The sequence below is a fragment of the Amblyomma maculatum genome, chromosome 1 (assembly GCF_055883805.1).
Source record: "Amblyomma maculatum isolate TAMU_Amacu chromosome 1, ASM5588380v1, whole genome shotgun sequence".
NCBI classification, from domain to species: domain Eukaryota; kingdom Metazoa; phylum Arthropoda; class Arachnida; order Ixodida; family Ixodidae; genus Amblyomma; species Amblyomma maculatum.
The window spans coordinates 47,497,725-47,768,896 of NC_139344.1; the positions used below are offsets into that span (position 1 = coordinate 47,497,725).

At 46.5% G+C, this 271,172-nt stretch overlaps 1 protein-coding gene and 1 pseudogene across 1 annotated transcript in view; one reads left to right on the forward strand and one right to left on the reverse strand.

The window, feature by feature from the left end:
• Nucleotides 1-53,985: 53,985 nt before the first annotated feature.
• LOC146202294 (uncharacterized) lies at nt 53,986-242,725 on the reverse strand (annotated as a pseudogene).
• A 3,627-nt stretch (nt 242,726-246,352) lies between these two features.
• The window catches only part of LOC146202295 (protein FAM13A), a 107,552-nt gene continuing 82,732 nt past the window's right edge, over nt 246,353-271,172 (forward strand). Inside the window, exon 1 of the mRNA XM_084588067.1 lies at nt 246,353-246,643. The gene's annotated coding sequence lies outside the window, so the exon portion shown is untranslated. The remainder of the gene's footprint in view (nt 246,644-271,172) is intronic.

Sequence of the window (271,172 nt, forward strand, 5' to 3'; positions counted from 1 at the left end):
ACATACTTTGGACTGCCGAATGTTCTGCACGGCGAGCTGTGTGTGTTGTGCCGGCGCTAGATCTTCGGAGGTCGATGCAGGACCTAAGACAGCGTAAATGCTAGGAATAGCTGGCTTGCATTACGGGCAGATCGAGGGGATAGCTTAGTGCGAAGCGAAAGCTGCTAGTGAATGTATCTCGATGCCAGCTGGTGGAGCCGGTGCAGTTCGTCGCATCTCCTGCAGCTATGTGCGTGACAAGCGATGCTTGCCGTATAAAATCCTGAGTGAAGGCCGTGATCTATGTTAAAACGGGCGAACTCTTCGTAGCATCTCTTCGAGAGATATTCACAATTACGCGTAGCAAGCGGAATGCAGACATACGCGGTCGACGTGCATATAGCCATGAGCGTGTATATCGACGTCCGCCGTATCTTTGCAAGAATCGAATGGGTACGTCGGACGTATCTTTAGACACTTCGTTCTATTTTTTCTCAGAACATCCATGTTGCTGCTGTCGTTGGTCGTTTTAGTCGCTGGGTCCGGTCGATAGACCTGAATTCCGTTCCCGGGTTTCCGGCACCAAAAGGTTACTGTTGTAACTGATTCACTTTGTTTACAGTTGTTTCGTATTAAGTAACTTCGTTTATTTACAACAAACAATTAATTACCCAAACACAAATTCTTTAAGAGGGGAGCAAGAGCTCGGACAGAGGCATGCTCATCGATGGGGCTACCTGTGCGTCCTGCCCACATTCCTTTTCCCTCCATTTGGAGGGGGTCCGCGGTCCGCTTTCCCGGCGTTGGCCCCTCTTCCATGGCATCCCGCAGAGAGCGGCCCGGGGAGGAGCTGTCGCCTGCTATAAATTTCTGAAAGGCGCCTGTTTAGTGTCAGGCGAACATTTTTACACAAAGGGAGAGTACACATTTCGAGGGTGCAAAAAAAGAAAGAACGCAAGTTTCAACAACTTCTTCACCTTCACACGGCCGGTCTTGAGGGGGAGCGCGCTTCTCTTCTCTTACGGCCTCTCCAATGGGTTCTGTTTCCACCTCCCGCAGCGCCTCGGGGGGGGTCGCCATCGCCCCACTGCTGCGCCTCTGCTACCGCCGTTCACGCGCAAGGGAAACGTGCGTTCGTTCTTCGCTCCGCCCGCATCAGTTGCAACCCGCAGGTCATGACATTTCACCCCTTATGGTTTATACAAAGACGCCGTAATCAGCGTCTAAGATTTATCTTGTATGAGGAATAAAATAGTCAATAATCCGCGCGCGCGCGCCTTTGTCAGGGTGGCCGTGCACGGTCGAATGAAGCTTCGGGTACACTTACCTCAAAACTTTTTGCCCCTAAATATTGTACCAACATTAATGTACCAGGCTATGCAGTGTGCCTTTGAAAGCTGCAAGTAGGAGTAGGGTGACCTGACGCGAGTGCACCGCAAACTGATTGGTGGAGATTTTGTCAACCGCTGCTGTTTTCGTTCAAAGCAAAACAGGACCGACGAAAATTCATAACGCCTCTCAGATCCAGAGTAAGCAACAAAAATTTACGCATATAGGTAAAATTTCAGTTGTCTAGTGGAGTGGGCTGTTCTAGCTTAGTTCAAAACATATCAGTCAGTTGAAAGTGCGAAGATGTATATATTATTGAAATTTAAAATTTTGAAATATATACTACATTTTTAAGAAATTATTTTCATCTTCGGTGGTACATGGATGGTTTCGCGTCTAACGCTGAAAGACAGTTTCGCTGTTGCAGACGAGCTGCTGTCATGTTCGCCTTGAAGAAGCTTCGATGCGATCGCTGCTCATTCAGTTATTTTTTTATTCCTCTTCTTGTACAGGGTTGGGAAAAAATTCGGATTAAAATGAACAAAAGTCGCTACCATGCCGCAATGTACGTCATATGCTTGTCGAACGTTTGCTGAGCGACAGTTTTTTTTTATATAAAGACTCCGTTGAAGTGTGTAGTACGTTGATGACATGCCGCTGCAGCATCTGCCTTCTGTGTTCTTTTATTTCGAGGCTGCACTCACCACGAAACCCGTGAGCGACAGCACGAAACCAGGCAAAAGCCACCCGCCGCCGCTGAAGCAGACGCGGATCGAACAGTGAGCAGGTCGCGCCCCTTGCGGTGACGGAGAGCGTAACTCAAGGAGAAAAGTTCCCATTGCTCCCGCGGCGATTGAGAAGGCCGTAAGAAAGAGCGAGCGCTCTCCCCTGAGACCGGTCATGATCTTCGAATGTACATCTTCCTCTTTGCAATACATATATATATATTTTATGGTAACGCGAAGGTCGGACTTGGGGGATCAGGTTTTATTGCAGACCTGACGTCTTGGTCGCACACTGCAGCCAAACACACTCCGCGATGACGATGGGTATCTACAAGAGGGAGCAGGATGAAGATGAAGCAGCACATTCAGCCGTGTGGAAGATGAAGCGCCACACAGTGTTCACACTATTTCGCCCGCGCAGTTGAAGCGGCCAGCTTGGCGGCAATTAGTCCGCAGGATTGCGCCGAATAAAAGGCTTCATACGTGAAACGTGGACACTTCAGTGCCACGGTAACAACCGTCCGGAGGAGTGTAAACAGGGGAGACGCGATAGTTGACCGGGGAGGTTTTTGCAAAAACTGTGTAAGGACCAATGTAACGGTGCTGTAACTTGTCACAAAGGCCAGGAGTGCGTAATGGGGTCCAAAGTGACACCTCGTCGCCGGGACGGAACGAAACTTGGCGATGGGTTGCATCATAGCGGCACTTGCGGTATTCCTGGCTAGCTTCCGTGTTGACGCGAGCAAGCCGGCGAGATTTGGCCACTCGGGAAAGGAACTGGTCAGGAAGAGAGGATGAGGAACTGGCATGTGTAGAAAGGAAAGAGGCATCAAGAAAGGTAGCGGGAGAATGGCCGTAAACGAGGAAAAACGGGGTGTAACCTGTGGTTCAGTTGTACAGCCGTATTGTAGGCGAACGTAACAAAAGGAAGTATTGTGTCCCAGTTTCGGTGGTCCTGGTCGACGTACATAGACAACATGTCAGAAAGCGTGCGGTGGAACCTCTCAGTCAACCCATTGGTCTGCGGGGGATAGCTGGAGGTCAATTTGCGATCTGTGGTTGAGGCCTCAAGAACTTCGGCTACAATCGTCGACAGAAATGTCCGACCACGATCGCTGAGAAGCACTTGAGGGGCCCCATGGCGCAGTACGAGCGATTCCAAAAAGAAGGTCGCGACCTCATGTGCTCAGCCATTAAGCAGAGCAGCGGTCTCAGCGTAGCGTGTTAGGTGGTCGACGGCGGTGACGATCCAGCGATTACCTCGTGCGGACAATGGAAGTGGCCCGTATAAGTCTATGCCAACAGCGGCGAAAGGAGTAGCAGGGCAAGGTAGAGGCTGTAGTAGGCCAGCAGTAGGAGAAGTGGGCCGTTTGCGGCGCTGGCATGGCAGACAAGAGGCGACGTATTTTGCCACGCTTGAGGCGAGGCTTGGCCAGAAGAAACGGGTTTTCACGCGGTGGTAAGTTTTATGAAAGCATAAGTGACCGGCTGTAGTATCATCGTGGAAAGCCGCCAGGATACGGGTGCGAAGTGCTCTCGGAATAACGGGGATCCAACGGGTGCCTTCAGAGCAATAAATATAACGGGAGAGCCCGCCGTTGTCAAGTTTGAACTTTTGGAGTTGCCTGCGCATCCTAGCGGTAGGAGGGTGAGAAGCACCAGTGAGAAGGTTGATTAGGGAAAGACAGTAGGGATCTGCTCGCTGGTGTGAAATAATGGCGTAGGGATCTGGAGCAGCGGCAAGAGTAACACAGGTGATGTTTGGAGCTCTGGACGACATTGGGACGTCGAGAGTGCACGGAGGAAGGCGCGAAGAAGCACTAGGTGGTGCTTCTGGGAGCGGGCAACGGGAAAGAGCATCGGCATCTCGATGTTTGCGACCCGATTTGTATGTGACATCGAAGTGGCATTCCTGCAAACGCAGAATCCAACGGCCCAGGCGTCCAGTCAATGTTTTGAGGGTTGATAACCAACACAAAGCGTGGTGATCGGTAACGATCGTGAAATGGCGGCCGTAGAGGTAGGGGCAGAATTTCTGAACTGCCCAAACGACGGCGAGGCACTCTTGCTCAGTGGTGTAGTTGCGTTCCGCTGGTGTTAGAGTTCGACTGGCAAACGCAATTAACTTCTCCCGAGAAGCGGTATCACGTTGCAGAAGTACGGCGCCGATACCGAGGCTGCTGGCATCGGTGTGGAGAATGGTGGCAGCAGTGTCGTCGAAGTGAGCGAGAACAGGGTCCGAAGTGAGGGCATTCTTCAGGGTTCGAAAAGCTTTTTCGTATTCTTCGGACCAATTGAAAGTAGTACGGTCGGTAAGGAGGCGGTGGAGCGGTGCAGCAATGGTAGCGAAATTGCGAATGAAACGGCGAAAGTATGAAGATAGGCCAAGGAAACTGCGTAGATCCTTAGTCCGCTGAGGGCGTGCAAAGTTCAAAACTGCAGCAAGCTTGTTAGGGCCGGGTCGAATGCCATCGCGGCTGACGAGGTGGCCCAGGATCTTGATTTCTTTCTTGGCGAAATTACACTTTTTTGTGTTCAGCTGGAGACCTGCGGATGCTAGGCACGTTAATACTTGATCAAGGCGGCATAAATGATCAGAAAAAGTCGCAGAGAAAATAACTATGTCGTCCAGGTAGCACAAGCATGTTTTCCACTTAAGTCCTCTAAGAACAGTGTCAATCATGCGCTCAAACGTAGCAGGGCCATTACAAAGTTCAAAAGGCAGGACATGTTGAATTCGTAAAGCCCATCGGGAGTAGCGAATGCGGTTTTTTCTTTGTCGGCTTCGTGCATAGGTATCTGCCAGTAACCGGAACGCAAGTCCAAAGTGGAGAAATATTCGGCGCCCTGAAGACAGTCGAGGGAGTCGTCAATTCGTGACATAGGGTAAACATCTTTACGAGTGACTTTGTTAAGTGCGCGGTCATCATCATCATCATCATCATCAGCCTGATTATACCCACTGCAGGGCGAAGGCCTCTCCCATATTTCTCCACTTAACCCGGTTCTGTGCTAGCTGCATCCACTTGACCCCTGCGAACTTCTTAATCTCATCCGCCCACCTAACTTTCTGCCTCCCCCTGCTACGCTTTCCTTCCCTTGGAATCCAGTTTGTTACCCTCAGCGACCATCGGTTATCCTCTCTTCGCACTACATGTCCTGCCCATGTCCATTTCTTCTTCTTAATTTCCACTAGAATGTCATTAACTTGAGTTATTTCTCTGACCCACTCTGCACGCTTTCTATCTCTTAATGTTACCCCTACCATTTTTCGTTCCATAGCCCTCTGGGTTGTCCTCAACTTAAGTAGAACTCTCTTGGTTAGCCTCCACGTTTCAGCCCCATAGGTGAGTACAGGCAAGATGCAACTGTTGTACACTTTCCTCTTGAGCGATACCGGTAAGCTGCTAGTCATAATCTGCGAGTGCTTGCCAAATGCGCTCCATCCCAATCTTATTCTTCTTGATATTTCCTTTTCATGGTCTGGATCTGCGGTTACTACCTGTCCTAAGTAGACATATTCGCCTACTATTTCCAGTATTTCGCTACCTAATGTAAACTGCTGTTCCTTCCCGAGTGCGCGGTAATCAACGCAAAAACGCACGGACCCATCCTTTGTTTTTGACCAAGACGACCGGAGATGACCAGGGGCTAGCTGAGGGCCGAATAATGTCTCGTCGGAGCATATCATTCACATTATCTTCTATGATTTTACGTTCTGATAAGGAAACACGGTAAGAGCGGCGGCTAACAATAGAAGTACCTTCTGTAATAATGTGGTGCTTTCGCAGAAGAAGTTCGGCCCAAGGTCGGAGAAGTGACATCAAAGGAGGCTTGGTGTTTTCGAAGTAATTCCTGCAAAGCTTGGCGATGAGTCGCAGGAAGGTCAGGATTGATGGTGCCAAAGAGAACACAGAGAGAGGCATCGGAAGAAGCTGCTGGTGAGTAAGAGGGGGTGGTAAGGGTGGTGAGGGACACCGGGTGAATGTCCAGGGCACAATGAAAACATGTACCTTTCGTCAGCAGAATGGGCTCTGGGGAAGTGTTCGAGGCAGCGACTAGCGCTGTGCCATGCTTAAACCGAACAAGACTTGGTGTTAGCGCGATTCCACGGGTTAGATGGCGATCAGAAGGCACGATTAGCACATCTCCGTTATCAGTGTCAGTAGAAGTAAGCGCGAAAAGTTGTTCGCATCTAGGGGGCAACACTGAGTCAGTAGCGGCAAGAAGGCGATGACGGGGCTCGGGAGGGTCAGAAGACGGATCGCTCTCGTTCATGTAAATGAGCCTGTCACGACACGAAATGCTGGCTGATGCGGCAGACAGAACATCCCTGCCTAAAATAACTGGGTGAGCGCACGGTGACATCACGGCAAATTGTACATGGTGGTGGACACCGTCAACAAAAACTCGCACAGTACACTTAGTAAAATGCCGAATTATTGCACCATTAGCTCCACGGAGTTCAGGTCCATCGTAAGGCGGTTTCACTTTTCGCAAGCGGGAGCACAAGTCAGTGTGTATCACAGAAACAGCGGCGCCCGTGTCAACCAAAGCCTCAACAGATAAACCTTCAACCCAAACTAAAATTATTCCAGGGATGATCCGGAGGATTTTTGGGATGGCCGAAAAGTGTAGTTTTCCCTTCTAAAACTGCAGTGGTCAGTTTTCTGATAGGCGGGGTGCCGTCAGAGAAGCTTGGCGGAGAGACGAGGTTGAGCGGCGAAAAGGCGAAGGAGAACGGCGTCTTGAAGCCCTGTAACCACCAGGCGGAGCGGGGCTTTCTGGCGGGGGTGATGAACGTCGGGGATAATCAGGGAATAAACGGTGGTTAGAGCCGGAGAAGCGAGCAGGGGAGTCTGCTTCAAATGAGTCGTAGCCGCGGCGTTCATTCTGGAGCCTGCGACGACAGAAGCGGGAAATATGGCCTCGGTACCCGCAGTAATAACAAACAGGGCGGGCTGGGCGCCAGGTGGGGTAGTATGTCGGCGCCGCGGCAGGTGGTGCCAATGCGGCGACATGAGCAGTGGTAGGCGCCGGTGGCGTAGGCGCTCCAACTGCAGTCGGCAAGGACGTGACTTGGGCGTACGTTGGCACATGACAAATGGTAGGAGCGACCGATGTTGGGAGGGGAATAGGTCATTGAGGCCAGCTCTTCTTTGACAATGCTACGCAGGCCGGCATTTGAAGGATGTGGCTCAGAGGCAGGGCGGTACAAATTACCTTGAGCCGAGAGCTCTTCACGAATTAATCTGCGAATAAGCGCACGTAGGTCAGCGTCGGCAGTGAAACCAAAGGAAGTGGAATCAGGCTGCAGGCGTATTGACTGTACTTCATCAAGGCGTTGACAAGTCGATATGATGGTGTCGATCGTGGTAGGGCTCTGCACGGCCAGGGCGTTATAGGCGAGTGGCCCAATACCTTTGATGACGTGCCGAACCCGCTCGGCCTCTGGCATGGTGTCATTTATGCGCCGACAAAGTGCAAGAACATGTCTTCTACAGGGACTTGAATATTTGGGGGCTGGGATTTAAAAAATTCCTATGCAAAATCTACTACACCATTCGAGCTGAAATAACGTTCACAAAGTAGCAAAATATCGTCTACGTTATCTGATAAGTGATTCAACATCGGTACTTGCCTAGATTTTCCGAAATCGAGAAAAAACTGCTCTCGGCGGCGTGCACAATTTTCGCAGAAGAGAGTCGAAAAGCTATTTTAACATGGTGCGTCATCTGTCGGGCAGCGAGGCAAGCGCGCCAACGGCCGGGGTGGAGCTTGTCTCACTGCTCGACAGATGGCGCATCATGTTAAAATAGCTTTCGACTGTCTTCTGCGAAAATTGTGCACGCCACCGAGAGCAGTTTTTTCTCGATTTCGAGAAATCTAGGCAAGTACCGATGTTGAATCACTTATCAGATAACGTAGACTATGTTTTGCTACTTTGTGAACATTATTTCAGCTCGAATGGGTTAGTAGATTTTGCACAGGAATTTTTTAAATCCCAGCCCCCAAATATTCAGGACCCGATATATAAGAGGTATAGATCTCATTGGACCGCTGAAGTCGGGCTTCTAGCTTCTTCTTGGCGGACTCCATGCGAACAGTAGGAGTGCAGAAAATCTGGCGTAACTTTTGTTTAAAGGTAGCCCAGTTCGGAATCGTCGATTCATGGTACCACGTTTTGGCCACATCTGTCAAATAAAAGGACACATTAATTAGTTTAAGAGAATCGTCCCACCGTTTGGAAGCACTGACCCGGTCGTAGCTGTCGAGCCAGTCATCAGCGTCGTCGCCGCGGAGACCGGCGAACATCTGCGGTTCGCGCTGACGGCTACTGACAGTCCAAGTGGCAAGGGGAGCTGGAGTCGAGGTGGTAGAAGCCGGAATAGCGGAGTGGCCCTCGTGAGTCATGAGGATGGTGGTCGGGGTCAAACGGCGGCCAGAACGAAGCTCCAGGTGGATGCTGGTGACGAAACAACGGGGAAATCAAGGCGCACCTCCACCACGTATAAGGTAACGCGAAGGTCGGACTTGGGGGATCAGGCTTTATTGCAGACCTGAATGAAGCCTTGGTCGCACACTGCAGCCAAACACACTCCGCGATGACGATGGGTATCTACAAGAGGGAGCAGGATCAAGATGAAGCAACACGTTCAGCCGTGTGGAAGATGAAGCGCCACACAGTGCTCACAATATATACATACATATATATATATATATATATATATATATATATGCTTATTCTGGTTTAAAACAATTAGGTTTAAAGATAATTCGTCTGGGGATCCATCTTCAGAATTGAAGACTTCCCTCCTGTGAAAACGTCCTTAAGCCTTGGTATGTTGACAATGTACGCCAACTTATTTTATAAGTCTATCATTTTTCTGGTTCCTAGTGCCTATACTCAGTTCTGTACTTTCTAATATATATGAAGGAAAGAAGCGAACAGTCAGCGAGGCCAAGGAAAGCAGTGGGGATTGTACTTTCTCTTTTTTTTAATTTTCACTTCGGTAATCACATAAATTAGTAATGTAATCTGCTTAGGAGGAAGATAACACAAGCTAGAAGGAAAAACAACGTGCCGATGGTGGGAACCGAACCCACGACCTCCGAATATCGCGTCCGGTGCTCTTCCAACTGAGCTACATCGGCCGCTGTCCCACCTGCTACTTTCTTGGGTATTAATGTTGTCTGTATACGAACCTTGAGAGTGTTCACCAGCGCCGCCCTCAACCAAAGCGGTGGACGTGGAACGTCCTGTGTTACCGCCAGCTTCACGTAGAACGTGACGCTGGCGTGAACGAGGGCGAAAGCTGTGCTTTAACCCTCTTACGCTACCTATGGCTTCAAGACTGCCAGAACCGAGACCCCCGTAGGCCACAAGCAGATAAATGAAGGGGAAATTAGAGTACTCGTTATAATACATGAAGGAAAGAAGCCAAAAGTCAGCGAGGCCAAGGAAAGCATTGGGGATTGTACTTTGTCTTTTTTTTAATTTTTACTTCAGTAATCACATAAATTAGTAATGTAATCTGTTTAGGCGAAAGATAAACACAACGTAGAAGGAAAAACAACGTGCCGATGGTGGGAACCGAACCCACGACCTCCGAATATCGCGTCCGGTGCTCTTCGAATTGAGCTACATCGGCCGCTGTCCCACCTGCTACTTTCTTGGGTATTAATGTTGTCTGTATACGAACCTTGAGAGTGTTCACCAGCTTTTTCCTTCTACTTTGTGTTTATCTTTCCCCTAAACAGATTACATTACTTATTTATGTGATTACCGAAGTAAAAATGAAAACAAAAAGACATAAAGTACAATCCCCAATGCTTTCCTTGGCCTCGCCGACTGTTGGCTTCTTTCCTTCATGTATTATAACGAGTACCCTCATTTCCCCTTCATTTATCTGCTTGTAGCCTACGGGGGTCTCGGTTCTGGCAGTCTTGAAGCCATAGGTAGCGTAAGAGTGTTCTAGCACCGTGACGCTGGCGGTAACACAGGACGTTCCACGTCCACCGCTTTGGTTGAGGGCGGCGTTGGTGAACACTCTCAAGGTTCGTATACAGACAAAATTAATACCCAAGAAAGTAGCAAGTGGGACAGCGGCCGATGTAGCTCAGTTGGAAGAGCACCGGACGCGATGTTCGAAGGTCGTGGGTTCGGTTCCCAGCATCGGCACGTTGTTTTTCCTTCTACTTTGTGTTTATCTTTTCCCTAAACAGATTACATTACTAATTTATGTGATTAACGAAGTAAAAATTTAAAAAAAGAAAGACAAAGTACAATCTCCACTGCTTTCCTTGGCCTCGCTGCCTGTTGGCTTCTTTCCTTCGTGTATTATAACGAGTACCCTCATTTCCCCTTCATTTATCTGCTTGTGGCCTACGGGGGTCTCGGTTCTGGCAGTCTTGACGCCATAGGTAGCTTAAGAGGGTTAAAGCACAGCTTTCGCCCTCGTTCACGCCAGCGTCACGTTCTACGTGACGCTGGCGGTAACACAGGACGTTCCACGTCCACCGCTTTGGTTGAGGGCGGCGTTGGTGAACACTCTCAAGGTTCGTATACAGACAAAATTAATACCCAAGAAAGTAGCAAGTGGGACAGCGGCCGATGTAGCTCAGTTGGAAGAGCACCGGACGCGATGTTCGAAGGTCGTGGGTTCGGTTCCCACCATCGGCACGTTGTTTTTCCTTCTACTTTGTGTTTATCTTTCCCTTAAACTAATTGCATTACTAGTTTACGTGATTACCGAAGTAAAAATTAAAAAAAAGACATAAAGTGCAATCCCCAATGCTTTCCTTGGCCTCGCCGCCTGTTGGCTTCTTTCCTTTATGTACTATAAGTACCCTCATTTCCCCTTCATTTATCTGCTTATATATATACACACAGCCTTTATAAAGCTGCTCTTTTTCTTCCCATAACCACTTACACCAATAAGCTTTATCTCTTCGCAGTCTCCTTTCCCTTCACCGTGACCGACAGATAGCTCCCATCTCCGGCACAGTTCATGGACGCTGGCTTCTAAACCAGGCTAACATTTCCCCCATCCAGTCAGGCCCTCTGCCAACTCCTTCTCCTCCAGAGGCCACTAACCTCCGTACACTCCCTCTTCCAGCCAATATGTCGCCGGTCCTGCATGCTCGCTGCTGCCTCTCATCATAGTCCGCCCTTCAATACCCATGGAGTCGCTTACACGGATGTCTCTTATGTGGCTCCTAGCGAGTCCGGAAGCCAGGTCCTCTTTTATCCTCGTCTATCTACCCCTGCCACATACACTAGCGGCCCCTTTCTCCACCCTCCGGATATTATCTCGCTTGAGGTCCTCTCCATCATTCATGCCATTCAAAGTTTCCATTCTCTCCCACCTGTGCCTCAGTATATTATATACACCGACTCCCGGGCTGCTATCCATGCCATTCAATCTAAACGTCTAACACGTCATCTGTCCACGGAACTCCAGGTTGCACTTGTTGAGCTACAGCCCTGCCCCAACTCCTTCCGATGGTTTCCTGGACATTCGGGGATTGACATCAATGAGCTGGCGAACCAGCTCGCCCGTGAAACTCGTAATCAGGCACCGTTCATCCCCTGGCCAAGATCCTTGGAGGGCGGGTCGAGACTGTCTCTTCGCGCCACCATCAGCGAATGTTACAATGCTGCTCACTTAGACCGCAAGCTAAAACCCGACCCTCATCCTAATCTTTCCGTTTGGGAGGCTCATATTCTTCGGCAAATACACCTGAATACACTCATAACCCCTGCACGGCTATATCTGTACGAATTCCGTCGTGATCCAGCATGCCAAAACTGCCCTTCCCCTTATGCCAACCTTTTACACTGCCTATTTTCATGTCCGGTTGCGCTGCAATTGGGATTCTTTCCCACCTCCTCCGATACTATCTGGACCTGAGTGGCTGGCTTGGTGCTGAGGGTGAAGAACAGCGCCCGCTCGTTCAGTAGGCCATCGATGTATTCGGCGCCTAAGTGTTGCGCCTCAATAAAGTCTTACTATTTTACTACTACTACTATATCTATACCTATGTGTGTGTGTGTGTGTGTGTGTGTGTGTGTGTGTGTGTGTGTGTGTGTGTGTGTGTGTGTGTGTGTGTGTGTGTGCGTGCGTGCGTGCGTGCGTGCGTGCGTGTGTGTGTGTGTGTGTGTGTGTGTGTGTGTGTGTGCGTGTGCGTGCGTGTGTGTGTGTGTGTGTGTGTGTGTGTGTGTGTGTGTGTGTGTGTGTGTGTGTGTGTGTGTGTGTGTGTGTGTGTGTGTGTGTGTGTGTGTGTGTGTGTGTGTGTGTGTGTGTGTGTGTGTGTGTGTGTGTGTGTGTGTGTGTGTGTGTGTGTGTGTGTGTGTGTGTGTGTGTGTGTGTGTGTGTGTGTGTGTGTGTGTGTGTGTGTGTGTGTGTGTTGGCTTGCTTTTCTTCCTGTACTGTAAACTGCAAAAGCACTGAAAGATGGTGCGTGTAAGAACGTCGCGGCAGTAATAAGAAAAGTTGCCATGCCGAACGCTATGGAAGAATATTGGTCAGTCATTGGCATCGTCTTCGCTACACAGCCTCGTCATACTTTCTAGAATTACACCATTAAAAGAACGTACACTCTGCGAACGCATGAGCAACGACTATATGAAGCCGATGTATCTATAGACTCCGTACACGTCACCTGAAATAAGGTTAGTATGCGATAAGGAAGGAGAAGCAATTCGTATTTCATTCCGTTTCTGCTTCCTACAACACAGTGGGTTCCTTTCCCGCAGCGCTCACAGTGCTTCCAAGAAATAGAACGCTATATACGGTAGTAATTAGCGCTATCATTTACGCACCAAGAGCACGCTTAGAATTCGACATCGGAGCAGCAAACCACCGTGCAAGCATCAGTTCAGTTCAGTTCAGGCGTTCAGTCGTGTCCGACTCTTCGTGACCCTATGGACCATGTCACGCCACGCTTTCCGATCTCTCACTATCTTCTTAACATCACATAGCTTCATCTGCAATGCCTCGAGAATGCCATCTAACCATCGCGTTCGCTGCCTACCCCTTCTCCGGCGACCCTCAACCTTTCCCAACATCAAATCTTTCTCGAGCGACTCCTCTCTTCTCATCAGATGACCAAAGTAGCTGAGCTTTAACTTTAGAATTTGACCCTCCAATGAGCAGTCAGGGTTTATGGTCGACAATATCGACTGATTTGATCTTCTGGCAGTCCAAGGAACTCTTAAGAGTCTTCGCGAGCACCACAATTCAAACGCGTCAATTCTCCGGCGGTCAGCCTTTTTCACAGTCCAACTCTCGCATCCATACATCACAACTGGAAAGACCATAGCACGGGTTATACGGATCTTGGTTGGCAGACTAATGTCTCTGCTCTTTACTAGGCGGTCAAGGCTAACCATTGCTCTCTTTCCCAGAAGCAGGCGTCGCCTAATTTCATGGCTGCAGTCTCCTTCCAAGGTAATCTTGGCGCCCAAGAACAGAAAATCTGTCACAGCTTCCACTTCTTGTCCATTGATGCTCCAGGACTTGATAGGGCAAGACGCCATGATCTTCGTCTTTTTAATGTTCAGTTTAAGCCCAAACTTCTCACTCTCTTCTTGTACGCGCATCAGAAGTCTCTTGAGATCAAATTCCCTTTCTGCCATTAAAGTGGTATCATCCGCATATCTAAGGTTGTTGATACGTTTTCCAGCAATTTTCACTCCAGCTGAAGACTCGTCCAGACCGGCCTTCCTCATGATGCACTCTGCATATAGGTTAAATAGGCAGGGCGACAGTATGCAGCCTTGCCTCACCCCTTTCTCAATCGGAAACCAATCAGTAAGACCATGCCCAGTTCTGACTGTGGCCTCTTGCCCTTCATAAAGGTTCCTGAGGAGACAGATGAGGTGAATTGGAACTCCCATCTCTTGGAGAGCTTGCCACAATCTGCTGTGATCTACGCAGTCGAACGCTTTCGCATAATCAATAAAGCAGAAGTAAATGGGTTTCTGGAACTCTCTTGCTTTTTCCATGATCCAGCGAAGGTTGGCAATTTGGTCTCTAGTTCCTCTGCTCTTGCGAAACCCAGCTTGCACGTCCGGAAGCTCCCGATCCACATACTGCTGCAGCCTACCTTGCAGGATTTTTAACATCACCTTGCTAGCATGCGAAATAAGCGCGATCGTGCGGTAGTTGGAACAATCTTTGGCACTGCCTTTCTTTGGAATGGGGATGTAAACTGACCTCCTCCAATCCTGTGGCCACTGCAGGGTTGTCCAAATCTTTTGACATAATGTATGCAGTGTGTTAACAGCGTCGTGGTTGAGGTTTTGAAGCAACTCAGCTGGAATACCATCAATTCCGCTAGCTTTGTTCTTAGCAAGGCTGGCTAAGGCCCATTCAACTTCCCTCTTCAGGATGCCCGGCTCGAGATCAGTAATCACAACCGTCCTACGTTGGGTTTGCACATCCGGGTCCTTCTTGTACAGTTCTTCTGTGTACTCCTGCCACCTCTTCTTTATCTCTGAGGCTTCAGTGAGGTCCTTGCCTCGTTTGTCCTTTATCACGCTCAGCTTAGCACAGAAGCTTCCTTTGATATCTTTGATTGTCTTATACAGAGCTCTTGTGTTCCTTAATTGGCTGTTGTCCTCAACTGCTTGACACTGTATGTTCAGGAAGGCATTCTTATCTCTCCTTGCTATTTTCTGAAAATCCGCATTGAGAACCTTGTATCTTTCTCTTTCCCCCATACCTTTTGCCATCCTCCTTTCCTCAGCTATTTGCAAAGCCTCTTCAGATAACCAGTTTGCTTTTTTGCATTTCTTTTGCTTTGGAACTACCTTAGTAGCAACTTCTTGTATTATATCACGAACATCAGTCCACATCTCTTCGGGCTCTTTGTCTTCTAGATATAATTCTTGAAATCGATTCCTCACTTCCATAGCATATTCTAATGGAATCTGATCCATATCATACCTGAAAGGCCTTCTAGTTTTCTGCGTTTTCCTCAATCGAAGCTTAATTTTGGCAACAAGAAGCTGATGATCGGTGCCACAATCGGCCCCAGGCCTTGTTTTTACTGCTTGTATAGCGCTTCTCCATCTATGCCGTCAAATAATATAATCGACCTGATTCCTATACAGACCGTCCGGTGAAATCCATGTGTACAGGCGCCTCTTGTGCTGTTGAAAATAAGTATTCGCTATGGTCAGGTTGTTTTCTTGACAGAACTCTACTAGCCTCTGCCCAGCTTCATTTGGCTCACCAAGACCGAACTTGCCTGTAATTCCGGATATTTCTTCCCTCCCGACCTTAGCATTCCAGTCTCCTATGAGAAAAACGACGTCTGATGATGGGGTGCGGTCTAAAAGGCATTGTAGGTCCGCATAAAATCTCTCAACGTCAGCTTAGCTGTTCGCTTTGCGTCATTATTCGTCGGGGCTGGAGTTTGACATTAAACAATCCGGGCTGGAGCAGTGGTTAGGGCGCTCGACTACTGCGCCCAAGGACACAGGGTCTAATCCCGGCCTCAGCGGCCGCTTTTCGATGGAGGCGAAAAGCTAGGCGACCATGTGCTGTGCGATGTCAGTTCACGTTAAAGAACCCCAGATGGTCAAAATTTTTGGAGTCCTCTACGACGGCGTCTCTCATAGCCTGAGTCGCTTCGGGACGTTGAACCCCAAAACCAAATGAAACCAAACTATAAACAATCAAACTATAAACAATGATCAAGCTCAACTGACGACCCTCAACAAACCAGGAAAGGACTAGGAAGATTTCCCTTCGTACTTTTCATATTTGATGAAGTTCACTCTTTTTCTCGGACGCACTTACTGAGAACGGGGCATCTGTTCTGCTCAAGCACACAGACTATCAGGCTGAAAAAAAAACAGCCTGAAGCCCCTCTGGATGTGTCCATGCTTCCCTCTCGAACAAGGCCATGTGATGATACCACGTGGAGTAGTGGCCGCGGAAATGGCCTGGTATGCGCTGCATACTTCCTCGCTGTGATGTTAGGGGCCGTTAGGCTGAAGATATGCCCTATCGAGTGCTTGCTGCCTGCAATGCGACCATTCAGTCTTTCAGACGTACCGAGCGACTGTGTAGTGCTTCCTGGTCTACTAACGCATTGTGCTTGGCATGCGGAGGCAGCACAATACGCGGCCGCGCCAGTTCCCACGGCTCGCGTTACCAAAGGATGGCAGCATGGTTGGCGACAGCCGCAACGCGGAGACGGCGCACTCTGTCGCGCAGATGCGTAGCCCGTTCTCTTCTGGAGCAAACGCATCGGGAATGTTTCACGCGCAGAAAAACACGCAGATGAAACACCGCTATTTGGTAGGGATCACTTTCCTTCCGCACGTACATAAATTCGTTTTGAAAACTATGCTGCCTGGGCACGCCAAATTACTTCGTTTGTATTTCTATTCGACTTGTAATTAGTTTTTATATGACACAATTACTTCTGGACAGTAATATTTATTTTCGAATTTATTTGTCTGTAAACTACGAGATTTTTAACCGCAGCACAAGCGACGATAGCTGAATGTGCTCCGTTTAGTGTCAAGGCATCAAAACTTTCCTTGCACGTCAGTGACACCTAGGCCTTGAATATATATCTTTGATTTTGATAGATGTGGCTGAACTCCGCAAAAAATTATCACTCTGTACTTCCATTATTTTCCCTCGCTTCCGTCGTCTTCAGTGTTCCTGACTTATTCCCAAATTAAAAGGCGTTACCTCACTGCGCCTGACCTCACTGCGAAGTTGGGGGCACCACACCGAAGACCAGTTGATACAGGTTGCACGCCAGACACTTCTACAGAGACCCCTCAAATTAGAAGATGCTAGAAGCGTGACTACATTTTCTAGAAGTTCCGTGTGTGTTTGTTTAACCCGCATAATTATCTTTTTCCTTCCTGTCTTTTTGGATCGCCGCCCCTCATTCTTTTGCCTTGTGCATAGTCGTCATTCGCATCGGGATAATAGTTCACCTGCTCGCGACAGCTCTCTCTTTCCAGATTATTCACAATATCCCCTTCAGACCTAAGCGAAAGTTAGGAATGACAGATTCAATCAAAATTGATTTTTCAAGTGTGGGTGCTGCCGCAGCTCCACCAGTTCTTCCTTAATGACCATTCCCCATGCTCTGCGATACGAATATATAAGTGTTCTGAAACATCTAAAGATAAAAACGTGCAATGATGCATACTTAGTTGTATACGTACGGGATAGCATAGATGTCTAATTAAAAATTATAAATAACTTAACTGTGATGCACGAGAAAAATGGGAGCTGCATGGCCGCTGTAAGCAGGAAGTTTGTTTAAGCGAGGCAACCACCATAAAGGCTCCTGAGAGATCCTCCATTACTACGCCACTCTTGGAAATGTGGTCACCTGGCCACACAGCGAGTGCAGAGTTCCAATGCCACTTATGCTAATTATACCAAGCATTTAAAAACACCGCGAAGGGCAGATATTCATAAAAATTCATGCGGGATCTGACGGAGATGTTCGAGTAAAACAGATGCTGTTCTCATTTCGAGCGATCATTACGAGGAAAACTTTCATGGATTCCTCAAAGGCGTAACTCTGCTATATGAAACAAGAGCTTGACTGAAATTTATAACTGCTTGCTTACGCGTGATTTCGGGTTTTGCAAATGTGAGCCAAGTAGCTTTTTTTTTTCTTTTTTTTGCACGATTTACTGCATTCGCAAAGTTCATCCTTCTAACAGACGAAGTTCTCTCAACAAATATCTTTTTGCTTGTGACCTTTATGCTCATTTCTCGCTTTCTTACCCTGATGTGAATATAATCTTGGGTTTAAAGACGTTTTTACCTTTTATGTAAGAGTGCGGAATTTCTGGACTAATGTATTTTGGATACACGTAACTATAAAAGTAATGAGCATTTTTCTTTACCAATACTACTTTAATCTGCAACAGCTACGGTAATCCAGTTCAGTACACGGCAACGCCACCATCTCTCCAATTATCACCAATCACTACTGGCTTGGAATTCGGACACAATTGCCTACTTTTATACGCCTCTGCTTCCACTCTCTTTTGATACCTTTTTAGTGATCTTTTTCAGGGCATGCAATGCGTATAACCTTCGGTTATGCGCATTGCATGGCCTTCCCATGTTGATTACTCGTGTTACAACGGCCACCGACAAGTGGGGCAGATGACGCGGCCACCGCATAGCAACAGGCAGAACCGCGAGCGGATCGACCATTTCGACGCCGTTCATCGGCCGCGCAACGCTTCCTCCCGCCGACAAGTCTCAACGTGATCCTGCCACGCGCCAAATGTGTGTCCGTGCGTGTGTGTGCAAAAGCTGGCCAAGCCTGGAGCTCGAGGGAGAGTGCGTCGCTCTCTCCTGTCTGCAGGAGGCGGAGGAGATGTGGTCGCGCCACCTGCTATTGAGTCATCGCCTTGTCTGAACTTGAAGGGCTCTCTCTCTTTCCCTGTGAACTGGCATGCCTATATAAAGAAGCGGCAGACTCCGCTGAGATAGAGACTACTTTGACGCGCCGTTGTTACGACGCTAGACACCGGCTGTGTGAGTGTCTGTATTTTCTCCGGGTCAGCTTCTCTGCCCGCTACTTCATGATGTTTTAGTAAAGGTTGTTTCGTTAGAAGACGCCTCGTCTTTGCTGGGACCGTTCATGCCGTCCGCCGTCCACGGAGCCGCCAGGCCAACGCTACCAAGGGGCGCGCAAGCGCGAGCCGCACCTAATAACGGCTGGCAGCGGTACGCTACTCAGGCGCACGCGACCCCAAACCTAACACTCGTTGTTAATACCTGTTATATTGCTTTCAGTGCCCATGTGCTCCCTTAGTCGGGCTGCCCTTTCAATGTTTCAGTTTCCTTTCCAATGCTTTATATACTCTTGCGAGCCTTACTTGTGAATCAATTCGCTCCAAGCCAAAAGTCTAAAATTTCAATGCATAGCTTGAAACCCCGATCAAAGTAGTCCTTCTACTGCATTTGATATAATGCATAATCCTGCGACTTCATCTATTCGACTTTTCCCTATAAGGTATCAATGAGCAAAAACATAATGGCCACTTTATAAACCTTACAATACTGTGTTTAATAAGTCATAAAATTCGCTTCAATAGCCTGTTAGCAGCGCTACCTGTCTCATTTCCAGCCGCACAAACCACGAGAAGTTGATCACGAACTGGACCCTGGACATGAAATTCATTAATCTTTGCCGTAGTACCTCATTTCGACCCCTGGTTCTTTACCTCAGCGATTGAAAGAATTGGCTTCCAATGGACTCATCGTGATGTAATTAATAAAGAAATCAGTAGACGAATTTTCGACCAATTTCCTAGTTAGAGCTTTCGGCCGGAAAACACAGCTCCGACAAGATGCATCGGTTCCTATTTAATTATGCAGACATGTTGCTCTTCGTCATTTTAGACCCACTACAGATGTGTTTCCAACGTTCGTCTGCGGAGCCCTACGGCATAACCACTTCCCCCCCCCCCCCCTTCCCTACTGCGTCTCTTACAACGCACTGGCAACGTCCGGAAGTTAAAGAAAAATACACCATATCATGCCACGATTTTGTAGTTGCAAAGAAATGCATAGCACCACGTCCTATTTGTGAGTTAATTTCTTTATTATGATTTGTATTTGAGATTATTTGGTTTAAAAGCTAAACAATTTCCTTTAGCTTATTACCTATTCACAATGACTGCCCTTTTTAGAAATTAATCAATAACACTTCGGTTTTATTCATGTCGATATTCACGTTATACAGAGCCCACTGGCCATCACGGCCTCGTTCATTCGTTGTAATTCGTTTTTTGTGCCAGTTTTTAGTGAAAAAAAAAAAAACGCCGCGGCGCCTTACATTGTCGAGACTTTCCTTGTTGAACCTAAAAGCCAAAAGTTACGACTGTAATACTGTGACTAATTATTGGTCATGCAATGTACTGCTCTAGTGAAATTCTGCATTCCTGCACAACACCTTTATTTAAAGCCATTTTGTTATTGCTTTAGCTCACCTATTATATGAGCCAAGTGCCCTTGCAGTGTGAGGAGGGAAGCGCCTGTTTTATCGCTGGTGTGCGCTCGGGTGAAGAGAAACAGGTACTCGCCGTTCGCGCCGCAGACTGCGACAAGACTATGCACACGTTTGCCTGAAATACGAACGGCTTTACAACGAAGGCTGGCATGTGTGACACCGAAAAGCACATCGCCTCGCGTTTGCTTCGCGAGCATCTTTGCTGGGAAAGCTACGAATGCGCCCGTTGATATGGTGACCGTATCGGGTACGTATGCGGCATGATCGACTGGCGTGGTTTCGGTCAGAGGAAGCCAATGCAGACGCAGCGAGGGAACTTTCTTGCTTCTCCCTCGAGGCCATGTGGACGTTCTGTTCTGCCAAACACATTTCGGTGGCGGTAAGCGGGCCCGGTCATGCACACGCGTCACGATGAGGATGCGCGCAGGCCCGTGAAAGGGAAGCCATTCCTGCTAGCGCTCTCCACGTACTTCGCCCTCAACCCGTCAAACGCATAAATAATAAATCATCGTGCCGAACAGGGTGTTTTCCCCTCGGTGCTTCAGGGTATTAAGAAGCCCCTGAAAAAAATCTTTTCAAACGCTCTAATTATCGTCGGATGCTCAGTGCGCGAGAAGGGCCCCCATACATGCTTCGCTCGTTGAACGCACGCCTCAAGTTGCCTATACAGAGAAAAATATTAATATAAAATCTTGTCTCTGCTTGGTAACCAACTTCGAACTTCTGGCACATGCCTCGTGCATTGAGAGGATTATATCAAGTGTAGTTCCGTACCCCATTCGTTCGGGAAAGTTTAGGTTAATAGCTGAGTTATACTCCCACTACCGCCTCATTCACGGCCCTGTGATTTTTATTAAAACCTCATCTATGTTAAACCCATAATAATCAAACAAGGCAAAGGTTCATAATAATTGTGCAAACTCGACACAGTGAACTTATCCCTTAAACACTCATACAGGGGGTTTACATGAGACCAACAAAGTCGGGTCGGGGAGGCCTGTCGGGCTGAAAACCGGCTTTCGGGCTCATGTATACGCTAAGGGGTCGAGCTAAACGACCGTCGGGTCAGGTCCCGCCAGCCCGACTGCAGGGGGTAGGTTGGCTCGACCCTAACCGATGGGCGAGGGGCATGTATACGCTGACGCGTCGGGCAGGCGCCTCCTCTCTTGCCTCCTTGCTGATCGGGGACGGGACCGTGAGCTGTTCGTCTGAGTTAGTCTGAGCATACCTCCTTTTTCTCCTCTCCCGCCAGCGCCTGGTTCACATGCTTGACGCATGGTGTAGCAGCGATCTTTGCCCGACAAAATCGAGCTCATGTAAACCCGGACGGGTCGGGCTGGCTCAGCTCGTCAACCGGCTCCCCCCTACCCGACACGCTTGCGTCGGGCTCATGTATACAAGGTTATAGACTCAGCCTGGCGCATATTCTCACCTAATGTCCCCCTCGCTATTCTTCGCCGAGATCTGTTCATTTATCTCTTCCTGTCGCGGGGGAGGCCGCAGTATAGTTGTTTGGAAAAGGCGCTAGTCACCCGATTTCCGTGGAAATCTGGGAACAAATGAGCATGGCTACGAGACGGGGTAAACGCAACGCGAGGAAGCGAATGCGTCTGTCTTTTATACCGTATACGTGTCAGCGTTATTGCATTGTACGTTCTGGCCACTGGTGTCACTGTCAGGAATTTCATATCGCGTATATATATATATATATATATATATATATATATATATATATATATATATATATATATTCAAAATGTCAAAATACTGCCAAAACGGCCCCTTGACATGTCATAACCCCCCCCCCCCCAGGTAGCACAGAATGTGGGGTCCCAAGAGGTCCGATGTAGGCAAGTGGGGATGGGGCAACCATCATAAAACCTACATCGGTCCCCTATGGGGCAAATGTGGGCAAGCCCCATTTGGGCGTACCCCTGTTCCTTCTGCATGGGTCCCATAACGGCGTTGCTCGGGCTAATGCAGAGCACAATCCTGCATCCAGACCACAAGGGTCCCTTGTCGGATATTTAAGGGTAATCCAACCTAAATGTGGGCTTTTTATGGGAAAGCCCTCATAGATTCGAAATGAGGCCGCCCTCATTAAATCTTTGTGGGACCAACATCGGCCGTAGTGGGGCAAGAAAACGGACATACCCACATGCTGCCCCAATCGGCCCCTTGTAGGTTACTTGAGGGCAGGTGAAATATGAATAAGGGCTCAATTTGGGCAAGCCCTCGTAAAGCCCAAATGAGGCAGCCTTAGCTAAACCGCTTTAGGTCCCACATAGGCTGTAATGGGGCTGGAAGGCGGGCGTGCCCGCATGGTACCAAAATCGGTCCTTTGTGGGGACTTTGAAGGCCCGTGCAACAGCAGGTGGGCTCTAGGATCAAAACCAACGTCCAGCCCAATTGGGGCTGCCCACATAAAACTGCTTTATATCCCACATGGGCCGTAATGGGGCTGGAAGGCGGGAGGGCCCGCATAATACCAAAATTGGTCCCTTGTGGGGAATTTGAAGGCACGTGAAACAGCAAGTGGGCTTTAGGTTCAAAACCAACACCCAGCCCAATTGGGGCTGCCCACACAAAACCGCTGTAGGTTCCACATCGGCCGTAATGGGGCTAGAAGGCATGCGTGAAATTGCGTAATCAATGTTTCCAACCTTTATTTGCATTAGATGTTGCCCTAAATTACTATTATAGATGATTTGTATAACAGTTGTTGCCATGTTTAGTTGATTAGAAATTTACATGGCTTTAGTTCTCGCGCTCATGCAAATTGCGCTACAAATACTAAAACAAACTAATTGCTAACTGTTGCCTCTTATGTGGTTGCTTTGGACAGCCTGCAACTCCCAGCACAATATTACTGTTCAGAACACACATCTCCATAGCCTGAACAAGATGTACATGAAGTCATTTCGGCTAGATGAATGTTATGAATTATTGTAAAATTTAATATTGTGGCTGTTTAGAAAGTGCAGACGTATATAAAATAATTACCAAATTATGTGCATAAATATTGATTGGGAAAACTTGGACTAGGGCTTTCCTGCGTCGGACCCCTATGCGAATAATGTGGGCAAGCCCAAGTGCGGCTAGCGCTATAGAACCCGCATCGGTCCTATGTCATTATCTGAGGGGCTAACTGAAATAAAAAAAAAAGGTTCCTCCAAAGCGGCTGCCCAAATCGGTCCAAAGTAGGACCATTGCGGGGACTTGGCGGGATGTGCCCTTTTAACAATGCCGGAAAAATGTGGGCAGCCCCGCAAGGGCTGCCTGCATCTGCCCCTAGTGGGGCCCATTGGGGCTTTGTCGACAGCCCCCTTCGGGCCTACGTCGGCCCCTCTTGCAGCACCCACATTGAGCCCACCGGCGCTGTCCTGCATTGCCTACATCGGGCCCACCGGGGCCCACCCTTCATAGCCCACTTTGTGCTACCTGGGGGATGCTGTGAGAATAAAAGCATCGCCATTTATTGATTCCGTGTTATGAAAACATGTTGAAGTCTAAAATGTGATTTTGACGTCAAGCTCTAACTTTAGAGGGAATCCCCTAATTCGACCCCTGCAGCCAAGCGCCCGAACCACTGAGTGACGGCGGCGGTCATTCGTTTCAAAACAAACAAAACGAAAATGAATGCATAGGAGCAAGAGCAAAACACTGTTATTGGAACGCTTTACATACGGACAGCATATCGATGGCAAGCCGGAACATTACGACGCAGCTTTCGGTTTCAGTCTCGTGGCGGAGATTGGGCTTCTTCTTGACACCTGACAAACTTTATTAAGGCCAAAGCCTTTCTAGACTATGTCGATAAGTTTGTGTCCGCGAAACGTAGGTTCAGGTGATGCAGCGTAACGGCACGACGCCAAGACGAGAGAAGGAACCAAACAGTGTGTCCGCAGCCGTGGTGCCGTTCTCGAAGAGGTCGAATCAAACGAAGGTTGGGATCGATAGATGATGATATGAGGATATTGCAGAAAAAAAATATGTCGATAGGATGATTAAAAATGCAAAAGTGAAATCAAACATACGTCGGCATTAGCCATTGACTAATGTCGACGTCCAATGGATGTAACGACAAACCAAGTGAATGTGGATTTGCTCCTGACTAATAATTTGGTTGCCAGGAAAGGAAAGGCGCAGTATGTGTCAAACGTTTTGCGGACACCTGAACCGCGCCGTAAAGGAAAGGGGGGAGACGGGAGTGAAAGTGGAAACAGAGAAAGGGGTGCCATAGTGACGGGTTGCGGACTAATTTTGAACGTCTGGGTATCTTTAACGTTCACTGACATCGCACAGCACACGGACGCCTACTCGTTTCGCCTCCTTCGAAACGCAGCCGTCGGCGGTCGAGACAAGGAAAGAAAATTTCCACCGTGCGGAACCAGCCCTGGCCTTGTTAGCTAATGCTATACAAGGTGCGGGATGTACCGCGTGCAGCAGCAACGCTCAAGCTTTCGCATTTCTTCAGTGCAGATTCTGCAGTGCTCTCGCAATTTTTCGTACCGGTACATATCTCCACATATAATGTTCATAGGGCGAATAGTCAACAAAAGACGGGGGTCAAAAAGAAAGATTTCTGCCGAGTGGTTCAGGAATTTGTGATAAGCAGAATAATGTACACCGTCCCCTACCTAAAGCTAGGGCAGGATGAAAAGAACGAAATGAATGGACCATAAAGCATGCATATAAATTACTATTGGGGCTACCCCACTGCCCCCTTAAGGAAAGATTTCTTAAACCGAGGATCTACAATGACCCCCCGGAACTGTACGAGGCACATATAATCGCTCAGTTAAGGGAACAGGGTAGGCAAAATTTCGGAACAAAATAAAAACAACGTTTTTTTTTATTTTTGTGTAATTTAAAACCCCTATTCTATCCTTTACATAGTCCAGTCTTTCTTTTACGCGCATGCGAAATATTTACTACAAAATCGGCATTTTTCTAAACCTAGGCGGCAACCAGCCCCGTCCCCCTTTGACACGTTTAGTGGGATGGTTTTCACTCATCTGACAACAATAAAAAGCTAGTCAACATATTTTGTTTAGCCAAACAAATGTTCAGACGCAGCCGGATTACTCGACTTGCGGTTTCTCTCTCGTACTACGGTATGTTTTTTTTTTTTTTTTATTTAGCGACATTTTTTTTTTTTAAGCTGGGTATTCAGTGCGCTTCCAATGCCAAAGGCAAAGAAGTAGATTAGAAGGCAACGCTTCCAAGTCAACCGGCATAAGTCGATCAGCAATGACACCAAATCTCCGCAACACAATCCAGTGGCGGACGCCGCGGTCAGCGCACGCGTCTTCTTTGAAGCTTTTCCGCTCGGCGGGACGCATGGAGACCATGAAGGCATATTTTTTGAGCGTGGAAATGGCCAGATTGACATTAACCTTCCCTCGTGTGCCGCCGCTGAAAAACTTCGTGTAAGGAATTGAACGGCGGCGCAACACGGAAACGGACACAGACAAGAAGGGAACACCAGTGCGCATGTGGTGTCCCCTTCTTGTCTGTGTCCGTTTCCGTGTTGCGCCGCCGTTCAATTCCATCATGCACCAACTCGCCCCCCAGACCGTTATTCTGATGTTCGTGTAAAGCATGTGGTGAGTATTTGTATCTCGTTAAGACTCTGCCCGGTAAGGAGTTGCTTGCACGTTGTCCCAGCAGTGTGTAAAGTGGTTCTCAACGCACCGGTTTCAGACATCCAAACGAGAAATAGCGAGCAACATTGCCCTAGCTGACATTTGAGGTCATTGGGAATTTCTTCAGGGTGGTTCACAGTCCACTGTTTATGCGAAGATGACTGACGACGACTATACTTCCTGCCAGAGGGCTACACGACCCGTCACTAGGGAGGCCCGGAGGGCGAGGCAGCTAGCACGGAAAAGAAGTATTGATAATGGAGGTGACTAAAAGGCTGGTGGCTATTCAAAACAAATTGTCACTATGCATTTATAGAGTGCTACATTATAATAAATTTAACTTCAAAGGCAATTACCTCAAAACATGAAGTTTTGCTGCATTTGACCCGTTTTTTCAGAAGCTACAGGAGCTAGGGGGATACAAGTTTATAACCATTTGTTAACATTACAGAGAGTTTACTGAAATAAAATTATCAACATTTATGGGTGGAACTTTGATTTAAAGGCTATTTACTGCAGATTTCGGCGTTATATTTGGCCAGCCCTAGTAAAAAATGGAAACGAAAATCCAACGTTCAGCAAAAAATATGCCTAGTTCAGTATCACTATCGCAGATTGCTGATTAAAATGATAGCAATATGAATGCTCTAACACCAGCTAGATCTTGAGAAAAAGGGACACAAACATAGGCTAAAATGCATGGGAGGAATAGGGCCTACCCTGTCCCCTTATGGAAGCTCGTCACCACATCCACGGGATGAATGAGGCTGAGTAATCTGGGTCTACGGGATGGAATCCCGGAAAGAAATGCACAAGTAAAACTACCAATCGAAATGAGGAACGTACTCACTATTAAACTGCTACCAAAACCATGCACACTGCTTTTCATGAGGGCAGGAGGAGAACAAGAGCAAAAGCCCTTGAACCCAAGTTAGAAGGCTCTGATTACACTGTTTATGTAGATGTGGCGTAACATGAAGGAGGCAACTCTTTTGTGGTTGTGGTCGTGACCGACTCGGGTAAAACATTAATGGCAGGTTCGATAATAAAAAAAGAACTCAGGGATGGAGGAGGAGGCGGCTATCAACTTGGTAAACGTCAGCACTAAATCTTTAGTGGGAGAGGATACCGGTAAGCTGTCTAAGGAGACGAAAGATTTGATTAAGAAACGCCAGAGTATGAAAGCTTCCAATCCAACAGACCGGATCGAATTGGCCGAGATATCAAAGCTAATCAATAAGCGCAAGGTGGCCGATATAAGGAAGTATAACATGGAGAAAATTGAGCATGCTGTAAAGAACGGGGGAAGCCTTAAAGCGGTAAAGAAGAAATTGGGCATAGGCAAAAGCCAGATGTATGCGATAAGGGACAAGGCGGGCAACGTCATCACGAATATGGATAAGATAGTCAAAGTAGCCGAGGAGTTCTATACAGATCTCTACAATAGCCAGAGTAGTCAGGACCGTAATGAGATGGGCGGTAGGGAAAAACAGTCAGACGTTCCACCAGGGACGAAGGACGAGGTCAAGAAAGCATTCGAAACTATGAAAAGGGGGAAATCAGCTGGAGAGGATCAGATAACTACAGATTTGCTGAAGTACGGGGGGGATATCGTGCTAGAAAAACTAGCCACCCTGTATACGCAGTGCCTGGTGTCATCGACGGTAACGGAACCATGGAAGAATGCAAACATTATCCTCATTCATAAGAAAGGGGACTCTAAGGACCTTAAAAAGTACAGACCAATCAGATTACTGTCTGTTACGTATAAGGTGTTTACTAAGGCAATCGCTAATAGAATCAGGACAACCTTAGACTTCAATCAAGTAAAGGATCAAGCAGGGTTTCGGAAACGGTACTCTAGTATCGATAATATCCATACCATCAATCACGTGATAGAAAAATGCTCGGAATATAACCAGCCCTTATACATAGCATTCATTGATTACGAAAAAGCATTTGACTTAGTTGAAACCTCGGCGGTCATGCAGGCATTGCGAAATCAGGGGGTAGACGAGCCGTACGTGAAAGTGCTGGAAGATATATATAGAGGCTGCACAGCAACCATAGTTCTGCATAAAGGAAGTAACAAAATTCCCATAAAAAAGGTGTTAGGCAAGGAGACACAATCTCCCCAGTACTATTCACAGCTTGCTTAGAGGAAGTATTCACAGACTTGGAATGGGAGCAGTTAGGGATAAGGGTAGATGGAGAATACCTCAGTAATCTTCGATTTGCTGATGACATTGCCTCGCTAAGCAACTCGGGGGATGAACTGCAAATAATGATTGATGACCTAGACAGGAAAAGTAGAAAGGTAGGCTTGAACATCAATATGCAGAAGACTAAGGTAATGTTCAACAGCCTCGGGAAGGAACAGCAGTTTACATTAGGTGGCGAAGTACTGGAAGTAGTAGGCGAATATGTCTACTTAGGACAGGTAGTAACCGCAGATCCGGACCATGAAAAGGAAATAACAAGAAGAATAAGATTGGGATGGAGCACATATGGCAAGCACTCGCAGATTATGACTAGCAGCTTATCGGTATCGCTCAAGAGGAAAGTATATAACAGTTGCATCTTACCTGCACTCACCTATGGCGCTGAAACGTGGAGGCTAACCAAGAGAGTTCTACTTAAGTTGAGGACAACCCAGAGGGCTATGGAACGAAAAGTGGTAGGGGTAACATTAAGAGATAGGAAACGTGCAGAGGGGGTCAGAGAAATAACTCAAGTTACCGACATTCTAGTGGAAAGTAAGAAGAAGAAATGGACATGGACAGGACATGTAGTGCGAATTGAGGATAACCGATGGTCGCTTAGGGTAACAAACTGGATTCCAAGGTAACGAAAGCGTAGCAGGGGGCGGCAGAAAGTTAGGTGGGCGGATGAGATTAAGAAGTTCGCAGGGGTCAAGTGGATGCAGCTAGCACAGAATCGGGTTAAGTGGAGAAATATGGGAGAGGCCTTCGCCCTGCAGTGGGTATAATCAGGCTGATGAAAAAAAAAAAAAAAACAAGAAAAATCTATCACTATAATTAGCGACTTCAAAGTCATTATAAACAATTACGTGAGGGGCATGATCTCCAAGTAGCCTGAATGAATTCTACGATATCGATACTGGAACCAAAAAGAGGTGGAACTAATATGGGTGCCGGCCTACTCGGGGGAAACGAGTTGGCTCCCAGTTCGAGGTTGTATATGTCGGCCGAGCTGTAAGCCAGGTTGAATCCCCCAATTTCACGAGCTGCCGCTGATATCCGCTCAACGATGGAATGGTCGCTTGTTTATATTCGACCCGTAGTGCCAAAATATTTCACAAAGTAGTCGGGTATAATGTTCACGTGGTCTAGTCGCGGCTTACGCAAAGGATATTTCGGACTAAGGCTCGTTTTTCTCAATTATTTTGTCTCTTACCTAATGTTCATGTTTCTGTAAAGACAAGAGAATACCCTGAATTATACCCGGTTACTAATTTCGGCGCTGGAGCGGTCTGCCAGAACAATCGAGTCTATAATCGCGCAAACAGGAGTGATATGCAATGCCTCTTTCGCTACACGGCCATCACCGAAGTCCCCAAAAATTGCTCCTTCTAATCTTCGAAAATCTATACAAGGTAAAATTAAACGTTATAGACATCAATTTAACCGGTATACTACTTTTTTCAGGAGAGATGCAAGGTACTTCTTTGCTTCAGGTGGTGGAAGGGAGGGGGGGGGGGGGGGGTGAAAGGGTGCGCCAGTTCCCTTTTTCTTTCTTTCTTGAATATCTGTATGATGGGAAGAAAACATGTCAGATTGTGCATGTCGCTCTCAACCTTCGTCGGTGACACCCTTTCGAAGGAAATATTATAGAATAATCAATGCATTTAAAACATGTTATATAAGAAATTTCTGAAGATGCTATTTTGAATGCTGCAAATTATTGCACTGGGTCAATGTGCGAGCTGGTCAGGGGTCTACGAAAAAGAACTGGAGCACAAAATATCAGCTATGTAGTTCAATCTGAATACCTGAGCACAAATTATATTTCGAGCAACTTGCATTTTTTGGGGGCGGGGCGCTGTCCATGGACGTTAACAGCAGTTAAAAGCAAACTGAAAGTAGGCCCCACAAGCACGTATATTGCTGCTGAAAAATTCTGTCCACATTCGCTTAGAGCAAGAGGTTGAAGATTTAGAGGGCGGGGGAGGGGGGAGGGGGGTCGAAATCGGTACAATACGCCGTTGAAAAGGACTGGCTGCGCCATCTCTCGGCAATCCCGCGAAACGTACGTCGGCTGCTGCTGCTGCATCTACCCGCCGGTGCGCTGGTATCTGTGCGCTTTTGCAATGGGCTTCTTTCGACAACGCAAAAAGAGGTGTGGGATATTCTTTAATCGAGAATTTATGTTCACTTAGGCCTTCAGGGGTGCCAAAATATATTTCTGCGTCGTTGGCGGCGCGAAACTAATATTCCATGTAAAGGCAAAACTGAAACCGAAACTCAACTGAGGCCAGATATGCCAGAGCTACTTGGTGCAGTAACAGCTTGAAGGAAGCTCCGCCCTCGTAGCCTTGGCTGCATAGCCAGGAAAAGTGGTCGGGGATTATAGTGGGTAATTTACTTGATCTTCCATGGGGCAACAAACGAAAAGACGAGACGCGAGCGTTCTCCTAACAGCTAGAATACAGAGCACTAAAAGAGAAAATATAAGGCTACGGAATGTTTAAAATTAAGCAGCTTGAAAATAAAGTATTGGTTCCATCACTGCCACCGAATAATAACATGAAAAAAAAAAAGTGGAAAAGTACCATGCCTAATTGGTTGCACGCTTGTCTCTGGATTCGGACCAACATGGGTAGTTGGAAGGCATACATGACAAAATTACTTCTGAAAAGGAATTAAATTACATTACTAATTATTTTGCTGAAAATCGCAGAAAATTAATTAAATTGCATTACTCATTACTGCTCCTAAAAGCAATGAAATCACATTACAATTACTTCTACTTGGTAATTTAATTAATTTGAAATTAATTTCTAGTTTCCATCCATGTAAAAACTAAGTAAAGCTATTAAACAAAACAACAACTTGTTCTCCAGACGCGAAGCACACACATTCTTTCGTCTTCCCCGCCTAATTCCGTCCAAGAGAGCTATCCCTTCCCTCTTTCCTACAGCACTAACCATTACAAAAACAATACAACAGCAAAAACAACAAAAGCAGAAGCATAGTCGAACGATCGTGAAACGACCGGCGAGCCCAGCGTCTTGCTGGCCCGGAGCTGTCTCCGCCATTTGAAGTGCCCGAAGAAGCTATGTTATTTATTGTTTCCGCAGTTCCAAGAATGCATGAAGTCGGCATTTTGTGCTCCCTGTTCAGTAATTCTCAAGCCACGGTGGCTCACGCCATGGACCCTTCCGCATATCTCCCCCAGCCCTAATCCTCCTTCGCCCCGTGGTGACGAGTATAACCAAGCACCACTGTGTCCTAGCCGACGCAACAGCGGGTGCCACTGCGCCGTGCTCCCAGCTATAGTTTTCAACCAGCCTTCTTGCACTATCTCTCCCTTCGGCATTAACTTGACGCCTTGTATCCTGCTGCTTGGAGAAGGTTGCCATGGGATAGCTCCTGCTACACACGAGGTCTCAGACGGACTGTTCTGCTCAATTCTGCCTCCTTTTGCCGATCCGTTACGCTGGCTTCGGGTTGCAGCACGTGGTTCCTGCTTTCGCGGCACTCTGCTTTGTTGTCTATTGAAGGAGTGGTGGCACACTTTAGTAAAAGTAATTTAGAGAGGAATTAATTACTTTTGCTGCGAAATTACTACCAAAAAGTAATTCATTACATTACAAATTGCCAAAAATTAATTAAATTAGAGTAATTTCATTATTGTAATTCAATTACTGCCATGTCTGTTGAAGGAGATGAGTAAATTGAGCCTAACGCAAGAATTCAGTGCTAAAAGCACACACAAACACGCCGTTATACAAAGCAAGTTTTTGCACCACCACCATTTCGTCGTACAACTGCGAGAGGTCGAAAAGCGGCTTGCCAGACGACGCGAGCGCGCCCGCAGCCACCTTAACAAGAGACGCACAATGACGACGGCATCATGCTACCAATGGTTCCGTGCTGTGAAGCGTCTATGCAGCAGACTTACTCGTTTTAAGCCAAACTGTAAGGATGTATGAAAATCCTCAGTCTCATCAGGACTACTTAAAAAAAAAAAAAAAAAAAAAAAAAAAAAAAAAAAAAAAAAAAAAAAAAAACTTTTGTGTAAGCATGCAGAGTGTGTCGAAACATCTCTGAAATGAGAACAAACTAATGAAACGACTTTGTATACATGTCTTGCCCTTTGGTGACATTCTATTATTTGCACTACAAAGGCATCATGCGCTATTGGCTATCAGCCAGGACGTTTTCACCTTATCGCAAAAATCGAGTGGCTGCCACAAAAGCAGACATCTCGGTCCACTTTCCGAGAAATCCTCAAATGCCCCCGCACTGAAGTATCCAGGAAAGCAAAAGCTGCATCGCGAGTCAGTTGTGCAGACCGAGGGATAAATTAAGCGTCCCCTTTCGATTCGGCCCAAACTCGTCGTCTTTCAACGCATCGGGGAAATGCGCTCCACCAGTCGAAATATCTACCGCAGTATCTTTCGCGATGCCGAACTTACCGGCTGTTTCCAGCTTTGAAAGCTGGCCTCCGTACAAAGCTAAAGAGGTTTTTCTTTCTTTTTTTTTTTTTTTTCCCCCGAGCGGCGAGTCACGAGGCGACTCCACGGCGTTATGCGTGGTTGGAGGTTGCAACAGGTCGAAGTGTCATCCCCCAAAACTTCACAATGATAGCATACCCCATCGTTCTACGTCATGCTACGATATGCGTTATGAGAGATCAGCAAATCAAAGTGCGAGCGCGGATCTGAATCTAGTCACGAGGTCCCCTTTACCACTTCGCGTGTGCAGATCTCGTTTAATTGCTGACCCCTTGCACCCCATCCCATTGCCAGTTCGCGGCTGGGAAAGAAGACGATGCTCCAGCCTTAAAGGGATCATAAAACGTTATTTACTGAAATTATAAAACGCCCCCGAACAATCTGTATTCCGTTACTCGAAGATATTGATGATCAGAAATTATGTTCCACGATTTCTCCCTATATTCTGCGCACGCTGGCGCGCAGGAAAAGAATTTGATCCGATTTGCGTGAATCAATCAGAGAAGCAAGACATAGTTGGCTCTTTAATGTTAATTTATTTACATGACAATCTTAACTCGAAGCGCCTGGGGAGTTTATGTTCTTGAAGATAGGAGGAGGGGGGGTGGGGGGTAGTAGTGAGGATGCTGGGCCACACTGACCAGGATCCGAAGGTGTAGTGTCCTTTTCCTGGTGGCTTGCACTGCTGGAAGCACAGTGTGAAAGCATAAGATTATCCGCACTAATTGTTTCTTTTTTTTGTTTGTTTTCAGTGAAGTTTATAGACGATATAGGTCCACAAGATTCACATTGGGCATCAGTACAAAGGTTGAAACCTATAATTGTAGCAGAACTGCTGAAGCCTCCTCTGCATGCTACTCATTTAGCAAAGCATGTGTTTCTCCTCACTTCCAACTGCGCATCCCATGAGTTCAAATATGTAATTGCATGCTAAGATGCACATAATTCTTTTATAGTGATGCATGGGTGTTACACCTGAAGTAATGGCGTAAACTGTTGGTGCATATTGTCTGTTTAGCTTAAATTTGTTTCAATTTTAACTTGCTCGGTTTTTCTAATTTCTCAGGACAAATACAAAAGAACAAGAATATGCAGTTCACAGCATAATATTACTTCATGCTCGTAATGTATAAAATAAAAAAGCAGCTGCGCATAAGAAGGGTTACTTCAGAATTTTAGAGATAGAAAGCCACGAATAAAAACGTAATGCTTATAACCTTCACAAATTAGCTAGCATTTGGAAAAAAGGACCATAGATATTTTAAGCCATGCAAAGGCTAAAGTGCACAGCTTCAAATTTCAAAATAAAAATAAATCGCCGTAATATGAATGGGTTTCAATACCTGGCTGGAATTGATCTGTTAAAAAAATAAGGTAAATGTACGCTTTTGTTTTTAGGTGAGGCGCGTCTCCACGCTGTCTGGTATAACGACTACTGTAAAATATTGCAAGAACTGAATGTGCTCCATGCTAATCACCACGGTGCTGAATCATCAAAACTGACTGTCGTTCATCGAATTGCACCGCTGTATTTGTTTACACCTGACTCTCTAAAGAAAAGAATACGACAGTTGCATCCTACCGGAATTCACCTATGGGGCTCATACTTCAGTTCAGGAAACTTTAGTTCAAGGAATGACGTTAGAATTAATGGAGAATACTGCCGTGAGCTGTGACGGTAGGAGAGCAGCATACATCAGGAAACAATGACAAGTTAACGATATCTTAGCTGAAATTCAAGAGAGGAAATTGGCATGGGCAGGACATGTAAATCAAACAGATAGCCGATGGTCTATTGGAGTAGATAGGGTTTAAAGAGTACGAAAGAGTAGCAGGGGACAGCAGCGCCTCTGAGTCGGATAAAAGATGAGATTGGGAAATATTCCGGAATGCGGCGGCCACAGCTGGTGCTAGGCTGCCAAACTCTGATGGCTCCTTTCATATGGAAGGGTGATGTGAGAATCGAATACTCGGGACTCTCGCAGCCTCGAAAAACTACGAGCAGGAGGTGGCCCGGGAGTGTCCAATTCTCTGACCACAGCGCTGGGATTGTCGAATTGAGCTGTAAATGTTCACCTGAAAGGAATGTCGACAGCTAGACGACATTTCATGTCACCTATAGGTCGCCTAAATGTAAATTCCACCGCACAATATATAACGGAAGCCACCATTAAAATTAATGTCTGTCGTTTCTTTACTTTGGCGATCAAATCAAACATTTCTACTTCATCTACAGAACTGTCTACAATAGGTCCCTCAAATTTAACCGAGCAATCGAAGGTAATTACCTAACGATGTGGCGACACACACACACACACACACAAAAAAAGACTTCGCCTCTCTAACCTGCTTTTCTTTGGTATAACCCCGCCGGGGTGGCGCAGTGGTTACGGCGCTCGACTACTGTTCCCAAGGACGCGGGATCGAATCCCGGCCTCGGCGGCAGCTTTTCGATGGAGGCGAAAAGCAAGGCGCCCATGTGCTGTGCGATGTCAGTGCACGTTAAAGAACCCCAGGTGGTCGAAATTTCCGGAGTCCTCCACTACGGCGTCTCTCATAGCCTGAGTTGCTTTGGGACGTTAAACCCCACTAAACTAAACTAAACTTTCTTTGGTATACCTGACGACCAGTCCGAAACATGGTCCAGCTCAGAAACGAAGGTGTTGGAGCTGTGTGCGGAACACATTGGCTGTACACTTGAGCCAACACAAATTGAAAGGGCCCATCGGCTTGGTCGATACCAACCAGAGAAAAGTAGACCGATAATTGTCAAGTTCGCGCACTACAAGGACAAACAACATATCATAGATAAAGGCTGCAAGTTTAAAGACACGCAGTATGTCGTTCGCGAAGATTTTTCTTTCCCAACACGCCTGGCTAGGAAAAGACTGTTAGATTTCGCAAAGTCGGAGGGTGGGTCGTTTAAACTCATAGTCGATAAACTGCGCATGAACAATAATGTGTATATGTACGACGCTGCTTCCGACACTGTCAAACAATGCACCCGATAGCAAAAACGAAGAGCAGTTGTACACAAGGCAGACTATCATCCAGAGCCTTCATACGGCGGCATCCCTTCGCTTTCCATATCATTTACTAACATACGTAGCATCCTCCCAAAGCGCACCGAACTCTGCTCATATCTAGAAGATAATAAGCCTGACATCATAACTTTAACAGAAACGTGGCTGCACTCGGATATAACTGATGACGAAGTCTTGCCTGATTCACCCGATTTTGGTATTTACCGGAATGACAGAACTAATAAAACGGGTGGTGGCGTAATGATCGCCATAAAAAATCACATTCCTTCCTTTCGTGTCAACCATTTCGTCCCCTCTAGAAATTTTATGGGTTTGCTTAAGTCCCTTCTTGGTATATGTTACCGACCACCAGATAGGTCAGAAACTTTCGTAACAAATCTGTATGCTAACCTCTCAGATATAAGAAGCAACTTCCCAAAGGCCGACATTTATTTATTCGGTTTAAAGATGCCGCTATTTCCTAGGTTAAAAGCGCTAACAGAGGTCAAAAAGCTCAGTTAGCGGTAACCTGGGTAAACGCTAACCCCGGTTACCGCTAACCGAGCTTTTCGATCTCTGTTAGCGCTTTTAACCTAGAAAATAGCGGCATAGCGGCATGACTTTTGATCCGCCACATCGGCTTACCGCGGTTATCGCGTAACCGTGGTTGAAGCTGTTTCTTCAGAGAACAAGCAGCAGACGACCAGGCATCGGTTTATGACGTCACCGGCAGCGCCGGTTGCCAGCTCAGTAAGCTGTTCACGAATAAAGAAAAATACTAGTTGCGAAACTATGCGCAGCTCCGATGGAGCTGGAACTCTTAGGCTTAGTTGATTGGCACATCAGGATTAATATGCAATTAAGTTTATATTCCAAAATTGGTGTCATGACCTCTTCAAGCATTAATGTTGCAAAACTGTCTCCGCTGAAGGCAACACATTTGACCTCTAGAGCTGGAATATTTTCAATTTTTACATGTTCCAAAAAGTAGGCATAGCGAAAGGGAGTAAAAAATAGATCCAACACAGTGGAGGCACCCTTAAAAACGCGAAAGTTCCTTTCTACCCAGAAATATTTTCAAGTTTTCAAATAAGATATCAGATGGGTGTGAATCAGGAGATTGCAGTTAAGTGTTACGTGGGAGTAAGAAGGAATTGATAAGGAAGTTTGATTCTTTCAGCTTTGCCTCGGCAATCTATCTTTTCCAGAGCCCCTAAGTCATTACTGACAGCTCTTTCAGTCATACAAATGACCTTGTGTACTGCACTCCCGTTAGTTATATGCCCCTTACAGGCAGTTGACAAAGTCACTTAAAATGGTGAACTAGGCTAGTTGGAATGGACTTCAAATATGCGTTGATAGAGCATCAATTGACTCCCTAAAACAACTGTGGCCGTTTTCTTCCCAGTCAAAAAAAAAAAAAAAAAAAAATCTGCATTCCTTTCTATGGGGCACATTCACAAGACCTTCTCTATTGCTTTTATATTGCTGCTTTTTCAAGTGGGAGCATGCTGATTAACCTGCTTGTCCACATTCATGATTTGAATACAGAAGCCCAATCGCTGGTAGTCATGCGCTGTGAAACGTTGTGTTACTGCATCTTTTCACCTCAGTTTTTATTTCACAGGCAGCTACTGCAGTGCCCAAGGCATACACAGCATTACATGTGCGAAGCACCAAATACAGGCACCACACAAGAGCCACCAAAAGTTATTAGTCAGTGCTCGTGTTATATAGTCATCCTACCTAGCTTTCTGCGGCAGTTTTCACATTATCCATGGCGGACTTGCTAGCCTCAGTATGATCTCTTGTATATTTATAAACCTTGTTCTGCATTACGTGCTTTTTCAGCTGAGATCAACAATCAGCTATCTTGCCCATAACCTTGAACTGGTGAAAAACTGCGCCGAACGAAACACACCACAACAAAGAAGACGAGACACAGGCGCTACTCACAACTAAATTTTATTGAAAACAACGAGGGAGCTTATATAGGTGAAGTTTCAAGGGGAAAGAATGGTGGGATGAAAGATAGGGGAAAGAAGAAACGACCATCGAGAACGCAAGGAAACAGCAGAAAAAAAGACGGTTAATGGATAACAGCATCTAAAATTTAAACTCAGAGGCAATAAGAGATAATCAGGGGGTGCTGATATACCTAGTGCCAAACTTCTTTATGTGAAAAGCCTCCAGACTAACACGTGCCGTTTTATCCTTGCTCTTTCCAAGAATCTTCGGCTCATTCAACAGCACCCGCATCCGTTGCTCTTGATTACGTGCGCAACCAAATGTGCGTACTTATCTTTTAAATCTGATAAATTTCGTGCATGGCCTCCCAAACGCTCGTTAATGCGTCGGCCAGTTTGGCCAACATAAAACTTTTCACACGTTAAGGAAATAGCATAGACCACACTGACAGAAAAATTCGTAGACGGCGAGTCGTGCTTTATTTGGCAACCCCCTTTTCTTGGGTTACAAATTCGGGGGCACAACTTTTCCAACTTGTTGGGAGCCGAAAAGACGACACTCACGCCATGCCTGCTGGCCACTTTCCTCAAGTTTTATCCTCATCCACTAAAGCGCAGTGATTTGTTTCAGTCACCTGATGTCATATTCCCACGACTTGATCATACCTTCAAAGTTAAACGCGCAAAGTGTCATTTATCATCTTACGCTCATTCATCCATTCCTCGCACTATCATTGAATGGAATAACTTACCATTGCACATTGCCACAGAAACTGGCATAAAGAAATTCCAAGAGCTACTTCGCTGTGACGGAAATGTGTAGAATATTTTGCTGTTGTTTTTCTTTATCTCTACTGATGTTATAACTAATATTTAGTTAATGTTTCTTCTTGTAATTGTTGTTAATTGCATCGTGTTTATTACAATTGTATCACCCCCGAACCTGAATAAATAAATAAATAAATAAATAAATAAATAAATAAATAAATAAATAAATAAATAAATAAATAAATAAATAAATAAATAAATAAATAAATAAATAAGAGCCTAAAATTATTATTAGAATAAAAAATTTTAGCATGCTTTTCGGACACAGGCGCAAGGGATCTGCCGTGTCGCTGACGCGGACGGCTTGCAGAAGGCTCGAAAGGCACGGCCGGCGCGGTGGTGTTTACGGCATTGGGGGCAGTCCATGCTACCACGGACAATGGCAGCGATCGCATTGAAGATGGATGTGTGGGCTAAAACTAAATCGTGCTTCACTACAGTCTCTGTTCTGTTTTCAGAAACATGCTGAGTACACTAATTGAGAGTCATGCTGGTGATTGAGCAAGCGCGAACACGTCCACAGCTTATCGACTCCGGTACAGCAGCAGAAGACGCGGAGTCAGTCTGTGACGTGACCAATTGTCTCAACATGGCGATCGCAGCCGGTGGTAGTGGAAGGAGCTTCGCTGTTTCAAACTCAGTTCCTTCATTTGATATAAAGAATGCATCTAGGGATCGCAAATTTCAGAAATGAAATAATAAGGTACAGTATTATCTGCCAGACTACAATACTGCAATATATTGGATGATCATGCATGACTCCTTTAATGACGCAATAAATTGCCAGCATATCTCTGCCAAATATTATGTACCGCACTTCTGCGGGCTTGAGGCGCTTAGAGAAGAAACCTACTGGTTGCCATGCACAACCAGCTTATGCTGAAGGACACTCACATTGTTGAAGTGTCCAGCATCAGACATGATGCAGCGTTTAAAGGGGGTGAATCAGGAGCGTTGCGTCGATCCGCTGCCTCTTTGCTGTTGTGAAAGCGTCAGCGTGTTCTTGATTCCAGTAAACCCCTTGGGCTTCTTTGCCTCCCCGCAGCGTTGGTCTGTGAGCGCTTGGAGAATTTGGGCACAGCAGGGATGAATCGCAGATGCAAAAATGTATGAAACAGAGGAATTCGCGGAACTTGCGGAAAGAAGTTAGGGCGGAAAAGTGCTTGGTCGCTTGGACTCGCGAATCCGGTGGCAGGATGCCCTGAGCTGTCACGCGATGACCGAGGATGTCAAAGCTCTCCACACTGAAGATGTATTTCTGCATTTTTAGCACCAATTCATACTCCTCAAGGCGTTCTAATAGGGGCCGGAGAAACTTTTCTTGTTCGGGCGCAGTCTTGCTTGCCACTAAGGTGTCGTCCAGATACGAGAAAAGAGAAAACAGACCGCGAGTGGCTTCGTCCATGAACCACTGGAAAGTTCGTGCCGCGTTTTTCAAGCCGCAAGGCATGGGGACCAACTCCGAGGCCAAAAGGTGTTGGTTGTCATGGCCGTCTTGGCGATGTGACTTGTTTCGACAGGAATTTGGTAATAGGCAATCAACAAGTCAATATCGCTGTGGATTTTGATTCCGCCAAGGCGAGCGTTGAAGTCATGGATGTGCGGTAGAGGGTATTGATCGGGCGTCGTCCTCGCGTTTAGGACTCGGTCGTGTTTCGTGCATCGTGTTTGGGCACCCAATTTAACGCAAATAACCAGTTGCTGGAAGAAGGGTGCTTGATGCCGAGCTGGAGCATATATTCAAGCTTTCCACGATAAATTTCTAGCCTCCGTCCAGCAAGCCGTCGGGGTCTGGCCGCGACAGGTGGCCCTGGGGCGTTAACTTGTGCATCACGGGAAACTCTGTTGTGTGGCGTCGTCACTGCGGGATATTCTGCCAAGATATTGGTATAGGCTGAAGTGGGGTGGAAAGAGCAGATGTCGGAAGAGGACTACAGGTCAATCACTGCAAGCGACGCGATGTTCTCTTTCAGTTGATGATCACGAACGCTGACGTACAGGTTGAAGAAGATCAGGATGACTGCCCCTAGGTTGGGAAAACTGACGTTCGGCTACTACAAACACCCATCTGAATAGGCGCCTGAATCCGATGCCCACCGTCAAAGACCGGAGTCCGTATAAGCCAATCGCGGTATTGAACGTGTGCAATGCGGTGCTCCCTTACCGCATCGGCGATCCCCGGACGTTGCAGGTACGATGGAGAGCTTGGCTCCGGTGTCAACTAGAAGGCGGGTGCAGGTAACTCAATCGATCACGAAGAAAAAACGACTAGACTGCTGACCAGTGTCACACGCTGCCGTTAGTGACTGGCCGGTGAGTTTCCCGTCCACGAGTAAGGTTGAGTGCAGCGGGTGGCTCATTCCCCGAAACGGCAATGATATAAGCAGAGGCGATGGTCAGTATGGTGAGGCTGCATGGCACTGCAATCTTCACGTGCACGTGATGGAGAGTTGCGTCTGGAGCTGTGTTTATCGCCGTGTGAGGAGGTGAGCTTCTCAATAGCAGCTGCGAGCCGGTCAACCAGTGCCTCCAAGGACGACATTCGGTCTTTTTGCTCGGAAACACGGGCTGAGGCGATGGTCACTTCTGCTAACGAGCTCCAGTCCGCGATTCGGTCGGCCATTTATGCGAGCCGGTCGAGAGTAACGTCATCTGAACCCGCAAGTATCATTCGCATGAACTCTGGAAGTCGCTGCAGGAACAACTCGAGAAGGATGGGGAGCTAGTTGTTTTGTAAATCATTGTCCCCCAGGAGTTGCCACATGTGGTGTAGGAGCTGTGTGGGACGTTGATTGCCAAGTTCTGTGTAAAAAAGCTGCTGGAGTCGGGAATGCTCAGAAGTCTCAACGTGCTGCAGAACCGTGTTCTTGAGCTTATCGTAAGAGTTTTCAGCCGGACTGACGAAAGCATGTCGTCTATGGCGTCGGAAATGTCACGAAGCAGCGCAGCGACCACGTGCAAATATTTTGTACAATGCGACGGGGTTCGCTGGAGCTGGAAACAAGCTTCGACTTGACTAAACCACTCTCGCGAATTCTTCAGCCAAAAATTCGGAATCTTCAGATCTGCGGCCATGACGGAAGGTGGGCTCGGCGTGGTCTGCTATTTGTGATCTGGTATGGCCACTCGATGTGTCCGCGTCACCAGTTTGTAGCGAGCATGGTGCCAATGTGAGCCAGAAAAAATAACGTCTACACAAAACGGAGGTTTAAAGCTGTTTTAGTTTCCAAGCGAACGGAAAGCCAAGGAAGAGCGCGGAAGCGGGGAACCGTAGACAGAATGTGTTTTCGACCTCTCGTGGGAGCTCGTGGAGACCCGCACTCTAGGCAACCGGGGGACGTCTCAAATGTCCGACTAGCGAGAGCGGCTCGGAGCATAGACCCCCCACGCAACTTCGATCTGTCGGCCAGCCGGTGCCGTAGCATTGCCTCTTGTACCCCGGCTTCTGCCGGTCATGACTCTTCTTCCGCGCGTCCCCCACAGGCTCAAGGAAGCGGGCTGTCTGAGCATGATGGACAGCCTGACCATGGCAACCAATGAAAGTACGTGCTCTAAGCGAATGGGCAGAGTCGTGTTCTCAGAAAATACGATGTTAGACAGATTCACACTGCGAGTAAGAAGCATGTCTGTGCTCAGCGCCATTTGGGTGCACCTGATGCTGTAATGCCCAGGTCGATAATACCAAGGCTGCCCCTATCTCCAGGCAGGTTTACCACAGGCCTTGCGACTGTGTCCGTACTCCAACATACAGGGAGCGAAGGAGGGTTCGTTCCAATCGGAGCTTCATCAGTGCCGAGAGAGGAGTTACGCTGGCAACAAAAGTGAGACTTCGTAATAGTGGCCCGACTGTAAGACGGCAAGTGAGTTTCTAATAGTCTCTGACCAGGTACCGATATTTGCTTGAGTAATAGCGCAATTGATGCTTGATATACCTTCGTAATTGAAATAGAATCCTGTGAGGCGGACTTCACGGGGAGACAGCAGACTGTGGACTTGATGCTGCGTAACCTAACCACAACGCGGCACTTACCCTTTTTTAACAGTAGGTTAGAGTTAATAGAACCTTAACCTACTTGTCCTGCAGTAAACCTCAATGATTTCTATAAGGAAGAGAATGACTCTTACGGAACGGCAATGGTCGGGTATCCGCATAGCGAAGATGGAAGCTAGTGGCGAAGCTGGTGGCAATGGAAAACTAATAACCCTACCATCAAAAGAAAGCATCTGCAGAAGGGGCTCCAACAGGACCAAATAAAAGGCAGGTGGTTGGTGGTACTCCTGCTGGCCTCTACGGTCCACTTACAGATGAAGTCCGACCTGGCATGCTGAGTGAACTGTGCTGGAATACTAAATAGATGTGATTATGAGCGGGATGTCCGAGCCGTAACAATTTCCTACAGGACATGGAATAGGTGTACGCATGGCTAATAATGCCAAAAGCATTTTCCTGGTCAAAGGAGCAAAGAATACCAGATGAATTTCTATTTTGAGCTCAAAGGAAAAGATCCTACGGGGAAAAACCATGAAGCTGGGTAGAACGACCCGGAACAGGCCTATACGCCCCTATTATGTCAGAGAAACAGAGTCACGTGAAAATTAAAGCACTTGGCTACGAGTTTGTAGCCAATGTTCAGAAGAGTGATGAAGCACCAGGCTCACAGGTTAGTGCATCTTTAGTCATCCTTGCAAAGAAGTGTAATAAGTCGTTCCCTCTGAGAGTCTCAGAGTCCCCTCATTCGGGAGTCTGATCTCTAAATTGGTAAATGGCCTCCTAGTAAAAGGCGTCCAGAACTTGGCATAAAACTCAGTAGTCAGACCGTGTGCACATTGAGCTGAGATTTCTATATCATGACTTGAGCGCTGCGTTAAGTTCGTTCTCATCTAGTGTAGCTCCTGATAGCTGTGGTAGGGGGAGCCTGATAGAAATTGAATTGAAACTGCCTTGCTCTTTCTAAAACGCCTTCAGGCGTTTAGACGATAGAGCCCGTGATACGGGTCTTCTCTATATAAGAGAGGGAAGTCTCCATGCGTGCTAAGCTGCTTCGTAGGTTTTCTCTGCGCTTCACAGATGCCTGTCACACGCCTGCCTGCCGCCTTGAAACAATCACGGTCTTCAGCTGTAATGTCATCCCATCTAACGCCGTCTAAATCTGAAATTTAGGAAGATCAGAATAAGAGCGGAGACTTCCTCCACAATTTCCTTACCATCTAGAAACCGCAAGTTGCGGAGCCAAATCCCCATCCTTCTATAGACCCCAATTCTGTCAGCAAAACGCAGAATAACGCATTCAGTTTCTCTCAGTGCTGAACGAAAATAACACATGGAGCGCGTGCTGAGAGCCAACGTCGGAGGGACACAAAAGCGGTTTAGCCTTCTCTGAAAACACCTTCTGGTCCTGGTCATTCCTGGCTGTCCTGGTTGAAGCACCTATCACGCGTCCACCAAATCACCAAATCCAGCTCCTCCACTACCTCCCTAAGTGTCTGCGCCTTCACCTCGCCTGCCCCTGTCCTTCGGTGAAGTACTGCTATCAGAGAGGCGATCAGCTATGTCGAGGACAGAGGTGAAGTTGCCGACAAGAACAACCTTGAACGGACCTGCCAGCTGAGAGTTAACTTGCTTGAAGAAGTCACCATGATCACATCCTTTGTTCGGCGTGTAAACGTTAGCTATGCGTGTGCCAGAACAAAGATTAATGGAGATGACACAGATGTCAGCGTCCATGGGGTAGTGCTAGACCGACGCACGCAGTCGCTGCACTGAAATAATGCCGACCCCCAAAAGAACATGATGCGCCATACTCCATAAGGACGTGGTACCAAATGGCCTGTCGGAGTTCTTGATCTGACTAAGTATGGTACGCCTTACTGCAACCCATCCTGAGCTGGACCGAAGAGCGACACTTAGAAGCTAATTTGTCCCCACCCAAATAACAATGCAACGTCATAAAAATCTTTACAAAGTTATCAAACCAGCATTTCTCACAACACATGCAATGCTATTGTCTTTATACTTCCTGCGATATGGGCGGCTCAAGACTCAAATGTGGGCAAGCGCCTCAGTCTGTTAGCTTATGTACCATTTGAAAAAAGAAACGATTGATCTACTTTATAAAATTTTTGTAAGGTTTCAAATGGCCCGGCCGCTCGATGGAAGCGCACTAGGTGCGGCCTGCTGCGTCGCCTGAAACCGGCGGGAGGCGCCTACTTCCCGTCGCCCCCGCCTCGGCGCCACCATTTGGGGAGAGCCGCGCGCGGAAAGCTGCGCCTGGCTGCGCTTTGAGTGACGCGTCGGCGTGGTAAGAGCCTGTTATTTTAAGAATATAAGAGCTCCGTTTCACACAATTTAGCAACACGAATTCGTGTATACTGTCATGTCTAGTGTGGGCCTGTCAGCACTTAGCGCCGCTCGGCAAGGATGTACTATACTGAAGTGTACACTGCAAAACTTAATGTGACGGTAGTTCAAGGCCACTCGATTCGGAGTGCTCGCATTACCGTGATGTTTCATTCGGGTCAAGTTGTTTGTCACATGAAAACGTCACCCGGCTGTGAACAATTCGAAGCTGTTCAGTGGCCACGGTAGCCTGATTCATAACCCTTCAAATCACATGTCGCGAATTCCGTGCGTGTTAATTTCCCATCGTTTGCTCCTTCATGCATACAGCTTGTACTCACAAAATTGATGTCAACCTGTTTCTAAGCTGCCAGCGCTATCCAATAAAAAGTGTGGTCCTACTGTGAGCAACCTCTCTGAAAGTGAAACTTATAGCCAACCTGTTTAGTCTCATTCTCTGAAAAATGTTACGTTGGAAATAGGAAGAGGTTTTTTAGGTAAAATCTAGATGATATCCAGGGATCTCCGACTTAGTTTTAGATCTTAGACTTTGAACGCCAGAACGCTATCCGTCATGGCTCTCCTGATTGTGCACAACCGGTCAAAGGAAGCGCGCTTCATAATGCCGGTCTGCCTCAAGGTTGCGTATATGCGCCGAAAGCTTTTTATTCCTATTTTCCTTTGCCGCTCGCGAACCCATATAATTTTGCTGGTTTGTAATTTTCATTGGAAGAACGCGCATCAAGTGTTCCAGTTGTGGAACTAATTCTTACCTGCGAGCACAAGAATGTAATATTCAGCACATTTCCATGAAACATCAAGGATGTCAAGTGTCATAAGTTACAAAAATACATTTAGAATTGCGAAGTTGTGAAACGCTTCTGAGCGCAACTGCAGCCGAGCTTCAGCGAGCCAGCTAGGTACGTTAATTCCATGGTCACATAAAGAAGACAGAGAACCTTCCTTCAGAGAGGTTTGTGCTATAGCCTTAAACATCGCTTGAGTCGAAATTTCCGGCCCATCTCGCTGTCAGTTGGTGCAGCAACTTACGTATATCTTGCATAGCTCCTCAGCGAGGGCATGGTGATTGTTTTCACAAATTAGCTGCAGGCACTGTGTTCAGTGAGGAAGCACTGTAAACATATAGAGTCTGCAGTACAGCGGTCTTCCGAAATCCTGTCTGCATCTCCGGAAGGAAGTTGGTTGCTCTAGCGATCCATGTGAGTCGCTCCAGGGCAATGAACTCCGTAGTCTTGCAGGCTGCAAAGGTGAGAGATACAGGGCGGTAGGAAGATAGTTGTTTAGCAGGCTTACGGGGCTTAAGGAGGGGGACAACGATGGCATTCCTCCAGGTGTCCGGTAGTATGCCGCTCTTCCTTGTGTCGTTGAAGATGGCGAGGAGGCGAGTCTTCTCCGGAGCGTCCAGATTACCGAGCATCAGGAGTGTAAGTCCGTCAGCGCCAGGAGCTGATTTCTTCTTCGAGCGGTTGAGAGCACGCTGAAGTTTATGAGGGGCAACGGGATCTTTGCAGTGGGCAGAGATGGTCTGTGCCAAAGCTACTTGTGGTGAAGGGGTAACCCGGAGGGGTGCAGAGGGATTTTCCACTGGAAGTGCAGCTGACGGAAAGGGGGTGACTGATTTGGCAAGGAAGTCGGCAAGTTGCTCTGCCAAGTCTTGAACGGAAATGCCTCTTGAGAGGCTGCTCCCATGACAGGTTGACAATTGGAGGCAACCTGCAAGAGGGATTTTAGGATGCGCCAGGCAGCAGAGGACTGTCTGGCTGACTGTATGGACCGGCAAATGCTGGCCCAGCTCTCCCGGGAACGACGATTGGCCTGACGACGGCAGCAAGCATCAATCCTGCAGTAGGCCTTCCAATGTTCGGGTTGGTAAGTGCGTTCGGCCACTCGCTTGACCGGTCGTCTGGACGCCCCACGTCCGAGTAGACGTAGGTCCGGGACTGGTGCATGGAGTGGGACTGCACAGGTGATTGTGGAGTTCTTGGCACAACATCCAAGGAGATCCAGGAAATCACCTGCAAGTGGAATGTCTTTAACTAGTTCTCTGAACTCGGCCCATTTAGTAATCGGGTAGAGCTTTTCCGTCCTCCGACCCTTCAAAGAGGGGTTAAGGAAAATGGGAAAATGATCACAGCCCAGAGAGTCAGGTGCTCTGGCCCACAATAGTGGCAGGTATCAGAGAGGAGAGCCAGGTCGATCAAAGAAGACCGTCCTGGCCGAATGAAGGTAGGGGAGGTGGGCTGTAGGAAGTGCAGGCCAGCAGCGTTGATTGCGTCCAAGAGCTTTTCGCCTCGGATGGTGCTGGACTGGTGGCCCCGTGCCCTGTGGTGGGAGTTGGAATCACCGCAGATAAGGACATCCTTACCAAGGCGGGAATGGAGGGCAACAAGGCAGGAGGGGTCCCAGGGAACTCCTGGAAGGACATATACTGAAGCGACGGTAGTGTCTGTGTCAGCCATTCGGACGCACACGGCACAGATCTCCAGTTGTCCTAGGTCAGATTGGGCAACATCCATCAGTGTGTGGGGTATGTCACTCCTCACATCGAGCAGTCGCTGCCACCAGCTGCTGCGTTTTCTCTCTCTCGAAGCACATCGCGACACCTCTGTCTGCCTCCTTTCTCTCCTTAAATAAGCAGGGCGCGACACTCGCGTCCGCGCTCTCCTCCTCTCCAATAGCGGCGACGCCGCTTTCAGCAATACTCGACTGCGCCTCTGATGCGCTTCTGTCAGGCTTCCACTGTGCGCGATTAAGCATCGGCCATTTTATTCATGCTGCCCCGGCGGTACTCAAAGGCGTACGCACGCCTAACGTTGCAACGTCAGCGCCCATCTCGCGAGTCTGCCTGCGGGGTTTTTCAGCCTCTTTAACCCCGAAAGTGCCTGGTGATCTGTCTACACGGTGAAAACTGCTCCGTCTAGGTGAATGTCGAACTTTTACAACGCGAACATTATCGCCAGGCATTCCCTTTCGGTCACGGAGTAATTCCGCTCCGCCGATGTGAGCGTGCGGCCAGCGAACACGACAGGGCGCAGCTTGCCCTCGTGTTCCTGCAACAAAACAGCTCCTACACCGGCATCACTAGCATCTGTCTGTAAGAAAAATTGCTTGTTCAGGTCGGGGAGGCGCAAACTAGCGGTATTCGCTATCGCGCGAGCCAAGGCAACAAATGCGTCGTTCTGTTCCTTGTCCCAAACCCATTTCGAGCCTTTACGCAACAGCAGGTTCAACGGTTTTGCTAGATCCGAACAATGAGGGATAAATTGCCTGCATAGAGCAACCATTCCCAAAAACATCTGCAAGCTTTTCACGCCCATTTGGCAGGGGCAGTTCAAAATTGCCTGCAATTTGACATAGTTCGGTCTCAAAGTGCCATCATCAACCACAAAGCCCATGAGGTTAACTCTCTTTGATGCCAACTGTACTTCCTTTGGGTTGATCGTTAAACCCGCACGTCTCATTATTTCAAGAACAGAATGCAGTTGAATGAGGTGCTCTTTGAACGGCTGTGAGAATATCACGACGTCGTCGAGGTATGCCATAGCGTAGTTGAACCTTGCATCGCCCAGCACGATGTCCATCAATCGCATGAACGTGCTCGGTGCATCAGACAAACCAAACGGGAGTCGAGTAAATTCGAAGAGCCCGCGGTGACAGGTGAATGCGGTTTTCTGAATGTCACCTTCCGCCACCTCAATCTGCAGGTACCCTCTGCTTGCATCCAGGACTGTGAAGAACCTTGCGTTCCGTAACGCGTACGTCACAGCCTCAATCGACTGGAAAGGGTACGCAACCATAGGCGTCAGTGAGTTGAGCTTTCGATAATGAAGACACAGCCTGACCGAACCATCTTTCTTTGGCGCTAGAACCACTGGGGACGCCCAGGGACTTTGTGAGGGTCTCACCGCGCCGTTATCTATCATCTCGTCAAGGGCGCTGTCGAGAAGCTGTCTATTATGGGCGCTTAACGGCCGCGGGTTACATCTGAAAGGGCGCGCATCACCCGTTTCAATCTCGTGCTGAAGTACATCGGTTCTGCCCGGTTTCTCTGTGAAGCAATCCGAAAACGAGAGTAAAGTTTCCACAAGCCTTCGGCGCTGAAAACCGTGTCCTGAGAAAGACGCGATAATTGCTTCTAATGGGCTTCCTTTCAGCGTCGCGGGGGAGCGTCTGCCACACAAGCGTGTATGCTAGCACGATGGGTGGTGTATTCGTGCCTGAGTGCGCTAACAAAGGGAATGAGGAGGGAAGAGGCTGTAGCGATAGCCGTTCTCCCCCATGTCGAGCACAGTGCCTTCGCTCGAAAGAAAATCTCTTTCCAGAATAACTGGTATGGCTAAGCAGGGCAGGTAGACGAAGCGATGCTTCCGCTTTCTGCCGTCAAAGCACACCGCGAGACGCACTGCTCCCTCCGCTTTTCCGTGCCGGCTTCTAAACTAAAAGGGGTTTCGGCTGGCCTGACACGGATGTTACATCGACGGCAGGCCTCGAACACGTCGTTACCGACCAGTGACAGCGTTGAGCCCTTGTCAACGAGTGCAGAGTAGCTTTGACCAGCTAACCACACTAGCATAAAAGGGCTTCAGCGCGACAACACTTATTGCACTCTACAGGCGAGGGGGACAAAAGCCTCTGCGCGGCCGGTGCCGGCGCCCGGTGATGCGGTGTGGGAGTACCCTTCTCATTTTCCGCCGTGGCTACCGTAAAATCGACGGCGACAGCCTGATGTTACCAATTATCGCCGCCGGCGGTCCGCGTTTCCCTGCGTACGCCTTGATTGCCACTCGCGTGCCACGTGGCAGACTGTTGCCATTCCAGCAAAGCCGATCGGTCACCTGTCGCGCGGTCGGGGGATTCCGCGTTCCACGAAGCGGTTGGGGACGTCTTTCCCCTCTCTCTGCGCCTATACGCGGACGTCGCTGACGAGCCCAGATCGACGCCTCTGCTCGAACGTGTAGGGGTCAAGAGCGCGAGGAATAGCGGAGCCTTCCGCTGGCTTTTCCTGCCCTACCGTCATTACGTCTGCGCCTCTGGAGCGTGGCGTGGAGTCTTGGCCCCCGGCCCAAACGCATCGCGGCTCTAGCGATTCGGCTGGCCTGGGGGGTGGCTGGTAGCGCAATTCAGCGAGTAAATCCGCCGGTACTACATTCGCTTCCTGTGTTAGGGCCTCGAGGTTTGCAAAATAACGTCCCCACAAATACTGCTTGAAACGCGGATGGCACTTCCTGATCGCGCGCGTGACCCGATCAAGATCGGTTGCCGCGGGATCTGCCCTCTTGTAGAGCTCTTGCATTGTGCATACATACTCGAGGAGGCTCTCCTCTGGGTGCTGGGTGCGCAACGCGAGCTCCTAAAGCATTCGGCGCTCGTAATCGGGCGGCAAGAACTCGGCGCGGAAGCGATCTTTGAAGTCTGCCATCTACTGGAAGGCCGGCTGGCAGCGTCTCCATCGCGCCGCGCTCTCAACAAGTGCTACGGGAATTACCTTCGCTAGCATCACGTCGTCTGGGGAACTCAGTGCCATCTGATAATCCCCGAGTTCCTGTAAGAACTAGTGGACTAACTTCATGTCCGTGTAGCCGGAAAAGGAGCGAACATCTACATTTATCAGCGGACGCGAGACTGTCGCCGCAGCTGCGGCTAGGGTGGCGCTGGCCACCGAATCGAGCTGACGGGTGAACACAGAAAACATTGCGGTCATGTGCTGCATAAGAGCGGCTGCGTCGGGAACCTGTGCGGGCTTTGCCCCGTCTCCTGCCTCACTCCCGGATGCACGGGCATCAGAAGCGGCGCTCCTATCGGCCACGTCTTTTCTCGGCGGCATTCCCACTCAACAACTGAGGCCGGCCGGGAGGCGACTGCACGCGCACGACTACCACCTAACCCGCGTCAGGAGGCTAGTCACAAAGGCTAATCGCGGCGACAACACTTCGTAAACCTAACATATGCAAAAAAAATAATAAAAATTCAAACACAAACCCCGCGACACTAAAAAAAAAAAAAAACACACAGACACACAACCTACAACAAAATTAAAACACTGTACAAAAACCACTATACTACATTCCGCCTCATGCACACACACGATAACCCTAAAGTCAAAATGGTATCGCACAAAGGACCGGCCTGTCGTGAACCTTGCCGTGCGCTCCTACGTCGGCAGAGAAATCGTCCACATGGGGGCTAACTCAGCCCCAGTTGGGTGTCATTTTGCGGGCAATTCCTCTGCCCGAGGTAGACGCAAGACACACACACACAGCGGGCCGTGGAAGAAACATCTTTATCTCACTGAGAAGGTACGTTCATCGAGATGCGGGGGGTCAGGGGTCGTCGTCAGGAGAGCAGCCAGGCAGCAGCCTGCGGGACATCGAAGAGTGAAGAGACGCCCGCGCGCCTCGCTTCCGAGCGGGGGCTGGTTACCCCGTCGGCAGGAGAGGAGAGGGGCTATGGGGCAGTGCGCAGGGAGTGCCGGAAAGTGGAGCGGCCTTCAAATGTGGCTGGCGCGCTGTGCGGCCTCGTGCGTACAGCAGGGCCCCACACCCTTCGTCACGCCGCCTTTTGTTATCCGCAGCCTGGTGGATTCTCGCGACACTACGCTCGCAGTCCCGGCCGCAGTAGCTTGTATGGTGCATGTGATTGCGTATATACCGAGGTTAAATTGACGAGCGGCGCAGGTCAAACTTGACGAAGATGATGATTTTCATTTCATTTTCATTTATTAATGCTGTCAGCCACCATAAGGGGTTGCGACAGGAGTGGAAAATACAAAACGAACAAATAAGCAATACAGAGCGCAATGAAAACTAATTGTAAATCAAAAATCGTCTCTGAATACACACACACAAACAAAACAAAAATGCATCACACAGAAATCTGAACAACAGCCATCTTACACAGCAACAATATGACCTCATCGCCCTGTGCTAGTGCCATAGATGAAATTTTCTAAATGGCGTACAAATTCACATAATGATGAAGATCGAACAGCAGAATCTGGAAGAGAGTTCCAGTCCTTACAAGTTCGCGGAAAATAACTAATTGAAGAAATTATTTTTTATAGACGGCAATGGGATGAACCTACTATGACGATGCCTTAATGTCTCATCATTTTGATCTCAAAGTAATCTGATTTAGTTATTTTTAGATAATTATTGATAATGAGGTAAAGAGTGTTTAGTCTTTCATACCTGGTTCTGCTTTCTAGCATTGGTACTTGGGCTTGTTGGCAGAGGTCTGTTGATGAATGGTTATGGCGGTATTGATTACAGATAAACCTTGCAGTGAGTCGCTGAATCCTATCTAGCTTGTGACAATTAGTTGCTGTGTGAGGATCCCATACTACTTTAGCATATTCGATAATTGGTCTGACTAGAGTTTTGTAAGCCAGGCACTTTACATCCGGGGAAGCACTGTGCATAGTGCGTCGCAGGTACCACAGCGTTTTAAAAGCTTTGGGAATGACATTTTCAATGTGGGGGTATTCCATCGTAGGTTTGGTGTAAAAGTTATGCCTAGGTATTTATACTGATCAACTCTTCCTAGCATGTAACCATTTATTTGATAATTGAAATCAAGAACATTTTTTTTCCTTCTTACTGACATGAACACAGACTTATTAAGTTTAGCTCCATCTGCCAGTCGTTACACCATTTGACTATTCTTTGTAGGTTTAAATTTAATTTAATCTGATCATCAATCGTATTTACGTTACTGTACATCACGCAGTCGTCAGCAAAATGTCTTATTGGAACATCAATGCTACTTTGCAAATCATTAATGAAGATGAGAAAGATGAGTGGGCCTAAAACGCTACCCTGCGGCACACCATGAAACAGCTGGAAGAATGTTAGACTGACAACCTCTAACAATTACATACTGTTCACGAGAGGATATATACGCGAAAAATCATCGTGTGAGTGTTTGATTTTTAGAGACCGCATTAACCTTACATAACAATTTTTGGTGTGAAAGTTTATCAAATGCTTTCGCAAAGTAAAAGTATATTATGTCTGTTTGACTACGTGAGTTTATTGTTTCTGCGAGGTCATGAACTATTTCTATCAGTTGGGTAGTTGTGGACAGCCCCTTTCGGAAGTCATGCTGGCGATAATACAAGATATCATGCTGGTCGAAGTAGTTGAGCCGGTGTTTAGATATGACATGTTCAAGCCACTTCGAAACTGTACTAGTGACCGGGATAGGGCGATAATTACTAACAGAATTATTTCCGCTTTTATGGACTGGTATAACTTTTTCTTGCTTCCAATCAGTTGGGAAGCATCCGCTAGTAAAAGAAGACTGAAATATCTTGGTGAAGTATTTAGATACCCATTCAGCGTACCTATATAAAAACTCGTTAGAGCTACGATCTGGACCTTGGCTTTTCTTGATGTCAATATGTAATAGCAGATATAGAACGCCTTGCTCATCAATTGGTAAGTCAGTAATAGGAGGCCTTTCAGTTTCAGCATTAAAAGGAGGCAGTACACCATTATCATGTATTTAAAGAGATGAAAAATATAAATTTAAATCTTCGGCACGTTTATGGGCGTTCTCCTCGGTCTCAGCATGGTGCAGAACCTTTGACGGATTTATATAGCGCCAACATTTACCAGGCGACTCGCGAAACAATTTCGTGAGCGCCATATTATAGAATCTGTCTTTTGATACCTTAAGAAGTCTCTTTAAATCCTGGCTCTTGCGGCGAATACATATAGTTTATTTTCAGGGTTTGGGTTGTGCGAGGAAGCCTTACGTTTACGTTTAATTCTTCATTTGAGATGAAGAATGTCTCTAGGTAGCCAGGGACTCCTTTTATTAGTGCTCTTAAACTTCTTAGGAAAAAAAATCCTTGTGTAATCAGATACAACTTGAACTAAATTAGGACAATAAGCCAGATCAAGTAACTGCTTACAACTAAGCCCTTCTCGTGTTCCAGGTATCGAACACCAGTTAATGACGGGTAGGTTGAAATATCCCAGTAATAACGTCCTACTACCGTGAGGCAGGTAGGAGTCCATAAATGTTCATAGATTTACCAAAACGTCCACCGGAGCATTTGGGGCCCTATAAACACCGCCGATGAAGACTGTTTGTTTATCTAGTTTTATTTTGACCCATAGCGCTTCTACGCCATTTGCATCTGGAAGTACAGAAAATGCTATGTTGTCTTTGATAATTAATGCAATTCACCCACCTCTGTCTTCTCGGTCCTTTCTTACTATTGTATAGTTAGGAGGAGTAACTTCAGTGTCGTGTGTATCTCTATGCAGCCACGTTTCGGTGACTACTACTATGTCTGGTTCATATTCTGTGATTATGCTTTCCAATTCGACAAGTTTATTTAATATGCTTCTGGCATTAACATTTATGACTTTGAACGGTTTTGATCACGTGTTCCTGCGTCAATCGCCACTCCCAGAAGAGGTATGACATTTGTACCTTTTTTTCGTAGTTTCGTCCCAGGCGTAAAGGATTTTGTTCACGTTCTTATCGAATACCATCTCAACCTTGGCCCCGTTTTTCCTTTCGTCTACAGTGGAATTCCAACGGTTCCTCCGTATATCATGTACTCTTTTAGAATAGTGCTCGCAAATGCTTATTTGCCCTTCTTTAAGCTTGTAGCAATTATTCATAATCTTATTTTTTTTTCCCTAAAATCACCAATCCTAAGGATAACTGGGCGATGCTTTCCCGAAGACAGCTTACCAAGACTGTGTATTCTCTCAATAGTACTTAGCTTTTCTCCGAGTTTTGCCTCAAAAACTTCGTCGTTTACTTTTCTCAGCAATGTTTGATTGTTTTCATTTTGTTCTTCCAGTATACCTCTTGCAATCAGGTTGTTACGCCGGGGCTGATTTTCCAAGCCATCAAGTTGTTTAGCTAATGCAGCGATTTCCGCCTAGCAATCACTCATAGTAGTCTCAATATTAGATAGCCTTATTTGGGATTCCTCTACAACCACGAGCTTCGCTTCGATAGAGTCTTGTTTGCATTTTCACTGTACCTGCCTCAGACGATGTTTGTTTTTCTTGAATTACAGTAACTGGGGCCAATATTTCTTGTTGAGTTTTGAGTATTTCATTTAGGATAGTTTCTGAAACAGGCCCAGAGTTCTCCTCTAAATCCCCTGAAAGCTTCAGCAGCATGCATACCAATGAAAGGCAGTCGTTGACACAATCAAGCAGTACTTGTGTGATGTTCAATTTATAGCGCGAGAGTATGTTTGAGTTGGAACTTGCTGAAGACGACGATGTTGGCTACACAGTGCGGAAATGTGCTGTAGTTTTACATGGGGCGTGGCCGGCTATTGGAGCCTGGCAATAATCAAAAACAAAAATGACCGTCTACGGTGATAGCATAGTGCATCGGCCAGGGAAACTGATTTGTTCTTTTAGGCACTGGTTTGAAACGCTATCCCGGCAATGTTTTTCTTTTGTTTTGATTTTTACAAATGTTTGTTTGTTTTTTAGAATTTCTTTACATCCGAGGTCACGCGCCACGCGATGCTGCTATACGATGAATTCGCGCCGTGTAAGCATGGCGACCGACATTGTTTACATATTGCGGAATAATGTGACCTTGATGAACGTGAACAGTAGAATTAGCGCTCTAAGCAGGATCGCTTTCTGAAACAAGAAATGGACTTCGTGAAGTCCGGCGGGAAACGGATCTCCGTGGTAGGGCTTGACTGGCAGACCCATAACAAAGCTCCGATGTCTGAAACGATGTGAGCACTTACCCTTCTGTATTAAAGGGATGTCCGCCGACTATACTCGCTAAATGGGAAGACACCCAGTCTACCGCGGCATATGATGTAGACGCCAGGCAGTCTTGTCCAGAAATTGTAACACCACAGAGGCCTGCGGTGATACTCAGCGCGAACTCCGGCAGAAGAACCGTTGGAACAAATGCAACCTGGACCCTTCCTCCATTTCCTTCCACTGTGAAGATGCTGCAGAAACGAGAGGATATTTTGGTTTGCGACGCGAAAGTGGCCTGCCGCACCCGTGTCAAATCCTAGTGCATTTTCATACAGCCTTTACTGCTTTTTATATATTTCCCGATGTAAAACGATGCACGTAGTTTACCATGTATATCCACTCTGGCCCGAACGTTTTGCGTATTCTTGCCAAACTGGACCGCGAAGAAGCCAGCCTCTCAACAGCAGCATCGAACCATCTGAATAGAGATGGCTTCATAGCTAAAGCTCCCCTCGGCTCTCTCTCTTTCAACGTGAAGCCCGCTTCCTTCATTCCCTTCATTCAATTGCGCAACAATGTCACAGAAAACGATTTTTGGTCATAGAGAAAAGGATATTGGACAAAGGCTCAATAATTATGACCCGGTCCGGACAAAATCTCACCGCACCTATGTTTTCCTTTAATTGATTCCCAATGTTTGTTTGTTTGTTTGTTTTTCATTTGTTTGATAACAATGACAAATACACATCATATGGGTCTAAGGCTAAGTTGTTAAACTTGGTTTTTGAGATTAGGTTCGGCAATACGTTGCATTTTTGACATCGGCATTGTTAGGTTAAATTTAGGGATTGGTGATATGAGGCTACAATTTAGTTCGGGGTGAAAATTTAAGGTTAGGCTTTAAATGCAGGCTTAACAACTCGTGGAATGGTGGCCCCAGAAAGCTCAAAAAAGAAACGAACAAAAACTTACCGATCACCCTTAAGTGATTTGTTTGTTTTTTTATGCGAAAGCATTGTATTGCTGTTGTGTGCGATTAATGTTTTCTTGGGCTGTCTAATAGTCTGTGCACTTCTATTTGCACAACAAAGAGCTTACTGGGGAGGGGGGGGGGGGGACTATACACTTTTATATTCTTTTTCTATATATACTTTTCTCAGTTCAGAGTAGTGTCTCCCGCTTGATGACTGCCTGTGGCAGGGCATTGTTGGCAAGGAGTTTTTTGGCGACATTTTTTAAGAGGTGATGCCACTTATGGAAAGTGCTTTTATGACGCCTCGTCCGCTTTGAGCGGTGGTGCCGTTTTGCATAGCGCCAGCTTATAGCGTGACGTGGCGTTTCGTCCCTTCTTCAGCATGCGGCTCCTTTTGGAGAGACGCCACGTTTTCCAAGCTCCCAGTAGCGCTTCTAATGCATTTCAATTTGGTTGATTCGAATGGGGAAGGTGACTGTAGACAGGTGGTTGCATGACGCCAGACGGACGTACGCCACGTTTACCTCGTTTCTGATGGGGCTTCTCAGTATTTAGCATTGATAGGTGCAAAAAAAAAAAAAAAAAAATTGAGGATGAGGGAGGTCCACCTAAGCTCCGCCTTTAAGCCATGAACGCGACAGCGTTTATGGCTAACGTCTGTACAGCCTCGTCCTTGCACATGCAATTTGCTACTCGCTTACCCCTTAATTTATGCCTTTGTTATCTCACATACACTCATAAGCATACACCCTTCGTAAGCTGCCGCATCATATGAAAGAAAACGCGATATAGACACGAAGCCCCGCTTTAATCCTGTCATACGAATGCGCCTTAGTAGAAACATATGCCTGACACGGATTCCAAGGGTCCCGAGAATTCCATTCCCATCTCAAAGGAGCTACTCTAGTTGGACCGCAGTTGCTGTCAACTGTGCCATGAGGTCTCGTGACGTCGCGCAACTCGCCGGCGATCAGTGGGCCGGCTGGCCAACTGCCAGATAGAGGGGTGCATGCGATTTAGTGCATTAGCGATACTAACCGCATTCCCACGTTTTCTCGGTGTGCATGGGAATCCGATCGATTTGATGCTTGATATTTGGCCTCTGCGAGCGCTTGAAAACGCACGCATGCTAGCACAATGACGTCAACAAGCAGCGCGGACGAAAGCTACGAGCTGCTGAGCTGTTTGTAACAGGTGTATACCAATGTGGTAACGATGGCGTATCTCAACTTCAGAGAGTCGGCTTGCGGCGGCTAACAAGCTTAGTACTTGTTGCGGTTCAGTCAGAAGTTAGGGTCTGAGTGCCCACTGTCTTCAGTTTCCCTTAGCAAGAAAGCTATGTAGCTTAGGACCACCGGCAGCAATACGTCGTAAATATCCGGGCTCCTCATTTCTTCCTCTACCCGCTATTTTCTGAACTTTGGAATTTTTATTTTTCGCTGCTAATCACTGAATTTAGTGTTTTCACTGCCACATATTGATTGCGCAATGGGGTGAAACACCTAACGACATCCGCCTGCAATTGTCAAAAATACAAAGTGGAAAATTCTTCGTGGCTCCGTTCAAAAAGGGGAAATTTGAAAGGCGTATAGTAGAAGGGATCGGAACTACAACGTGCGCGATTCGAATTACCCGCCGTCGGCTTCTTTGTTCAAAAAACGTACACTAGAGGGCGCCGAAAGCCCGCCAAAGCTATGGGTATGGGTAAACGAAGGATTCCCATACATTGGAAAGCATAAGCAATCCCTTAAGGCCAAAGGACGAAGGAATGCCGGGATAATGAAGCATAGGGCATTGTGGGGATACAACAGGTATGAGGTTTTGAGGGGTATTTGGAAAGGAATTACGGTGCCCGGACTTACTTTCGGAAATGCGGTTTTGTGCCTAAAATCAGAGGTACAATCGACATTAGAAATAAATCAGAGAGCCGTTGGACGATTAGCAATAGGTTCCAACGGCAAAACCACAAATGAGGCTGTACAGGGAGATATGGGCTGGGCATCTTTCGAAGTACGGGAAGCTCAGAGTAAAATATATGATGAACGCCTGAGGAAATTGGACAGTAACAGATGGGCAGCTGAAGTATTTAAATACCTGTACTTGAAAAGCGTTGACTCACAACGGAGGAAAAGAACTAAGAAACTAACTAGTAAGTATGCTAGTCACAAGGACGGAGAAATAAAAAGCATTGAGCAACAGGTGAAAAACACAGAAGGTAAAAATTGGATAAATTCGATGGAGAAGAAACAGAGTGTGGAATTATACCGAAAATGGAAAATGCAGATCAGGAAGGAAGATTTCTTTGATAACTCAAGAGGCAGTGCCCTTCTTTTTGAAGCTAGATCAGGGTGCCTTAGAACACGCAGCTACAAAAAGAAATTTAACAATGAAGATGACGCATGTGCTGTATGTGGTAACTCCAGTGAAACAATTGACCATATTATATTCGAATGTAATGGTATCCACCCGGAAGTTGATGCAGGCGCAGTAACTGTTCCTGAGGCTCTGGGGTTTAGAGATAACAGTGGCCGGGTGAATAAACCGGCGGTGGAAACTAGCAAAAAACGACTGGAAGATTGGTGGCTTAAAAGCAGAGAAGTGACATAATGTTAGTAATGTAGAAATAAAAAATTTAAGAAATAGAATGATGGTTTAGTTAACCAATCTAAATCAATAAGATATAGGGAGAAAAATGAGCATGATAGCTACTGCTGCCACCCCGTTTCAAAAGGGACACTCCTATATTCCATCCATCCATCCATCCATCCATCCATCCATCCATCCATCCATCCATCCATCCATCCATCCATCCATCCATCCATCCATCCATCCATCCATCCATCCATCCATCCATCCATCCATCCATCCATCCATCCATCCATCCATCCATCCATCCATCCATCCATCCATCCATCCATCCATCCATCCAGCTAGTGTTCCTGTATATGCTCCCTAGGAAGCATATACATATGTTATGCTGAGGCATGCAAAAGGAAAGAAGAATAAGGGCTCTGCCCGTGCCACAAAGTATAGCAGGAACACTAGCCAGAGCTAAAGCAAGAGCTAGGGAACCTACCTGTTGCGCCGCGGCACAACATATGTAGGCTCCCTAGCCAGAGCTGTATTAAACTGACTTCAGCCAGTTTCATCCTCAACATGCGCGTACCCTGCGTTCCTCGTAAGAGAATTTATATCCAGTAAGCGCTTACTGCCTTGAATTTTAACGGCATTCGCAGGGTGCCGCACGCAAAATTTTAATGGAATTAGTCTTACTGGCATCCGCCACCTACGGATTTCGCCCCGACTCATTCTGCCGAAAACTGCATGTTCTTGTCCCCATATTTCTCACGCGAGAAACGCAGAACTGGGTCAGAAAACCCACAGACAAATTGAAAATATCCTATTGATATACTTTGGCTATATACTTTTTCGTTGTGGGAAGCGTGGTTTTATTCTGACTAATACTGCCGGCTTGCGGGCTGACATATGCAAGTTTATGACCACTTTTCTGGCCTGTCAACGAAGAACCGCGCAGTTTTACAGAAAGTTAACTTCAATATTCGATAACACTAACCAGCCGTAGTGCTCATGAGGGCTGCTTATGATCACCTAATGTTTTACCATTATCTCTTAGTGTGTGGCACGCTGAGCCCAACGAATCAATGGAACGAAAACTAACATTCTTTTGGCCCTGGACGGGTGTCATGGGCTTATGCTGTATACTAATTTTGTTTTACTTTGTACGCGATTGTGCTGATAGTTTGTACGCCTGGCAGTTAAAACTTCTTCCGTAAGGTCAAATCTTTATTGATTTAATTAAAATGAACGATTGCATAAAACGCCTGTAAGTAATCGTTACTTCAACGAATAGCTTTGATCACCTGATGTCTTCATGATAAGCGTCATCTAGAGGTTACCCTTTACAGAAGGTTTCTAAAATTACTTTTGCCCAGAAAAACAAATTAGAAGAAAAAATGAGAAGAAAACACGAATGGCAATATAAAAGCACAAAAGTGTGAAAAGAGCGTCTCCACAAACTTGGATACAGTTTTTGAATATCAATTCTGAAACCAGTAAATGAACATTAAGTAAACTGCATTATACAAAGTCTCAACAATAGTATCGCTAAGGATAATAACGGCATGCAAATAGAGTCAATTAAGTTTGTGTCAGATCTTCTTGCACCATCGTAGCCCACATTTGTAACCTTTGTCTAAACCAGGCAGTTTTTCCAAGCGAAATTCAGGTTGCTCGTGTTACTCTACTTCACAAGAAAGGCGATAAAAATGACATGAATAACTACCGCCCCGTATCTATACTCCCTGTTATGTCAAAAGCTTTCGAAAAGGTCGTTATGAGTAGATCTACAGAATTTGAACGGAAGCATAATATATTAACTTTATCTCAGTTTGGCTTCCGCAAAGGATATGGAACAGAATTTGCTTTGCTAGCACAAAAAGAGCTCATCCTAGCAGTAATAGAAAGGGGTCAGATAGTTCTGGGGGTGTTTGTAGATTTCTCAAAGGCGTATGACCATCTAGACGATAAACTTTTGATACAAAAACTTGAGCGTTACTATTTTCGAGGGAACGTGGCTTCTCTTATCAATTCATTCCTACAACATCGTATCCAAATAGTTGCTATAGATTCTTACCTTTCTGTCCTGTGGTGTCCCGCAAGGCAGCATTTTGGGCCCTTTTCTCTTTCATATATATGTAAATGACATTTTGACTACAAGCTCCGACACTAACTATATTATCTATGCAGATGATACAAGCATGTTTGTAACCGGTAGTACAGGCAAGGAGCTCGTTCACAAAGCAAACCATACGCTGGATAAATTAAAGCAATGGGCTCGTGTAAACGGTTTAAAAATAAACACTGTCAAAACAAAAGCAATGTTATTCAGAAGCAAAAATAAAACTGTTATAGTCGATCAACCAATTCTATTAAACTCAATGCCGATCGAACTCATGCATAAGTTCAAGGCGCTAGGTGTCATCTTTGAAGAGAATCGTTCCTGGGACGCGCAAGTTGATGCTGTTGCAAGTATACTATCACAGATAATAGGACTCGTTTCCGTTATCGCTACATAATGCCTAAAAATGTTATGATGCTAATTTACAATACCTTATTTTCCTCTAGAATTAACTACTGCCATTTAGTCTGGGGGTCCGCAACTCAAGGAAACCTCCAAAAAATATTTTTGCTACAAGAAGGTTTTTAGGAATTGTTGAGAACGTTCCAGCCTCCTTTCATGCCCAGGAACTGTTCATCAAATACGCAGTAATGCCAGTCGCAAAGCTATATGAATATCGCATTTGTAGGACACTGAAACAAGATTTGAATATTGAGTCTGGTTTTTTAGCAACTCTGGCCAATCTGCAATTAAGTGAACATATCCACAAAACTCGACATAGCGAACCATGGTGAGTAAAAAAATGTAGAACATATGGGCAACAAATGATCGAAAACAGATTACCAAGGCTACCGAATTGGCTTCATACCAAAACATTAATCTTAATACAGTTAGCTTCAAATCAATACGTACCATTATCAGTAACTTCTTCAACAAAGACAATTAAAAACAATATGTTACTTTGTTTGTTTATTTTTTCTTTTGTATTAGCCGTGTTGTGCACACTCTCTGTAAATTGTTTGTTATGTTTTCAGTTATTTTGCCAGTTTCGCCTCATCCTTTCCGTTTGACCCTGTTGCGCAGTAATGCATTAATACTGTTGCCGCTGTTTTATTGTTGCATTTTTATTGTTTGTTTGTTTTTTTGTCACAGAGCTGTTCTACCACTGTTGCGTGATGCCACTATGGGAGCGTGGGGCTTTGTCAAGGTGTCCTTGAGACACCTTTTTCCTCGCGCTTCCAGTGTCATATACACATTGCATGTGATATCATGCAAATAAACTTCAATTCAATTAAATTTAATAAAGGTACACTAATTTTATTTTATTTATTTGTTTCTTTCTTTCTGAAGAAGATGATCTCGGCACAGAGGTAAAACGTAGAATGCCTGACGATGGAGTTTTGCCCCTTACACAAATAGAAACGGCAGTTAATGCATACAGCCAGGCGCAACCCTTTTTTTTTTTTTTTTTTTTTTGCTCATTAGCAGCTTGCAGAAGAGAATTTGCCAGAAAAATGATTTCTTGGGGATTATACACTCTACTCAGAAAAAGGTGCCAACACAGAAGCCATAACATCATGACTACAGAAATACAGTCAAAACAATTATTTAATATCATTGTTAGAAGCTTACCAAAAACGCAAGTAGTATAAAATAACAAGATAGAGAAGCGACCGTGCAGACCCACAATATAAAAATTAGAGATACAAGCATGGGAAAACAAAGTGAATTCCGCCTTACTTTTAATCAAAAGGGTTCTTAACGTTCTCCTGGAGGTATTAACATTGACAAATTCTTGTCCTTGATATTCAATATATTGTCCTCCATAACTCTTTCTTAATTTCGGCGGTCAGTTTATGTAGGTATGCATTCGATGTTTGTGCATTGAAAGTTTCTCTTCATATATATGCCGCAGCAATTTTATACGATAAACTGTATTGTCGCGTAAAATTTCATATTTCAAGTAGGGTGGCTTTGTTCGAAGTCGTTCCGGTGGCCCGTGATAATGGTAAAATATTCTCAGCACTTTCTTCTGCAAGACAATATATTAGTCGTAATTTTTCCTGGAAGTAGTAAAGAAAGTTTGGAATGGAACAGACAGTAAAATAAAAGGCGCTTCACAGCCACGGAGGAAAAAGAGGACAAATCTTACAAACGCAGCAAACTGTTTTGCTAAATTCAGCGACAACGCTGTTCGCGCATGAATATTCCAGGATAAGTTTTCTTGGCACCACACACCAAAGATTTTTCGTACATGGACTTGGGCTATTTTTGTCATCAAAAACATTTCTATGCCAGTATCCCTATGCTTATTACTGACATGAACAATACGTATTTTGTTTTGTCAACATTCAACTGCAGCTTATTTATGTTCAAGCAACCAGACAGGTGGGACACATAGTTATTGACAGCGTGTTCAATTTTCGTGTGTGAATGGCTAAAGGAAGACTGGTTGGGGCCATCTGCCTACATAATCCAACTGAGGTCAGGAATGCGACATAAATCCTTTATGTTTGTTATAACAACAAAGGTCCAGGAATACATCCTTGACGTTCTCCTTTTTTAATTGGAAGAAGCGGGGATGTATAGCCATTCATACTAACAATGATATCTCTTAGATAGCTTTTTTTAATAATTCTAAATGAATTCTGCAGATCCCGGACTTATTTCATTTAACTAAGGGTACCACTTTAATGGCAGAAAGTGAAGTGGAACTCAAGAGGCTTCTGATGCGCGTACAAGAAAAGAGTGAGAAGTTCAGGCTTAAACTGAACATTAAAAAGACAAAGATCATGGCGTCTTGCCCTATCAAGTCCTGGAGCATCAATGGACAAGAAGTGGAAGCTGTGACAGATTTTCTGTTCTTGGGCTCCAAGATTACCTCGGAAGGAGACTGCAGCCATGAAATTAGGAGACGCCTGCTTCTGGGAAAGAGAGCAATGATTAGCCTTGACCGCCTATTAAAGAGCAGAGACATTAGTCTACCAACCAAGATCCGTATAGCCCGTGCTATGGTCTTTCCAGTTGTGATGTATGGATGCGAGAGTTGGACTGTGAAAAAGGCTGACCGCCGAAAAATTGACGCGTTTGAATTGTGGTGCTGGCGGAGACTCTTGAGAGTTCCTTGGACGGTCAGAACATCAGATCAGTCAATATTGTCGACCATAAACCCTGACTGCTCATTGGAGGGTGAAATTCTAAAGTTAAAGCTCAGCTACTTAGGGCATCTGATGAGAAGAGAGGAGTCGCTGGAGGAAGATTTGATGTTGGGAAAGGTTTAGGGTCACCGTAGAAGGGGTAGGCAGCGAACGCGATGGTTAGATCGCATTCTCGAGGCGCTGCAGATGAAGTTATGTGATGTTAGGAAGATAGTGAGAGACCGGAAAGCGTGGCGTGATATGATCTATAGGGTCACAAAGAGTCGGACACGACTGAACGACTGAACTGAACTGACATTGTTACTTGCAGAGTCAGACGCTCTCCACAAGTCTAGAAATAGTCGAAGCTTATAGAAGCGTTGTTCATATCAGCAACTAGATGGTGTGTTTGGCTATTCTTAATGTGGAGCTGAATTTGACCCAGTTTTATCAGTAAAGTTTTACTCGTTTTAATGGCAATTACGCTTGTATTTCTTTTTTTGCGTACGTTTTCTGATCTTGTTCCCTTGGCCACCCTGCTTGGTTCTAGGGCTGCAGAATTTTGTAAATTAATAAAATAATGAACGAAATCTTATTTCTAAAGTAATAATTCTAACTTCGTCCATAACAATAATGCTTGAGAATAATTGGGCTATGGGCTGGCCAGAAAAACAAAGAGAGCATTTGATTCACTTCGGAAGCATTGTCAAAGCAGTTTGCTGTCACAAGCCCTGATATGCGACAGTCTTTGTCCAGTGACACCGCGGGCTCCTGAAAGCCGCGTGCCCTCGCCTGCAATATTGTTTTGTTCCGTGAAGTTAATTGTTAAGGACTAATTAGCACATACTTTAATTTTAATTAAGGATGCTAATGTGCGATCACACTCTATATATATTTGGCCACCTGTTCAAGTTGATTTTGTCGATATTATTCGAATGTAATGCCCACCTGCTATGGTCTCAACTAGAGACTGGCAGTATTGCAAATAAATAAAATAAAATACACTAATCTGTACCATTCTGCTGTGAAATGCCAGAAGAGGTAATTGGAAATTAATAAGATTAAAGCAAGGCCGGGAAATTTCAGACACATTCAGATTCGTAATTTTTAAGTTTTGGCAGAGACAAAAGAGTGCTTACGTGTATGAATGCGATCACTATTATTCCGCGGGATAAGTGTTTTCGTTATGTGTGTATTTACGTTTTTTCTGCTTACATTGTATTCGGTGTTCGTGCATAATTCCACGTAAACTGGCATGTTTCACGATCCACCTGGAGTCCGTATTCGCCTAAACCTGGGTTTGAACGCATGCAATTTGACGTACAGTTTTGAACAATATGAGAGGGAATAAAATTTTAGCACTCATTTATTTATTAATTATATATGACAAGCACAGGTTTCTTTTCTTTTTTTCAGTTTTCTAACTAAACTTTTCCCTGCATGTCATCTAAAGGTCGTTTTGATATTTAATCAAGAAATACTGAGAATATTCGCAATTTTGTGCGAAACATTTGTTACCTCTCATATTTTTCTTGACTGTACATATGTGGCTTGTTAGGATCCCTGTCGGGAGCTACACTCCAACTTGACTTGCACATGTATGTTGTATGCAACTAGAAATCGCATAACCTGTGGAGCAAACGGTAGCGTCACAATATCGATACGAATATCGGGAAAACCTGCGCCACGTGGAGTTCGGCCAATGGCTAGTATAAAAAGACGGACTACATATATGTTCAGTGCTTTCAGAAGTGTTGGTCGCCGAGGTTGCGGATGGCCCTGGGTTCATCGTAGATGGTCGGCTTGCTGTGTGTATCATAGCTTCATAAGGCCGCTCCATGACGTAAACTATTTTTCCTGTCATATTTTTTAGAGTGCGGCTGCTGATTAGGTACTTTTCTAACCTTGGACACGAACGCCGCCGGCATTTCGCTTAACGGGAGAAGTAATGCTCGCGCATATACTAAGGCATACAGCGTTTGAATGCGAAGGCCCATTCCTTTCACACGCACTGTGGGCGCGTTACTTCCTAGGCTTGTTTTGCGGCTAGACGAACAAAGTAAGAAACAGGTAAACCAGCTTATCTCACATTAGTGGGTGTTCTTTCATGGCCCGAAGTTTTTTCGGACGATTAAACCGCGATTACCATTTTGAAAATCTTTTTTTTTTCTTCTTCGTTAACGCAAAGAAAAAAAAACAAATACGCCTTTCTTGACTAGGTCCTATACCTACTTCGAAAGGCACAGTTGCCAGGCATGATACAGTGCCGTTTCGTGTGCGGACATTTCCAGAAACAATCGTAAAAAGAGCAACTCTTGCACAGGGAGCGTATTCCGCTCGCGCACTTTGAAGGGATATGGCAACGCGTATTCGCGTGAGAAAGAGAAATTTTCCAGTGACTAATTTTGTGAAGGGTGCATCGATGGCCAGCGCCACTTTCGGAGACATGTGCACTGAAATACTGTAATTTATGCACACCCTTTAGTGCAGCGCCTTCCTTCATATATTTTTCTCTTTTCGTTATCCCCTGATTGATGGTGTGAGCATGATATGTGGTTGAGTTGCCTTTTGTAAAGATAGTATGGTCCTTTAGTTGACTGAAGTCTATGATTGATTTAATATTATTAACGATTAGTTTAGTACTGTCAACTGCCGCATAAAGAAAGGGACGAACGCACATCCAGCTTTCTAATTTTTAAATTCCCTGACGTCCCTTTTCTTATGAACAAAGGTCAATTTGGCGTTCTTCCAAGATTCCGGTAAGCTGGAAGTCACGAGATATTATTTATACAGAGAGCAAAGCCTGTCAACTACGTTGTCCCCCCCAATTTTGTTAAGAAATAAATCTGCAGTTAACTGATCCGGACAAGCACTTCTCATTTTTCGGTATATTTCACGTTAAACTTTCTTTACTTACTTTCTTGTTGCAGACGCGATTTCAAACTCTTTGTAGAATTCCTCAGTTGTTTTAATAATGTATATTTGTTATGAGAGTGCCCTTCTTCTGACTAAAGCCGCAAAATTTGATTTTTCCCGGTGACTAATTTTCTCTCACTACTCTTAGGCCGCCTTCCCTCTTACTGCCAACTCGATCCCCTGCATATCATCCTTATTTTGCTTGCATACCGTTTATTGATCAGCTTTGACAGTTGTGCACGCTCAATAGGATTAAATGATTTCATAACTTGGCGTTTTTTTGTTACTCGGGCTTTTCGCCTCCTTAGAGAGGGCTTGCCAGTATTGTGTCTAGCTCACCGTATCCCGTACTTCTATTGTGCACTCCGTGATCATATTTGAGATGTTATCATTCATCTAATGAAAAGTGAGGTCGTCGTCCTCCGTTAAAGAGAAATATCTGTTTTCTTGTGAGATCCGAAATATTTCCCTTTCCCTCTCCTCGTTAGTTCTTTAGTGAGCTCTCCTCCGTCTTGTCTCCTCCGTTCTCTGTATAAACCTAGGCTAACTCGAGACCTTACCATCCTGAGGTTGCATCTCTCCATTCCTGCACCTCCACATTCTGCACTACTCCAGGGTTCGTGCACAATACCAAGTCGATTTAATTTTGTGGGCTCTACCGCCATTTGGGCTGTACTAAGTACAATTGCGATCCTCCGTTTTGCTTAAGAGAATATCTATGACTCATATTTTTTTTATTTCTGAGAACTGTACTAATCAATCGCCCAGCTATCCCTTGATTGCACGTCGCATTCCCCCACCCTGCCTGTTTACCTGCCTTTTTCTTGCCTACCTTAACATAATTGCCTATCTTCGCCTACCTTCGCCTACCTTAGCATGTTGTCAGTAATGTTCTTAATGGTCAGAAATCACACTCCTAATTGTCACTGTTAACTACAATACTTTCTTTCTCTTTAACAACCATTTGCTTCACCTATAATCCAAACCACGCTAAGCCTTATGACATATATCCCCTTTAATACACGCTAGTTCGTAGAAGAGAAGTCTACCTTCACTGGATAAGGTGACAGCGTTAAACGTTGCCAGATTGAGTTTCCGTTGGCTGTCTGTCCGCAGCCAAAGAGATTGTTAGTACCCTCTGCCGCGTCTCAAGTATGACCACCGCCATGGTCAGTTCTGTGGCCGCTGGGCACTGAGAGCCGGTGGGTAATGTATGTATTTACATAGGAGTCGGTGGCTAAAGACTGCACCAGAACGGCCAAATTCGGAAATGGTGCGTCGTCGGCTCTCAACGACAGTATCAAACCGCCCTTCAGGCCTGGTCGTCACATCACTCCCTGTGGAGTAATGCTCGGCATCGCGATTCACAACCGGGGTCCTTTCGCGTGCGCTGCGAACGCTCTAACTCTGCACCATCGCTGAATTCGTTCTCGTCTGCTTCCCTTTCTTTCTAGTCAGTTCTCCCTCCAATTCTCTTCTATCACTCGTGACCGGGAGTTAATCCAAGGAGCACCAATAAATGCCCCATCTCGAGTCGATTCTCGTGAGCGACACAAAGTCTGTTGAAACGGAGGCAAGTTCCAATTCCCTTCGAGGAAAAACCGGACCGCCAATGAAAAGGAAGCAGGAAGAATAAAGGCGAAGGTCGAGGAGGTGGAAGGTAAACAGAGCTGGAAGGAGTGCGAAGTGAGCGTCTCTCCAAACACGCCTCGTATTTCGCCAGAGCCTTCTTTGCTTCGTGCGGTGCTCCACTTCGCCGCTCCGCACTTGCTTTCTCTGCACGTCTGAAAAAGAGAAAAAACAAAAAGGCCTTCGTTTCTCCTGACGTCACGGCTGTAGCGCGGCATAGTGAACTTACTGGAAGAGCAAGATCATTGTGATTGCGAAAGAGGACGGTTCGGTCCCAGAAGAAAAACAGGAATTATAATAGAACTATTCGAGTTGATGTCAAAGGAAGGCAGAGAAGAACGACTTGCGTAAATGTGGCTCGCAAATGCAAGAGCTGACTTCAAGATGGGCAGGGAACGCTGGATATGGTCGCGATTGCGAATTGCAAACAAAATCCTAAGGGCTATTGCGATAATCCCTAACGCGAAAGTTGAGCGCTGTTATTTAAGTGTTTTTTGATATATTGAGGCAAAGAATTTGAGAGATGCTTTCATGCATGTATGTGCCGTTACCAAGCATTCTATTTTTTTCTCACGAGCCAAGGAGAATTCCTCAGAAGAAGAGAAAGAAGAGACAAAAGTGAAGTGGCGCAGATTCTTTCTTTTCTGAGAAACTATATTTGGGTCGTGATTCTCTCGTGGCTCTCTTTCTTTCAGTTACACCGACAACAGCGTCGCGGCGGAATCGCCGAACGAGCGCATAAGATCTACTCTTTGAAATAAGGTGGGCACATTTCGATAAGGGCTTTCAATAATGGTCCAAAGTCAGTCTACTAAGGAGTTCTCAATTCACCCCTTCCTGTGAAATCTGGGGAAACGTCCCCTAGTGTTTAGCAGCCACGGTCCGATTCTTTTCGTGTGATATCCACAGTTCGCGCACGCTGTTCACACCTCGTTGTTTCGGTCTGCAGTGACGACCTATCGAATAGCCTTTGTGATGGACTTTGTTCTTTTTTTTTTTTTTGTCCAAATATTATCGCAGTTAGACAGCTTATTTGTGGGCTGAGATTCCCATGAGCGGTTGGGTCATTCAACGCGAAACGTCCCAGACCTCAAACAAAAGGCGATTCGTCTGGGGAAAAAAAAAAGGGGGGGGGGGGGGGGGGGAGTATGGGCGTGTGGACGATTGTATGAGCGGTATAAAGGTGAAGAATTTTTTTCCTTGATTGATTGATTGATTGATTGACTGATTGATTGATTGAAATATTTTTATTCTTTAACAGATTAGGATGGGAATACCCATCCGCTTAAACGGCGGCTCGGAGCTCTTGGGTCCGAGCGGCGTCTTCAGCCAGTTAGATAAGTTCAAGCTGTGTTGTCGGGTCCGAACTGAGCATGAGAGCCTCCCAGGATGCCTTTGTTTTTTCCTCCTAATGTGTTTGCGTTATGTTTGGGCATGTCTAGATCATGTGAACCATGTCTGCTGTGTTTGTGCAACTTTTGCGTCTCTCTTTATATTGTGTTGGGTATAAGCAGGGGTTGGTCTATGCTCTTGTCTGTAGCAGCTTCCAAATATCTACTTGTGCCTTGTTTAGTGATCTGTCGGCCTGTGGGCATGGCGCTCGACTTGGTCTATTATGTTGTGTGATCTCTTTATATATAAGTAGTCGGTCTCAATCGCTATCGCTGTTATGGTAGCGGCTCGGGGCCACACGGAAAGTTAGACCTTGGGCGAGCTCATGAACCCCTTCATTTCCTTGTAGCCGCAAGTGGGCCGGGGCCCATATTATTTGAATGCTTCTTTTCGAGAAGCCTAGTTTTAATATTTGTTTGCTTATTTTGAAATTCTCCCTCTGACATAATTGTTGACCGCGGACTTGGAATTACTAATTCTGCAGATTTTGTGCGAACAGAGCAGCTAGCTTTTATTCTGCGTCGACGTAGACCACATCCGTACAACCGCCGTAGCGCTTTTGTAAGTTCTCGGCTCTTTTGATTCTTCTGTTCTCATGATGTTCTGCATGCATCTTGTTCTTTGGTGGAAACAAAAAAAAAATATATTGCTCGCATAAGCACTATTTGAAGTCTCCGCAAAAGAGCAAAATTTCGGTGAAGATAAAATTTTTTAATTGAGAAACAAAGTACAACGACAAATATATATACGAATATATTGTTTTAAAATAACGCTATTGTATTCTTCTTGCATGCGACTCCATAAATGAAATAATATACGAATGTTTCGTGCTTTTTTTGTTTCAGAAGGGGGGGGGGGGGGATTCGGCAAAAATGCAAAAAAAAATGTGGTTTTTTGGAATTTCTATTTTACATTTACCTCGGAAACGTTTAAGCAGAAACAATTTTTCCGCCCTTAATTGCTGCTCTAGATAGTGTTTAAATAATTTTAAGCCTGTTAAGCGGATTCCTATTTAAAACAATATGTTTCAAATTTTTCAATAATTTTGTTCTGAGATTCAGGCATGAATTGGGAATCAAGGCCCTCCAGATCAAGAGATGGCTCATTATGCAATGAACATCTTAACTTTTAATCTACCAGATATTATCAAAGTAAATTTTGATTGAGGTGAGAAAAAAAATTCTTTTTTTTTTTTTTATTCATAAGCAAACACACCGACAGGCATTGCCAAACTGGCTTCACTGCAGAACACGTACGCGCAGCAGCCTGCTATTCTGGTCCGCACACATATCCGAGCACTTTAAGAAGAGATCGAAATGCGGCTGTGTCTCTTCACATAAGCATAATTACACCGCAAGAGGCATATTTTCGTCACTTTCCCACATCTTGTTTCTGGGGCGCTCAAGCAAATGAACACAACGTCGGTGTGAGCGTTTTGCAAGGGCGGTTAGCGGCTAGTTTTGCCTAATTCTCTCTGATGCGCAGGCAGAGGAATTCTCCTCCCGTTTCACGGCAGAGCTAAACGGGCCCTCATCACAAGCGACTATTGTCTACAAACTGGGTTTTTTTTTTTTTTTCTTCTCGTCACCTTAGCTTTCCTTTTTCTCATCTACTGATGTTCACATTTTCAGCACTTGAATGGTTAGTACCATACATATAAGGCCGCCTGAACATTCACGTCCCTTTCCCTGCATGTATTTCTGGAATGCTTGGGCGCTACGTGATTTCAGCGCGTATTGTCGAAATCGTAGGTGGTCGAAAATGGATTAACTGTCCCATTCCTATGACTGCGATTGCCATGGCGAATTTCGAAGCCAGTCCTCTTCTTTTCTTTTTTCCTTCTACTTTGAAACCTGGCAGCCAAGTTACCTCAACTGTCCTTATAGTATATCTGGTCCAAGCAATTGCATCCTTTTGTGATTTAATCCCGCCATGATATGGCCTCTGGAAGCCTATTTTTGTTGACGCACATTTCAGTGTGCCGCTGATAGTGTCCGATACAATTCCGTGGCATGGAGTCGCGAATAGTCTTGTGTTTCTGCCAATAAATTATATAAATTATGGTTCTTTTCATGGTAGCAGACGTCTAAGAAATTATACAGTACAGTCATGTTTTTTTGTTTTTTTACTCGTGCCAAATCTCGTTTCATCAAGTCATCTGGTACTGCTCTCTGGTATGGGAACAGGGTGAACTACAATATCTATTAAACCGGTGCAAAGGTAGCCTTCCCGGCAACCTTCGCTATCCGTCAACCCTTGACTTAAACAAACTGGTTCCAGAATGTATATGCAAAAACCAGAATAATAAGCGACGGAACGTACATGTACTGCAATTAATCACGTACTGTGGCTGGTAATGTACTGCAATATATATATATATATATATATATATATATATATATATATATATATATATATATATATATATATGTGTGTGTGTGTGTGTGTGTGTGTGTGTGTGTGTGTGTGTGTGTGTGTGTGTGTGTGTGTGTGTGTGTGTGTGTGTGTGTGTGTGTGTGTGTGTGTGTGTGTGTGTGTGTGTGTGTGTGTGTGTGTGTGTGTGTGTGTGTGTGTGTGTGTGTGTGTGTGTGTGTGTGTGTGTGTGTGTGTGTGTGTGTGTGTGTGTGTGTGTGTGTGTGTGTGTGTGTGTGTGTGTGTGTGTGTGTGTGTGTGTGTGTGTGTGTGTGTGTGTGTGTGTGTGTGTGTGTGTGTGTGTGTGTGTGTGTGTGTGTGTGTGTGTGTGTGTGTGTGTGTGTGTGTGTGTGTGTGTGTGTGTGTGTGTGTGTGTGTGTGTGTGTGTGTGTGTGTGTGTGTGTGTGTGTGTGTGTGTGTGTGTGTGTGTGTGTGTGTGTGTGTGTGTGTGTGTGTGTGTGTGTGTGTGTGTGTGTGTGTGTGTGTGTGTGTGTGTGTGTGTGTGTGTGTTTCCTTCGAACAAAACTCATTTGCACCAAGTATTCTGCATTAAAAACTAAGACGTTGAAATGTATAATTAGCCATCTCAACTATTTTCATCTCGAGAGCCTTGACTCCACATTTACGCCCGAATCTCAGGAAAAAGTAACTTTTTGCGAATATTAGATGATGGTATTTTAAAGTCTTATCACGTCTAAGCCATTTTAATATAAGCTACGTCAACACTTGAAAGCTTTAAATATTGTTTGGACTGAAACTTGAACAAGTATAATGTGAAAACTTTCTTAAAACGCGGTCTTTAGTATTTTTTGTGAGCGAAGAAAATTTTTTTTAAAAGTTTACATAGTTTCATAAACTCATATAACAGAACAATACAGGTAAAATGTTCTGAAATAGCATTCGCCATTGCATCTTCTTTCACATTTCATTTAAAAACTTTTACCAACAACCACTTTAGCTTCTTGGCGGAAAATTCGAAGAGAGCGTACATGAACAGATTTATTTTTCAAGAGAAATGCTTTGAAGAAAGGCCATTCACACAATCGCCAATACGCCCATTTCTTTTCGTTTTATTTAAAAATCAGCGGTGATCCCTATTGAGGTCATGGGGAGTTTCGCGCGAATGCAGCAGTGAATGTTTTAAGGCAGTGATTCACCAGTGCAGCCAAAGTATTGCACAGGCCATAAAAGTTATTGCATGCGGAATAAAATAAAAAAATACATTGCCTCGCGACCCATGCAGCTCCATGCTCCTACTAGACGATAGAGCATAAATTCCACCTTGTTTGAAGTTCGGCTCTGTCAAAACAGACATCTACTTGTCTTCGTGTTGACTATAGGCTTCTTGCGCTAATATAGCGAAAAGGGAATAAAATTCGACCGATGGCCTGAATTACTTTTTTGGCGCTGCTGCATTATGGAGAAACAGCGCCAGAACTCTCTATTCGGAGTCACGTCGCGTGACCACGCAAAATTTCCCAAAAGGACCACGAAGCTTCTAGTCCAGAATTTTGTTTCGCTTTATTTACAACTAAAATTCTGAGGCTCAAATTCAGTTTTGCAATAATAAAAAAAAAAAAAAGCTAGCGTGAGAAGCTTTGAAAAAAAAAAAAGCGGTTATCAACCCGCATCTCGCCTTGATGCGAAATAAAATGGCAATTGGTTGATCTCAACTCTTCTCGCTTGTGTAAACAGACAGCGCACTCCTTCCCGGGATAAGGTGTTACATAGGGAGCCCAGAAAACGCATCTACGTGGTCGAAGAGCTTGCGTGCCTCTGCAGCAATCCATAAGCATTCGTCTTAGGGTATGACCCGTTAGCACGCGACAAGTCATTACGCCTTTAGCGGCAGTATACCCGGCCTTCCGGCCGCTGTCGCAAGCCGCTCACTTAATGGCCAAATGACGAAGAGTTACCGCGCCCCATGGCCGCGGTGCTAATGAGAAAACGGTCGATTCGACCACAGCACGCACGAATACCCCAAGGATGTTATCAAGGCGAACCTTAAATGTCTCGGGCTTTGACGGCGGCCGAGAACGGTTTCGTAAAGCACTGCATGATGTCGCATGGAAATGAGGAAAATTATTCGCATGACACCGTGCGTGCAACATGCAGGCACCATTGACCCCGGTCTACTGATGCACAAAGAAAACACTCTACCAAATCGACCAGCTTCCAGTTTTAGGGATACCATATGACCAGCGCGAACAGGCGCTTTAAGGCAACTTGCTTGGAATCCGTAGGCTTTCGGCACTCGCTCACGATCGTTCAGGCAGAGCCAGGTCGCAGCAACAAAAACGGAGAAAAAGGTGTGGCCATGACGCTCGTAATGGCTATCATATATTTCCGCACGTGGACATCGTGAACAGCTCGGAATATATGTTTGAAAATCCGAGGCGACATTCCTCAGTTCACACTGGCGCAGCAAATCCATACAGTGGCATTCCAGACTGTGTCCACGTTGGCACCGTGGCGCAAACGTCATTTCAGGGAAGGGGGCGTCGTAAACCTGACAAATTCCGTGCGTGCACTGTCCCTGTCAAAGACACGTTAGGACGACGCACTAGTATACTCCACCTCACCGCTTGTGTAGCCTAATGCGCCCTCAGATCCATTCCGTGCATTCCCGGCTCTTCTTTCCACTGAGTGCAGAACGCCGAAAAGTAGTTTTTAGTGTTTTGTTTTCTGAAACTCTCCATCGTCCCTTTTCACCTATGTGCAATGATCTGGAGTTTATGGAAGGCGCAGAATACGGGTCATAATGGACGCGCTATAGCCTGCGTTAAAATTCCGGCCAAACCCTGAATGATAAAAGTGATCACTGTTCGCACGTTTAATGTTTACCGCTTACTGTTTTTTTTTTTTTTAGTTTGCTTCCAAAACGTTACCTCACGATGGCACATAAAGACGCTTTCTACAAGGATTCTGCTTGATGCTCCTCAGAGACGAAATTTTGTCAAACGAAACCACCGAGGTGCCAATCGCGACAGACGGGAGACGCCCAGAAAAGCAGCGCGAGCTTTGCCGAATGCTTCACGTCCAGGACGTCGGCGTCTGAGAGCTAGGCTTTCAGCAGCACGGCTTCTTGCAGCGGCACGCATGTTGGAATGATCTCGCGATGCTCGCTTTCCGTCGCTCCGAATAAGGAGGATCTTGGGCTCCTGCACTGCCAGCCGGAAGTAAATATGATCCCGAATGGGCGAACGTGTTGGCAGACCAGCAGTAAACTCAGGAGGTGACTGCTATTTATTTTTTTTTTATTAAGCTAACGCGTGGCTGTCCAGGACATCATTCTGCTTGTTTTCGAGCCGCAAAATTAGATCGATTGCGTACGTACTGCAGAAACACTGAAAAGAATTTAATCTTGTGTAAAAGCAATTGACAACGCTTCGGGTCCTTTTATGGCTGTAACCACTCTAAAAATATATATATATATAAATAAATTTTGAACTTGGGTAATTATGTTTTTGTTTATTTACATCGCAAGGTCTCCTTGCATGCAGATGATTGTGGCCGCTGTAAGTCCATATCTTGCAGCAATATTTTTGGACGCGTTGGACAAGTGACCTTATGTGTTGTTTCATACACTGAGGTTATAATGGGTCCGCGAAATTGTTATTTCACTTGTTGCTCTCGTTTCCAGAGCTCTCATTCTACTTTTCGCCTTTCTTTTATTTCAGCCGGCATCACCATCTGTAATCGTAGGAGGCCTAATCATGACACTGCCTTCGCCTCACGATATCCCTGCGGAGTGAGCAGCGAAGCCGAACTTGAGAAGAAGATGCCGAAAAGCAGCGGCTAAAAGGAAGGAATAAAAGAAGCGAAGCCCCTTCAAGTGGTCAAAAGAGTCGGACGACGATGCAGCGTCCATTCAGCACAGCAGTTGTCCTCGAACTGTCTCGAGCCACGTCGCATATCACAGCGCTTTCTAGAAGGTTCTTGCATTGAATGCCTCACTAAGGCGAGAAGCCGTTAAGTGTCGTGAGCGCATTCCGTTGATTTCGTGAAGCCATAGAGGGCAGCGTAGGGCACCGCTTACTGAGACCTGGCAGCTGACTTCTTGAAGCGATGCCGAGGGAGAAAACGTGTTGTTCAGTCCTCACGGTGTATATAATCTCATCTTTGCTCATTATCGTAAACCAGACAGGAATGTGAGAGATAGCGCTGTGTCCTGTGTATCTCTCACGTACAGGGTCATCCACTTCTAGCTATAACACGGTCACTGCTTTCAAAGCAACATTGCGTCTCAGGCAGACGCATATCGGTGCAAAGCGATTCAAGCACAGAGGGACCCGGACGTGCTGTTTCACATTCCCTGCCACTTAACTTTATTGCGCGGCCGGGTCGGATGCAAGGACAATTTGAAATCAGGGACCTTGTTATAGCTAGGATGTACCTGCATTATCGTGCTTAAATCTTTGCCAAAACAAGAAGACTGCACCAACCAGCCAAATAAACAACTTGTTAACTTTATCTTGTGTGCCGTCATCTATTTGTGTCATTTTTCTCCCCCCCCCCCAAAAAAAAAAAAAAAAATGTAGTGTTTATTCCAACCGAACAGACTCCGCGACGCGATGTACCAAGTGGACCAAGCAGGTACCAACCTGCCGGCATGACTTAAAAGCATTATATACCTTTCTTTCTTCGCGGAAAGCCCCCATTTAACACGTTAATAGCGCCGGGATGATTTATACCGCAGACAATGGTCTCAGCTGTCTGTGGTGAACGCTGCTTTAGCAATACTGCGGTATCGAAGCAGAAACGGACAGTACGAATATAAGAAGCAGCCAAGGTCTCGCAGTGTTAAAGAGGGCTAGCTGTGGGGGCCAGGAGCGCACACGGCATGTTGATCATGTGGTAACGTGGCGGGGTGATACAAAGATTACATTCGAATTTCATTTCATTGCTGCTATTTGTCTTACTTATTCATTATTCTAAACGATGCGATTCGCCTCTGTCATCGTCTAAGTCTACCACGCAGCCTGCGCCGCCGGCGACAAGAATCGAACAGAATCAAGAGGACAAGAATCTTGATACTGTACCAGCCAGGTCGATGTATCGCCTTCGCCGGGATGTATCCTTTGCTTATGATCCTTCGCATTTCACTGCACTTATATGTTGGCTCGTTTCTCGGTTTCACATAGTTACGCACGTAACCACTCCAGCGGTCGCGACGCAAGAGAGTGTGAACGCCAACGCTCGCTACCCACGCCGTGGTGATGGCAGCACTAACGTGACATTGACGAACCATATTTTAGATGACGAAGGATAGGTGGGGCGTTCCGTCCAAGGCTCGATAGAGGCTGCTGCCGCTGGAACCTTATGAAAAGAAGAACCAGTAAAAAAAGGGCAAGGACGAGAGGTGAGACGTCCACCACTGCGACTGGTGTACGTCTCTCTTCTTTTGTCTTTGTTTCCTTTCTTTTTTTTATGATCCTCCTCTCGATAATGTACCGACTGCCCCATGTTTCCACTCTTCTGGTGCCTTGGTGACCAGATATCCCTGGCCGCCGAGATCTGGGATGGATAGCACTTCCTCCCTTCACTAATTTGTCGTGCTTGCAGGAAGAAAAAAAAAACATTAGCAGACGTCTCCGCGAGTCCAAGAGCAAGCGACTCCTTCGTAAAGACACCAAGATGCACGCCTGTGTAATGTTATGTATATACGTTGAGCAACGTTGCGCTTGTAAGCCGGGAGCGAAAACGTCAGCAGTTGGAGAATCCTGGTGTTCCAGATCACGACTGCGAAAAAATGAAACTACGCCGCCAGGATCAGGAAGTGCACGCCCGTGGAGTGAAAGACGCCATACGCAATAAGCAGAGAAACTACGATGCTGTCACTCGGGTTCGTAAGCGTCACTTCAATGCCAACCCAATGTGCTTCGGTCATCGACCAAATCAAGGATGCATGCGAACTTCAGCAATAAGTGTACGCTTAAATGGCTCGTTCATTATTAAGGAGGCGGTGTTAAGCGAACAGCTGTTGCATGTCTTCGCAGCATCTTGGATTGCGTGCCTGGCGATTTTGTTTGCTGCCTCCTAATTTTGATCCACTTCTTTAACAGGGCATTCTGTGGGGAGCCTGATTGTAAGGATGCTTCCATAGCTTCGGCTTTGCACCATAAAAGCTTCACCGAAATGGCCGTCGGGAGTTTTGCTCGCAGCACGTGCGAGCTGCAAGGTCACTCGCGCGCTCGTCTCTCAACTCAGCCTCGGCCAGAGCGTCTCTACGGCCGTTATTCATTGATCTCCATTGAGCCTGTTGGCGTCGGCAGGCATCCAGCAATGGGCCCGTGTCGCTGCGTGCGTCATTGCAACGGGTGCGGACGAACCGGCGGCGGGCGCAGTGCAACGCGTGCGTCGGGCGGACCGGTCGTACCGGTTCGCGGCGCGGTCAGTCGGCTTGGAAACACCAACACTGCCGCGCCTGCAGTGAAAGTTGTGCACGGCCGGGGGCGCTCATAATTCCTTCCTCCCCCGCTGGTCACGCGGACCACGAGCACGTCTCAATGTCAAGGGCACGCGCCGGCGTTGGCGCGCCCTCCAGATCGATCTTCCTCCTCTATCGATGCTATCGGATACCGGGGAAAGTTCTGATACGCTAGAATGTGGGGATGCTGCTCTAGGCATCGATGGCAGGCTTTGACGGCATCTAGGCGGCCATCCTTGCGCAAGACTGGGACGCGCGTACGGCGCAAATGGACGCCAGTAACATAAGACACTCGCGAATTTCCCTCAATGGCGAGGCGGGTGCTCGCGTGTGTTGAAATTGTTACGCGGTAGAGGAAAGATGAGATGAACGATGCTAGGGTGAGTTGGCCAGGCACGATAAGTGGAGCAACACAAAGAATGGCACAAAAACAGAACCTGAAGCACGCCCACATAAGGCGCTGTTTGTGTGAAGAACTGAACCTAGCGATGTTTTGTGCACTGCTTGGTTTAACTTGAAAGTTGTGCCGTCTATGCGTGATCGACAATAATTAGACATGGAAGGCAAGCAGGCCGCTTCTAACCAAATTAGCATTCTAAACGCTGCATCACTGACTTGCAGTAATGTGCGAACGGCTTCAATATGAAGGTCCCGAACGAAGGCGATTACGATAGCATGAAACGGTCGGAGGCATAATTTTTGTTAAGGAATGAAATGAAAAGAAATTGATATGGTCACAGTGACCTGTGTTGGGTTGCATGTCAGTAAAAACTACACCGAGCTCACCTAAAGCCTCTCCTGCTTTTCTTTCTGCGTTATTTTACCTTCCTATCTCGTTTCAGTCATATAGGTGTCCAAGGACATTTACCCGCACTAAACGCGCTCGGAGCAGTAATTATATGCCGCAAAAGGAAAACATGTCTGTTCTCGAGTTCGCACAGAGCGAATGTTATTCATGCAGAGCTCAGCCACAAGGCACACGTGGGTCGGTGTGTGGAAACACGAATGAATGATGAGAGCATTCCCTTGCGCACGGAGGAGTGGCAGCTGGTGCCAGGAAGCTCAGTGGGCACTCCGGAGTGTGGCCCATCTGGGGTCATGCCATTCAAGTTGGGCTAGAGTCTGGTACGGGAACTGGGGAGAAGGAAGAGGGGCAGTGTGCGGTACATCTATAAAAGGGTATTCAGAAAAGAAATTATAAAAATGTTCAACTGAAGGTCCGTGGAACACACATCTGGTCGACTTCGACGTGCCCGGTGAGAGAATGGAACTACTTCAAGTAGTTCTTTTTCTTCTCTCTCTCCCTCTCTTGGCAAGAGAGTGTGTGACTATTATGCCTCTTATTTTGAGGCAGTTTTGAGATATCGCGAGACATTAGAGAGCTTTAGAACAGGGGCACCAACCGGTTAGGGGGATAAGGTAATAGCGGGGTGCAGCAGAATGGAAATTTGGGCAAATCGAAAGCTGTTCATAATGGGATGACAATGCGCACGCGCGGAATGCTAAGATGAAAAGGCGGGGTGTGCGGCTCTAAGCATGTGCGCTAGCGCCCCGCTATTGCACTATTTCTCTAACCGGGGGGGGTCCCCTTATTGACGTTTGTGCGCACGTTGATGGGAATGATGTGAGCTTGTCATGCGTGACAAAAATTCTCGTTCACACTTTATACTGCGCTCGTAGAGCAGTTAAAACTGCCCATAGAAAGCTAATGGGCAGCCTTTTTGGAAACGTTTGTGAGGCAGTTCTGGCGTACTGTTAGATACTTCTTTTTATGAACGCATTGATATAAAGGGCCTAATTAAGATTCCGGTACATAGCGAAATTTTCCTTCTCTAGGTCGTCCTTCGTTCGCACTAAAATAAGTCAGACTGTCTTAAATAAGCAATGGGACGCGTTTTTTTTTTTTTTTAATTATAATAGAAAAAATAAACAAGTCTTCCAAGAGAAGACTGCGGATATATCTGTAAAAATCAATATATCTGCGGATATGTTGATTTATACCGTGATGTAGAACAATATGCGAAAAACATTACGCGCAAGAAATGTTTTCCAGAAAATTTCCAAAATTTCTGGGTAAGCTTGCGCAGGCCAGCTGCACGACGAACGTAGCGCTCCCTCGTGAGTTCTATTATCCACTTGACTTCACCGCAGGAATGAGGATTATTAGGGAGGGGACGCAGAATTATGGAAATATTTTTCTAGCAGTCCGTGGTGGCTGACATGCCCGGAGGCCGTCTTCCCAATTTCGTGGTCGATTTATTGCAGCGGCACATCTCTTCGATACTGGAACCGGCACCGGTCTGCATATTCAGAAGCTCCCATTGGCAGAGAGGAAAACGAAGTGAGAGGAAAATCAAGCACTGCAAAATGCCGTCCGCCGAGGGGAGGTTGGGAGCATACGTCCAGTTTATGATGCTGGAATCGCGAAAGTATGAGCGGACTAATATCCAACAACGAGGACAGGCTGGCGATCGTTCGAAGGAATCTGGGTAAAATAGCATTGGACGCCTTTCGCAGCATTATCGAGAGCTTTATCGCACTGGTAGCACAGGTGGTTCAGTGAAGGAATGGGTAGCCTACCAGTGATGACGGAATGTGGCGGCGCGTTGGCGTTCGTCAGCAGTCACCCTTTTCTGCTCTGGCTGCCAGTCCCCTCCTCGGCCCCCTATTTACACATCCTCCCAATTTAACCCCTTTCTCTGATGCCACACTACCGGAATGTGGCTGCACGCGATGCGCACTTCGCGCTTCCTGTCGGTGTGGGCGCACGGCAGGCTGAGTGAGCCGAAACTCAATTGTAGTCTCCCAGTGGCCCGGCGCGGCTGATGTCGTCGCAGAAACCGCGCCAAGATCTGGCACGCTGCCACAGCCGCGGGTCGTCCCTATCTGCCAGTTCCTAGCCATCCCGCGCTCCGCGGAGCGTCGTGTTCAATTTCCCAGCCTGCGGAGCGCGAAAACAACTCGGGGGGGCCATGTGGCCTGTGTCCGTCTTCCGGCCCGAAACTGACGTTTGGCTTGTTTTGGAACAACAAAACAACCCCGCCTGGCAGTTTGCGGGCGTTACGCGCTCGCTGTTCAGACGCTACACTTGCGCTCTCGCGGGTTAAAGCAAACAGTTCCGGTGACGTGCGCTAAAACCGGCGTCCGCATTCGTCACGGCGCCCTTCCGCGGCTCTTCGCTTAAAATAATTCGAAGTGTTCCCACGCAGCTGCAAAGCACTCCTCGTATGAAGATGGATGCGCTTAGTGCGGAAGCTGGCATAAAAACGTTTTCAGGCCTCCGCTCTTCTCCCTTTCTTTTACTGCTATCGACCTAACTGTGGCTGGGAATGTTTTATGTGTCGAGTAGTCGAAGAACGGTCACTTAATGGACGAATATTTTCGAGCTTATGCCATCCCCCTCTACCCGTCGTTGAGCACGAGGCTCTAGATTACTTGCAGGTAGGTATCAGCTATGTTGAGGTATGTTTAAGGGCGGTCGGAGGAGCAGGCGTGGATTTAAACAGCTTCAAAATGTTAACACCCATGAAAAAAAGAAAAAAGAAAAGCGTTCTCATACCGTCATACGAAATTTCTATTTTTCGGCCGTCTAGAACATCGACGAAAAATGCCTCTTTTTGACCTAATGAGGGGTTCGCGGTCCTAACCTGTGATCATCCCTCTTATGGGGATGCGCAGTAACTGTCGCCTTGCTTACTAGACGGCTTTAGCTTACAGTGTACCGTATTACCGTTAGCTGTACCGGAGTACCGGGAGGCCGCTTATACTGGCAGCGCGCACGCGCTGATAGTCCCGACGCTGTGGGAGTGCGCCGAGCTGGCGCTCACCTGGAGCCATCCGGAGCCCCCAAGGCGTACTATGACCAATGAAGGGCGGCGAGAGAGCTCCCAGTACTCCGGGAAAGCTAATGGTAATGCATTAATACGGTACACGGTATGCTAAAGGGGTCAATATCATCTGTAGCTCTGACCGACGGACTGCGCATCATGCTTTAGGAGTCGCTATGACATGGGCTCGTCGTCGGCACGGTTGAAGCGAACGAGATTCGGGACATCCACCCGTTATTCGCCTTAATTTCACGGTTAAAGGGCAACTCCGGAGGTTTTTTGACATTCGAATATTCTAGTAAAAACTCTACCACAGGTTCTCCTCTCCATCCTGACGCACTCTACAAAATTTGGGCGCCGTACGATAATCCGTTCACGCACAACACGGCTTTAAAATATGCCGTTTTCATGGCTTAAGTTGAGACTATTTCTGCGGGCAACACTGTGTTTCTGACGTCACAAAGAGTGTACCGGCGTTACTGTCCACTTCTCGCGTGATTATGAAATTGTGAGGCTTATATTGAACTACCTCTGACATTTTATGCAGTGCGTCATGATTTCCATACTTTATTTTCACCATCCAATGCAAGTACGAGGGTTTTTCTAATACTGAGTGTGACGTCATCATTTCGTCAATCGGGACGTCGTTTCTGGCCGTGAAAGCAGTTCCGGTTTCGATTTGCTGTTTTTCGTTTTTAAAAATACTTCTAATTGGAATTTCGAAAGACGGTTTTTTGTGTTGGAGTCAGCAGATGCCGAGGAATGTAATTCAACTAAAAACACAAAATGATGATAAAACCACCGGAGTTGACATTTAAAGCAACGGACGTGGGACCAGCGTATGCGCCTCGAGCGAAAACTCATTCTGAAAACGCGCACTGTTTGCGACGCCTTTGTCACCGCGCATCGTATAGCCGGCCCCTCAGTGATGCCAGTTTATGTTATAACCCAAATGTTTACGTGCGCATTTACCCTGGTGTGTTATCGGAAGTGCCCCTTTCGTTTTTTTGTTTTTTTTTTTTTTTCTATCGCATAAGGCGAAGGGTAGTCGTCCGTCGGCTCTGATCGCCGTTGTCCTTGTGCGCAGCGCCGGGCGCTGCCGGGAGTCTCTCCAACTGCGAGCAGACGCAGCGGCCGGAGGACGAATCGGTTACGCAATAAATATGCCCACTCTGACGCGTCGCAGATGACAAATGCGCTCGGCACCTCCTATAGTCCCTCTTGAGCCGCTGAAGGTCAGTATACTAACAGCTCGCATTCGCGCATATCACGCACGTGGTCTTGTGCGCCGGTTCCGCCGCATACGTGCTGAGATTGCAACCAATAAAATCAATTGACGGACGGCGCCTATCTGTCCCCTTCGCATACGCGCATTCGCTTTGTCCATACTCCTGTTCGTGACGCAATCTTTTTTTTTTTTCTTTACGCATTTGGAAAAATGCCAGGTATTCACTAAAGTCAACAAAATAAGCTCGAATTTTAATCAACTCAGGCCTATGGTGCCGCAAGCGGTCCTGGAAACTGCAGTACACTAAGCTGAAAAACCGAGATTCGAATGCGTGCTAATGATATGCTAAGATGCACACTACTTGTAGTGGTAGTATTCACGGCGCCACAAAAAGAAGCACGGCAGAAACTGTGAGGAAATACCAAACGTTGGAAAAACAAAGCATTGACCAGTAATACTTTCTTACATTTATTTATTTATTTATTTATTTATTTATTTATTTATTTATTTATTTATTTATTTATTAATGTATTTATTTATTTATTTATTTATTTATTTATTTATTTATTTATTTATTCTCGTTGAGTTTATTTCTCTGTCTATTATGCGAAGCAGCGTTCTCACGATCAATGAGCCGCAATCAAATATCAATGAGCCGCACGAGAAAGATGCACTTTTCTTGCACTGTAGGCAAGCAGACGTGATCCATCCCCCTGTAGCGAAGTGTTCCAAGGCCAGCGAGAGTTGTTCCACAGCACCTTGAATGCCATAATAACAGGACTGGAGGGTGGGCCAATGGGTAATACGCGTCAAAATGGGTTAGAGTTTAACAAATTTGAGACAAATACACGACACAAAATAGCACTTGACAAGAGCTCCGCTAGAAAATTTAAATTTTCATCGAAGACAAAGCGCCGTGTAACAACCACGCATGAGCCAAACCAGAAGGAGGCAACTAAGCAAAAAAAAAATAATAAAATAAAATAAAATAAATAAATAAATAAAACGAAACCACTTTTTCACATTATCATACGTAGACTAGCTTTTTTTTTTTTTTTCCTGTCTAGGTGCATGCGTGGCTGTCACTCGGAGTGCTGTTTTCAATTAACATTTCATTTAAGAGGACAACCTTTGTCCTGAGCTATTCTGTAATGTGCCATAGTATTCTGTCACAGTATAGGAAAAAGAAGAGGAATACGCGAGACAGGGTTACTAAAGGTGGCTACTACTCTCGCTGTTCGAATTGTGAAACCCGGGAGGGGGCCCCACATGTTCACCTCCCCCCAACATTTGTTCCCCCCCCCCCTTATTTCCCCTTCCCATTGCTGTAGTTCTACCACTCCCGCTCATGATACGTTATATCGGCATTCCGGGCAAATCCATCCATAAACGATCGGTGCGCTCTGTTTGCTGCGGAAACTGGTCGAGCCGCTGTGCAGGCGTCTCTGCTCTGGGTGAGAGTGACTGGTGGAGTGTAAGGGGGGAGGAGGTGATGCAAGCGGGCAGACAAAACAAAAGGGGAAACGGCACCGGTTTCACATGCAACAAACATGTTTTGCTCATCAATCATGCCTGTATGAGGCCCGGGTGTCCCGCCGTCGAGCAGGAACGCTAGAGATGCGCTTTCTGTGCGCGACGCGCAAGTGCCGCACCGGTTGCTACCGGCTTTTTGCGCGCTCCAATCCCGTATAGTTAAAACAAGACGTCCGCGGCTCCCAGAGGCGAGTAGGATATGTCGCACACAATGAAGTAAAATACAAACGCTCAAAATGAGTGCAAAAAAATAAAAATAAAATAATAATAACGCCTAAAACCAACACCGTGCAGCTCTCGGCGGCCGAGGCCGGTTTGCAGCGCACTCCGGTAAGCCGGAAGGCCACCGCACTTGCATGCAGCCTGCCGAGTGTGTGTGTGTATATATATATATATATATATATATATATATATATATATATATTTCCTGTATTACGAATGCTGTTTGGGCAGTGTATAGGGCCCATTAGGAGCCCATGTACAGCCTGAATAGGTAACACACTACAGAGATGGAGAGGGACTAAAACTGTTTTGAGATAAACAGGCATGTTCGATACGCACTGGATAAAATGCCTTCGATCGCTACACGCTATAACGCGCACCGTCTGCTCGTCTCATTACGCGCACATACACACAGCCAGCAAACTGTCAGACGCGTTGACTGCTGTTGTCCACCCGGTTGCTGGCTGCAGCTGTCGGAACGCTTCTCTCTCTTCATTGTGTCACATTCCTCGACAGCCACGCGCCGCCGTACGCACAGCAGATTCGGGTCTGGTGCGTGCTGATCGTAGCGCCCAAAAATAACGAAACCGCTCAAAGCTAAAAACAACAATTCCATTTGCTCACGTTGTACCATTTCTGTAACGAGCGTGTGGCAACATCGATACCCCTTGCTTCCAGTGTAATATTTCTGTGAAAGGCGCGCAGCAATAAAACACGCGCCCGGAGAATATATACCTGTATACCTTGGCCTCAGATATAGACGATGTTAAGAGCAAAACAATGGAGCGGCAGTGCCAAGAAAGAACTGAGTCTGCGAATACGGGAGACAACGAGTGCGGGAACTCAATGAAGACGCTCAGCGAAGTAGCCATTGTGGGCGTGTGGGGTGGTTAAATTTCAGACTCCGAGAATATAATCACCGCTAAGCATACCATCGCGCGTTTCGTAGCCTGCGGAGCGCTTCAAACTGCGCTGCGCTCCTTTTCTTTTTTTCTTTTTTAACGCAATGGCTACTGATATAATGCACCGCAGCTCGCCAAGGCACGGTCTAGTAATTTCGACATCATTTAAAAAAAAAAAAAATCTACGTGCTTAAGCAGACCTAGACAACAAAAAGCTTTATAGAATCTTTTTTTTTTTTTTTTTTTTTTGTTGTTTCACGTTTCGTTATTATGGTCGTCTCACTTTAGGGACAGTGTTGAGCGTAAACACAGGTATTCATATAAGGGGTTAGGACCGTTTCTCCTCCCTTATCAAGAGTAACCTGCGTATCGATGTTTCGACACCCGTATATCGGAGTTCTCTATCTTGAGCCACCGGTTCAGTCGAGCTCATTTCTACACTTGCGCGATCTTTCCGTTCTACAGCAGATGCAAACACAAGTTTCCTTTTTCGTGAAGAGTGTAAAATAAATGCTATCTTAAGAATGTCATTATCTACTAGGGATACCGAGTTTGCGAGCGAGACCAGGCGCGAAAACCATCAACGTTGGCGAAGATGAACGATTCAAAACTAAAAAAGAAAAAAACGGTATGGCAGAAGGATACTTGTGCTAACAACTTCCAAAGCCAGAACACAATAAAAGTAAACACGAGGAAGAAATCTCAACAGAAAAGGTCCATTGCATATGTTTCTCGGACATAGTAGTTAGCTGCGTTATCATCTCGCACACGCGCATGACTTTTGACTAGGCCTCCAGCGATCCATTGGGACAGCCCATTGGTGTGGGAAGAGGGTCTTCTGCCTCTTACCTTCCAATCTGCATCCAATTAAAGCAGGAGCTCGCCACTCCCTGTGCCCCACAACCCTGTCTCTCTGTTTCCCAGTATCATACGCATTGTAAAAGTCAGACAAACCCACTCATTGCACCAGCGAGACCTGCACCAGCAAGAACAGCAAGCTCCGACTGTCCTGAAGAATATATTTTTCTCCAGTGCCCTTTCTGCCCCCTAACTTATCTCCAGTAAATTCCTAGTATACCTGGCTGTATTCTCCTCGTCAAGAAGGTTAGCTAGGGGAGGTGTGGCAGACCATGCTCTACTTGGTCGGTGTTCTAAAAAAAAAAAAAAAAGTGTTATACTGTACTACTGATACTACCTTGACGAGATCCCTTTCATGTTTCTAGCTCTGCGTGGATCCTGTATTCAGGCCGAACTTCAATCCTTCCATTTTTGTAAATAAAAGCGCGATCATAATCTTGAAGGAGAAGAAATAGAAACGTCACGTCTCCGAATAGCGGTCATTGCACTTTGAAAACAATAACTGATCTCGCGAATATTTAACTTCTGTCTACAGAATCGCTTCAAACTTTTGTATAACATCTACCATTCACGTCCGATTTGGCTCGCAGCAATACGCACTGTTGCGAAAATTAATAACATATATATATATATATTGTCACGCTAATGACGACGATGAGGGATGGTGATGGTGAGGCAGAAGAAGAAGACGAAGCGTTGGTGCCTGGGGCTAGTAGGCTTCACCTTATCCCACTGCCATATCACTGTAAATAAACACCCCTTTGCTATTTCATCGTAACAACTTGGTGGAAGGTGCTCCGTTCGATCCCCAAGTACGGCGCAGCAAGAACCACTGGAGTTTCGACGTAGTCGCCGCCTTGCTGGACTGCCACCGCTTCCAAACATCATGGACCACAGCGATTCTAACCGCGCCGGCCGCGACGCTGCAAGCCAGGCTGGTGACAGGCCTGCCCCCTCCAGCTCTATTCCCTGCCAGCCTTACCGGGAACCACGACCTTTTGCAGGAGAGGAAGGTGAGGACGTTGAGAAGTGGCTACTTCATTATGAACGAGTTAGTCGGTACAACCGGTGGGACCCTATCACCATGCTCACAAATGTCGTCTTCTTTCTAACTCACACGGCGATGACATGGTTCGAGAATAACGAGGACAATTTGACAACTTGGGAACGGTTTGCCACCGAGATCAAACAGCGTTTTGGTGACTCTGTACCGAGCAAAAAACGGGCTGAGCAGACCCTTGCCCAAAGAGCTCAGTTGCCGGATGAAACTTGTACCACTTATACAGAAGAGATCCTCCGATTGTGCAGATGTGTCAATTCCAACATGCCCGAAGAAGATAGAGTCGGCCACATTTTGAAGGGTATCGCGGCTGACGTATACAACTTTTTAATCGCCAAAGACACCCTTGAAACCGTCTCCGATGTCATTAAACACATCCGCGCTTTTCAAGCTCTGAGAACGCGTCGTATTGTGCCAAAATTTGGGCGGCTGGCCAACGTGCCTACCGTGGCCAGCCTTGATGACCACGCCCAACTAGATCTTCCGTCGACGATCCGGCAAATCGTGCGGGAAGAACTCCTGCGGCTCAACCCACTTCCCCTGCACGAATCTGCTGAGGTCTCTGTCCAGAGGGTATCTAGACGGCCGGCTTCACCACCACAAGCGATTACCGTTCAGCCTTTCCCACAAGCTCCTGAAGTTGCAGCTTCCATTGACTATCCTCCTATGCATTTCGCCAACCGGAATGCGTCGGTGCCTGACGCCCCAAGGTATGACGTCGCCTCAAGTGCCCATAGATCTTCCATTCGATCTACCAGGATTCCTGAGCAGTATGAGCATTCAGACAGACCTACGACGCACCCAGCTGTTCCCTGCTCTTATTCGCAACAGCATTTTCTACCTTCTCCGCCGATATGCTACCGCTGCGGCGTCGAAGGTCACATCGCCAGATACTGCCGCAGTAGGTTCCCACCTCGCTATAACCGTCCGGCGCTTCCAACAGTACCCAACAATCGGCAATACAATCCCGTTTTTCAACAATCAAATACTCAGCGTGGGTATTACCGCAACATCCATAACCAGAATATCCGCGACCACTCCCCTGCATCTGATAGAAGTGTTACTCCACCACCCGCCTTCCGTGCGCGTCGTTCTCCATCACCACGACGGCGCCCCATGTCGCCTCAGCATCATCAGCAGGAAAACTAACCAGCGCGACCAATGGGGGTGAGGCCGCTGGAAATGTGCTGTGTGCCAACATCCCTCCAACTATAATGCTCAAAAACAAAATTCGTGTGTTTATTGATGGTGTGTATACATTAGCTTTGGTGGATACGGGTGCGACTGTGTCTGTGATGAGTAATCAGTTTAGGCGCTTGTTGGGACGCAAAGTGATGTTTGAATATGACCGTGCTTCAACGTTTTGTGGTGTGAGTGGAGAGGCGTTGCGGCCACTGGGTGTGTGTAGTGCGCAAGTGTCTGTGGGTGGTGCAATTTTTCAAGCCGAATTCGTAGTCTTACCCCACTCTACGCATGACATCATTTTAGGAATGGACTTCTTGAAGTTTTGTGGCGCTACCGTGGACTGCCGAAGTCAAGAGGTTCATTTTGATGGCTCGCATCTGCCGACACTTTTTGAAAGTGGCCGTGATGAAGAAACAGTTTTTAGTATTACCGAAGACACAGTAGTTCCACCCTTGTCTGCCATGTTCGTCCCCGTGTCCGTTCCACTTCTTGAGAAGGTTTCATTCCAGGCCATGGTGCACCCAGTTCACTCAGCATGCCTGAAGAAAAATGTAATTATCCCTCACTGTATGATATCCGTGCATCATGGTAGTGCCTCGTTATGGACCATCAACCCATCGTCCGAGCCCGCAGTTTTACCAACGGGATTGAAGCTTGCCTCTTGTGGACCCGATGCGCCCCACGTCGTTGCTTTGGTCACAGATGCTACGAGTGCCATCGTACCTTTGCCTGCTGATGAAACTTCAATCTCCCGCATGATCAGCGCCGATCTCAGCTCACCTCAACGCCGTACTCTTGTGGATATTCTTCTACCTTTTTCGCCTATGTTTGACTTTTCTGAAACAGATGGACCAACCTCTCGCCCTGCACATCGGACCCATCATAGCATCGACACTGGTTCGGCTCGTCCCATTCGTCAAAAGCCATATCGCGTGTCCCCATCTGAGCGCAAAGTCATTCATGAGCAAGTGGAGGACATGCTACAGAAAAAGGTGATACAGGAGTCATCTAGCCCCTGGGCTGCCCCTGTTATTCTTGTACGCAAGAAAGACGGTTCGTGGCGATTCTGCGTCGATTATCGGCGTTTAAATTCTGTTACGAAAAAGGACGTCTATCCTCTTCCTCGCATAGACGATGCCCTCGACTGCCTCTCTGGTGCGTCCTATTTTTCTTGTCTTGATCTCAGATCTGGCTACTGGCAAATTCCAATGGACCCTGCAGATAAGAAAAAAACAGCCTTCGTAACGCCAGATGGCCTTTATGAGTTTAATGTTATGCCATTCGGGCTGTGTAATGCGCCAGCTACATTCGAACGCTTTATGGACACAGTTTTGCGCGGCTTAAAATGGGACATTTGTCTTTGCTATCTGGACGATGTCGTGATATTTGGGAAATCCTTCCAAGAACACAATGACCGTCTAGTACGTGTCTTGAATTGCCTGCACAACGCCGCCCTAATTCTGAACTCCAAAAAGTGCCGCTTTGGAGAGCGCCAAGCGCTGGTGCTAGGACACCTTGTCAATGGTGATGGTGTAATGCCGGATCCCCAGAAAACTGCCGCTGTTGAGTCTTTTAAACCCCCGCAGACAGTGAAGGAGTTGCGCAGTTTTCTAGGGTTGTGCTCGTATTTTAGACGCTTTATACATCGCTTTGCTGACGTTGCTTACCCATTGACGTGCCTTCTCCACAAAAACTCTACTTTTAACTGGACACCAGACTGCGACGCGTCATTCCGTCAACTGAAGTTTCTTTTAATATCGAAACCCATCTTACGTCACTTCGATCCTACTGCAATGACAGAAGTACATACGGACGCTAGTGGAATCGGTCTTGGTGCAGTCCTTGTCCAACGGCACAATGAACGAGAGCATGTTATCGCGTACGCAAGTCGTACCCTGAGCAAGCCGGAGCGTAACTACACAGTCACCGAACAGGAATGCCTAGCTGTAGTTTTCGCTGTGCAGCGTTTCCGTTCATATTTGTACGGACGTTCGTTTACTATCGTAACTGACCATCATTCACTCTGTTGGTTGCGGAACCTTCGAGACCCATGTGGTCGCCTCGCACGCTGGGCCCTCCGGTTACAGGAATATGACTTTGCCGTGGTTTACAAAAGCGGGAGGCGTCATGCAGACGCAGATTGTCTTTCTAGGATGCCAATGGCCACGACTGGACCTGAAAGCGACGATTTCGACAATTATATATCGACCCTCGAGCCAGCGTTCCCCGACACGAATGTTTTCAAAACGGAACAGCAAAATGATACCAGTCTGCAGCCTCTCTTTGCCCAAGCCAACGTACCTACAAGCCGTTTTTGTGTGCATGATGGCCTCCTATGGAAAAAGAGTTATTCGCCTGTCGGCCAGCGATACCTACTCGTAGTTCCCAAGACGTTGTGCACGGACGTATTGCGTGTTATGCATGATAATCCAACTTCTGGGCATTTGGGATCGGTTAGAACACTCCACCGTGCTCAAGAAAGATTTTACTGGCCCAGAATGCGCTCGGCGGTTGAACAATACGTTGCCAGTTGCAAGCAATGTCAACGCCACAAACGTCCAACTGCAACTCCGTCTGGCTTGCTGCACCCTGTGAAGACCCCGACAGCACCGTTTGATCAAGTAGGCATTGACCTCGTAGGTCCGTTTCCGAAGTCCGTGGATGGAAATCGCTGGATTGTAATCTGCGTGGACTATCTCACACGTTACTGTGAAACCGCCGCTCTTCCATCTGCTACGGCGCATCAGGTGTCGCTTTTCTTGCTGCACTCAGTCATCTTACGACACGGGCCGCCACGAATTGTCATCACTGACCGGGGCCGACAATTCACTGCTGATGTTGTTGAAGAGCTCATGCGTTTATGCGCCGTAACTTTCCGACACTCGACGCCATACCATCCCCAGACAAATGGCTTGACTGAGCGCGTCAACAGAACGCTTATCAACATGCTAGCCATGTATGTGGACGCAGGGCATAAGAACTGGGACACCATACTGCCCTTCATCACGTATGCGTTTAATACCGCCAGGCATGAGACGACTGGATACAGTCCATTTTTTCTGCTTTACGCCAGACCGCCACGCTACTCTCTGGATACTATCCTGCCCTTCACAAGCCGTGAAGACCCCTGCCTGGCTGAGACCCTCTGTCTCGCCGAAGAAGCTCGGAGAATCGCCCGATTACGGTCTGGTGCTTCACAAGAACGTTCCAAAGTGCGATACGATTCCAGTCACCGGCGGGTCACGTACTCTGTAGGTGATTTAGTCTGGCTATGGCGTCCAATTCGGCGCCGTGGCCTACATCAAAAACTCTTGGCCCATTATGACGGCCCATATGTGGTTATCAAACGCCTTAGTGATTTAACTTATGGGATAGCCCGCCTGACAGCATCGGGTCGCCGGTCTGCCAAAACCGAACTGTGTCATGTTGCCCGCTTGAAGCCGTGTCAGCCTCGCACGACTCACGAACACGCCCAGAGGGCTTCGTCTGAGTAGGGGGGAAATGTCACGCTAATGACGACGATGAGGGATGGTGATGGTGAGGCAGAAGAAGAAGACGAAGCGTTGGTGCCTGGGGCTAGTAGGCTTCACCTTATCCCACTGCCATATCACTGTAAATAAACACCCCTTTGCTATTTCATCGTAACAATATATATATATATATATATATATATATATATATATATATATATATATATATATATATATATATATATATATATATATATATATATATATATATATATATATATATGGACGTTACAGACTGCCATGTGGTACGATTTCTTCACAGCTACCGTCTGATAGCTCCCGCGTTAACACAGGGAGGTCATGCTCCAAAAACAGTGATATGCAGCGACGTTCTTCCGAAAGCTTTGGTTCGCGTGTATCGGACAATAAATAGATCGGCTCTGCTATAGAATCATCGTACGAATCCCGTGGCCATGGTTGACCCGAGCAACCCGATTAGTCCAAACTAGACAAGTAGGTTCCTTCCGCATTGTGTGCTTGTGTCGCTCTGGTGTCGTCTTTGCGCACTGTGGTACGAAACTGACGACATGCGCCCACACGCGGCAGAAATTATTGCAAAAGAGGCCGCGCAACGATTGTCAAGTTCTCACAGCCACTAACAAAATATTCTCATTTTAATAAACGTTCCGCGAATCAAAAATTTCTATATGATTTTCGGTGACCTTCCGAGCCATGTCAGCGCTGGGTCGCTACAGACAGCTTGCCAGCCACGCACGAATTTCATTACTGGCTTCACGCAGCGGCCGACAGGTCACGCAATGCCTCGTGTTGTGTAGGCGGGAAAAGCCGGCTAAGTGTGTATAACGGAGGGACACCGCACGTGTAGGTGAGCTGTGTGTGGCAAGCCAGAAGGCAGAAGCCTCTAGTAGGGCTGTACGAGTTGTTCGGAGCGGGCGGAAAGGTGACCCATTTCCCAATTCGCGCGAAACTTGAGCTCCCGCCCACGCGTGTTGATACGGAGCTCGCGTTTTTACTTTTTGCGCGCGTGGAACAGTGTAGTGTGCGCGCTGCGAAATTACTCCCCGCACTAATTCTGCAGTGTTTATACGCTCTTGCGCCGAAGCCAAGCGCATCAAAGCGGTTTTATCTCCCACCGAGCCGCCCCGGCGGAACAGCGCTCCTTTTATGCTCCCCGCCAATTCTAATTATAGACCCGAAAGGACCGACATCTACAGGCCCGCGTAATTAGGTTTTCGGCGCGGACAGTCGCTTTGAAGTCGATCGAGGCTGAGCAAATATTGAGGCGGCCACTCGTGGCAGCGGAAGGGCCGCGCAGGGGATGAGGAGCGTTGTCGTCGGGAGAGGACGCTGTGAGAATCGCGGAAGGGCAGCCGGCCGCGCGTGTGTGCACGCGCGCAATTCTGTGCCGAGCATGCGCAGCTAGACGCCCTGCGTATCGATCGCCCGAGTGGCCTGCGTGTGTGTCAAGGCTGCGCACAAAGAGAGACGCCAGGTCTTTGTGTGTCTGTCGTCGTCGGATCCTCGGTGGGAGGCTTCGCGCGCGTTTCTAGCGCTCATTTCTCAATGCCGCTTATCCTGTCCGCGCTATAAAGATGGTTCTTTATTTTTCCCGCCTAGACAGTCCCCCGCTAAGGCGCGCGAGGTCCTGGTCGATGTTCCGCGGTCAGCCAGTACTGGGGCACGGCGAGCGTCGGGGTTGTTTTGCAGCATCGTATGAGCGGCTCGTCTCGCGGTACGAAGAGAGATTGAGTAGTCCGGGGAGAGGCCTTTAGCAGTAGTGTACAGTACCTTACTATCTCACAATTAGGTAAAAAAAGTCCTTATTTCAGGCCCCTTATCCCTGCTGTGAATTGAGATCATTGTCTGTTTGGAAAAAGCGGAAAACATTTCCGCTCTTAAAATTCTTGCAGCTCGGTAAAAAATCCCTTTTGAGCCAAATTTTGCTCCTTAAATTCCTCGAAAAATGGAAAGTACTCAGAATGGAACATCATTGACCTGCGTGTAAAGAAAATGAGAAACAGGCTTGCTTTGACCTTCGTCACTCAGGCGGAAATTGAAGGCACAGTATATATTTTTTTTTCTTCTTTTTCTTTTTTCCACGTTTAATATATTTTCATGAACCAAAGGAACACTGTAGCCCTTAAGATCCGACGCACTGGAGGGCTCGACATTAATTTAGACCACCTGAAGTTCTTTTAACATGGCCCGAAGCGTCCGTACGCGCCATTCCACATCAGTTCGCCCTCATCGAGATGCGGTTGGCATTTGACACCGTGAACTGGTTCTGCTCAGTGACCCTAGCGCCACAAATCCCTCGCCACTGGGACCGATTAGCCCTTTTTTTTTTTCGAATAAGTGGCCAGCACACCAGTGGAGACCAAATCAGCCGGCGGTTCCTACCACAGAGGCCCACTGGTGCCGGCACTCTCAGCTGCCCTGCCGGCGCGTCCCATCGATCCATAAGCGGACGAGAAAACTGCTCAGGCGTGTGCCCGGCCAATGCCCAGGATGTAGTCGTAGAGTTACGAGTCCCCAGCCTCGTGCGCCCCCAAGCGACGCCTTTCGAACACTGCGTTCGAGATCCGTTCCGTCCGTTGTGTCAAGGACCTGAGAGGTTTGTCTCATTTTTCCCTCTTCATAGCGCCTATGCGTCAAGGGCATCACGTGCCCGTGGCATGCGAGTCCCTGAACAAGGACTAAATGAGCCACTTATCTCTCTCTCTTCCTCCTATCCCTCAAATGCGTTCACATTCCCGCTGTCGATCGCACCGAGCACTGACACGCGTTGAACGACCGACCGCCGCCTTCGATGTTCACTCACCGTTGTGGGTTAACAACCCGATCGCAATCACTGCGCTGGGGACAACTATCACATTGTACCACCGGCACACAAAGAGAAAAATTGTGGCTCATTAAAGTTATGCTTTACTAAAAAAAAAAAAAATGAAAGTCACACATACGTGTTCGTGTTCTCCCTCGAGTGAGTCCGTACGCATACACGCACGTAGTCACGCACGCTCACAGACTTGCATATGCTGCGGTGCATTTTAGCCTCAGAAGAGAGTACATATCTCTTTCTTTCTATGCCTCCCTTGTTTCCACTGGTGAGTTCTTAAGATCCATTTAGCCCGTTTTAAGCAAGGAATGTTACGCGTAAATAAAAACTACAAGGTTCCTTCCCAGCTCTTGCGTCACTATCTTCAATATTTTAGTTTCCAGATACAGTGCGGACCCAGAAACGTGTGAGTGAGTGAGTGAGTGAGTGAGTGAGTGAGTGAGTGAGTGAGTGAGTGAGTGAGTGAGTGAGTGAGTGAGTGAGTGAGTGAGTGAGTGAGTGAGTGAGTGAGTGAGTGAGTGAGTGAGTGAGTGAGCGAGCGAGCGAGCGAGCGAGTCAGTCAGTCAGTCAGTGGTATTGCTGGTATGGTATAGTATTGTATGGTATGGTATGGTATGGTATGGTATGGTATGGTATGGTATGGTATGGTATGGTATGGTATGGTATGGTATGGTATGGTATGGTATGGTATGGTATGGTATGGTAACGTATGGTACGACATGCTGCAGTATAGTATGGAACGGTACGGTTTGGCATGGTATGGCATAGTACGATAGGGTGTGGAGAAATGAAATAATATACAAGTGACGACATCACTAGACGATTTCGTAAGTTAACTGCGGTGCGTGGACACAGAGGGCATGCTTATCACAGAGGATACGCTTCACAGACATTAACTTCACAAGGGGGATCACGGAGTCCTTTTACGTGTGAGCGCGTCACGAGTGAGAATTTAGTGTCGGGAAGTTTCAATTTTATCCCCAATGGATATTTCTTTTTTTACTGAACAAATATGAGCATAGCCAGAAAGGACTTTGCCATCAATTTTGTAATTATATAAAATAATCTACAACGAGAACTAGATAGACCTGTCCTTAGCCACTGTTTAGCATAAATGTTTTGTCAGGTGTGCTGCTACAAAAACTAATCAAAACTTCCGTGTTTTTGAGGATACATATGAAAGATGGTACTAGTCAACGAAATCGGGGGAAAAAAAATTACAGGATTGCATTTAGCTCCACTTTAGAGTTTATTGACGAAAGCCTTTCCTCATCCTTCTCTTCAGCCTCTATTTTCTGTGTTTGTGTACTTGTTATGATTTCATTTCTTTCTATCTTTTCTTTGGTTTTGTCGTCGGCGACATCGGTATCTCAGGACTCCTCTCCTTGACGTTCGAGACGGGGCTTACACATGGTCCTACGGGGATTTCTGTCATGGGAAATCATGAAGACGTCAGAACTTACTGCGACGTCTTGCGGACACATCTCGCGCAATCTCGCGAACACATCTCACGAACAAATCTCGCGGACAAATCTCGCGGACAAATCTCGCGGACAAATCTCCTGGATCCGAAATTTTTACCTTGAGCCTATAGCAAGGATTTCGTCTTAATAACAGGGAATTTCTCTTTTTTTAGTGATGTTGAGCTAAATGCAAAATTAATCATGTAATACCTTTATAGATGGAAGATTATTTAATACTCAATCGAAAGAGAGCAGACAACCAGATGTCGTCGGTGGGATAATAACCCATTGTCCCCTCATTGTGCATACGGAGCTCTATAACAAGCTAATAACTGAACTACGGCTGTCTAGCCGCTCACTTTCGGACCGGTTCGGATCCCACGACGGCATGCGGTTCTGTTTTCTGGAACTTTATAATCAATTACCTTACAGAAAAAAATTATTAAGATTTTTACATTACTAATTTTCCACTGATCAGCAATACATTGTCCGTGGCGGTGGGCAATGTTATCTTCCTTTGTTTTATTTCCTTCACTATTTTATGATCAGCACTACAAAAAAAAAATGACTGATGGGTTTCATGGTTTCAGTGACTGTCCACTTCCTTCATAAATAGGTCGTAACAAGTCCCTCATTTCCTTTATCTTTCCTGGTCATTATCTTAACAAATGCCCCGGTTATGGCACTTGTGTTTGCCGTAGGAATAGAGGTTTCTAGCTCACTCAGTTGCCGCCCTCGCCGGTTAATCCTTCTTCTCGTAGAACTCACGGCATTGCAGAACGTTCCACATCTGTTGCTGTGATCAAGGACGGCGCTGGTCAACACTGCCAAGGTTGGAATCTCTAAAGAAAGCATTCGACACTGGTGTGTCTGGTCGAGCAAGCAAATTTAAGCGGGAAAAAGAAGCCAACCATGCAGTTATTGCAAGAAAACACAGCGTTTCGAAAGCTGCTCGGTTTCTTCATCAAGTGTTATTGCGGGTGAGTTTCAACTCCGCTTTTTGAGCCCTGGTAAAGTGGGCAGCTGCGTCATTGAACTTAAACCGTGGGGGCGGGAAGCATAGGAAAAACGAATAAATACATCGAAAGGATGAAACAGCACGAAGTCGACGTTAGAGAAATGAACGGTGAGCTTAACGCAATGACCGCAGGATTGAGTTCGACGGAAACATTGAGCTGGAGATCAATCCCAACTCGTGGAGAAGGCCGCTGCTTAAGTCATCGCAGTCCATCTGACTCTGAAAGATGTTAATCGTTCCATCGGAACCCTTCTCTCTTTCTACACCCACCATTTAGAGAGCCGGCGGTAATAAGACTCAAAAAGCCAAGCTGCAACTCGCCCTCAGCAAGACGTTAAAAAAAAAAAATATTCGCACTTTGCACCACTAAAGTGCGATGAGGCGAAAGCCTTTATAGCGCGATAGTCCGGAACCCTTCACGACGGCACCTCTCTCTCTCTCTCTTCTTTCACTCCCACCTTCCTCCTTTTGCTTACGGTTCGGTTCAGGTGTCCGCGGAGAACAGTAACAGATGCTGCGCCTTTACTTTCCTGTAAACTAATTTGAAACGCCGCTGATGCCTGCTGTACTGCGTCATCTTCTATATTCGTGTGGTGCGGCGTTCGAGGACGCGCCAAGTGAAAGGCGCCACACGGACGCCGTGATCGGACGCCCAGCGAGATCAGCTTCGTATATGCGTGAATTGATTGATGGTACATCAATCAATTCACGCATATACGATGGATGATACATGCAGCGGTGGCGTAGCGGTAGAACACCCGCCTCGCATGCAAGAGGACCGGGGTTCAAATCCCGGTGCCGCGCAATTCTCCACCACATAAAAAAAAAAAAAAATCCGCGTGTCGATGGAATTGCATAAACAGGTTTGGGGTGCGACCTGATGCCGGTGAACACCTCCGGCAACGCACTCCCTCACCAGAACAGGAGTTGGCCACCCTGGTTCAGTAATTGGCCACAACCTCCTATGATAAGCTCCATAAAACCCCGGCCCTCAGTCACCAGAGGCTGCGGAACAACTGACCACGGCGGCGGTCAGACCTGTGACGGAGCAGGGGGTGCTAAGAAAGCCTGGCTCCGCTGGACAGGCCGCCATTGGAAACTGACCCTGGCAACGTTTAATGCTAGAAACCTAGCTAGTGAAGCTAGTTTAGCAGTGCTGTTAGAGGAACTAGAGGGCATGAAATGGGATGTCACAGGGCTTAGTGAGGTTAGGAGGCCGAATGAGGCATATACTGTACTGAAGGATGGGCATGTACTGTGTTATCGAGGTTTACCAGAGAGGCGACAACTAGGAGTAGGTTTCCTTGTCTATAAGTATATAGCGGGTAATATAGATGAATTCTATAGTATTAATGAGAGCGTTGCAGGCATCCGTAATTAGGCCTAATAAGCGGTATAAACTGAAGGTTGTACAGGTCTATGCACCTACATGTAGTTATGACGACCAGGCAGTTGAAAGCTTCTATGAAGATGTAGAATCGGCAATGCGAAAAGTAAAGACGCAGTATACTATACTAATGGGCGACTTCAATGCCAAGGTAGGGAAAAAACACGCAGGATACAAGGCAGTAGGTGACTATGGCATTGGTTCTAGGAATAGCAGGGGGGAGTAGTCAAGACCGTAATGAGATTGGCGGTAGGGAAAAACAGTCAGACGTTCCACCAGTGACGAAGGACGAGGTCAAGAAAGCACTAGAAACTATGAAAAGGGGGAAATCAGCTGGAGAAGATCAGGTAACTACAGATTTGCTGAAGGACGGGGGGGATATCGTGCTAGGAAACTGGCCACCCTGTATACGCAGTGCCTGGTGTCATCGACGGTACCGGAACCATGGAAGAATGCAAACATTATCCTCATTCACAAGAAAGGGGACTCTAAGGACCTTAAAAATTACAGACCAATCAGCTTACTGTCTGTTACGTATAAGGTATTTACTAAGGTAATCGCTAATAGAATCAGGACAACATTAGACTGCAATCAAGCAAAGGATCAAGTAGGGTTTCGGAAACGGTACTCTACTATCGATCATATCCATACCATCAATCAGGTGATAGAAAAATGCTCGGAATATAACCAGCCCTTATACATAGCATTCATTGATTACGAAAAAGCATTTGACTCAGTTGAAACCTCGGCGGTGGTGCAGGCGTTGCGAAATCAGGGGGTAGACGAGCCGTACGTGAAAGTGCTGGAAGATATACATAGTGGCTGCACAGCAACCACAGTTCTGCATAAAGAAAGTAACACAATTCCCATAAAGAAAGGTGTTAGGCAAGGAGACACAATCTCCCCAGTACTATTCACAGCTTGTTTAGAGGAAGTATTCAGAGACTTGGAATGGGAGAAGTTAGGGATAAGGGTAGATGGAGAATACCTCAGTAATCTGCGATTTGCTGATGACATTGCCTTGCTAAGCAACTCGGGGGATGAACTGCAAATAATGATTGGTGACCTAGACAGAAAAAGTAGAAAGGTAGGTTTGAAAATCAATATGCAGAAGACTACGGTAATGTTCAACAGCCTCGGGAAGGAACACCAGTTTACATTAGGTAACGAAATACTGGAAGTAGTAGGCGAATATGTCTACTTAGGACAGGTAGTAACCGCAGATCCGGACCATGAAAAGGAAATAACAAGAAGAATAAGATTGGGATGGAGCGCATTTGGCAAGCACTCGCAGATTATGACTAGCAGCTTACCGGTATCGCTCAAGAGGAAAGTATACAACAGTTGCATCTTGCCTGTACTCACCTATGGGGCTGAAACGTGGAGGCTAACCAAGAGAGTTCTACTTACGTTGAGGACAACCCAGCGGGCTATGGAACGAAAAATGGTAGGGGTAACATTAAGAGATAGCGTGCAGAGTGGGTCAGAGAAATAACTCAAGTTACCGACATTCTAGTGGAAATTAAGAAGAAGAAATGGACATGGGCAGGACATGTAGTGCGAAGAGAGGATAACCGATGGTCGCTTAGGGTAACAAACTGGATTCCAAGGGAAGGAAAGCGTAGCAGGGGGCGGCAGAAAGTTAGGTGGGGGGATGAAATTAAGAAGTTCGCAAGGGTCAAGTGGATGCAGCTAGCACAGAACCGGGTTAAGTGGAGAAATATGGGAGAGGCCTTCGCCCTGCAGTGGGTATAATCAGGCTGATGATGATGATGATGATTGATGGTGTCATAACTAGTCTTGACGTCATGGCGGGGTGTGAAGTCATTATGACTTTGGTTATGGTTATTAGACGTGGCCAGATCACAGACGTCACAGTTACAGTTATCTCTGTCATTACTCATGGCTAGTTAGTCTTAACTAATGACTAATTAGTTCTAGTAAGGGACTTGACTAGTTAGCCATTAGTTGATACTTGTTAGTGACTGGTTAGTCATTAGTCATAATTATTACTAGTACTAATTAAGGTGTTACATGGTTACGGCCGGACGGACAGGGTCATGATCGCGAGTATGAGTTATTAAAGGCTTTCACCTTACATTGCGATGCAGCAGTGCAGAGGGTCACTCGATATAGGTTCACACAGGTAAAGCAGTATGAATCACATACCATCAGTATGTGCAGGAAGTCAGAAGTAAGCACTAATTTAAACTAATCGGGCACTTCCGCTAGTATAGTGTGTTGAGTCATGTTTGGGGCATTTCGACATCAGTTTTCATTGCCCCGTTAGCACCTGGTTCTACTACAAAACGCGTCGTGCTTTCCAGTGGTTTCCTCTTGGCCGAACAGAAACCAGATAGTTGAAAGGGGTAAAGGGAAGGATCGACGGGTCTGTCCTGTGATTGTCCCGTCTCATGATCAGACAGAGTATGAGACGGGACATGTAGCTATATCGACCGCGCACTGTCAACTAACCCAACGCTCAGCTGCAGTGACAGAGAGAGAAAAAAAGATGAAATTTACGATCAAGGTCTAGTGTGTTCGCGCTCGTTAAGCTCTGTCATTACGAGCGACCAATAAGAGGTTCTCGTAAACACAACAGCTTTTCCGCTCTCATTAGATGAGCAGGACATTTACCGCGAATTTTGGTCTCTCCCTCTTTCGCTTATTTAAGCCTGGGCGGGGGGGGGGGGTACATTTCCAGAAAAAATGTGTGGGCTGCACGTATTTTTCAGGCAGTTGAATAAGTATTTGACACTAAGCTTTAAGTCACGGGCCTCACAGCACGTTACGGGATGCGTAGTTGGCAAACCGACAGCACTTCTCTTTTTCGCAACGTGGGCCGCTCACATTCGTCCATAACGCCGTCGCTGCTGCTGAGGGGGAAAGCAAGGAAAGAAGAGCAGCAGCGCACGTGTCTCAAGCATGCAGGATGGAGTCTCAAGAACAGACTTTGCGACGCAACACAAGAGGATAAAAAACGGGGTCAACTCTTTATCGTTACATCGCTTTTCGCATCCGTTGTTTTTACTTGGTTCCTGTCTATTCGAGACAATCATGAAACAACTGTAGTGGTCTAGAAAGAGTACGCCACTTGAGATTCCGAATGGAAGCTGTCCGCGAGCGAAGCGCGTGATTGTTGCTGCGCCTCTGTCGTGTTTGCTCTCGGATTTGTCTCCGGCTGGTGGTAGCTGATCAGGTTGACATCCCTACGAGCAGCAACACGCCGCTACAGAAACACACGATAGCCTGTTTTTCTTTGTTTATTCTCCGTCCTCCTCCTCACCATCTCCCCTTTGTGTCGCGCAACGAGATATCCGGCGCTCTCGAAGCGCTCCTCAAACGAGGCCGCGGCTATCGGGACACTCCTCCCAGTGCCGGAATAGTATACGCGACACGCAATCAATGGTTCTTCCGGTCCGCTTTCTGAGTGAGCGGTTGGAATGCTTCCTCTGAACGCTTTATCTTTTTCGACTCGCGAAGGGCCACTCTGATTGCCCACCAGCGTTCAATATTGTTGACTCGTGTAACACAAAACCTTCTGGTTGATTGGCAGAAGCGAAGCCAGCTGCCTCCGTTTTCCACCCAATTTTCCGCTATGGCGGAAAATACTGTGATCTGAGGTAAAGCGACATCTCTCCGGCACATTCAGCTAATGCGTGCATGTTCAAAGCCTCCTAGAATTTGGCATGTTACGCATTAGCTGAATGTGCCGGAGAGATGTCGTTTTACCTCAGATAGCAGTATTTTCCGCCACGGCGGAAAACTTGGTGGTAAATGGAGGCATCTTCGCTTCTGCCAATCAACCAGCAGGTTTTGTGTTATACGAGTCAATATTGAACGCTGGTGTACAATCAGAGTGGACATGTTACACCCCGCCGGGGTGGCGCAGTGGTTACGGAGCTCGACTACTGTTCCCAAGGACGCGGGATCAAATCCCGGCCTCGGCGGCCGCTTTTTGATGGAGGTGAAAAGCAAGGCGCCCGTGTGCTGTGCGATGTCAGTGCACGTTAAAGAACCCCTGCTGGTCGAAATTTCCGTAGCCCTCCACTACGGCGTCTCTGAGTCGCTTTGAGACGTTAAACCCCACAAAACCAAAACCAAACCAAACCACCCCAAATCGTGCATGTTACGAAATACCAGCCTGTTTTGTTTTCAGGTTTTGGTGCTGTTGTCGGTCGGTTTTCTTGATGCACGAGGGAGAAAACGAACAGTAGTGATTGAAGAACAAGGGCATGAAAGGCTAGGCAACGTCACAGTTTGCACATATTCCTAACGATCAAGGAGGTTTAACACGCATAACATCTTCCGAAACGTCATTGGCAGACAGGGCTGCTTTTACACATCGGTTTCCGGTATAAACTTGACATTTGAGTGGTTGAATCTCACAACACGCTATGCCAGACCAGACCAGCACCAGTCCATATGTGCGCAGATTCAGCCGCTCTCTTTCGTTCCGTTCATTTTCTTCTTCTTTTCATGCACACGCACTGGAGGAAGGGCCGCGCACAAGCCCAGAATACTCATAGCTTCCTGGCTCCGACATTAATTCAAAAGCAAGAAATTTATTGTAATCCACGTGAGAGTTTAGCTAGACTCTGTCCAGTAAACAGTGTCCAAATGAACATTGCCGCGAACCACTGCAAGCATTATTGTTGTTTTCAACAGTCGCCAGCACGCGGCCTCATCACTCTGACTGTAACGCACGGAACGATCTTGTTTATGCTCTGCGTACCGAGACGCGGATTTATGATTTTCTTTGTCGCACAAGGTGAACCAAGTTGTATCTCGGACGATTACAGCCGCTAGCGTCTATTTAAACAATGTTCCAGGTTGTTCTGGCCATCGTTTGCGCATTTATCTAAATGCTTCTCTTTGGTCGACTTTAAACTGAGCACTGAAGAATGCAAGGGGCATTCTTAGTTCATCCCATAAAGCGTTTCTTTCAGTGCAACGCTAGCCTTTTCGCTTGTCGTCTAATGAATTAAATTTACCATGTGACAATATCCATACCGTCTTTTTTTCTGCAGTTCTCAGAGGTGTCCTTATGAGGCATTAAAAGCAAAAAGCACCCCGCCGGGGTGGCGCAGAGGTTACGGCGCTCGACCACTGTTCCCAAGGACGCGGGATCGAATCCCGGCCTCGGCGGCCGCTTTTCGATAGAGGCGAAGAGCAAAGCGCCCGTGTGGTGTGCGATGTCAGTGCACGTTAAAGAACCCCAGGTGGTCGAAATTTCCGGAGTCCTCCACTACGGCGTCTCTCATAGCCTGAGTCACTTTGAGACGTTAAATCCTACAAACCTAACCAAATCAAAAAGCTTAGTTAGCTGGTATTTAGGTTGCAAATTAAGACATAATAACTAGTGAAAAACGCAAGGAATAAGCGTGTACTGTGCTATGTGACTGCGCGTTAAAGAACCCCAGGTGGTCAGAAATTCTGGACTCCTCCACCACGGCGTCCCTCATAGCCTGACTAGCTTTGGAACGCTAAATCCTACAACCCAGCAAGTAATAAGAGAAATAGCAGACATCATAAATGTCAGACCACAACTTATTTTATTCACAGTTGAACACGCATTTATATAGGCTGATAAAAACGTCCAATAAAATGGGTCATATACTAAACCGCATGCGCCGACGGCATCCTCCGCATGGAAGACAGTCGTGCTTTATCGAGCCGCCTTTAACCTCTTCCTGCCAAGGAATAGCACTTCTTGATGCTTTAGGTGGCGTCGGCGCATGGTTGATCCATTTTAGGCACGTTTTTTCTCTCGCTGTATATAAATCCACGTTTATCTGCAAATAAAAACACTTGATACCAGAGCATTTTCGGTATCTCTTCTCTGCCTTTGCCTTTGTTTACTCTGTCTTCTCAACCCTCGCAAGCACAGGTAGAGGAAGCGTAGCACCATTTAGCGATGAAATCATTCGTTTACAAGGACAGAATTCGCGTGAACCTTAACGTACTGGTTAGGTTGAAGTGACAAAAGATGACACAATGAGTGGACACTGTTCAACATTCCCAGCTTTCCTGGGAATCAGCAACTGGCGTCATTCTTTTTCCACGAGTAAAAATAACCACGAAACTCAATGAGGATGCTTTAAATGTGGAATTCTGATAGCCCTACAGAGCCGCAAGGGATCATGGAACTCTTATGTAGCGAAAGCTACACTGCGGTAGGTTTTCAAGACATCGGGTGGCCGCAGCTACGCCGTGAAGAGGCGTAGCAGCGGTCTCCTCGTAAAAAAATCAGCCTGCCTTGACATTTGAATTCACGTTACCCCCACGTGCCACGGGCAGGAGCTGCCAACTCGGGTCTCTCTTTTCATATGGGAGGGTGATATCAGAAGCAGCCTGCCAGAACCGTTTGCATTCTCGTTACCCCTACGACAAGCAGGCACGTTCATACGGCTTGGTTGAAGCGGGACTTTATATGTGGGCTGGTAGCTTACGCTCTCGCGTCATACCCATAAGGGATGAGCTAAGTATCCCCAATAATGTAGCACCTTACACTGATAGGGCGTGATAGGGGAACAATGTAGCAGGTAAAAGAAGCTTCCGCCTCTGCTTTCGCAATTCAACTAGGGGTAACCAGAGCTAAACCACAACTATTGTTTCACCACTGCAAAACCTGACCTATAGAACGTTTCCTGTGGTCGCACCAGCTATTTCCGACAGCAGAAATAAAATCAATGGGAAGAAGTTAAGGTTCAAATTCCGCTCAAATTCTGAGCGCTTAGCGCCATGCAGCACAGGGTGACCGCCGCGCCAACTACAATCGTTCTTCCGGATACCCTAAGCTTATAGTAGCTCAGATTTTCAGGGATCTCACATTTTTCGGTATCGCCATGTAATCAGTGTTTTGCTTCCACTAGTTTTGAAATTTGCTTTGTCTATGACTGCGTGTAGCACCAGATTTTTGAGAGGGCAAATATACTGGCGATTGTTTGACGGAGCAGTATTTGTAATCACGACTTTTGTCCAGGACGCCGACACTTACACTATATGTGGTCGGTAATTGCATCGCATCCAGGAAACCATGCTTTCCCAAACATGCTTAAAATAGTTTGACTTAAAAGACTGCTTCGCAGTATCATGCCATCAGCTTAAATAATACGGTGGTTTTAAAAATATTCAGAGCAGGCGTTTTTTTTTTAAACGCCGTGAAAGATACATCGGTGCAGCTTGTCAGGTTGATTTAACGTCATCGCAAATATTATTTACACAATATGGTACAACCAAAAGACGAGTAGCTGACCAAAGTGATCAACTTTGTATTTTTTTTTTATTTTATGGCACAAGATTATATTGAGCACTTGAAAACTGTCGACATCAGAGGCGAGCTCAGCATGCAATTTCTGGATCAGCATTGTGCTTCGAGAAATAGAACATAGAAAACATATCTTTGACAGCTCGTCAAGTCGGCATTCCCGCGCTACAAATAGATAAAATGCCGTAAATGTGCGTGGTACTTTTGCGACAATTCCGTCAGCATCGCCCACGTCTCAAACAACGTAATTCGCGTCTGTGTTCGATCCTACGGACGCTCATTTTATCAATGTGCGCCGCGGGAAAGACAACTTAAATGGCTTTTAAGAGTGTTTTTATTATTTCTTTTTACAATAGTAAATCGAAGCTCTATGGAGATTCTGCAGCAATTTTAGAAAGGGTGCTAACTTTCGATTCAGGCGGCCTTTATTTATAAAACATAGCCTTCCACCCAGGGTAGAACGAAAGAAAGAAGATGCACTGAGCAAGGGTAGACCTTAGCTCCTTAGTTCCTTGCCTTAGTTCGCAAGTCCAGCCAACGTTTCGACAAGTGGACTTGTTGAAACGTTGGCTCAGCATGTGAACTGAGGCTCCCCATCATCCCTGTTTTGTGCTCTTTCATAACCTTCCACTCTGAAATTTAAACTGAAAACAAAAACTAATAAGTTAATTTTTATTAACTGTTAGTCCGTTTTTGCACTCCGTTACGTAAATAATGCCCCCCCCCCCCCCCCTTAGCGTAAAATCAGGTTCCAGAGACTGCAAGGCAAGATATTTCGCTGCTTTTAAAAGGAAAATAGGTATTGAATAATTTGAATCGCCTGGGATATAACCTGCTTCTTCAAAGATACTCTCTTCCTCGTTCTCCGTAGCTTCCCTGACCGAAAAATTATCAAGAAACCGGCTCCCTTCTTAGTTCCTCTGCATTTATTACGTAAAGTTTCAGAAGTGGCACTGATCAAAAGGAGGGCTAGCCCTGATCTGAACGGTTCCGCGGGCTCAGCGCTGATGAAATGGTCATTTGCCGATTGTCGAAGCGGTGCCCCAGTAAAAGGAATTTTTCGGAGGTCGGTGGTCAACTTTCAGCCACAGCCATGAAAAATTCATGTTCTACTGACACTTGAATAAAGTTACAAATGGAGGAGATCCCAATTCCTCCCAAGATGTACTTCTTGCAGTCTGTAGCAAGCAACTTTACCGAAAGAAGGATGTGCCCCGCCCCCCCCCCCCCAAAAGAAAAAAGGGGGGGGGGGGGGTTATCGGCTCAAATTCAGTTGCTCTCCAAGTTCTTGAACTCTCCAAGGTTCCAGAGATAACGAAGATTAGGTTTGCTGCCTCCAATCCTAATTTCTCGAATAATGTGCATGTCTAAAGTAGCTAGGCAGCAGTAATGGCTTCTCAGCTGTAAAGTGAAGCTTTTACAGCACCCCTCAAGGCCAACATGACTCGACAGACGAGGACAAGAGTTCTTTTAATTTAGATCGATGTAGAGCTTAAGAGGTGTCATAAGCGCAGCGCAGCACGGTTATTAACAAACTCCCTTGCCTGGTCAGTTTTGGCAAAGACGGTTCGCGGCAACTCAAAGCCGACCGGTCTGCAGGATGATGTCATATATATGTAAGCGATTCCTACAACTCGGGTACTACTTATAGTCGTATCCAGCTTTGTAGCTGCGTTGCGTTTGCGAACTACACTTTCATTCCTGATCGCAATGGACAACATGTGGTCGCCGCTGTAATTTCCGCATATCATCTGCTGAACGCTGTCTCCCGACCGAGGAGCCACAGGGGTAAAGGATGTCGTTTTTAAGTTCCCGTACCTATTATATGCCTGCCCAATTCACTGCCGCCTCTCTACGTCATGAGCCAGTGTCGCAAACACGGCAGCTGGCCATGCTTTTTCTTCCTTATTTATTTTTTTTCTTCTTCCTTAATATTGGCTGCTGTCGAATGTGATGTCAGGGCTGACAGCTAGCTAGGAAGAAGCCTCTCTCGCTCGCCTTTTTACTGAAGCAGTACCGGCCAAATAAACCAAATAAAATGAGAAAAAAGAATGAACTGGGAAAAGAGGTGTTGCGAAATACGGCCTTTAGCTTCACTTCCGATCTACGACAGAAATAAATGAAGGGGTAGTGGCGTTCTGCCATTATCGGGCCTACTGCATTTGATTTCTTTGTCGGCACGAAATTCACTTTCGTCACAGCGTCCTCCCCTCTAAAATGAGATATTGCGAAAGTTATCCGGCCTCGCCGCCTCCGCATTTCGGCACCGGGGAGGAAATTGAGTGAATGCCTCATTTCACTGTGTAGTTCTCGCACAGCGAAGCTTGAGTGGGTGGATTGCTTGCTATCAGTTGTTGAAAAGCGACGTTACTATCTTCAGGTAGTCATTGCAGCTTAGCTCACAGATATCGCGCCATGTTGTCTCAACGACGTGACGCGTGATACGGACCTCAAGAGCTTTCGAAAACCTCGCTGTAATGGTGCCCCGATGAGACTAGTTCTGAAAAGTCTCCAAGGTGATGGGTGCCACCGAATCGCACGGAGGAAGTGGCCGCCGCATCGTCGTTGCGTGCGCCAGTCGCCGGTATTCCGGCTGCAGATAAGAACGACAAAATGAAACTTGTGTTCTTTGAGCGACTTCTGTAGTCACCGACTGCTTCATTACATCGTCCTCAAAAACGTATGTCACATCTGAAGCTCGTTGGGGAAGAAAGTTAGAGTTGGCTGCTGCAGAGAACCAAGTAGATATCCATATCCACCGACAGTCGCTGAGAGAATAAAAATTACAAGGGTTCAACGCTGCTGAACCAAATATTGAGCGAAAGAATTAGCTGCGGGTGAGCGAACGTTCTTCTTCTTCTCTTTTTCTTCTTTCTCAGCGCACATATAAAGCCTCGCTTTAACCAAGCCGTATGAACGTGCCGCAGTGGCCTATAGGGGTAACATGAATGCCAGGGTCCTAGCAGGCTGATTCTGACTTAACCGTCCCATGTGAAACGAGAGACCCAGGTTGGCGGCTCCTGCCGGTCTGTGTGTCACCTGGGGTGGGACGTCACAGTGTCACGTGGGTAAGACGTGGCTACCGGCCGCGCTACGCTGAAGGCTCGAAACCTAGAGTAGTATTGCTTTCGCAATAAAATCGGAACGCAAAGCACCAACAGGAAGACCAAATAGGATGACATTACTAGAAGAGGCCGCATAGAATATGAGGCGAAGCGAGGACACTCACTCGTCGACAAGTGCAGCTGTAAAGTGAACCCGGGTGCAGAAGGAAGACCGCCAGCAAAACACATGTGATAACGGAACCCGGTTTCATCGCGCTTGCTACCCGCAAAGAGCTATGCATCTGCCCTATCCGCAAGCATGAACATGACATACACTTTGGAAATCGACACTACGAATACAAATTCTCATTCAGGCTCAGCACGGTTCTTACTGTTCTTTGTCATATTACACACCAAACTGATTTTATCCTGGCATTTTTGGGAGTTTAGCTGCGGTGAAAGGCGTTTGAAATTATTGTTTGGCTGTTATACTCGCGAAATGAGTGAGGCACAAGGTTACGTGCGCTATTAAAAAGCGCCTGTGTCTGCTTCTTTGTGCCCCCTGTTTTGCGCTTTTAATTTTTGTATCACGTGCCAACTGACCCAAATCATACCTATTTTGAGCTCGTTTTGCTATGGTTTCCATTAAAGTCGCTTTCCAATGCACATACCGTATTTATTCGATTCTAAGCACACCCTTTTGTCACGATTGCTATGACCAAAATGAAAGATGGAGTGGGGTGCTTAGATTCGAAAAATCTAAAATGATGCACACCCCTCTCCCCTCCTCACCCCCTCATCTTCCTCTTTCGTTGCGCGGCTATATCTTGACGAAACGGGCGCGAGAAATAAGAATTTATTTTTCAAACGAAGTTGGTAAACATCTTCGGCAAACGCATTCACAGTTCGCTTAAACTTCTACAGACTTGCTCGGACTTCCATTACGGCTCTCAAACAACTGACACGTAACCTAGAGTGCCAGAGTTGCGCAAAGGTGCCGCATAAGCAACTAAGTTATGCAGCGCAGCCATAAGTCGTCGAGAAGGAATTACTTTGGATGTCCCAATCGAAAGAAATCAACGTCGCACAGCTCGCACACAGCGCGGCACGCCGTACCGATTATCGTACCGATTATGGATGATGCAATGCGCCCGGGGTGCCCGTTGGGCTGGCTTCACGGTGCTACACGGTTGCTTGGCGGCGAGGGGAAAGGAACGCGTAACTCTGACAAAGCCTATATACGCGTAGTAACTCTAACGTAATCAAGCAACGCGCGCCCGTGATACCCGTGAAACCTGCCTAGCGCCGCTGATACAAGGCCCACGCGAACGCACGCTGATGAGTTATTGGGGTAGCTTTCGGCCGATTTTCAGCGTTATGTAGTGTATGAACACAGCAACACATGAAGCTGGAGATCACTCACGCCACGAACGCCGCGCCACCTGGAGACTTTGACAGCGCCGGTTCCTCGACTGAGCAAGCAAACTTGGCGGCCTAGGATACGCGCACTTCGTTGCAAGAAAGGGGGTGCATAGATTGGCATGCAAACCTATTCCAATATCTTCTTTTTTTTTTTCTTGCGAGAAGGGGGAGGGAGGGTGGCGGGAGGGCGCAAGTGCTTAGAATCGGGAGGTGATTAGGTTCGCGAAAATACGGTCTGCGTCATAATAACCTTAACATATGTGCATTTGTCCCCGATTCAGTACGAACACTGCAGACAAATAAGGCCAAGAAGAAAGTAAGGTTCGCTCAGAAAGTTATTAGAAAGTAACAGGGAGCAATTAAATTATTTTCATGTTTCCAAGCTTTTATTAAAACATTGTCCACCGCGTAATATTTTCATAGACCCCACAACATGCATTTTAACGCACGACATATGAGCTGAAGTGTCATTTTCATAGTTTCTAGGTGCGTGGACACTATACATGTATGTATGTATGTATGTATGTATGTATGTATGTATGTATGTATGTATGTATGTATGTATGTATGTATGTATGTATGTATGTATGTATGTATGTATGTATGTATGTATGTATGTATTTATGTATGTATGTATGTATGTATGTATGTATGTATGTATGCATGTTTGTATGTATGTATGTATGTATGTATGTATGTATGTATGTATGTATGTATGTATGTATGTATGTATGTATGTATGTATGTATGTATGTATGTATGTATGTATGTATGTATGTATGTATGTATGTATGTATGTATGTATGTATGCACGTATGTATGTATGCACGTATGTATGTATGTATGTATGTATGTATGTATGTATGTATGTATGTATGTATGTATGTATGTATGTATGTATGTATGTATGTATGTATGTATGTATGTATGTATGTTTGTATGTATGTATGTATGTATGTATGTATGTATGTATGTATGTATGTATGTATGTATGTATGTATGTATGTATGTATGTATTCGGCGCGTTGTTTTTCCTTCCGCTTTGCATTTAATGCTCTTTATTCCAATAATCAACACACGACAACATTCCCGTAATGTCAACAGCATGAATAATAAAAAAAAAGCTTGCCTTGCTCTCTGCTACTGTTCGCTCCTTTATATATATATATATATATATATATATATATATATATATATATATATATATATATATATATATATATATACATATAACTTATTTATTTATATTTCAATTATTTTTGCGGAAAGGGAAGGGTGTGTGTGTGTGTGGGGGGGGGGGGGGGGGGGGAGGCTTAGAATCGGAAGGTGATGAGGTTCGCGAAAATACGGTACATGTCGTCTTAACCTTAGCATAGGGGCATTTGTCCCGTATGCTAAGGTTAGTGGAGAAAAAATATGGCCGAGAAGAAAGGAAGGCTCGCTCAGAAAGTTCTTAGGAAGTAACAGTGAGCAATTAAATTCTTTTCTGTTTCCAAACTTTTATTAAGGAATTACTTGTCCACTGCGTAATATTTTCATGCATCCAACAACATGCATTTTAATGCATGACATATAGGCTGAGTGCCATTTTCTTCGTTTCTAAGCGCGCTAACACTATAAATTGTGTGTATATATAACTTATTTTATTTATTTTTCAAAATTTGGCCGCCTTTTGGGGAGAACGCAGTCCTCGTTTTTTTTTGTGTTTTTTTTCGCGAGTATTATCTTCTTCAGATGAATTGCATCTATTTTCGGTATGTAATGTATCCATGCGCAGTGAAAATTCACTTATAGTTTCTCTTGTCTTTTTTCAGGCACAGCAGTTGATTGACCTGTAATTACCACGCAGGTGACCGCTAAATATTGGTACAAGGCGTATCATTGTGCCTGAACAAGGAAATGCCTACGCCACTTAAAAGTAGCAGAAGATAAATGATGGGCCCGTTAAACGAGATCTCAAGTAGAAATTGATTTCCGAAAAGAACAAAAAATGCAGGACTGCGCTTAAGTTGGCTTAAGACCAGAAATAGCGAAAGCCACTTTACAGGACGATTTTCACCAACTTAACCGTCACTGTCATCCATACTATCATCATCGTCAACTAAATGCATTATCATTGTCATCACTACTAACATTAATATAATTATAACTGCATGGTCACTGTCATCGCTACTATCATCCTCACGCTGGACAAGGAGAATGACAATCTCTTTCTCACAAGCCCGGCGTGAAGTAGTGGTTTGCGCGCTTGGATAGGGATCCGAGGGATAGTAATTCGATTGCCTGTAGAGACAGCCTTTTTTTTTTTTTTCTTTAAGTGTAAGTTCGTACGAAGATAATCTGCGAACACTCCGTACCTAAGAAAGGCGTTCGCTTTAAAGGGACATTTGCCATGCTCTCACATGGGGGGAGAGGTATAGACCATCACGCGATTTGTACGTAGACCGACGTTGACGGCAACTATGAAAATTCTCAAAACCGTCGTGACCGCCCCTACATAACACTTCTTCGTAAGAGGTACGGTTTCAGACCTGTATCCGCGTGCAACGGAGACAGCACCAGCTGATCAGCTAACGACAGTGAAGAGCGCTACGCTAGCCGGCGACGTATGCGACTATAGTTATAGAGCCTTCCTGTTTACAGAAGCGTGTAAGGTAACACAGAGATACATAAGGTTGAGTATTTTCGCTAGTTAATCCAACGGCACGCCGTCTCACTATAAGCACCTGGCTGCCGCAACTATAGTTATTCCTATTCGACTGCCGTCTAGCTAAGGCACGCTTGTAAGATATGCTGACATTTGGTTAAAACGAAGCATTCAAAGTTTTAATTCGACGTACTCCTGCAGAATTATTTTCAATTTAAATCGAGAAAGCCAACCTGTAGCATTGACATACATACGAAGGAAGCCAACAGCCACCGAAAGCAAGCAAGGCAAAGGAGAATTGTTTCTTTTTCGCTTGGGGTATTGATCAGTTGGAAATCAGTAGCGTATAATCATTTTATGTTTGATGGATAATTGAGTAGAAGTGCGCGAATAGCACTTTTTCCAAACCTAATCAGATTTTAACAGCCCACCTCTGCTACCGGATCAAATACAAATTGAGTAAGGATAACACAGAACCAAATACGAATCGAATGCTATGTTGGATTAATATTCGCTACACTAGCGAATAATCACAAAAGACGCAGTAGCGCGAAAAACTGAAGCGACAGCAGTGGTGCTGCGGTAACTTGTGTAGATACAGCTGTAGCTTTTAAAAGACGCTACACTAATTTCCCCTAAGGGGCCGCAACACGAACTCAATACGTTAACCCTACAAGGGTGCAATTATGAGTGTAAAAAAAAAAATTTACTGTTCTTATAGATGACGAATGAGAATAAACCAAGGACACATCTTAGGGTAGTAGTAGAAGTAGTAGTAGCAGTAGTAAGTAGTAGTAGTAGTAGTAGTGGTGGTGGTGGAGGTGGTAGTAGTAATAATAGTGGTGGTGGTTGTAGTAGTGGTAACATAACATAGTAGTATAGACTGTTATATTATTCTTTATTAAATAATTCTATTATAGCATTCTTTATTTGGGACTAAAATGCACTTTTTTTTTTTCAAGGTGTGAATGGTAAAGGCAGTTTCCCACCTTAAAAGGCTTTCATCCCGCCTTTGACAGTGGTGACAACTACTTATATATACAACGAACTTTCCGATGTGCTTTTTTTTTTTTTTGCGTTCACTATTTCGAACCACACTGCTGGTTATTAAAAATTGAAAAATGGGGCTCACCTTTGATGTTCACGGCCTTCAACTTCCCAATATAATGCTGTCCCTTAAAATCAGAAGTAAAAAAAAAAAAATACTGGTTACTTCATTTGAACTATTACTCGTCTAGACATGAATCTCTATCATGTAGTACATAGTGGTCGCCTTGATTTACTGTAGAACCCACCTGCACAGATCGCACAGATGCATCTCTCGCAGATGGTAAAATACAGGTTTATTAACGGTTAAAAAACAATCACCCTGTACATAGGTATGCTAACTTAAGCAAAGTTTAGTTAGCTTACAGAGGGGAAAGTTTGGGCATACCAAGAGCCGTGGGGCAAAATCTGTTAATCTGGGAAAACATGAACAATGAAAGCTGTAAGCCTGCCCCAAGCCATATTTTTGACATTACCGTTGTCTATTATAAATGCTCATATGAATAAAGCTCCAATATAAGCGCTGTAGAGTAGATGGTACTCACAAAGTGTCTGTGAACAAACGGTTCGACAAGCATTCAACTACGAAAAGTTCGTTCAGTGAGCATAAGATCTTCAACTTTTGTCATGGTTAAAGCGTTCGAAAAAGTTGGGTCGTAATTTATTCAACAGAGAACATGCTGCCTGAAGCACACTGGATGATCGATGCCTCTGTACTCCACCTCTCGAGCAGACAATGACTTATTGCGGGAGAAAACGATTGTTCCTTACTTAAGACGCAATTGGCAGTTACCTGGAAAGTTATTGCCAATGGGGATTGCAGGTAAGTGGCAACTAAGGGAGCTAGGTATTTAGGGGAACACCTCCGTTATATAGGGCCAGTAATTGAGGGATACTCACAATGGAAGTGGAACTGCCATGCCATGCACAACTTTTGTTTTCTTCATGCGAAGTTTTCAAGAAACTACGTGCAATAATGCTGCGTGTTCGGAAACGAGAATGAATGTTTGCTATTCTAACAAGAGAAAAATAGCCATTCGATAATAATCGGAGGGTCCTAACCTCTGAAAGAAACAGGCAGCACAAGCGTTGTCTCCTTTCTGCGTCAATACTTGTTTTCTTCACTGTCTTTTCCTGCAAAATATATGCCTGCAATAACTCCCCCTGCTGACCATTCCCGTTGGCAAGCGGCTTACGCAGAAATCGGACACCGCCATGAGCTCAGGTTAAAGTTATCTGCGTGGCGACTACTGTAACAGATGCCCATATTTTTGCACGATTTTGGTGACCATTATTTAAAGTCATTTATTCAATGGCGTAATCTCAATTCCATAGGAAAAAGATTAGCTTAATCGTGATCTCCTTTTACAAGCATTCATCACTCAAAAAATGAATATCAAAAGATGAAATGACCGTATAAGGGAAAAAAAAGGGAGCAACATGCCCTCTAGCAGATTCCTATATAAGAATACGGAGTCCTCACTAAGGCCTGGAATATACTTTTATTGCTTAAAATGCGGATGATCTTTTGTCGGCAACAGAAGCATATTATTCTTTCAAAACGTGTGAAGTTCTTGCAGTTATATCAAGATTTTAGCCTAGGTTTCAGTATCCTCTAATCGTTAACCTCAGGACTTCTGCTACCGCGTTTAATATTCACCTTCCATTGCTAATTGCATCAAGCTGATATGGTTTGACGTGGGAATATGCTTCTGATGCTAACAGCATAACATTCCGTTTATTCAGTGCTCAAAACCTACCCCAGGGCTTGGACAACATACCCTGTCCCTAATAGGCAGTAAAGGGCATGCTTCCTTTTACGCCCTTATAAGGTAATTCGTGTTTGGAGCATAGAATGCTTTCGTTACCACGACTTGTCATTATGACAGTCTGGGTAAGCATCACCCTTCCCCTCCCTGAATCTTTTTTTTTTATGCATGGTTTTTGTATTATTAGGATTGCTTTTCATTTCCTAATACAATATCTATACTTTCGCGTTCCACTAAAAACAGCTTTATCACCTGTTCCCGCATTCCTTTCCCTCAGATTCTGCTCATGTGCATTACCCATGGCACAATGACTTTGTTACGCATTGTCGGCTTTAAGCTGTTTCATTATTCCGATGACGTCGTCCTTGTGGAAAGGCATGCGAGCGCTTAGGAGCCAACAATTCCTCCCGGGTATGATGCTGGATATATAAATTAGGCCTGGCGCAAGCTTGGTCGACGTATGAACGCTAGCTTGTTTTGGAAGCGGCTCTAAGTCTCGTCATATAGGCATTCATGCAGTCTCGGATGCACGCCTGTGCACAGCCCGCATGTGATTTCGCAATCCGGTGAGATAACGCATCCAATGGGCTTGACTACTGATCAGCTGCAACAGTTCTGTCACTTCTACGGCACTCGCTAAAGATGAAAAAACTCGTCCATCCCATGGCTCGCATAGCATGACGAAGTGCGCGACCGGCTAACTTGGATGCTCAGCCGATTTTTCGTTTTTGTCAAGAGGACTCAAAAAAAGCGACAGGCAGCGGCTTCGGCGCTTTATCACAGCGGATCACAGTCGAGCACTATCCTCTACATGTCTATATCACGGCCGTCAAACAGAGTCGCATTGGCGTGGAGCATTTCTTACATCGGAGTGCGTATAATGAGACCGATACTAAGGCTGACATATCTCGGTAGATAACGATATCGCGTCGCGAGCTCGTCTCAAGAAGTTTTAAAAAGAGCGTTACTGATAAGTATTGGTTTCATTTTTCCACCGTAAACGTAATGCCTGACCAAAATAATAGAAAGAACATATTTGTACGAATGAGTCGAACAGTCAAATATTGGGACTCCTCGATCGATCCCTGAATTATGGAGCGGCTGCATCACGCGACAGACGTACCGCAGTTTCTACATACACTTTCAAAGTCTTAAACGTAAGGAGCTCGAATTAGGAAATATATATTTTCAGGAATGTACAATCGTAATGTATTTTCATGGTTCCAAATCTTCTGAAGGTAAGAAGATATTGGCCCTCTTTCCTCCATAATAGTTAGGACTTCGGCGAATGCTAAAGAATCTCCACTACACGGATTAGCAGCAGATCTACTGGACTATATAAGCTTTTAACAAAAACTGTACATTATGTGGCACAACCTGCAATCCGAATTGGACCCCTTGCATATCCACTGAAACACGTAATCAGCGGACATCAAGTTTGCACCGAGCTTCTACGCGTCTAAGGCGCTCAGTTTCGCTTCTGTTTCTGGAAAAACAGCCGGATCTCGTCACGCCGTGAAACGGGGACATCTCGCTTCTGCGGAAAGCGACAGTTCGTCTGACACTAGTAAGCCCAATAAGATTGCAAGTGCAGCTGACACGGTCAGGGCACACTCCTTCATAGCGAATGACCTTAGATCAGTTTCACATCTTTTTTTTTTCTTTTTTTAGTTTCAGAATATCTGCGTACGTTCTCCTCATCATGGCAGTTGTACGCCTTCTATATCTGAATGCTCAGGGCTTGCGGAACCTGGACAAACAGACGGAGATCGTGACTCTTCGCGCGAGCACGTAACGTAGATATTCTCTTCTTACAAGAATGTAATTTTAGTTCTCCATATGAGGTTCAATTTGCAGGGCATTCGAAATTGTTTTTCTTCATTTAAAGTACTGATATAGCGTCGTATTGTCAATAGCTTCGAACCCTCGAATGGCTCTAACCGCCTATCTGGGTTAACTAATAGTTAATTAGAGAGTTTCACTCCATCATCTATATATATTTAGAACAGTTTTGCAGAAAATTACGTGCATCGTGGCGGAGATTTTGCTCTTGTAAATATTTTTGTTTTTTTTTTTTATTTCCAGCATCCTGTATTTATTTTTTTATAAATTTTTGAAAACGTTCGCTGAAACACCTGGTATATTTCACAATAGTGCCCCCCGCACCACGCCAAACTCTGTTGCAACGGTCCGTTTACCTGCTCGGACGGAGTTACGTCAATAACTTCAGCCGTGTAGCGGCAGGAGGGAGCATTGTGCCCTCTCTCAAGCGATGTCTCGCTCGTCAGTGCGTTTCGATTGATGTCACGACGAGAGATGAAGCAAGGGGCTTCCGGCGACGTTGTAACACGCGTGAGCCGTTTGTGCGTTAATGGACGCTCGGAAGAACTGTGGGGCGTAAAACACTTCGCAATGCAGGACAATGTCCTCGTTGTTTTTACAGCCGACGCATGTAGTGGTGTAGCACTGATTGTTCCCCCTGCTTCACGCCCACTCATTGTTGCTTGCTGGCGTTTTTGCGAACAGCTCGCGCTACTGAAAACCATTCGAAGGTTTGATTGTTCAGATCGTTAAGATACTTCGCTACTCTCAAGTTGGTTTCTTGAAAGTGGAAAATCTATTTCCGCCATCGGACCAGTGCGGCTGACTCAAGCCACAATTTTAGCAGACCAACTGTTTTTAGTCAAGTGTTTAAAACAAATATCGCAATCGCACTGATATTTAAAGTGTGGTAGGGGGTAGTTGGAGTGGCTCTCTCATAACGGATTCGCTATCTAAAGGTTGAAGTATCCCACTTCATTCTCTTCTGATACGTTAAGCAAATTCCTAGCGAGCGAGGCATGGCATTGAGCTCCGTTTCCGTAATTTAGGCGGCATCGTGTAATCCTTCATTTGATACAGGTAACTGTCACTTGAGGCTGCTTAATATTGCAGTCGTTTTTACAGTTCTTGAGCAATGCGAAGATCGAACGCGATACAGCTCCTTGCTTTGGTGTACCGGTGAGGACAAAAGTAAACGGAACACGCAATTCCCTTCTAAAATTTTTCACGCGTTGCATAATTGAAACTGGCCGTCACGGTATGTGCGAACCGGTCGTATACGCCAGTACCCCTTCACTTGAACGGATGTTTTCCTATCTCCAGTGTAGAAAGCGTGGTTTTAATTTGAACAGAAAAGCATGCTCCTTTTACTTATGTCCGTACATGTACGTACTCCAAAGGAAACATTCACTTCTCTATGACGACGCCTGCTATTACATTTCGGTTTTAGATGGAATGAGGAGGTACCTGTGTAATTGCAAATGACGTACGCAGAGAATAGCACTCCTCACGTGACCTTGTAATGCACAAGAGCAAGATGAATGATACATTGCCAAGGATCAGGCTGCCAAAATGCTCACTCGCAATACAAGTATACGCAGCAGTTTCGAAAGCAAACAAACGTACAAATCACACCGAAGACTGAGCCCATGCCTATGTAATAAACCGTTCGAAACAAAAACAAAAATGCGCTGCGCTTCACCTTCCTGAATGCTGCTGCGTGACGACCCTTCTCGAAGTTACTTGAGCGCATGAACTTGTGCTGAACAGGGGATTCTAGGATGGTCATACTTTAAAGCCTATTTTTGAGCGAATAGAAATTAAAACACAAGCTCTCGAGCCATTCGTCTCCAATGGCGGGCTCCCACGTAGTTACACAAGCAACGCCACACAGCGGCACTAGATGGCGCTAGCGGACCGATGGGATTACTCAAGAGGCAGTTAGTTACTCAAGAGGCAGTGCCCTACTTTTTGAAGCTAGATCAGGGTGTCTTAGAACACGCAGCTACAAAAAGAAATTTAACAATGAAGATGGCGCATGTGCTGTATGTGGTAACTCCAGTGAAACAATTGACCATATTATACTCGAATGTAATGGTATCTATCCGGAAGTTGATGAAGCGCAGTCACTGTTCCTGAAGCTCTGGCGTTTAGAGATGCCAGTGGCCGGGTGAATAAACCGACGGTGGAAGCTAGCACAAAACGACTGGAAGATTGGTGGCTTAAAAGCAGAGAAGTTACGTAATGTTAGTAATGTAGACACAAAAATTTAATAAACATAATTATGGTATAGTTAACCAATCTAAAACAATAATTAAGATATAGGGAGAAAAATGAGCATGATAGCTACTGCGACCACCCCGTTTCAAAGGGGACGCTCCTATATTCCATCCATCCATCCATCCATCCATCCATCCATCCATCCATGCATCCATCCATCCATCCATCCATCCCCATCCGATTGTAGGGAGCCTCAGTGTTCGTGGAAACCGCGCGCATGGTACAGAAATGACATTAGCGTAAATAACGGGTAACCCTAAGCAGGCTAATTCGCAATTCTTCGTGAAGAAAAATAAAATGCGTTTCTCTACGGAGCGGACAGTGAGCTTGCGCACATAAGCAGCTGCACAGAGGCAACAAAAATTAGGATACACTTCAGCTCTCTAATTTCACGCATACTCATTAGCATAGAGTCGTAACGTAACTCTGTACATGAAGGACTGCAAAGCGTACATACAAACATCCCCATTTCCTAAGCCCTGCGAGTGGGCCCAGCGCCCCCTAAAGCGCAGTCGGTCGCGTGACTGGCTTGCGACCAAGCAGCCTTGTGTTCGAATCCGGCCTGAAAACTAAAATATAAGTGACGTTTCTTTAAGCGAAAGGGTTAAATTATTTAAGATATGTGGCGACTTGTATTTCGCATTACTCACAATGACGAGGGTGGCGCTGGTGAACACTCTCAAGGATAGCTTCGACCTTCGTGCGTTAATAATAATAATAATAATAATAATAATAATAATAATAATAATAATAATAATAATAATAATAATAATAATAATAATAATAATAATAATAATAATAATAATAATAATAATAATAATAATAATAATAATAATAACGGACGCAATTATGCAATCAGTTATAAACATCGGCGATCACCAATCAATCATTCACCTCTACGGTCACACTGTCATTTTCAAATCAAATCATTTTATTCCAGCATCAAAATAGGGGCACTACATCTGATGCTGCGAGGTGCTGGCAAAAAGCCAATAATGGCCTGACAACGGCCAGCACCTCGTTAACAAGGTAGCAGAAATCAGCAATAAAAAATAAACGGAAGGCATCTATAAACAAGCCTTATTAATGTAATGAAGACATATGCGAGTACGAAATACATTGAAATACAGGTTTCAGTTACCGTAAGTCAGCTGTGGGGTTAAGTACTACTTGCGGAAGCAAATATGCTAACATTTGTTTCCCATAATTAGTGCAAGTGTGAGGAATCTCCCACAGGTGTTCACTTCGCTGGTTATATAGTTTTGAATGTGTATAGTTAGCGCTGCCATGTTTCCAGGAAGGGGTCATTACTTTTGCGACATTTATAATAGCACTTCAATAAAAATGGCTTATGGTAATGGTTGAATTATGGTTGAATTGAATTATTAATTATGGTCCGGTAATGGTTAAAGGTTAAAGTAATCAAAAACTGGTTTTGTGTGAGAATCATAGGCTGCATTAGCCACAATTCTTACGGCTTTCTTTTGAAGCCGGTAGATTTTAGATAAATTAGCGCCAGTTGGTCGTTCCCCACACCAAATAGTCATAGGTTAATTTGAATACAAAAAGTGAGTTGTACAGGAGTAATTTAATATGCTGGGGTAAAACAAACCGAAACCGCGTCAAAATACCAACTGTTCGATGAAGTTTAGTGTGAACTAGGTCAGTGTGTGAATTCCGTAGCATATTTTCATGGAACACAACACCCAAATTTTTAAATACTAGTACCAACTCAATGGGTGAAGAACCAAGATGAAGGATGATTGTTGAAGTTACTGTTTTATTTTTAGAACGAAAAAGTACCGACTTAGTTTCCGAAGCATTTTTATTTAAAGAATTAGCTATGCTCCATGCATTTAGTACCTCAAGCACTTCATTTGCCTTTTGTACCAGGTAGGTTAGATTTTGATTCGAAAAAAAAAATAATAATAAGCTAGTGTCATCGGCGTAAATGATAAAAAATGTATTGTTATTAATGTTCACAAGATCATTAGTGTATATGTTAAAAAGCAGTAGTCCAAGAATGCTCCCTTTTTGCTTTTACTAACCAGAAAAAAAAAAAAAAAAAAAAAAAACACCCTATGCTTTCCTTGATGTGAGCGTTTGTTGGCTCATTTCGTTTGTATACCATGTTTCAATCACTTTCGTTCCACGCGGGACGTCACATGAGCGTCGTGGGCCGTTTGAAATTCTCGCGTGAGGCCACGTGACTGTGGCCCCATGGCCTCGTCTGCCAATCAGGATGTTTGCGACACATACGCCGACGGGGCAAGGCCGGGTTTTCCGCTGAATGGGACATATGGCAGGCTGAGCTTTTGCCTTTCATTCAAATTAGTGTTTTTTTCGTCGTATCAAATCTACGGTTTTTTTTTCCTCAATGGGATTCAATGTCGCACTCTGGTGTGAACCACTTATTTGCCCAAAAGTGATATTTTCAAAACCTGAGGTGTGATCAACCATGCCGACGTTTAAAACTTCGTGCAACGCTTAGCTGTCTTCTTGCTGAAAAAGAAATAACAAAACATGTGCACTAAATATGCTCAAGTTTAGAGCGATTGTTAGGGTTCATCCGGCATTACAACGATTTCCAGCATATTGCTTTTGGCGAAACTGATCTCCGGACTCTAAGCAATTTTTTTTTAACGTGCTTTTTGCTCCGCTGTTTCAGTGCGATTTCACTATGTCGAATTTTTTCTTCAGCTCTGGGGCTCAAGTGCGCCAGTTATTGAAATGGCCAACACCGAGGAAGTGGTTTTGGAAGCACTGACTCTGAGTTAATCGCTGACCGTCATTTGCTTGAATCCTGGCAGCACCGCCTCATATAGGGTGCCTCTTCTATTTGGCGGTTAACGTCTACCACAAGTTCTTATTTCTCAAAATTCACGTGTTCGGTAGTACGCACCGACTAGCTAAAAGTGACTTCCTGATGCATAGGTAAACATAAGAAAAAAGAATGCCTTCATTAGAAGACGCCGAACTTAATTTAGTCTACAATTTTTGGGAAAAAGTGCTTGAAAGGATATATGTTTCTGGGTCTTTAGGCACATTGCTATGGCTTCGGAACATTGCTATGCACATTGCTTCGGGCTATGGTTGCCTGAAGAGAACCGGCGATGGCTCTGACTTACGGAAAGTGCTACACAGCTCATCACTAAGGAGGCTCTAAAATCAAGGAATCAAATAAGCAAGAGCAATAATGATTGTTCAGATGAATACCTAGCTGGTGTTAATTGAAATCATATATTGTCACGTGGTGGGGACAAGGCCGATGACAACAAATGAAGAGTCGAATTGCGAATGCCCTCTGCATTCAGCAGTGCACAATTTAAAGTCGACGCAGAAACATCTAGATAAACCAGCCAAGAGATACTGGAAAAGTCCGGAATAATGCAGAAACAGATGCCCTCTGCATTCAGCAGTGCACAATTTAAAGTCGACGCAGAAACATCTAGATAAACCAGCCAAGGGATACTGGAAAAGTCCGGAATAATGCAGAAACAGTTGTGCTTGTCTGAGATCATTCCAGACAAATCTTGCGCAACAAAGAAAGCGATAAAGGCACATTTCCCAATAACGAGCATGAAAAAACAAACAGGACAAATTCTGTCCGTACGCGACAATCACAGTGACAAGACCGCATGTCGGTGGCTGTTGAAAACCAACAAAGATTTTTAATCTTCGCGGCAATATCAATGAACGTTTGTTGAATTTAATTTTGTAATAAAGTGGCTGTTTTTCACTTCGAGGCAAATTATTTCAAAAAATCAATTTTTGCTACAAATGACAGGCTTTTGAAAAACAATAAATGCTGGCAGAGTTTTTTTTTTGTTTTTTTTTTGCCCACTACGTAACAAATACTCAGGAGATCATGCTGAACTTGAAATATGTACACTAATGCATGTAATTGTGTAGCACAGAGAGTTCATTGCCTATTCTGGCCTGGAAATTCAAAGGATCCAGAAATAAATCTCCACTGAACAACTAACGTCTACGAAACAATAAATCTAGTTTTGTACAGACAGCAACAAGAACTGATTGCAATGGTGCCAGGTTGGCTGCTTTAGCAGGTGCTGAGAAAGAGGGAAATAAATATTCCATAAAATGCATGGGAAGTATAACTTGTGCCCTTAAAGCTGCCGCTTAGAAATTATTCCGCGTCTCATATCGGTATTCCAAGCCATGCATTACCAGCGTAAAGCAAATGCGTTCAATTTTGCTGAGCCAGCGGTCCCTGTGGAGCTTCCGGCGCGTGTGTTGTGCACAATTTATTTCAACAGCTAGCCCCCGTCTCCCGACCACATGTTTCCTAGTAACCAGGGGACATGTCCATTAACTGGGATGCGTTCTCCAGTACGTGAACGCTGGAGGTTCGGCTTATAACGCACTACAACACCGGCAAGGATGTCATTCGCGCCTGCCACATCATGCACATCACGAACACACATTAATAAGTCATACGCACCACAGCGCGTTCACTAGGCGCTCCTCTAACGCGCTTGGTACCAATGGCTCTTCGTACCCCATGCATTACGTGTCTTCCTTGCATGTAGAGGGACTGCCCTCTAACTCCAAAGCCAGCAAAGTTGTTTTAACCAATTGCTTTTATTTTAAAAAAATATTCCCATTACAGGAACCTCCTCGCCAATTTCGGCTTCATTCCGGCCCTTCCCAATTCGTTACCTTTCTTTGAATTTTTTTTAAATTCCCGCCCGAGGTCACCATATAATAACGTCAGAACTTTGTTGGCCATCAGGGGCCTTTTTGTTTGTTTGTTTTTGTTTTTTTCGACTACCGCTTTATACTGGCGACGCCGATCTTCAGTAGAACCACACCCTTACTCTATCGCGTAAAAAAAAAGAAGCTTGTTGTGTTGAGCATCACACATTATTGCGGTTATACTATAGAATAGGGGTATGAACGCCCTGCCAAGAAGTACTTTATTTAGAAGTTAGCCGAACTATTTTTATTTTATTTTGTAAGCATGCAGAATGGTTAACAAAAATGGGTCTAGACTTTGCATTGGCCCTCTCCAAAGGCTTCAACTGCGCGAGGATGGTCCTTGTCTTCTCATTTGCTCAAGCCGACCTGTTAGGAAATTAGCATCCCTTCAAAACCCATTTAGTCTAAAGAGACCCAAGTCCAGGAGTCGCCGAAGTCATCTGGTATCTCTCCAAGGGTTTCTCCTTGCAGGATCCGCCGGCCTCTGCATGAAGTTTTTTTGCCGTGTACATTCTGATGGCACGTGGTTATCGCAATACTTCTGAAGAAAATGTTCGAAGAAACTCGGCACCATCTGACCGGTTACCACTGCAATCTTCCGCGGTGGAATTCCGGGAGGAGGCAGTGGCAGGAAAATGGTTGTTTCGCAGTCTTCGGCGGCTTACCTGGTAGCAAGAATTGTTTATTACACAACCAGCGTCGGCACAGCTTTCGTAACAGCCAATTGGCGAGGTCATCTAGTGTTGGCAAGTTTTAGGTACACAAAACCGAAATGAACCCTAATGAAAACGAAATGAGAGAGATATGTAGTACTATATTTTCAAATGCCCTTTCAGATCAAAGAGGACATTTCTAGGCACCAACGTCGAAAACAGGCCCAATAGACGCCAAAATCAGGCCTCTTTTAGACACTGTGAAAACGGCACCAAAAATATCGCCCACATGTTACGTGTACTCTTATGAAAAACTGATGCCTCTGCGATACACGAGAAGAAAAAAAAAAGACATATGCCTAAGGTCTGGTATCCAGAGATGACTAACGTGCCTAAGGTGCGCTGCTACGGAAAATCCTGCCAGTAGTAGCGCAGTGTTCGCCACACGATCTCTGAAGCGCCGGTCGCCACGGGTAGCCTTCGGCACATTAGTCGGTGCGGCACCTCTCGGGAGATCCCGGGGTCTGCACTCTACCGCACGCGGCCTCGAGCTCTGATGCCCGCCTATCCAACCGAACGGGGCCTTCTGTACCAATCGCGTAACATGGCGTACCTGCCTCACCATGCTTCCCACAACACTGGCCTCGAGACCATACCCTCTCTTTCCAGAAGTTTCTCTTCGTGGATACAAAGACGCTTTTAGCCAACCAAAAGCTGCACATCCGATAGCTCGTTTAGGCAGATTCTTCTCGCGTTTCAGTGTCGGAGCTCTCGGATTGCAGCGCTCTCGCCGACAGGCAGACAGGCTCCAGCGCCTGGCACAGCGCGGGAGTCGCGTAACGTGAATGCAATGCCTGTCGTAATAAACAGAAACGGAACAAAAAACACTCGCATGAACTGCCTGGTCACGAAACAGCGCTGTAATCTGTTGCAGCTGCAGAAGCCAACGGTTTTCTATGTGAAGGCATAAGGCAAATTTGAAAAAGAAAAAGAAAAGAAAAAGGAAACTCGAAGCGAAGTTACGCGAGCACTGTTCAGACCAGAAAACGTAGCCAGGTGGGAAACAGGATCAGTTAGTGTAGGTCCAGGATAAAAAAAAAATTGAGGCCACTGTTCCGGCAATGAAACACGACATTCACAGGCTGCTAATACTTACTTGGAGCACAGTTGAGTTCGGCTGTCGGATACATGCCTCTTTGAGGATAAAAACAAACAAACAAAAAAAAAAAAAAAACCAACCCGCTACCAAAAAGCAATACCAGCGCGTGCACTTCTTGACTTATTTTTCCTCCTCAGCACAAAATAATGCATGTCTTCAGTGATGCTTCAAAACTGGCTAGTTGATTCAAAAGTAAACTAGCTTTAGAATAGAAGGCAGTAAAAAATAAACATTACGACGTGGAAAAACGAAACGCACTTTTCTTTCACTGATGATCGATATTTCCGACAAAGTATAATTCTCTGGTGATAAAAAAAAAAAGACAAAAAGATTGGAGGCAGGAAAATATATGCACCTCCAAGCAAGAACGCCAGAATACATTGCTGCAGTCAGCATTGACTGTGCGTTACCGAAAATATACGCCAGCTGTACATTTCAACAGCGTTGTTCCCTGTCCCTTGCTATGAAGTTAGAGAACTCCTCTGAATAAGAAAAAAACAAAAACAACAGGCCTTGTTTGGTGAAGGAATTGGCGATTACAATGCAATGCACATTGCAAGAACCAGTCATCCACAAGATTACGTACTCAATGACTTACTACTTCAATCCACGCTAAATATCACTAAGTGGCTCGCAGTAATCGTGAGCCAATCACATACACATCCAAAGGGGAGGAGGTTAGATGATCATGCCTCCGGACAGGAACATGTAATTCACCCGCCCGCCTGAACCTAATACGCCCGGGGTCATGCAACCCCATATATGCAGACTGTTCGGGACTAACTGACATGGTGTGGACCTGCCTAAACAATCCACCCGGGGACAACTATAGAGAGGTGGGTAGCTGCCTTGTCCTGCACTAGACGCGAGACCCGAAGGGTATCGTAGCAGGAGTACGGACAGCAGAGGCACCCCCTAGAGTCGCGTATTTCACCCCCCCCCCCCCGCACACACACACATACACACACGTGGCCCCTTCCGTATCTCAGAATAAATCTTTGTATTCATTCATTCCACTACGGCGAAAGGCGAAAGTCTTTTAAGGCGAAAGCCTTTAATGGCTCATGCTGTCGTAGACAAAGTGTGTCCCGCTTTTGCGGCGTTCTGATTGGCCGAGGCGGGATGCGTCCCTGCAATCTGCAATCCCACACTTGAACGCGCGCCAAGGAACGCCACGCGACAGGAGAGATGGTGCACCGTCCAAGCGCGCACGTGTCGCAGAAAGTGGGACAGATGCTGCGCCTTTCCTTTCCTGTATACCAATTATAGTTAGCCCTGCAACGAATGCCGATAAGAAGCAAACGGTGAGAGGCAAATGATAGGATAGGAGAAAACTCCGATAAAACATGAAAAAAGACACACAAGGAAATGTACATGAATGAATGTCATGATCAGCAAGTGTTAGACTGGCCTCGTCGCTTTAAAACTCCCGCTGAGAGGTACTACGCCCCGGATCGTCAAACGCTCTAGATAATTCCGCTTGCGCATCATGAGGATGATAGCGGGATTCCGCGAATGACAGATACTGCGATTGGCACGCAATTTGACAGTACCAAAGACTAAAATAGTTAATTAAGTCACTTAATTAGTGTGATTATTAATTAAGGAACAGAGCAAAGGACGGGACACAGAGACACAAGAAAGCGCAAACACAAGGCGCTGACCAGTAAAATTGTAAATACAGCAAAAAGCTAGGCGATGAACAATAAAACACTAAGAAAGGAAAGGGAACCATTAAAACGCATGCCCGGAGGCGCTTAGGAATTTCAGTTCTTTCTCCGATAAAGAGACTGACGCTGTGCTTACACAGTGGTCCTTGGCACGGCGGATGTTGATAGCTTCAATAATCCCTGGACGTACGATATCGTCCTTTGCCGATAATCGAATAACCTTGTAATACAAGGGCGCAATATTTCTTTTCACATTTTTTGCAATGATTGGCCATATTCCCAGAAATTACAGTGTTTCCTACATTATTTTGTGATGTCAAGAATGTGACGTCACGCAACCGGAAGTAGAGCCGAAAAAGGGCATAGGAAGGGATTGGCGCGTACTTTGAAAGTACCAAAGACTAACATGAATAAACAAAAAGTGAAATAATGTGACGTAGAGGATGTGACATCACGCAACCGGAAGTAAAGCCGAAAGTGGCATAGGAATGGATTGGCACGCAATTTGAAAGTATCAAAGACTAAAATGGGTAAACAGGACGCCAATTAAGCAACTAGAAGCAACCACAAGCAACCAATAGCAGCATCCGTGCTTTCGCATTACTCCAATGCAGATTTTGCAGTGCTCTTTATTTTTATATTCCACTGAGCAACAGCTGCAAGGGGTGTACCGTTTATCTTTGTTTTCGTAAACAACTATCTCGACCGAAACTTCAGCGGCACTAGTGTACGTCCATTGCAATGCAAAATACACTAGTGCACAACCAAGAGTACGTCGTAGCAAACATGCGTGATTAACAGAAAGCATTAACATCTCAGCGGTTCAAAAGAGAGGGAAATAAGGAGAGCTCGGGTGGGGTGAGAAAGCCCTGTTTTGCTAGCGCTCGAAGCCAATGCACCGGCTTGTTTGCCGATTCGCCGCAGTTCAATGCTGCCTTTTCGGGGAACATGGATTGGTGCAAACGTTCTAGGAGCGTGCCGGCAGGAAGACTGAAGGTTAGCGACTTAGTAAGAGGGATGAATCTCTATATTGCTGCCTTTATACCCTCTATATTCCACGATCGTTGCCCTTTATGCGATCCTTTATATTACCCTTCACATTATCTTTTGTGTTGGTCTTTGTATTACCATGCGATACTACCGTATTATTGTTGCATATTGTCTTTCTACCATCTGCTTCACAGATGACAGTTTAACAGAGGCACGTCTTCGATCGTTTGCTTTTGTTCCTCGTTTTTTCTTTCTCTCTCTCGCTGCCTCCACTCTGCCCTTTAGGGCTTCTCGCCCAACATTGCCGGCTGATACGACAGGCGTGTCGCTTTGTGCATTGCATTGTTTGTCACTTATTGTGCGATAACTATTTCGTGCTGTGCGCTGTCAGTGCTTGCGTCATCTGGCCGACCTCCGCGACAGGCAGCAGCTGGTCGCGCTGCCACGCACCGACCCTGTTTATAGTTTATGCCGGCGTGCATATATGAAAAAAGCGGATATGCCACTGCTCGTCCAGCAAGTCCTGGTATGACCCTGTATAATGAAGCTGCTTCCCTCTCTCTCTACCGCCAGCGCGCGCACGTCAACACACATACAAACGCTTACACGCACTCAAGCATGCACACGCGCACGACAGTATATGCGCAGGAAAACAATGGTTGATAGTTTACAGGGTTTACACTCCAAAAGCAAACCAGGCTATGAGGAACGCCGTCGTTGGGGCCTCCGGATAATTTAAATTTGCACCACCTGGGGCTCTTCAGCGTGCGCTAACGTCAGACAGTACTCCGGAGCCTTGTTTTCGGCCTACATCAAAACGTGGCTGGGATCGAACCCAACCGCCCGGCCCCGACGCCCCGGCCTACCCGTCAGTAACTATCTGAAAACTGAGCCACCACGGCGGGACGTCGGTAGAATCAATATAACTAGATTGGCTCGAGCGGCAAACAGTACTGTTATTATGGTGTCCATCAGAACTGCATATATATCATTGATTGATTGATTGATTGATTGATTGATTGATTGATTGATTGATTGATTGATTGATTGATTGATTGATTGATTGATTGATTGATTGATTGAGTGAGTGAGGGAGTGAGTGAGTGAGGGAGTGAGTGAGTGAGTGAGTGAGTGAGTGAGTGAGTGAGTGAGTGAGTGAGTGAGTGAGTGAGTGAGTGAGTGAGTGAGTGAGTGAGTGAGTGAGTGAGTGAGTGAGTGAGTGAGTGAGTGAGTGAGTGAGTGAGTGAGTGAAAACGTTTTTGAGAGGACGTGCATTGATAATCTGACTGTCCGCCACACGCATGGGACCACCAAGAAATGCTGTGGCGCTTCGATTCTGGTTGAAAGGGTGACCCTGTGGACAGTAGAGGCCTACCCCTGTGAAAGCAACCATTGCTCATACAGAACGGGAAATAATCTTCCCCGCCGACTCACGTCGCCAGATGTTAGTCAGCAATATCTGTCGAAAAAAAAAAAAAAAAAAAAAATTAAAGTAGTCATGCGAGGACTCGATAGCGATGTAAAACCACGAAGCTAGAAACCTTCGCCTTCCTACCACGGCGTCAGAAACGCGTGCCGGCTTCGCACTCTGAACTGACACCACGAGCGACGGCGCCTCCCGCAGACGCGTGCGTTACACGCGCGTCAAGGAGCGACCCCACAAGCTCGATGACCGTCGCATCTTATCACCCGGAAATGCTCGATCCTTGGGCGTAGCACGACTCGCGTGCACTCAGCCGCCGCTGCGCCAAGCGGAACTGGTTCAATGACACCTTTCTTCCTAGTGCCGCCGCCATACCCGCAGGCAGCGCAGTCGAGGAAAACAAGGGGAGAATGCGAACCGCTGCTCGATACGAGCAGGGCGCACAATTACATGCGCGGAAACTGTTCTCTTTGTGTGTGCCTGCACAGCAGTGGCTTCGAAGTGCGGCCCGCAGCCGGAGCCAGCTTCACAACCAAGGTTGATGCCGATCTCTTGCTGCTTGAGGCGGCAGCCGGAAGGGAATGCTGTGGCCAATCTTAATTAGAAGGCTGCGGAGAGTTCGGTTCACGCCTGCAATACTTGTTTGGTAAACAACTGTAAAAGCGCCTTCTCCCTTTCCCACTTTCCAGGCAGTCGATTGCGACGGCAACTTCTGGTCAACCTTCCGCATTTGCTTGACGCCCGCCTTCTCTTTCTCGCAGCCAACTTGACTTTGCAAACCTGCAGGCGCGGCGAATTCTCCATTGCAGTGAAAAGAGAGCGTTTGCGGGGAACATTTGTGCGCGCGTTGCTTCCAAGTGTTTCGACGCAGTAACTGCGATGAGGTAGAGCAGTGGTATTCCTTTGTCTATAGCGTCCTGCACAAAGCCGCTGGGCGACGACCGTATGCTCAGCAGTGTTTGTCACATATCAGAGTAGAACAAACATCATGAAGAACGATCTAAACTTCCGTGTCATATGGTTCGTACTCTTAAGCTTTGAAGGAGAAGCAACCGAAACAATTAAAACGATTTTATACGTTAAAACAGCATCACAATGCTCATTCGACTGTATATTAACTGATAACCTCTTGTGCTTTAAAGGAATACAGAACCAAAAGTGGTAAAGATTCTAGCCAAAAAGGCATTTATCAAATGACAACGGTACACATAAATGCACTCTAAGTGGACATACGGATGGCGCAACGAAGGTAAAAATACAAAAACACATAAGAAACTAACTTTGTACTCGCCAGGCATTGACAGAACATTAGTTCCCCTTTTTAGGTCTATGACTTCCACTCCACAAAGTAGGGCACAAAATGAAAGAAAGAGTCTCGCATGCAACATTCTCTGATGTATAGGCCCACAAACCAGAAATTATCAAAGATGAAACAACGTACTGAGCAATAGACTCGTTAAAAAAAATATACAATCACATATCATCTAGGCTAATCATAATAAAAAACCAGCAGCAGCGTTTATCACTGAACTACACTCCCCATCAGAACCCCATTTCTTTCTTTCCTTTCTCCCGGTCAAAAATACCATCCACTCCCACATATGCCATCACCATCTTTACCACCTTCCCATTTTCCTCTCTCCTCTGCCAAATCCCACCTACCCCTCAGCTTCTTTATGAGCCCCATATCAGTGGTACTTGACATATGGGGGTGACGGATGTACCCCTTACATAACTATGGTACGCATGAAAAACTGTGGTAACATATGCACCGAGGCCGGTATTACTTTTTTTAACAGTTCAAAAGTTGATTTCCAACGACATGTTAGGTGTCATCAGGCGGAAAAGCTGCCGTTGGCAGCTGGAGGTTTTCTAATTCCCGTACAATAATACATATTACATATGCATATGCATATGCAATTACATATGCAATATGAAATGTCACATATGCATCGAGTTACACCTTCACACAAACTGATTGATTGAAAGACATTGTCCATACACTTGAACAAGGAAGCATACAGTATATAAAACTGAAGGGCAATGAAAATACAGTCAGTATCATTTTTTGGACCAACACTGGCATGACAAAAAAAATCACGCGTCTGTTTTCTATTAAATGTGCTTATTTCATAATTTTCAGATAGGAATTTGTTCAGCAAGCATGGCAAGTTGTGTGTAGGTGACTGTAACATATAACTTGTATGTCTACGTGGTATCAGCCATGTGCCAGGTCCACGGATGCGGGAATCACTTTCCTGTTTTTGCAACTGTAAAAGGAACATTATGAGGCTCTTCAACTTTTCATCAGTAGACGGAATTTTCAATTTTTTTCGACGCTTATTATGTTGCATCGCGTAAACAGGGGTGCACACGAATCTAAATAGAACACACCTGCAACACAGCGAAGTGCTTTCTTTTGGAGAAGGAGCAGGATCTGAATATTTGTTTGTATGATTGTAGCCCAAACCAGTGTGCAGTAATTTCTGTGAGAGGAAAACAATACATGATAAATTTGAAGTTTTGCTCTATATGGAAGAAAATAGCAGCACCAGGCTAGTGCGCCAACCGCCCCAGAGAGTGTCTTTGATAATGATTCAATGTGATGATTACATGACATGTCCGCAGCGGAAGTCACAAAAAGCATTTTATGTTTCTTAACAATTTCTAAGGGTGTCTCTCCAAGAACCGACCGTGCTTCTATCTGTGCCTGCTTGCCTCAATCCATGAATAAAATGAAGTTTGATTTATTGCTGTTTATTTTTAAATAGTTCTTATTCGGCCAGTCCCAAATTATTGTAGGTTAATTCTTTGCTTCTCTTACTACTTCGTCTATTTTTATACCAGTCAAAAATATGCTCGTATCGTCTGCGCAAAGCACGTATGTTGCACGGCTTCCGTTCTGCACGAAATCGTTGACTTAAATATTAAGAACAAAGGCCCCCAAAATACTTCCCTGAGGAATACCGGAATTGCCAGTAACCTGTGTGATTAGTTGTTATCAGCGATAGCAACACGCTGCTGATGACTAAAATGAAAAGATTTAAGTAAAGCGAAACCAACTCCTCAGGCATCATAACTGAAAAATTTGTCGACTAATACCTCATGATTTAGGCGATTAAACGCTTTGCTGTAGTCAATTAAAATCCCAAGGGCACGCCGGCCTTCATCAGTGTTAGAAATTATAAATTCCTTTTGAGACAATATCCTTTGGCCTGCCTTTACAAAAGCCATGCTGACAGTCTGAAGCCTGCTATGTTAAACGAAGAAGCTGTTCATGTATAAAAGAATAATCGTCTCTAAACCCTTGGAAAAAACAGGAAGCACTGAGTCTGGTTGATAGTTATTAAAGTGCTTTTTGGCGCCCCGCCTTAAAGAAAACTGAAGCTTTTGCCATTTTCATTTTCAATCCGTCCGGGAAACAACCAGACTGCAGAACCAGATTAAACATATATGCTAGATGTGGCGCAATGACATCGATAACATATTTAACCGCTTTTATTTTAACGCCGTCGACATGGTGGCATTGGTGTTTTTCGGATTTGCAAACGTGTGTCAGATTTCTCTTTCATTCTTTATACTATGAAATAACACCTCCTTAGACTGGTATTGAAGCAAAGTGTTAATCGCGTTGTCGACTGCTGGCTTTGCTACAGTGTCAAAGTGTTCATTGAAATATTCGGCTAGGGGAATCAGAGATAATTTTCTATCGCCTATGATCAATTCAGAAGTGTTCTCTCGTGTCGTTTGTCTACTAAGGGCTTTATTTAATATTTTCCAAACTTTGGCCGGACGCTCTTTGGCTACAGCATTGAACAGATGGTTGTGGTAGTACTCTTTAGTTCATCGCAATTCCGCGTATAGTTTGTTGCAGTACTTTTTTTTTAATATTTCTAGTTTAGAAGTTTCTTTTTTTTTTCTCTCAATTATCATCTTTATGTGCTCTGGTCCTAGCCAAGGCTTTCTTTTTCTTTTTCGTAAGTCTGACATTTTAATATGAAAACAACTCATAAAGCTGACGGAATATGACAAAAAACTCACTGTGCGCATCACTACTGGAGATCCTGTGAAAAACGGATGGCCAATCTGCAATGATTATCTGTCTGCGAAATGTTAAACCCTTACAAAAATGGGTTTCGAAACTCCATTGTCGGACTATTGACCGCCTTTTGAATTTATTGAATATCGATAGACTTTCGGCCACAGTTGGGTATAGTCTTCACACGGCCAACAAAATTTTCATTGTGTTCTACCCAATAGACTTTCTGTACCATTGTTTGTATATGCCTTTTGTTGTCAGTTTTCAACATTCACGAAGAAAATAGCGGATACTGTAGTGCTGACCCATGTTTTTAAGTGGTTTTACGCGTCAATGTTGAGAACATGTAGCGAGTTCGTTATGCTTCTTTGATCTCACTTGAAATTAACGATTGGCCAAATTCTGCAACGTAATATAAGAGCAGCGCCAAATTGCGTGCACGTTCATGTTTATTAAAGTGCATATGGACAGTTTTTAACATTAACGGTGCGCTCATGGTTCGCAACAAAGTAGCGAAAATATGGCCCTGAAAACTTTATGATGGCAAAGGCTCCCCTCACTATTAATGCAAACACATCACTGAATGCTACTCAAACCTCGTAATAGATCATATTTTGTATGTCACACAAGGTAACTGTAATGCTAGGATATACGTATATATTTTATATCAAAAATAAGTTCCGTGAGTCATCGCACTAACGAACACGATCCTGGATTTAACCTACTATGTAGGGCAGGGCAGAGCTTCATTAAACCAGTTGCAAAGTTCAGTATATGCTTCAGTGTCTGACATTCTGCAGAAGCCTAGATGTTTTTGCCCATAGCTCATTGCCGCAAAATGAGGTGCAGTCTGCATTGGAATCCTCCACCGCTGTGCGTGTCTTTCGAAAGTTTTTTTTTTTTCTTTCCTTTTTTGAAGTGGCCACCATGCTAAAATTAAGTAACTTTAAGTATTGGGGTGTTATAATAATCACGGTTTGATCACACGGATACTAATGAACAAGAATAACAAAAACATTCGCTGGATTAAAAAAAAAAAGAAGGATAAAGCGCGTTTTCTTCCTGTGACTTTTTCAAACACGCATTCGGCCGCCTTGCTCTTGTCCCCTTCGTACGCACACTCCCCGTGCCCCGCGGACGCGCGCCAGCAAGACGGGAGGGTCGGGGTTGCTTCCTGTTGCTCGGAGGGGGGCTCCCCGCGGTGTCTCTGCTCTGCCTTCTCGGCCGTTTCTCCTCACCGAGGCGGCCTTGGCATGGCCGGATTCGCGCCGTGGCCGCGACTTCCCCTTTTCCCCGAAGTGAAACCGTTTTTCTGCGCCCCGTTTCTGCATGTGTTTTCTATGCACGGCGACGCGGGTATGCGTGAGTGCGGCGGTGGGTCAGTTGGCGCTTTCCCGCCACCGTGGTCGTATGTTGCACTGTGAGCGAAGCATCGTGTGGAGGTTCTTTGGTTGCGATTATCACGAAGTTGGTTTTGTTCAGATCGGAGCGCGAAGTGAAGTGAGACCCATACGCACTGAACTCTTCGGATGAGTCCGTTGTTGGGATAGAGCTTCTGCGCGAAGAGAACGTGTTTAAGAAGTTGAACAGTCGCAAGCGTTTTGGATTCAAGGCGAAAAGCGGGGCGGACTGAGCGTCTGCGTTTCGGTGAGTGTTTTGCTTTTCCTTTTCGTGTTGATGCCAGTCTTGTACACTATGTGCTACAAGATAATGAAGCGCGTATATGTACGTATTTCCGGCAGGCAAGCCAGACTGAGAGGGGTGGAGGGGGAAGGGAGAGAGATAAAGAGAACGAGGTTTGTCACTACCGCGGACGCGACATTTTCTTTCTTTTAAATGGTGACCGTTCTTGACAGGTTGTTCGGCACAGTGTTGTACTATTTCGATACGGTACCTGCACCGTAGGGTAATGCTGGCGAGCTCTGGAGGCAGCGGCGATGCTAACTAAGCAGTGAAAAATAGTGCCAACTCATTTTAGACAAGAAATGCAATTTCTTGACCTATGACGTGGGGCAACGTACAGATCGCTTCGCTTTATTTTTTTGGTTAGTATATACCACACCTTAATTATGATTTCCATTGTTTATTTCAGTTTACGCATGCGAGGAGTTCCCGGATGTATCAGCATCTTACACAAAGAACTGCCTGGCGTCATACCTTGCGCATGAATTGAAATAAAGCGAATAAACAACCCAGCTCATGGTATGGGTTCAGCAACGATGCAATCCTTATTTCGTTTCTTATTAACGCGCATTTTATTTTTGTTCCGTTTCCACTGCGGAACGACAGAAAATGATGTATGATCAACGGTTAGCCAGGGGCACACACGAGCTGGTTTTCATTAATGCAAAAGTAATACAGCACATATCCTTGCTGCGATCAGTCAACACATTCTATGTTCTGCTCGACCAATCAACAATCTAGCCAGGTCAGAGTATACGTTATTAGGTGAGCATGTATAATCGGGCTTAAAATAACAAGATCTTTTTTGTTGTTCTTTTAAGCCTCACTATATTTATCATTACCAAGCACTGATCTGACAGGATTGTTGATTGGTCGAGCAGAACATATAATGTGGTGAGTTATCGCAGCTAGGAGATGTACTGTACTACTTTTGCATTAATGAAAATCACCTCGTGTCTGCTCCTGGCAAACCGATGGTCGTGTACTATTTTCTGTTGTTCAGGAGTGGAAAGGTAGCAGAAAATCAAAAAGCGTCACTTGCAGAGTTTCTGAAGCAGTTGAGCCTGAAATCAACAGAATTTCAGTGGTGCGAATTCGAAAAGCGCTCTTAAGAAACACATGGGCCACTATTCCAAAAGAGCTCAACATGTGGTCAACACGGCACCTTCAAAGATGTCGATGATTATCAATAGAGTTTCAACAGCGTATGTTGACAGATCTGATCCGAATTTCTATAGACACCCAACATGCATTTTTGTAAGGGCAAGGTTCTCATTTGACAGGCATCTGTACATTATACTCGTTTAACGCTTATATATATATATATATATATATATATATATATATATATATATATATATTGCAGTAATCCCGATCGCCATCAGCTCGCGCGCCAACCCGAAGAGGTAGACGAAGTGGAGCCGGAGCCTTGTTGGCACTGCACTGTTGATTAGAACGCTACCCCCGTCGCTTTGGTTTGCGGACGTTGCTTGCGGTCTTGGTGCTCCTATAAACACCTTACACTTGGTGGAGGTTCGGTCGTCGCCCCAGTCCTCCTCGCAAATTTCACCCTGGAACTTCGGAACCGCACGCTACCGCCTTCGGTCACAACCATGCAGGACGATCCCAGCCAACCATCGACGCCCATCCCTGCCACTCCTGCCACCATCTTCTGTCCCGGGGCACAACGCCCCCGTGACCCACCTTTCTTCAGTGGTACCGACGACCACGACGTTGACGACTGGCTGGCCTCTTTCAAGCGCGTCAGCACTTACAACCGCTGGGACGATTCCATAAAACTGAGCAACGTCCTCTTCTGCCTCACGTACGTGGCGAATCTGTGGTTTCGAAACCACGAAGCCGACCTTCCGACGTGGTCTGTCTTCAAGAAGAACTTCGCAGATGTCTTCGGCCGTCCTGCGGTACGTAAACTCCGTGCCGAGCAACGCCTCCATGCACGGCTTCAACGTCCCGAAGAAACGTTTACTAGCTACATTGAGGACGTGGTTGACCTCTGCAAGCGGCTCAATCCGTCCATGCCCGAGCCCGAAAGAGTCACACATGTTCTAAAAGGTCTCACTGATGATGCGTACTATATGATGTCGGCCAGGGACCCTACTTCCGTATCCGACATTATAACATTGTGCCAGAGGTTTGACGAGCTACGAAAGCAACGCGCTTATACGCGGCGGGCTGCCACACCTGCCGGCATTGCTGGCTTGGCACTGGCTACGCCGTCTGCGGAACAGTCTCAATTTATGCAGAATATCCAAGACTTCCTCCGCGAAGAAGTTGCACGCCAGCTGTCCCTCCTCCATCCAGTTCAGCCGACCGTCTGCACTTCGCAATTAGCGCCGGCCAACGCGCCATCCATCTCGCCGGCTATCCGCCAAGTTATCGAGGAGAAAGTCGCCGAAGCGCTGCCTTCTAGTGTTCCCATCGCTCCTGTGCAAGCCCCACTCACTTAAGCTCAAGTAACCACTGGAACGCGCGGTCCGCTCCCAACATCGTCGTACCAGAACGGCCCTACATTTTATGCTCCACCTCGTTTCATGGCCCCTCAGTCTCCGATCCCTCGATCGCGACGCCGCATTACGAACCCATGGCGAACCGCCGACAATCGCCCAATTTGCTATGCTTGCGGGCTCCCGGGTCACGTCGCTCGCCTTTGCCGTCAGCGCCCGCTTCATCCTGAGAACACAGTCCGTCAGTACCACTACGATCCCGAGCCGCCCTTGAGCAACGTCTCTTCTGGATCGTCTCCACCTCGGGCTCAGTACTCGACACGTCGTTCGCCTTCGCCTCGCCGACGTTCCATTTCGCCAATGGTCCAGCGACAGGGCCCTACGCAAGGGGAAAACTAAATGCCGCACTTCCGGAGGCAAGAACTGCGCGTTTGACGAACTTGTTAAGTCCTCCGCCTTCTCCCGCCAACGTCATTGAAGTGTTCGTAGAAGGTTTTCCCGTTCTTGCGCTGGTGGATACAGGTGCTGCCGTTTCCGTAATTAGTGATGCCCTTCACCGCAAAATTCGCAAGGTCACGACGCCGCTTTCTGCCTTTTCGCTTCATACGGCCAGTTCAGAGCGCATCACCCCTGTGGCAGCGTGCACGGTACGAGTTTGCATCAAAGACATTACGTATCTCGTAGAGATGGTGGTGCTTTACGACTGCTCCCACGACATCATCCTCGGCTACGACTTTCTGTCAACTCACAGTGCTGTGATTGATTGTGCCCGTGCTGAAGTTGAGCTTTCCCCTGTGTGTAATGTTTCCCTGTGTGACCCGCCTGTGCGCCCTGCTAAGCTCCTTGTAGCTGCAGACACCGACATTCCTCCCTTTTCTTCTGTTCTCGTTCCCCTTATTTCGACATCTGCCCTCCCTAGTCCTGTTCTCTTTACGCCCAAACTCGCCTCCGCCCACCATAACCGCCTCCTTCTTCCTTTCGCCGTTCTAACAATTTCTGATGGCAGCTGTGTCATCTATGCTTCCAACCCTTTTCCCTGCCCAACGGCTGTCCTTCGCGGGGAGTGCTTGGGCTACATTGAAGAGCTGGACCCTGATCGCACTTACATGTTCTCCGAACCTGAAGTTTTTCCTCACGTCGCTGCCCTGACGTCTTGTGCTGCTACGAGTGATGAGCTTCCTGTCGACGCCCTTCATCGAGCTATCGCGACCGACCTTCCGTCCGCCCAACGGGACCAAATAGTCGCCCTCCTTCAGCGCTTCAGTGCATCTTTTGACGTGTCCCAGCCTTCCTTGGGCCGCGCCTTGACCGTTTCTCATGCAATCGACACTGGTCCTCATGCTCCCCTGCGGCAGCGACCATATCGCGTGTCGCCCACTGAGCGCCGCGTCATTCGTGACAATGTCGCCTATATGCTTCAACGGGGCATCATACGACCATCTCATAGCCCTTGGGCCTCCCCCGTAGTGTTGGTGACGAAGAAAGGTGGCACGATCCGCTTCTGTGTGGACTACCGGCGTCTGAATAAGATAACCCGCAAAGATGTTTACCCACTACCACGAATTGACGACACGCTAGATTGTTTGCAAGGAGCGGAGTTCTTTTCGTCGCTCGATTTGCGCTCTGGCTATTGGCAAGTACCGATGGCTTCCGCTGACCGCCCGAAAACAGCCTTCATCACTCCCGATGGATTGTATGAATTCAATGTGATGCCGTTCGGACTGTGCAACGCCCCCGCCACCTTCGAGAGAATGATGGATAACATTCTCAGTGGGCTCAAATGGGAAACGTGTCTTTGTTATCTAGATGACATTGTCGTTTTCTCGAAAGATTTCCCTTCCCACCTTCTGCGCCTTCAGCGTGTCCTTACGTGCCTTACTGAAGCCGGCCTACAGCTCAACTTGAAGAAATGTCACTTTGCCGCTACCAAGCTCACAATACTTGGTCATGTCATATCCTAGGATGGCGTTCTACCGGATCCTACCAAACTTCGTGCCGTCGCAGACTTCCCCAAGCCCACAACCTTGAAAGAACTTCGAAGTTTTATCGGTCTAAGTTCGTATTTCCGCCGTTTTATCCGCAACTTCGCCAGTATCATCGGCCCTTTAACGCAACTTCTCGCCGGAGGCCCGAACCTCTCCACTTGGTCACCAGCCTGTGATGCTGCGTTCAGTACACTACGCCGTCTACTGGTCTCTCCCCCTATACTCCGCCATTTTGACCCTGCCTGCTCGACCGAAATACACACTGATGCAAGCGGCGTAGGTCTGGGCGCTGTTCTTGCTCAACGGAAACCTGGATATTCCGAGTATGTCGTCGCGTACGCTAGTCGTACCCTCACGAAAGCGGAATCGAACTATTCTGTGACCGAAAAGGAGTGTCTGGCCATCATATGGGCCATTACCAAGTTTCGTCCTTATATTTACGGTCGCCCATTCTACGTTGTTACCGACCACCACGCGCTCTGTTGGCTATCCTCCCTCAAAGACCACTCCGGCCACCTCGCCCGCTGGGCGTTACGTCTTCAGGAGTACGATATCCACGTCATCTATCGATTTGGACGCAAGCACACCGACGCTGATGCCCTTTCCCGTTCACCGCTTCCTAACGACTCGACGGCTGGCTTCATTTGTACCTACGATATGTCGCCGCTCAACATTACCAACATGAAATCTGAGCAGCAGAAGGATCCATGGATATCCTCCCTCTTAACATTCCGGTCTACGCCCGCAGAGCTGTCTCCGTCACGTGCACTTCGTCGTCAGGCCCACCACTTCGCCACTCGTGATGGACTTTTATACCGCCGCAATTACCATCCTACAGGGCGAAAGTGGCTTCTCGTGATTCCGCGGCATCTCCGTGCCGAAATCTGCGCCTCTTTCCACGCCGATCCCCAATGCGGCCATGCAGGTGTCATGAAAACCTATTCTCGACTGCGTATGAGATATTACTGGCGCGGCATGTACCGCTTCATTCGTCAGTATATCCGATCCTGTACCGCCTGCCAACGTCGCAAGAATCCATCCCCTCAGCCAGCCGCTCCGTTGCAGCCATTGCCTTGCCCCAGCCGCCCTTTTGACCGTGTCGGTATCGATCTGTATGGCCCGCTTCCGACCACGTCGGCTAACAACAGCTGGGTCATCGTAGCCGTTGACCACCTAACCCGTTACGTGGAAACATCGGCCTTGCAGTCTGCCACCGCACGGGATGTTGCTTCGTTCATTCTGCATCGCCTCGTTCTTCGTCACGGCGCACCGAAAGAATTGATCAGTGACCGCTGACGTGCGTTTCTTTCCGACACTGTCGAAGCCCTCCTCAAACAGTGCCAGATCTTTCACCGGAGCACCACAGCGTATCACCCCCAAACGAACGGCACGACTGAGCGATTTAATCGCACTCTTAGTGACATGCTAGCCATGTACGTTGATAGCGCTGACTCTAATTGGGACCAAGTGCTGCCTTTCGTAACGTACGCCTACAATACGGCTACGCAGACTACGACTGGGTTCTCCCCCTTCTTTCTTTTATATGGTCGTGAACCCACGTCCACCATGGATACTATCCTGCCCTACCAACCCGACGCTTCAGAGACCACTCTACTGTCTGAAGCGCACACATTTGCCGAAGAATGCCGACAATTGGCGCGCTCCTTCACAACGGAGAACCAGGCTCAACAAAAGCATAGCCGGGACCCTACAAATCCAGCGCCTTCATATCCCTCAGGTGCCCTCATTTGGCTCTGGGTGCCTTCCTCTGCACCCGGCCTCTCATCCAAACTCCTATCGCGCTATCATGGACCTTACCGCATTCTCGAACAATCTTCTCCCGTCAATTACGTAGTAGAGCCCTTGAACCCATCTCCAGATCATCGCCGCCGCGGCCGAGAAACTGTACATGTCGACCGCCTCAAGCCGTATTATAATCCCCCTACCCTTTCCTCACCATGAGTCGCCAGGATGGCTCCTTTTCCGCCGGGGGGTATTGTAGTAATCCCGATCGCCATCAGCTCGCGCGCCAACCCGAAGAGGTAGACGAAGTGAAGCCGGAGCCTTGTTGGCACTGCACTGTTGATTAGAACGCTACCCCCGTCGCTTTGGTTTGCGGACGTTGCTTGCGGTCTTGGTGCTCCTATAAACACCTTACAATATATACGACATCATCATCATAATCATCAGCCTAACTATACCCACTGCAGGGCGAAGGCCCCTCCCATATTTCTCCAATTAATCCGGTTCTGTGCTAGCTGCATCCACTTGACCCCAGCGAACTTCTTAACCTCATCCGCCCACCTAACTTTCTGCCGCCCCCTGCTACGCTTTCCTTCCCTTGGAATCCAGTTTGTTAACCCTAAGCGACCATCGGTTATCCTCTCTTCGCACTACATGTCCTGCCCATGCCCATTTCTTCTTAATTTCCACTAGAATGTCAGTAACTTTAGTTATTTCTCTGAGACACTCTGCACGCTTCCTATCTCTTAATGTTACCCTACCATTTTTCGTTCCATATCCCTCTGAGTTGTCCTCAACTTAAGTAGAACCCTCTTGGTTAGCCTCCATGTTTCAGCCCCATAGGTGAGTACAGGTAAGATGCAAATGTTGCATACTTTCCTCTTGAGTGATAGCGGTAAGCTGCTAGTCATAATCTGCGACTGCTTACCAAATGCGCTCCATCCCAATCTTATTCTTCTTGTTATTTCCTTTTCATGGTCCGGATCTGCGGTTACTACCTGTCCTAAGTAGACATATTCGCCTACTACTTCCAGTGCTTCGCTACCTAACGTAAACTGCTGTTCCTTCCCGAGGCTGTTGAGCATTACCTTAGTCTTTTGCATATTGATTTTTAAGCCTACCTTTCTAATTTTCCTGTCTAGGTCATCAATAATTATTTGCAGCTCATCCCCCGAGTTACTTAGCAAGGCAATGTCATCAGCAAATCGCAAATTGCTGAGGTATTCTCCATCTACCCCTATTCCTAACTGCTCCCATTCCAAGTCTTTGAATACTTCCTCTAAGCAAGCTGTGAATAGTACTGGGGAGATCGTGTCTCCTTGCCTAACACCTTTCTTTATGGGAATTTTGTTACTTTCTTTATGCAGAACTACGATTGCTGTGCAGCCTCTTTATATATCTCCCAGCACTTTCACGTACGGCTCGTCTACCCCCTGATTTCGCAATGCCTGCATCACTGCCGAGGATTCAACTGAGTCAAATGCTTTTTCGTAATCAATGAATGCTATGTATAAGGGCTGGTTATATTCCGAGCATTTTTCTATCACCCGATTTTTGGTATGGATAAGATTGTGGAGTACATCGTTTCCGAAAACCTGCTTGATCCTTTGCTTGATTGCAGTCTAAGGTTGTCCTGATTCTATTAGCGATTACCTTAGTAAATACCTTATACGTAACAGACAGTAAGCTGATTGGTCTGTAATTTTTAAGGTCCTTAGAGTCCTCTTTCTAATGAATGAAGATAATGTTTGCATTCTTCCATGGTTCCGGTACCTTCGATGACACCAGGCACTGCGTACACAGGGAGGTCAGTTTTTCTAGCACGATATCCCCTCCGTCCTTCAGCAAATCTGTATTTATCTGATCCTCTCCAGCTGATTTCCGCCTTTTCATAGTTTCTAATGCTTTCTTGACCTCGTCCTTCGTCACTGGTGGAACGTCTGACTGTTTTTTCCTACCGCTAATATCATTATGGTCCTGGCTACTTTGGCTACTGTAGAGATCTGTATAGAACTCCTCGGCTACTTTGACTATCTTGTCCATATTCGTGATGACATTGCCCGCCTTGTCCCTTATCGCATACATCTAGTTTTTGCCTATGCCCAATTTCTTTTTTACCGCTTTATATCGGCCATCTTGCGCTTATTGATCAACTTTGATACCTCAGCCAATTCTATCTGGTCTGTTGGATTGGAAGCTTTCATACTCTGCGTTTCTTAATCAAATCTTTAGTCTCCTTAGACAGCTTACCTGTATCCTCTCTAACTATCCTACCGCCTACCGCCGCCTAATGGGCGCTTATGTCAGTACTGATTGCACCAGCAGCTAGAACCGGTGTGTCTGCATTAATAACAGAAACATAGAAAAGTGTCTTACTTGCCGATGTTACACGAGTTGGCAGTTGGCGTCGTTATGACATTATGAGACCCAGAAGCAAGAAACTAATTCGCGAGAATATTGACTATCAGCGAGCATGTCGATATTCATGTCACCGACAAGTAGCAACCGATAATGATGAACTTATATTCAAGTACCTCTAGAAAATGTGTGAATTCGTTTCGATTGCCGGAAGGAGGGCGGTAGATGACAATAAACATTTCATGGTCGCATATCACACACAGGGCTTCGTAATCGGCCGTGGCGCACGTGAATCCTTTGAGCACCTCTGTTGATACATGCATCGTTTAACATGTAGTACAACACCTCCTCCGCGCAAGCGGCTTTTGGTTGAGGCTGTAATGGGTGTAGTCATCTAGAATTATTTATTACAGGGCTGCTATTTTGAGGCCAGCTTTCCTGGAATATAATGTCCTCATACTGCATACGGAAGTCATTTAGGAACACAGCAACTTGATCCTGCTTACAAGCCAGAGAACGTGCATTGATATGAATAGCAGAAATGCTATTCTTCATTTGATTCCAATGAGGTGATATGTCGCGAGGTAGGACGTATTCTTTATACATGAAAAGTGGGGAAGGCCCTATGGAAGAAGACAAAGAAAAAAAAACGCTTATACGATTTTGCATAGATCCCTCCCAGAAGCAATTCGTATAACATCGCTTCAATCTTTCAGAGTAGGAGGCCCCGCCAGATCACGCGGGTGGCAGTGGCCATGTTCTCCAGCCAATCATCGCGCTGCGTCTCCTGCAGAGCGGCCTTCATGCGTTCTACACAAGTGGCCGGACTGGTTCCTCTAGTGCTTAGAGTGGTCAATCTGCCAAAATCAGCACTTACCCCGAGTGCTCTGGCACAGAATTGAGCGGGACATCCTAGGAAGAGGTTGTGCCATTCATAAAACTACGCACAGACTTCGGTACAGTGTTTATATCACAAACAGTAGACTAACCGTCTACTCAACCTACCCGATAGGTTGCAGCCCACCCAGACGGGGGTTAGAGGCGGTAAAGGCTCACATAACCTGAATGGGTAATATATTCATAAACTCGGGCAGGAAATCCGCCTCATGGCGCTTTACTGACCTAAAACTAATGAACGTTGATGTCCGATAACAATATGAAAAACGACGCTTCCGAAATACTTTGGGAACAGTGGCTCAGGGACACACTCTTGCTATAAATCCCAGCAAAAACAATCTTCCTTTCTTCTCCTTGCTCCCAGTCCTGTCACATAAAATATAAAGAGAAAGACAAAAAAATGAGAAAAAGCTTCAACTACCGCCATACACCACTCCGTAAATAAAGGCATTTCACAACCATAGACAGGTACTCAGATGCCCACAAAAATTTCTTGAGCACGAAAATCAAAGCATTAGTTGACGCGTTGAGCAAGTATGCACTCACGAAATCAGTGGTGAATTTTGGGCTTTCATGCACGACTTCCACAATGCAGTCATCCATGTCTGTTTTTACGTTTCTAATCGGGGAGGAAATTTAAAGTTTTGGCATTTCATTGCACCGAAAACTACATATGAAAGCGTTTGCCATAAAAAAAAAAGCAATTCAGATGTTACCAGCAAGGGAATCTAACTGCTATAACGAATAATAATTATATGCACTGGTTTATGTCGCTATCCTTAACCGTCCAATTGGTGCTAAGTGCATTCATCATCGCACTTTTATCCTCCAACAGCTCCACTTTCATTCTCAAATTCGACAACATACACTCAAACCGTAGAGAGATTGACTATCGGCAAAAATACCGAACACCATAATTCACCATTACTATATAGGAAAGGACAGCCCTCTCATAGTTTAAGTCCCATTACTCAAGGCCATTCTCATTTCGATGAAAAACCAAGTCTATAGAACTATTTTCTTTTGCTGAGAAAATATATATATATATATATATATATATATGAGAACCCCCACATTATAATATATATATATATATATATATATATATATATATATATATATATATATATATATATATATATATATATATATATATATAGGTTCTCACGGGGCTTCGGCTCTGCTCTGAGAACCAAGGCCACGCCGCTAGCTCCGACCACACCCATGGCAGTGAAGAACGTCACACCGAGGCAAACATAGCCAGCGGGCCAAGTTGTTTATTGGGAACGCCCGATGTTCTTCCTCGCAGTCGTAGCAGCATCCGCAAGCTCCGGCAATGCGGTGTCGTCTCTCTCGATGCTGTCTGCTGAGATGAGAGGGGAGGAAGAAGGAGGGCCCATTCTCTCACCCCCGCCCTCTCCGCCACAGCGCCAGGGGAAGGAGGCCAGTATGGGAAAGATGAGGGCTCCCCGAGGTGTTCGCCGCGTCATGCGGGAGAGGGAAATGTTGAATTCCCACAATATAATATATATATATATATATTGTGTATGTGTGTGTGTGTGTGGGGGGGGGGGGGGGGGAAGATGAGGGCTCCCCGAGAGAAAGAGAGGGTGTTCGCCGCGTCGTGCGGGCGAGGAAATTGTTTAATTTGTCGTTTTTTTTGTCATTTAATGGTTTCATCTTCTTGTAGCGAAATGTGCATGGCAATGCCATGAAACGGCTGGCCAACCGCAGTAGCCCCTCTCGCCCAATCAATTAACCAAGCCGTAGATTAGTTGCGTTAGTAACTCGATTTTCCTAGTTCGAATCTGTCTGAAATTGATGCAAGGGAGTTATTGTTCTTTAATTGCTTATTTATTGCTAATCTATTCGTGTGTCTGCGGGCCGTTCTGTTGAGGAGTGCCCAAGCAATGTCTTATTTCTCTTGGGGCTCTCTCCTGGCTGCTTGGAAGTGGGATGCCAAAGTGAATAATCTATCTCTTGGTTTCATTGTGTTCCTCTTCCAGCCTTTTCATAGCATGGGGGGGGGGGGGGGGGGGGCATGCATTCTTTTACCTTTCTGCTCACTTATCTTCCTCTTGAAGCTCTCTCCAGACACTCCTGACCACTTGGCTTTTCAGCGCTAAAGCGAATTCTTATCTCTCCATTTAGTCACGTCAAAGCGATAGTGTTAAAGCCCCCCCCGTTCTTCAAAAAATATGTCGTCATTGTTGTCGCTGCGGTAAGCAAAAAATCGCGGGCGTGACTTTGACAGGTGGTTGTTAGCAGGAGGTATGGCCGGGCGCTGAATGGTCACCTGGTTAGTTGTGTGACGTCCCCAGACCGCACGACATGGCAGGAGCTGCCAACTCAGGCTTCTGGTCTGAGATGGGAATCGAACCCACCGCTACCCTTGGATCCCGTGTAAGATACGTTACCCCAAGGCTACATAAACATTTTCGTACGGCGTGGTTAAAGCAGCGCTTTATATGTGTCGGATGTTCGCTCATATAATGTGGTAGCGAAATCAGACGATTGTAGGCCAATGAGTATATGTGAGATAAGTGTCACAAAATAAAGGGTCGGTGATTAGGCGATGTTGTGCCGGTGGGGTTATCACACAGTAGCCCATCGTCAACAGCGTTGTGCCAAGGAGTTGGTTACGTAGCTCTCGTCACCCGTTTCGTGAACGAGGGCTGTCAGCTCCCTGGGCGGTAGCGATGAATCTGAGTCGGCGCTGTTGAGATGAAGAAAAAGCTTTATACACTATTTACAGGCATTTACACGACGAGTTCGGCTCTGGGGCCGAAAGCTAACATAGCCATACGCGACTGTTCTTGCGCAGCGACGGCCGGGGAGATTCCGCCGCGTCCGCACTGTCAGGGGGCGAACTGCTCCCGATGGACGCTAGTGACGAACACACACTCGGAGTCTCGAACGGAAGCACTTGAGTCTCCGTAACCGAGAAACCGTTGACGCTCAAATGGTCCAATCCGACGGCAGCACTTTCGCAGAGCCAATGGGAAAGCTTGCTGCGCTCTCGCTTCAAATATGCCGCGGGGCGGGAAGGGGTCCACCACCAGGGCCACGGTGCCGAGGTGTCTGGACGCTCAGCTCATGTTCAAACACGTCGCTTCTCTCCCCTTGGCATGGCTCGCCTCCAGTACACCGGTGCTTTGCAGAGCAGTATCCGGATTTTGTGATGGAGGCGTTCGCCGAAGAAGTTTGGCGTCCGGCTGAATTTCTGGGCGGCTTTGGCCGGGCACAACAGCGAGTAGCAAAATGCATCTGCGCGAGCGAGTATCCGCAAACGATTGAACCTACCCATACTTCCTATTAACGCTATCACGTCCTACCCTTAAAGGCTTATCTTAAATGGCAGCCTCGTTTTTTTTAATGTGAAAACATTACTAGCCCCATCGGACGAAATTCCGTCGCCACCGTTGTTGTCCCAGTGAGGGTCCCAAAAGGTGACTCGTCACGCCGTATCCAAGCGAGGCGTGCTCGGGCGCGCACTTCGGCTTCGGCTCGGAGTAAGGCGAGTAGATGAAGAAAAGCGGTGTGCTCTTATGGCGAATTCTAGTGGGAGAGCAGGCGCACTCGAAAGCACTTCGAAAGTGCTCTCAGACAAGCGGTCGCCCTCCAGTGGGATGGCAGGAGTAGAATCACTGGCTTCCAATGGTAGAGGAGGCGGGCTTTTCCTCCGCTGGGAGCACCCGAGTGCACTCCCGGCTGCTCCCTCGTCTAAAGCAAGAGTAGAGGAAGTCACATGGCATAAAGCGTCATATCAGTGCCTTTTTTTTTTCTTGAGTCGGCGACGCTCAAAATGGCGGCTGCAATATTGCTCAGGTGCTGTATGCATGTTTGAGAGTCACTGCTGGCGTCGAAAGGGCCAAAAGAGGCAAATCACCGCGCTCTGAGAGCAAAGGCATACAAAACAAGCGGTTCTATACGGAGCGTTGGCCTCTTCTCGGATTGCAACGGCCGCCACTGAGGGCAGGCGGAGAATGCGTTACACCCTCACTCGGCGTGCTCCTGTACTTCTATGTACTGCTCGGCGCCTCTGCTCTCGTCCCCCCAACCGAATGCGTCATTATTTACGTTATTTGGCGGATCCCCCTAAGTCTGGAGAGAGCCACCCCAATGGCGTTTCAAGGTCAAGCGCACTGCAGCGCGCTACACAGATGAGAGGCCGCGGCAAATGTAGCTGCCAAGGCAATGAATGAGGACGGGAGCGCAGCAGGTATAAAAGGAAGAATAAATGTCTGCCACCCTGCAATTCGCCTCCTCTCATGGCTGTGCAGCTGGAAGTTCAGGACGTGTACTGGTACTCGTGCGCAAAAAAAAAAAAAAAAAAAAAAAAAAAAAGACACGCACGGGAGCCATCTTGTCTAAGGAACTTTAATGACAGAAAATCGGCAGCGTAAAACAATGCTTTCGCATTCCCACACGTAAACAGACTGAAGTATCTCTACTGATTGTTGTTGGCCGTTTTGACGCGGGGCGCCTAAGAATTTTCTTATCTCTCCGTTCCCTTATCTTTCTCTGTCCGCTTAGACAGCCTGGTCTGTGTAACAGCTCCAACCGGGAAAGATAAAAACAAAATGTCGAAAGTCTCGATTTGGGAAGTGTAAGTAAACCGAGCCTTTCTAACGTCAACGTCATCGCGAGCAATTCTTACGGTAAAAAATTAGGTTCTCAATTGAGGGGACATAGCGACCAAACAGACAGCGCATTGAAAGAGAGGACTGGCGCAACTTGCAAAAGGATCAAGAAGGAGAGAAGGAACCAAACATGCTCGCGACTCGCGAGAAGTAGGTCAGCAGATGAATGAATGAATAAAGCCTTAATTTGATTGAAGGAATGGCTCTCGGCCGCTGTTTGGGTAATTAGGGAATTAGGAAAGATGTGAGTGTAGCTTCTTGCTTCTCCACGGTTCTTCAAGGTGTTTCTCGTTGCTTGCCACGCTGCCGATCTGCACGCTGTAAGTTGACTTCTACTCGAAGCAGGCCGCTCTCACTGTCTTAGATGGTAATGGCATGTTGTATTGCGGTGCATGATAGCATCTGATTTGCAATGGTGGGCCTGTCATCGTGTGGAATATGCGTAATTTTGTTTCTTACTCGAGAGAAAGATTCGCATTGCTATACAAGATGTTTTAGGTCTGCTGTGCACTGTTCCTGACAGTGGGTGCATATGTTGTGTTTGAGCGTTTCGTGTCTGCCGAGAAAAACTTGTCAAGTATGTGTGGCGTGTAGGCTGCGTTTGCTATTACTTTGTTGAGAGATATCTATTGTGGTCGAGTGAGCCCTTCCGTATTGTCGAACATAGGCGTTGATGTTGCTTCCTATAGCCTAAGTCTGCTGCCGTGTGTTATTTTGGTGCGTGCATAATGCATCATTGCTCTGCCAGGCGAGCCTTTAGTGAGCATTGTTTGGTAGGGAACACAGCGGACACCACACATGCCACCTACCTGGAGGAACAATTTTACAGGCCGAATTGCTTGCCATATCAGGAGACATATATAACATTACGACAGCTACAGCCACAAGTGATAATTTTATTGGATATCGAATGTTAACTAACTCATCCGCAGCGATTTCAGAGCTGACGACAAGCAGATAAGAGCCCAGAATCTAGGCACACAGGTGTCTGAATTCGCTCTATCTGAAAAAAAAAAAAATAAATAAGAAGCCCTCTCAGTATTATACATTGCTGTATATGGTGTGCTTGCACAAATCACAGCTTTTTATTTAAAAAGGCCCTTTCATTATACATAGCAATAGATGGTGTGTCTACCAAACGCGCCAGCCCACCATCTATTGCAATGTATAATATTGAAAGGTTGTTCTTTTTTTTTTTAAATAGAACTCGGTGAGACACGTGTGGGCCTAAATTTCGTGCTCTGATCAGTTTACCTATTCCTTGCAAGCATGTTTGTTTCTCCTGTACAAGCACAACACCTATTGCAACGTATAATAACCAAAAATATTTTCAGATAAAACGCCGTACGACACTTGTGTGTCTGGATTCTGTGCTCTGATCAGCTTACCTACCCCTCGTGAGCATGTTTAGTTCCTCCTCTCCCTCTTGCTTATCTTGCTTTATATTCACTACAATACACTGTGAATAAACGTTTGCAAATTACGCCTGTCACGTCTATAGTTCTGTGTGCTGTTGGTTTTGGGCGCTACATCCCTTCAAGTGAACATGCACCAGCTATAGTCCCCCAGCAAGTATTACTAATCAGTTCTCAATCTTCAGGGTCTGAACACAACGCGTTCCCGCATGCTTGCTCGTCTAATTCATGGTTCCATCAGCCTTATAGAGGCCGAACACTGACAAAAACGTTTTATATGATTTATAATGGTAAAAAAAAAAAAGCTTGCCTCATAGTTTATAGATTGAGCACTGCAATATCCGAGAGACAAGTTTATAATAATAACTTGAAAATCTTTGACGTTGAAAATCTCATAAAACAAACTAAAGTGACCTCTTTCCGCGAAATGTTTCCATCATCAGCGTATTACACGTGACCGCATCTAAGAAAAATGTAACAGTTTTTAAGAGCACGGTATTCATTTTTTTTTTTGTTTCAGGAGAGCTCGTCGTGTTGTATAGTATTTTGAGCTTTTCCCAGAGTTTTCTTCATTAAAAATCAACGCACTCTTCGCATCGCATGAGATGTGCTTTTAGCATCTGCCCCTAGATTGCGCCACAGATATATATGTATTTTTTTTTTTTTTACGAAGTGGTGACCACGGCCCCCTAAAATGCTATTTTGCCGTAACAGCCTTGAGGCCTTGAGCGTGGAAGCTCCAGTGGACGCTACTTCACAATAAATATGATTAATCATTGCCTGGCAGGTAAGAGTGATCCGTTTTCGGCAGGCATACACATCGCCTTTGCCGACGCACATAAAGAAAGCCCATGCACTGATTGAAAAATTCTCGAAAAAAGTTCCCTACTGCATTTCCAACAAAACCATTATGGAATTGATCACAGCAGGCTTTCCACTGCCGATGAAAAGTGGACTCCTACAATCCCGTGTTCGATCCTATTAAAGGTTCTGGAGAGTGGGTGATGATGTTAATGTATGTACGTCAACAAACCAGCAGAAATGACTCGTTCATAAGGAAAAGTACGCAGGAATACGCTGGAAACACAACTGAAATTTTAATTGATGAATTGCCAACAACAGAACAGGGCACACATGCGCGACAGCAATCACGAACGCCACCAAAATGACGAGAACCAAAAATATTGACTCTGCGGGAGATGATAATATGTGACAAATTACGTCCCATTCATGAATTTGTACTCTTTTGGCGTGGACCTGCCAGAGCTGTCACTGACGCATTGAGTTCCTATCTTCTTGATTTTAAACGCTTCTCAGATTTCTCGTTCAAGCTGCGTTTGCCCGCGGCCAATAATTTTGACATTATGGAAGAGTGCTATCTTTACAGTTTGAAGTTGAAGTTTTGTTTATTGTAGCGATAAATATGTTACAAATCACAATACAGTAGGAGGTCCCAAAGTCAAGGACTGTTGACGGGGCCTCCTGTAAAGGCTGTTGAAAAGAAGTATGCAGTGAGCAGTTGCAAAAATTGCACAGTATTAAGCATCAATGGGTTGTGGAGAGAGACACATGTGAAATTATAACAATTACTTTTGTTTGAATTAAAACGATACGACACCAAATCACGCACAAAAAAAAACACGAATAAATCATAAAATGAAATACAAAATAACACAGAGCAATGTACCTTACAAAATGCTTTTAAGGTGATAGCAAAAACTAACGAAGAGCAAAATTAAGGGCAAAAAAATGTAATGATTGTTTAAGAGAGTAACTCGTAATTAATTCTGAAGAGTGGTACCGGGAAATCGAGTTGTTTGTTTTCCGTAATTAATGTTTGGTTTAGGCAGTAAGAAATTATTGCTGCTGGCGAAACGTGTGTCACTGTTATGGGGCATTCAGCCATTAGTGATTAGTGAAAATGGAAGTAACTCTTCAGCAGATTTATAAATTAGAGTACATAAACTGTAGTCCATTATTTCGGGCACAGAAATAATATTGTGGGACTGGAGCAGACGAAGGGCATTTTCAGTTCGGTGACTATAAGTAATAATGCGTATAGTAGCTTGATTTTGGATGATTTGATGGAAAGATAAATGCGAAAGGTATGTGTTTCCCCGAGAGGAGATGCAATATTGAGTGTGAGCGTGGATGAACGAGTAATAAAGAGAAATGGGTGTGGGAATATTTAAATATGAGCGAATTTTAATTAGAACTTTATAATGCCATGAGCCATTTGGCGCGAAATGGATGTGACGTGAGTCCCTCATTTAAGATGCTTATCAAGTTCCGCACCTAGAAAAGACACATGGTCAGAAGCAATGATTGAGTTTGAGCCAATGCTAAAAAACTGAGTTGCGTAAATAATTTTATAAGGTGTGCTTAAAACTATTAAACTGGATTTGGAAGCATGGATGGCCAGCAAATCATTCCGACACCAGTTCAATACATTCTCTGCATCGGCACTCAGTTTTTCTGTGAACTCGAGGATAAGATGGTCGTGTCGTCTGCACAAAGAAAACGGTTGGAATTATTAAGGCACATAGGAAGGTCATTAACATATAATAAAAGCAAGAGAGAACCAAGGAATGAGCCTTGCGGAACTCTGATGTTTGTAGTCTTGAATTGTGAAAATGTTCCTGATATGAATACAGCTTGTTTTCTATGGAATAGCTTTTGATTAGTTTATCTGGAGATCCAGACATTCCGATGGCGTCAAACTTATTGAATAAAATAGCATGGTTGAGGGAATCAAATTATATTGAGAGGTCGATGAATAATGCACCAGCAATGCTAGCTGCATCAATAAAGGATTCAGTTTTATCAGGAAGGAGATGACAGCTAATTAAGTCAAGAATCCCATTCTAAACACAAACTGGTTTGGAGAGAGAATGTCAAATTTTGAAAAACAGCTGTTTAGTCTAACAATAATAGCTTTTTCGATAATTTTGTTCAAAAAATGACCGAATAACAATGAGGTGGTAATTAGAAATGGCATGCTTATGTTCCCTTTTGAAGACCGGAACAAGCTTAGCCTTCTTCAACGTAGTAGGAAAAATGCCTGATTTGAACGCCAGGTTAACAATATGAGCGAAGACATCGCAAACAAGATGGGCGATTAACTTTATATGAGACGATTGCATAGTATCTAGACCTGTACTGGTGTCATTTAAATAGAATATTATTTTTCAGATCTCATCAGGAGACACAGGAAAAAGAAAATGCTATGGGGAGATCGTTGTAATGTTTGACTAGTGGCGATATTTGTATTACCTGAAGGTAAGTTAAATTAATCACTAAATGCGTCAGCAATGTCGGCAAGGTTGTGTGTTTTTTTGCCTGAAATAATTGTAAAAATGGTAGCTTTTGAGTTGCTTCTGTGAAGGAAGCCATTAATAATTTTCCATTCTTTATAAACGTTATTTCCACCATGACTCAGTTCCCTTTTATATTACTTTCTCTTAGCTGTTCTGAGGAGCGTGCTTAAAAGGTTAGAATATTTCTTTTAGCGTGCTAAAAGCCTCATTTTAAATGGTTGCTTTTTGCACTTTTTGAAGAGATTATCTTTTTCTTTCCGTCAAATTATTTAAAGGGCCAGTAGACGCCAAGAGATTCTTCGGAGCTGAAAGTTTTTTTATTGCGCGTAGATAAAGTGGACCCCTTATCAATAGCATTTGAAAAAATTATAAAGAACTGATTAAATGCATCCTCAAATTCTTCAAGAGCCTTGATTACTGACCAGTCAACACTGGCATTGTGTTCAAAGAATTATACGGCATTCATTGTTCTCTTTTAATGAAGCGTGTATACCTAACCTGGTAAGCGCAGTGATCGAACTGAATAAAAATACGATAGCGATCACTTAAATCGGCCTCTATGACACCTTGGTTGGGAGTAGTTATTAGATTTTGATAAGGAGGGATCTATACGTGAGCTTGAACTATCGCTCGACACGTGTATTGGAATAGTAATCAGATTTTCTAAACCATGATTATTTAAAACGTCCCAGTAATTTATATATGAAGGGCAGTCGGGGTCTAATGTGTTAATGCTGATGTCACCCATAGTATAACATTTTTGCGTTCCATAGATAACGCACCCAGCACAGAATGTAAAGATGCACAGAAACCTTTAACTTGAGACGAGGGCAATCGGTATACACAGCCAAAGACTAAATCTTTTTTGATCTTGTGAAAAGAAAGGTTCATCCAGTTCAGTCCATACAGATTCACAGAAGGAGGCGATAATGATAGCAATAGGAAATAAAGATTCCTGTGCCGCCATACGCACTATCGCTACGATGGCAGTATTCTGCGCTGTAGAAAGGAAACGAATATAGTTCTTGATCTGCATCAGACAGCCAAGTCTCGCTGACGCAGGTTACGGAGAACTGGTGTTGAGCAGCTTATAATAAGTTAGCAAAATCATCCGAATGCTTTCTTAAACTTCGTGCATTAAATTGAATTAAAGATCTGCAAGAAGGGAAAAGGTAAGATTTTAAGCTTGAAGGCGAGGAGTATGAAGTCATTCCTGTAACAAGGTGGGCCGAAAAAGAGTGCCTATTCTCAGTTGAAGATCGACAAGTCGTACTCGAATTTAACACGAAAGACATGGCTGTTCTATGTCTTAAGTGCCAAAAGTAACAGTTTTTCTTCCATAGATACAGTCACCCCTTTTCTTTTTGAGTGTTCATGCCCTGGGAAGTTTCTTATTTTCCATATTCAAGTGGGTATTAACGTATACCAGATCCTTCTCTTCCCCTTGGAAGCTTAAGCTACCAGTGTCAAGCCGAGCCTTGCGAGCCTTTTCTAAGAAGTCGTTTCTTTCAGTGCGAGAAAAGAACCGAGAAATGATGTCCTGCCCTGACTAATATCCGATGAACAATATCCAGTCGACAGTGGGAACAGGACAGCTTATTTTCACTCCAACAGACGCCACAATTGCAAAGCAGTCCTCGCCTTGTGTGCTTGGGACACCTTTGAATTCCATATTTTTTATTCCTGAATACTGATACTGATTTGCGATGCGATTTTTAAGAATTTCATTCGCCAGTTTGAGAGCTTCGTTAGCGGCCAGAAGTTCAACTTGACTGCTCTGAAGTTTTTCGACCATATCATTCAAGAGTGTGAGGCTAGCATCAATGACAGAAACTTCCTTATTCAATCCAGTTACGTCCAGTCCAGATTCATTAAGCTTGAGAGTTACTTTTGTGTCTAGTTTTTTAATTAGTTCAGTCATCTTGGTCTCAAACATAACATCCAACTTCTCTATTTCTTGCCAGTTCGGCATTGGTTGGCATCGGGAAAAAAGGTGAGCACAAAGTACACAGTGACGGAAATTGAGATGGCAGCAGCATTGGTTGCCGGTCAAGGTTTTCAAGTGTAGTACAAGTGAGTAAAGGCATCAACCTGGTCGAACAACGAATGACGCTTGGCGGTAGGTTCGATGACCGCAACCACTGCTTCAGTGAAGCTGGCGAACTTGAGGTGGCGGCTTTTAAGGCTGCAAGCAGGATGATCGCCCGATTGCGGAAGGAGACGCCTCGCTGACAAGTGAACATCCGCACTTAGCTGACACGTACCTGACCGACCTGCTGGAATGCGGAACTACGGACAAGCACTTTGGAAACTGCAGGCGCCTGGTAACCTGGGTGAACAATGAATGGCTCTTAGCGGTAGGTTCGATGACCGCAACCAATGCTGCAATGAATTATAGACTTGCTGATTGTTAAGGCATGCTATGCGCCGAATACCAGAACTTCCCGCGAGGTGCAGTATTTCTCAGAAATATGCGGTCCAAGATGTTGGATTTTAAGCATTGCAGCGCGGTTTTTGGAAACACACCTGAAATATTTAAGCACGAGAAAATTTAGGACGAGATTTCTCGTCACGTGCGAAATTACGAAGGCTGCGCAACGAGCCCCGCTAGAGGGTTTAAAAGCACACCCCCAGGAATGCATATATTTGACAAAGATTACGCCCGATTTCAAGACGTTTGTTCTTTTCTCGTCCACTTCTTATTGGTGTTGGACCATGCGCACTAAATCTTGGAGGCTTCCGAGAGTAATTCCGCTCGTACCATCTGGTAGCGAAGCCTGCTCAGTCTCTCTACTGCGATAACTATATTTTCACCTCACTTCGCGTAGACCGAAGTCGAAAAGCCTCTGTTCCCATTTGCAGGACAGTAACCTCTTCCATGTTTTTCCTTCCTAAAACACTTCACTACTACAAGCATTTTTCCGCTTCCAACCATGAACGTTCTACAACTAAACTAGTCACACTGTTAGAATCTAACCCATTGCTTCCTGTCGTTCTCCCGTACATTGGTCATATTTCAATCGCATCACTTTTGCATCTCTTTTGCATCTTTTTATTCACTTTTATATGACTATTTTCTTTTTGTAATGTATTTTTGTTCTCGCTATTTTCAGTAGCCCTGTTTTGCATCGCGCTTACTCTTGAACTGTATTATACTTTTCTGGACTGCGTTTCACTGACATCTTTCCCCTGTTCGTAATGCTAGAGCCCTGGAGGTGAATTACATGATATGAAATGAAAATTTCGCATGGTATTTGGGGTGGGTGATCTTTTTTTTTTTTTTTTTAATCTGCAAAACTGAAATATGCAAGCCCGTGGCTAGCACATTTTAACACGCGCGCTCTTTTTCTGATTACTCCTTCTGCGTTTTGGCCGGGAGTTCCTACAGTGTGTATATATATATATATATATATATATATATATATATATATATATATATATATATATATATATATATATATATATATATATATACATAAGCTAAATGAAGTTTATAATTCCGCTCAGCAGAAAATTTTTTAATTAAATCCTTGACGTATCTGCAGAGGTTTAAATATGATGAGAGGAGGCTAATTAAATGCCCGTGAAATCAAAATGGAAAATACGCCCGAGTGCACAACTAGATCATCAACAATTCTTAATTAGCTTATAATTTTCTGCGCGCCGCTGAGCAGTCAATTTTCAAATAAAAATTTACCTCAATCGGTCAACAATGTTCATGCTTTTTAGCCCCCGTCAAAAATGTCTTGCCCGCAGCTCAGAGACAAATTTTCACAAACTCCAAGTGCGAAGATTAACGCATGCGCCCTGTGCCAAGAGTAACCTTCCACTTTCCAGCTTCTCAGTGCCTCATCACGGCCAGAGTGGCGAAACCATCGAGAATAAGGTCATGCGTACAAGGTTTCAACCGTCCCAAATATCCTCCGTCAGGCTCTCTTGAGAGCTCGGCACCCCGCTACGGTATCCTCGATGCGCATCTTCCTGGGGGAACTTTAGATGGGGATGTGTAACTCAGCAGCGTTCCTTTTTTTTTTTTTTTCACATATGTAGAAGGATTTCGCATGCGCTAGGGATCAGTGGAGAAGACGTGAACAATAGGGCAAATTTTCCATGCACTCAAAGTTAAGAAAGACTTCTGGTTGGACTTTCTCATTTTTTTTTTTTTTATCCACGCGCTGCCGGCAGCTTCAGAGCGCATACGCACCTGTGCTCGAGTTTCAGCCTAATGACAATATCCGTTCATTAAGGCAGGAAATCTCCGAGTGTGTTCGAAACCCGAGCTATGCATGTCATTTGATATTGAATACTATATAGAGCGTTAAGTATACGAAAACATTCTGCTATGTTACAGCAATTTATGCCCAGCCGCATATGCATTTTCATCACTGGTGCGCTCGTACTGCATATTTTACAGCAGATTAAAAACAAGCAATGCGCGTGAAAACTAAATGGAACAGTTTCTCCACCACACGTTCGCTCCTCTTTCCCTCCCCCACGACGCAGCTGTCATCGGCCAGGGACGAGGAAGTACAAGTTGGATGTAGCTGTGTCGCACTAATAGAAAGAGCCTGTCAAAAATCGCATGTGAGTCTGTGGGGCACCTTTTGCGCTCATTCTAGCTGGTTTTGTCACTTCGCGTCGAAATAGTGTGCTCAAAAGCCGTGCTTTCGACGCTCGTACGATACTTTTTCTCCGTCCTTTTTGTTTCAGGTGCTTTCAGTATGTATTTCGTGAGCATTTCTTTTTTCAAGTGTACGACAAATATAGTTAAAGCTGTAAGCCGTCTATATGTCATCAAAATTGGAATAAAGTCGCACCCCTTGTTTCAATACAAGTAGTACATACTGCAAAAGTAGCTGGGAACAAAGGTATCGGTGCACGGCTTATTTCGATTGAAATTCCCAATTAGAACAACCAAGGTGTAAGAGAAAACAGATGAGGGATGACTCCGGTGTGCATATTTTTTCTTGTTCGAGGTTAGCTGAGACCGTAGTAAGCTGAAAAAAAAAAAAAAAACAACTTAAGTTTTGCATCGACAAAGCCAACTTGCAGTTTGGTTAATCATCATCATCATCATCATCATCACCATCATCACCATCATCATCAGCCTGACTATACCCACTGCAGGGCGAAGGCTTCTCCCATATTTCTCCAATTAACCCGGTTCTGTGCGAGCTGCATCCACGTGACCCCTGCGAACTTTTTAACTTCATCCGCCCACCTAACTTTCTGCCGCCCCCTGCTACGCTTTCCTGCCCTTGGAATCCAGTTTGTTACCCTCAGCGACCATCGGTTATCCTCTTTTCGCACTACATGTCCTGCCCATGTCCATTTCTTCTTCTTAATTTCCACTAGAATGTCGGTAACTTGAGTTATTTCTCTGACCCACTCTGCACGCTTCCTATCTCGTAATGTTACCCCTACCATTTTCCGTTCCATAGCCCTCTGCGTTGTCCTCAACTTAAGTAGAACTCTCTTGGTTAGCCTCCACGTTTCAGCCCCATACGTGAGTACAGGTATAAGATACAACTGTTTTATACGTTCCTCTTGAGCGTTACCGGTAAGCTGCGTCATAATAGTAATAATAATAGAAGTAACAGAACTATACTGTTATAGGCCCCTTTTCCAGAAAATCCAGCGTCGATATTTTCGTCGTTGTGAGCGAAAAATCACTGGCATCCTTGCGGCAGGAGGCAGGGGACATGGCCTTGCGTTGACTCACGAGTCCACACGATGGCAGCGTTCACAGGCATTGCCAAATCGGGCTTCGCCTTTGAGGTGGGAGGATTAGATGGGATGGGATCCCTCCAGGACTCCTAAATTCCGAGTTAGAACCGCTGCCTTCATATGCTAACAACAAGGCCACGCGGGCATCTCGTACGGCTTGTAAAATGGGGCTTTGTATCTTCGTCGGGTGGTCTTTCACCTGATGTGGTACCTCACGACCGTATGCCAATGAGTATGCGCGGCATAATATATAGGCACGAATTAAAATATCAGTGTAAGCGACTACCATAAAAGCATTGCACGCGAATGGGCATCCGCGAGAGGAGCCAGCAAACGGGGGCCGTTAGCGGCTGTCCCGTCATACCCTTTAAGGTGGAGCAAAAGTGTCTTCCCAATATTTATCATTTCTTAATCCGTTTATTGAACAAAATGGAAATTCGTGCCTGCCAAAACCAAATAATGTTTGAGAGGCAATGTCTGGCAGATGGCGACATCAGTACAAAAACATACATAGATTTATATAAAAAAAAATTACTGAATTTCAATAAGAAGCTTTCAGACGCATTCATTCTTTAAACCCAATGGTAGTGCGTAAACAGAAAAGACCACATGGTGACAGACAAAACGGCATAGACCCCTTTTTTTTTTTTTTTTTTTTTTTTTGTTTAAGAGGTGACAATTCGCGGCGACATGCCGAGCGAAAGCTTCGCGCGGTGGACTGAGGGCCGCCAAAGCATTGCCGCTCGTGGCGTCGCTTAGGTTCTGGGTATTTAGGAAATTTCTCTCGCCCGGAAGCAGCTCGCGAGACAGCCAGTTGCAGAAGGCTTTGGAGAACGGAACTTCCGTTCTGGTTTCTTCTATTTTCTTTTTCTTTTTTTTTTTTTTGTGAGTGAAGTTTGTTTTTCTAGTATCGTTTGAGCGAAGAACGGAAGAGCCTGCAGACGCTCAATTCGCATCATCGTGCATATATATGAGCGCATCAAGACAGTTCAGTAAAAGCTTGGTAGGGAAATAAAGAAAAAGAAAGGCTAGAACGGTGAGATATCGTCAATTTTCGAAGGTCACTTTTCAGCTGATATAAGTGGCCGAATTTTCCGCATTGGAATGCGTACATTGCGGAGTTATTTATCCAGGTGTATTTGAGTGCGACAGTAAACTTATATATAAAGGCGGAAAATTGCTTATGAACGCTTTTTTTTTTGTATGTAGTAAAATTGCCCGTAACAACAAAATGCTTTTACACATCCTTCCTTGAAACGCTTACAGTTTTCTGTTCTTTAGTGGCACATTTATTTCAAAATATTGTCAGAATTTACTTATTATTTCAGGTCGAAACGATGGAATATAAATGCCGTTTTCTTTCGTGCAACCACCTTCATTCACACATTACTAGATCTTAGCGGCACATTTATTTCAAAATATTGTCAGAATTTACTTATTATTTCAGGTCGAAATGATGGAATAAATGCCGTTTTCTTTCGTGCAACCACCTTCATTCACACATTACTAGATCTTAGTGGCACATTTATTTCAAAATATTGTCAGAATTTACTTATTATTTCAGGTCGAAACGATGGAATATAAATGCCGTTTTCTTTCGTGCAACCACCTTCATTCACACATTACTAGATCTTAGTGGCACATTTATTTCAAAATATTTTCAGAATTTACTTATTATTTCAGGTCGAAACGATGGAATAAATGCCGCTTTCTTTCGTGCAACCACCTTCATTCACACATTACTAGATCTCGGAAAATGTTGAGCAAGTGCATATGTGTATATATTTGACAGCTATCGCCTTTTCAAGATCTTTTTATGGGGAGCCTGGTATAGCTCCAAACTTTCCTTTCTGTTCTGTTAGCCAGATCAAGCTTCTGTTAGTTTACAGCGCACTCCCTCGAGATTATGGTCACGTAAACTCTGTTACGTAACTCCGTGTGTGTTTTATTGCTGTGACATCGTCGCTCTCTTCGCGTAGCATACGGGGTTTGCACAGCGCTGTTGCAAGCCTGCAATCCGGGTTTCTGGATCTGAACTCTGTAAATGTTTTATTTTATTCAATAAATAGTTTGCCGCCGTAAAACGCATTTTTTCTTGCTGTGTTCTTGAGCGGCGGCGTTTCAGCATGGGCCGAAGTCAGGATCGGTTATTAGCATTAGACCGACCGACCGACCGACCGACCGGTGGCTGCCGACATAGGGACAAGGGCGGAGGCCAACCTTGCAGGTAATGTCCACCCTATAAACGCAAAACCTCGCCTGAATTGTTTCAAATAGTAGTCCGTAACATAGCCAACAAAACAAGCACCTTCTTCGCGAAAAAAAACAAATGGTGACTCAGAACATTCTACAAAGCTGAAACAAACACAGTGACTTTTGAAGGCAACAAATTTCAAGGAGCGGATATCTGGCAGCGAATATAATACAAACATTTCTATGGCGTCCAGGTCCATCATGTCAATTGCACAAGAAACACTGCACAAAAAGAAACGCTACGAAACAAGACACTTCTACGCTGCGCGCACCAACTGCAACTTTCAGCGAGCTTTTATATCCTCCGCTTGAGGGGTTCATTTCAGAGCCAGTGACCCTCGCAAGCGGAGAAAAGTTATTTCAGTTTTGAAACTTGAGACGGAAAAAAATAGAAAATAAAAAAGGGCATGATCATGTTACTGAACGTTTTTATTTGAAACTTCGCTTTGGCGACTTTGTGCGAGCATTATGCAGATTCATTCGCTAAAACCCACACACACTACTTGGCCAACCTCGTTGACAGGCAACCGCGGCCCTACTTTGTTTTGGTCATGTTTAGCTGCGAAGCATTGGGTGCCGACTGATTCCTTACGATTCGACGATAGTTCGCTGAAGGTATTGGGCGACTATTGACCAGCGTATTGGCAGCCAGCCAGGGCGCACCTTTGGGACTACACTGGCTGGCTGAGAATACCGGCTGCCGAGCTCTGCCCGGTTTTTTGCCGACGGTCGGCCGTCGTCCAATTTCAATTGGGTGGTAATACTGCATATGGGCGCCGACATCCAAGGGCTGCCGTCGCTGTTAGTGCTGGGTCATTGCGCACTATTCACTGTGTCATATTCAGTGGTATGCAGCTGCCTGCGAGATGCTCATACCATTACACAAAAGAAAACAACCTCGGGTGACAGCCGCTGCACGCTTCCAGCGCTACATGCAGTGTATGCATACAATGGACATAATAAATATGCACAACGTACACTATGGTACACTTCCGAGAAGGCCGCTGCAGAAGACGCGTGGCCGGAGGCGTCAGTCATGGGCTATCAAAAAAGGCAGAAAAACGCTGTTGACTGATGCTCAATGTGCGTCATCGCTGACGCTGGTCCCGAGACACACGCTCCTTAGATTGCAACTAACAGTTTCGCATGACACGCACCATTAAGATAGTATGTAAACTCCTTCGAATGGGGCAGCTTTTCCTTGAGCGGAAGTAAAATCACGCCCACCTTCGACCCTTACCTGTTTTCGGTCGTTTCCTACTTCAAGGTGTTGACGTGTCAGCTGGAAGAAAAAGAATAAATTTATTTAATTATGTTTATTTGGATCGTATTGTACTCATATATCTCTTACGGCTGTTTAGTCGAGTGTGTTTGATGCACGCAGCACTTCCGCGTCCATGCAAGGCCTGCTTGCCTTTGTTTCTTCACTGCGGAAACAATCATTCAATGCCACAATGACCGTTCAGACACGTGCAAGACACTCCCTGCAAGACGTTCTTAGCGTCAATACAGCTTGATGCTGCGATGGCAGGAAGACGTGGGGTTAGTATACCGTGTTTATGCCTCTCGCTCCTGAAACCTACTTATCGAAATTGTCCTCAAATTAAGCTGCGTCATGATTGCCTAGCGTTGAAATCGGGTTATAAGAACGCCAGTCGACCACAATCATCCCTCTGGAACAAGCCCAGCATGTCCGCTATTTTATTTTCATTTATTTTTTTTTATTTTTTGGCGAGGTCATTGGCTTTCGCGCACTGGAAAACGTATACTTTCTCAAGGAGGCGTATTTTCGCGTAGAAATTGTGTATAACCCGATCTTTGAAAAATCTGTTCGGGATGTAACAATCGGGAGAAATCGGATTTTATACCTGACTAAGAAGGTTTCAATAGGCCCGTAAACAAAGGGAGTGGGGAGAAAAGTAACGCGGCACGTGGCATCCAGCGAAAGCGAGAAATTATTCTCATTTGGAACACACGCGACGTATAAGCTGCACATTATTTTGCCACCTGTTTAAAGTGTTAGAGAAATCTGAACTTGCAAAAAAAATTATTGCCCCATTTTTCAACATGCCGCCGTCTTCACAACTGCTCTAACGCAATCGTTAAAAACAAAGTCATACTGAAGAAAGCTGTTTTTCGAACGTAGCACTCAGTACCAAGTAAAGAGAAGAACGTTTCGTTGTTTATGGCGATCATAGTTCAAATTAAGCATGATCAGTCTCACGTCGGGAAGGGTGAAACCCAAGACAGAAAATGTGTAGAACTGTCGATACCGCTTCTAAAAATGTTAGAGGTCCCAAATAGCGCTGCGAGAATAAAAAGGAGGGTGAGATAACCTATATATTATAAGAATAAGAATAATTTTATTTAACATCTTGAGGATGTTGGGTGTGCCGGCAAAAAGTCGGTGGAAAGGCTTGACGAGGTCGACACACCCTACAGATAACATTTCAGGATAACATTTCCCTAATCTTGTTTCTTACCAAGTCGCATCTACAATGTTTTGAGAAAAATAAATTTTGATATCTTATATGCCATGTAGGTAAACAGTGGAAATATTCTGAACCTCATCGCTCACGCTTGCCGTCATATGCGCACATAGTTTGGTATAGCGACGCAATAATTTCAATAAATATGCGCAAAACAGCCAGCATTTAAGACAGGTGTAAAAGAAACAGGTTCACAAAAATCGGCACAACAGCGTTTGACGCGCACTACTTTCTTCTTTCTGCTAGTTTATAACAGCAGGAAACTTATATTTCTCGCCTCTGGAGCTTTTAGCCGACGAAATAAATGGCCCTCCCCCTCGGGTCCGTGTGTTCGCATGAGTATTATTCATTATTCCATTAATCTGACCAGACGCAGCTTTTAATGAATACAATGAGGATAAAATTGGAAATGCTGCAGTCGTGCCTCGTGCTATGTGGCCAGTTAATATGGACGGCTCGTATTACGGACTTTTTTTTTTTTTTTTGGAGACAAACGTTTTCAATCTATTTACGCCTCGTTAATATTAAAACTCGCTGCCTGTACAATGGACGAAGTAAAATTGCAGAGAGCCTATTAAGGCCCATACGTCTTTGTCACACTGTATGGATATATGGACAGTGATGTGAATAGAATCTACACTTCCCTAGCCAGATGCTCAACTTCCTATAATTTCAATGCAGTACACCAAAGGAAGCCAGAGGGAAAGTGCAAATTACTTCATCATCATCATCATCATCACCATCAGCCTGACTATACCCACTGCAGGGCGAAGGCCTCTCCTATATTTCTCCAATTAACCCGGTTCTGTGCTAGCTGCATCCACTTGACCCCTCCGAACTTCTTAACCTCATCCGCCCACCTAACTTCCTGCCGCCCCTGCTACGCTTTCCTTCCCTGGAATCCAGTTTGTTACCCTAAGCGACCATCGGTTATCCTCTCTGCGCGCTACATGTCCTGTCCATGTCCATTTCTTCTTCTTAATTTCCGCTAGAATGTCGGTAACTTGAGTTACTTATGGCCTTTTCATTCAAGTCATTAACTTGAGTTAATGACTTATTTATGGCCTTTTCATGTGGTGGTTTAATGCTTTTTAGTGCAAAATTTTCGAGTCGACGCCTCTTACCATTCGCAGTTTTGCATGAATAACTCATAAACGATAATGAGCTGTGATCTACCAAAGTTTTCTCTAATTTCAGCTTCATTCACCACCACTATGCACAGAAGGAGACCCTAATCATGACACGATATTTTATTTTCTGATATTTTATTTTAATGCCACCTGGTGTCCCAGATGTTTTTAGGTGGCACCTGGAAGAAAAGGACGCCGAAGTTGTCTCGCGTGCTGTGCGCGGAACTTTGCCTGCTGGTTGAGCTTCATCCCGTCGTCTTAGTCACATCTAGCCCTGTTGTCCGTGACATATTTTGGTGTCGGCGCAGGGTATCGATCCCAGTATATGTCCCGAACTCCTCCGCATACCCAAGATTCAGGTCCTGTGCCAATCGACACTCCTGTTCACCGCGCTAGCCGGAGGAACCTAGGCCTACCACCTGAGCACGGGCCGTTGGAGTTCAACACCGCAGGCGCCCCTCGACCGGCTATGCAAGGAGCTCCAACTTACTACACCCTGCAAAATCCACGACTACCTCAGCCCTTCCACGGCAGTCAGAGCGAAGACGTCGAAGACTGGCTTATCCAATTTGAACGGGTCGCCTCGTTTAATCAGTGGGACGACGCCGCCAAGCTTCGAAATGTCTTCTTCAGCCTGGAAGATGGCGCTCGTACTTGGTACGAGAACCGAGAAGACGCCCTAACATCATGGCGTGAGTTCTGCTGACGAATTCGTGAGACCTATACCAGTGCGGATCGGCGAGAACGCGCAGAAAGGGCTCTACAGTCTCGTATACAGATGCCAAATGAGACTGTGACCATGTATGTGGAGGACATGACCCGGCTCTTCCGACGTTCTGAACCGGCCATGACCGAAGACAAAAAGGTGCGCCACCTTATGCACGGTATTAAAGAGCAACTGTTCGCTGGCCTCGTGCGTAATCCACCAAGGACTGTTGCTGAGTTTCTTTCGGAAGCTGTCACAATAGAGAGGATGCTCCAGCAGCGGTCTACCACTTACGACAGGCCGGTGGTCGCCGCTTCGGTTGTGGAGCCGTTTTCGGCCTTCGGGGCTACCCCGAACCTACGCGACATCATCCGCTCAGTTGTACGCGAAGAGCTCCAGAAGCTTTTCGGTGCTCCACAGCCGATGGTCGGCTCTGTAGCTAGCATTGTCCGCGAAGAGCTTCAAGCGTTGAAGCCCTCGGTAGCGTCCGCTGATCCACAACCTTTCCCCACGGAGTACCTGCGTCCAACTTATACAGATATGGCGCGACGCCCTGCCCCTGCTTCGGCGCCATTACCGCCACCCGATCAAGGCTCACTGTATTCCGCACACACTGAGCCGTTCGTCGACAACCGACGACCACCCCAGCGGAAGGCGGACCTGTGGCGCGCCCCAAATCGCCAGCGCCTGTGCTTCCATCGCGGGGAGCCAGGTCATCTCTATCGCCAGTGCCCCTATCGACACCTTGGACTTCACGGATTTCCCATCGACATGCGTCGCCCTACAATAGGCCAAAGACCCCGGGAGATTGAAGACTACTTAGCGCAGCAGCGCATGGCGCCAACTTCTCAGCGGCAGTCACGATCCATGTCCCCACGCCGACCATCGCCGCAGCGCGGGCCATCCTGGACGGCGCAGCGACGCTCGCCAAGTCCCCACCGGGAAAACTAAAAACAGCGACCTCCGGGGGCGAGGCCGCTTGCAATCGACGTGACGAAGACCCCCTGACAAGGAGACCTGTGAGCGATCTGGATTTTACGGCACCGACGACAGTTCCTACGCATGAACATCGACTCTCGCTGGACATACCCGCGCTTCTCGACGGCCATAAGGTTAGCGCATTGGTGGACACTGGCGCGGATTTTTCGATTATAAGCGGGAAGCTAGCAGCGCTTCTAAAAAAAGTCATGACACCATGGTCGGGCACGCAGATTCGCACCGCTGGCGGACATGTCGTAACTCCTAGTGGCCTGTGCACGGCACGAGTTCAAATTCGCAGCTCCACGTTTATTGTAAGCTGCCTCGTTATACCTGACTGCTCCCGTGACGTTATCCTTGGGGTTGATTTTCTCCGGGAGTATGGAGCTATTATCGATCTCCGAAAGCGCACAGTGACATTTTCAACCGAGAAGGCTGCTGATACTGACGTGAAGAGTCGCCAACGCCGCGCTGCCCTTCGAATTTCCGCCGAGAGCGTTTCGATTCCGCCACGCGCCAGTGTTTTTGTGACTGCTACTTGCGACGAACTGCGTGACGGGCATGCTGTCGCGGAAGGCAACCAGTCACTTTTGCTCACCCACGGCATCTGTACAGCACGCGAGACAACTTCGGCGTCCTTTTCTTCCAGGTGCCACCTAAAAACATCTGGGACACCAGGTGGCAATATACTTTTCTTCGTGGCTCATTAATGCGGGTAATTCGGTTTATAGCCAGCTCTGCTCGGAACCGAAGTATCGATATTGGCAAGGCACGTACGACTATATATTATTCGTTTAAACGCCGGGAGCTTGCAAATTTGGTACATATACAGAGAGTGAGGTAAGGGCGGGCAAGGCTGGTGGTATCTGAACTCAGGCTAAGGCACCCAACGAGAGGCACCCTCCATGGAACTAGTATCCGTTTCCTTTTGTCTAGAACGCAGTGGCAGCGTCAGTTTCGATTTGTGTATGTGTATATGAAAGAACAGAATGAAATGCTGTTTCACATGGACACCACTGAAATGAGGTCGCTGCCATTTACGGAAGGTGGCGGGCATGACACTTCTCTGTCACTGGATCTCCAGAAAGGTTTAAGGCGGTCGATCCACCGAGAGACGTGCGAGACTCGACTTTGACGCCGCAAGCACGTTGCCCTAGGAACGTACGCATGACATGAAAACGTTCCCAGATAAGCGCGCAGAGCAGCGTTTGCATAAGATCAGATTGCTGAGTTGACGGCAAGCGTGCGGTATGAGGCCTGCGGACCCCTTGTCGAACTGTCGCGCCGGAAAACCTTTTCCCGCGACCGTCTTGCAGCCGTCCGTTCTGCCCACATTTTGAGTGCGCGCCGAAACTGTCAGCACTTTCGATTCGGCAGTTATGAAATGCAAAGATTTTTCCTTGACGGCAAAAAAGTATATCGAAAGCAAGTCGATCTCTAATGAGAGCATCCCGTTACCGCTATCTTCAGTGTGTTAGCATTACTGACCGCATTCACACGGAAACCCGACGTCTCAAGTCTATTTGACCTTTGACCACTGCGACTCGCGGAAGGAAAAATTACGAGACTCTTTGGCGACTAAAGTGGGGAAAGGAGAAAGCCTGAGTGCCGCATTCTGCTACGCATTTGTTGCGAATGTGGCGGTGAATGATGCTTCGAGTAAAGAGGCGTGACTACTGTTTCACATTCCTCCCTTCCTTTATGGCATGCATGTACATGTGTACGCGGAGAATTGTGAGAGATACTGCGCCTTTTCTATCCTGTCAATAAATTTGAAACGCCGCTGATGCCTGCTGTACTAACGCCTCCTAGACATCTGGGTCTGCTTGTTGTGTGGTGCGGCGTTTGAGGAAGCGGCAAATGAAAGGGCGCACGGACGCCTGGATCGAGCGCCCGGTGGGGTCAGCTTCCTATATGCATTAATCGCCTTGCGACGTCATGACCTGTCGTGACGGTACATCGCACGCCTTTTGTCGAGCACAACCAGCATTTCATTGAACGCATCCAAGTTCACCAGCGTTCTGTAATTCGTCTACAGGAAAGGAAAGGCGCAGTATCTGTCACTCACGGAACCTCCTTATCATTCTCAGTGTAGACATGGAAAATTATGAAGAGCGTCTCACGATCCGGGGCGCGGCGCAGTGGTGAAGCGCTGGGCTGGGGATCGAAGGGACGGAGGTTCGGTTCCCTGGTGGGAGACAAGACTTATAAATTTATTTTTAAGTATCAAAGCCGCTGTAAAAGCGTGACACTTTTGCTGACGTTGCCACAGTGCGCTGAGTGTGCATTCTGTACCCGCGGCAGCGTGAGCAAGTTAGCTTCGCTGGTCACTGGGTGAGAGCACGCTGTTATGCCACTATCACCCTACATAGCGAACTGCCACTTGCTTACGCTCTTCATTGCATGTCCTCGTCTTCCTTTATCAACATCGATATGTGCGCAATAGATCCAGAACACATTGATATCTCATTTCCCTGGTCCCAAAATTTCGTATACTACGCTACCAATAAAGTGCCCAATCAGCGATTCTCTTGGCAGAAGCCAATTCTTGAAACCCCATAGCCTAGAACCAAACTCGTAATTAAAAGCTACTTGCTGGCGCTTATGCGTCGCATTTGGCCTTTCTTTTATTATCCTGAATTGGCGATCCAAAGAAAACCAAGCTTGGGACCAACAACAAGAAATGAGATTAAACGGCTGCGTCCCTTACCATGCAGTTCCCTGAGATGCGCATCCTATACCTATTGTGCCGAGGCTCAAAATTCCATAAACGCGATTTTTACAATAATTTTCAATCAACTTATTTTTACCCGCCACGACAGCTTAGCAGCTTTGGTGTTACAGTTTCTCAGCGCGATCCCGCCATTCGAATGCGCCATACCGTGACCACATTTGACTGAAGGCAAAATTCAAAAATTAATGCACACTGAGATTTCAGAGCAAAATAAAGAACGGTCGAATTGTCTAAATCAATCGATCAATCAATCAACCAATCAATCCGGAGCCGCTCCATGTACATAAGTTGTGCGACAGAACCTGTATACCTCCCTTCGACTTCGACTCAGAATAATTCCATAGTAATTAATAGTCGGTGGTCCTTGATCAAGCAACTTAACCACGAGGCTTTCAAGGCGTTATACCGCTTTTACCCGATTACAATGTACTCCAGAATTAATCTACAGAGTTTCCTTCAAGAGGAGAAAAGAGTGCATTCGCTAAATTTCTCTTCTGTCAAATGTCAAAGTTGCAGTGAGGCAGTCACGCCTGCTGCACTCAATGGCCGGTTAACTTCGAAGTCTAGAACTTCCCCTCGATACATGCTTGTTTTTTTAATGACACTGTAAAAACTTATTAAGCTAGAATTTCATCAAAGAGGCTTGTTGGTGAAACCTCCCATGTACACAGCTTATTGATATCTAGTATGTCAGCTTCCTCGCGGTCACCTATTATAGCGACCGCAAAGTATCATTTTCAGTTGGAAAATATTCCCCTCCGTTGTAGAGTTATAAACAGTTATTCACTGCGTGTTCGTTTCGAACGGAAGACAAATCGCTGTTCTCTCATCATAATTCCACTTGGTGAAGATCGCCAATTGAAACGCGCTATTATTCGCTAGCGATGTATCGGATTTCTGTTTTGCTTTTCCTTTTTTAAAGCTCTCCCCAAAGAAATCGTATACTGGCTGAATGCTGTGTCGCTAACTTACCTATCTTGAGGTGTGACTTCACGAATTCGACAACAATGAGTAACCGATTGTCTTCTTCAAAGGCGGATAGTGTGGATGTGCGTACTAGTTAGTTATTGTAGTATTGCGAGTGGAAAATTATCAGGGGCGATCAATTGGTTTTATGCGGTGGATGACTCACCAATTATCGTTGTCACTTTTGCTGAATCACTTTTAGTCCGGCCTTTGCCGCCTCACTCCTACAAGGGACAATGGAGATTTCACACTCTCTACCTGCCACCTACAAACCATGGTAGGTGACATGTGAAAAGTTTGGAATAAAACTTTACCTACCTTAACTACTTGCCTTGATTGGCGGATGGATACTTCGCACAAGAGCCTCCAAAGATATTCTGCGGATCTGTGCACTCTTCCATATTCGGGATGTTATGTTCATCATTAAAGCTTCTTGGGCACGCTGCAGCGAAATGATTTCTAAAAACCTAAGCGCAAGCGCAACACAGACACCACGAATATGACACACATGAACAGCGCCTTTGTATGCACGTCGTTTTCGTTGTGTCTATGTTGCACCTAATTACTTTTTGGAAATTATTATGTACAATACGGTTCATTTTTAAAGGGAACATGAGATCGTTTGGCCTATACACTTTGCAAAGCGCTGCCACTGACCACTGGAAAGAACGGACGGCACCAAGTGCATGCTTGGAAACAGCAGTCGGCCATGCTTAGTGCGCATGCGCCTTGTACAATCGTTTGTTGCTGGCTAAGTCGGGAGTGCTTTGTAAAGCGCGGCAGCTACGCGACCTCATGTTCCCTTTAACAGTGGACCGTACTGTACTTCCGTCAGCACAATGGGAAATCGCAGGCTACTCCACGACAGACACAGACATTAGAGGAAACAAATGTTTCGATACGCATAAACTTAATGAGCCAAATAGATGTGAATTGTCAGTTTTCACAGACCCTTCACTGCGGCGTCCTTCAGAGCCCGAGCCGCTTTGGGACGTCAGATCCCATAAAACCACACTGAACCAAACATTGTCGCTCACAACAAAGTCGCTTGCGCATGTTATTGTAAAACGCTTGTGTGCTCAGACTTCCTCGTTATCCACCTTAATAATAACAGAGTACAGTCTGGGCGACAACGTAAAACGATATTAAGATCAGCTTGAAGGGGAGACCATAGTTTTCCATACAAAAAAAAAAAAGGGGGAGGGGGGGGGGTGAAGTATGCTTCTTTGAATCCGCCGCTGGTCAGTGCGGAAGAGCTGTGGACAATTCATACTCGGTAAAGGGAAACTGTGACATCTCAACATTCATTCGGTTACGCCTTTTTGCCCGTCTAATTACTGCACGGCCGAATGCTTCAGCTCATGCAACCCAATTTGATTTAAAAAAAAAAAAATCCCGCTCGAAAATTTGTAAGATTTTGCGCAAGTCTTGGACTATATTCTCTTTTCGTTTTTTTTTTTTTTTTTTAATGTGCGGAAGAAGAATGCAGCAGCTATAATCTGTGATACGAACAACTTCTCTGTGTTGAGCTACTTCTCGCGCAGCAGGAAAAAGAAGGCAAAATTTTCCGTTGAAAACCTCGCACGGAAGAGCGCAATCGCCACTTCCGCCTAATAATTGCTGTGGTCGCGATCTCACGCAAGCACGCACTGGTAGCTCAATCTTAACTACAGCTGCCAACCGCAGTGCTGCATTTGCATCTAACTCTGTATCGGCGCAAGCGGATGACTGAGACGCTTGTTTGGGCGACAGTCGGTCTGTCGCCATTGAATGACTTCCGCTTTCTGCACTGGCCTAGTTGTCGCAATGGTGAACAGCTGAACCCCGGCAAAAACACGAAAAAGAAAAGTGTTTAGTCAAGTGGTGCAGTGAAGAGTACAAGACAGAATGAAATGTTTGAAACATTTAGCGCCACGCGTGATAAAAGCAAGGCGGCGATGGGCAAAAGAAAAATAATAATATTAACGGATTTCCCCAGAGAGTAGCATTGCGAACATTGCTTCACGTGGACAAATCCGTTAAGGCGCGTTTTACGCTATTATGTACATTATGAATCCGAATGTTTTTCTAGAAATGTGGAACAGCTAGTAGTGAATCCTTTGTTTCAGGCGAATTCAGCGCCTTTTGCATCCTAAAAAGGGGGCCTTTTTTTTTTTTTTCCTTTGTCGTCTAGCGAGTGCAATGAAAAGTATATTTCTCGATGCAGTGCCCCTAACAGCCTCTGTCGTTTTCCTGTAGAGAGCTATAGGTTTTGCCATAAGTTATAATAGCATTTCTTCTCCGTGTTTAGAGAATCAAGCCAGCGAATCTTAGAAATAGCAAATAGGGTTGCCTTGATCCCTGGTCTCTCGAGTACTCATTAGGCAAATGCTGCTTTTTCGCTGTTGCGACTGGCAACCACTGTGGCGCTACATTTGTGTGAAACTTTGAACATGCCGGTGAAACAGTTCCCGCTCGTGTTTTCCGTTGCGAATAAGGCTAGCAATTATCTTGAGGCCTGCATAAACGGTTCAGAAGGAAAAATTAAATTTTGGGAGGCAAATGACGAATGGTGCCTGAGAGTGCACACAAGATTCTAAAACCTTGTTTTGGGGGCGCGGGAATGTACGCTTAACGTCGAGTACACCGGAGATCCATTCTAACCTGCTCGGCATGTTCACGTAAAGTTGTAGCGTACAAGCCGATTGAAGTGCTATGTTGATTACGCAAATAATATTTCTCATGGAGTCACGGGCATATTGTTTGAGATGTAATCCCGCACGAGGTGATGATCCGTTTTTGTTCGGCGACGATTACATCATCTCCAGCATCCTCTTCTTTTTCTTTCTTTTTTTTTTTTTTTGTGTATGTTACCGCTCAGCCGGCGTGTCTTGTCCCCTTTTGAGATAACGCGCTGCCGCGACGGCTTCGTCCAGCATAGTTTTCGCGCCGCGGCAGAAATTTTCGAGTGGTTGTTGCTGGACACGTCACTTTCCGATCGCGCAGTTCTCACGTCTACCGAGCTGAACTATAGCAGCGTGCGCGAGACTCAATAGCTTCCTGCTATTACCAGTGCATACCTAAGCGAACGACTGCAAGGCTCGTCTGTATGCGTCATCACTTACTGCGGTTTTCTTTTTTTTTTTTTTTTGTCGAATCAAGCCGAATGATAGCTTTAATGCTCTCAGCGTAAGGTTCTGAACACAAAGGACCAAAAGCAAGCTATGGGGAAACGTCCCCGTGTAAAAAGCATAGGTGGTTAATGTAGAGGTATGCTAGTTGTACCTCACAAAACTTGAAAATAACGTCCACACACGACATTTGACTAGCATTGATTGACTTTTGACAATCGCGTACGACTGCGACGCAAGGGCTGCCTTTGTCAGAGGTATGCAACCCAAAATTTTTATATTATTGTGGCTTTCTAGTACCCTTGCAAATAATAAGCTTGGGAGTTGCGAGGTGAGGAATCCCTCTCAAAAATTAGTTATCAACCCTAGTTAAATTGCGATAGCAACGGCGGAAGCTTCTGTTGCCTGCTACATTATTCCCCTATCACGTCCTATCAGTGTAAGGTAGTATATTATTGAGGACACCTAAACTCATCCTTTAAGAGTATGACTCGAGAACGTAAGTTACCAGCCTTCTTCTTCTTCTTCTGCTCCGCCTCCTCGGCTGTTCAAGGTCAAGCGTGGCGTCCGCAGGGGATACGCGACGGCTCGAATTTGCTATCGCAATAAAAACGAGCCGCACAGTACTGTACACCGCCCAGAAGCAAAGCCGGTGTATGCTGCATATTTCTGATAAGCGCTATACATGAGTAGACACAAAACTAAAACAAGAAGTCTTAAGACATCTCTTCCCTTCATTAAGGTGTCCAGTCTATGCGCGGAGCTCGTATAGCGCGTTTACCATTTGCGGAACAATAAATTTTGGCAAGGGGAGGGGGACACTTACGCGGCAGTGTTAATGTCTTCCGTCTGCGGCGCTTCTCACTTTGCTCCATGCACTTTGCTCCGTGCCTTTGCTATCCGCTTAATCATTAATCTTTTAATTCCTGCCTCTGTTATTCCAAACACATGCTCATCAGCATACAGTGGTAATCTACCACGTTGTGTGAAAGGCCATCCGAAGTAGATATAAAGCCCCGCTTGAATGGAGCCGTACGAACGTGACTATAGGGAAGCGTGTTTTACTCGGCACCCAACGGTCCCGGTGTGTTCGATTCCGGTCTCAGCCTCCCATATCAGAAGGGAAGTCCCAGCTGGCAACTCCTGTCATGCCATGTAGTGTCCCTGTAGCATATAACCCACTAACCAATAAGTGCTCAGCAATTTCAGCTGAATTACCATCCGCCAGAATGCCCGTCACGTTTTCGCTTACAATGCTGAAAACTCAGGATTCTTTGTCTTTTTTTCGTTAAAACACGAACAATTTCACAATAGTATAATGCGTATAATGCCAAACGTATTAGCGCATGCGGAATATAATTTGTCGTTTCGTGCCAAAAAGTTATGAAAAAGCTTGATATACGGGATTTTTGACATATCGGTTTGTTTGTTTTTCAGATTAATTAGTGGTCAGCCATAGAGTTCATTGATAAGTGTAATTGGTAGTAAAATTTAAAAAAAAAAAAGCCGATGGCTGTAACGTGGGGAAAGTTGGTACTGATGCGAAATGCCTTTTTAGAGCGCAGCTGCTTAGCGCTCGTTCTTGGATTGACTGGTGAAGGCCGATGTAGTCGTATATAAGGCAGGGCATAAGAAAACGGAGAAAGGAGGTGGAAAGCAAGTGAAGCAGGAGAAGGCGTGGTTCCGGCTTCCGGGTGCACTGGAAAAACTCGTGTCATCTGGACTTAACACTGTCGTGACGCTCTAGGTAGCTCGAAAACGGGCTCCATTTGGCAGTGTGCGACTGTTGCGTGAACATTGAAATCGGGAAACATTAAACAAAAATATTTAAATGCGCTCTAACAACGAAAATTTACACGGTAGAAATATTTGAAGAGCAAGTAGGGAAGACGAGCTAATAGTTCATAGGGAAAAGTGCTTAGATGAGCCGTTTTCCCAGGGCCCAGAGCCTGTTTCTCACTCAGCGCTGTTCTTATAAGATACCCCCCCCCCCCCCCACCCCCCCACCCCGTTCCTTCATGAGCATACTAGGCTAACAAGAACAAGACAAGAACAGGAACAAGAACAGGACACAAGAACAGGACACAAGAATAGAAACAAGAAACAAATGTCGCTCTGGGGTTCGGTCATGGACTTCGCTCGAAAGCGCCACGCACGAGTCTATGGACAGGGAAGAAAGAACACAAGTTCTTTGAAAGCTTAACATTAAAAGCATCGACAGTTTTTTCGGCATGCTGTGTGTATTTTTGCAATTAATTACAGAAGAATTATCCAGCCAGCAAATCGCCAAGGTTATTGAGATCAGCGAAAGAGGCATTGGCGCCAGCGTTTCACTTTGCTATCTGCCGTCCGTTTTCCACTTTACGCTCGCGAAGCCGATCGTTAATGCAAATCCTGTTTAGGCGATGTACGTTTGCTGCGAGAAAGTCGCGCAAAGTACAAGACGAGTTTGACAATCGGCATCGGCACGCGTGTTTCCGACCATGGCACGTGACAAGACTGATCAACCTGAAGAGGATACCACGTTGTATCAAACTCTAAAAACAACCTTGAAGCCAGTTTTATGAGCTCTCTATGTTATGAGATTTCTTTATGTATGCGTGTCTTATGTCGACACATCGTAACACACTATTCTTGATCGGAAAACTGATGTGCATGTCTCAAACCTTTTGAGTAATGCATTTCGGCCATTAGTGACACATGCATGGCCTCATCGGGCCAGATAGCGATGAAAATGGTGTTGATAATCAGACCTTGTCGGCGCACCTGCACATTTAATTATTTATTTATTTTCACCTTTGAGCGCTGTTCCTGATCGTTTTATCAACGAAGATCGGCAGTGAATAACACGCAATGGTTAAGCGAAGGCCTAGTTTAGCAACCGGCGTGAGCCGGCGGCTGTGCGACGTCAGCAGCTGCTTCGCGTCCCTCGGGGATTTCATGAGAGACGGCTGTTCGGAAAGTAGAAGGTCGGCCCTTAATGCGCTGATGCCGGCGCCGCACTCGTCGCCCGCCGCACTTCGGTATCGCTACGCCGTCGACCAACTTCTTGCTCGCGACGAAACAATAACTTGGTCTTGTCTACGCCGGCGCCGAGCCTCGTGACGCCGGGAATACTCCGCATTACCCATCGCACTACTGGGAAGCAGCTGCTCCGAAATCCACGCGCGCGGGTTTTTCGGGGTACTTGCTTATTATGTTCCTCCGAGAGCTCACTCTTGCCGAGCGGCGAGCACTTTCGCTTCCAAGTTGCTGCCACTTGCCTTAGTGATTAAGAGAATAATACGCAAAACTAAAAGCAGGATAGTAAAGCCCCTAGGGCAGTAAACTCATAGTTACATTTTCAGCAAGAAACATCTCAAGGGGCACTTTTGTAAGCGATAGCGATAAGAGAGGAGGCCGCTGCGTTCTGGTTTGTTTTGTTTTATTGCGAAAGCAATACTACGCCAGGTCTAGCCGCCCGTCGCGTGGTCCGTGGCCCGTGGACTCCCTCGACCTTCTCGATCAGCCTGCCATGACATTTGAATTCACGTTACCCCCACGTGCCACGGGCAGGAGCTGCCAACTCGGGTCGCTCCTTTCACATGAGAGGGTTGATATCAGAATCATCCTGCCAGAACCGTTTTCATTCTCGTTACCCCTACGACACGCAGGCACGTCCATACGGCTTTATATGTGACTTTATGTGTGTGCTGGTAGCATACGCTCTCGCGTCATACCCATAAGGGATGAGCTTAAGTATCCCCATAATGTAGCACCTTACACTGATAGGGCGTGATAAGGGAATAATGTAGCAGACAAAACAAGCTTCCGCCGTTGCTTTCGAAATTCAACTAGGGTTAACCAGAGCTAAACCACAAATAATTTTTATCTTCCTTCTACATTTCTATCAGTGACACCATAGTGCTACCATCACTCCTTCTTACTGCGTGCGCCGTTATACACCTGAGCCTTTGCGTGGCTGAAGTCCGTCCCACCTAATCAAAGTGACCCAGAAATAAAGATGAGAGAACGGAGAGATAATAGAATTACTTCGGCACACTTCGTCGAAATGGCTAGCTTGGAATGATAAGGAAACGAAAAGATAAGAACACGCCTTAGCGCCGCTGATCGAAGTGGCTAGGGGAGAACCAAGAGAGGGGGTAAGGAAACAAAGAAATTAGACACACTTTGGCGCCTCTTATCCACAGAGCCAAAAGAGAAGCAGAATCAAATCGATGGTATGAGCAATAAAAAAGCAGCTTCTTTGTACCAATTTTATGCATACCAAGCTTAAAAAGCGCTGTTACTTGCTTGACTCGGGGAGAGAAAGGGACTGCTGCGGCTGCCTAGTATTTGCGTGATCAGACCATGCACATTGTTACACGGGGCTGAAACCTCCGCCCCGCTACCTCTCCAATGACGGCTTACGCCAACTACATAACTGGGTCATTGCCTTCCCTTCATTCTCCTATCGGCACCCACCTCCTCTCTCTTATCTTTCATGACTAGATGCCTCGATCGGCGGCCATAGATGAATTTCAGCCACGCACAGGATCAGGCCATGCTCCGTATAACGGCTGACTTTTGTTTGCAGCGAAAAGTTCTAGTAGCCCCACTTTTTGCTCTAGCAGTTAGGGTTTACACGCTCACACTGGCAGAAAAGTAACGCCCGCCCGCCATCTTTTGCCTCGGCGGTGTGCGGCTGCCGTGATGACAGGTGCACGCGCCGAAGCGCCCTCGGCGTCGTGGAGACAGCGGAAACGGGACCGCCAGAGGGTGGTTGAACGGATCCTTAAAGGCGACGATCGAAGCATGTTTGGTATGATTTCACACAAACGCAGTTGCTTACCGTTTTGTGGCGGTCAAAACAATCGATTTCCCATTCATTCTGTACAGTATGTTGAAAGTCTGGCGCTGTAGTGACGACGGCACTTTAGAGTGGAGCCCGTCAGATATGAAGAGAATGTACTGGAACCGGAGACCATAAAGGAAGGCTGAATATGCACGTAAACATAGATAAGAGAAAAGAGGTCTGTGAGACACCCAAGCCGGCAGGAACCCTTGAAGCTTCATAACAGGATCACCATTCCAGATCTCACGGCCGCTAATGCCTATGAGCTTTCGCTGATTGAGGCACAAAGGCAGTACATCTCCATTAACGTTTTTGTTATGGTGACGTTCGCGCCTGTTCGCTGAATGCGTCCGCCGGGAGTGCTTGCCGTATGAAATTATAAGGCAACAAAATCTGCCTCCACCGGGAATCGACCCCCTATCCCTCCGACTCCCGGCCGAGTGCGCTAACCACTAAGCCATGCCAGCCGCGTGAAAAAACCGATCGTAATTCTTTGTCTAAAGTGAGGACCACTACGCAACGCCGTGCTCGGGAAAAAACGATCATAATTCTTCTTGACTATCGTGAGGATGATAGTAGCAATGACAGTTATAATGCAGTTAGTGATTAGGATAATCATGATAGCAGCGATGATTATCACGCTGCAGTTAGTGATAATGATGGTATTAGCGATGACAACAACGGCGTATTTGTTGATAATGATGATACTAGCGCTAGTGATGATGGTATCGATAGCAGGGATGAAAATGTCGATGCAGTTAGTGAAAAAATCCCTGTAAAATGGGTTTCACTATTACCGCTCTTAAGCAGACTTAAGCACAGCCTTGTAATTTTCAGGGTAATCAAAGCTTTCAAAGTTGTGCCATTCAGTGCCGGGTTCTTTTCACGAGTACATTGCACACTGGAGGAAACACGGAAGATCGAGAGCAACAACAAAAGAAGCACTTAGAGAGGTTGGATCATGCAAAGTAAAAAAAAGAGTGGCAAACACTGAGATGCTCCGATACGAATAATTGCATAAGCAAAATAGGCTTTAAAGATTACGTTTTTGCCTTTTGTATCATGTTATTGCCTTATAAAGTAGTGCCTAACATCGTTTGCATTGGTGGGGGCGCTGGATGGAAAGCAGAGAAGTGGGCAGCCCTGTAGCTAGGGAACTGAGGTGGGGAGGATACTTCTAGGTGATGTTTCTGTAGAGTAGCTGGCTTTCCCAACGTGCCTTCGAGTTCGACTGCGCCGTCGTTTGATCATTCAGCTGCTGCGAGTGCTCCTATTGAGTGGAGGTCTTGTAGAAGGTGGAGATAAGCGGTGGTACCTGGTCCATAGGGAAAGCAGAGCTCGGCGAATCTGCAGTGTTCAGGTGGATCGAGGGGGAAGGTGAAAACACCCAGACCGAGTTATCACAGTGACAGCATCACTGCTTGCGTAGCAAACACAATAGCCACACAGAGTACTAAACGGGAGGATTTTCAAAGGTTAACGTTGAAAAATCACTTCGACTTAGGAACACGTTTGGCAACACTTGTTTGCGAAAGCAATACTTCGTGTAAGGCTTGTTTAATGATAAATCGCAAGAAAACTTGTTGGCTCCAAAACTTGGTTAAGCCTGGATATGCGTAGCTAAATATCCCAAGCGGCATTGGCCGACTGCGCGGACCAATGGCCGACCATCGGATGCTGGTCTGCAGCAGATCTGGCCGACCAAGGGCGCTCGGCCGAATAACGGGCCATGGTTAGCCACGTACCAGGTTGGGTGGAAGTCGGCCATCGACTAAAGCCCAAGCTCGGGTACCCGGATTGAACGCCGACTAAATCGGCCACGGTTGCTCGGCCATTGGGCGGCCCATGTAGCCGGCCACGCAGTAAGTTGGGCAGAAGTTGGCCAGCGCCCATGGCCCGATATCGTAACACCTGCTGAGTGCTGACTTATTTGGCAGAGGTTGCTTGAGCATTTGGCGACCCACGGTCGGCCACGTACCAGGTTTTCAAGCAGCTGGAGAGAATCCACGACCCAAACATATGCCCGTAGTAGTGGCCAACTGCAACCATAAAGCAGCGCAAGAATGTTTTACGCACGACTTAGCCCCACCTCTCAGGCCAGCTTTAAAAAAAACCTAATTGATACATAGAATAATTAATCATTATCATTCACTACAAAGTTTAATTTACTTGCACGCAGGTGTGACTTAAAACTGTGCGTTTTGTTGCATGGACAAATCTACGCCAAGAGGAATATGCAGTTTATTCTATCAAGAGGACTAGCTAAATAAGTTACTAGTATTTGGCAAAGTTTGTCCCAGTAGTCCCAGGCATGTTTTATGGAACAATCACATGTGGCGGAGAAAAAATGCTGACATACTTGGTATTGAATATCTATACTCTATATCCGCAGAACTAAGCCACATTAGCGGTTATTTCGTGGCTCCGAAAGGATTAATATTCTTGTGTTATTTTCTACATGAGCATGATTGAAAATGTGTTGCGGCATTTTTGGCGCTTGTATAGAGTCTTCGCGGCGATTATGCAATAAAGAAGCCATGAATGTAATAAAACTCGATGGGTGCCTAGCATGTGCTGTGCAGAAACGTTCTGTAAAGCGGCCCACATATTAAAAAAAGCGTCTATGGCTGACAGCTCTCAATGAGCGCTCGGAATATGATCCCATCACCGTATTTTTTTAACAATGACACTCATACTGGACCAATAACAAGAAACAAGCACTTCTGTCACGAGCTCGCCCAAAGCACGCAAGGGAAGGAAGACACGCAATTCAGTGTTGAATAAACAGTCACCGCAACGAAAGCCTTGCAGGCAGAGAGTAAACCCAGCCTGGTTCATTGCAGCTACCGAGCGTCCTGCTCATGAGGTCTCCTCCAAACGAAGGATTGAAATAGGAGCCATTGGTTTCATTCCAGCCCGCGATCCAGCGGTGGCGGAGTCGGCGCCTACTTCGCAATGTCACTGTAAGGGACGTCTGTATGACGAGGTAGAAGCCCGTCAGGAACTAACATTTACAATCGCCGAAACGAAGGAACCCGTATGTTCAAAAAAAAATAACATTCAGAGGTCAACTCAGCTTCGCATTAACAATTAAAGGCATAGCACCTTTTCCATCTTTCCCTCGTTTTCTGTTTTATTGTACGATATAGTGCAGTACTCACGCACGTACTGATGTGTTGCACACACCAGAACACATTCTCCAAGCGTTCCTCTAACGCGCTTGGACCAATGAGTATTTGTCGTATGTGCCAACGTTACTAGACAAAATTCTAGTCTAGTAACGTTGGTACGTGCAGCGTACTCATTCGCCACGCATGCAGTAAGCCTGAGATATAATACATCAACGGTTATCCTTAATAACGCTTCATCGTTGATGGAATGCCATAAGCGAGCAAACTTCGGCACCGGGCAGCGTCGCGCGCACACGCCCGTACAAAGTGTATTCGCACAATCTTCTAGAACACTCACATTACACATAGACTTTGCTGAGCCCGACAGTCAATGTGACATAAATTTCTTTATACGTTTTATAATATATCTTCTTCTCTATGTGTTGTAATGTGGATATGCGGGGGTTCGAAAAAGCTTTAGGAGAAAGTGATCTATGTCAGCCGTGTAATAAATGCGGCCGTTATGCAAAACAGCAGGCGAAAGAGCGATCGGACAAGCACCGGGGTATTCTGCGTAGTGTAGGGCGACGGCGTAAAAGCGTGAGGAAGCGTGCGACCGCCGCGAGCCGCATGGCATGAAAACACGCACACAAAGAGAGAGAGAGAGAGAGAGAGAGAGAGAGAGAGAGAGAGAGAGAGAGAGAGAGAGGAGGCTCGGCGCGCGGGTGTTTGAACGGATCGTATAGCATTCAGCACCGGCGCCAGCCCCCTGTTCCCGCGCATTTTTACTGCCACCAGAGCTGCCATTGCCGGCTATGTCTGATTGAGCGACATTGCCACCCTCGAGCGACTCCGGAGTAAATTGCGTTTCTGGTGTTCGTTGTGTAGTTTTGGCCGCAGTTGATTAAGCCATTATCTGACTCATCGTTGTTCGGTGTACTGTACCGTTGCCAAGAGGCTCTGACTGAGTAGCGGTAGTTGGAATGGTCGGCGCCATGGATGAAGAAACTGACGGCCATCTTGTTCCTCTGCATTTTTGTTCAGCGAACTCGTCTTCGCGCCGCCGCTAAAGCGACGCCCCCCCCCCCCCCTCCCCCCTCCTGCTTTTTCTCTTGATACAGCGCAACGAACGCGGACGAGAAGGGGAGAGAAACAAAACACACACGGGCGCTCTGTGTCCCCATCTCGTTCGTTGCGCTGTATCAAGAACTATGGAACACCAACTCTCCCAAGCATTAACATTAGTGATGAACTGCTTGCCTTAGCAGTCCTGTGCAGCAGCCTGGAGGAAGAAATCAGAGTAACGGTGTGCTAGTCAATTGTGCGCGCGTGTGGATCGTCAGCCCTGAAGTGGTGGTCTCTTTACATTGCCGGGCCAGCGATGACACGCTCCAGGGAGCCGACTTCTACAGCGAGCCTCAAGTTGGATCAGATCTCGACCGCCTCGAGAAGCTAAGGTGTCTCAACCTCCAGTATCTCGTTGTGAATTGGTAATTTCGTGTTCAGAAATTTGTCCTTGTATTATACTTGCAGTTGTCACTTTGCTTGTTCAGTTTGACCGCACAAATCTCTTTCATCTCTGCTGGGTCGCACACTGTGTTATGAATGCCGATGCTAACGGGGGAAGGGGGGGGGGGGAGAGTGATTCTTTCTCAATTGCAATAATTCTAGTTCCCGACTACTATGTTACCGCCAGCCAGAGGCTGGTCAAGCATGGCCCTATCATCGTTTACCTGAGTAGAGATGTTTAGTTCTCAACCCTCGAAAACGGTAACGAAGAGTATCACCTCATTAGCAGTCTAATTGGCATATATATTTATTGTGGGGTTTTTCCATACGAAACGTACCTGGCACCAAAAATACGGCGCCTTGGCTATTGCGCGGAAGGACTTTCTTGAAAGTATTTTTTTTTTTTGTTCTTCCATAAGTGCTGTTTGAAGTTTCCGGGACGGAGCGAAAATTTGCCTGCGCAACAAATTTTTCAATTATGAGCGAAATAAGAGACAGCAACGTATATTATTTCAATATTTTTCACTTGCATTGGTTTGTCATGTGACTGCATGAATGGAACAATAATTTTTCGCTTTATTTTCGGTCACTAAAAATGAAAACAAAAAGCAGCGTTTTTAAGAAATTTCTTGCACTAACCTCAAAAATGGTATATCCAAGAAATTGTTCTTCTTTTTACTCTTTCTCTGGTTGCTGTTTTAATGGTAAAAATTATTTCAGCCTATCGAACGAAGCTGTTTTTAAAACGGTATGCTCCAAACTCCGCAAAGAGTGACTTTCTCTTGTAATTCAGTTGAAATGTAGGCCTTCGAGATAAAAGCTCTTAAGATGACTAATTGTACGCACCAACGTCTTAGCTTCTAATAAGAAAAAATTTTACGCCGGTAAGTGTTGTTTGACGGGAGAAATTAATTATAAAATTCTATAAACAGCCACAGTGGTGTATAGGCGCTGCCGAACTGTGACTTCATTGCAGAACGCGCACGTGTCGTAGAACGGCAGTTTGGGTGAGTTGGTTATGCATTTCCTTATATAACAGCGCATGGGGCATCGGACTAAGAGGAAGAAAACGACACACACGGCGCCCAACTTGCAGCTGCTGGGTACATTGAAAAAAAAAAAAGAAAAATATTGTCTTATAAAGGCAGGCATCAAGCACGTGTGAATGCGCCTTGTCGGAAATACACTTGTCATGTAATTAAGCATATCTCCGCACATGTGATCATCGCCCCTGTTTAACATGATCATTTTCATAGAAGATAAGGCTGCTGATTGCAGACTGACACAGCGGTATCCCTTCCTGACGATATGATATTCCTCGGCTACTTCCTTTGTGCTACGATCATTGAATGAACAGGACTTCGGTGTCGACGAGGAAAGAAGCGCACTGACACTCTAGATAATGCTTAGCCAACTTTGTTCAAATTTTCCCTAAAGAATTTTGGTGCTCCAAAAGCCGTATATTGAGGTACCGTCCTGTTTGGCCAATGTATGTGCGGCCAAAAGACAGAGAAATCTGGTAGCCCACAGCAACCTTACACGGTTAGAACTTGTTATGATTAATTTTACAACTTGAATTTTGTTTTTGTTTGTTTTTGTTTTTTTTTTTTTTTTTTTTTTTTTGCCAGTTCCATCTTCCTTTGTACCGCTGTTCCAGCTTTTCCGACCTTATTAGGAGCCGAGAACACAACGTTGACACCATGTTTGACCCCCACCTTCATAAATCTGTGTGAAAGGGAATGAACGTATGACATCACAGCTATATTTTTCCTTCTATCATCAGGAATGGCGCGTTGCTGCGAGTCACTTTCAGATGGTTTCAGTTTTTTAAGGATCTTTCCTGCACATGAGGCAAGAGCGGAGTCAGGGAAACCAGCCTGTCTACAACCGTGTACCTGGGCAGCGAGGCTATCATTCATTTTGTGAAAACAATATGTTTTTTAAAGCCCTATTCATGCATCCAGTTACTATCTCGTTTTTAACTTATTTCGAGTGATTGATTTGTAGTTCAACAGGGGCTTCTCGCTCCGAGGGGAATATTGCCAGCACATGTGGGTTGTTTCAAAGGCCAGCCGTTGGTCCAAGTATTGCAGTGTGTTATTCCGAGGAATTTCATCGTCCGGACCCGTCTTTTGCAAAATAATCTAAAACATATATATATGTCACAGTTCCTGGCTGAAGGGACTTTAGAAGGGACTATAGCCGATGAAAAAAATTTTGAATTTGGACAGATTGAGTGATACGTTCAGATTGGTACTGTGTAATTGGTGTTTTCTTTATTAATGAACCGAGCAACTCTTTTGCAATGGTTACAGCGAGTCCCAGATGCAGGGATATACGTCATTTTCGACTGTTCATAATTGTTTTGGGTTAACTACGGGTCAGTAACATCTGGTAGGACCCTGAGAATTGAATGGCTTAACTGGGTTTACGTCCTGGTTGCCGCGTGTTCAAGAGGGCGCCCATATTGGTATCAATGAAATCGACGTACATATTTTCCTGTATATGTATCAATTGACTGAAATGCCGTTGGAGGTGGGTATTAGTAGTAAGTTCCGTAATATTTTGTATGATTTCATCTGCCACTAATAAAGATTTGATTTCATTTGACTGTTCACACAAAAGCTGACTCCACTATTGCCCGGCTGCAAAGAAGCAGGAGCATATTACTCCAGAGCAGACTGCGCACGAACAAAAGTCACCTGCTGACAATGTTCGTATTGGATAAATATTTTATTCACACAGAAAAGAAACAATTATGGAAGGTTTCTCTATCCGGAAGGCCGGTAAAAAGGCGAAAATAAGTCAATCTTCTTTCATCCTCCTATACCTGCCCCACCCCGTGGCTGAGTCGTTGGGCGCTCTACTGCTGATCCCTAGTGTGCGAGTGCAATCCTGGCCGCAGAGGCTGCTTTTCGGTGGAGGCGAGTAGAAAGCTTCCGTGTGCTTTGCGATGTTAGTGCAAGTTAAAGAACCCAAGGTAGTCGAGATTTCCGAAGCCATTCATTCACTAGGTCGTCCCTAGGCCTGAGTCGTTTTGGGGCGTTAAATCTTATACAACCAAGCCAAATCTTCCTATACCATGCGCACGGAAACCAGGCACACAATCCAAGCGAGTACCGGAGTGGATATTTCGCAGCGAAAGCTACATTGGCCACGAACTTGCGACTTCGCCATGGAGGTGCTTCGAGGAGGCACAGAATGGCCTTCAGCCGTTTCCTAGCAACCGGCGTAGCTGGCGGACGCCGCGCGCACAGATTTCTGTCCGCAGAACGTGTCCACAGCAGTTGTGAATAAATGAGAAGTGGTAGAGGTTAATAAGTGGTGTCAATCGATAGAGGGTGACGTAATATTGTATCCGAAAAAATAATTAGGCCAATAAGTTAATTAGGTAATCAATAATGATAACTGGTTCACAGGAAAGGGAAGGGAGGAAGGGGGGGGGGTGAAATCAGAAAAAGAGAAATGAGTGCCGTAGTGAAGAGCTCCGGAGTAATTTCGACAGCCTTTGGATCTTTAACGCGTGCTGACATCGCAGAGTACACGGACTCCGCTTCGTTTCGCCTCCATCGAAACAGCCGCCGGGGTCGGGATCGGCGGCTGCGTTTCGATGGAGGCGAAACGAAGCTGCGTATGAGTGCTGTGCGATGTTAAGCGAAAATGGTCTCATTAGCCGATGGCTTGGCGCCAAATTTGAATGTGCCAAATACTAAAATAGTTAATTAGGTCAGTCAATTAGGGTAACGTCAAAGATGTGGCGTCACGCAACCAGAAGTAAAGCAGAAACAGGCCATAGGAAGGGATTGGCGCGCAATTTGAAAGTATCAGACTAAAATGGGCAAACAAGAAATGAATTAATGTGACGCCAAGAATATGACGTCACCCAACCGGAAGTAGAGCCGAAAAGGGGCATAGGAAGGGATTGGCGTGCAATTTGTAAGTGTCAAAGACTAAAATGGGTAAACAAGAAGTGAATTAATGTGACGTAGAGGATATGACGGCACGATACCGGAAGTAGAGCCGAAAAAGGGCATAGAAAGGAATTGGCGCGTAATTTGAAAGTACCGAAGACTAAAATGGGTAAACAAGAAGGGAATTAATGTGACGTAAAGGATATGACGGCACGATACCGGAAGTAGAGCCGAAAAAGGGCATAGAAAGGAATTGGCGCGTAATTTGAAAGTACCGAAGACTAAAATGGGTAAACAAGAAGTGAATTAAGCAACTATAGAAGCAGCCAACAGCAGCATCCGTGCTTTGATTCTGCAGGGTCTCTTTAATTTTTTATCGAATGGCTAGTTGTCAAGTACATGACAGAAAATTTGGTTGTGGCTACTAAATTATAACTGTCGACGTTAATCTGCCGTCCATAACTGTAATAAATAATACTAATGCATTATTTCCTAAATATGTACAGCGACTACAGATTATGTCTGCAAGGATTTGGTATTCTTGGGAAAAGAAGGGCTAAAGCCCACCACTGTACCTACTCGGCATGGTTGGCGTTATGTGTGCATATAACACGCCGTCACAAGATTGTCTCTAAGAGTGTCACGTATTTCTTGTGAGTGAATATTTATCACAGTCACGCATGCAGTATAAGTATCCGAATTTTGGCGGAGAAAAACATCGTTACATATATCGGTAGCATTGACGCACTGGCTGATTGTACCTCTGGCGTTCCACCTAAAACGTTTTCAGTTTGAGAAAGAAGGATAATTCTACCATTTCGCCCTCCAGACGTCCTGTTTCACTACGTGATTGTGATTAACTCATTCGGTTCGTCATTTATTGTTTCACTCATTTCTCTGCAGCCCATTACTAGCAGTTTGTATAAAATAGTTTATTTTGAAAAAAATATATATATCTGCTTAATTAGAGCGAGTAAAACCATTAAGGAAGCAATGACAATATTTGAGGGGCAACCAGTGGAGTGAACCACCATCACTTTATCGTGTTACGATTAAAAATACTTGCGGTCGTCACGCCTCAAACTCCCGTGATATGTTTTAAGGAAGCGACCGCGCGCAAAGCAGTGCGAATGAGGTCAACGACCACGTCTTTCGGCAGATGTGTCTTATGACTGAGTATGCCCCTGACGCGCTAGAGCCAGAGAGCTTCACGCGAGAACAGCAATGGTTTGAGGCCATGCATGTATTCATGAAGTCTACGTTAAAAGGGCAACGAAGCGGCAAAGGTCTCGCGACTGCGGCGAGAATGTCTAGCCTTCATTCGCGCCGACGTGGTAGCGCGGCTGCTCGAAACGATCCAGGACGCCAGTAGGCCCTGAGGCCTGAACTTGGTTCGCAAGGTGTCTCCGATCGTATGCCAAAGTCAAAATGGATCCCCTCAGTAAAAATAGTAGAAGAGGCTTTCAAGGACGCAGTAGGCACAGTAGACGGCGAGGATCCATTTCCTGCACACCCTCTTATTCGCTTCAGTCGTACGCCCCACCGCGCTGCAGCATCCTTTTCTGAAACCCTTCGGATCGTGCGTTCCAAAGGACGTCTGCGATCGGCGTCGTCCGTTGGCCGAGTGATGGACGCTGAATTTTCCCTCGACACGCCGCCGTCGGCCGGCCAGGCCGGAAAGGGGGCCAGCGCCGAAGGAACGCCGATCGCCGTAATCGTTCCCCGTCTCCTCCGCGCTGTCACTCGCACCCGCGGCGGGTCGTCCCTCGTCGGACCTGGCCGCGGCCGCCGCGGGCGACGGCTCTTCCAGAAGAAAAGCGTCCGCGCCGCATTCCGGTCCAGGAGGACGACGCGCGGCGGCGCGGGCCGTTATAAGCGCCGGGCAAGCGAGAGTGTATCCGAATCGACGGCAGCCAGAGGCGGGACCAGGCCAACCGCGCGAATCGTGCTTGCGCCGGCGGCGGCGGCAAAGGTTCAACAAACTCGCTGCCGCCTCGCCCTCCTCTCACGATCGTGGCGGCACGAAAACGCAACGTCGGCGCGCGTTGCTGGTGCTGCCGCAACGGTGCCACGGCGGCGGCGGCATGGCCACGAAACCAGGTGGTTGTCTGCCAACGCGCCGACAAGCTTCTCACAGGGCGCGCGTTCCGGCATCTCGCGAAAACGAAACTACGAAACTGCCTTTAAAGTGGGCGGCCCACGCTTTTCCTCGCCCTAAATTTCCAGCCCATATTTTTTTTTTTTTTCTCTGTTCTTCATAGGAACGCGGTGTACCATCGCCAATAAATGCTTCCTCCTACTTCCTTGTTGATAAAAAGGAATGACACGCCGTCAGTTCAGGCCGTCACTGTGTGGACAGTGCAAAAATGAAACGGGAGAGCCAAGTTTGGAAAGTTCAACAAGCCCAATTGGGAAAAAGAGCTCAGCTGCTTATAGTAGCGCTCAACACACTGGAACTACCAAGTCATCCTGCGTGAGTATTGCGTAATTTTTTGCGTCCTGGTATTTTTCCCGCAGTGGAGCAGAGGCCGCAAGAACCCGACATCGTATGCCTCTTTCCTGCGAATTCTTTTTGTTTTGTTTTCTTGTGATTTTCGAATGAACCGCTTAACTTAACCCACGTTTAAACCCCTATCCCTCCACCTGATATGTTCTAAACGCCGCAACTTGGCGCGGCACGATCAACCGGCTCGAAGTTTCGCTAGACACTGGGCGAGGCATTACTGACCGGTTCTCCAGCTCGTAACTGCACCGACGCGGTAATAGTAGAGAGCAAAGCGAGAGCCATACTACTTAGGCATATAAAAACAGGGTGAATTGCGAAACGTTGCATCATCCTCCGGCGCTCAGAAAGTGTTTCCGAGCTTTCCTCGAACGCAGCTGTTTATAAAGGCCGAATTCGAGCAAACGTACGCGATCAACGCGTTCAGATCTTAACACGGAAGAAGCTGCAGCTCTTTTGCTACAAAACCGTTTTGTTACAAAACAGCGCAACTGTTCTGTTTAGTTTACAGAAGCCAGACTCAAAGCTCCTCGTATCATCCGCGGTCCCCGTGGGTCTTCGGGACGCTCTACTGCGATCTGAATTGTTGTTTCCTCGTCGCCTGCAGCTGTTCCGGTTTTGATGCCCGAGCCCGCGGGTTCACGGACGCTACTGGCGGCAGGTGTCCTTACTCTTTTGCCCTGAGGGAGCGACTGCGCAGCTGTTTTGATACAAAACAGCACAGCACGGTGGAGCTTGCTTGCGTCATACACCTTGCGGAGCCAGACTTGGGGCACAGAGTGCTCGAGATGGCTTATTGTAGGCGTTTAATCGATGTAGTACGTGCTGCGTATATATACCTTTGTCCCGCATTAATTAGGTTGTATCCGGCACAAGTGTTCCTTTTGACCCCGATCAGGAACTCGTCTAATTCTGTTGTCAAACGCAAAAATAAAGAGGATTCCTGACGAATTCTGTTAAACTTGAACTATACGCGTGACATATAGTATATCTCGCACATCGTTCTACTCGAATCGACTTTAGTACGCTGAGTTGACCAGTGGTCCGAGCCTTTAGGTAATTAAGACACCATCATCCTGCCGATCAAACAAGCGGTTTCTATTGAGATCAAAGCCGACTGAGACTTTCCTGCCAGGAAATTCACAGCAACGTCTCTGATGACGTCATAACTCACACTAGAGCCCGGAAGATACAAGCGGCCACATTGAAGGCACTATTCCCCGAAAGAAATGTGTCGAAACGAGCACCAAGAAGCACTATAGCCTGAAAGCTGGGAAAGCTGCTTCCTGGAAACAAACGGACGATGAGCGAAATCGTATTTGGGGTTCCTTAAACCACGAGGGAACAATAGCGCCGAGGGGTTATTAGCCAACTGAAATGAGTGGCTGAGATCGTTCGCAACAAAATGAAGCTCAGAGACTCATATTAAATGTGGAAGAAGTGAACAAGAAGTGAGCGCCCGTCCTGTTTGTTCTTCACCTCCGTCCACGTCAGTTGCGCTGTTTTTCTATCAAGTGAACAAGGGCTGATGAAATGAAATAAATGTATCTTTTTGTCTCAGTCAACTCTTTGAGGTTCAAGCTCTGTTTTAAGAGAGAGAGGACAGCTGTATGCTTTTGTGTAAAGGACGGGACCACCTTCAAAGAAAGGCGGCCACCTTTCCTCACCCAGCACGTCATGGACATGTGCCAATAAGAACGACTCGGGTCCCGCTGGAGGAGCGGGCCATCTCTCCTATATAGCTGTCGGGGCGTATGTGTCTCGGTATGGATTTCAGGATGTTTTCTTTCGTATAGCTGAGATGTGTGAACACTTCCAAAGGGTGGTCTTATTGTTGGGCTGCGCATGGCAGTGTGTGAAAATTGGATGTGTTTGGATTTTCAAGTTTGAGGGCTTGCCCGGCTTTGGGATTAGAAAAACGTTTGCCTGCTTCCATTGCTGGGGCAGTTTCCGTTGGTCCAAACTTCCTTCATGTACTCTGTAAGAGCGATGATGGAGTCGTCATCAAAGTTCCTGAGGATCTTGTTTGTGATCCCATCGGGCCCGATGTCGATTTATCTTTTAGGCTGAAAAGTTCTGCCCTCACCTCTGCCTCCGTAATGGAAGCATCGAATATCTCGTTCGCCGCTCCCGTGTATACCGGAAGGGCGCAGGAGGTGGTGTCTCCAATGTCCATTTGCTTTGATTTTTCCGTGAATTCAGTGTTTGTGCCTTCGTGCGCGTGCCTAGCTTTAGCGAACCTGATGCCCGGTTGGGTTTTGAACTTTGTTGGATCTAGTTCACTCTTAAAAATAAACTCGTGCGAGTTACTAAGGGATCTAGAAACCACAATCATTACTACCTTTCCGCAACTGTTGCTAGCACGCTACTAATTGTTTACTGCCCCAAACACAGTGCAGGTAGTAACTGGAGTCATTACTAACCAAGGTAGTTGATGCAGCAGCAATTACTAGTTACTAGAACTGAACTAGCAGCGGTTACTAGGACTAAAAAGGTGAACAGAACAGAAAAGAGCTCGCTTGCGTTGAAAGCCTCGGCAGTTCTGCCAGGTGAGAGACTCATTTGCTTCTCCTCTAGCCATTTTGAAGCTGTTAAAATTTTTATTGTATTTTTTTGTTGCCATTCTTCGATGGTAACCAATTCTGCCCTATGTCTCTGGACCTCTATTACTTTATCTCTTTATTACTAGCATTGGCCCTAGCAGAGCTAAATACTGTGTCATTGTACATGACATAAGTGACCACATGCCTGTATTTGCTGTTTCAACGATACACGAAGCGCCACAGAAAAACGTACTGTTTTCAAGTTATGACCTGTCTACTTTCACCTCGCCGGGGTGGTGCAGTGGTTACTGCGCTCGACTACTTTTCTCAAGAATGCGAGATCAAATCCCTGCCTCGGCGGCCGCTTTTAAATGGAGGCGAAAAGCGAGGCACCCGTGTGCTGTGCGATGTCAGTGCACGTTAAAGAACCCCAGGTGGTCGAAATTTCCAGAGCCGTCCACTACAGAGTAGCCTGAGTCGCTTTTGGACGTTAAACCCCACAAACAAAACGATTTTAAATGCATTTTTTCACTGAGCGATCCAAACAAAGCTTTATGACGAGTTCTTGCGCAGTTTAAAGCGAATATACAAAGCAAGTTTCCCAATGAACTAGAAGCGGCTTTTTGTAAACCGCGGCAGACTCACAAGCTTAATAAAAAGATGCGTTTCAAAAACACGCTATATCATTATTTTGTTGAAGCAAGAGAAACGGACTTCAGAGCATTTAAAACTTATTGAAATCGCCTCAACAAAGGCATAAAGAAGGCAAGAGATTAATATTATGTCAACGAATTTCCTTTAAGCAATGCCCGCTTAGATATGATGTGGTAAAGGTTGAATACTTTATTAGGACGCAACGCTACCCAAAAAGCTAATGTTCGATTAAAATAAATGATGTTGAAATTTCCGGCCAGGATTTAGCAGAAATATTTAATAAGCGTTTTGTTGGCATCTCCAGCGCTGTTCCTATTCATAACGACCTAAGGATGCTGATACAATTCAATGTTACTTAAACCTGTTGATGAATCGGAGTATTTTGCGCTCTTTCATGCAGTAAACTATACCACCGCTTGTGACGTTAACGGTATGCAGATGTAGCCAATCCGGTTTATTTTTTACCTTATTTTGGCTTGTGTCATGGGTATTATGAATCTATTTATCTCCAATGCTGTCAAATTTCCGAGTGGTATGAAGTGTGCACGTATTTCTGTCCTTTGCAAAAAAGGTGATAGAAACGAAGTGAAAATTACAGGCGAGTATCAATATTACCAATATTTTCTAAATTACTTGAAAAAGTTATCTGTGAGCAATTTTGCTTTTCTATCAGTCTGATAACAATATTTTTACGAGATGTCAGCGCGGTTTACGAAAAAAAATTAGCCATTGACTCGGCTTTACTAGACCAAAAAGAACACATGAGCTTGAGCAAAATAGAATCGCTATTAGAATCTATACTGATTTCTCGAAAGTCCTTTGATCTAATAAACAATTTTTTACTCCGTAAGCTTGAACAATGCGGCTTTCGCAGCACTCAGCCTCACTGATAAAATTATATTTACAGTTTAGCATACAGCAAGTTACGTTACAAGGGTTCACATCTGAAATGCGACCGGTCTTCTCTGGTGCTACACAAGGCAGTATACTTGGTCTGTTTCTTTTTAGCATCTGCATTAATGACATTCTTTGTGCTGCACCATTTGCAAAAGTTATTATTTATTCGGATGATACAAGTGTATTCATACCTGGGGACGACTTAGATGGGTTATCAATAAATTAAACAGCTTGTTATAGCAACTGGATCAGTGGGCTCTCCAAAACAAGTTACAAATTAATACTTCAAAGGCAAAGGTTGTTATCTTTCGTTCTAAAAACAAGCCAGTTCACTTCAGCAAAGCTATATCTTTAAGGTCCTGCCCATTAGAAGTAGCAGCAGAGTTCAAAACATTTGGCGGAATATTAGTTAAAAACATGCCTCGGTGCCGCGTACATGTTACACATACCACAAAATTATTTCAAATTCTACCTCTTCTCTGCCCCGCCGGTGTGGTGCAGTGGTAAGACGCCCAACTACTGTGCCGGAGTACCCGGTTTCGATCCCGACCTCGGCGGCTGCGTTTCGATGGAGGCGAAACGAGTAGGCGTCCGTGTGCTGTGCGATGTCAGCGCACGTTAAAGATCCCCAAGTGGTCGAAATTCCTCCGTAGCCCTCCACTACGGCTCCCCTTTCTCTCTTTCCACTTTCACTCCCACCTTCCTCCCTTCCCTTACGGCGCGGTCCAGGTGTCTACAGAAACAAGTGTGAGAGATACTGCGCCTTTCCCTTCCTGTGAACCGATTATTATTATTATTATTATTATTATTATTATTATTATTATTATTATTATTATTATTATTATTATTATTATTATTATTATTATTATTATTATTATTATATTGTTACGTGGTGACAAGCAAGAAGTCGGGACAACATGACGACAGGATGAATGATGATTTAATGTCTGGCCTAGCGCGAGGGCTCCTCTCGCGCCACTGCCGATTTTATTCGCAACAATAACATAAACAGTGTTCCGAAAGTAAAAACTACGATTGACTTTTTGCCCTTCCGCAAGTATTGCCGTAAATTTCAAACGATGCAAGAATCAAAAACTGCAGAAAAAAACATCAGCATAAACCGCTGCCATCATTCTCGCATGTCAATTACTAGCGAGCACATCGACAAGTGGTAATAACAGCATCGAGAAATGGTAACAACAGACAAAAGTCATGAGCGCCTGTTGACAGAATACAAAAACGTGCCCTATAGAAAGTGCTACGAAATAAAAGATCAGATTAAATGTTAAAGCGACCGACAACAATAAGATCAGCTAGAAGCCTTCTCCGGTTCCTGCAAGAAAATGCTTTATACGAGAGAGAGAGAAAGAGAGAGAAGGCAGAGAGGTTTCCTATATTATACCTTGTGGCGAGTTTGCGAAATAAAGAAAAAATGTTTCAAGCGAACGATAGAGCTGACAATACATGCAAACGAAACCTCTCTAAGGTTTCGCACCTTCCATGGTGTTTCGTCACAGCTTCTATAAATTTGCAGCTGTTAATGGACGATTCCTGTCGGAAACGAAGTAAATGTTGTTGCCAGCATTAAAACATGTAGCACGTGAATCTGCGCCGTGACGTTGAAGTGGCACGCAGCCGTTCGGGCGCGCTCTTCCTCTCACAGATCACGTGACACGTGACTACGCGACACAATTCGGACCCACCAATGAAGTTTGCCACGCTTAAGGAAGAAGAGTTAGAAGAAAAGGGACGACGCAGGGACCTCTCTGCACGCGCCGCAAACGATCGTTTCGCAAAATCACGCAACAGCTGCGCTTGTCAAACGTCCTAATATGAAAGTATAATCCTGATTATTCTTTATCTATGCGCAGCCTTTGCCAAAAGTACAGAGCCCGATGGTGGAAATTTGCTTTTGGTGCGACTCGCTATCACCGCCAGTGCCCAGAATCCCTTGAAGGAGAGAACTGCCACGTATACATGCCAGAGGAGCCCCTATGCACGGGATAGAAGCGAAGTCGTTGGGCTCTTCACTTTTGGAAGAAGTCGTGCGCAATCATTTATTTATTTATTTATTTATTTATTTATTTATTTATTTATTTATTTACCATCAATGTCTTTCGGTGTTACAGAGGGGGTGGGTACATGGGATTGGCATCAAAATCGTTTGCGGGACACGAACAAAAAATCGTTGCTCACGCCTGCACAGAGGGCGCAGTGCGCAGGTAAATACGCTCTTCCTCCTATCCTCCTTGAGCCATTTGTAGGGAAGGGAATGTGCGTAAGACCTTGCCTTATCCCCCTTTGTTGCCAGGCGGTTGGGGGCAATGGCATAGGTCACATGGTTTGACACCACAGGGAGCATGACAAGAAAATTAGGGCGGTATATTTTTTGGAGGAACAAAAAATTGTCCTGCGAGGGTAGAAGTTCCCAAGCTGAGAGCCTTTCTTTTCTATTGGCGTAGTTTTAGACCATTCGACTATACAAAGTGGCGTTTACGTGTGACGCGTTGCATAATTAATATTTCTACAGCGTGATGTGGAGAACTACTGGGTGATAATGTAAATTGTGGGCACTTTCTCTCTTCGAAAACTTTATTTTTGTCACCTAAAAGAACTGAAAGTATTCGGCGTTTCCATACGCGCCCATCGTTTAAATATAAATGCTAGGCAAAGCATCGGGCTTCTGCTGCCTTTAATATGCGTGGGAGAATACTGTATATAGAATTTAAATTCTGTTCAAAAGCCCGGTTCGTTATCTGTGCGCTTAGTTGTACCGAAGAGCGCTTTCTCGTACTGAAGCGTCATAAGCCTAGTAGAATCCATCCCTCTAGCCTGGATGTAGTATTCCAGGTACGTTTGCACGCGAGATGTAAATTGAGCCCACGTCTCTTGCTTCCTTTTCGCTGTCTTTACAAACCTCTCGAGGTACTTCGTCGGAGTGAGCTTTAGTTTACTTGGGACCGCTGCTTTTACAGCCTCATAGTTCGCGCATTCCGCTCCGTCTAGTTTACGAAGCAAGTACCGGACTCGCTCTATCAGTGCCGGCAGAATTAAATGCACTCGGCTACTGTACGGCACACTGAAAGTTGCGATCAGCTTCTCCATCTTCTCAAAACACAGTGGCACATAAGCGTCGCATGGCATTTTGTAGCCATTCGGGACTTTCGCAGACGGTGTTATTAAACCTGGGCCTATGCCTCGTTCATCGCTCCGTCCTGGCCCAAGAGGTTACAGCAGACCATTCTACAACCCAAGCTCCATCTGTTTAAAGGCTAATCACTCCCAGCATTTAATTTCACGCATTCGTAGCTCCATTTCCATCTTTAACTCCATACGGCGAATAGCCATCCTCTCTGTCTCAGCTCCTGTCGCGTCTAGTGATAATATCTGCCTCTGGTCGCCGGCCTGTAACGTTCTCTCCACACTGAGATCACCCTCCATAGTCACTACCTCACTCTGATCAGTAACTATTTCTACTCTAGCGATTGCTGCTCCTGTGAAGGATTCGACCTCGATTCACTCTCAGGATTAGATTCGCTTTCTTTAACGGCTAACATTTTTCTCGTCTCGATCATAAGCTTCACAAACCAACCACCATGCAAACATCAACAAAACGCAAGAAATTCAAAAGAAGGTTACCGCGCCAGTACCGCAAGCGAGCCAGAAACAAACGAATGCTGAATAGCCCACAGTAAAGTGCCATCGATGGCATGGGCAGAGGTGCATTGCTAGGAACTACCCGCAAGCAACAGGAAATGAACCGCGCCTGAAACAGGGAAATTTGCACGAGCAGAGGGTACAGAAGGTAGCGCTGGTAGATCAGACCGACGTAAAGAAATCAGTATATGGTAAGCCGAAGTACGGGTTTAATTGCTATAAAGTCGAAGTGCCGATGCAAATTTCGAAGGCAGCTTCATCGACACTCCAGTTTTACTCACTGTATATATGTCATACTGTAAATATATACTCTGCATGCTGTCATCACCTTCAAGTACGCCTCCTGGTTTTCTTCCACGCCTAATTACATGACAGGAAGGGTTTAGGAACCGCCTGTCAAGGGAAACGAACACCATAATTAAACTATACTTGTCTCAAGGTTTAGCGGCGCCAAACACATGGATTTCCCAATTTCATACAACGCTTTGAAGCTTCTACTTGGCTAGTTTTGACCGCTCCGGTTTAGGCGAACTTGTGGACGTCCACGTTGGCAAGGTCTTCGGTACATTGACCTCACGTTAGACATTTTGCACCTATACTAACCTAGACAATATAACGCTTTTTGCCGTCGACATTTTAGCAGCCTTTATGAAATGCTTCTTATTCCTCGAGTTCTCTTTGCGATTCCTGGAAAATGCTCCTCTGCTGTATCTAGGCCTCCGTTCGCGCCCCAGCTGTGAAAGTCGTGCGGGCACGCTCATACTGAAGTCACACAACGCCTTTCACTTGTCACGCTCCAAGCTTTTCAGGCGCGGAATCGCCAAGTCACGCAGTAGGTCTGCTGTCATGAAGTGCTTCTCGCGTATTGCGAATCATATCTATCTGCTGCGAATGAAACAACCATAATCGCAGATGCTACTCGGGAAAGAAGCGATCCCTCAGGGAAGGCACTCCAGCCAATGGAGTCGACCGCTTGTCGTGACGTCGCGGTTAATCCCCTACAGCGTCACGTCACACTTGGCGGAAGAGGGTGTCTCCGCGAAATTAAATAAACAATGACGTCATCACAATCAGTCGACGCCATTGGCTAGAGTGCCTCCCCTGAGGATGTCTGTAGCTTATTTCCCAAGTTGTATGCTACTGTTGAGTAGAGAAGGTTTCCGCCCGCATTGTTCTGCACCGACCAGCTGTGCAGAGAGGAAAAGAAAAAAGGCTGGAGAGCGCGGCGACCATTCTTTAGAGTGACACAAAAGAGAAAGCTTTTAGGCCCTCCCTTACGTCTGGAGGGAGCCCCACCGCGTTAAAAACTTAAACATTGCAAAGAAGTTTTCGCGTCGATAACAGAGACCTCTAACTCGGCGGGTTTATGTTTAGCTCAGCTGGCAGCCCGTTGCTCACAGAAAATAGTTTTGCCATTGCGTCTCCTCCAGTCATTCGCTTAGTGAAACCCATTTATCCGCCGATTATATATATATATATATATATATATATATATATATATATATATATATATATATATATATATATATATATATATATATATATATATATATATATATATATATATATATATATATATATATATATATATATATATATATATATGCATACCACCGTATAGGCCACGCAGACGCAGATACCTTCGCAACCATGGCTTGGTCAAAGCGGGGCTTTAAGCGTGCCTCTATGCAGTGTGTAGTTTTTACATAACACAGTAGCTTACGAGTATGCGATAAGTTAGAAGATCAGAGGCACTAATTAAGGGATTAAAGGTGCCATCTTACAAACATGCAGCAAAATACGATACATTGTGAGATTTGAACCAACTGGCAGCTTGAATTACCACTGGTATATGCTTCAAAGTACGGCTCGAGGGCATGTCGGTGTGTTGTGAGTGTTTGTGAACGAGGATACGCAAGAGGAGTCGCTGACGGCACCATTAACACTGTCCCTCCATATCCTTAAGGGAGCGGGGTAATTAAAATTTCGTAAAAATATCCATTTATTATTTTTGTGTAATTTTACACCCCTATTCTATCCTTTACATAGTCCAGTTTTTTATTTAAGCCCACACGAAATATTTACTCTGAAATCGACATTTTTCGAAACGTAGGTGGCAACCAGCCCCGAGATCTGTGCCTCTCCTAAGTAGGAAAAAACAATCTTATTCAGCCCCTGTTTTGTTCACATTTATTGAGATGGTTGTCACTCATCTGACAACAGTGAAAAGCTAGCTAGGAAATTTTGTTTAGCCAAACAAATATTCAGACGCAGCCGGTTTACACACGACTTGCGGTTTCTCTCTCTTGCCAGGGCGTGTTTTTTTATTTAGCGACGTTTTTTTTTTTTTTTTTTTTTTTTTGAAGCTGGGTATTCAGTGCGCTTCCAATGACGAAGACAAGGAAGTGGATTAGAAGACAACGTTTCGACGCAAACGGCATAAGTCGATCAGCAATGACACCAAATCTCCGCAACACAATCCAGTGGCGGACGCCGCGGTCACCGCACGCGTCTTCTTGGAATCTTTCACTCTCGGCGGGACGCGTGGAGACCATAAGGCATAATTTTTGACCGTGGCAATGGCCTGATTGACATTAACCTTCTCTCGTGTGCCGCCGCCGAAAACTGTTCGTGTAAAGCAAGTGATGAGGATCTGTATCTCGTTAAGACGCTGCCCGGTAAGGAGTTGCTTGCACGTTCTCCCAGCAATGTGTAAAGTGGTTCTCAGCGCACCGGTTTTAGACGTCCAAACGAAAAATATCGAGCAACATGACTCTAGCTGACATTTGAGGTCATTCGAAATTTCTCCAGCGTGGTTCACAGTCCACTGTTTATGCGAAGATGACTGACGACGACTATACTTCCCGCCAGAGGGCTACACGACGGGTAAATAAGCACGCCCGGAGGGCAAGGCAGGTAGCACAATAAGGAAATATTAATAATGGAGGTGACTAAAAGGCTGCTTGCTGGCTATTGAAAAAAATTCCTCAGCATGCATTTGTAGCCCAGTCGAAAAAACTACAGAATCATGTCAAAAATACGACAAAATATCCTGTAGTTCTGTCGTAAACATCAGATTCTGAAGTTCTTAGTCTTTTATGTAGTAGTTTTTGGTTGTCTGTAGTTCTGTAGTACTTGCATGTTGTAACTACAAAAAAATCTGATGTTACTACAGAAAGTTCTGTTATCGCAACTGGTTGCCTGTCAAAAACCGCACAGAAATTATGTCGTAACAACAGAAAATGTTCTATAGCTTCTTCCGACTGGACTATATTGTAATAAATATCTTTCTTTAATTTCAAAGGCAATTATATCAAACATAAAATTTTGCTGCATTTGATCCGTTTTTTCAGAAACTACAGGAGCTAGGGGGATACAAATTTAGAAATATTTAGTTAGCATTACAGAGAGCTTACTGAACTACAATTATCAACATTGGTGGGTGGAATTTCGATTTAAAGGCTATTGACTGCAGATATTGGCATTGCCCTAGTAAAAGAATGGAAGCAAGAAATCCAACGTTCAGAAAGTAATAACCTTAGTTCAGTATCACTATCTCAGATTGCTGATTAAAATGATACTAATACGAATGATCTAACCCTAGCAGATCATGAGTAAAACGGTCACAAACAGGCTAAAATACATGCGAGGAATAGGGCCTACCCTGTCCTCTTAAGAGCTTAAGTGTCCTAAATATATAGTATGTATGTATGTATGTATGTATGTATGTATGTATGTATGTATGTATGTATGTATGTATGTATGTATGTATGTATGTATGTATGTATGTATGTATGTATGTATGTATGTATGTATGTATGTATGTATGCATGCATGCATGCATGTTTGTATGTATGTATGTATGTATGTATGTATGTATGTATGTATGTATGTATGTATGTATGTATGTATGTATGTATGTATGTATGTATGCATGTTTGTATGTATGTACGTACGTATGTATGTATGTATGTATGTATGTATGTATGTATGTATGTATGTATGTATGTATGTATGTATGTATGTATGTATGTATGTATGTATGTATGTATGTATGTGTGTGTGTATGTATGTATGTACGTATGTATGTATGTATGTGTGTGTATGTATGTATGTATGTATGTATGTATGTATGTATGTATGTATGTATGTATGTATGTATGTATGTATGTATGTATGTATGTATGTATGTATGTATGTATGTATGTATGTATGTATGTATGTATGTATGTATATGTATGTATGTATGTATGTATGTATGTATGTATGTATGTATGTATGTATGTATGTATGTATGTATGTATCGCTGTATCGAGGGCACTTGTCTCTCAAGGATATGGAAGGACAATGTTAATGGTGCCGCCAGTTGTATATCCTCGTTCGCAAACACTCACACCTCACCGACATGCCCTGGAGCCGTGCTTTGAAGCATATACCAGTAGTCAATCGAGCTGTTGGTTCAAATCTCACAGCGTTTCGTATTTTGCTGCGTGCTTGCGAGATGGCACCTTTAATTCCTTAATTAGGGCTTCTGATCTTCTCATCTATCGCATACTCATCAGCACACACTCAAGTACATATAGAAATATGATGCTTTTCTCTGCGAGTGTGTGAATTCTCGGTTACTGCTCATACTGCGTGGGCGCTCGCATTATTCATGAATTATTACCTTTGCAGCGTGTACCATGCTGCGGAGTAATTTCGACCACCTGTCTAACACAAACTGACATCGCACAGCACCAGAGCCAGGTAGACTAGGGACAAGTCTAGGTGATTCTGACAGGGGGGGGGGAGAGGTGGTGAAGGGTGGCTGTTCCTGGTCCAACGGGGCTGGGACGGTAGATCAACGCCGCGTAAGCTACAGTGTTATGTAAAAACTACACGACATAGATGCACATTTAAAGCCCCGCTTTGTCCAAGCCGTTGATGCGAAGGTGCCTGCGTGGCCTATACGGTTAGCATGTCTGACTCGGCATCCAGGGGTCCCAGTTTCCATTCCCATCGCACCCTCTGTAAAGTTTGTATGCAGCGTAACTCCTATACTTTCTTGAAGTGCGCCCCTCCACGTGCGATGTCACATCTTTCCGTCCAATTCTGATTTTTTTTTTCGCCCGTCAACATTGCCAGCCGGTGCCGTTGCACCATATGCCTTTCTCGGGTTTCGTCAAAAAAAAAAAAAAAATTAGGTTCTGCTTGGTTTTGCTGCGTGAAATACCTCCCCTTAGGACCCTGTGCTCCGAAATCCAGCCCTGACCTCCATGGTGTGCTTCGCAAATATACTGGCGCCATGGATTAAGATGTCTATAGCTGGCACATTGCGCGCGCTTCGCTACGGGAGCGAGTTAGAAGCGAATGCCGCTCCGTAAACCTGAGCCATATCCTGAGCATTGCGCGCATACGCATTGGAGCACCCTGTCAGAAAAGATGGCGCTCGCGCAAGTCATATTTCATATGCTAGAGGCTAGAGAAACCTTCCTGCGTGTCTTCGAGTGTCAAAGCAACGGTCGTTTACTGAACGTTCAATTTAAAGGTTTGTGATAACCACAGGCACAAAAGAAAGTCATTACTAGAACATTAAAAAAAGCATTCCGATTTTATCAATAATTGAGAATTATATACCATAAAAATATTTGTTTGCGCTCTATCTTCTTTGTAGTGATGCCTAAGACAATGGTATACCTAAATCGGCATTCGCCACGCGGTATTCGCCGACGGCCGCTTTATATAATTTATAATTGATTTATCTGTCATGCTTCAATTTCCAGAGCAGGCCAATGATTGTGGCGTCAGTGGCCAGCATATATCACACGAAGCAAAAAAATAAATAGTGCTGCTGTATATTTGGTGCGTTGTCGCTTTGATTCACGACAACGCTGAAGCCGGCCTGCCTGAAGCAGTTGATAGAGAAGTAGCGACTGTACTGCAGCTTTTTTCATGCATCACGCAATCTCTATTAAAGGCACTATTACGGCCAAAGCCTTTATTGCCTCATCGTTGTCGTCAGCAAAAGTGTGACACTTTTACGGCGGCTCTGATTGGTCGAGACGGGAGGACGTCATGGAGGTCTCGACCAATCACAGAGCACTACCCCAGTATGCGCGAATGCATGCCTTATATGGCCATATGTCCATCAATGATCAGTTAATAATTAATGACTAATTGATTAATTGATTACTAATTATAATAAGTACTAATTAGTGGTCGTTTGTAATTCATCATCATCATCATCATCAGCCTGATTATACCCACTGCAGGGCGAAGGCCTCTCCCATATCTCTCCACTTAACCCGGTTCTGTGCTAGCTGCATCCACTTGACCCCTGCGAACTTCTTAATCTCATCCGCCCACCTAACTTTCTGCCGCCCCCTGCTACGCTTTCCTTCCCTTGGAATCCAGTTTGTTACCCTCAGCGACCATCGGTTATCCTCTCTTCGCACTACATGTCCTGCCCATGTCCATTTCTTCTTCTTAATTTCTACTAGAATGTCGTTAACTTGAGTTATTTCTCTGACCCACTCTGCACGCTTTCTATCTCTTAATGTTACCCCTACCATTTTTCGTTCCATAGCCCTCTGGGTTGTCCTCAACTTAAGTAGAACTCTCTTGGTTAGCCTCCACGTTTCAGCCCCATAGGTGAGTACAGGCAAGATGCAACTGTTGTATACTTTCCTCTTGAGCGATACCGGTAAGCTGCTAGTCATAATCTGCGAGTGCTTGCCAAATGCGCTCCATCCCAATCTTATTCTTCTTGTTATTTCCTTTTCATGGTCCGGATCTGCGGTTACTACCTGTCCTAAGTAGATATATTCGCCTACTACTTCCAGTATTTCGCTACCTAATGTAAACTCCTGTTCCTTCCCGAGGCTGTTGAACATTACCTTAGTCTTCTGCATATTGATTTTCAAGCCTACCTTTCTACTTTTCCTGTCTAGGTCATCAATCATTATTTGCAGTTCATCTCCCGAGTTGCTTAGCAAGGCAATGTCATCAGCAAATCGCAGATTACTGAGGTATTCTCCATCTAGCCTTATCCCTAGCTGCTCCCATTCCAAGTCTCTGAATACTTCCTCTAAACAAGCTGTGAATAGTACTGGGGAGATTGTGTCTCCTTGCCTAACACCTCTCTTTATGGGAATTTTGTTACTTTCTTTATGCAGAACAATGGTTGCTGTGCAGCCACTATATATATCTTCCAGCACTTTCACGTACGGCTCGTCTACCCCCTGATTTCGCAATGCCTGCATCACCGCCGAGGTTTCAACTGAGTCAAATGCTTTTTCGTAATCAATGAATGCTATGTATAAGGGCTGGTTATATTCCGCACATTTTTCTATCACCTGATTGATGGTATGGATATGATCGATAGTAGAGTACCGTTTCCGAAACCCTGCTTGATCCTTTGCTTGATTGCAGTCTAAGGTTGTCCTGATTCTATTAGCGATTACCTTAGTAAATACCTTATACGTAACAGACAGTAAGCTGATTGGTCTGTAATTTTTAAGGTCCTTAGAGTCCCCTTTCTTGTGAATGAGGATAATGTTTGCATTCTTCCATGCTTCCGGTACCGTCGATGACACCAGGCACTGCGTATACAGGGTGACCAGTTTTTCTAGCACGATATCCCCCCCGTCCTTCAGCAAATCTGTAGTTATCTGATCCTCTCCAGCTGATTTCCCCCTTTTCATAGTTTCTAGTGCTTTCTTGACCTCGTCCTTCGTCACTGGTGGAACGTCTGACTGTTTTTCCCTGACGCCAATCTCATTACGGTCCTGACTACTTTGGCTACTGTAGAGATCTGTATAGAACTCCTCGGCTACTTTGACTATCTTGTCCATATTAGTGATGACGTTGCCCGCCTTGTCCCTTATCGCATACATCTGGTTTTTGCCTATGCCCAATTTCTTCTTTACCGCTTTAAGGCTTCCCCCGTTCTTTACAGCATGCTCAATTTTCTCCATGTTATACTTCCTTATATCGGCCACCTTGCGCTTATTGATTAGCTTTGATATCTCGGCCAATTCGATCTGGTCTGTTGGATTGGAAGCTTTCATACTCTGCCGTTTCTTAATCAAATCTTTCGTCTCCTTAGACAGCTTACCGGTATCCTCTCTAACTATCCTACCGCCTACTTCTACCGCGCACTCAGTAATGATATCTCTGAAATTATTGTTCCTTGCCTCTAGGGTAATGTCGCCATCCTCAGTTAGAGCTGAATACCTATTCTGTAGCGAGATCCTGAACTCTTCTGCCCTCCCCCTCACCGCTAATTCGTTGATGGGTTTCTTTCTTACTAATCTATTGCGTTCCTTCTTCAGATTTAGGCTAATTCGGGACCTCACCATCCTGTGGTCACTACATCGAACTTTCCCGATTACCTCTACATCCTGCACAATGGCGGGGGTTGAACACATTATGAAGTCGATTTCATTTTTAGTCTCTCCGTTAGGACTTTTCCATGTCCATTTTCGGTTCTTCCGTTTGCTGAAGAAGGTATTCATGATTCGTAAGTTATTGCGCTCTGCAAACTCAACTAGTAACTCCCCCCTGCTATTCCTAGAACCAATGCCATAGTCACCTACTGCCTTGCCTCCTGCCTGTTTTTTCCCTACCTTGGCATTGAAGTCGCCCATTAGTACAGTATATTGCGTCTTTACTTTTCGCATTGCCGATTCTACATCTTCATAGAAGCTTTCAACTGCCTGGTCATCATAACTACATGTAGGTGCATAGGCCTGTACAACCTTCAGTTTATACCGCTTATTAAGCCTAATTACGATGCCTGCAACCCTCTCATTAATACTATAGAATTCATCTATATTACCCGCTATATACTTATTGACAAGGAAACCTACTCCTAGTTGTCGCCTCTCTGGTAAACCTCGATAACACAGTACATGCCCATCCTTCAGTACAGTATATGCCTCATTCGGCCTCCTAACCTCACTAAGCCCTATGACATCCCATTTCATGCCGTCTAGTTCCTCTAACAGCACTGCTAAACTAGCTTCACTAGCTAGGGTTCTAGCATTAAACGTTGCCAGGGTCAGTTTCCAATGGCGGCCTGTCCAGCGGAGCCAGGCTTTCTTAGCACCCCCTGCTGCGTCACAGGTCTGACCGCCGCCGTGGTCAGTTGTTCCGCAGCCGCTGGTGACTGAGGGCCGAGGTTTTATGGAGCTTATCATAGGAGGTTGTGGCCAATTACTGCACCAGGGTGGCCAATTCCTGTTCTGGTGAGGGAGTGCGTTTGCCGGAGGTGTTCACCGGCATCAGGTCGCACCCCAAACCTGTATATGCAATTCCATCGACACGCGGATTTTTTTTCTTTTTTTTTTTTTTCATCCGGTGGAGAATTGCGCGGCACCGGGATTTGAACCCCGGTCCTCTTGCATGCGAGGCGGATGTTCTACCGCTACGCCACCGCTGCACTGTAATTATGTACTGATTAATGAAGTGTATCACTAATTACTTCTTAATTGATCAATAATTACTGATTAGTGAACGTCGTACAAATAACTAATTTATTAATTACTATTCAATACCACGCACCCGGTAAAATCAACAAAACAGTAAATGTAGAATAACTGCGAAGATACAAGGAGCGCAATCTCGTCGCTGCAAAGCAGAATTCACTGAATAAATGCACTCGCCGAATGTTAAAGAGTAGTCGCTCGCTTTACTCGTAACAACATTCACGGCTACATGCGCAACAGTAGCGTGGCAGAATGCAGCACTCAGGCTTTCGCCTTTCATCACTTTAGTCGCCAAGTGTCCTCGATTTTTTTTTTTTAAATAGAAGTGTGCGATTATGAAAATTTTTGGGTGTGAAGCGATTATGAATAATAAAAATTGGGTGCAAATTGAACGAATATTTTTGAATACCATAACCGGTACTTCAAGATGAAAACAAACGCTTTCTACTAAGCCCAACCATGAAAGAATGATATTACAATGAAATTTCGATTTTATCTGTCACCAACACGATTGACAATGCGCGTACAAGGTCTACCACGAATTAAATGAAGGAAGTGGTGATGTATCTGTAATAAGCATTAACTTTATTTTTGCAGCAAAATACCTTCTTTAGAGTGTGAAGTGTAAAAATCTGTACTACCACATTTTGGTTTAGTGCTCACGCGGCTGAGGAGCCTACTAAAAGCTGCCATAGAAGCATCGCAAGGTGTTTACGAACTCTTCACTGCAAAACTGTCGCCAGCGTCCGATTATTGGAGGTGAAAGGCGCAAGGCATTGCTTGCAGGAAGGAACAAGGTGACTCGCTGAACGAACACAAGAGTAGCAACCTGAGCTGCCACGTGAGTGCACATGGACTTAGGGGGTACCATCCCTTCCACGCTCTTCGTGGCGCCTGAAAATAGAGCGCCGGTGCCGAATGTGGGCCTCAGACGCAGCGTACACGACGATACGTAAGCTCTCGCATATCGGTTTCACAGGGCTGCAAGAGCTCACTCTGTCGCGAACCGAAGCCGCGAAAACGAAACTATACCGTTAGATACCGCAGTACGCGCATTGCGCTGCACGGATTGCACGGGCTTGCTGCGAGCCCATGTTTATTTCATAGACCTTTACTCGATAGCTCTAAACGCCCCGTTCTTCAGAAAATCAGCTGTTATCGATGTCGTGAAAGAAAAATCACGGCCTTGGCTCTGGCAGGGTGGTAGTTGAGCCAGGAGCGAATTAAAAGTGGTGAGGGCCCGGTTAAATAAATATTACGAGCGCTCCTACAACCCACCACCCTACGTCGCCCCATATTTTACTTTCGAGACTTGATGCGTTTCAGAATTCCCTGCACAGAACACATGCCATATTTACTTGAAGAATCCGCAGACGTTTATTAACGTCGCCTGAGCATAAACTTTTCCGCGGGGCACATAGACTGACCGGCGTCTAGATTGAGCTCTTCTAGGAAATCACCGAACGTACAACATCCTCCTTCAAAAATCAGAGAGCGAATTCATGAAAAATTAATTTTTCGTGTGGTTATTTTCTTGAAGTTCGATAGCGCACGATTAGCTGCGTGTGAGCACGGACGAAGCAGAGATGGATCTTATTCATAAGCTATTTGCAATTTCTTGCCATAAATACGCTGCCAATCATCCAATAGCTTTGTGAATTCATCCATCAAGCCAAACTGAGGCTCGCCTAAGGCAGTGGTTCTACAAAACTGCGATATTATGTTCCGTATGCTTACTTGAAGTACGGCAAATAACGTTTATTACTCCAAATGATTCATCATGTGGGGCGCTAAATCTGTTCGATATGGTACGTGACGCCTGCAGAAAATGACATCGCTATTGAACTGGCACAGCATTAAAGATTTAACTCGCTCAAGAAATCAGTAATGTGCCTTTACATTTTATACAGATTGTCCGCATTTAAAAATGCAACATTTTTGCATTTTGCTCATAATTTTCACTTCTAAAATACAAGGAAACACTTTAGCATGCATCACACATCTTTTCGGCTTTCAATTCAAGGAATAAATTTACATTTTACAAGATAGCATATCCAGCTCTTTCCAGCAAGCAGCCGCAGTCACCATATACGGCGGTCGGAAAGAATAGGGTGGACACTATAGCTCCGCCTTTAAGCATATTATTGGACAGCATACGTTCACTATCCTTTAAAATCTGTCGTATCCATCAGGAATCGCACCACTATCCCTCCGATCACCAGCTGAGCGCGAACCACTACTCCACACCGGGCTCTTGACAAGCAGATCGTAAATCTCCTTCTCTAGCGTAAGGATGATAGTAGCGATGAAAATGACGCTGCAGTTAGTGATAGTGCACAATGATGGCAGTAACGATTACAATGACGCTGTAGTTAATGATAGTGATAACGATGACAGTATAGCGATGAGAATGACGGTGCAATTAGCTGATGGCGATAATGATTATAATACCGGTGACAGCCCTGCCGTGGTGGTGCAGCGGTTAGAGAGCTTGACTAATGTGCCCAAGGATGCACGATGAAATCCCTGCCGCGGCGGCCCCTTCCGATGGAGCCGAAAATCAAGGCACCCGTATGCTGCGCACGTTAAAGAACCCGGGTGGTCGAAATTTACGGAGTCCTGCACTACGGCGTCTCTCATAGCCTGAGTGGCTTTCAACGTTAAACACCATAAAAAAAAAATCAAAACAGTGCCGATGAGAATGACGATGCAGTTATTGGAAACACTTCTGTCAAGTGCTTTCGCCATTTCTGCTCTTAAGAAGACTTAAGCTTAGTCGTGTATATTCGTATAACATGTCTGCATTTTCCATTCCACTTTTAAGTAAATGAATAAAGGTATTTGCGTTACTATAATCGAATGGAATCTTTAGCTGGGAGAGCTTCTTGAAGACCTCTTCAGCGTGGACCCACCTGAGAATCTCGCGTCTCCGCTCACAGCAGCGACAAATTACTGAAGCGGCTGTCAGATATGAGTAATCATAATATCTAACTAATAATTTCTTGCTTTTGTCACAGCTTTCAGTGTTTACGCCCAGATTAATAATACAGAGCTGACATGAACAGCAGCAATGACAGAGGTTAGTTGGCTTACCAGCTGATATGAGCTGGCTCAAAACTGAAAGCCAACTAGAACCCGTTTCATTCCACTTCTCCATCAACTCGGACCCACTGCCTTTCAACTGTTAGGTATCCGGAAGCAGGCAATGCCAGTTGAGTACCAGCTGGAACCAAATGAAACCAACTGCTAAACCAGTTAGAACCAGCTAAAACCATTTTTTCCATCTATTTTTGCGAGCACAAAGTTTTTTTTTTACTTTGACTGGCGAAACATGAGGCTGGCTTTGGGATTAGTAAGCATGCGATGCGACGAACAGCTTTCGATGTTTTCAACATTGCTATTCATATGTTTTAATTTTAATTTGTGAAAATCAGGAAGGCGATTTGACTCTTTTTTCGACTAAACCTCTAAATCGGCGAATTTTTTTGCCCAGCTTTCGGGGGCCCCTGAGAACGGAGGACCCGGTTCATTTGAACCCTTTGAACCCTGGATAATCAGGCCCTGTAATACGTTGGCAGCTGGCAAGACCAAGCACTAATTCTCCGAGGGATTGTGTGACTTAACGAGAGCACATAATATCAGAAAGTTGGGTGGAGGTGCCAACTCGGGTTGTTCATTAGAGGTGGGAAGGTGAAATGGGATTCAACCTTCCGGGGCTCTTGGATGCAGAATCAGGCACTTTTGGGCACCCGCTCACTCCAGCCTTCCCGTAAACGAGACAGCTGACGACTATACGCTCGAGGATTTATAAACCGGGATTTCGAGAACCCAATTTCAGTGCAGGTGTCTGTTTAGCTGTCACGAGGTCCTACAACACTACGGATCATCTAGCTAGGTCAGACAGCCAGCTCACACCACATCAACTTAATTCCTAAATAAGCTAAAAGAAGTAACCTACAAAAGAGTAAAAAAAAAAATCAAGAACAAATACATCTCCAAACCAGATTTCAGTACACCGCCTTTTCTAAGGACCGATACTCTGACTTATGCATAAAATGCAACTATCCAGCACACTTAAATCCTCTGGGACTACCCAGAGGAAGAGCACTAAGATGCAGAAAAACCTACTCTCGAGCAACAGGAGTCATTCTTTTCAGCTCCAACCTAATCGTCCAATCGAAGGCCATCGCACGAGCGGAACTAGCCGCCAGGGAATAGCTGTACTCCTCGGCGGTTAGTCAATTGCTTCTCATCTCTCCCAAAATCTGCTGCAATAGAAGTTCTCACTCACTCCGCCGCGTGCTGGTCTAAACCCTATGAGGAAAGGGTAAGTCAACTCGCGTGACATACTGCCTTTTGGAAAGTTCGCGATTTTGCACCGCCAGTTTCAATTAACTAGAAATTAATTTATTAACGTTTAGGATGTTAAATAGTCTGAATAGTTGAAGTGCGGAGGGAATCCATGAAATAGCAAATGCCCTTCGCAAACTTTTCGAAATTTAAAACAGTCGCACCTCCCTAATACCTTGACTTCACAGCGCTATTGAAGTCAAGAAACATGAGAAAATATTTCACTTACAGATTATTTAATGGTAGTAGGCGAATGCCTCGTGGTTATCAATGTATAATAATTTGATCGGAATAATTCTAAGGAAGGAAGTAGGCAACCGAGATCCGTTGTCTATACTTCTTTGTAGGTTTGGATTAATGGAATAAAGCCATTAGTTTCTCCCGGCCGAGCGCAGATAACTACCGAACATTCATACGGCAAACCCGATTACATCACAAGGAGTGAAATTGTAAGGAAGAACGTCATGATCATTTACATCAAATGCTTGGTGTAATCAATCTGACCGATTCTCCTTCATCGTTTTCCATTAAAGCTCGTTAATTCGACTCCCGTTAATTTGGAAAATAGGATAATTCGACCTTCGCGCCTGGTCTTGACGATTATGTATAGAAGTGTATGGGACGTATAACTCCCGTTAATTCGGACGGATCTGACCGCACGTCGGATAATTCGGACAACTACTGAGGCTCAAAAATGAAAATAAGGCGAACGCGGCGCAATAGTGATACCCAAACGCAGCATCGCCATGGACATCAATTAATCGACTTGTAGCTGGAGGGGGGCTTTTTTCTTTTTTTCACGTGTCGTCGTTATCGGCGGTGTCATTTTGTCGTTTTGTTGCTCTCGATGCTCTGTATCCTTGCACGTTGTGTTATCGAGAGCCATTGTATTTAGTGCGGCTTATTTATCGATCATGATTATTGGTGCTTTTCTGTTTTGTGCCGGTGTGATGGCAACGTCGGCTAAACGACCGAAGTGCTACGAAGCCAAGGAGCTAACGTGAATCTTTTGAGCGCGGTCAGCATTCTCGCATGCGTTTGGGAAAACACGCCTGCGCACGTCATGGCTAACTGTTAGACACCGCGGCTTCGTTGTGCCTGAGCCCTGTGGTGATACAGAAGCCGAAGTGTCACTAGACGACAATAGAGATGACTGCCCGGATTTCGGAGGTGTTTTGCCGGATGCGGTGACACTCATTGATTACATCGGCATTCAGGGGGTTTACATGAGACTGACAAAGTCGGGTTTGGTGGACGTGTCGGGCTGAAAACCGGCTATCGGGCTCATGTATACGCTAGGAGGTCAAGCTAGACCGTCGGGTCGGGTGCCGCCAGCCCGACTGCAGGGGGTGGGTTGTCTCGACCCTATACCCGATGGGCGAGGGGCATGTATACACTGACGCGTCGGGCAGGCGCCTCCTCTCTTGCTTCCTTGCTGGTCGGGGACGGGACCGTGAGCTGTTCGTCTGAGCTACAGTCTGAGCAGTCCTCTTTCTCCTCTCCCGCCAGCGCCTGGTTCACTTGCTAGACGCACGGTGTAGCAGCGATCTCTGCTGGACAGAAACGAGTTCATGTAAACCCGGACGGGTCGGGATTGCTCAGTCCGACAACCGGCTCCCCCCTACCTGACCCGCTTGAGTCGGGCTCATGTATACAAGGCTATTGATGACAGCGTCACAACTGCTGGATGAAGAAATTGTCAGGTACGTCTGCACGGCGAAGGTTCGGAGGGGGAAGAGGTGCCGCGAGAGGAGCAGCCTCCGCATCTTCGCACTGTGAAGGAAGCCGCGGAGGCCCTCGTTGTGTTAAAGGAATTTTGTTGGGGCACTGCAGACAACATGCGAGCTGCTGAGCACCTGGAAGGACTATAAAAAATAGTATCTGCGCGGGTTTCTGCGGGAAAGCACACGAGCGACCGCGATCACTGTGTACAATAAAGGTACGTTGATGAAAGTCGTGCATTTATTGCTTCTTTGTCCTCTCGATAATTCGGACATTCTGTTAATTGGGACAGATTTTACGGTCCCTATAGATCCGAATTAACGAGCTTTTATGAAATTTTTCAGGGGGCGTTGTTAAGTTCTGGTAATTAGAATAGTCACGACGAAGAACAAACTATCGTGCTGGCAGTACCTAAATTTATGAATGTGGCCAGATACCTTTTCAATTTTAATTGATGTAGGTCTACAGTCAGCTATAGTAGGATAAATGGAGACATAAGTTCGTTCTTTATCATTAGGAAACAAACTAGTCTTGAATATCACCTTTTCTTGGGGCCCGTGGTGTCGGCGATGAACTCTATTGGCTTCCCCCGCTATACCACCGCTCCCTTCTGTGGCGCGCGCCATCAAGTGACCACTAGCGCGATGCCCTCTGTACCCTTTTTGCTGCTTCAACGGTGCCCTCTTTCCTCCTCCTCTTCCTTTGACGTCGCTTGCTGTGCTAGATTAAAACAACCTCATGCCGCCTAAGTTTGCCTAAAAAAGAATTTCACACAATCTCAACTCTACACTGGTTGCGACGAACTAAGGCATTACTTTTGTCTCGTGCTGCTGTGGCTTTCCTTCGCCTATCTGAATATCTCCTTTTTGTGTGTGTGTGTGTGTGGTGACAAGGATTCGCTTTTAGTAAAAGTATTTGCTCAATATATTTTGCTCTAGCCTCCCGTTGAATCCAAAAAGGGCATTGAATAGAAACGTAGCCGGAAAGAAGAAAAACGAACTGGTATTTAAAACCTTCAAGTAGTCACGAAGTGGCAGGGGTTACTTCACCGCAAAGCCGCTTGATAGGATACGAAGTTATCGGCGTTGGGTGCGTCGTTTCTGATAGGATGACCCTTTATAACAACAGGGCATGTCTCGTGCAGAGTTTTAATGCAAATCGCCAGATTAAAAAAAAATAATAATAATCGATCAAAATAGGACAACACGAGGGGATCGATGCAATCGCGGGAAAATTGGAGAAAAATAAAAGACCAAACAGGTGCGAACCCGTACTCGTGGTAATATGATGCGAAACGATCAGTACTGCCCAGGAAGCAGTTTGGGAAGCACGAAGTCGCACTCGAGAGGAAAAGTCATGCACGTGGCACCTCCACTTCGTTGAAGCGCTAATTGACATCGAAGATAATTGCCGCTTGCCCTAGAGAACTTGCTGTTGAGCTAGTCGGTTCTTGTTCAGTACTGATTCCAAACGGGCTGATAAAGAGGGCGGAACACGAAACGAGACATTTGAAGTGCCTAGTGGAATATAAGGCAAAACGCGTTAAAAAGCGCACAGTGGTAAGCCGCGTGTAGCCAGTATCACAACTGCAATATATGATCCCGACAAAAACAGACACCAAATTTAACTCATCAATCACGAATGGCTATTCAAGGGGAAATCGATTATTATTATTATTCTTGCTCCGCGGTGTTGCGTAAAAATCTCCCACCAGCTGTAGATCCATTCACGCGCCAGTTCTGCATTGTGGCAAACTTCTGGCGCCTCGTATAGCATTATTACTGCGCGCAGCTAAAGCGCCATTTGAGCGCAGTCGAGGGCTATTGTTTCGTCCTGTTCGGCACAAAAACGTTTCATCTCGCAACAGGCGCTTTGTTCTTGCTCGTCTCTGCCGAACCGCGGGGCCGGGCGCAGCAAGGGCGCTTGTGCCGGATGCCCGCATCGCGTTGCATCCAGGGCTCTATTAATGCAGACATAATAGCCAGCCGGACGCGCAATTCAGATGGAGCAGTAGGGGAGTGCTGCCCAGGCTATTTATATCGGTCCGCTTGCTAGGCAACCGAAGCAGCATCAGCAAACGACTATCGACGCCCTCATAATGCATTCGACAGCTGCTGATAGCAGCACGTGGTGACGCGAGGTTATCGACCTAATCTCCCATTCGCCCGTAGTTGGCCGAATGAACCATAAACTTTATTGGCACGCAAGCTCCGTTGATGTGGCCTTCGCAACTGCTTCCATGTGAGCAGACGTGCAAGATGGCGCTGGCTGTTGTGCCATCAATGATCGCGGCCAGACGTGCTTCTTTATGCATCTGTTTGTGCGCGTCGGTTTTTACATGGACTTCCTCGGGGACTGTCTTGTTGTGTCCGTCTCAAGGGCAGAAAACAACGTAGGAACCAAAATTAACCTTGACAGAAACGGGAGTGTGTGTGTGTGTGTGGGGGGGGGGGGGGGGGGCACGAGAAGAGACGAGTAAGGGCGAAAGGGAGGTCTCTTGCAGTTCAAGACCATTCGCAATTTACCTACGCACGTCGTCACCACGATGGAGGAGGAATCAGCGAATGCTGGCGCAGCAGGGGTAGGAATAGGGAAGGGAGTGGTGGCCCGAGAGCTGTTCATTTGATGGTGGGACGCCGCTGATTGGACGGCCGGCTTGCTTGGACGACAGCAAAAAAAGACAGCAGCACCCACGCAAAAAGACACCGGTGGCGATGTAGCTCGACGCCGCTGTCCTAGATGCCTTTGTTTTCTCCGGAGAGCCTCCACGTGCACTTGTAATCGGCACCGGCAGGCGCTGCGTCACCCTCGACGGATGTGTACGGCACTTTTCCGGTTTACCATTTCAGCAGCCGGTACTGTGTCGGTGCGACGTATGCGCATCATGAGAATGCGTGCTCGGATTCACTCCGTCGCCGTCTGGCGCCTTGTTATCCTCTTCCCGTCGGCGACGCTGTTGTCGCCGCGGTGGTCAGGCGCCGAGCTTGTAAGGGGATCACTCATCTTCGTGTGTCCTTCCGACCAACCTGTCAATAAGCGACGGAAAATTCCCGAAGGTGAAGCGAGTGCGCAGGTTGCTTGTCACGTAGCTGTTGGTGGAACTGCGCAGGGGCGCTCAGAAAAATAAAAAGCCATGACAAAGGCGTTCTGAGCACCGGGGCTTCTTGTTCCACGACGCAATAGTGTCGCACCCACGCTGGTCGTACCCTTGGGGAAAAGGTTGGACTTTCTCTTAGTGCATGTTACATTCGTGCCGTGCACAATCCACGGAACATTGTTTCTTCTACACCGCCGGGTGTTTCTTATCTACAAAAGTGACTTCAGCAGTGGCCATCCTGCATTCTAGCGACGAGAAGAGCACAAATAGATGCGTACTCTTGGTTTGAATGCTGGTCGTTCAGCTTACCTCACCAATCGTGGGAGCAAAACAGTCCACAAAGCCTTTTTGACATCACATTATCTTGCTTTGTCAAGCGACCGCATGCATGCATTCATGCTCTGCCCGCATTCCAAATGTCGCGTTGACAATAAATGCCAAAGCGCACCTCTGATGTGCTGTCTTTGCGCATTCCCTGCAGGCGCTGTTTTCATGCACGCGGTAATTCGAATAGGCAGACATCAACAGGGACATGAGAAATGACAAGACGGTAAATGGCAGTGCAAAATGTCATCAGACATGCCTGACGCGTTCATGAGCGGTGCTCAAAAGCTCACGGTGAGTAAAGCAAACAAGTGCGAGCATTAACGTCGCATACATGGTCATTTATGCCGTGCGCGAAGGGAGACTTCAAGAAACTAATTTCTTGACAAAGCCTTTGGAAAATCACCAGTTTAAACAGTATTTAATCCCCATTAAGTATGGTCCATTCTTTCCAATTCACGTGAGTCCTCGTACGAGCGCCGAAAACAGAAGTATATTTCCATTTTTCGAAAAATTAGGGCCGGGATACATGGAGCGTTTTTACCGCGTAAAGCCCGGAATACATGGAGCGTTTCTGCCGCGTCAAGCCGGCGTTTTTCGCCCGGCTGTGCGCACTCGACGCCCGGCTTCGGAAAAAACGCGCACCGCTGCTGATCTGGCCCTGTCAGATATTTGACGCGCGGGCGGCGCGGTGTCCTCTCAAACCGGAAGATGCAGCGGACGCGAGCCAAAAGGAGCGCGGAAAGCTGGCATTTCCGGTTCGAGCGGCAGCTGTCAACATGGCCGCCGTAGCCGACGAGATGTGCGGCAGTTTGGCCGCAGAAATGTGATTATCGTGAAAATAAAAGCTTTATCAAGCACAGAATGTCGCTTTTATGTGAGTACACAACGTTCTCTCTGATTGTAATGTATGTGTTTTCTCCCTGAAGCGAAATGTGTACAAAAGAAAAGAAAACTTGCCGCTGGTATTCGAGCGGGAATTCTGAGGTATCTTCGTTCGTTCAAGCACGCTAAATCCTTGAGCGACCTTTGTACGTTTTCTGCATTTATCATCCTAGCGTTGAAATGAGCACTTTGCGATTTTAAAACAAAGGACAGCGTCGATGTTCTCACGTACCTCGCTCTGCGGTTATTTCCGCTCGCTGATGCATTTGCTTTTGCATCCAGTGATCCGTGGCGGCGCTCGCGCCGCTTCGTCGTTCATGTATTTCGAGCTGGGTGTCGCGTCCGCGTGGCACTTTTCGACGCGCCAAAATCGTGAAAAAAAAAACGTCGCATGTATTCTGGGCTTTAAGCCGGCGTTTTTCGCCCGACGGCGTGCATTCGACGCCCGGCGTCGGGAAAACCCGCGCCGCCACTGATCTGGCCATGCCAGATATTTGTCGCGCGGGCGGCGCGCGGCGTCCTCTCGAACCGGAATCTGCTGCAGACGCGAGCCAATAGGAGCATAGGAGCGCGGAAAGCTGGCATTTCCGGTTTGAGCGGTCGCTATCAACATGGCCGCCATAGCCGACTAGGTGTGCGGCAGTTTGACCGCAGAAATGTGATTATCGTGAAAATAAACACTTTAGCGGAATGTCGTTTTTTTTTTTTTTTTTTTTTTAAGGTATACTACCTACTCTCGGGTCGCAATGTATGTGTTTTCTCCCTAAACCGAAACGTGTAAAAAAAAAATAATAACGTAACGTAACGTGCCGCTGGTTGGTATCCGAGCGGGCATTGCGAGGTATCTTCGTTCGTTCGAACACGCCAAATCCTTGTGTACGCTTTCTACATTTAGCGGAGTAGCGTTGGAATGAACCCTTTCGAGATTTTAACACAAGGGACAGCGTCGCTTCTCTCGCGTACCTCGCTCTGGGGTTTTTTCCGCTCGCTGCTGCAGTTGCTTTCGCATCGATGCTCGCCGCAAAGACGAGGAGCGGCATCCCATCAGATGCACGCTCCGGCACGGAGAGAAGGGTAGTCTCCGCACTGTACATGCGCACGCCGCCGTGGAGAGCTGACCGAGTGGAGCAGGAAAGCGTTTGCCGACATCGCATGTGCAGGGCATGAAATGGGTTGTGCACCGAACGCCGGTGAACTTGTGTCCGATGCAACGCTAGGTCGCCCATGGTCAAAATTTTCGTTCCACATTCGGTTCAGCAGCGTTGAATTCCTGTAATTTTTTTTTCTTGCACGCCAACATACGCTGAGTTAAGGGGCCAGAGGAGGAGCATCATTTTCGGTCGCTGAAATGTTCGGCGGTAATGAAGCTAGCTTAAATATTTTTGCATTCCGAAGAGGATTGATAGAAAACCTATTGTTCGCGTGCGTTTTCTTATTTTAATAACTAAATTTTTATGGGCCATTTCAAATAACGCTCAAAGAGTACAGCTGGACTTGCAGAAGGAAATGCTGCCATCGCAAGAAGAAATACCAATGTGGAAGTGAAATGCACAAGCCGTGAGACAAAAACGCAAGTGGAAATTTAGTATATGAGCTGATTTTGTCATGTTGTGTTTTTTTTTTTTTTTTTTTTTGTAGCACGATAGGCCCACGCAGACGTGGCCCGTGCTCTGACGGCAGTGACTGAACTGCAGCTGAGCCATGGCTAGAGTACGTAACTTTTACGCGATGCTTATGATGCATTCTCACGCGTTCACACTTGTTGATTATGGTTGCAACGCTGTCAGTGTTATTGCAAAGGAAGGCCTATACTTAATAGTGTAACATCCTTAAACGATTGATGGCTGTCTGTGCTAGGTCTGCGCTACGTTAATAGAAGTTAGTGAGGCCACAACTGAACTGATGAAGCCATGATGCAGAGCCTCAAAAAGCAAAACCGCGCTATACGTAATCCTACGAGCCCATGTAGGTCGAAAGGAAGTCTTGCACCCCATTACACACCAAAGTCCATGTTTTACATAATCGGGTCGCATGATACAATCCCACGGTGTATAGTGCCTCGCATAGCCACCATCTTACACATCAAGGTTCCTGAAGACACCATAAAGCGTTAAGAATAGACAACCAGCCAGGAGGTTACCACTGAAGCGCATATATCAACCGCACGAAATCCCATGCACTGCTATCTGAACAGAGATTTCGTCGATTCCAGCAGCTCTGAATGTTGTTCTATCACGCGGCTCTTACAAATGCTGACAAATCCGAATAACACGAAGGAATGATCTTGATTTCTAGACCTAAATGCGAAAATGTACTACCTGATCTGGAAGTAATATTTAAGAGTTTCCAGATGCAAGCCTCCTGGGGACATGTCATCACTGGAGAAAACAACGCAATTTTGATGGCCTATATGGCTGACCACGCAGGCGGTAATGCTCTGACAATGACACAAACACTCCATTAACGCGAAGCCGTGTCTTGGCAGGCAATTGAGGTCGATATGCATGAAGTGCTGCGACGATGCGCGCGCGCACGCTATAGGCTTGTAGCTCGTACTTTTATCATGTGCTGTCCTCCGCACGTCCCCAGACTATCTGTCGAGAACACCTACACTTCTCTCTTACACTTTGCATTCATTCGTTCTCTCTCGGTGCAGTACAGGCTTCTATTTTTAATTACCGTTGCTACGTCTTTCCTTTCATGATGAGCCCGATGCAATCTTGGAGTGGTCAGTATTGTCAAAAATTACTTCTTTAGCGCGCTGGTTAGAGCTTAGGGGAGCAATAAACATTTTGCTTTGCCAAAACATCGACCCAGACGAAAACGAGGACGGGGATGAACCGGTTTCAGAGCGAAGTCGACCGAATGCGTAAACGTCATTTCGCCAGCTGTAACTACTCCCGAATCCTATGAAGTTTAGTGGGAAAGGCGTTTTCCATTAGGATTCAGGGCCCTTATTCCGACTTTGCGTCGTTATCGAAGTGTCGCTATCTCACGTGACCTCGAGTGATCTGATTTGTCGAAAAGCCGGAACCACTACGGAACCGGGAGAGGTTGCAACATCATGTTCCGGCGTTTCCACGAATCGCATGACTCGAGGTCGGGGAGATAGCGACACTTTCGATAACAACGCAAACTCGGAATACGGGCCCCGGTTTTATTCAAGGGGGACTGCTTTACAGCTGCGGTCAAAAGAACACAGGCCACCCAACATATGCTTGCACACCGTGCGCTGGGCCACTGAATTTCTGCAACGCTAGAACCCTCGCTTTCGAATTAAAACATAATTTAGTCCTTGCGTATGTTCTTCAGACTCTTTCGTTGAGGGTAACATGAAACGCCACTGTCTAAACTTAGATAATTATTTCGGCACGTTTCGATTAAACTACCAGTAATGCTTAAACTGAAAAAAAAAAATTGATCCAGACCAGAATTTTTTGTTTTTCTCTGATGTTTGCACAAAAAAGAAACCCGACGTCGAAAGCACTTACATATTTCCATTAACCAAAATAGTCCCGCCGCCGCGTGGGTTGCTCGCATAGTACCCTTTTGCTGCGACGTAGATGCATGTATAATGCCTGCTCATGAAGCGCTACACGCTCCTTGTTGTGGCGCGATGCTTCCCGCGTGTCGCGTGACGCCGCGTGGGTTGAAATGCATTTCTCTTTCATGCCTAACTGAACTCTTTATATACTAGGTACATGCTTCGCGTGAGCTCTGATTACGAGCGCGTGGAGCGGAGCGAAGTTGTTTCCCTGCTCGCAGAGCGGCTCGCGCAAAAAGCTCTGCCCCCGCGTGGATATATTGGATAGCATGTATCCCGCGGTCGGCCGGAACTGCAAGTGAGTTCTGTGTTTACGTGAACAAGTAAACAGTTCTTTCCTTGCTTTCGAAGCTCTTAAACGGGCTTGCGACCTATAAACTCGAGCCCTACTGAAAACGGCCGAATCTGACAGTGCACCGACACAACACTGTACAGACGTCACAGTCATCAAGTTGTTGTTTTTTTTTTCTTTTTTAATAGAATTGCAATTAAGTATACAACTTTTTCTGATTTGAGCTGCAATGTTTTACTAATATGGTCAAGTATCTCGCAATGAAATTAACCACACTGAGGTGTCAACTTTCTGGCGAAAATTAGTAATTACTTTTACGATTACTTATCCTTGTGTAGGCAGGTATAGAGCACGTTGAAACCAGAAATGACTCGCAGCAAGCATAGACAGAACCGGGTAGCACCGGGCCTGTGAGAGCACCGGCGCCTTCTCTGGTCCATTCTCCGCCCGCAGGTGTACCAGCGTCCAAGAGACGGGCAGGGGAAATCGTGTCGTGAACACACAACACGTTGATGAGCTTGAATCGTTAAGGCAGAGGGTGCAATTAACCAACACGATAGATAAGATAACTAACCAGGTCACTAGCAGAGGGAGTCCCGTAGTTACACATGCCAAAAGTTAATTCGGTTGCGCTCATCGCCTTAGGGCGAAACGATACAAATGCAAACGCATATGACGCGATTTTTTTTTTTTTAACGGAAGCTTCGGAGGTGGTTTTCTGTCGGCTCTAAAGCAATGAATTAACTGCTTCGGACGCTTCAAACGAAGCAGACATCTCTAAGCCTGCGAGGCGTTGGGTTCACCGCTTCAGTCTGTCTGGAGCACAGTGAAAGCGACGAGTGTTTCATCGATCTGAACAAAAATCTAAACAAAATCTTCGATTTTGTTCAGATTTTCTTACTTTTGTAATCCTGACCAACTATTCTGAGATTCTGCTGTTGCACCGGGCTTCACTGCCTCTAGACGGCACTGGGACCAAGAAATCGCTTCAGTAACCCACAGGTGACGCTAATGACGAATTATTCAAATTCAACTGCGCGCGACTGCATGACTCAGCATGCGATTAACATCACTGCCGGGTGGAAAGTCAACTCAGCGTCTCTATAAAAATTTAGTGTTATCTAAATCTAGAAACAGATTTTCATGTTGAACATGTAGGTATTACTCGGACTGCCCTCATCTGCGTCAAAAGAGCAGACTCCTGCGGTAAAAGACTTCTGCACATTGCAGCCTCCTCTTCTCACATGTCCCTTCTATTTCTCTGTCGCTACAGACGCGGATATAGATCATTTCGTAATAAATTGCCCCGCACTTAGGGTAGTACGCAAGCTACACCTCAGCACCCAAGGTTACCACCCTAGCGGACCACCAGACGCACGAATCTCGGCACATCCCCACCACCTGCCATTGTTGACTTTTTTAGCCGACACAGGTCTGCATCTCTCTATGCCAAAGGGCATATTTGCTCAATAAAAAAAAAATGGTGGTGTAGTCGCCGCCATATTGACTGTTATTTTCATATCCTGCTGAAGTGTCAGTGCAAAACCTGTTCAGCGCGTGGCGTGCTTTCCTAGTAGACATTTCCATTTTATCCACGTCCTCGTATTACCGTACTTGCGAGGAACGCTGAGTAGGGTCGATGTTCGTGGTGTTTGCTTTGCTTTCCGATTATATTTCTGGACATTAATGTCGACGCAGGCACTTATCCGAGCTTTGTCGCAAAATTTGGATGCTGTGCGACTTCCTTTACGACCGCGGCATCCCAACTCTGGCGGCGATGTCAGGGTGTCTTTCCTTGTCAATGTGATTTGACGGAATCGCATACGGGATTAAGCTCAAGAGCAAATATTTAAACTATTTACCAGAAAACCGCCCTTTTGGCCTTTTGCAAGAGAGTAAACACCTTGTTACCTTCGCCTTCATCTCCATCTTCCCAGCTATGCTTGCGGAACAGAGCAAATTCAGTACTCTACAAGACTATTTGCACCTTAAATCCTCGGCTTCAGTTCAACCCTGTCACTCAGGTCACTTGAAAGCCTTTTTTTTTTTTTTTTTTTAGCGCGGTTTAAGCGGTGGTGATTTCCCCGCCGCGTGAGGTTTGACTCAACTTTTAATACCTCTTCGGGGAGGATTCGATATTGAGGCCATTTTGAAGGCTTTTACCCAGAAATAAACCTGTTTAGGGCATCCTTTCTAAGAAGATTTAGCGAGATCACTGCAATCTATGGTCGAGGATTGCATGGATGGATGGATGGATGGATGGATGGATGGATGGATGGATGGATGGATGGATGGATGGATGGATGGATGGATGGATGGATGGATGGATGGATGGATGGATGGATGGATGGATGGATGGATGGATGGATGGATGGATGGATGGACGGATGGATGGATGGACGGATGGATGGATGGATGGATGGATGGATGGATGGATGGATGGATGGATGGATGGATGGATGGATGGATGGATGGATGGATGGATGGATGGATGGATGGATGGATGGATAAATGGATGGATGGATAAATTGATAAATGGATGGATAAATGGATGGATGAATGGATGAATGGATGAATGGATGGATGGATGGATGGATGGATGGATGGATGGATGGATGGATGGATGGATGGATGGATGGATGGATGGATGGATGGATGGATAAATGGATGGATGGATAAATGGATAAATGGATGGATGGATAAATGGATAAATGGATGGATGGATGGATAAATGGATGGATGGATAAATTGATAAATGGATGGATAAATGGATGGATGAATGGATGAATGGATGAATGGATGGATGGATGGATGGATGGATGGATGGATGGATGGATGGATGGATGGATGGATGGATGGATGGATGGATGGATGGATGGATGGATGGATGGATGGATGGATGGATGGATGGATGGATGGATGAATAAATGGATGGATGGATAAATGGATGGATGGATAAATGGATAAATGGATGGATGGATGGATAAATGGATGGATGGATAAATGGATGGATGGATGGATGGATGGATGGATGGATGGATGGATGGATGGATGGATGGATGGATGGATGGATGGATGGATGGATGGATGGATGGATGGATGGATGGATGGATGGATGGATGGATGGATGGACGGATGGAATATTGGAGCGTCCCCTTTGAAACGGGGTGGTAGCAGTAGCTATCATGCTAATTTTTCTCCCTATATCTTAATTATTGATTTTTAATGGTTAACTAAACCATGATTCTATTTATTAAATTTTTGTTCCTACATTACTAACATTATGTCACTTCTCTTCTTTTAAGCCACCAATCTTCCAGTCGTTTTTTGCTAGTTTCCACCGCCGGTTTATTCACCCGGGCACTGTTATCTCTAAACCCCAGAGCTTCAGGAACAGTGATTGCGCCTGCATCAACTTCCGGATGGATACCATTACATTCGAGTATAATATGGTCAATTGTTTCACTGGAGTTTCCACATACAGCACACGCGTCATCTCCATTGTTAAATTTCTTTTTGTAGCTGCGTGTTCTAAGGCACCGTGATCTAGCTTCAAAAAGTAGGGCACTGCCTCTTGAGTTATCAAAGAAATCTTCCTTCCTGATCTGCATTTTCCACTTTCGGTATAATTCCACACTCTGTTTCTTTTCCATCGAATTTATCCAATTTTTACCTTCTGTGTTCTTCACCTGTTGCTTAATGCTCTTTATTTCTCCGTCCTTGTGACTAGCATACTTACTAGTTAGTTTCCTAGTTCTTTTCCTCCATTGTGAGTCAACGCTTTTTAAGTACAGGTATTTAAATACTTTAGCTGCCCATCTCTTACTGTCCAATTTCCTCAGGCGTTCCTCATATAATATTTTACTCTGAGCTTCCCGTACTTCGAAAGATGCCCAGCCCATATCTCCCTGTACCGCCTCATTTGTAGTTTTGCCGTGGGCACCTAGTGCTAATCGTCCAACGGATCTCTGATTTGTTTCTAATGTCGATTGTACCTCTGATTTTAGGCACAAAACCTCATTTCCGAAAGTAAGTCCGGGCACCTAATTCCTTTCCAAGTACCCCTCAAAACCTCATACCTATTGTATCCCCACAATGCCTTATGCTTCATTATCCCGGCATTCCTTCGCCCTTTGGCCTTAAGTGATTGTTCATGCTTTCCAATGTATGCCAATCCTTCGTTTACCCATACCCCCAGATATTTATATTCTGCTACTCTAGGTATTTCATGTCCTTGTATTTTAAGACCCTGATCAGTTGAGCCGTGGAAAATCATCAGACCCGGCTTCACTGCGCTGAAACTGAAGCCTAGAGCGTCCCCTTCGTCTCCGCAATACTTAACTAGAGTTTGCAATTCTTTCAGACTCTCAGCTAGCAGCATAATATCGGCTGCATACATCAAACCGGGGAGGCGCTGCTCTACCGCCTTACCACCTAATCTATATGACAGGTTAAAACCTAGGTTACTGTATTGTATCTTCCGTTCCAGGTTTATCATATAAAGCATGAACAGCACCGGTGATAGAGGACAGCCTTGTCTTAATCCTTTGCATACTTTGACATCCTCCGTACTTCTTATCCCTTCCCACGTAATTTCTACTTTGTTATCCCGGTATATTTCCTGTAGGAACTCTATTATCTCATAACCGATACCTTCCACGGGAGTTCCCTGCTTACGTTGTCGTACGCCCCGTTTATGTCCAGGAAGGCCAAATACAAAGGTCTATTTTCCACTCTAGATATTTCGATGCATTGGGTAAGCACGAACAGGCTATCATCTAAGCGCCTACCATTTCTAAAGCCGTTCTGAAGTTTTCCGAGTATCTTGTTACTTTGAACCCATGCTTGCACCTTTAATTTCACCGCCTGCATGGCTAACCTGTACATAACAGATGTTATGGTAATCGGCCTGTAGGATTTTATGTGCATCCGGTCTTTCCCTTTATAAATCAAATTCATTTTACTCTGCCGCCAGCTGTCCGGAATTTGCTTATTCGTTATGACTGTTTCCAGAGCTTTTAACAACGTTTCCTTACTTTTTGGACCGAGTTCATTAATCAGCTTGGTCGGAATTCCATCTATTCCTGTAGATGTGTTTTTAGCAATATTTTTTTTCTGCCTTTTTCCAGTTTATATTGGTCAGTTCTAAGCTGCTTTGTATTCTGCTACCTTGTGTTGCTTCCTAAAATTGGCTCAAGAATGTATGCATAAGAGGACGTTGCTAGCTCCACTATAGTGGCGACCACAGGGAAATAGTACCGGGTTTGGGCATTCCGAATAGAAATCCGAGCAGACTATTTAGAGCTGAAATCGAAAGCATCGCGAACCACTTTCGCTTTCAACATCATAAGATGATTTCGCAAAGCTTTGCTTACTTGCCACAATGAAACACTAAAACGGAGGTGCTTGTAGTCGGCTGACTTTGCCGACATTCAGGAACACTCAGCGCCGGAGATCTTGACATCGCCAACAGCAAGCACCCTGTAGCAGCGATCGTGCGCGATTTCGCTCGCATGGCGGGCGTTTGCAGACACAGGCCAACGGCCTCCATTTTTTTCATCGATTGTTTGTTTTTTCGACGGGTAATAAAAAGGTTTAACAAGGCTAAGCCTAAGTAGACAAAGCGAAAGACACCAAGTAGACAGCACAGCCGGGTCTAGACGAAGCAATGGCATAGAGGGTATTTTGAAGGGAGAGGTCTCAGGCGGCGAGCCCGATGGGTGGCGGTGGAGGGAAAGGGGGGTATGCAGAGGACTGGAAGGTTGTGTGGCCTTATGCCAGGCAATGTTGTATATTTGTGGAGATATGTACCGGTACGAATGAAGTTTGCCAGGTGTGTGAAGAAGAAACAGGTGTGCGACGTAGAAGAAACGAAGCAGCGGCAACAGAGAATTGAAATTTGCGAGGAAGCAGGTGTGCTATGTTGAAGAACAAGCGAAAAAGCAGCACAGAAATGCAAAGAAGCGGGCGGCGAGCAGGCCGCGCGCCGCTTTAGTCACGCGGCTGAAGGTCAAACTGCGGCGTACGCGAAATGCGCTGCCGCTATAGCCCAGCGAAGATTACGTTTCAAAAGTGTTTAGCTCTAACTAAGCGGCCACTTTCAATGAAACAGCACGATGCAATTGCGCAATCAGGGAACTTTTTTATTGCTCCCAGGCTAATCACACACGGAGACCTTCTTACTGCGACGACCTTCACTCGGCTGCGGCATTCCTGAAAATAACTTTTGTTATGATGCCCCGCTCCAGCGCGCTCACACTTTTCATGTGAGGTAAACGGATGAGACTTTTCCCTCTGGGGGCTTCGCTTAATCATCACCCCCCTCATCTGGAATAGCCTGCCATGTAGGTTACTATCTCCGGTAGTTAGTAAAAGGTGCCACTTTCTTCTCTTTTTCTCCTTTACTATACATTTCGTCCTGCGTATCTGTCGTAGTCCAGGTCCATCTCCTGTCTTCCATCAAGAGCCGCGCATAGCTGTGGCTACGGTAAAGTGCAGAAGTGACGTCATCAGTTTTTATGCCCGTGTGTATACTTTGGCCGACTCTGGCTTCCGTGACGGCAGAGCCGCTGCTCGCGGTTTCATCACCCTTACTGTGCATCTCACGAATGATCCCGTTCGAAATTCTTCACTTTGGCTCAGCGGTGTTCGATTGGGCTTCTTTGCCGCTGTCATTGCAGTGGTGGCCGCTTCCCGACGCTACTTTCTAGCAACTTGCATCAGCAGGTGGTGGCACGCTGCCGGCGTGAGCGCAAGTTCCCAGTGAGAGCGTTCTATTCTCAACTGCGGAAAATGTGACATGTCTGGTAACAGTGGTCAGCATAAACGAAGGTGGCCGTCCGATGCAGGTTCACAGCGGCACTATCACTTGGCACTGTACTTCGATTTCTAGGCTGGGGTGTGGAATTCCCAATGCTTTGTCGAAGGCGAACAAATTGCATCGGCCAACCACTTTTTCTTGATCAGAATGGACAACCGCAATTGTGAAATCGGCGCACCGTATAGTTCCATGCGTAGAGAGGCCCAACATGCAGCGTGAGCCGCAAAGAGCGCTCTCGAAATAAAATACCTTTTCGGATAGGTCAGCGTGTTGAGAGGCCAGTGCATACGGATTAGTCGCTTTTCTGAAAGGCACGAAACCTTGTGTGCAGCATTTATTCAGCGTTACAGGCAAGTCATCTCGAAGTCATCGCCGAACTGACTCAGCGCATTCTCTTTCATCTTTTCTCAACCGTCTGAGTGGAAAAACGTTTCATTTTTCTATACACCGACTATAGTTTCCTTATTTGAAAAACTTGAGAAACGACGAACTGGCTGTGCTTGATGTAAATCTGCAGTTTCGTAAACACGCATTGACGTCTACAGTTCCGAAACCATGTTTTGAAGCCTTCTGTGGGGTGTAGCCGCGTCGTCATTGAAGCACACGGCATTCTGAGTAGCAAATAGCCTTCATGAAGTTTTCTTTTCTTTCTTTTTTTTTAGGAACTTTGTTTTGTGGGATTCAACGTCCTAAAGCAACTCAGCCTAAGAGACGCTGTAGTGGAAGGCTCCGGAAATTTCGACCGTCTGGGATTCTTTAACGTGCACTGAAATCGCACAGCCCACGGGCACCTTGCTTTCCAACACCATCGAAAAGCTGCCGCCGAGGCCGGGATTCGATCCCGCATCCTTGGGCACAGTAGTCGAGCGCCCTAATCACAGCGTCACCGCGGCGGGGCGCTTATCGAGAGGAATTCACGCAAACTTTGTTCTGCGTTCGTACTGATTTACATGGGCTAATCTTCCATCGCAGATGCATTCGTGGTCTTGTTCGATGACCGCTAGTCGCTTATTATGTTATGCACGGCTACCTTGAGAAGACCAGACAGCTTAGGAACACAGTGAGTAATTTTATAACTTTCTTTTGTACATTCCAAACAAGTTGGAATTGAAAGAAAAGTAGACGGATAGCGAGAAGGAATGGAGGTGGACAAAGAAAGGCAAATATAAATTCTGGGTATATGGCCCAGTGATCACAACACGATCACACCACATTGAATTAGTAAGTTTAAGGCAAGTGGACGATTGCCGAGAATGAAGTCGTCCCGAATGAAATGGTTCGAACAAACGACCCTAATCACCGTCACTTTTTTCGAGTGCTGTTTTATTATCACAAACCTAATCTGGGGGCGAGTCGTGTACTTATCTGTGGAAACGACAAAATACACTGTGTGGACATTTCAGCGAGATGACGCGTAAAATAGAACGCACAGTGCTATTTCGACTTTCTCTTTCTTGTATTACGTTGACGTGGCGGCGTTACGACGCGTCAAAATCAGAGGTGCCGCTTCACAAAGCACGAGTGACGGATACCTCGTGCACTCAGGGCCGGATTAGGAGAAATGGGAGCCCTGTGCTAATGTGCATGTAGGCTCCCTTCCCCTCTCTTGGTGTCCGAGCTCCCGATTCGGAAGCTCGTACTGCACAAATTTGATTTCATTGCGCTAATTCTTATAAAGAAACAAAATGCGATCAGTGGAATTCGCGACAATAATAATCAACATTAGTTTCACAGAACATATACGCGACCACTAACGCTCAGCAAATGAGACAAACAAAGGAGCTTGTTCCAGGGGCTCTGTGGCACATCCTATTTCCCCGTTTGAAAGCAGGAGAAAGGGCGCCATGGAAATATTTGAAAGATGGAAAGCAGCGGTAGTCATGGCAGGGGAAAAGGAAGATTTTCCTCCTCGTTTCACGAATTGTACTCATTCCACTTTCGATACAGGCGCCGTGCATTCTGCAGAAAAACCGACGCTGTCAGCTTTGTGTATGAAAAATCACGGGTACGAATCTGGAAGGTTATAGTTGACAGGTGGCATATGGCTGGCTACTGACTGGTCAACAGGGTGTACGACGTCAATAGATTGTATGACAAGGCAGGAGCTGCCAGCCCGGGCTTCTCTGTTGAGCTGTGTAGGTATTAATGTTGAGTGGACTTACACATTACCGAGTAACCTACGAGTGCATGCTAATAAATATGTGCGAGATAATAGAAACAAAAATAAGGGACTTAAGTGATTAGCAAAGGGGATGTGATACACATGAGCTAGAACACGCAAGGGGAGCTGTAGACAGGAGCCATGAACAATATCGTGTCATACCCTTAAAGGCAGAGCCTGTCTCCGTTATGCAGAAACTCAGGCCTTGACGTTGCGAGCGAAAAATGGCATGGTTCTACGGGCATGGTTTCTGGCAGGCGATATCGCCGAAAAAAGGATCACCGGTGAACCATATGTGAAGTATAACGGTACGATATACTGTCACTAAATCGGGAATAGCTGCCAAGTCGGGTTTCCCATTTCAGGCGGGACAGGAATCAACCTTCGAGGGCACTTGGATGTCAAGTCAGGCATGCACGCCGAGGCCACGCGGGCACATTCGCACGGTTTGGTTAAAGCGGAATCTCATGTCAATGTCCGGTGGTCAGTTACGGCCGGTAGCTGCAGGACAGCGTGAGGACTGTAGGCTAATAGGAGTGTGTGAGATAATAGATGGACATGCTACGGTCCTTATGGCTTCCAAAGTAATTTCTCCTTAATTCCGGTTGGGTGCCCAGACATATGGGCTAGAACAGACGCTTGGGCAAGTTGGTAATCAATTGAGTGTACACAGTGCAAAAAGACGAGGACGTATGAAGCACGCAAACGAGCCCTCGTTTGTGTACTTCATACGTCCTCGTCGTATTTGCGCTGTCTGCACTCAACGGACATACGGACATAAAGGGGAAAAGATAGTGCCGATGAGTCAGCTCTTGAATTCTAACCACGTGCTGGCTAACAAAGCCCGCATTCGCAGCCACTTTTCTCACCATCCGTCTCGTCCGCATACGACCAGTCTAGGGCGCCGTGAGTAGGCTGAGGACTGGCGGGGCACGACCAAAGTACAATGATGAGTTCGAATATAGCGTTTACGGAGAGACCCTGCAAGTATTGCCGTGAGCGGACTGAGGACTGGAGGGTGCACGATGTTACGAATCGTGGTGGTAGTAGCGTGTTCACCAGGCATCGGGTACAGGGTCATCGCCGCTGCGCCGGTTGAGGAAAGAAAGTGCGCCGGAGACGAGAAGTAGGAAAATCGAGGGAAAACTGTATTTACATATTTACAGCTTGGAGGATTACAAAAGCCAACAAACAGAGCTGAGACAACTGCTGGGAGCTGCGCAGGAATCGCCTTAGGAATCTCTCCTCGATGCGATTGTTGGCCGCTTTTAATAGCCTGTCTTTTCATTTTCCCGCCTTTTCTCGTCCAATTACGGGGACTTTGTATATTTTGTATATTGGACGTCGTTTTTTTGGGGGGTCAATGACGCTCCTTGGCTCGCTTTCTCAGTGACCGAGGTCTGACATTCTTTCCCGGCGCCCATCTCACCATCGTCTTCTTTGGCCGAGTTATTGGCGTAAATATCTTGAGTCTCCTCTCCTCAGGCCACCTCCTCAGCGACAAGCTGGTACGAAATTGACCAAAACCAGCTGGCTTTTTTGTTAACGAGGAGCCGATTACCCAAGGGGGGTTCAGTGCCCCGTTCCAAGAGCCTCCTGAAGCCGAATACCTCCGGAACCCATGACGCCGAAGGAGAGCAGCGCGGGTGACTGACAGCGACTTTGCCCCGTGCGGGGCGGCAGGCGTCGCGCGATACTTTCAAGGCTGGATTGCATTGTCGTGGGGCTGTTTCTACTATGCTGGTCCTGCCTAATGGAAAGCACCTGAGGCTGGGACACACGTGAAGGTCACACGGCGACGGAGTGCGTCGAAGAATGTAGTCGGCCAGACTTTGTGTCTCCGGACGTAGTTGCGGACGCAGCTGCTCTTTCCACAGTGGTCGCATGGGAGCGAGTACGCGTAAAGATGCCCCATTGTAGCATGGCCCTGCATTGCAGTCTTGGGTTGACTGCAATGAAACTGAAACTACAACGACTAAAGGTCAATGTCGAAAAAAACAAGTGTTTATCTATTGCCTACAGAACCAGTGGAACCTCCGCATTCATCCAATGGCATGCTAAAATACCCGTATAGTTGCGCAAGTAGTTCTGTGCCTGTTCTAAGCGAAAAAAAAAAAAAACGGCTTGTGCTAATGTAGACAGTGTGTACATGTACAAAAACCATAGCTTTTCAGGTATTGCCTAAAGCTGTTATCACGCATGGTTAGTACCTCATCCTTGTGAACGACACATCACAGGTATTCTGGCAGGTGACAGTCGGCTATTGATACGCCACACACTCATTCATCGATGGATTGTGTTAATTAATGGGAAATTAACGGCTATCAAGTTGGGCGGTGCTATAATATGCCCCACCGCGTTGGCGCAGGGGTTAAGAAGTCCGACTACTGTACCGAAGTACCAGGGCAGTACCCGGGCTCAAACCCATCCTCCGGCGGCTGCGTTTCTATGGAGGCGAAATGCAAATGTCATATCAGTGCACGTTAAAGTTTCCCATGATGGTCGAAAGTACTCCGTAGCCCTCCACTGCAGCAACTCTTTCTCTCTTCCCGCTTTCATTCCCACCTTCCTCCTTCCCCTATGGCGCAGCTCAAGTGTCAAAAAAAAAAAAAAAGAAAAGAAGTGCGGCAGATACGGCGCCTTTCCTCTGAACAAATTAAGAAAAAGTGTGACAGATACTGCGTCTTTCCTCTCCTGTAAACCAACTGGCTCACCGCAGTCGAACCCGACCGCGGCGGCTGCGTTTCGACGGAGGCGAAACGGAGAGGCGTTCGTGTGCTGTGCGATATAAGTGCACGTTAAAGATCACCAGGTGGTAGAAAATACTCCGAAGCCCTCCATTAAGGTACGCCTTTCTCTCTTTCCACTTCCACTCCCCTTTCTCCCTTTCCTTACGGCGTGCTACAGGTGTCCACAAAAAGAAGTGTGACCGATACTGCGCCTTTCCCTTACTGTGACTAATTATTATTATTATTATTATTATTATTATTATTATTATTATTATTATTATTATTATTATTATTATTATTATTATTATTATTATTATTATTATTATTATTATTATTATTATTATTATTCACAGGAAAGGCGAAGTACCTGTCACTTTTTGTAGACAACTGACCCGCGCCATAAGGAAAGGCAGGAAGGTGGGAGTGAAAGTGGCAAAAGAGAAAGAGGCGCCGTAGTGGAAGGCTACGGAGTAGTTCGTTCGACCACTTGCATGGGGATCCTCAACGCGCATGCATCGTCGCACAGTGCACGGACAGCTGTATGCTAATGGGAATGTGTGAGATGTTGGAGGGACATGTTGAGAGACTGGTAATTAACCGAGCTGAAATTACATTCGAGCAAACGAGACACCACAAGAAGAGCCACGGATGGGAGCCGTCAACGCTTTCGCGTCATACCCTGAGGCGGAGCTTAATGTCCCCAATAATATTGCGAACGCAATACTACGCCAGGTCTAACCGCTCGTCACTGTGTGCCGTGGTCCCCGAGCCGACTCTGCGCCTAACAGAAAAAGAAGAAGATGATGAAGGAAATGATGAAGAAGAAGATGGAGAAGCTGAAGAAGAAGAAGAACAACGTTCGGTCACTCGCAGCTAATGCTATCGCTCCATATTCTGTTCAGAAGCGTTGAACCCTTCTAATTTTTTAACGCGATAGCGTTATGGGCCCCGTGTCGCAAAAAGTCGTTGTCGGAGTTGTTCTCCGTATAGTCAAATCTGCTAGGAAGTAAATAAATAAAATTTCTTCCGAACGTCGGTGGAATCGAACTCCGGCCCTTCATAATGCCAGACGAGGACGCAGCCGATACACCGCAGAACTCTGTTCATTTTTTATTTTTACGTTCGAGTAAAGGTGAGTCTAGTGTATGTTTCGCCGTACGTACGACTGCATGCTAACGGACAGCTGTGTCATCAGAAAGGAACTTTATTTAATTAATGCTAAGCGGTAAACAAAGTACATTTCGGCTAATTTTGTGCTTTAATTGCATGAAAATTTAGCGTCAGCATGTGATGCCCGCAGGAAACCCGCATTCGTACTACGCCGGCGGACCAGATGGCGCGCAACCACTATAAAATGTACTGTGTTCACGTACAAACGGAAGCTTTCTTGAACTGCATGTGCGATGGATATGCTGCCGGCAACCAGTACGGTACGTTCGTATGAGTCGTCGTCTTGTACGAGTGCGGATGGTGCATTTTATGCGGGCTATTTTTGTAATATAACGCTCCAAAGAAGTAAACGCAGAAGTCGCTTTCTAGCACCGGCGTGCAGTCTCTAGTAGTCAGAGCTGTGACCCCCTACTCGCGGTGGGATAAGTCACCACCACGATGGGTTCGGGCCAGAGGGGGCAGACACGAGTTGCGTGCTCGAAGCAGGCTTTATTCTGCCCGAAAATCATATACGTGGCAAAGACAACACCCAAATACAACCTCCGTAAGGAGCGAGCTTACCTGCTCGCATGCGGGGTGAAATAATTACCCCCTTACTGCACGAATTTTCTTTTTCTGCCCAAAAAATTACAGTGTGCTCCATACATGACGCAAATGCCTATATCAACATCGGTTTTGAGAAAAACAATGCAGTTGCAATAATTTTGCGAAATATTGTCATGTATCATGTATGACACACCGTGCTGTTAGGGGTATTTTTGCGGAAAACTAAAAATTCTCAGAAGCAGCTCTAACTGAATGAGATTTGCATAACTGAATAACAAATGGCAATTTCATGGCAAGAAAATTTTTTTCGAGTTCGAAACAGACCGGATCTTTATGTGTCCCCTTAATTCTTTAAAATGTTTCCTCCCCCGCCTCGCCTCTTCTCTCGCGAGGCCACTGAACGGAGGGATCGATGGCAAACTACAAACAAACAAAAAAAAAAATACTGGAAGTTTAACTCTTTGAAATTTAGATAAAGAGCGAAAGCTCTGTTTGGCTTGGTAACGCTTGTTGTTAAGCTTCCATGTCAAAGGTCAAGGTCGTTTCTGGCTTCCAGGTCAAATTGTCCCACCCGATGGCCTTGGCGGAACAAACAGGAGTCCCACTGGGAGACGGGGAATTCATTTTTCAGGACAGTCTCCCCAACTGATCTGGCTAAACAAAGTTACTTTAAGTAGGTAGACAGGACCCCACCGGTTTTCTCGCTTCACATATGTCGCTCGAAATACCGTTATTTGTGGTTCCATGTCTCAGAAGCAGGTTAGAATAGACGCCTTTCCCCTTCTCTCGGAGATGGGGCACTGGGCTGCAGCCTCCTCAGCCCACCCTTTAATCCAACACTGCGCAGTACTGCGCTCATCTTGTTTCGGAGGGTTCTCGCGGAAGCCGCTATAGCTTTTTCGTATCAGCGATTTTGGACGTAGCGTGTATAAAAATGGATGCGGAAATCCTTCATTGCAGCATAATTAAACGACATGGGAGTACTCATATTTCGTTAATCATATTTTTTCCTTTGAAAAAAAAAAAGTTTTGTTGCCTGTCTGCATCGTCGTCGAGATTACATCCGTGCAATAATAAATGTAATGCAGGAAAGAGAAAGCACGTTCTAGGACGACTCATTGACGGTGGTTGCCACACTTGGCTTATAGTCTATCGGCCAGGTTTAATGGCTACTTAACGCTCCGCTGCTGTTCTTCAAGTTAGGCAGGGCGCATGGGCTCCATGGATGCTTTCACGGCTTTAGGAGTTTCCGCCACGAGCCGCTTTCTCAATTGGACAGCGTGCGTGGCTTCCTTTGCAGCTTTTACACTGCTCTTAGTTCCGCCTCGTTCGGGATCTTCCATTTTTCGTGCTGGGTGCTCAGCGTCCCTTGTTCGTGACATTGCGTTCACTCGCTCACCATGGACCATTCACGGCAGTGTGAGAGAGAGAGAAATAAAATAGAAAAGCAGGGAGGTTAACTAGGCGGTTCCCATAATCTACCCTACAAGCGAAATTTCTAGAAGAGTAAGGTTAAGAAGGAGCGCGTTTGACAAGTGCTCTCAGGTCATGAATGACAGCTTACCAATATTCTTTAAGTGAAAAGTATGTAACAGTTGTATCTTACCGGTACTCGGCTATGGGGCAGAAACGTAGAGGCTATAGTTGAAAAGGTTCAACTTACATTAAAGAGACGCAGAGGGCTTTGGAAAGGAAAACGATTGGTGTAATGTTAAGAGACAGCAATCTTGAAAAGTGGGCCATGAAACAAAGCTGATATTTTACTTAAATCTAAGAAGAATGTAATGCGAATGCAAGATAACCGATGGTCGCTAAGGGTAACTAACTGGATTGCGATGAAAGGCAAGTGCACACTTTATCTTGTCCCACACACTGCTTTAGATGAACAGAGCAGACGCCCCTGTTTTGATTGAAAAGGGTCTTTCTTAGCTGGATCATTCGATGCAGATGGAATGCGAGATATCTATGATGTGTACTTTCTGTTTATATATATATATATATATATATATATATATATATATATATATATATATATATATATATATATATATATATATATATATATATAAACATATATTATGCGGCCCCCCGTATTGTCTAAACGAGCTTTTTTTCAACACGGATGCTATGGAATTAACGCACCTCGATTCGCTTACTTCTGGTCCGTTGCACCTAAAACGTTCATGTGGAACCGCATTCCATGTAATCGCCTTCTTTCCATCTTTCTCTGTCTCCCTCTGATTATCCCCACTACCTAATCACTCCAGTCGACCGCTAGTCCGCTGCGTCATTATAGTGTTATCTGATGAAGGCACTAACCAGGGTTAGCACCATGTTTTTTTGTTGTTGTTGTTTTTCGCACATTGTTTTATGTGATATCTATAGCTCAGCGTTGCATTGTGGCTTTTCGGCAATACAACACTGAGTGATGTGCGACTCTTGAGTTTCGAAATACGCTATGACGCGACCGAGGTTTGCCTTGAGAGACCGTTCATCGTACAGTGCCCAGTCCCCCGCCGACTCGCTCCTTCCTCAGCTGCGCGCGGTGTTTTAGTTGCCGACAGCTAGCGCAGTTAGCTACTGGCTATACCTGCCTTTGTACTCGCCGTGATAGGATGCGAGTTGCCCCCGGTGAGCAGTTCGTCTTCCTTCCTCGTCTTTGAAGTGTTATTTCTTGCGATCCCGCGTGATCCCTTTCGACCGGCAACGTCATCCTTGCATCCTTGTCGCGCTTCTCCAAAGCCGCCGTCGCCCTTGATATCGCCGCTGCCTCATGGTGGTATAGGTCGGCGCACTCACTCATGAGTGCACTCATGTCGCCTCACTCACACTCAGGCAGTGGCCGTGAGTGTGAATGAGTGGTCATGAATGCGAGCGACATGAGTGAGTGCGAGTGAGTGGCCGGGAATGGGAGCGGTCATGAGTGTGAGTGAGTGGCCATGAATAGGAGTGGCCATGAGTATGAGTATGAGTGAGTAGCCGTGAACAGGACCGGGCATGAGCGTGAGTGCGAGTGAGTGACCGCGAATGGGAGCGGTCATGATTGTGAATGAGTGGCCATGAATGGGAGTGGCCATGAGTGTGAGTGTGAGTGAGTAGCCGTGAACAGGACCGGGCATGTGTGTGAGTGAGTGACCGCGAATGGGAGCAGTGAGTGTGAGTGCGAGTGAGTGGCCGGAAATGGGATGAGTGTGAGTGAGTGCCCGTGAACAGGACCGGGCATGAGTGAGTGAGTGACCGTGAATGGGAGTAGCCATGAGTTCGAGTGAGTGGTCGGAAATGGGAGCGGTCATGAGTGTGAGTGAGTGGCCATGAGTGTGAGTGTGAGTGAGTGGCCGTGAACAGGACCGGGCATGAGTGTGAGTGAGTGACCGCGAATGGGAACAGCCATGAGTGTGAGTGCGAGTGAGTCGCGGGGAATGGGAGCGGTCATGAGTTTGAGTCAGTGGCCATGAATGGGAGTGGCTATGAGTGTGAGTGAGTGGCCGCGAATGGGAGCAGCCATGAGTGTGAGTGCGAGTGAGTGGATGCGAGTGTGGACGGGCATGGGTGTGAGTGGCCGCGAATGGGAGCAGCCATGAGTGTGAGTGAGTGGTGGTGTATGAGAGGCGCCGTGAGTGCGAGTGTGAGTGAGTGGCCATGAATGAGAGAGGGCATGAGTGTGAGCGTGAGTGAGTGGACGTGTACCAGAGTGACTGTGAGGGTGAGGGGGTGGACGTGAACAGGAGTGACCATGAGTGTGAGTGAGTGGCGATGAATGGCAGCGGGCATGAGTGTGAGTGCAAGTGAGTGGGGTTGGGTTTCACTGGTCATGAGTGTGAGTGAGCCCCTCCTCATGGTGCCGACCTATGCTTACGACCTTCACCCGGCATCTGCGTGATGTGCGAGTGTTCGCGAAACTGGCCATTAACACATCCTGGCTTAAAACTGTGCTTGCTTTGCGCCTTGGTTTTGCTGAACCCAAGGTGGCCTCCCCAGTCCTATTCATGAGCTAACATAGGTACCTCCTTACTTTGGGATTCAGGGAGCGCGAGCTCCTTTACTGGTTGCCTCAGCAAGTTTTCTTTGCGGTAGAGAAAACTGTCTACCTCAGTTATGCCGTTTTTTCTCGGCCTCGGCGCTTTTCCCCGCTTCTCGCAACGTGTCTTCGTTACTCTGTTCATTCTTGAACACCACCACGGCAGTGCTTTCCCCGGTTACACTGCCAGCCGTTGCCTTTGTGACTCGTGTACCGCTCATACTGCTAGCTCTTTCTCCCGTGATTCGAGTACCGCTTTCTTTCTCTTTGCCGATTACCGTGTGTACTTCGGCGTCGGGAGTCGCGCCCTTTGCGGCTGGTTCCAATTCCGACGCGCCTAACGCTTCCTTTTCCAGTTCGACTTCTGTGTCACCTGAAACCTGCCCGTTGTACGCTTGAACTACGCCTTTCAGATTGCTCTCGTCCGTCAGGGACTCCCAAGCTTCCCCTAAAAGCAAACAGTCTGTTCTAGGCACGAGCTTGTCGGTCAGCGCACATACCACCGGCCCCGTTTCCTCAATGTCGGAGAACATGCCTGTGTCGCGGTTTAAGGCCAAGGGCACAACCGCAAGTTTAGCCTGCGCCCTCTCACCAACGTCCGACACCAGTTCAACGGATCCGTGTGGCTCCACTGACTCCGGGGGCACTGCGCCCGCGCGAACCACCGTAATCTCTGCTCGCGCGAACCTTCTCTCCAACGCCGCGGCGTTCTGCTCCAGACATGCATCTTTGTTCCTTGCTAGAAATTTTGCAAATTCAAGCTGGAGCTCGAGAGGTCGACCTTGCTCCTCAGCAATTTTTGTATCTAGATTTTGCATTTCTAAAGCCATCCGGCTAACCTGCATATTAGGCACGGATAAAATGCCCCTAGAAACAACCGCTTCCTCTCCCTCGCTCATCGTGCTCGCTTTCCGCCAGTCCGGATTGAAGTGCGCGAACCTGGTGTCCATACACCCCTGACAACCTACACAGACAGCAATGCCAACGCCAAGGTGACAGGTAAAAAGACTCATCCTCCGTCATGCTGCACCTTGCTGACGTCCGACTTCCTTTGCTTTCCTTGCCTGTTCGTCGCCGCCCGCTTCCTCGCCACGCAGCTTCTTCGAAACAGCCACAACCTTGCGTTGTCGGCCCGCCCTGAGACTCCGCTGCTGGTTCTTCTGGAAGCTTCCGATTCCTGCCGTCAGCTCCGGCTCCTCGTCAGCCACTGATGCTTGACTTTTTGTCGGGTCGTCGTCTCTTCCTCCTTTGCTATTTTCCGATAACGAAAGGATCCCGCCCGACTGCGCCAGTGAACGTACTGGCACTGGTAACAACACCTTGCTCTCTGAGAGGAAAATGAACTGAAAACTTTATACAGGAATGTACATATTTACAACAGGGGAAACAAGCACGATAACATGGAACTGGCTAAACTCTCCGGCATGGCCGAAGAGGCGAGGGATCAAACTCTAGTCCAGAACGAATTCTCCAGGCCGCGGACACGGTTTTATCAACTTTGGAGTCCGGTCCACATTTTGCATCACGCAGTCACAACAATCGCACCCATGGTTGGTTCACAAACACCTTGGCATGTCTTTGCATTTCCGTAAGGTTCATCTCCATCTCCCTACAACAAACAATGCAAAAGGGACAACAAATTCGTTTCGCAAAAAACTGAATTTAGAGAATGGACCTCGAAATGATTGGCTCACTAGGTTACATGCCACGCCCCGTGCTTCCACAGTGTTACACAAACTCTTTCTCCCTTAGGAAAGAAAAAGAAAACACAGTAAAACACATCAAAGCGCAGTCCCACGTGCGCAACTGCCGTCCAAAGTTTGCGCCCTTGGCGGCTCCTTTTACAGAGCAATTATTGGCGTCCGAGTCGGCAGCATTGCGGACCACATCAGAAGAGCCGAACCACGTCCTCATATTCCGCAACTTCCCCTTCACTGTTACACACGAGCCCAGGCATCCATTAAGCGCCGCCGTCTCCCACCATTGCTGGTATCCAGGGTTGGAATCTTCACCGAGAACCATTCAGCGCGCCTGTATCGACAAATTGTCACTTTTATGCACTTCCCGTCAAGGACGAGGGCCCTCAGCCTGGCATCGTTTGTTCATTGAACGATATGCCGCCTTCCAAAAGAAGCGCTCGTTCCAAAGCTGCGCTGCCTCCGGGTGATGGGTGCAGTCGGCGTACTATGGGGTCGGCGGTGTTTACAGTTCGTAATGCTCTAAAAAAAAAAAAAAAAAAAGAAAGAAAGAAAGAAAAGAGAGCACTCCGCGCAAAGCGGCGGCAGGAACAAACTGCCTGTCCCCGTGTCTTCAAGCGCGACCAAGGATAAGTCTCGGCGCGACCGCGAAGTCCTCGGAAGAAGGGACTGCTTTCCCTCTCTGCCTACGTTTCCGCCGTGCGCTTCATCCCGACTCCTGCCAGAGGGTAAGTGCGAGACGGCCACAGCTGGGCGGTGAACAAGTGACCGAAAAAGAACGGACGATAGATCGCGTCATGCGAGTCATTTAAGTGAGGCATGAGAGGGACCAGCGTTCTTCCTTGCAATATAGAAAAAATAAGCTGCGGCAGCTTCGAGTCGAAGCCCTTGGCAAGCGCAGCTGCTGTGTTTGAGCTAGCGCTGGCCTAAATCCTGCTTGGGGTTAAAACTTCCAGTAAGGCCTTTCTATTTTTCTCCCTCTTATTTAACAGAAAAGTTCGGAGTGTTTCGGATAACTTCGACGTCAGATTCGGATTCAGGTTCTCCTACAGGTTCAGACGATGTCGCTTGACTTTTGCCGAGAATTTCATTTTTAAAACACTTACACATGATCAGGTAGGCGTTGTATAGAGAAATATGTTTTAAACGAAGCGAATGCCGACCCCACCTCCCCGTGTGTGCGTCTGCAAGAACAGCATTGAGCTACCAACGAGAAAGTCCAGCATTGTTGCAATGTGAATACACGGAGACCGCTCAACCCGCTCAGCTCGTTTCCTTTTATCGGAAGAACGCAGCGCTGAATGTCGAGGTCGCCGCATGAGGCAACAGTTTCTCCGTGAGTCAGTTTAAGTAAAAGAAAAAAAAAAAAACGCATCTCTTTCACACGTGCCCCGGTTTCCCAACTGACCGTGACAATGCACAAGTAACGATGATTGGCTGCCAGAACCTCTCTCGAAAAAAATAACTTTTGCATCAGGCTCAGAGACTCTGCCGGCGAGTCCAAGACGGGGGTGTTGCGATGCCCGAAAGCGGTGTCCACACTTCAACGGATGCGTAGATAGAGCAAGAAAACGCGTGAATGGAAACCTCTCTGAAAGATGTAGAAATCAGAAAAAAAAAGAACAAAAACAAATAAGAACGCAAGCAAACCCTCCCTATGTGGCACTTCGTGAAGCCGAAGTTGCGGTCTGGGTTTAGCCCCCGCAGATTTTTGCTTTCTTTTCGTTGATGCTAGTACTTTTCTCTCGCCATTGTACATTCCCTCCTTGATGGTTCCAGACACAAAGCAAGTCCTGTTGTGCGTGCGAGATGCCTAGCGCACAATGGCCGTTACGTACTACTTTCGCAAAAGTTGCATCTACTCAAGGTTGCGGAGCCCAGCTGGCTTGACCAAGACAAACATACCCTGACCAGGGCCCAGACCGAGTCGAAGGGTTTCCAAGTGGGCCGAACCCGTGCACAGCTCTAGTTTCATCTCCATCATACTTTTCACACTGCTTCACCTTGAGGTACTTGACGCAATTTTTGGCTTGGGCGGTCTTTTGAACATGTTTTTGACACACGAGTTTTGTTAAAATTGTTTCCATTCTTGGCACGGGTTGTGGCTGACTCCTCTCCATTAGCGCAAAGGTCAGTTTACATACCTACCTGCCATAACAACCTCCTTATATGGCTTTATTAGCGAAGGAAATGTTGAAATGCATTGGCTTAACTTGGTCTTCACCTCGTCACTATCAATATTATGTAGGGGTGTATAAGGCAAAGGATAACTCGTGCTATGGTCTTTCCACTTGTGATGCATGGATGCGAGAGTTGGACTGTGAAGAAGGCTGACCGCCGAAGAATTGACGCGTTTGAATTTTGGTGCTGGCGGAGACTCTTGAGAGTTCCTTGGACTGCCAGAAGATCAAATCAGTCGATATTGTCGACCATGCACCCTGACTGCTCATGGGAGGGTCAAATTCTAAAGTTAAAGCTCAGATACTTTGGTCATCTGATGAGAAGAGAGGAGTCGCTGGAGAAAGATTTGATGTTGGGAAAGGCTGAGGGTCGCCGGAGAAGGGGTAGGCAGCGAACGCGATGGTTAGATGGCATTCTCGAGGCGCTGCAGATGAAGTTATGTGATGTTAGGAAGATAGTGAGAGACCGGAAAGCGTGGCGTGATATGGTCCATAGGGTCACAAAGAGTCGGACGCGACTGAACGACTGAACTGAACTGATAAGGTAAAGAACGCTTGTGACCAATAGTCAGCTCGGATATCAAAACGAAATGCCTTCTGTTCAGTTGCATAAGCAATGGATTATTCGCTTTTTCCGCGCATGCGGAATATACGTGGCTCCTACGCAACGGAGGAATATACGTAACGGAGCACAAAGATCTGCCATTATGGAGCAGTTTTGTTCATAATTCATACATGCATGTCCCTGATCCTTTGTTTTGCTTTGACCACCTTCCACCACTTATGAGAGGAAGAGTGAGCAATTTGAAAATGAAGCACTCAAGGACACACTTAGCACTGTATCACAGACACCAAGAAAGCGCACATCTCAGGTTACGGAGCTACCCCAATGATATTTTGCCAATCGCTGTAGCCATTAGGACACGCTTAGCGTGCTCGTAACTATACGCGCTCGCGGATGTTGTTTCCTGACTGGGACGCAGGAGCGTCAGCATCAGTAGCCGCTCGTGTCACTGCATCCGCCCTCGGAGGAAACACAACAGGTTCGTTTCTCTTTTATTTAAAACGCGCCGTATCCATTCCCAGACGCCGACGCGGGAAACTAGGACACGAATTCGTCCGCTGCGCTGATGCACGCTTGCAAAACAAGACAACCATCAGACGGCGGCGGCACACAGGGTAGGAGCAAGGAAAACGGTTCGATTTTTTCCCTTGCCGAATTCCTCGCTGCTCTTCGCGTCCTCCCGCCAGCTGCTGGGAGCTGAAGCGTGCAGGAACAGCGGGCCGCGCATGCGCTGCCAGCCAGCGCCGCCTCTCGGCGAAGAAATTCCCGGTGTGAAGGGGGAGATTGTTTTGCTTCAGCGCGGCAGCCGCCATCTTTAGCGCAACGAGGAAAGGCGTACGCGGAGCCGGCGACCCGGCGGTTTGTGCGTGGCGGCGGTGACGACGCGTGCATCGCTCTACAAGAGCTGGCGGAGATGAGTGCGTCTGCGGACAGAGACTGTTGTTAGTTGAGTGCTCCCAGCGAGGAGCGGTTTGGAGGTGGAGAAGCAGTTTTCCACAATTTCCTAGCTTAGCATATAATATATACATATGTATATATTTTTTTACTTCGCCCGAGTTTCACCCCTTCTGCTTCGGTCTCTGTAAGTATGCTTCTCCCATTTGTGTCCACTTTATGCAGTGCTGCGTCGCTTGGCTTCAATGCGCAGATCGCGATGCGTGCTAGCGCGGCGTGCGGACGTAGCAAATGACAGGCAAACACCGAGCGTAGAGTGTGTCACCCCCTGTGGAGGGATGCGCTCAACGCGGCGAACGAACACTGTTGGCGCTTAAAACCGCCGAGCCGGAGCCGGCACGTGCAGTGAACGGCGCGAAAGCAATATGCCGCGCCGTTATATAAGGTTGCCGCGTTTTACTTTTCTGGTGCCTAGATGTCGTGCGGCCTTTTCCTGCGTCGGCTGCCGCCGGCGGACGCATTGCCGCCGGCCAAATCGATATTTGCCTCCGCGGCCCTTCTCTCGCCGTTGTCGGCTTCCTGCGCCGGCCCGCCCGCGTGTGTTGTTGCAGATGCGTTAAGGCAGTGAACGCTGGCGCGGCTGCAGGGCCTGGCCGCTGGTCGCCCCGCAGCCGTCAGGGCCGGATGCGAATCCGGCACGCCCAGCCGCGCAGCTGCTGGGTTGCGTTTCGTTGCTTCGAGTACGAGGACAGCGGGGCAGCGACCTGCATGATGTTAAGGGCGCGCTGCTGGGATGCCTTAACTCGTTCGCTAGGCCTCGCCTCTTGAGCCCACTCTTGCCGCAGGAGAGGCGAGGAGGAGGGTAACGCCAGTGGAGCACCACTAACGGCACTCACCATCAGCTGGTAGCATCAGCGGCGTAGAGCGACTGAGAACTCCAGATAAATTAGACCTGTCAGTCGTTCACTTGCATCCTGCATTGCCGAAAATGATTGGCTAACACCAGATGGAGCAGCGTTTGCTCCCTCGTCAGATATATATCTAGGCACATCAAATCTGCTATAAAATGTTGCCGTAAATGGCAACACAAATATGGCCATCTTCCCAGTCGCTGGTACCTACTGTGGCTGTTACGTCTCCTGTCTGGATAGAAAAACAAACACACTGCTTTGAAAGGACCAGAGAGGGTGTTGCGTTTTATGACGTCCACCTGGCCACGCGTAGCATACTTGGGCGGTTGGTTCCCTTGGAGACAGATAGGGTTTTATCGACCGGTCTGTCACCGAAAGCTGTCCCGTCGCCCACGCCAACAAACGTCTGAAACCATTTTCAAATCGCGTTAAAACTTGGTTAGGCGGAGTAAAAACGTCGCTTTGTATGGTTTTCCTTTGGTTGGGCTTAGGTTTAGATGTTAAACTGTCGAGACTGTGGAGTCGAGAAAAACGTCAACTGTTGTGCTCTCGCTTGTCGGATGACTGCATTATCATGATATTGACATGGCCCCACCGTTTCAATTTGCACAGTGACAATCCAAGTAACTGTTGACCGGGCGAGCAGGTATCAAATACAAGCATGCAGCCCCGTGGCACAGATGTTCAGTAAGAAGCATGGCCTTTTGCGCGCCGTGCTTTCATGTGTGTGTGTGTGTGTGTGTGTGTGTGTGTGTGTGTGTGTGTGTGTGTGTGTGTGTGTGTGTGTGTGTGTGTGTGTGTGTGTGTGTGTGTGTGTGTGTGTGTGTGTGTGTGTGTGTGTGTGTGTGTGTGTGTGTGTGTGTGTGTGTGTGTGTGTGTGTGTGTGTGTGTGTGTGTGTGTGTGTGTGTGTGTGTGTGTGTGTGTGTGTGTGTGTGTGTGTGTGTGTGTGTGTGTGTGTGTGTGTGTGTGTGTGTGTACTGGCCGCCGGCTGCAGGCAGCCTCCTTGAGCACAACCGTGCCGCGTGTACCTCCGCCTGCCTCCTTCCTTGCCTCGGACTTGAGCCGAGGTCAGGAGCCGCTCTTAGAGTCGGTAGCGCTCTTTCCCTTCGATCCCTTTGTCTCTCCTCGGGGCCAGTCGACCGGAGGGAGACGAGAGGACAAAGGAGGGATCGATAGCACATCGTGATTGGGTCGGAGTGCGCGGCTCCATAGCCCTAGCTAATATAAAAGTGCAGCACGATCGAATAAGAAGCCGGATGTGTATGCTGGGCATATCATTTCATTCATTATGCATTGATCTTTGCAGCTTTATAGAAAGTAAGAATTTTCGATGCGATTATTATTCACAAGTATGATAAAGCTCACGCGTCTACCTGGCCGATAAAATAACCTCCAAAGCGATGCACTGGAGGTGGTATAGCATTTTTGTAAGTCTGTATTAAATGTTAGCGAAACACTGTATCATATATAATAATAATAATAATAATAATAATAATAATAATAATAATAATAATAATAATAATAATAATAATAATAATAATTGGTTCACAGGAAGGGAAAGGCGCAGTATCACACTTGTGGCTGTGGACACCTGAACCGCGCCGTAAGGGAAGGGAGGAAGTTGGGAGTTAAATCTATAACTGCAGTTTTTGATCAATAATTAACAGACGTGCACTTGCGTTTCAAGGACTGTGAACTTGATTTACGACGTGCCTCCGTTGATGGATCAAGTGGTACAGAAATATTGCATCTATATTTTGGTAACCCGAGCAAAAATACTCTGCCTCAAGAAACGTATGAAATGTGTAGACCACTCCTAAACTTGCAGTGTTAACACCATCGGTAGAAGAACATTATCCGCGAGAAAGCTATAGGTGCCGTATCGATGGACTGGTCGGGTCGCTCGTGGCGCCCGCAGGTGTTCGTGATATATGATTTTCTGATGATCGCAGTAATAATATTAGTGGGTTTAAGGAATTATTACGGTATGGCGAGTAAAATTATAGTAAGTTATGGTCGCCCCATGTTTTCCTTCGTGTCACAGTGGCATCATGTCACTATGGCCCAGTGGCAGGAACCTGCAGATGAGAGGTCACAACCTTCAGCGGCATTAAGACATTAGGAAAACCTTTATGCACGCAACGCGGGTGGCACAGGCGACGCTTCTATTTCAGTCGGTGCAATGTATGATACATAAATGGCACAGATGCACACGGTTGGACTAAAATGGAAGTAACTATTTAGAAGTAAATCCATACCCTCTTACTACTAATTTTGTATAGAGAGTTGGTGTACACATGCCTTTTCTGAGCACGTAAATAATGATAATGATTGGTTCACAGGAAGGGAAAGGCGCAGTCACACTTGTTTCCGTGGACACCTGAACCGCGCCGTAAGGAAAGGAAGGAAGGTGGGATTGAAAGTGGAACGAGTGAGAGGAGCCGTAGTGGAGGACTACGGAGTAATTTCGACCACCTGGGAACCTTTAACGTGCACTGACATCGCACATCACGCGGACGCCTCTTCGTTTCACCTCCATCGACACGCAGCCGCCGCGGTCGGGTTCGAACACGGGTACTCCGGCACAGTAGTCGAGCGTCTTACCACTGCACCACCCCGGCGGGGGAGCACGTAAAATGACGTTTGCGTTATTGTGTTTTATAGTAAGATCGGACAAGCTTGTGTGGGTACGAATAAAGCGCCATTTAAAACGGGCGCGGCACGAGAGAGTAATTGCGAATAAGCATTACAGAAAAGGCAAAGCAACAAACGGAAATCGCCTGCGATGGCCTTAGGACTAGTTGCAGCAAAAAGTTGAGGCGCATTTTGATGAAAACATGGCCTGGGAAAGCTGTGCCAAATGTCCTACACGTATGTACAATTCATGCCCTGCAGTTCCTGCTTCTGCAGCCATATGTCGCGTGAATTCGAGGATCCTTATTTGTCTCGGTGAATTATCCGCTTAAGACAATATTCTGACACCGTGCTAATCGTACTTTTAAACAGTGTGCCGAAGGTGAAATAGCGGTACTAATCCGGCAGGACGTCAGCGGTATGTAAAAACCGAATTTGTCTAGATCGGTGCTTTCGCATGCACGTGCAACCTCATAAAGCGAAACATCATTGAATTGCGTTGTTTGCGCAGTCCATCATCACAAACGGGTATTCGAGTTACGCAGGAAGGGACATCAGGTGGCGGTGGCAAACACATGGCCAAGATTTTTAAGGGTGCACGCGAGGAAGTCATCTCAACTCAAGCGAGCTTTGGAATGTGGTAGCGCCGATTTCGACTTTCAGCAAGATACACGACACGGGTTGCCATTTATAGCTGCGTCCACCGCTTCCGAATATACTCACCTTCTTACTCGTGGAAGGGCAAGGCACATTAGGAAAAATGCGCCGGTGGTACGGGTCTACCCTTGAGAATTAGCATGTGAGCGTTGGTCCATTTGTGACCAGATAATTTAGCTTCAAGCCACCTTGAGCATTTCGCCTGACCCAGCTTCACGATAAAATCATTAAGATTTCATCCCGCGGCGACCGATATCTCGATGATGAAAATCGCTTGCTGTTTCCGTTTCCGAGAACTTGTTAAGTGAACACGTCCTCAACAGCGTTCCATTCCTTCAGTCTTAAAAAATTCACTTCGCTAACCCAAACGTTCGAGCCCTGCCTCACGAAGGGTGAGGCTTCGTAAGCGTCTTTCTCTTGTTCGCATCCTTTTAAAGGCTCTGTCCCGCGTGATGGTCCTGTGACGAAGCGAGGCCCCAGGAAACCAGCGTCTGGCGTAAGCGTGAGAGCTCCCGGAACAGCAGGACCACAGCGGACCGGCACGCCAGCAAGCGTGCAGCGTCGGCTACGACGGCTCGATGTTGCTGGCGCGCTGCGTCAGCCGCTGTGGTGCCGCCGGCCTCGCTCGACAGCCAGCTATCATGCGGGATTCGGACATTGTGGAGACAGCGTGGAGGGAATTCGGCGGCGATGGGTGCCATATGAGGTGGAGGGGGAGAAGGGACAATACTTCATTCCATGGCAAATTCAGTCCTACTCTCCCAGGTGGGCCCTTTAGTCCAGGAGCCCTCAGAAGTGCTAGAAAGTTGAACCATGGAAGGAAAACCAAATCCCATTTGCGCCGTAACAGTATCGCGTTGCATTGCGGAGTGCATGCGGGAAACTGGTCACCGCCGTTTCCCTTGCATTTCACATTGCCGGTTCCTTTCCATTTATTAAGCAAGTCAGTAAAACAGAAAACGTTAACTGTCCTTTTTACCCGAGATTGTACTTAGTGTTCCTGAAGGATGTAGGGGCTATGCTTTATTTGCGGTAAGACTTGTCGATACTTCATTATACAAGTGGAGCTCGTTTGCTACAGTTAAACACCTCAAGACGCGTTTAGGCCATGACAATGGAGCAAACCGCTGTTTTCTTGCGTCGCCTTCACCGCTGCTATTCTCCTCGCCGACACATTACAAGGTAAACGGGCATGGAGCTGAAGTCTAGCTTTATCATCGCTTCATTTCTCTTTTCTTTTTCGAGACTTCCGGCGCCCTCGCTGTAGTCGATTTGGAGGATCCATCACAATTCCAGGGCCCGCTGTTACGCTGACGTGACGACGCTTCCTGCGCTCCTTCCCTATAGTTCGCAGTTAGACGATGACGTCATTGGCGTTGCTCGTCCCGTTTTTCTTTGGAACAAAGCACCAGCGTAGGTGCCAAACAGGAGTCGTTGCTGGCCTTTATCTGCCTGCTCCTATTCGTCTTTACCTAGGTCTACTTTTTTATTGTTCCCACGTACTCGCCTGTCCGATGAACGCGCGCCTACTGGCCCCGACTCGCTGGCATAATTTGTCTCGTCCCGGACACGCTGAATAATGGTTTGTCGGGAGGATAACGACTCGACATTCGCGAAGAGGCGCGCGTTAGCTTGTAGACGCAGGGCACTCAGCCAGGTAGCGAATGGCAGCGCTCATCAAGGCCAACGTTCTCTTGCGAAATTGGGACGGCAGACTTTACATAAGCGGTTTGCACTGCGCGGCACGCCCGCAGTTCCTTGCCTCGAAGTATTTCTCTGGTAACGACCGAAGGAAGCATACACCGGCTTTTAACGACGGCAGCGTTTATAGGCGCAGTTTTCGGTACTTGAAGCCAGGTTTCGGGAACGAGAAGTGAGGGAAGAACTAATCTTGAAAATTCTCGCGGTGTTTCTAAAAATTTTTAAAAAGATATTAAAGGGTTCACGCTTAAAAAAAGCGTTTTTCGTCGTAAAGCCCTCACATGTCTGTTGTGTGAGCATGTATCCGTACTCTATAAACGAGATTTATAACGAGCAAAACGCTGCGATTTGGTTTATTCGGAGGCTGGGTGACGGTTGCTTTGGGAATCCTGACTGGTACTTGTGCGCATGTCGGTGCAGCCAAGCTGAACTTGGCGACAGCTTAAAAGCGCACTTCGCCGCCTCTTCCGGTCCTCTCTCTATATAGGCTGTGTCCCATGGTTACTCGCTCTTTCAGAGGATGAAGACAGATTCGCTGTTCCATTATGACCTGTGCTGTTGAGTTCCGGAATTATGGAGGAGCTTTGAGCCTTTGACTGGTATTAAGGCGATATTTCGCGTTATCTCCCTGTCTTCTTTCCTCCCCGTGTGTTCCCCAATCGCCCCGAGCCCCCCTTTCCACGTGCCCCGTTGCAATTCAATGGGCATGTCTCGCTATTCGTGCCTTACTCCCTTACGGCGGACCTTCATAGCCTCGGACCAGCTATATATATATATATATATATATATATATATATATATATATATATATATATATATATATATATATATATATATATATATATATATATATATCTTTCATTGTAGCGAAGTTCACTGTTCCTCCACACAGGTTCCCAGCAGGAACGGACCAGTCTACGGGTAATCTATCTGAAGTAGTGCGAGACTTCCGATCAAGTCGAATGATCGCTCGAGTTCCGATAGCCACACGCTTGGCGGTCTTCGTCACAGTTTCGGGAGCCCCAGCCAGAGTCGAGGAGGAGAATGGGTGTACTACTCTAATGGCGGCGCCGAAAAACGGGTCCGTCGTTCGCGCGCTGAGCTGCAGCCTCCGAGCGGCGACGGAAATAGCGTGCGCGCTGAGTTGCGTGGATGCCGCCCCGGGCCGTTCGCGGAAGAGAGCCCGAAAAGGGGGAGGCGGCCATTTTCTCTCCTCGGTAGGCTCGCGGACCGACTTCCAGCGCCGGCAGTCGCCTTGGATTTGTTTTGCGGCGCGACCCACTCTCAGCCGGCGACCTCGCCCCGAGCGCTGCGCCGGCGGCGGCGATGGCGCGCCTCGAGACAATGACTTTGGGCTGGCCGGGTAAACAACCTTCGTGAACGGGCTGCGCACCCGTCTGGCGAGCGCCGCTGGCGTTAGCGCTGCTGGCGCTGCGACCAGACGCACGTCTTTGGTTCTTGCGTGCTTCGACAGTGGCAGCGCTGTCGAGGTGGAAGGTTGCCAGAGCTCCGGTCCTGGAGCAGAGCGTGGCACGATTTTTGCAGAAATTGTGTCCATGCAATGGTGACGCCGACCGCCCGCTTAAAAGACCCGAGCGCATAACTATATGGTCACAAGTTCGCCCTAAAAGACCCGAGCGCATAATTATATGGCCACAGGATCCTCTCCGTTGCGCGTCCTGGATACGTCACTCTGGGGCTTTTGTGTGGAATAGATTTGGACGAGGCGAACGTGGACGTCGTCGAGGAATTTGATTCGTCAGTGAGAAATCTTGGCTGGCTTGGCAGGGTATGTTCTCCTCACCTGGCCTGGCACCATCTCAAGAATGGCGCAGTATCGGCGGCTGCGATCTGGCGGGTTGTGAACCACGGGGTCGCGAGAGTCGGGGGCTCCGAGACCGAGTTAACCTTGGTTTGACTCTTTCCTCTGGTGTCAGTAGCCGAACTGTGGATCGAATTGTGTGCTGTATGTAGATGCAGGCAGAGGAGTATCTGCGTACCTCATTTTCTTGCTATGACTATAGGATCGCGTCAGTCGGTGGGCGTAAGGACAGTTGAGACGTCGATGGAGGCGAAGAACTGCAATGATTATTGACGATGACCGCGTCCCCTTTCAACTTCACTTATGAGTGAACACTAAGGACGAGTTTGCGCTGGGTTGCATCGACAGATTGCCGCATCCATACAATAACGACGCTTGTAAACTGGAAAACGCAAAAAAAAAAAAAAGAAGAAGAAGAAGAAACGTGAGAAACTGGTGTTGCCATCATCGGCCGACTTTGAAGGTAAACTGCGGTGCTTCATTTTGGGCACGGATCTCAGAGCCTGGGCTATGTCACCATTAAAGTAATGATCACGGAGTCCTTTTCGGCGTAGACGTCACGAGTTTGAATGTAGTGGCGGGAAAGTGTGTAAATGCATTTCTTCTCGGTTTTCAGTCCGCCCAAAAGATAAAAATAAGACCTCAAAGGGCCAGAAAAGCAACTTTTTTCAAAAACAAAAGTCGCTTCGAGATGTCCCGGGTGTCTCTTTAATGCTGCGAGCATTAGCTTCACGTTGTGAATTACCTTGTCATTTCGAGGGCATCTCTTTTTTACGGTGTTCACCTGACTCTTACCATGAACACCCTCGCGAGGTTGAAGGGCATACTACCGATTCCATTTCGCTTTTTCGTGGCACAGCTGCCTGACTTACACGTAGAACGTTGCTCGTATGTCATTCGACGAATCAATATGTATCTGGCATACCTCGACGAATAGAAGAAATATATTGTGCACTGACATCGCGCAGCACACGAGCGCCTTGCTTTTAGCCTCCATCGAAAAGGGGCCGTCGCGGCCGGGATTCGATCCCCCATCCTTGGGTACAGTGCCCTACCTACCCATCTCTAGGTGATAGAAATTTCCTGAGCCCTCCACTACGGCGTCTCTCATAGCCTGAGTCGCTTTGGGACTTTAAGACCCTCTAAATCAAACCAAACCAGAAGCAAGAACTCAGAAGCGCGCGGATATTCACACGTCGCACGATTTATCGATACCCCCCGTGTCGTACAAAATTGACCCTAAAACAAACAAAAGAAGTACGTGCAAATGGACGGCGCTATAAATGCTAACGTCCGTTAAAGAATATTCTTCGTTGAAGCATATGCTCCCATTACGCCTATGCTCAGAGCGTGTGACATGCGTGTAGCAGGGGTAGAACGCGTGACGCTGTCATCCAAGGCGACAGAGCTATCTCGAGGCCGTAACGAAACCAGTGTGCTGGCGCCTGCCAACGCATCTCGTTGGCCCATGTTCTGAAAAAGAAAAAAAAAAAAACAGCATAAAGAGGGGTGGTTTTGGGGTAGGGGGAGGATGACGCACCGCTTCGGTATTACGTGCCCCTTTGCATTTCGGGAAAGAACGGGATGAAACCTCAGTTCTCAGTCCCCCGCGTTGTCCTCCGGAGGAATGCTCTGTCGTATCCGAGTCCATGCAGGGTCCTCACTGCATGGCTCGTACGCGTCGACTTGCTCGGTCGATTGACAGTGATGAGTGGCGACCCTCCTTGCGAGCTCGCCAGCTCACACGACCGATTTCTGGCATGCCGGCGTGCGTGGGCCTGCGCGGGGCCGTCAGCTTGCTTTGTTCTTTGCCAATCGGACGTGACAGGCCCAGTACAGAGTCGGCTAAATGCGCGTACGTGCACATCCGGTTGCAGCCAGCATGCCGTGTCGAGGTCCTTATTGGAGTGCGCATCTCATCACGGGTTGAAGCCGGGCCTGGATCCAGTAATTGTTGTCCGCCGAGCGGTATTTTTAATCAGGCGCCGCCGGCTCGAGACAGCCGTCTCGAGAGCCTGCGATGTGCGTGGAATAAATGAGGAAGAGGAGGTCTGCTGCAGTGCGCTGGGTGGTATGCAACCCCGAGAACGAAGCGGCTCAATTGACGCCCTCCAGCCACCGTCTTCGACCCGTTCTTATGAAATCGGGCTTAATGATTAACACTTGCACCTGACAGTGTGACATCACAGGGGGCTGGCATCTGCAAGAGGATAAATCGCGGATTAAAGGATTAGTCGCGACGTCATGACAATCAGGCGACGCCACTGGCTGAACGCCTTCTTTTTGAGGAGCATTTGCTGCTTCCTTCTTAAGATGTATCCGACCAAATTTTCTTCATTACAAGATTCTTGGTTGGTTTAAGCCCGCCGTGCTTTAATAGGCGTGGCAGTGAACTTTATTAATAGTATTTCTTTTACCTTCACCCGCCCTAAAGTATGTAATCATGCACTACTGCCGGATATCATCGGTGCGGGACAGACCAGCTCTTTTTGTCTGGTTTCAATCTATTTTATGTAGCCATGCGCTATCTTTCTTCACTTTCTAGCATATGCAAACGAATAGTATAGTAATGGCGAAGTCACCTTTCCAAAAGCGAAGTTGGAGCACACAAAGCTGAATCTTTTACAAGTTTCTGAGGACAGGAGGTTACTGCGGTACGTTACGAGCATCTTCAGAGGGAGGGACGGCGGAAGAGTAAACATACATCTATTGAGAAGATAAGCAGTCGCCTCTCGGCACGGGTAGGGTCCTTAGTCTACTTCGGCGGCCGTTCTGACAGGATCTATCAGCCTATACTGGTTCTCGGCTGTAGCGTCGGCTGGCTGTCCTTTGAGGAACAAAAACACAGGCTCGGATTAGGTCGAGACGTTTTATGTATGCCCTGTCATTGCCACATCATTTAATATAGCGAGGGTCGATATAACTAGCGGTTCATGCCGTTTTTGGAAAACAGGTGTTGCATGTGAAAGTTTGTTTGGCAGAAATAACAATATGAAATTAATGAAATGTCAACCAAATCTCTTTGAAGCTAGGTTTCAATGTATCTGGGGTGATGTAGCCCATGGGCGTGGATTGTTGAATTACATTTTTTTCTTACAAAATAAACTAATTATTTTTCTTTTTGTGTGTGTATTCCTCTAGTTCTTCAAAAGTATGGAACTGCAAAAAGGTGCGACTGAATGTCTGCAGGCACTCAGCTTAATAGTGATTTGTCCCACACTATGACTCCTCGAAGGTCGATTGTTTTAGGCACTGAAAATTCAGCTCTAAGATAGTAATTTATCAAATTAATGCCGTGATTTATGTCACGAAACCGTACTTAGTACACCATGATATTACTGTGGGAATTCGTAAGAGGCGTAGTGTATATAAAAAACGAAAGCAATAAGCGAGCTGCCTTTCTTTTCGGCATCTTTCAATAACAATAATAATAATAATTGGTTCACAGGAAGGGAAAGGCGCAGCATCTGTCACACTTACTCTGTGGACACCTGAACCGCGCCGTAAGGGAAGGGATGAAGGTGGGAGTGAAATTAGAAAGAGAGAAAGGGGAGCCGTTGTGGAGGGCTACGGAGTAATTTCGATCACCTGGGGATCTTTAACGTGCGCTGACATCGCACAGCACGGTATCTTTCAAAATTAGGGGTATGGGGCATGTTGGTATAAAAACCTTAAAAAGAGCGGCTTTCTTTCCAGGAAGTAGTTCAAGTAACGCTTCCGGAAGGGCAGGGGGGGTATAAGGTACCAGCATTGTGGCGGCGTCCAGACTACACATGCTGCATGTTTCTCACCCCTGTACAACCATAAGGAAAGGTCCTTACTGTAAATTGCTCCTCTCGCCGGGTGATTCCGCGTGTACGCAAAGGGAGCTGAATAACGTGCGCATTTTTTCGTGCAGGCAGCGTACGCGCTGGTGCGCCATTGCCCGCCTACGGTCACTTTGATCCTCGCATGAACTGGGGCGTTAACTCTCACGAGCACATGCGCGCAGCAAATGAAGCGTAGGTAGCTTACGAAATCATGCGCTTCATGCCACAGCAGGGACGTAACATTGTTCGTGATCGACATGCCTGCGGCGCGTGTGGAGTTTGGAGCCTCTCATTATTTCGTTTTTCGCCGCCTACCTTTGTAACCGCACACTGCCTATACTGCCCATACTGCCAGCGTCTGTGAAAACGGGACTCTCTCAGAAATATCCAGCGAGGACACTGGGAGCTAAATCAGAAAATTAAGAAGGAAACCAGGATATGCGTCCTATCACGATACATATGTTATGTTGAGGCAGAAAAGTAAATAAAAATAAAGAGCCTCGGCCCGTGCCACTTCCTATCACGATACAGTCTCTTCCCTTGTTTTTTTTTTTTTTGTTTATTTTTTTTTTTATTGCGAATGCAATACTACTCTAGGTTTCGAGCCTTCAGCGTAGCGCGGCTAGTAGCCACGTCTTCCCACGTCTTACTCACGTGACGCTGTGACGTCACACCCCACGTGGGCTGGCAGGAGCTGCCAACTTGGGTCTCTCGTTTCGCATGGGATGGTTATGTCAGAATCAGCCTGCTAGGACCCTGGAATTCACGTTACCCCTGTAGGCCACTAAGGCACGTTCATATGGCTTTATATGTCGGCTGAGGAAGAAGGAAAAGAGAAGAAGAACGCTCGGTCACCCGCAGCTAATGCTTTCGCCTAATATTTGGTTCAGCAGCGTTGAACCCTTGTAATTTTTTTTTTATTCGCGCTTGACGTAAGTGCAATCATTCTGGATTTTCTTTGCACAAAGCAGCAGCTGCTGCGTTGATAGTCATGAGTGCGACCGAGTTTTCATTGATGGGCTTGCATTGCACGGCTGAAGCGTCGTGTCATTCATACGAGTGCGTAACAAGAAGCAGGGTGTCGTACTCGCGCCTTCTCCTACTGCTGCCGCCGAAGCTCACTATTGTTTGAGGAGAAAATCCCGCGCGTAAAGGATCTTTCATCTCAGATCTCGTTTCAGGGGAGTAGAGATGATGGGCACCCAGAGCAAGCATTCATACAATCGGTTTTCATTGTGCGCGCGCTGTTTCTGCGTGGCGGAGAACCTTTTTTTTTCTCCGTTTTTTTTTTCTTTCTTTACTTTAATGCTTTGACATGTAGCCGGCTGCGAATAGTCGCGGAAAGCTGTTCGTTTGCGCCTTTCCGTGAAGCTGCGGTAGAGCAATGGCGGCTACTTGATCACCTTCGCCGAGAAAAGGAGCAGCTCCACCACCGAGCGTCACTAAGTAGCGAACAGCAGCGAAATTTGTTGCTGCATAGCCTCTTCGCATCACCTCCTTGAGAAAGCAAACAAGCTCCGTCCTAAACAGAAGTCGGACGCCGGAAGTTTTTGCCAGGCGCTGAAAGCAGTTTGGTCGCCCCTGAACCGATAGTTCTTGCTTATCTGTTTTATTCTCTCTCGCTCTTTTTTTACTCCTGCGCAGCCGCGCTTAGCGTAAAGAGGAGCGAGCCCGCAGGTTTTCTTGGCCACGCTGGCGTGCGTGTGTCACGCGTCGAGCACGCCGGGCCCCTTCTATACCCTCCGCTCCGCCGCCTGTTGCTTTCAATGGAAGCGTTGCTGGAGCTATAGGCTTCCCTTTGTCCTTTCGGCTCACTGCTCTATTCTTCAGCTTCTTCCACTCTCTCCGGCTGGCTCACCTGAGCGAGGCACTTGGCCGCTTTGCGAAAGGGCTGCCTTAGTTTCACCTTCGCTCGCAGTCTGCGAAGCCAGCAGCGTCCCCGGGCGCTTGTTTGGGTCGGCATGTCTCTACAGCTGTGGGCGGGAATGACACATCAGTCCAAGAATTGTTGTCCACCTTTGTCAGCGCATGCACGTGTCTGTGCCGTCGGCCATTGCTTTTCTTGAGTCGTCCTGCGCGCTTTTCAAGAATGGCAGAGTTGTTTCCCAAGGCAAGGAGGTGCCACGTCTTCTGCCTGAGCGCCAAGGGCCCAAGGGTGTGGAAGAGGGCTGGGCCCAAATGGACGGCGCTTTCCTTGGCGGTTTGAACGCGCGCTGTCTCGCCTCGCTCTGCTGGGCGTGACGGATGCTCCCGGCTGTTCGTTCGCTGCGTATCTGTGCACCGAGGGAAAACAGTGCGCAGACGTTTTCGCCGACGGCCTCTCCGCGGTCCTGGCCATTCCATCTGGTGCTCTGCTATGCTGATGACTTCAGCTGCGGCAGCGTCTGCTAGCTTTTGCGCAGGCTTTCTTTCTTGGCCGGGCGCAAGGAAGCGGAGTGAGTTCGGGCTGCAGTGCGAGCGAAACTATGCGCCGCAAATGACCGATTCGGTGCGCGTTAGACGCGGTCCCACCATCTTGGCTCGTTGTCGTCACCGGCAGGGTACTGGCATTCGTTTTCATGGGGACTGATGCAGATTGGCTATGGTTGGTACGGTGAACAAAGCTTCTGCCTGCAGGGGTGTGAATCGGCTTTAAAATGTGCACTTGCCGAGACCTAAGTCTGTGCGGCTCGATTTATCTGCATGCATGTAGCACCTTCCAGAGCAGTATTCATTGCGGTCTTATTTGAAGTTAATTCAAAACCTGATCAGAGTGGGTACCAGGGTAAGAGAAATGTGAGCAGATTTTGGTGAGAGTCATGGTGCCGGGATTGGGGTACGAAATTTACTTGGTTAGTCCGTTGATGCGAAGCTGAGGAGGCTGCATGAGGAACAGCCTCTGCGTATAAAAATTGAGCAGAGCTGCAAATAATAAAAATACTGTCAATGTCACTCTTCGGAGGCCTCTCCAGCAAAGCCTTTTATTTTCATCAAAGAGCCGCGACGCAGCCACGCCCTGCGGCTAAAAAGTGAAACGGTCGTTTATCGTTAGCACCCACTGCTGTGCAAAGGAGGCTGAGGTGAAAATTTAAAAACTAATGAGGACTATATTTTCATTCGTTTGACTTTTAATTCGGCGAATATTGTTTCCTCTGTAAAATACTACCGACCACTTCTCTCATAATCAAGCTGGTGCCATGTTTTTCGAAGCCCTTAGGGGCGAAAGGCGCAACCCTTTAGTTACGCATCATATGCTTTTGAACATAAGAACCTGCAGCTCTCAAAGGTATTTTCGATGCCTGTGTGACAAGGATAAGAGCTAATTGGAGGTCGCGGAAGTGAGAGCGAGAAACTTTTATTCAGAGCAGGCGTGAAATATTCTTTCTCGGAAGTCGGCTCCGAGGGACTTGCGAGAGGGAAGAGATGTTTTCTTTTGTAGCTTTTTATCCGTTTCTCCATCTTCGCGTAACCTGCGAGAGGCGGCCATAAACTGCCGCAAGCCTCTTCCGCGTTATAGCGGTAGTCTCCGTGGTGAGTGGCGCCGGTGCGTTACGGCAGTGACCGCTCCATTCATGCCGCCGTGACCTTCCCACTTTCTCTCGGCTTGCCCTCGGACGGAGGGAGCCTCAAGTGGTGGTGCTGAGGCAGGTAGCTGCTCTCCCCGGTGTTACTACTCTGTAGCCCCATTATTAGGGCGGTCTTCAACGGATCTCTTTAGACATCTGCCGGAGTTGGTCGTATGCGGCACTTGCATTACCTTCTGTTGTGCAGGCACTGCGGACACGGAACGGAAAGCGTCGGTGTTGGCAGAAAACTTCGCGCGATGGATGGCCGGTAGGTGACAGGTGTGCGCGGTCGTCACTAGGGTGCCTCGATACCAGCGCCGCTGCGGCGCGCTACATCGAGGCACCCTAGTCGTCACCCACGTGAAAGTTAACCCGCTCGCTAATGAAAATCGCATAACTTTGCCAGCTTCGCCGAGATTTCTTCGTGCTCCGGCTCTCCAACGCGTATTGTTGAGCGACTTTCTTGTGTCGAGAGTTTGTTTAGTACGTGCCAGTTTGCTTCACAGTTCCGCAGCTGCCGAAGGTTAAGGCCCGTACTTCAGTCGTCCTTGCCACGCGGGGCACAGACCAGTCGCCATAAAGGACGGAAATACTGTAACGACCCCCCCCCCCCCCCCCCCTTCCTGCAAATTGACGGCAGGTTGAGAAAAGAGCGGCGTCACTTACTTTTTTGTTTACCAAGATTTTTGCTCAGATGCGTTCGGCTCGGCTTCAAAAGTCTGGGCCTGAAGGGAACATGAAAGTGCTTCATACAATGCCAGCGCGTTTCTGCAGCTATCTCTTCTTGGCACCATTATATGATAATCGCATGCTTCTGGACGCAATCACATCGTCCTGATTTGAAGCAACGACCCGTGGCGACGTCCGATGATGAAATGCAGTTTTCTTTTTTTCTTTTTGCTACAAAAGCGAAAGTCACTCCGCTGTCGTCATTAAAGCCGCCCGTGCAGTGGAGCCGGAGATGCCGCCAACGGGGCCTCGGAGTTCGTTCCGCTCCGACGCGAGGCCATGCAGCGACGGAAGAGGATACAGGAGAGGAGAGGGCGCGCGAAAATGGGGCGCCTGCTTGTGCCCCGGGCCCATTGTTTGAGCCCGACGCACACCCCGCCCGGGGTCAGAGGGAGTGGTTGGGTGACTGGCGAGCGGGATTGTGCACGCTTCGCACTCTGCATCGGAGCTAGGTCGAGCACTCACTCGCGCGGTAGTCGCATTCAGTGATTCGTGCGCCGAGCCTCGACACGGGCCGCCGGCTCAGCGCGACGTAGTCCTTCTAACTGGCTTTGCTTTCGCGCATCGCAGTTATGTCATCGCCGACGCGGACAATAGCCTGATCTGCCTTTCACGACGCCGCAGCCCCTCTTTTTTTCCTGCGATCACCTATCTCCCTCTCGCCGCTCTCTCTTTTGAACTTGCTCCGTGAAGCGAATGTCTCCTTCGCACGCGCGCTCAATCTAATCAGCCCCTTCAGAGAGACTCCCCCCTCATTCTATCGTCGTCGTGTAGAACTTTCTTCCTGCGCGTGTTTGTTTCTGTACAGAGCGCGCTTTTTACGTGTCTGATTTGTACCGCCGCTGCTCATCTCCTCCCCTAACCCAGTAACGACTTTCTTTTTTCCCTCCCTTTGAAAACGTCGTTTACGACCACGCTCATTCGCTTTTTCTAAAGCGGTCGTCATCAGCCCCCCCCTTTCCCCCCTAAATAAAACGTAAAGAAAACGAGATATGAAATGCAAGAAGGGTGGCGAAAACTCTCGGAGGACACGCTTGCGCAGGGCGACTGGCGCGTGGCAACGAGTGCGGTGCGCACGGAGTAAACGGAGGGGGGGGGGGGGGGGGAGTCGACTCGACTGAGAAGATTTTCTCTTTTGTCGCGCTCCAGGAAAGGAGGCCGGGGAGTCGTTTCGGCGCACACCGTTTCATTTTGTTCACGCATTGTGTCGTAACGCCGCCGAGCTCTTGAGCAGCATTCCTGCGCAGCGACAGCGCCGATCGATGAGCGCGGCTGGCTCCCTGGCGACGGCGCTCACCGCCGGCTCCCGGCATTCGGTGCAAGAGCCGCGGCTTCGGCGTTGACAGTGGGCTGAGACTGCGACGCTTGCGTGGACCTTCTGGAGGCGGGGATTTATCGTCTCCGGTCTGTTGTGGTATATATCTCCACTCAGCAAATTTCGTTCGTTCAGTGGGTATTTCAAAGAATCCGATGCTTCATTTGGAGCTCTGTACAACTTTACTCCTCAAGTTCCGCGTTGTTTCTACTCAAGGGATGCCACATTTACACTGGGAGTCATTTTTTTTTCGTTAATGCGTTTTCCACTTCCTGAGATGACCGACTGTGTATGCATCGGGATGAAATTTTCTTATTACGCAGTAGAAAGTTCTAAGCATAGCGCGTTCCGCTACAGCGTGCCGTAACATGTGCCCGCGCCGGCAGTGAGTACTGCTCCCGACGTGTGCGCTGCTGTACAGCACGTAGCGCTATCTAGCGCCTTCAAGGCGGCCTGAGCATACACAGTGGAGCCGCGGCAGCGAATCGCGCTATGCTATAACTGTATTGAAAATTACACACACACACACACACACACACACACACACACACACACACACACACACACACACACACACACACACACACACACACACACACACACACACACACACACACACACACACACACACACACACACACACACACACACACACGCACGCACGCACGCACACACACACACACACACACACGCACGCACACACACACACACACACACACACACACTCACTCACTCACTCACTCACTCACTCACTCACTCACTCACTCACACACACTCACACACAAAGTATATACTTCTGAAGAAATCATTTCTCGGATGAACCGTTGGATGACAGCGCCCGAGAACGACTTAATTCGAAGTTAGCGAGTGAACCTCAACCTGGGGATCTCCTGTAGCGAAAACCCGCGACGAAAGCAAATGCCAAAGGCACGCGGAGGAGAAAAAAATGTGAAAGGAAATGGGTGCGGTACCTGTCGCGCGAGTCGTCCAATCGCAAAACCCAACGGAATCGTCATGAAAATTGTCCCTGGCAAAACAAACCAGTCCAAACAGAACAGTTACACCCACTGCTCGCGTGCGTGCATGAAGCCTGCTTGCGGGCGCGCCTGCGAATCAAGCTCGGCTGGTGATATATGCCCCGGGAAAAGTCGTAAAGGCAGAGTAGAGCTGCGGAAAAAGACGTTTCCAGGGCGGTCGCCCAAGGACGCCGACGCGGCACTTGTCAAGTGGTGTGTTGAGCAATGTGCGCGAAATACGCGGTGCGATTAGGGCGCTACATTTTACGATGCGGAAGCACGGGTAACGGCACGTGGCGACATAAGGCATCTCAGGCGAGACCGTCATACTGGAACAAGCGAACACGCATCCTAGCTTTGCGGGAAAAGCTTTTTTAGGTGCCCGCAAGAGGAAGCGGCAGCCTTTAAAAGGTGCGCGTTAGTATGGATAGTCTTCTATGATCTTGTGTCAGCAGTCGTAGCCTTCATGTACTCTGTTGCGTTGAGAGCGACGACGCGAGCTGAGTGTACAGCTCCGAGAGTGCTAATCGCGTTGGCGCGCATGGCCAACGCGTTCATTTATGCGGTATGCTCCCGAAATTTGCGGCGCCTCGTTCTGACGCGCGCTCGTTAAAAACGGGGAGAAAACGACCGCGGCGAGCTGTGAATTCTGGGCGCTAATGGCGGGAGCGCGTCCTTTCGATCTTTCGGAGCGCGGCCTTCTCGCAGCCGTTGCTGGCTTGACAGCCCGTTCCGCGGCGCCTGCGAATCGCGAAGGGGTGAGTCAACGCTTGCACTGCGCGCGACCTCTCTTCATTGTTTTCTGTGCCTTTGGACGAGGGCCTGCAGCGCGTTTCCGGCGCCGGCGGACGGCTTGTTTTTGCAAAGCCGGCGCGTCTTCGTGCCTCGCGACCCTGACGGCTGTGTCTGCGCCTCGTCTGGCCGCGTCCGGAAAGGCGAGCACGCGCCATACCTCCCTTTTTCGATTACTTGCTTTTGTTTGCTTTAGGGGCCGACTTCTTCCCCCCCCCCCCCCCCCCCCCCCCCAACGCCGACCCCGCCTTCGCGCTTCCCAGTGCTCGTACGTCCTTGTCGCCCTATCGTCGTCTGATAGTGATTGCCGCGGAGTCACTGCGATGAGATCCGCGCATTTCGCCGGGTGCTGGCCCGCTTTATTTGTTTTGTTGTTGTTTTTTTTTCCGCGGTTTTTCTGCAGCCGTTGTTTTTCTATGGCGGCGAAACGCTTCCCGCCACTCGCGCCTACATCGGATGGGCGCCAGGGCCGTCCGTGATTTCCCCTTTATTGAGGCCTCCGAATCCGTAGTCGGCAGCGCTTGTTCCGCATCGAACAGGAAAGTATAGGCACGTGCCTGACTGGCTAGGTTCCTAGATCACCACGAGGAAGGAAGGGGATGAGGGAGATCCCAGAATTGTCAACATTCAGCCTAACATTTATAACGTGAACTCCACGTGTCTCAGAGAATTATCAGTTGCGAAACATCTGGGGTTAAAAATCAACGATAACTTGAAGGAGGGTTGAAATCTGGGTCAGTTGGTACATAGTCAGAGAATAAAAACCAGCTTCCGTGTGTACATCGTCTTTCTTCGTCCTCGTCCCTTGGCTGGTTTTTATTCTCTAACGATAACTTGACCTGAGATGCCCATATTGAGACTATTCACGCGATTGCTCTCAAGTCCATCTGGTGTTAGCGGCGTAAATTGCCGAAAACGTCAATGCGTGTGCACTTGATTGTAGGTTCTGGTGTAGCCTTTTCTCGAACACGCACTTGTCTAGCACAACTAAGACAAGAAGGTGTATTGTAAAACTTATGCTAGTACAAATGATCGCAGCCTGGTATATTTGGAACAGATATAAATGAACAGATAGCATAACAGAGGTTATCAATTTTATTCTTTCCTATTTACCGCGAGGACAAATTAGTGAAGAATATCGAGTATCCATTTTCTACTATAACGCTTAGCAACTGGAACAAAATTTGAATTCTGCAGTAGGCATCCCAATGTGGAGATGTTTGTTGCCAGTTTGGGAGATTGCGCGGGTGATCGTTGTATTGTGCTTGTATTATGTCTCATTTTATTGCGAAAGCAACACTACTTTCACTTTTCAGCCCTTCGCGTAGCGAGGCGGTAGCTACCATTGACCTTTAGCGTGACCTTTGGCGCGCCGCCAAGCACAGCTGCGCAAAAACAGGGGCCCCAACTCGCGCCGTCAACTCGCGAGGCGGTAGCTACCAACCGCGGCCTAACTCCCGCTCCTACCGCAGCTAGCGCCGGGGGTGCAACGTTGGATACTATAGGAGGTGGCCTAGCGGCAGGTGGAACCAACGCAGTCTCCAGGGATGCTTTCATTTCTGCTGGCGTAAAGAATGCCGTTGCAGCCGGGGCTGGAGCGGCAGTTGTACATTCTGCCTTAACCTCACCCACAACCAAGTATATCGTTGCAGCCACGGTACTCCTTGCCTCGCTACTAGTCATACATAGAATAACCAGGTAGCATCCCGCGATAAACAATAGTTGAACCATATGCCGTGGCCAGAGTGAATCACTGCATAACCATAAGCATAACCACAAGCACCACAACCAGCTACACCACCAGCTGAACCTAGGCGTAGCCATAGCTATTGCTTTCGCAATTACCAGGCTTAACCAAGCTAAACCACTGCCAATTTTTTCCTGATGTCAGTGCCTAGAATGTAACTTGTGTGTGTGTGTGTGTGTGTGTGTGTGTGTGTGCGTGTGTGTGTGTGTGTGTGTGTGTGTGTGTGTGTGTGTGTGTGTGTGTGTGTGTGTGTGTGTGTGTGTGTGTGTGTGTGTGTGTGTGTGTGTGTGTGTGTGTGTGTGTGTGTGGGTGGGTGGGTGGGTGAGTGAGTGGGTGGGTGTGTCCACCACTGCTTGTAGTCGGGCGACTCCGCAGTACCGTTATATAATTAAATAAAATAACGCTTTGTTTTGCCGCCTCTGCCCATGGGAAGAAAAAGAAAAAGAGGCAATTGTTTGCGCTCTTCGGCGTCACGCACTGGATTCAGAGAAGGCCGTCACGACACTGCTCGCTGCTTTTTGCCCAAAGCAATAACACCTACAGTACAGTCTACAGGCGTTGTGGCAACCTGGACTATCACAACGGGTGTACGGTGACTTACTGGTCTTTGGTGACCTTCAAGTTACCGAGTGTTCATGGTCTACGCTTCGGTCATCAACATCAGCGCGGGATGGCTTCTTTATAATCAGCTTTCACTGTAAATAAGACCGAGAAACAGTAGCTAGTCCTCTGCCAGCAGATGAAAAGCAGGCAGCTAAATGCCGCAAGAATCGGAGAGAGGCTGATGACCCATCCGTATGTCTCACTACCAGCGAGCTACACAATAACCAGTGTGCAATAATGACGCTTTATGATCGACCGCCGCCACTCTCGTTCACGGAAGCTGTTTTCAAAAACAGACCGGTCCTGCCTATCTTTTTCTCTCCATTCTGGAAAGAAACTGCTTCCAGCTCCCTCCTTCCCTTTCGGAAGAGCAGCTGGGCGGCCATTTCTTGCCAGCTGGACGAGGAGTGTGAGGCAGAGGGAAGGGCCAGAGCTGTTTTTATCGATCGCTCGGCACCACCCGTGGCTGCCGACACCGGAGCAGAGGCCGCACTTACGCCGCACCGCGCTCGCACGACCCAGCTGGGTTGTTGTCATGCAGTAGCGATCGTTGGGCGCCGCCCCCGCCGCGCTGTCGTCATCGTTACGCGCGCTAATCCCGCCGCAAGGATTGCAAGCAGCAGCGGAGGTCCCACGTGGCTGGCAGCCTGGTTGTCACTGAGACGCGACACGCTTGTTGCCCGTGATACCGGTCACTCGCTGCCCCTTCCTTTCCCTTCTTTCCAACAAGTCCGAGGCACGTCTCTCGTTCACTTCATTCGGCTGGCTGACCTCTCCACCTTTCCCGTCATTAAGCCTCCTCTCTCTCTCTCTCTCTCTCTCTCTCTCTCTCTCTCTCTCTCCCCACTGCATGTCCACCGCGCGCTGATTATCCTATCATTGCGCCGCCTAGTTTATCTGCAAAACGGGATGCTGGTAAGTAATAATAATCATGATGATGATGATGATGATGATCAGTCAATAAATAAATTAATAATTGTTTATTTAATATGCGCAGCAACAACCATGCTACACTGCCAAGTGCAGATGCTGCACTTATAAGAAAACACACACTCGGCATAACCAAAAATAAATAACACAGAGAGGATTTAAAAAGAAAGTGGTTCATGCAGAGTGAAATCCCCCAAAAAGCACGATTCACGCATATACGTAATATGAAGAAGGAAAAAAAAAAAAAAAAAAACACAAAGGAATGTAAACTCAGAACGAACTATCAGTGTTATATGGTCAATTATACGCCGCAAAAATGCAATCAAGAAACTAGATACTAACAGTGAGACGCAAATGTACGACTATATATATATATATATATATATATATATATATATATATATATATATATATATAAATGCAAACACATACAAGGGTCGTGAGAATTGAAAACAAACTTAAACTGGACAGCATGCCTAAAGTAAGTAAAGCTGCTATGCAAGAAAAGGAAATTTACTCGTAATAAGCAAAGGACTGCTCAGTGTGCAAAGAGCTTTAAACATAAACGGGGAAAGCGAGTTTTGGAAGACGTCAAGATGAAGATTAAAAACGCAGCGTTTAACTTGCGGTTGGACCCCTGCTTTCACAAGCCATAGCTCGGTTTAGTTAGCCAAACGCTCTTCCATCTCAGCCGAATCACAGCTTCGGCGATGCTACTGCTCTAAAACTATGGGAGAGCTACGCCTTATGACGCGCTAGCGTTGATAGCTGCCCTGTGGCTTCTCATTAGCGTTCATGTGGTTTCAGCTTGCTTGGTTACCGATTCCTTAACTAATGCCTCGGATATCTCACACATTCTTGTTAACGTACAATCCGCCTCACCACCGCGCAGCAGTAGGGTAAATGAGTTGCGGGCCATCGTTTAGAAACAATGCTTGTTTAAGCTCAGAATGCCGGGAGTGATGTAGTTTCAAGCTAGGCCAATGGCTGGAGCCACTCGCACGTTTCGCAGGGGCTTTAGTTTCGCCTAGTTTCGCCCTGCTTCCCGCTCTCGAGTCTCCGCTCGCGCGAAGATATCGCTGTCGCTCCAAGTAACCAAGCGGCTTCAGGTTGGGCGTGTACCCAGCCCAGGTCACTCCTACGTAATGGGAAAAATGAGGCGGCGCTGGAAGTGACGCATGCGTTTCGGGTGTCCCCTACGAAGCCCTCCGCTGCACGTAAAACGCGTGGCGGCAGAAGTCCAGGCTGCGCTTCTTATTCTTTATTTAATTCAGGAAGGCTATGTAAACGTGACCCGTACTCGGATGCGGCCGTCTTTGCTGTTTGTTCTCGGCGTTTAATTTCTTTTTTTCTCACTTGTTTATTATGCTCTGATTTTCCCGGAACGTCGGACACGGCGAGAGGGACGCGTGTTTACCCTCTCTTGTGTGGTGTCCGCTGCTCATTAAGCAAATTACTTCGTTCGAAAAGCGGCAGGCGTGTTTGGGGTGGCTATTATGAGGAGCGCTTGCTGTTGCCCTTTTCACTGGGTGCTACGAAATTGCCCTCGGTGGCGCGGGCTTGAGCCGTGGAGCCTGCTGAGCATTGGCACCCATAGTGAACAGTGGTTGGACGGGCAGCAGATATTACTTTCATTTTTTTTTCGCCCCCGAATATGAATATTTCTTCCTTTCTGCAGCGTGCGCTCGGCTGTCCAGTTGCGCCATTAATCGCCGTTGTTATCGCATCCGCGGCATGTGCAGACGACCTCCCGGTCGTCGGGATTATGAACTTTAAAACTGTTTCTTTCCTGAACCTCCCTGGTGACTAAGCTGTTGGCGCGCTCTTCTACTGAGCCGATAGACCCGCTTTCGATCCTGGTCGCGTTTTGATGGAATCCAAGCAATGCGTTCGTGTTTATTTATTTACTTGTTTATTTATTTACAGTACACTTAGGGTAGGCTCACCGACAACGATAAGAGCGGGAGCCTACTCCGGTTCCTCACGGAAAATAATTTACGCAAATTTCTATAATATGCCTTATGGTAAGCTTGCGTAAAAAAAAAAAAAAGGGGGGGGGGGTAGAAATACGCTATAGAGGGGAAGGGCGAACAAAACATATAAGAAAGAGCAAATAGAAAAAGGCATAGAATAATACCAGAAGTAGAATTTGAAGGGCTTTGGCTAACGTAACCAAACTAAATGTATGAAACTTGTATGCACTAATAGAAAGAAAACTCGAAACATAAATGGAGCAGTGATACACAACGAATTGATAAATAAAGGCAGGTAAATGGGGCTGAGTACAATAAGAGAGTGAAGAGCAATGACGTCATTCAGGAACAGCTTACCGAGTTATTTAGCGTATATTTAAAAAAAGGCAGGGTCTTTAATATGAACTAGTGATGGAAGCAAATTATTACATTCAATGATTTTGCGAAAGTAACCGTTCTGCAAGACCATATGTGAACTTGTGTGTTGGCGGTACCAGCGCGCTATAGTTTATTCTCATCTGAATGCAGTGC